The sequence below is a fragment of the Anomaloglossus baeobatrachus genome, chromosome 5 (assembly GCF_048569485.1).
Source record: "Anomaloglossus baeobatrachus isolate aAnoBae1 chromosome 5, aAnoBae1.hap1, whole genome shotgun sequence".
Taxonomy (NCBI): domain Eukaryota; kingdom Metazoa; phylum Chordata; class Amphibia; order Anura; family Aromobatidae; genus Anomaloglossus; species Anomaloglossus baeobatrachus.
Genome location: NC_134357.1, coordinates 380,765,481 through 381,053,838, shown reverse-complemented (window position 1 = coordinate 381,053,838; position 288,358 = coordinate 380,765,481). Strand labels below are relative to the sequence as shown.

At 47.4% G+C, this 288,358-nt stretch overlaps 2 protein-coding genes across 2 annotated transcripts; both read left to right on the top strand.

Annotated features, from left to right (window-relative positions):
- The first annotated feature begins 106,537 nt into the window (after positions 1 to 106,537).
- Positions 106,538 to 149,449, top strand: LOC142311525 (14-3-3 protein beta/alpha-A). The gene is made up of 6 exons (XM_075350033.1): positions 106,538 to 106,669; positions 135,182 to 135,483; positions 139,262 to 139,385; positions 144,004 to 144,167; positions 144,380 to 144,475; positions 146,981 to 149,449. Exons 2-6 carry the CDS (start codon positions 135,190 to 135,192, stop codon positions 147,035 to 147,037), a joined length of 735 nt encoding a protein of 244 aa, XP_075206148.1. The 5' UTR covers positions 106,538 to 106,669; positions 135,182 to 135,189; the 3' UTR covers positions 147,038 to 149,449.
- Positions 149,450 to 164,423: 14,974 nt separating this feature from the next.
- On the top strand, positions 164,424 to 277,423 carry LOC142310154 (embryonic polyadenylate-binding protein-like). Its single transcript, XM_075347640.1, has 15 exons — positions 164,424 to 164,473; positions 193,555 to 193,753; positions 201,869 to 202,062; positions 203,563 to 203,678; positions 225,706 to 225,845; positions 228,583 to 228,677; positions 228,911 to 229,048; positions 240,759 to 240,854; positions 243,726 to 243,992; positions 251,419 to 251,506; positions 252,465 to 252,593; positions 253,423 to 253,556; positions 263,795 to 263,888; positions 275,344 to 275,474; positions 277,192 to 277,423. The coding sequence occupies exons 2-15, from the start codon at positions 193,561 to 193,563 to the stop codon at positions 277,270 to 277,272; spliced, it is 1,896 nt and encodes a 631-aa protein (XP_075203755.1). The 5' UTR covers positions 164,424 to 164,473; positions 193,555 to 193,560; the 3' UTR covers positions 277,273 to 277,423.
- Positions 277,424 to 288,358: the final 10,935 nt, after the last annotated feature.

The following is a 288,358-nucleotide window of genomic DNA, read 5'->3' as shown; positions in this document are numbered from 1 at the left end:
GAGTGGCGAACTACAGGACCCAGGAGGCCGGCGATGGAACGGAAGGTACACCTGTTATGCTCACCTTACCTTCCGTTCCATCACCGGCCTCCTGGGTCTTGTAGTTCGCCGCAAGGATTCCTTCTTCGTCGCGATGCATCGGCGAACTACAACTATGTGCGCACGTTGCGGTTTTTCCCCGCATTAACGCTGCGTTTTGAACTGCAGCGTTTTCAGTGCCAAATTGCATGAGTTCAGCTTCCCCAGCAAAGTCTATGAGAAGTCCGAAAATTCAATGCATTTGTAAACGCAGCGTTTTAGATGCAAAAAAAAAATCGCTGCGGAAAATAAAGCAGTATGTCACTTCTTTTGTGCGTTGTAGCTGCGTTCTCCACCCATTGAAATCAATGTTGTGGGTCAAAACGCAACCAAAATGCACTTGGACTGCATTTTTGCTGCGTTCCACATGCTTTTTTGACAAACAAAACGCAGGTCTTTTCAGTCTCTCTCTGTCTGTCGGTCGGTTGGTCTCTTTCTCTGTCAGTTGGTCGCTCTGTCTGTCACTCTCTGTCCGTCAGTCGGTCTCTCTCTCTGTCTCTCTCTCTCTCTCTGTCCGTCGGTCAGTCTCTCCCCCTCTCTCATACTCACCGATCACGGGCGATGCACTGCACGGCTGTCACGCTGCTCTGGCGGCTTTTCCTCTTTTGAAAATGCCGGCCACTCATTATTCTATCTCATATTCACTGCTTTCCCTGCCCACCGGCGCCTAAGATTGGTTGCAGTTAGACACACACCCACACTAAGTGACAGCTGTCTCACTGCAACCAATCACAGACGTCGGTGGGCGGGTCTATATCATGCAGTAAAATAAATAAATAAATAAATAAATAATCTTAAAAAAACTGTCCCCCCCAATTTTGATACCAGCAAGGGTAAAGACACAGGGCTGAAGGCTGGTATTCTCAGGATGGGGAGCGCCACGTTATGGGGAGCCCCCCAGCCTAACAATATCAGCCAGCAGCTGCCCGGAATTGCCGCATCCATTAGATGCGACAGTCCTGGGACTCTACCCGGCTCATCCTGAATTGCCCTGGTGTGGTGGCAATCGGGGTAATAAGGAGTTAATGGCAGCCCAGTACCTGGTCAAGTGGGAAGGTTATGGTCAGGAGGATAATTCTTGGGTGTTTGCTTCTCACATACATGCAGATGGATTAGTCCGTGCTTTCAATCATGCCCATCCATCAAACCCGGGGGCTCTGGTGAGGATTCGGTGACTCCTCCTCAAGGGGGGGGGGGGGTACTGTTGTGAACACATTTGGACTGGGTTCCGGGTTGAGGCTCCCTCTTGTGGCCAGTGCTCTGGTAGTAGAGTTGGTCTGCTTAACAGAAGCCAGACAGCTGATGATGATTGGAAATCAGGCTGCTCAGACTGGGCCTATATAATTGAGTACTGTTCTTTTGGTCTGGGCCTGTGATCAATGTTGTCTCCTGTGGTGCTGTGGACATTCTGGAGCCTGCCCTATCTTCTGTTTCCAGAACTCCTTGCAGATAAGTTTGTACCTTTTGCTCGTTTGTTTCCATTTTTTTGTTCATTATTTTTGTGGCACTAAGGCTTGTCTCCTGGTTTTGCTTGTGTGGAGTTCTGGGTGGAGTTGGATCATTCCCTGCTGGGAATGTCTGTGTACCCAGCTCAATATTCTGCAATGTATTTTTGTTTTGTGATGCTTGGTATTAATTTCAGTCCTTCCTCTATATTTGTGTTTTGCTTGGTTCCCAGTAACACCAGAGTACTGATATAGTGGGGGGAGGCCGTGTGGTCTCAGCTTTTTTCCTATCAGGTGTGTTGGTTTTTTTATGGTATTGCGTGGCTGCAGACAGTGCTCTTTTCTGTCCTTTCCTATATAGATAGTTTTGGCCTCATCTTTGCTGAATCTGTTTTCTACCTGTGTACGGTGTTTCATCTTGTCTCCCCGGCTTTATATGTTTTGGGGCTATCTATATCTTTGGTGGACTGGTCCGAGGCGGATTAGTTTTTCTTTGTTTTTCTCTCTTTAGGAATAATTAGCTCCCTGGCTGTGTCGAGGCGACTAGGTCATCGTAGGTACGTCCCTCGGCTACTTCTAGTTGTGTTGTCAGTTACAGGTCTGCAGTCAGCTGAGTTTCCAACCATTCTGGTGATTCTCTGGGTTTTCCTTGTTTTTGCCCCTTTTGATCCTCCTTGGTCACTGAATCATAACACCGTACATAACCATCTCATTCCCACGCTGCTCTACCCGGACAGATGGAGGTTGGAGTGTTGCAGAAGAACGTGGGTTTCAGGCAGGGATGGCGAAAAGTCTTCCAGCCAGCCGGCTGTACAGACCTAGTCCCTCGCCAGGGAATGCTTCATCTTCAGGGCGGCCCCTCACCACCACCACAGCGAAGGGACCACAGGGTCCATCCTCCCGCACATATTGGACCGGCTCCCCTTCCTTCACACCTGGACCACCCTGCACTGACCCCCGCTTCACATAAATCTTGTCCCCAGTGCTATCTTCTTGAATGAAGCCGTAGCCCTGGTCATAGTTCAGATAGTGGACAGTCCATCTCACGATCCGGTCAGCCACGGCTCCAAATCCCGGATGGGTCAGCTGCTCCTGGACCCATCTCTTCTTCCTTCTCTTCCCCTGCACCACCTCCACCCTCCATAAAGCCTGCTGGGGGTAAGGAGGAGGTTGGGTAGTCTGCATAAACCACCGCGGGAGCTCCTTTTTAGGGCCCTCTTCTTTGGGGGACACCTCCTTCTCCGGGCCCTCTTCTTTAGGTGACAGGCCCCTGGGCACCGAGGTCACGGCATTGGTGGGAGGTCTATCACCAGGAGCAGCTGGCTGGGGTCTTTTCTTGGGCTGGGCCCCCTCTCCTCACGCTGTCAGCATTCTCCACCAGCCGGACGCCCCTCTCTCCCCTCCCCCCTTCTGTCGCAGCAACCTCTGTTCCGACCGAGGGCCCCACAGAGATGGCACTCACCGCTGCCTCGGGGCGGCCGGTTTGGGGGCGGCCAGTTCCAGGGCGGCCGATTCAGCGGCGGCTGGTTCCAAGGCAGCTAGTTTCAGGGCGGCCGTGATCATGTTACTCCCCCTCCTCTTCTCCATCTGAAGCTCTTCCTGCTCGAGCCTACACAGCCACTGCAGGCCTCCAGGCTGGGATGCTGCAGTCTAAATAGCTCTTATCCATCCATCCCGCGAGCCTCCTTGATTTTCACCCACACTGCGGGCGCTCTTCCTGTTTCCCTGCCATCTTCCTACACCTCCAGAAACAGAATGGCGCCAGCTTCCTGCTTCTTTTTCTCTGGATGTTCCTTAGATGCGCCTTCTTCTGCACAGCAGCGCGCGGGCAGTATTTCTCGACCCAGCCCCCGGAAGTAGTACTGACTGCTTCTTACCTCCCGGGGGCTAGCCAGCTGTTCGCGCCAGAGCATCGTGAGTACACCCACGATGGGCCTGGCCCTTGTAGTTGCACGCTGCCATGGCCATCTTTTCTTGTACAAAAACTGCAGCAGTGTCCTTTTTCTCTTCAGCCGCACTCGGGCGGCACACCGCCTCATCTCCCTGCAAGCAGGGCCAGCACACGGAGGCACTTCCTGCCAACTACGCCATTTTGTAGGGTGAGAACGGCAGGCAATGGTAGCCGTGTGTGCAGGGGTTAACTGGCCACAGCGCAGCCGGAGGTTAACCCCATACCTGCCGGACCTCACTCCACTTGCAGAGGATCTTCCATGCCGTTCGACCACCACTTCATTTATACGACAATCCTGGGACATAGTTTTAAGGATCACACTTTCACTCCATGGTTCCAACCAAACGATAACATTTATTATATACACAGGCATTTTTAGGGCACCGGCATTGGTCCCATAGGGGTTCTCCTCACTCTCCACATTCACGTATATTCGGTATACATTGGCGGCCGACCACTTCCCTGGCACCCGGGTACTTTCAGGCTCCACTAGGCCAGTCATCCAACTGGTGAGCGTCACACACGCAGAGTCCGGATCATGCCATCTCCTGAACCCCATCATCCCACCCACAGGGACTTGCAATATGCCTGACAGGGTCCACAGTGTCTTCTTTCCCAGGCTACTGCTTCTGTCCAGGACCAGACCTACCCTACTCCAGAAGACGCAACTGACCATCGGCTGCCAGGAGGGTTTTTCAGGTAATTGCGGCAGGAGAACGGTCGTCTTCCCGACCGGCTAGACGAAACCCACAGCAGGGACGTAGTTAGAAAAATCCTACAGTTTTCAGATCCCACATTCCACTGGTCCAGGATTGACCCCTAGGATCCAGCAATTCACTCTAAAACGGGGCTACACCTCACACCTCCCACAGGTGTGGTATCTCTCTTCTCTCTGGGGGACTCTCCACCCCTTGGCCCACAGCTCTGGCTTTTTGTCCCTGTTGCTCCACCCTCGCTAACCCTTTCCTAACCCACAGGACCGGGGAAGCGACCGAGCACACAGGGGCCATCTTGTGGCCGTTTACCAAAATACAGTTACACACTAAACAATTATCGTACGGGTTACAAACAGTCTGTAGGTCTGGAGTGGACCGAGCCCAGCACCCTCCTACACAGAGCTGCAGACAAAAAGGATATATTTTGTTTCTTTTGTATGACTCGGTTGTTTTCTTTATCTGTACAGACTGTAAGCTCCTTTTGTACTTCAAAAGGAGATAGCGCTGAAATAATTACATACAATGTAAATACATTTTAAATATAAATAATTTGATTAAAATGTTTGTATGTGTATATGCCTTTAAAGGGAACCTGTCAGTTGCAATATGCACCCAGAACCATGAGCAGTTGTGGGTGCATATTACTAATCCCTGACTAACCATCCCTGTATACACTAGCATAGATAAAGAGATCTTTAGAAAAAGTATTTCTAAAGATCTTTTATTATATGCTAATGAGGCCAGCGACTAGTGGCAAGAGCGTTAGTTTCCTTGGCTAGTCGGCCCCCTTAGCATGTAAGCACGTCCCTGTGGGCATACTAACATGCTAATGAATGCGCTGCATCAGAGGTATGGTTGATCTCACCGCTCTCTGTTGCCACCACCCCCGACGCTGGATTTTGGCTCAGTGTGCATGATCTGGAGTCCCAGACTTCCAGTCATGAGCAGTATGAAGCCGGGTGTATGCGTCCTGGCTTCAAACTGGTGTAGTGTGCATGACCGGAAGCAGCAGAGGTGAGCACGACCATACCTCTGACACTGCAGATTCATTAGAATGCCCCTGTTGGGCAGGGATTAGGAATATGCAGAATCCCTGCCCAATGTTTTTCTTCATTAGGAATATGCACCCAGAACTGCTTGTGGTTCTGGGTGCATATTGCATCTGACAGGTTCCTTTTAAGGCTGGAGTCACACTAGTTAGTGTATGACACCCAATGCGAGTGCATTGGATGTCATATGCTAATGACCCTCGGCTCCTGCTCTGCTGGGAGTGTGGCGCCCCTGACACTTCAGGCGCCACAGTGTACTGCACCTTCATTAGGATGTAGTACTTATTCTGGGTCCAGGGAAGGTCGATGCCGGTTTCCATCACACAAACATACAGTACACTAGGTTGCCCTCCCCAATGGGGACCGGGCCAGCGTCGGATCACAGTAGGGGATTACTACAGCGGTGGGTTTACAGGACGCCACCGCTCCAGGGGATTCCCAGATCCACTGGACTGAGGACTCAGGGTCAGGGAGAAGCAACCACCAGGGGGAGTCAGGAGCACACAGTGGGAAGAGTAGGTTGACCTAGTGAGAGTATTGAACCAGCCAGTGGCAGCGACTGGGGGCAACAGCTCAGAACACACAACACCAGGACAACAGGGAGTTCAGCTTCAGACACAGAGCAGAGTGGACGTGCAGCGCACAGCTCTGTGGGCCAAGGTGTTCAACACAGTCGCTGGGGTGAAGTAGGGCAGCTGCTTCCACAGGACTGGCGCTGTCAGGATACAGAATCCTAGGGCAGGCATACTATAAGTTGTCTACCAACTCTGCAAGGGTCGTGGGGAACGGCTAAGAACAGTTACCGGACCCGTCCCACGAGTCTGCAGCAAATAGCATATAGGATCCGGGGTTGAGGATCGGCCCCATAACGGAACCGCGCTATCAGTATACAGAATGGGACACTTTACTGACACCGGGACCCTCAAGTGCTTCACGCTACGGGGGTCCGATACTTAGCGCATCAGAGGAGGAAAGGGCTCACAGGCTGACAGACACACCAGACTTGACATTTCACGGATCCGGGATCGTCTGGAGCCCATCGTGGCAGAGAACGGTACCCTGGGCAGCGTCTGAAAGACTTGTGAGTAAAAAGCTGTGGAACCCCTGTCTCTGCCTCTCCTTTACTGGCACCGTCGCCCAGCGCTGCGGCGCCAACGGGGACTACCACTACCCCCGCCATCCTCCCGGGGTAATCCCGCTCCACCTGTGGGGAGTGACACCATCCCGGCTGCACCCGACATCTGCCCTGGTGAGAGACCCTGCAGCAGTGGCCCCATCCCTTGCCACATACCACAGGTGGCGTCTCAATCCTAATAAACTTTCCTAACCTCTGACTACTACCTCCATCCTCCCTACCACCCTCCAACCTTCCTTCCTGTACGCCCCGGGGCAAAGGAACCAGGCTAGGCCACCCCATGACAACGCAGAAGGATCTGCACCCCCGACCCGGCAACGAGTAGGTTAAAACACCTGCCCCGTGGGGCGCTACATGAGCATGACCCAAGTGTCATGCAACTGTGATCCGATCTTGCGATTGGATCACAGCTGCGGAGGAGAGGACGGGAGCTGTGGAGGAGAGTCAGGGGTTAATCTCGCCATCTACTCCATTGTCAGCTGATGCGATTATTGCACTGCAATCTGGCCGAGTGCAGTCCGATGTTTCACTCGCACCCATAGACTTGTATGGGTGCGAGTGAGTGATGACAGTCTCACAAACAATCGCAGCATGCTGTGATTTTTTTCCTCAGTCCAATTAGGTCTGAGGACAAACACAGATGTGAGCTGCAGCATTGTCTTACATGGGGCCGAGTGCAATGCGAGATTTTCTCGCTTTGCACTCGTGCAAGTCATACGTGTGAGCGTACCCCAAGACTGTGTTTCTGGGTAATGGCATATGGTGTATTTAACCCCTTCACCCCAGCCTGTTTTCACCTTCATGACCAGGCCATTATTTTCAATTCTCACCAGTGTCACTTTATGAGGTTATAACTCTGGAACGCTTCAATGGATCCCAGTGATTCTGAGATTGTGTTTTTGTGACATATTGTACTTCATGATAGTGGTAAATTTAGGATATTTTTTGCATTTAATTGTGAAATATCAGAAATTTGGTAAAAATATTGCAATTTTCAACATTTCAATTTTTATGTACTTAAACCAGTTATTTCACACAAAATAGTTACTAAGTAACATTTCCCACATGTCTACTTTACATCAGCATAATTTTTGAAGCATATTTTTTTTAGTTAGAAGGGTTCAAAGTTTATCAACAATTTTTCATTTTTTCAACAAAATTTACAAAAATTATTTTTTTTAATCAATCACATCACATTTGAGAGACTTTGAGAGGCCTTGATAACATAAAATACCCCAAAGTGACAACATGCTAAAAACTGCACACCTCAAACTGCTCAAAACCACATCCAACAAGTTTATTAACCCTTTAAGTGCTTCAAAGAAATTAAAACAATTTAGTCCCAAATTTAGCATTTTAAAAAGGGTAAAAAGAGAAAATGCACCATACAATTTGTTGTGCAAATTCTCCTGAATATAGCGATTCCCCTATATGAGGTCTCAATCTACTGTTTGATAGCGCGGCAGGGCTTAAAAGGGAAGGAGCGCCATTTGACTTTTTAAAAACACAAATGGCTGGAATTGTTAGTGGATGCCAGGTCGCATTTAAAGAGGCCCTGATGCACTTAAACAGTGGAAACCCCCACAAGTGACCCCATTTTGGAAACTAGACCCTGCAGGGAATTTATCTAGATGTGTGGTGAGCACCTTGAACCCACAGGTGCTTCACAGAATTCTATAATGTTGAGCTGTGAAAATGTTGCTGTAACCCCATTCATTTTCACAAGGGTAACAGGAGAAAATGGACCATAGAGTTTGTTACACAATTTCTCCTGAGTTCACCAATATTCCATATGTGGTCAAAAACTACTTTTGAGGCACAGTACAAAGTGAAGAAGAGAAGGAGCGCATATTGGAGATCAGGTTTTGCTGCATCAGTTTGCAGGTGCCATGTCACAGGTTACATTGGGAGAGCCCCTGAGGTGCCAGAACAGCAGAAACCCCCTACAAGTGACCCCATTTTACAAACTGCACTACTCAATGAATTCATCTCGGGGTGCAGTGAGCATATTGACACTATAGGTGTGTCACAAAACGTTATACTATTGGGTGGTGAACAAAAAAAAATGCATATTTACCACTAAAGTATTTTAAACACAGATTTCCAATTTTAACAAGGCGAATATGTAAAAAAAAAAAAAAAAAGGCACCATAATGTGTTACACAATTTCTTCTGAATGAGGCAATACCCCATATGTGACTGTAGAGTACTGTTTGGCCACATGCCAGGGCTTGGGAAGGAAGGAGCGCCATTTGACTTTTTAAGCACAGATTTTCCTACAATAGTTTGCATTTGGAGAACCCCTAGGTGCCAGACCAGCAGAAACCCCCTCAAGTGAACAAGTTTAGGAAATTACACCTCTCTGGGAATTAATCTATGAGTGTAGTGATGCTTTTGTCTCTGGAAAACACCCGTGGAGTCAAATGCAGTGAATGTTGCACAATTAAAAATTGCGAAAAAGCTCTTGTTGTATTCAGTGCATTGCAGTGCCTGTATGTGCCGCATCCGGATCCGCGGTGGGTCGAGGGGTCTCCAGACCCCGGGGTTGCGCGGCCACTCAGTAAAAGGGGGGATATTTACAGGGGGATTGAAAAGTTTGTGACGCCACCCACGGTGCGTGGTAATGTGAGGGACCGTTGGGGAGCCCGGTGACAATGGTGTGGTAGCCTGATGTTTAACCCCTCCGTGGGTAGTGGGTTTGTGTCCCAAGGCCCGTCGGATGGTTGGTGATTGGGTGCCGATGGGGTAGGAACAGGGGTATTTCAGTGTACTCACTCAGTCCAGAAATAACACCGACAGCTTGTAAACCAGAATTCTGAGCACCACTGCAGCTTGTAGGGAGCATGCTTGGGTCCGTGCCCTTGGTGTTGCTGTTTGCCGGTGGCCCTGTCCTTAGCACCTCTGTCTCTGTTGGACCCGAGGGTATAAAACTCTTTGGCTCCCGCTCACCCGTATGGCTAACGGAGGGAGCTTGCTCTCAGGGTTCACGCATAGGATTTCTTTGGACTGTATTGGGAAAGTCCTATACCATCGGTGCGCTAGGGTGGGGGATGACACTTGAAGTCTTCAACCCCGTCGGGTAAATTACTGGAACGCATGAAGCTACTTTCCGGCATAGGGTCCACGTACCCCGTCGTTCCCTGGCGCCTGCCCGGTGATAGCTCAAGGCCGCCGGCCGCCCTCCTCAGCAGTCCATGCCCCTTGACACTGTCCCCAGTCACCGGGGTTTCAGCTCCTACCAGGCCCAGATCAACGTCTGCCACCTAGTACACAGGAGCTCTGCTCCGTGACCTCTCCTCACGAGGGTCACCACTCCACCTCCTCTCCTTTCGCTCTCCACTGTTCAACTCAACTGTCACTTTCCTCACTTTACCCTTACCAACCCCCCCATGTGGGCGGCCCTATTTCCTTCAGGCCCCCCAATGGTGTGTCTGGTAGGTTAAAGTGTGAATTGCTCCTAGGATTTTGATTGGCTAAGCTGTTAGCAACACCAAAGGACCAGGACCCGTAACCAAGGAGGGTGGATACTGTACAGAAGGGCAGATTGCACAATACCCTGTGACGACCTGATAGGCCAGCGCATCACATTCCCCCTAGGTTAAACGTAGCTCGTACGCGAGCTACAGGACACCAAAGGTTTATTATTGTTTTGCTTTAATTGTGAAAAGGGAAAATATACAGGCTAACACATTCTTTTATTAACGGGTCCATCCCACACAGGGGAGGCAATTCACTTAAACGTTACTAAAATTTTGAAGAGTTCGTCGCCCAACAGTGGGATGCTATCGGTTTCCATGGTAACGGAGGCTCAACCTACTCCGTTGCAGCCCCTTCCTGCGACAGTCCAGTACCAACGTCCCGGATCCCAATAACCCGCCACCCAAACAACCTGTTCAACTGGAAATCTAAGGTGGGTCCTCGACCGGGTTAAGGTTCCGGGTGTTGTATTTTAGATGACTCTGGTTGGCACAGGAGGTGCAACTATTATACAAGACACAAGTTTGAGTTGGTCACGCTCGTCCTGTGACAGTAGTCCATTTTTACTCAAATATATATAAAAACTTTTAACTGAGTCCATGTACCAGTGTACACATCTTGACAATCTTCTAACAAATCTGGTAACTTTCACTCGTTTCATTAAAACCGTTTATTAGGCACTTATTCACTAACATTTTTTATATGAAAAATAATACACTATGGAAAACAACAAACGAAAACACCGATACCTAACAATTCTATGGCATCGCAACTGCTGGTACTGTATATTTTTAACACTCTAATAATAGATCGTCAGGTCCCATAGCCATGTTTCTTTGCGGCTACGTGCTACTGACGCCGACACATACCCTTCTTCAAACATCACATGTTTGGTTACCTCTAGGGCATACCAGCCCCACTTTCCGCAGTGCCAGGTGTAGGTAACCATCTCCTCAGGCTGGAGATCACGCTCTGGGTGGCCCCACGGAAGGTGCTGTGCCACATCTCATCGGGACACGTAGACCTTCGCTGGGAGGCCTGCTTCATGGATGAACCCCCATCCTTGCTCGGGGTCAAATCGCTCCCCAAGGCCACGGCACCGTGGCCCTTTTACTCGGGAAGCAGCGCTCCTTATCTGCTCCTTTTCTTCATGATCACAGGTGGCAAGCTCCCGTCACCGGCCGGCGCCAGCTGGTATTGCTGTCGTTCGCAGTAGGGGGCACCAGCGTCCGGCCTCCGCTCCCTATCTGGCTCTGGCTTTACTTGAACTCTGGCGGCTCCAACAGCCATCAGGATGCCGCGCGGTAACGGAACAGGCAGGCATATTGGTTCTGCTCCCGCTGATGTAGACTGATGGACCGACTGCTCCTCAGCCGGGGTTGCAGGGCCCGGGTGCTCCGCCTCTGAGAACGGGCCCGGTGATGCAGCCGGGTCTGGTCTAGCTGGTGTCTGGGCGACCACTGCCGTGGCTGGAATGAGGGTCTTGTTCTGAAGCTCTGCAGCCAGAGACTCTGATAGACATACTGAAGGTTCCGCTGCCGGGGTTGGTGGGGGCAGCTCGGCGTCCGCCAAGGACGGGGTAGTCGGTAGTGGAGCGCTCACCGTGAGCGAGGACGGTCCGAATCCTTCAGCCACTTTGGCCGGATTTGTGCAATCAGCAATAAATGGGCAACCGCTTACCCTCTTCTTCACATGGGATTTCAATCTCACGGGCTCGCACCGCCACTGCCAGGCTCCTCATCTCTTCCCTCCAGTGGTTCAGAATGAAGAGGAATTGTGTCCACATCCTCCGGCACAGCTTCTTTGTGTCCTCCTCTATCCATACCGTGGTCCAAGGGACAGCAGGCTCTGGGGACCAGTCTCGCTCCGCCATCTTGCCCCTGCATCTTCCAGGAATGTTGTGACAGAGTCCTGGTGTCCCTTCTCCACTTCCGCTAGTAACACATTCTGCCCCCCCCCCTCCTTTTCGCAGCACTCTCTCACTGACCGTGGCCCTCTGGGAACTTCCGGTTCCGGCCTCACTGGGAAGACGAAGGGCGGGGCCTAATATTTGCGCGCTTTCTCGGAGAAGACGGGGTTTTGGCTCTAAAAAATTGTGGAAAATGGCGGAATTGGCGGGAAAGAGAATCTTGACTCGCGGTCTTCGGCTTTCAAGGCGCATGTCACCCAGGTAAGTGGGTCCTGCTCATATCCTGTTCATGACGCCAGGAAATCTGAGGTGTGCCGTCCCCGTGCCAGCAGCCGGGCTGCTTGGATCCGGATCCGCGGTGGCTCGAGGAGTCTCCGGACCCAGGGGTCACGCGGCCACTCAGTAAAAGAGGGGATATTTACAAGGGGATTGAAACGTTTGTGACGCCACCCACGATGAGTGGTAATGTGAAGGACCACCGCTGCCGTTGGGGAGCCCGGTGATGATGTTGTGGCAGCCTGATGTTTAACCAATCCGTGGGTAGTGGGTTTGTGTCCCGGGGCCCGTCGGATGGTTGGTGATTGGGTGCCGTTGGGGTAGGAACAGGGGTATTTCAGTGTACTCAGTCTAGGAATAACAACACCAACAGCTTGTAAACCAGAATTCTGAGCACCACAGCAGCTTGTAGGGAGCACGCTTGCGTCCGTGCCCTTGGTGTTGCTGTTAGCCGGTGGCCCTGTCCTTGGCACCTCTGTCTCTGTTGGACCCGTGGGTATAAAACTCTTCGGGTCCCACTCACCCGTATGGCTAACGGAGTGAGCTTGCTCTCAGGGTTCACGCGTAGGATTTCTTTGGACTGTATTGGGAAAGTCCTATCCCATCGGTGCGCTAGTACCCCGATTTTGGAGCAGGTTGGTGATGACACTTGAAGTCTTCACCCCTGTTGAGTAAATTACCAGAACGCGTGAAGCTACTTTCCGGCCTAGGGTCCACGTACCCAGTCGTGCCCTGGCCCCTGCCCGGTGATAGCTCAAGGCCGCCGGCCACCCTCCTCGGCAGTCCGTGCCCGTTGACACTGTCCACAGCGACCGGGGTTCCAGCTCCTACCAGGCCCAGACCAATGTCTGCCACCTGGTACACAGGAGCTCTGCTCCGTGACCTCTCCTCATGAGGGTCACCACTCCACCTCCTCTCCTTTCGCTCTCCACTGCTCAACTCAACTGTCACTTTCCTGACTTTCCCCTTACCAACCCCCCATGTGGGCGGCCTTATTCCCTTCAGGCCCCCCAATGGTGTGTCTGGTAGGTTAAAGTGTGAAGTGTTCCTAGGATTTTGATTGGCTAAGCTGTTAGCAACACCAAAGGACTGTTAGCTGTGGTTTTAGGCACATTGTAGTGCTCAGAAGGAAGGGGGGCATTTAGATTTGGGATCGCTGGTTTTGATCTTTTTCTTTTTTTGGGGGAGTCATAGTGCTTCCCCAGAGCCTTTGTGCTACCAGTAATGTGGAAGCCCCCTATATTCCCATTAACAGATGACAGACCTGAGTGGGGACTTGTTTTTTTGTGAGTTGAGTTGAACCCTATTTGGTGGCACTTTGAGGTACAAATTTTTTTTGATCAGTTTACAACTCTCTACTTTAACTTCAGCTCTATGCTGAACACTTACATCAGGGTTTACATCTACATCTACAAAATGCATGATTCAGGTGAAATCCCCGACGGATCCATTCACTATAATGAGGCTGCAGAGTTACTCTGGTCTCCATTTGGCTTATGTTCACTGGTGTCCGTCTTTTCAAAGATGAAAAAAACTGTTGTTGACTGCACTTTTGTACACGTCTAAAAAGGATAAAAAGATGACTCCCGCTCTCTCATTACAGTGAATTTTCTGTTTGCAATTTTGTCTGGATCATATTTTTCAGAGATTTACATGTAATCCCCAATGTAAGCGCTCAGCATATATCGCAAGATAAATGTGAGCCACACTTTACTGTGACCTGTCGGAGGCAGAATGTATAAATCAACAGCAGTTTACTACTTTTTTATGCCGTTTACCTTGTGGTATAAGTGATAGGGCGGCTTTATTGGTTAGGTCAGTATGATTAGCGATATCAGATTAATATAGAGTTTTTTTTAGATTTGGCTATTATCACACTAAAAATGCTTTTTTAAAAAAAATGAACTTATTTTGCATCACCAAATTTTGAAGGCTTTTTGTTCACTTCTAGTTTAGAGGCCATTACTTCTTCACATATAAAACAGTACAGTACACCTGCTTCATCTGACTTTTAAAGGGATAATTTTTGGATGGCTTATACTCTCCATACAGAGATAATTGTTGCAACCAACTGTGTGAAACTTCTATAGCTTCTTTCGCTTGTACCACCTGTCTATAAAAAAACAGCAATACATTCATGCGCTCCCAAAAGGAATAATTTTTAGACCATTTCTACAATTAAGATAGCCTAAAAAGTCTTATACTGTCGTGTGTTATTAACTACATAGTTGATTATCTCAGGTCACCATCCATTTTCCCATAGCCAGATAGGTTGAAGTCACTTGGATATTAAAAAGGCTATGTTTACATTACAAACCTCAGAATGTGTTCAACGGACTCCAAGGGGAACTCACAGGGTTCTACACATATTTTTCAGGCAATTAGAGGCGTTTTAATTAGCGGAAATGTATACGCCAGAATTCAAGCTTTTGGGGGAATTTCAGTGAAGCCAACAAATTCCAAGTTATTAAGATAAGCTCATTTCTACTCTCTAGTATGCCACACCTGAAATATGGGTGTCACCTGTAAAAGTCTGAGTGTCTAATAAATACTGTGCTATATGTGCAGTATTAGCTCAAAACCAGCCTATATAATTACACTGTAAGAATTAAAGCTCCCTGCCCAAGCATAAAGTTTTCTACTTACAATGTAAGTATTTGTGGAGATCAAAGTGATTTTTATCTACCTATTTTCTAGCACAGCACACATATAAAAAGCTATTTATGAAGGTAAAGAGAGTGGAAAAAGAATTACAGGAAGTGCAGGTGTTTCACAAGAAATGTGTACTCAGCTAATGTAATCAGCTATAACGTAAGAAAAAAATGTATCAATGTGAGCGCCATAAAATCTTTTTCCCCTGTGATTTATGCCTGATTTGATTTCATAGAATTACAGCAACTTAAAACTTGTCTTCAAACAAAATGAGAACAAAAATCTGGTTTCACTGCAGTTAACAGTATACAAATACTAGGTATTTCATTATATTGCACATTAGAGACAATGAGTCAAGTAAGAAACATTTTTGGTGACCACCAATTTTTCAATAAAGGGAATCTGTCAGGTGATTTTCTAGTACAATACTTATGTTTTCATTAAATAGGGCTTAAGGAAACTGATCAGGAACAGTAAGGTTTATTGCTCTACGTTATCCTGCTATCTTGTTGTAAGTCCTGGAGCATTCAGTGTGACATATTAACTAGTCAAGCATATGTAAATACAAACTGCAAATGCCCTGCTCCTCCACCCACATCTCAGTGCTGGCATCAGTGAAAGTAATTCTGAACTGAATTTGCACTTCTGCTCCCACCCATACTCCCTTCTACCTCTCAGCAGTGATAGTGAATGCACTGGGTGGTAGGAGGGGGAACAGTGAATATGTAAATTGTATGGAGCTTACAGCAAGATAACAGAATAAGGTAGAACAATAAAACGTACTGATCCTGAAAGTACCCTTTAAGTCCTATTTAAAGATAACATTAGTAATGTACTACAAAATCACCTGAGAGATTCCCTTTAAGAAATGTACCTAACATTTCTTTTTGGGTATGTGCACATGATGCTAAATAAACATGAAGATGTGCATTGCAATATAAAAACATATGTTCAGTCTTTTGAACTTTTTTTTAATCGCTTTAGATGCAAAGTAGCTGAAAGAAGTGCCCTGACCTTTCTTCAGGTGGTTTCTGCTTTGAAGCCGCTCAATAGTTTATTCCATACGAGTTTAAAAAAAAAATGTTGGCCAAAGATCTGAAGCATCTTCTTCTTAAAAAAACTCTCTGGGTTTGCAAACGTCTGAAAGAAATCGTGTACACATACCCTTAGCTTCATGGACTTCTTGAACGTGACATGATCAAGAGGAGCAGAATACTGGAAAGGCTATGTGCGTGCAATGTCTTTTTCAGGCAGATTCTAGTTGTTAATGCCTGAAAAAGTGCTGCACAACCACCACAAAATAATTAAGTGCTACGTAAAGACGTTATTGCTGTGCACCTGTTTAGTTTTTTGTTACATGTTTTAACCACTTCAGAATTTGGAAACAGTGGTTTAATAAATTCTTTATGCTTCCAAATGAAGGTGCCCCCTCTTTATAGTTGAAACTATAGGAAGAAGCTGTTGTAAAAAAATCGACAAAATTGCCAGTGAAGACGGTTCAGGAAAAAGACTGCCGGCTTTATCTTGAAGCGGCTTTGCCTAGTAAAACTTCAGCGGTTCAGCTTCTTAAAGACATACATTACTCAATGTAGGCTCTTTGGCTGATAGTTTGGGAGACTGTTTGGTGATACTAAGGGCTGTGGAGAAAGAAAAGAGGATGGCCTAAACTCTGAGACACCCCCAACTGTAAGGGGAAGAGCAGAGAGAAGAGACTCAGAAAAATATCCTGAGAGAGCTTATCTGTCTTTTTAATCTGTATTTCATGTCAGTAGTACACATGAAAATTAGCAACTTTGTAATATATCTTATCAGACAAATTTGCTTCTTTCTCTGCCAGAATTGATCAGTCGTTAACAAAATTCTCAAATCTGAGGTAAAATCTGTATTCGGTGAAGACTTTCCCATTACTGAGAGCGGAGATGGCAGTTGGTGCTGATGACAGTGTATGACAACAGGAGAAGGGAGGAGCTGGAGGCAGAACTCCACCCCTTGTTCCTTCTAGCTACATAGAATCTCATCAGCACCAACTGCCATCCCCTATCTCAGTAATGGAAAAGTCTTCATTGTTTACAGATTTTATCTCACTGGAAAAGTTGATAATAGCTGATCAATTCTGTCAGAAAAAGAAGCAAATTAAGATATATTACAAAGTTGCTTATTTTCATGTGTAATATTGATTGTGTAAAACTAAAATGACGGTTACTCTTTAAGGCCGATAGTGTTGAGCATGGTGAGGAAAGCTTGATCCACGGTGTCAAATGCTGATTCAGAATAAGAATAGATTAGTTACCATTAGATTTAGCTGTTTGTAGCTCGTTAGAGGCTTTGGTCAAGAAGAGAGTTTTCTGAAAGATAAAGGATCAGACAAAGTAGACCAAGCGTTCAAAAACGTAAACATTAGCAGGCCAGTTCTTGATGGTTTTCCTTAGAGGTGGGGTTAGGAAAGCATGTTTGGAAAAGAAGGGAAAGATATCAGGAGAGAGGTTGAATATTTTAGTTAGATGGGTAGTAACCGCTGAGGAGTGGGACTTGAGGAAGTATGAGGGAATAAAGGTCATTGGTGTAGATAGTAGGCAAGAAGACGAGATGAAACTTCTCCTGAATGGTTCACAGGTGGACAGTGAAGTTGATGAAATGCCAGAGCAAAGGGGATCCATGTTATTAGAGGACAGTAAAAACATTTCCTATTGTATACTGCCAATTTTTTCTTTGAAATAAGTTGCCAAATCATCAGTGCTTGGAACTTTATGATGGAAGAGGGTGTGAATTCTGTCAGAGGCGTGTTCTAGCTTATTCAAAAGTGAGATAGTGAGGGTGGTAGAGTAGGTTGGTTTAGTAAGTTAGAAACAATAAATCCAACAGGTACATACTTAGCTTTTAAATTTGGTCTTTGAAAAATGACAAAGCACATGGTCCTTTCAGTAGCAACTTCAAAATATAAGAAAAAAACGGGAAAAAAAGTTTTGCTCTTAAAAAAAGTATATCTATTATTATAATTACATATATAAAGAATGATTTAAATAATAAAAAAGACTTAGAAGAGGACAACTTCCAGTACACTGGCAACTTAACAATGCATATAGTAACTTTGGTAAGGGAAGAGAGGTACAAATAGAAGTTAGGATGACTGTCACAAGATGGTGCTAGACACACTTGTGTACAGTAAATGGAGAGGAAGTCAGACAGGCCGTGATCATAAACCAGGAGGACACGACAGTACACGGGGGGCAGACAGAGACGAAGTCAAGATACAAGCTGAAGGTCAGGGGTCCAGAAGAGTACGTACAGAATACAGGGAGCAGGTGGGGACGTGATCAGGAGGAAGTCTGAGGTCAGTAGCCGGGAAGTCACAATAGAAATAGGGGAGGACAGGCAGAGATGGGTAAACAGTCCACCAGAGTTGAGAGACCAAGACCAGAATACTGAGCACCACGGGAGCAAACAGCACAACTGTGAACAGGAAGTACGACTGGCGGCATCTTGAGCTAACACGCTCCTTAATGAAGCAGACCAATCACTGGAAATGAGAAACATCTGCGAGAGCACCTCCCAGGATCAGCGTGAAACCCAGTGCTGTGAAACAACCAGCAGAGGATTCATCCTGCAAAATGCTCTGCACCATAAGCAAATATACAGTATACCTGCTCTGTATGAGAGCATAGCAGAACAAAACAGAATGTTCTGAACATAGGAATCATGACAGAAGTATCAAGTTTACAAGTAACAGACGCAGTGGTCAAAGAAACCTACATAGTAAATGTATCCATTGTTTGGAAAGTTGGACAGAGTTATTGTTTTAAGCATTATCAAATGTGATTTTCTCCACAGACATTCGGCACAGATGAAGGAAATGTGAGTGCGGTGTGTGCCAGGGTTACCGTCACCTGTATGGATTATTTTGGGTGTTACTTCATATTCACTTTTGAGTGTCTTATTATATTTTGCAGCTAAATTGGGTCAGAAAAGGGAGGAGATTGAGGTCAATGATAATTGTAAATTGTTCAAAAGTAGCTGGGTGTTAATGGCAGGAAGATTTTTTTATTCAGTATGTGGGGGTATCCAAGGAAGGGCACCAAATCTTAACCACTTCACGACCGCTGGCAGTAAAGTTATGTCCTATTTTTACGTGACTTAATGACCAGGGATGTAACTTTACTGCCTAAAATTCATTTGATTGCCATGGCCATAGCAACGGCTTTCAAATGATGTCCCCTGCTGTTTATTACAGCAGGAGGCCTTTGCTTGACCCCAGGGTCGGTGGCATTGCCACCCCCATCGATGATCGTTGTGATTGGCTGTTCAAATCTGAACCGCCAACCACATCGATCGCACTGGTTTCGGCTAAAACAATGCCTCAATCAGTGCGATCCTGTGAGATCCTGCTAAGAGGTGCTGCAGCAGCTGCAGCAGATCATAGCTGGGATCAAACATGGTGCCCCCCACCCCCTGCAGCACTAATTGGAGCGATCGTGCTATGACGCGCAATCGGTCCAATCAGCGTGCAGTGGGACGGTCTGATCTGGAAGTGACCACCCTCCCCAGGCTTATGTTGGCCTGGGGAGCCCTCTCCACAGTATTTCTGCGGCATGCACGGGCTGGTACTTGTAGTACGTTGCTGCCGCCGTCGCTACCGCTGCCCCTGACGCTTTCTGATTGCCACTACTGATCCCCGTGAGTATTGCGCGCTCCTGTGATGGCCCCTGCGCGCTCCCGTGATGGCCCCTATGCGCTCCCGTGGTGCTCTTGCCCCCTACCATGGTGCCCCCCTGCCAATGTGCCCCCCCAATCTGCCCCCAGTGATCTCTATTCTGCTCCCATTCTTCTGCCTCTGCTTCTCCGGTCTCCCCCTCCCCCTCTCCATCTGCTATCCCTCTCCGACGTCTCCTACCTGCTGTCACCGGGTCGTCCGAGATCTTCATTGGTCCAATCACATTTGCCTCCATCGCTGGCTCCTTCCTGGGTCCCCACACATAAGCTGTCCAACTTCCTGCCTGCTGCTCCTGTAATAAGCTGTCCATCTTGCTGCCTTCTATTCCTCCTGCAGTTCCTCTGGTCAGTGATCCTCCTGCTAATCCTCTGGGTACTGTGAGTATAACTTTTTTTTTCCTGTATCCTCTGTCCGTTGTTACACCTCACTCGTCCGTGCGTCCCGCTGAGCGCTGATCAGTGATGCACATAACGTATCTGCATTCGTGGTCAATTTTTGGGGGACTTTTTTTTTTGTCCATATCTTGCATCGTTTTTTTGCACCTCATACGCGTGTGCATCCTGCAGCGGACGAGCGCTGATCAGGGATGCACATAATGGATCAGCATTCGTGCTCGATTTTCGGCGTGACTTTTTTTTTTTTCCATATCCCCGGTCGCTTTTTGTATCTCATCTGTCTGTGTGTCCTGCAGAGGCCGATCAGTGATGCACATCACTGCATGGTGTCTGTGCATTTGAAAAGTCAAATGGAGCTCCTTCTCTTCCAAGCCCTGCAGTGTGCCCAAACAATTGATTCCCACCACATATGAGGTATCTGCGTACTCAGGAGAAATTGCACAATACGTTTTATGATATGTTTTTTCCTGATACCTTTGTAAAAAAAAAATACCTGGTTGAAGCAGTTTGTGGTAAAAAAAAAAAAAAATGTGTTCATGGCTCAACATTATCAACTTCTGTGGAGCCCCTAGGGGCTTAAGGGGCTCACCAGACATACAGATAAATTGTTTGAGGGGTCTAGTTTCCAAAATCGGGTCACTTGTGGGGGAGCTCCATTGTTTAGGCACTTCAGGGGACTCCAAATGCAACATGACATCCGCTAATGATTCCAACCAATTTTGCTGTCAAATGGCGCTACTTCCCTTCTGAGACCTGCCATGTGCCCAAACAATTACTTTCCATCACATATGAGGTATCTGCGTACTTAGGAGAAATTGCACAATACATTTTATGGTGCATTTTTTCCTGATACCCTTGTGAAAAAAAGTTACCTGGTTCAAGTAACAGTTTTGTGGTAAGAAAAAATATATATATTTTAAGGGCTCACTGTTATCAACTTCTGTGAAGCCCCCGGGGGTTCAGAAGGCTCACCAAACATCTAGATACATTTACTGAGGGGTCTAGTTTTCAATATGGGGTCACTTGTGGGGGAGCTCCATTGTTTAGGCACCTCAAGGGGTCTCCAAACCCGACATGGCGTCCGCTAATGAGTCCAGCTAATTTTGCGCTCAAAAATTCAAATGGCACTCCTTCCCTTCAGAGCCCTGCTGTGCGCCCAAGCAATTGATTTTTACCACATATGGGGTATCGTCGTACTCAGGAAAAAATGCACGATCAATTATTTTGGTGCATTTTTTCCTGATACCCTTGTGAAAAAAAAGCTACCTAGTTGAAGCAACAGTTTTGTGGTAAAAAAAAATAATTTTTCTTTTCACGGCTCAACGTTATAAACTTCTGTTAAGCCCCCAGGGATTCAAAGTGCTCACCAAACATCTAGAAAAATTATTTGAGGGCTCTAGTTTCCAAAATGGGGTCACTTGTGGGGGAGCTCCATTGTTTAGGCACCTCAGGCGGTCTTCAAACCTGACATGGCATCCGCTAATGAGTGCAGCTAATTTTGCTTTCAAAAATTTAAATGGCACGCCTTACCTTCTGAGCTCTGCCGTGCGCCAAAACAATTGATTTTTACCACATATGGGGTATCAGCGTAAGCAGGAGAAATTACACAATAAATTGTATGGTGGATTTTCTCTTTTCTCTCTTGTGAAAATGCAAAATGTTATGGCTAAAGTAACATTTTTGTGTTTAAAAGGTAAAATTTTCATTTTTTCCTTCCACATTGCTTTGGTTCCTGTGAAGCACCTGAAGGGTTCATAAACTTCTTGGATGTGGTTTTGAGCTGTATGAGGGGTACAGATTTTAGAATGGGGTCACTTTTGGGTATTTTCTGTCACCTCGGCCTCTCAAAGTCACCTCAAATGGGATGTGCTCCCTAAAAAATTATTTTGTAAATTTTGTTGGAAAAATTAGAAATTGCTGATGAACTTTGACCCCTTCTAACTTCCTAACGAAAAAAAATTTGCTTCAAAAATTGCAATAGTGTACAGTAGACATGTGGGAAATTTTATTTAGCAACTATTTTGTGTGACATAATTCTCGGATTTATGGGCATAAAATTTCAAAGTTTGAAAATTGCAAAATTTTCGCAAAATTTCCGAAATTTTCACAAATAAGCGCAAAAAAATATCGGCCTAAATTTACCACTATCATGAAATACAATTTGTCACAAAAAATAATGTCAGAATCGCCCGGATCCGGTGACGTGTTCAGAGTTATAATCTGTCAAAGTGAGACTGGTCAGAATTGCAAAAAATGTACTGGTCATTAGGGTGTTTTAGGGGCGGGGGGTGAAGGGGTTAATAGAACAGGAAAGAAGGTGTGGTGAGATCGCAGGAGATGAGAGTTAATAAAGTCAGAAACTGAGAGAAGTGTGGAACCTAGTCGCAAAGTGATCCAGGAATCGGTGAGGTCAGTCTTGAGATCAATATAACACTGCCGCTCTTTGAGGAAGCAAGTGAAACACATGTTGAATAGTGGTGTGGTTGGAGCACAGCAACATGAATTTGGGTCAGTATACCATCCTATCTTCAATGTATTCATTTACTTCTATTCCTATGGTTATGCCACTACATTGTCACATTATATTCTGTTTGGAATTTTTTCCTCGTACTTTTTTCTGATCTAGTTTTGTAATGGTTCGCCTTCCCACTCCCATCATTATTACTGTTCTGTTCCGGTCTATATATACTAACATCTTAAGTCATTACTGTAGCAGAAGAAAAAGGTCTTTGTACAATCAGATACATTTACTATGTCAAATTTCATGCTGTTGACAAAATGGTTGATAGGATTAGATTCACATACTACATTTAAATGTTATTTTTTTCTAATTCCTTATTGGAAGGAGTGGGTTCCCCTTCTATTATGGCATGAATTGAGCACGGGTATGTAATATGACATTAATAGAATTACTGGTAACTATTGATTTCTATTTCATACCCTCTAACTCCTTATTGGAAGGAACAGGTTCAATTGTATCGCCCGTGGAGTTTAAACAGCTTCTTTTCTTTAGCTAATACCTTATTGGAAGGAGAGAGTTATGTAAATATTCCTGTTGGACTGGAATAGGTCGTTTTCTAATTTGGATGGAATTGGCTCTATTAAAGGGAATCTGTCAGCAGGTTTTTGCTATGTAAGCTGAGGACAGCATGCTGTAGGGGTTAAAAAACAAAAATCATCTGTCCTTCTCTTATTAGGCTCTATGCTGTTGTTTACTTAAACTAAAGGATTAATCACTTGGAGATCATCATTGCTGTGACTAGGTGGTTCATGCCATGTTGTCCGGCACGTCACCTCCTCTGTGCATTGACAGTGAGGTGTCAATCAATCTCTATTGAGAGCCTGATGTGAGCAGGGGCAGCTCTGCTGCTTTGCTAAATCTAAAAGCTCAGATTATATCAAAAAGGCTGCAGCCAGTAATCCAAGTGATACATTGTTAGATTCCGAGAGTCTTTGCCTACATCATTGTGCTCTCAGTTGAGTTAGCAAAAACCTGCTGACAGATTCCCTTTAACTCCTTAATGACCGCAGGCGGTATAATTACGTCCTAGCAGTCATAGGGTTAATCTGTCGCTGCTGCTGCCGGCAACAGTGGGAGATCGGTGCACATCTCAGCTAATTTACACAGCTGAGATGTGTGCCTGCTAGGCACGAGCGGAATCGTTATCCATCTGTGCCGTTTAACCCCTTAAATGGCGCTGTCACTTATTGACAGCGCCATTATAATCGCGAGCGCAGTAAACGTTTACATACCGCCAATATCGGAAGTCCCATGGCGTGATCACGTGACTTCCAGTGGTTGTCATGGTAGCACAGGGTCATGTGATGACTCCTGTAGCTCACATGACTCACTTACTGTTTCACCCGGCCCAGAGCTGGGTGAGACAGAAAATGAACATATCTCCTGTTCACAGCTGTGTAGCTGTGATCAGCAGATATGGCAGAGCGATCAGACAGCTGATCCATATAGCTCCCTAGGGGATCTAGTAAAATAAAAAAAAAAAGTTAAAAAAAAGTTTTAAAAAATTAAAAAAAAAATAAAAAAAACCTAAAAGTTCAAATCACCCCCCTTTCTCCCCCATTGAAAATAAAAGGGTTAAAGAAATAAAAAATATACACATATTTGTTATCACTGAGTTCAGAAATAATAATAATAATAATTTTATTCACTTATATAGTGCTATTAATTTCACAGCGCTTTACATACATTGGCAATACTGTCCCCATTGGGGCTCACAATCTAGAGTCCCTAACTGTATGTCTTTTGAGTGTGAGAGGAAATCGGAGAACCCGGAAGAAACCCATGCAAACACGGGGAGAACATACAAACTCCTTGCAGATGTTGTCCTTGGTGGGATTTGAACCCAGGACCCCAGCGCTGCAAGACTGCAGTGCTAACCACTGAGTCACCGTGCCGCCCGTGAAATGCCCGATCTATCAAAATATAAAATCAATTAATCTGATCGGTAAACAGCGCAGTGACAAAAAAATTCCAAACGCCAAAATTACGTTTTTTGGTCGCCATAAATTTTGCACTAAATGTAATAACAGGCGATCAAAACGTAGCATCTGCGCAAAAATTGTACCGTTAAAAATGTCAGCTCGAGATGCAAAAAATAAGCCATCACTGAGCCATAGATACCGAAAATTGAGAACGTTATGGGTCAGGGAATATGGCGTAAAACGTGTGCCACTTTGTTTGGACAAATGTCTGATTTTTTTTTTAACCCCTTAGATAAAGGTCAACCTATACATGTTTGGTGTCTACGAACTCGCACAAAATGGAGGCATCACACCCACACATCAGGTTTACCATATAGTGAACATAGTGAATAAAATATCTCAAAAACAATAGTGCTATAATTTTTCCAGATTTTAATTTTTTTATCCGTTTTCCAGTGCACTATATGGTAAAACACATGGTTTCATATAAAAGTACAGCTCATGCCGCAAAAAACATGACCATTTTGACTGAAAAATAAAATAGTTACGTCTCTCGGAAGAAGAATGGCGGAAAAAAAAAAACCCGGAAAGCGCAAAATCGGCCGATCGTGAAGGGGTTAACATTGTTTGAGCAAGGATATGTACTATAACAATGATATAATTACTAGTAACAACGGGTTTCTATTTTACATTCTCTAACTCCTTGTAGGAAGGAACAGGCTCAATTTTAGCCCTCATTAGGTTTAAGCAGCTCCCTTTTTAAATTCCTTATTCGGAGTGGGATCTTTTTATACATTTTTCTTTATCCAATTTTTAGAACTACAATCACGAGGCACAAAATGGGCAGAAATAAAATACAAGCAATAGCACAAAGTGCTTAACAAAGAACAGGATATACATTTCAGTCACAACACAAAATAAATGAAATATCACATCCATGAGAAAAATAAAAACAAGGAAAAGATATAAGTCGAAGAACAAGGGAAATAAAGAGGGGGTGGAACAGGAGGAGGGGGAAGGAGTTTGGGCACATAACTGCACAACTTCAACCTCAGACTTCCCCAATATTGGCCAGATAATCAGCAGAGGATCTAAATTCTAATCAATAAAACCAAGTTCTGTAGAACCGTTCATATGAATTATTGACAGTAGAGGTAATGGAGGACAATTAGCATCACGTCATTCATTTTTGAAAATCAGAGGGAGTCTATCAGAATGGAGTCCTTTTCGAAAGCAAAGGGATGGCATGCTCGTGCAGTAGCAATTCAGTGCCTTAATGTAGAATGTCTATATTTTTAGCAGAAGTTCATAGTGCTGAAAAAAGACAAGAGGTTGAATATAAAATCTGTGATTTTACGTATCACTAGCTGTACTTTTTCCCAAAAAAGAGTGAGTAGCATACAGGACCAAAAAATATGTATCAGATCAAGTTCCTTCCCTTTCTGTAGACTGGCCCATCAACTCACATCACTAATCTAATTACCGTATTTTTCGGATTATAAGACGCACTTTTCCTCACAAAAATTTGTGAGGAAAATGAGATGTGCATCTTAAAATCCGAATATAGCGTACCGGGGGGACTGTCTGTGCGGCGACCGGGTGCGTTCAGCCAACCGGGTGCCTGTGGCTGCGTGCGGGCGGCCGGCTCCCTCTCTGTCCTGGAGGCTGGCTACCTCTGTGTGCGGGTGGTCTGCTGGCTGCACTCTGTGCGGGCGGGTGGCTGTGCGGTGAGTGTCCCAGTGTGTCCGGGGTCCCAGTTCAAATGATGGCGCCGAGAGTCAGCGCATGCGCAGATGGAAATCTTGGAGGAGAGCTCCATCTGCGCATGCGCTGCTCCAGGTGCCATCATTTGAATCGGGACCGCGGACAGACTGAGACACTCACTGCACCGGCCTGCTCCACTACTGACTCGCCGCTGCTGCCGCCACTGCCGCCACTGACCTCCACTGCTGCTTCTGCCACCACTGACTGCCGCCGCTGCTGCTGTTGCCACTGACCGCCGCCGTTGCTGCTGCCGCCACTGCTGCTGCTGCCACTGACCACAGCTGCCTCCACAACCTCTGCCTCTTGTGACCCGCTTCACCACCACTGCTGCCCCCCACCGGTAAGACAACACCGGGGTATAAGACGGATCCCATTTTTATTACCTTGTTTTATCTCTAAATTTGGGGTGCGTCTTATAATCCGGTGCATCTTATAAAACGAAAAATACGGTATTCCTTTTGTGGTTCCTAAATTTTCCTCAGCAGCTGGTCCCTTATATCATCTATTTCTAATTCCTCCATGCACTTAATAGACCTCTGTACCTGTACTTGTACACATAACGCTGCATGACCAGTTCATGCAGCGTTATGTGAATCCCCTAATTATATTGCTGGCCGGACCATACAGTAAAAGCACTTTGTTCCATTCACCTTTTGTGCCTCCCTTATTTCCTCATAGACTGTAAGCTTGTGAGCAGGGCCCTCACTCCTTTTGTAATTGTTGAATTATGTGTTACTTTGTAATATCGTTATTGTCTGCACATGCGCCCTATGAAGTGCAAATTGCTGTTGAATATGTTGGCATTGTAGAAATAAAAAATATTCATTTTTGTTTATTTCTATTTTTATTTATTATTTTGTGTATTTTTAATGTATTTGTATATTTTTGTTTTCAACATAGCTGTGCTGTCATTTGTATATTTTAAAAATAAACATATATTTTCATCTAATTTAAATGAGTTACTTATTGGAATATGGATTTATAGGTATTTTATAGAAGACGTGTAGAGTCTTACGATGTGTAGCTCAAAGGAAGGGAATGTGAGGGAGGGTACTGTGCGGATTACCTGAAAAGTACATTGTGAATAAAAAAGTAAGCCACCGCCCTTGTTTTGTCTGTTTTGGGAATATGTGAAAATTGTAGCCCAGCATGCAAGAGGGCAACAGCGGAGGTGGAGTTTGACTGCAATAAAAGAGGCTTTGATGAGAGCCAGTAGGTTAAAAGAATTTAAAAAGGTGTGAATATAGACGAATGTGTTATACACTTATCGGGAGTTCCAGAGAGCACAGTTAAAGGAAACCTGTCATTTGTCCTAACCTTCCCTAAACTGTCACTATGTCTCTACATTCTAACAAGTTATTATTATTATTATTATTATTATTATTATTGTTCCTTGGTGCTTTACATGTGAGAAGGGGTATACATAATAGGGCAAGTACAATAATCATGAACAATACAAGGCACAGACAGGAACAGGAGGAGAAGACCCCGCCCGCGAGGGCTCACAGTCTACAAAGTTACTCCTTACACCTTAGCAATTGCTCTGTAATTGAAAAATCAAGTTTTGATCTGTTCTTACAATATTCAAATTTGTTAAGACTAGTCCATTGGAGCGTTGATTCTCCTAAAGTAATCTTACGTCTCATTTTTTAACATGATTTGTAAGACTGACGTCACCAACAGCTCATTCCAACGTACGTGTGTTTTGCCTGCCTGAGGATGAGCAAGGAGCCAGGTGAAGACTCTGCAGCCTCTTTAACACACTGCACATGCCCAGGGGGGGTAGGACATTGCGAAAGATTTGCAAATCATGTTCATCATACCCTGGAGGGAGTTCTTACAAGATAGGAGTGAAAATTAGTTTGGAGGAATCAATGCCCTGCTGGACTAGTCCTCACAGAACAACAACAACAACAACAACAACAATCTATATGGCATTAGAAGAAGCTTGTTAGAATGTAGAAATAGGTGCTGTAGAGACATGGTGGCCGTTTAGGGGGCTACGGAACCTATCAGGTCCTTTAAAAAGAGACAAGAAAAGGCATGGAATGTATATTAAGATTTGTAGGGCTGAGGGTTCTTAAATGCGGTGGACAAGACGTTTACTTTAGCAGTTGAAGGTGGATGTGGGTCTGTAGAAATGTCCTCAGCAGCCAGAAGTAGGAGAATAGAGCATCAGCAGATGTTTTGGACATTTGTGAGAGCATCTCATGGTTTGGACAGTGGGAGAATATGGATTTGAATAGTTTAAGAATGGGAATAGGGTGTGTGACGTGTACATGGGAGAGGAGAGGAGAAAGGGACTGATGAGAAAGCACTGAAGGTGTGAATGGGTGGTAAACTTGAAATAAAATGGCAGCTAAGCCTAATATGGAGGCTGTAAACATAGAAGCACAGTCTTGAAGCATATGTAAATTGTAAGCAAGCTTGTGTGAATATCTTGCACACTATCTCCTGCCCCTGTCTAACTCCAGGACATTTTGAGAATCATGGCAATTAGACAAAGATGGCTTCTGCATGGAGATGGTTTCAGTATGGCATGTTGTTTTTTTTACTCAGGAACTGATTTCTATAGGTGAATCCATCCATAAAGTGGAACATTGGTCCATCCATGTGTTATCTATTATGCACATGGAACAAAAAATACACTTGCATGTAAAATTAGCCTAAACCTGTGAAAGAGTTGGGTAATAACGGCAACAAATATCCATAGGTTCCAATTTGATGGATTTCTTGCAAAAATCAGCAACACAGTGCCGAAAAAAATAGCGGTTATACAAACATTATTTACACAAAGGAAAAACTATTAGTGGAGTTTAGGGTATGCTGCAGCTTTTATATATGCAGAAAGACAGTGAACCATGCAGCAAAATCCATATTAGTTAAATGTGGATTATGTCTGCGGCGGGAATATAGTCTCTCGTTATTTCTTCTTTTTAATTAAACAGAAATCTGCATGGCATCGATACAAAAGGCATGGGAGCGTATCATACTATGTGAGATCAGCTTCCAGCAATGTTATGGAGATACCGTAGATAACAATACTTGGGAGGTACCGGAATTAGAACACTTCTGTGACACTTACTAACATCCTTTGTAGGTCCCATTGCACTATTATAGGACACTGTGGCTAGAACTGTGGTTGGGCTCCAGTGGCCGATGTTGCACCCCAGGGCTATGGGGTACTCGGTTCCGGGCCTGGTTTCACTGGGAAGTGTCACGGGTGTAATAGCCGATAGCCGGTGCCCGGTTCTGTGACCCAGGGGGGACGCTTTTAAAAAGGGAGTATTTACAGGGATTATTAATAAAGCTTTTGTTGTGACGCCACTTGCAGGTTGCGGCTATATGGATGGAGCCGCCGCTGCACAGTCTCGCACTGCTGAGGCTGATGTTAATGGCAGCTTGGATGTTGTGGGCCTCCGCAAGTAGGGCCAGGCCCCAGGGTGTAAAGATGGTGTGGATGTTTATGTCCGTTGATAATACTGGGGCGCGGAAAGAAGGTATGCCACACAAGGGACTACAGTGTAACTGGTTCTTTACTCACAGAGATGTTGCTTGCAACCCGATAGAGGCTGGTCCTCAACACTGGTCCTCGTAGTTCCAGTGCCGGTATGGTGACCTGGGGGCTTACTTCCCCTGCACCTCTCTGGTTGGTGGGTCCCCGTGGCTTGGAGCGTCTGGGAGTACCCTCCTGGTAGTCTTTCAGTCTTAGTCCATAGTCCACAGTTTGAACCCTGTGGGGTCGGTTCTCTGTTCCCAGTCCCAGGTTCTCCTGTCACTGCTGTGCCTCGAACTCTACGATCGGTGGGGTCCTGGATGGTCCCCTCACGGTGCAGATTTTATCAGGTCTGCCAGGAGTGTTTTCCTGACCTAGGGCTCTGTACCCCGTCGGTGCTATGGTTCCGAGAGTACTCCACCGTACTCCTTCGGCAACCACACGCCTGAGTCAGACAGGTCACTGCTACACTCTCCCGTCAGTACCGTTATGTCTGTCTCTTTTCACTTCCATTTACTGACTGTCTGACCCCTCCTCCCTGATTGTCATCTAGTGGACTGCATCGGTTCCACCCCTAGGTGGCCATCCATTGGGTCCAACCCTAGCCCATCACCAGTTTTGGGGGGGACAGGGATTGAATGAATGTTTTGGTGTTACCAGCACTGGTCTTCTGGGTCCCTTGGGGTAGGCCCTGTATCTTTGACAGGATGCAGTTCCCTGTAGCTCCTGGTGGCTCAGGGGTGCTACACCCATATTAATAAAAAACTGGAGTGGATACTATAGACGTCAATATGGAGCAGCACATTTTGACAAGTTTGCATAGGGTCAACCCTGGGGCAGTAGCAACATGGTTAGGGGGATTTGATCTATTTTTCTAAATAAAATGTGTAAGAAACCTATGTGCTGAAAACTTGTAAAACTAGTTATGGAGAAGTATCAAGCGAGTGGCGAAAGGTAAGGGAAGAGGGAGATGGTGACCCCTGATCAAACCTACAGCTAGTCCCTAGGGTCCCTCACCACCCCTAGATAGGTTAGGCACCTATTTGCTGAGTCGGATACTTGACTCTAGGTATCCCTAGTGGTGGATCCTAAATACAGAACAGGTGGGATGAGCTCTACATCAATCCCACTAAACTCTAAGGCTATGTGCGCACAGTGCGTTTATCGCGGCGTTTTTGCGCGTTTTTCGCGTGCGTTTTTGGCTTCAAAACTGCATGACTTTGCTTCCCCAGCAAAGTCTATGAGTTTTCAATTTTGCTGTCCGCACACAACTGTTTTTTTAAGCTGCGTTTTTGAGCTTAAAAAAAAAAATGGACATGTCAATTCTTTTCTACGTTTTTCTGCGTTTTCCCCCCATGCAATGCATTGGAAAACCGCAGAGATCAAAAACGCAGCAAAACGCAGCCAAAAACGCACCAAATCGCGGTAAAAACGCATGCGGTTTTTGCCGCGTTTTTTTGACGCACGTGCGTTTTTGTGCGTTTTTAGCGGCCAAAAACGCACAAAAACGCAGCGTCAAAAAAACGCAGTGTGTGAACTTAGCCTAAAGAAGACACAATGAGGACACACGGAGAAAAGTGCATGAACTTCTTATCCACAGGTGACTCAGGCAGTAGTTCAGCAAAGCTTCAGCAATGATACCACAGAGGTGGACCCGTAGAAGCCCATTCAGAGGCGAAACGGCCGTCGTCCGCAGCGAGGGGCTGCATCCAGGTCTCCTCCACCCACCTGCATCGCTCACCTTTAAAATGGAATAAAGATTCACCGGATGAAAAATCACAGTTGTTGCGGTCGTATTCTTCTTCTTTGGTATTATTGGGGCTGACTGTTCCTGTGCCGACCTGCACACTGAACCGGTTTCCAGACTTGACAGCTGGATCGTGTTATCCCAGTGAGGAATGAGCCTATGGTGCGGTATGAGTGCATGTGTAGTGCAGGACTTTGCTCTTTTCTGATGTTTATACCACAGAGGAGTACAAACCACCTGCTTGCAACCAGAGCTAGAATGAACTGAATAATATCACTAGCACCAGTCCAGGGAAGATGGGAGTATTTAAGCACCAAGAGAATACTGATAATCAGCAGATGGGAGGAAGGCGAGCTCCTACTGGGTCCAAAAGGGGAGAGATGAAAATTTTGCAGTAAAGATACCTATAACAATGAATACTAACAGCAGGAACAATAGAAAGGCAGGGAACATTTTGCACAGCCAAAAAGCCACAAACCACATGTGTCACCTGTGACACACCCGTGACTAAACCTATGTGAATGATACGCCTCACATCCCAATTAGATCGCATGTATGGTTCATTCCTACAAGTGTGTCTGCTTCCCTAAAATGTATTCCATGTGCAGTTGATTTTTTACTGAGACTGATGGACTGGAATAGCGGATCAGGATAAAGCATGCCTGATGTTGAATGGAACGGACACAAGGATCTATTGAAAAATGGGTGTGAATAATCTCATTAATTTCCAAAGGTCAGTGTGCTGTTCTTTAAAACAGGCAGCGCACAGACAAGAAATATTGGTGTGTGAATACGTGTTTTAACCTTAAAGATTTAGTATTCAGCAACAATATTATGATGTCATATTTATTGAATTTTATTTGCAAAATGGATAAATACCATTTTGGTTTCTAAATAATAATAATAATAATAATAAAACCTTCAATGACATTTGTACAAGAAATACAAATTGATGCACCTTTTATCTGGTTACATGCACTATCGCCCTCTAGTGGTTGATACTTATATACTAATAGAATTACTCCAAGATTCGCTTTGAAAGATTGCACGATTGGTAACACAAAATCCTGAGTCTTGCCCATACTTTCCTGCCAACAGTACTATTTTTTTTTTTCAGTACCTGATGGAACGCTTCCTATGTATATTCTGAATGTATGACCCTTTCACATGCAGTGGTATGCCGTACAGGTGTGTTATTGCCTCACATCTACTGTAAGAATATGTCCACACGTGCCTTTTTTTTGTGTATTTTCATGCATTTTTCCTTGCTTATTTTAATCATTAAAAGCAAGGAAAAAGCATCCCAGCAAAGTCTTTCAGAATCGTGACTTTGAGAATTCTTTTTTTTTCTTGCAGATTTTGTTGCTGAAAAAAGAAGCAGCATGTAAATTGTTTCTGCGTTTATCTTCTGCGTTTCTATAGTCCTCTGCAATGCTTTATCACTACAGGGGATTATATCGCAGCACTTCGCTTCATACATTTTGCATACAATATGGTGTGTATGCATGTAATATGGTGTGTGAGGCGCTCCGTAGCTCAGTAACCCGGGGTCATCATGGTGGTGACCCAGGGTTACTATGGCAGCGATCGGGTCCCTGTGATCACATTACAGGGACCCAATCGCTAGGGAGAGGTAAGCTATTCCTCTCCCTGACTCCTGAATGTTGCGATCGTACTGATCAGAGCATTCAGGGGGTTAAATTGCCGGGACCAGCACGGGCACTACTCCGGGCAGTGAGAGCCACGTCCCAACTGTAAGATCAGCCAGAGACCCAGCGGCGATCGCGGGGGTACAGCGCCTGAACCACAGCGATCGCTATGACTAAAAAAAAAAGCAGGAAAAACGCAAGTGAATAAACGTGCAAACGCAATATAAAATGAGCGTTTTTTCAGCTGCTTTTGTTCCTGCCAAAACATGCTTTTATTGTGTGTAGAAAAGAAGCACATAATAAAGCAACATGTGTGTTGAGACACGGGGGTCAGAGGGTGCTCTCGTCCGCTGACCCGGCCGCCTTTAGAAAGACAGCACAGCCCAGGGCTCATCCCAACTGAACGCCCGACCTCCTTAACCGTGGGGGGAACACTACTCAGACAACACAGGTTGAGGGAATCACAATATTAAGATTTTATTGGGTCCCTAAACAATTAACGGCATATGGCACATAACCAGCAAAACCACAGAGTGTAACCAGCAATAGTTTCTCACCCTTCCGCTGGCTCACCAGGGATTAGAATGTCCATGCCTCAGAGCTTCCAGGGCTACTTACTCCAAACCAGCAGCACCTCGCTTTCGGCGGGCACCCACCGAGAATGGAATAACACCAGATTTAGGAATCTGGCTGAGGGCCGCAAAGCCTGTAGTCAGGTGACGAGATTGTCCCAAGCTGGACTCCTTCCTTAGGTAGTCCTTGATATCTCAGCCGAATCCTTGCATTTGATGCTGAAGTCCATGTAGTATTATAATGCAGGTTCGGTTATGGCTTGCTAATCGGATGCGCAGATCCTAGATTGGTATCATGTAGCAAGTGTCTTGCCGGGCAATGGACCGTCCTCCTTCTTATACCCCTGAGCTCTCCATTCAAACCATTGGGGTCTTCACGATTGGTGGATAAGACTGGGCTCTTATTGGCTAGATTTCAAGCCGTATACAAAATATCAATAGTAGTAATGGTCTCTGGCAGAGACAAGGGAGAGACAGCTAAGTTACATCACATCTAGCAAAACACATAGTAATACAATGGGAGGTTCGCATAATTGATTTGTCTGGGTATCTGACCTTCACTGGCCAAGGCAATTACATGAGTCAACAAGCACTACTAACGGCTTATCCCCTGTTTATAAACAAACTATCATCATGTCTGGCTGAATTTTAAGAAACTTAACCCATGCCAGGCACTGACAGAGTCTATGTCGTCACAATGTGCACATAGCTTAATTGTTGAATTATGTGTTACTCTGTAATGTCTTTATTGTCTGTACATGTCACCGATTTATTGTAAAGTGGCAAGTGTTAATTATTGGTGCTATATAAATAACAAAACAACAATAATAATAATTATTATTATTATAATGACTAATATATATATAAAAAAAAACTAACCCGCACATTCTACACGTATCAACAGGTGCTTGCTGAAAACACAGTCTAACTACAAAACATATACAGCTGCACATTAAAATTAAATTATTTAAAATTATCAATGGCATCACCTTATTTAGAAATGCACACTTCACTATGCCTTTTCATATAGGTTAAATAAAGTTATGGCATTGCACACTACACAAATGTATGCCAAAAAGACAGACGGTGAAACACATGCGATTGACATGCACGAGTGCAATGTGAGAAAATCTCGCATTGCACTCGAACCAATGTTAATCAATGAGGCAGCTCCGAGCTGCTATTTTCTCCTCAGCTCAAATCGGACTGAGGAAAAAATCGCAGCATCCTGCGATTTGTAGAGTTTCTCGTGTGAGACTCGACAATGCAAGTCTATGGGTGTGAGAAAAAAAATGGATTGCACACTGACAGCACACCACACTGATGAAAAGTGAGAAGAAATCGTCCTACTTTCCGGCATGAGAATCAGACCGATTTTTCAATCGGAAATGTGATGCCGGCCTAAGGCTATGTGTCCACGGTAGAATGTTGCTGCGGATTTTTCTGCATGAAAATCCGCGGCTTTCCCGCAAAATCCGCACCTTTTCAAAGGTGCGGATTTGCCGCGGATTTTGATGCAGATTTTTTTTTTCCCCAATTCTGAAGCCAAAATCCGGATCAAAATCCGCAACAATAATTGACATGTTGCAGATTTTTCCGGATCAAAATCCGCACCAAATCCGCCGCGGAAATATCCGCAGCATGGGCACAGCATTTCCAAAAAGCCATAGAAATGGCTGGGAAGTGCCGCTGCTGCAGATTTTCGGGAAATCCGCGGCTTTTCCGCAAGAAATCCGCTGCAAAATTCGCGCATTTTCCGCAGCGTGGGCACATAGCCTTAGAGGTAGGAGAGGGTTGCCTTGTGTGCAATGACATTTTTTGAACTCCTCGTCTTACAATTTATACAAAGTAATTTTCTTAAGCTGGTTTCACATCCTAACTCCTAACCTCATAACCAGCAGAACAAGTAATCAGATCAGCTGACTCCAGTGTCGGCCGACTACTTGTTCTGTGTCCCACTGCATCCATCGCAGCGTGTGCGGGCTGTGAGGTCAGGAGTTCAGCTGAGTTCAGATCAGCGGACTCCAGTGCCGGCCGAACTCAGCTGACCTCACAGCCCGCACACGCTGCGATTGATGCAGGGGGACACAGAACAAGTAATCAGCCGGCACTGGAGTCAGCTGATCGGATTACTTGTTCTGCTGGCTGTGTGGTCAGGAGTAGGGATGAGAGTGTGGCACCCCAGGACCTGGTCGCCACAACAGCATTGCCCCTCCAAAGGGTTGATGCTGAGCCTGGAGGTAATTGGGGGGTCTATTGGCCAGTAAGTTTAACATCCAACGCAGTTCTCCCTCAGGCCAGCAGGGGGAGCTCTGAACCTGGAGTTCCAGGGAGCATTCCTTAAGTCTGACCTGAGGGAGGAGTTAGTGTTCAGGCTGTAGGAGAAAGCAGAGAGTGCAGACGCCGAGTGTGCTGTCCTGTGGAACTGGGGCCTAGAGCTGGAGCAGCTTGGCCCAGTGAAGCAGGGGGAGCAGAGAGGCACAGAAGAGACTCGGACATCGGAGTCTGTGGCCACCAGGGCCTAAAATACTCCCTGGTAGCCGAATCCGAAGGGCAGGAGAGCTGCAAGCACCTGGCCCATAAACAGCCCGAAGGTACAGCTGCATCATCAGGGCCCGGTGTGGACTCCAGCAGAGAAGCACCAGAGAGGGCCTGCGCGGCCTACCACAGAGGGAAAGGGACGTACCACCGGTCCCAGCAGCAAGAGGGCCATTGCTAAATTCAGAGAGCAGGATCCTATCACAGTAAGGAAAAGAACAGGAGTAGGCCTCATACTCATCTGGCCAAACGACATCTCAGTTACTTCCAGGCCGGCCGGAGCCCTCTACCACCTGTAACGGTCTCCCAGGACTAACCGTTTGTGAAGTAAAAGAGGAGACGGTAAAGAGACTGTTGTTTGTGCCTGGTTCTTTCATTGCCTGTCGGCCCTGCACCGTGTTATCCACACAACACCATAGACTCTCACGAGCACCAACAGTGTCCCCGGGGCACCGCTGCACCTGTGGGGAGAAGTACCACCATTGCTGCCATATCATCACCCCGGAGGCCTCACACAGCAGCGGCGGCTTAATAGCCGCATACCACAGGTGGCGTCACGAACACAAACCCCAAGTCACCAGCCATATTTAACTGACACCCACCAGGGCCACGGAGTCAGGCCCCGCCACCACTGACTACCCCCGGACTAGTCCGGCCCGGCACCGGGTGTCCAATAGCCCTGGGGTGGGCGAGTCAAGTGAGCGAAGTAGGGATGATGAGGGGTAAAAAAAAAATGATGTGGGCTTTGCCATATTTTTGTATGCTAGTCAAGTACAGCAGACAGGTACGGGCTGCACCCAACCCCCAGATGCCTATTTGTACTCGGCTGGGAACCAAAAATATAGGGAAGCCCTTTTTTTAATTATTTCATGAATTTCATAAAATAATTAAAAAAAAATGATGTGGGCTTCGCTCAATTTTTGTGTCCCGCCATGTACAAATAGGCAGCTGAGGATTGGAATCTTCAGCGCAGGGTGGCCCAAGCTTTATAGCCCCACCCGCCACGCATTGCAGTCCACAGCCGCCTGTTGTGAATGTCATTTATGCTTTTGCTGCTGTGAGGCTCCCTCTTGTGGCCAGGAATGGTTTGGACAGAGACCAAGTTTAAACCCTGGTCTGCTGGCAGGCTATGCCGGATGTCAGTTGTTTCTTTGTTCACCAGCCTGCTTCATCCTGCTCCAGACCACTTCTACCTCAGATAAGTGCTTGGCTCTTTATTTGTTGTTTGGTTCTTTTTGCTCTTATCTGGGTTTGTCATTTGCTGTGGTTATTGTCAGTTTATTTGCATGCAGGAATCTTCCCTCTCAGTTGCTTAGCTGGGAAGCTCCCTGCTGCTATGTTTGGAGTATTGCTCTTATAAGTCCATGTGTTTGTTGCTTCTTGAATTTGTAATGGTTCCTGCTTTCTGTTCATTGGTATGACAAGAACGCCTGGTAGAGGACGGAGTTCAGATCTAGCGATCTGAGGACTTTTTGTACTATCAGGTTTTTGGATTTGTGTAGGGTTTTTCTCTGGCCACCATCAGTCCCTTTCTTATCCTGTCCTATTTAGTCAGTAGGGCCTCACCTTTTGCTAATCCTATCATCTATCTGTGTATTGTGTTTTCCTATATCACCGCAGTCTTTGAATGTAGGGAGCTTGCTATTCTTTATCTATTTTCTGAGGCAGAGAGTTATTCATCTTTCCTTCCTTTAAGATAGCTAGTTCTCTGGCTGGGTTCGCGGTGCACAGGATATTAGTTCACCCTTCGGCTACTTCTAGTGTTGATGGTTAGTAAGGGGATGGCGGCCAGATTAGTTGCCAATGCTCTTGTCACCTTTTACCAATGATTTATGGTGGTCTTCCATGGTTCCAGATCATAACAGCCGCCCCAGAAAATGGCGCTTTCATAGAAGTGCCATCTTCTGGTGCTGTATCCAACTTTTCCAGCGGCCATGGTGCAGGGTGGTATGCTGAGTAATAAGGGGTTAATGCCAGCTTTGTTTTACCAGCTGGTATAAAGCCTGAGATTCTTAATATCAGGCCAAGTTTGACCCGGCCATTAAGAATCTCCAAAGGGTTAAAAAAAAAAAAAGACATCACACAGAGAAAAAATACTTTATTAGAAATAAATACACAGACACTTGGGGACTGCATCTATATTACTCCCTCTCACCCCTCCACGATCTTGGGAGAGGGAGAGGGAGAGGGAGAGGGAGAGGGAGGGAGGGGGAGAGGGAGAGGGGAGAGAGGGAGAGAGATTTTTTCACTGACCATGCCAGGCTGCTTTCTGGGCATGCTCAGTACAGAAAACAGGATGCTGTCTATCAGGATACGTCAACTTCCGTTACAGCAGGATCCGGCGCCCATTAAAATACATTGCAGCTGCCGCCGCAATCTAACGGGTTGCCTAAGGACAAAAACGCTGCAAGTAGCGTTTTTCAAAAAAGGTAAAATACGCAAAGCAACGGATCCAGTGTGTGCCTCATGCAACCGCTTGTGACCGCATATTGCCGCAATTCCATTGCAAATGCATTGAAATGACAACGCATCTGTAAAGGATCTGGCTTTGCGGCAAAAAATCCATTCGTGCCACAGTTAAAAAAAAAATGCTGATGTGAAACCAGCCTTACAGTGGTGGTAATAACAGATATTCCATAGAGTAATATCAAAAGCCTCAAATTGGGCTTTTGACAGAGAAGTCAATTTGATGGCCAATACCTAAAGGTTAGCGCTCTCCTCTAAAATATCATCACCCATGTGTAAGGGAACACAACACCTTAATATCTCCCAGTGAGAAGAAACCCTACCACAAGTTACCTTCCAACTGTATGAAATCTCACATGGTCAAGTTTTTTGTAAACTTTGCAAAGTCACTTTAATGGAATGTGTCTTTTTTTTTTCTATGAAACTGGCACTATGCTTTTGTAGGTAATTAACTCCTTCACCACCCAGCGATTTTCCGTATTAGTTTTTTTCTCCCCTTCTTCCAAGAGCCATAACTTTTTTATTTTTCCATCAATATAGCTATATTAGGTCTTGTTTTTTGTGGGACGAGTTGTACTTTTGAAAAAAAAAACTTTAGTCTATATAGTGTACTGGAAAATGGGAAAAAGATTCTAAGTGCAGTGAAATTGCAAAAAAAAGTGCAATTCCACAATTATTATATTTTTATTTTTATTTATTTATTTACTTTTTATGTTCATTATACAGTATATCACAAAACTGAATACACCGCTCACTTTTTTGAAAATTTGTTATATCTTTTTATGGGACAACACTGAAGATATGACACTGATACAATGTAAAGCAGTGTACAGCTTGTATAACAGTACAAATTTGGTGTGCACTGTAAATAACTCAATACACAGCTATTAATGTGTAAAGCAGTGGGAACAAAAGTGAGTACACCCCTAAGTGAAAATTGATAAATTGTGCCGAACTAGCCATTTTCCTTCCCCAGTGTCAAGTGATTCATTGGTGCTATATGGTCTCAGGTGTGAATGGGTAGCAGGTGGGGTAAATTTGGTGTTATCGCTCACACACTCTCTCATACTGGTTAATGGAAGCAGGGCCAGCCTTAGCCTGAATGGCGCCCTGTGCAAACTGCCCTTTGGTGCCCCCCCCCCCCCCTTTATGATTCTTGTACCCAGTTTCCAGGAAACAAATGAGGATCAGAGGCCATTTTTTTATATATCCTAAGAAAATTGATCTCTTCAAATGTACAATAAACTCCTCCATATTTGTGCTGGAGAATCTGCTTCTCAAATCCACATTAATTCCACCACATCACACAGAGACACAGAGACTGATATAGAGACAGAGAAAGAGACAGAGAGACTGATATAGAGACAGAGACACACAGAGACAGAGACACAGAGAGACTGATATAGAGACAGAGACACACAGACTGATACAGAGATACACAGACACACACAGGGACACAGTCTGATACAGAGACACACAGAAACACAGAGACAGAAACAGAGACACAAAGAGACACACACACAGAGGCTGATGCAGGGACACACAGGCACAGAGACACACAGACTGACAAAGAGACACACAGAGACAGAGGCACACAAACAGAGACACACAGAGACACACAGAGACAGAGATACAGAGACACAGTCACAAACAAACATAGAATCACAGAGACTGATATAGAGACAGAGACAAAGAGAGAGAGACACAGACACACACAGACACACAGAGATTGATACAGAGACTTAAGCTGGTGTCACACTAAACGACAGCGACAACGACGTCGCTGTTACGTCACCATTTTCGGTGACGTAACAGCGACCTTGTAAGTCGCTGTTATGATCGCTGCTTAGCTGTCAAACACAGCAGAAGCAGCGATCATAAGGTCGCTGTGCTACATGTTCAGAGAGCAGGGAGCCGCGCTTAGCGCTGGCTCCTTGCTCTCCTGCAGCACACATCGGGTTAATTAACCCGATGTGTGCTGCAGCTACATGTCACAGTTCAGAGAGCAGGGAGCCGCGCTTAGCGCTGGCTCCTTGCTCTCCTGCAGCACACATCGGGTTAATTAACCCGATGTGTGCTGCAGCTACATGTCACAGTTCAGAGAGCAGGGAGCCGCGCTTAGCGCTGGCTCCTTGCTCTCCTGCAGCACACATCGGGTTAATTAACCCGATGTGTGCTGCAGCTACATGTCACAGTTCAGAGAGCAGGGAGCCGCGCTTAGCGCTGGCTCCTTGCTCTCCTGCAGCACACATCGGGTTAATTAACCCGATGTGTGCTGCAGCTACATGTCACAGTTCAGAGAGCAGGGAGCCGCGCTTAGCGCTGGCTCCTTGCTCTCCTGCAGCACACATCGGGTTAATTAACCCGATGTGTGCTGCAGCCACATGTCACAGTGCAGGAGCCGGCACTGGCAGCAAGAGCGGAGGCTGGTAACCAGCGTAAACATCGGGTAACCAGGGAAAGGTCTTCCCTTGGTTACCCGATGTTTACGCTGGTTACAGCTTACCGCAGCTGCCAGTGCCGGCTCCTGATCGCTTCATTTCGTCGCTCTCTCGCTGTCACACACAGCGATGTGTGTGTCACAGCGGGAGAGTGACGACCAAAAAATGAAGCTGGACATTCAGCAACGACCGGCGACCTCACAGCAGGGGCCAGGTCGTTGCTGGATGTCACACACAGCGACAGCGACGGGACGTCGCTGCAACGTCACAGAAAATGGTGACGTAGCAGCGACGTCGTTGTCGTCGTCGTTATGTGTGACACCAGCTTAATACAGAGACTGATACAGAGACTGATACAGAGACTGATACAGAGACACACACACAGAGACTGATACAGAGACACACAAAGACAAACACAGATAGACTGATACAGAGACTGATACAGAGACACACAGACAGACACACAAAGACTGATACAGAGACACAGAGGCACAGAGAAAGACGGAGACACAGAGATAGAGACACAGACATAGACAGAGACACACACAGAGGCACACATACAGAAACACAGACACATACACAGAGACAAATTCACACACAGAGACAGACAGACACAGAGACAGACAGACACAGAGACAAAGACACACAGAGACAGACACACACAGAGACCCACAGAGACACACAAAGACACACGCAGAGACAGACTAATACAGAGACTGATACAGAGACACACAGACAGACACACAAAGACTGATACAGAGACATAGAGGCACAGAGAAAGAGACGGAGACACAGAGATAGAGACACAGACAGACAGACACACACACAGACACACAGAGGCACACATACAGAAACACAGACACATACACAGAGACAAATTCACACACAGAGACAGACAGACACAGAGGCAGAGACACACAGAGACAGACACACAGAGACCCACAAAGACCGAGACACACAGAGACACAAAGACAGACACAGAGACACAGACAGAGATACACAGAGACAGAGACACACAGAGACTGATATAGAGACAGAGACACACAGAGACAGAGATACACAGAGACAGAGACACAGAGAGACTGATATAGAGACAGACACAGATACAGAGATACAGAGACACACAGACTGATACAGAGACACACAGGGACACAGGGACACAGTCTGATACAGAGACACACAGAAACACAGAGACAGAAACAGAGACACAAAGAGACACACACACAGAGGCTGATGCAGAGACACACACAGGGACAGAGACACACAGACTGAGAAAGAGACACACAGAGACAGATGCACACAGAAACAGAGACACACAGAGACAGAGATACAGAGACACAGGCACACACAAACATAGAATCACAGAGACTGATATAGAGACAGAGACAAAGAGAGAGAGACACAGACACACAGAGACTGATACAGAGACTGACACAGAGACACACACAGAAACAGACACACAGAGACTGATATAGAGAGACACACAAAGACAGACTAATACAGAGACTGATACAGAGACACACAGACACACAAAGACTGATACAGACACACAGAGGCACAGAGAAAGACTGAGACACCGAGATAGAAACACAGACATAGACAGAGACACACACAGAGACACACAGAGGCACACATGCAGAAACACAGAGACAGAAACAGAGACACAAAGAGACACACAGAGACTGATGCAGAGACACACACAGGGACAGAGACACACAGACTGACAAAGAGACATACAGAGACACACAGACAGAGACAGAGCTACAGAGACACAGGCACACACAAACATAGAATCACAGAGACTGATATAGAGACAGAGACAAAGAGAGAGAGACACAGAGACACACACAGACACACAGAGACTAATTCAGAGACACAGAAACATAGACACACAAAGACTGATACAGCGACACAGAGGCACAGAGAAAGAGACGGAGACACAGAGATAGAGACACAGACATAGACAGAGACACACATAGAGACACACAGAGGCACATATACAGAAATACAGACACATATACAGATACAAATTCACACACAGAGACAGACACAGAGGCAGAGACACACAGAGACAGGCACACACAGAGACCCACAAAGACAGAGACACGCAGAGACACATAGAGACACAAAGACAGAGACACAGACAGAGATACACAGACACAGAGACACACAGACACAGAGATACACACAAACACAAGCATTGACACACAGAGACAGAAACACACACAGAGAGAGGGAGACAGACAGACAGAGAGGGACACAGAGAGTGGGAGAGAGGAAGAGGGAGAGAGACAGTTACACTACAACTATATGCAAATACCTGCAGGAGCCCCCCCACAGCCTCCTATGCACAGCAGGAGCCCCCACACAGCCTCCTATGCACAGCAGGAGCCCCCACACAGTCTCCTATGCACAGCATGAGCCCCCACAGAGCCACCTATGCACAGCATGAGCCCCCACAGAGCCACCTATGCACAGCAGGAGCCCCCACAGAGCCACCTATGCACAGCAGGAGCCCCCACAGAGCCACCTATGCACAGTAGGAGCCCCCACACAGCCACCTATGCACAGCAGGAGCCCCCACACATCTTATTACACAGAGAAGAGCCCTCACACATCCTCCTATACACAGCAGGAGCCCCCACACAGCCTCCTATGCACAACAGGAGCCCTCACACAGCCTCCTATGCACAACAGGAGCCCTCACACAGCCTCCTATGCACAACAGGAGCCCTCACACAGCCTCCTATGCACAACAGGAGCCCTCGCACAGCCTCCTATGCACAACAGGAGCCCTCACACAGCCTCCTATATACAGCAGGATACTTCACACAGGCTCCCATACACAGCAGGGGCCCCCACATAGCCTCTTATATACAACAGGAGCCCCCACAGATCCCAAATAGACATAAAAAAAATTATACTCACCTAATCCCGATTCCCAGCACCGCAGCCTCCGTCTTCTCTTCTATGGTGGCCTGCAGAGGCAGCGCGATGCAATGATGTCACTGCACTGCCCTTGTGGATATACGGTCTCCTAAGACACAGGCCTGCAGCGGTCTGTGGCTTAGGAGACGGGCAGTGATAGAGCATGGAGCTCTGTGCTCTATTACAGGATTGAACTGTATCGGGGTGACGCCGACATAGTTCATTGCAGTGGTTGCAGAAGATTCGGGGCTCCGGCCAATAAGTTCTGGGCCGGAGCTCCGGATCTTTGATGCCAGTGGTGTCTGTGTGCCAGACCGACGCTGTATAGATGATAAATAGACAAATAGATATCAGACAGACAGATCCATAGATAATAGAGAGATAGATAGAGAAATAGATAGATACAGTACTGACCAAAAGTTTGGACACACCTTCTCATTCAAAGCGTTTTCTTTTTTTTCATGACTCTAAAAATTGTAGATTTACATTGAAGACATCAAAACTATGAATTAAAACATGTGGAATGAAATACTTTAAAAAAGTGTGAAACAACTGAAAATATGTCTTATATTCTAGGTTCTTCAAAGTAGCCACCTTTTGCTTTGATTACTGCTTTGCACACTCTTGATGAGCTTCAAGAAGTAGTCACCGGAAATGGTCTTCCAAAAGTCTTGAAGGAGTTCCCAGAGATGCTTAGCACTTGTTCGCCCTTTTGCCTTCACTCTGTGGTCCAGCTCACCCCAAACCATCTCGATTGGGTTCAGGTCTGGTGACTGTGGAGGCCAGGTCAGCTGGCGTAGCACCCGATCACTCATCTTCTTAGTCAAATAGCACTTACACAGCCTGGAGGTGTGTTTGGGGTCATTGTCCTGTTGAAAAATAAATGATGGTCCAACTAAACGGAAACCGGATGGAATAGCATGCTGCTGCAAGATGCTGTGGTAGCCATGCTGGTTTAGTATGCCTTCAATTTTGAATAAATCCCCAACAGTGTCACTAGCAAAGCACCCCCACACCATCACATCTCCTTCTCCATGCTTCACGGTGGGAACCAGCCATGTAGAGTCCATCCATTCACCTTTTCTACAAAGACACGTTGGTTGGATCCAAAGATCTCAAATTTGGACTCATTAGACCAAAGCACAGATTTCCACTTGTCTAATGACCATTTCTTGTATTCTTTAGCCCAAACAAGTCTCTTCTGCTTGTTACCTGTCCTTAGCAGTGGTTTCCTAGCAGCTATTTTACCATGAAGGCCTGCTGCACAAAGTCTCCTCTTAATAGTTATTCTAGAGATGAGAAGGTGTGTCAAAACTTTTGGTCTGTACTGTAGATAGAGGGATAGATAGATAATAGAAAGATAGATAGATAGATAGATAGAGGGGATATATGATAGACAGAGAGATATATGATAGATAGATAGACAGATAATAGATAGACATACAGATAATAGATAAACAGACAGAAAGATATTGCACAGTATACAGGACACACACATGTTATACATAACACATTCAGACAGCACATAATACATTACAGATGACACACCATGTTATACTCACATACAGTCACTTCCTGGGCTCCAGGATTTCAATGTAGCTTTGGTAACAGCATCTCCGGCAGTGCTGCCACCCCTCCCCCTCTCTCTGGTAAATATGGGAGGAGAGAGGACACAGAGCCAAGAGCAGGTGAGGGCGCCGCTTGCTGGACGCTGTGCAGGGACCAGACAGTAGCAGAGCAGAGAGGAGGGGAGGGGGCGCTCCCTGCTGTACACTGTGCAGAGTGGGAGGAGACCGGACACAGAGGAGGGGGGAGGGGTGCTCCCTGCTGGAGCCTGTGCACCGGAGCAGCAAAATGACAGTAAACAGCGGCTCCCTGGGCACCCCCCTCTGCTGTCTGCCTGCCTGCGCCCTGTGCGACCGCACCACTCGCACATAGGTAAAGCCGGCTATTACTGGAAGCCCAACATGGCACCTTATAACAAAAAATTATCAGAGGATCTGAGAAAAAAAACTGTTATTCTACATAAAGATGGCCTAGGTTATAAAAAAAAGATTGTCAACACCCTGAAACTGAGCTGCAGCCAAGACCGTACAGCAGTTTAACAAGTCAGGTTTCACTCAGAACAATCCTCACCATCGTTGACCAAAGAAACTGAGTGCACATGCCCAGTCTTGTATCCAAAGGTTGTCTTTGCAAAATAGACATATGAGTGCTGCCAGTATTACTGCAGAGGTTAAAGGGGAGGGCGGTCTGCCTGTCAGTGCTCAGACCATACACTGCACACTATCAAATTGATCTGCATGGCTGTCGTCTCTGAATGAAGCCTCTTCTAAAGATGATGCACAAGAAAGCCCTCAAACAGTTCGCTGAAGACAAGCAGACTAAGGACATGGATTACTGGAACCATGTCCTGTGGTTTGATGAAACCAAAATAAATTTATTTGGTTCATATGGTGTCAATCATGTGTGGTGGCAAACAGGTGAGGAATACAAAGACAAGTGTGTCTTATGTACAGTCAAGTACAGTGGTGAGAGTGTCAGGGTCTGGAGCTGCATGAGTGCTACCGGCTGTGGGGAGCTACAGTTCATTGAGGGAACCATGAATGTAAGCATGTACTGTGACATATTGAAGCAAAGCATGATCCCCTCACTTTGAAAACTGGGCCACAGTTCTAATATTATAACAATCCCACACTGCCTTGCTAAAGTAAGAGTGCTGAACTAGCCAAGCATATCTCCGAACCTAAGCTCTATTGAGTATCTGTTGGGCATCCACAATCGGAAGGTGGAGAAGTGCAAGGTCTCTAATATCCACCAGCTCCGTGGGGTCATGGAAGAAACTGCTGTGAAGCTTTACTGAACTCCATGCCCAAGAAAGTTAAGGCTGTGCTTGAAAATAATGGTGGCCACACAAAATATTGACACTTTGGGCACAATTTGGCCATTTTCATTTAGGGTTGTACTCACTTTTTTTCTAGCGGTTTAGACATTAATGGCTGTGTCTTGAGTTATTTAGGAGGACATACCAGATTTACACTGTTATACAAGCTGTACACTGACTACTGTACATTGTATCAAAGTGTCATATCTTCAGTGTTGTCCCATAAAATGATATAATACAGAATTTACATTTATGAAATGTGAGGGGTGTACTCATTTTTGTTATATATTGTATGGTAAAACTGACCTGTATGAGTTTGTAGATGCCAAACATGTATAGTTTTTTTTATTTAATTGGTAAAAAAAACCCTGAAATTTGTAAAAAAAAAAAAATAATAGTGCTTTTGTCGCCATTTTTCCTAGACCCATATCATTCTCATTTTTTTGGATCTGGGGCTTATTTTTGCTCCCTGACTGATATTTTACAAATACAATTTGTGTGCAGATGCGATGCTTTGATCGCCTCTTATTGCATTTTATTGCATTGTTGCAGCGGCCAAAAAGTGTAATTCTGGAGTTTTGAATTTAATTTTTGTTACTCTGTTTTTTAAACAATTGTACCTGCTGATTCCAGGTCTTTCTGTAGCTCTCCACAGGTGATCCTCGACTCTTGGACAGCTCTTCTGATAATTCTTTTCACTCCTCTATTTGAAATCTTCTGAGGAGCACTGCCCCCAACAGTGTTCACTAAAACCTTGAGTAGTTTAGAATTTTTTTCTGTAACCAGTGCCATTAGTATGATTTATAACAATAAAGTTATGACACTTTTGAGACAGATCACTGGTTTTACCTATCATGAGATGTATCTTCTGTGGCACGTTAGTAATGAGACACCTTTTTATAGGCCATCAGTTGAGCCAGCTGATATTATTTTTCAGTAAGTGGCAGGATTGCTTTCTAATTACTGATTTCATCTGATATCATGACTTTCCATGGCTTTTTGCACTTCTTTGTCCATGTGTTCAATACTTTTTGTCTGTGTCAGTTCCATTATATATAACTTAATTTACGGACATCTACGGTATTATTTTTTTGCCTGTGTGGATTGGATGGGTTGTTACCGACATTTGGTGAGAAATTCATGTCAATAGCCCCTTTAGAAATATATTTACTTAGAAATAGCAGACGTGTTCAATATATATTTCACCTGCTGTATGAAATAAAAATTAAAACATCAGGTACTCTATAAGAGCAGCCATTTTTTTCCGAAACCAAGGCTTGTGTGTCACAGAAACTGTGCTTCCTGTGAGACAGGTAAGCCAACATTTTTAATGTAAAGCACTATTCGGCCCTGTGGACTAGAAAAAGGATTTTTCTCAAGAAATTTCGAGAGTCTGATGAAAGATTAGTGCACTTGCATTAAAAAAAAGCACCAATAATGCACCGGAAAACACATGCGTTTTTACCGCGTTTTTGATGCGTTTTTTCCGCGGGTTGTTCCCTGCATTTTTTTTACCATTATCCATGGCAAAAAACGCAGGTACCTGCAGAAAAGAAGTGACATGCACATTCTTTTTCTCAAGAAATTCGGCAGAATGAATGTTCTTCGGAAAAAAAAAGAAGTGCGCATAGCTATTTTTTTTTTCCATAGGTTTGGCTGGGGACTGTCTTCAGAAATGTTGCAACCATTGTCTCAAGAAATTTGTGCAGCAAAAACGCAAAAAAAATGAGGGTAAAAATGCAGTGTGCGCACAGGGACTGATTTTTTTTTATCAGTGCTGGATTGGAACTTTAAATTGAAGGTCCCTGCCCCTGGTTTTATACTTAACCTTTCTTTGGATTTTCATGCTTTTACTTATGATGCTCGGGTCCTGTGGCACCAGCTTGTGACTGTACCTTTTGATTGGCGGCCAAAAGTCAGAGATTATGTCACAAGCTCCCAATGCATCTCTATGAGTCTCAGAACGAGGCTCTCATAGAGATGCAATGATTTGTGACCTCTGGCACTCTCCATGAAACACTAGAGCTGCTGATAGGTCATAAATCGTCAGCGACCGACATGTACAGCGGCGATAGAAGATGAAGCCGCCGGAAGGTGATGATAAGACAAGGGGCAGGGGACTAAGATTTAAAGCACCATTCCAGCAATGTAATAACAAAAAAACAAACTAAAAAAATGTTGGCATGGTGCTTTAAATCCAAAAGAAAAATCTTCATAAGGCCCTTTTCACACGTCAGTGAAAAACACAGACGTTCTTCACTGACGTGTAAAACACGCACATGTCCCTCACGTGGGTTGTCTAAGTGCAATCCGGGCTCCGTTCTCCGTGGTCCGTGATTGCACTTAGAGATTAACTCACCTGTGCCCGCTCCCGCTCTCCATGGTGCTGAACGCTCCCGCGGTGCAGCATCCGGCCGGCGCTGACCTCCGCAGCAGCTGCTTCCGGGTCGGCTGTGATGTGCATTCATGAATATGCACGACATTAATGAGCCGGCTCAGAAGCAGCAGGCAGCACGGGCTGCACAGAGCGCCGCTGGAGCCGGGTGAGTAAATATGATTTTTATTTTATATGCACGTTTTTTTCTGGTATGTGTTTCACGGATCAGACCACTGCGTGGTTCGTGGGACATCAGTGATGCCAGAAAAAATGGACATGTCTCCGTGCGGCAATCACGGACACGCGGGTACGCCGCACGGAGACACGTTCAGTGAAAAATCACTGATGTGTGAGCAGACCCATTGATTATAATGGGTCTGTGTATGTCAGTGATCCTGGTACGTAGAAAAAAAAGCACAAACGTACCAGAATCACTGACGTGTGAAACAGGCCTAAGGCTATGTGCCCACGTTGCGTCAAGGTAGTTGCAGTTCAAAAAGCATCCTCTGGCAGAAAGGGCAATGCTTTTGGCTTTAAAAATGCATGTAAAACGCAAAGAAAGTAGCCTATACGCACCTTGCGGTTTTCATGAGTTTTTAGTGCTTTTCCGGTGCTTTTAGAAACGCAGCAGTTTTGTATTAAATTGAATGGATGGGGAAACGCAGCCAAAATGGCAAAAACAATGGACATGTTGCTTCTTTAAACGCTGAGGTTTTGCCCAAATTTATGCAAATTAAACGCAGCGTTTTGAACAACAAAGTGCGCACAAGAAAGCTCAATGTCCCATTGACTTTGCTTGAAAAGCATATGTCGCGGGCGGAGGAGGGGACGCTGCGCTCACCCACTGCTCGGGTCCGGCTGTTGCTGCTGCTGCTCGGTGGTGGCTCGAGCGGGGGGCTGGATCCCGGGGACTCGAGCAGCGTTCCTCGCCCGTAAGTGAAAGGGGGGTGGTTTGGTTTAGGGATATTGTCCGTGACGCCACCCACGGTTGTGGTGAGGTTGTGACACCACCGCTGCTCTGGACGGGATCCCGGGAGCGATGACAGGGAGCAGCTTGGATGTTGGTTCTCCCCTCCATGGGTAGGGGGGTTGGTGGTCCCGGGGCCCGGTGAGGGGTAGGGATGGATGGCAGGCGGGTTACGGGGCCTGGTGAGGTGCAGGGTCGCGGGGGCAGCGCTGTGCCGCACGGCACGGTGGTACTCACTCAGCCAATGATGAATGCAAAGTCTCCGGTAAAACAAACGGCTGGATGGACGGGTCCCACAGACGGCTGCAGTAGCTCTCCCGGTAGGTTGATGGTGACTGCCTTTCCCTGCACCTGTGTTGTGTTTACGGTTCCAATGGCTTCCCACCGGTAACCCGCTCCCCAGCTTGGATGGATACTGAAGGAGCCCCTTTTGCCCGCAGGTTCTGGCCCTGGGAACTGTAGCCTTGGCGGTGACTATGTTTCCCTGTACGGTTTGAGCTGTTGCCTTCAATCGGGTCTTGACTGCTGGGAAACCCCGGAGGTTCCCTTCGCTAACGGATTTGACCAGTTTTACGGCGACTCCTAGCCTGGTCAGGATCGGGGAGCAAAGAGAAGCCAGCACCATCCGGCAGGGCTTATGGACTGCCGGATGGTGCTGGCTTCTCTTTGCTCCCCGATCCGGTACCGTCGGGCCACCACCCATCCACGGTCCTTACGGTTTGCTCTAATCAGCCTCTCCTGCAGACGGTCACCACCGTCTGCCAACCTTGCTGTATTGTCCGGGCCACACACCCGGACGCCGTCATACTGCTCCTCTCCCACTTCACTCCTCTCTCCTCAACTCCAAACTCTCCTCAACTCCCTCCTTTTCCCGCCTCCAGGACTGTGAACTCCTCGGCGGGCGGGACCAACCGCCTGGCCCACCCCCTGGTGTGGACATCACCCCCTGGTGTGGACATCAGCCCCTGGAGGAAGGCAACAAGGATTTTTGTGTATGACTTCGGTGTGCCTAACCGGGGTGTGGGGTGTGTTGGTGTAGTTCTGTGACGACCTGGCTTGTCCAGGGCGCCACACATAACGCAAGCATTTTGGCATGAAAACGCTGCAGTTGAAAAAGCAGTGGAAAAGCAGGTAAAAAAGCAAAGTGCACACATAGCCTAAGCGTAAGTTCACATGCTGCATTTTAGCTGAGAAGCTAAGCATTAGTTTAAGCATAAGCGTAAGCAATATCACAAACTGTGCGTATTGTAACAAAAATATTTTTGCTTTTTTTTCATTTTTGATTACCAATTGTTACCATCCGTTTTCCCTTTACGAATCAAATTTATAGGGAACAATCGTCAAAGGTCGCAAATTCCAATTTCTGATGACACACCCGGCTCTAGTGAACAAAGCTTGTTTGTGAAAGAGAATTTGCCAATTTTATGTGATAGATGAGAGTAATGTAATTCTTTCTGGTGATCACACTTGTCACATGGTCGTTACTGTGTCTTTTTCCAGTGACATGCTTTATTGGAAGATGATGCTACTGTACCTGTCTTATTGTAATACAAATAGGCTAGCAGAGACCATGTGCAGCTGCGGCATTGCATTGTAGTTCTACATTGTTCTTTTTTTTCTATTCAGTGTTATTTTAGAATCCCATTTGCGCACCGTGCGTTGCCATGGCAACAAGTCTTGGTATAATTCAGCCATAGATACAGGCAGCACAACATCCGTGACGTCACGCCTCTCACCAGGAAGTGCAGATATAGGCTGTGGAAGTACTTGCAGGAAGCATTTGTGATCAATCCTGAATGAATAGTGTATAGTATAGTGAAAAAAGGTTCCATAATGTCTTGAAGACATCTAAATTGCTTTCATTAAATTTTTTCAAAAAACACTCATTGAGCGGTCCTCCGAAGCACCAATAATCTGCAGCTATTCCCGAAAGAAGGAGATGCACGTGAAGATGCTGTAGAGAGGATGACGTCAATTTGTATAATAAAAAACAAACAACATATTATATAGCGTGGCATCCATAAAAGAAGACTTGGCTGAAGAAACCTTGCATGCTATACACATCCATAGTACTCAAAATACCTGGCAGGGCAATATATTTTTTATTTTTATTATTGATGACAACACTGACTTGCCAGAAATGTATAGTGGACCTTTTGTAAGGGTGCGGTTTCACTTACGCATAGTTTCCGATGCAAGAGCATTGGAAGCAATATGCTAATGACCCTCTGCTGTGGGTGTCAGCCGAGGATCATGCGACTGTGATGTGATCTTGCGATCGGATGACAGCTGCAGAGTAGAGGGGTGGAACACTTTCTCCCCATCTCCACTGCTGCCTGTCTCTGCATACATTGCACTGTGGTCGGGTGACATGCGAGTGCAGTGCGATGTTTCACACGCTCCCATAGACTTGTATGGGGGTGCGTGAGCCGAGAATCGCTGTCAAACGCAGCATGCTGCGACTCATTTCTCGATATGGCATGAGAAATCAATCGCAGATGGACACTGCTCCACAGGTTTGCACTAGAGTGAGTGCAGTCCGATGTTTTAGCAGATTGCACTCGTTCGTGCAAAACGCAAGTAGAAATATACCCTAAGTATTATCCTGTAGATTGTTCTGTAGAAATATGTACTGTATGTGTGCATAAATAAAAATCCTATAATGAATTCCTAAAAATAATTTCATAGCATTTTTTACAAGCTGGAATAAAAAAGCTGGAAATTAAACTCTGTATGAAGAAAGCCCAAATGTAGAAAATCTAGCACATAGATAGAGATAAGGAGACAGGGCCGGTCTGAGACCGAATGGTGCCCTGCGAAAAGTTGGCCTATGGTGCCTCCAAGCCATTTTCTCCAAAGAATACATGCTTGGACAGGAGTCTAGCATTCACATCCAAAAAATATTGATTTAGGATTCCTTCTTTTTATGATTTTTTTTCCTTAAAATATCATTTCCTAAAGTAGTGCAGTGATTTTTTTTTCTTTTGCCCTTTATCAGTAAACAGTAATTTGTATGCAGAGAGTGTGTTGCAATACTTACCAGTGTCTCTCGGTCTTCTGCCACTTCCAGCACTGTTCTGTTCCGCTCTGGCATCACGTCTACATTTATGACCTGCTGGATCTTCTGTGTGGAGCGAGCAGAGGTCACTTTCTTAATTTAAGTCTACGAGAGTCAGAAAAATATAAGTCTATGAGGCTAGAGAATCTAAGGCTGGGTTCACACAACCGTACTTTCTCATCCGAGAAAACGGACCGATTATTCTGATCAGACTGATCAGGGTGGGATCCGTTTTTCTCGGAGGTGGAGAAAAAAGCACGGATCAAATAAGTGCTGGAAATGACAAAAGACAGAGACTGGTAAGTATTGCAATACACTTTACTGTTTGCTAATAGTGGGGAAAATAAAAGCAAATGAGTGCTCCTTCAAAGGGGCACCCAGGGGAGATAAAAAAATATTCTACTGGCCCTGCTCTCATAGACTTCCATACAGTTAATACAGTTAGAGAGTAGGGGTATGGTATGGCCACACACCCGCGCCATGCTCCTTGTTCTCGCACTGGAGGGAAGCAGCTATTATCAGGAAGCTGGCTGTTACAAACAACAGGCAGTAGGTCATGCACTCGCCATGCACCCTGCTCTCAGACTGCAGGGAAGCAAGGATTATAGGGGGCTTTACATGCTGCGACATCGCTAACGATATATTATCGGGGTCACGTCATTAGTGACGCACATCCGGCGCCGTTATCAACATCGCAGCATCTCCTCATAAAGCAAATTGATAAAGCAGCGAGTCTCGGAGAGGTAATTATTATGGGGGACTTTAACTATCCTGATATAAATTGGGGAACAGAAACTTGCAGTTCCAGCAAAGGAAATAGATTTTTGATAACAATGAAAGATAATTACCTTTCACAAATGGTACAGGACCCCACAAGAGGGGGAGCACTACTAGACCTTGTACTAACCAATAGGCCAGACCGCATATCAAATATACAAGTTGGGGGTTACTTGGGGAATAGTGATCACAAAATAATAAGTTTTCATGTATTCTTTAGTAAGATGTCTAGTAGAGGGGCTACAAGGACACTAAACTTCAGGAAAGCAAATTTTAAACGGTTGAGAGATGATCTTAGTGCAATAAACTGGGATGATGTACTAAGTAATAAAAGTACACAAAGCAAATGGGAGACTTTTATGAGCATCCTGAATAGGGCTTGTGCAGAAAATATACCCTATGGGAACAAACATGCTAGAAATAGGAGGAAACCCCTATGGCTAAATAGAGCTGTAAGGGAAGCAATAAAAGAAAAACAGAAAGCCTTAAAAGAATTAAAGAGGGTAGGTAGTGATGAGGCATTATATAATTATAGAAAATTAAATAAAATATGTAAAAAGCAAATTAAGTTAGCTAAGTTTGAGACAGAGAGACTCATTGCGAGAGAAAGTAAAAATAATCCTAAAATATTCTTTAACTACATAAACAGTAAAAAACTGAAAAGCGATAGTGTTGGCCCCCTTAAAAATAGTCTTGGTGAAATGGTGGAAGGGGATGAGGGTAAAGCCAACCTGCTGAATGACTTTTTTTCTACGGTTTTTATACAAGAAAATGCCATGGCAGATGACATGACCAGTGATACCATAAATTCACCCTTGAATATTACCTGCTTAACCCAGCAGGAAGTACGCCGCCGCCTCGAAATCACTAAGGTTGACAAATCTCCGGGCCCGGATGGCATACACCCCAGAGTACTACAGGAATTGAGTTCTGTGATAGATAGACCATTATTTTTAATCTTCTCAGATTCCTTAATAACAGGGTCGGTACCGCAGGACTGGCGCATAGCAAATGTGGTGCCAATATTCAAAAAGGGGACAAAAACTGAGCCGGGAAATTATAGGCCGGTAAGTTTAACCTCTACGGTTGGTAAAATCCTTGAGGGTTTCTTGAGAGATGCTATACTGGAGTATCTCAAGAAAAATAACCTTATGACAGAGTATCAACATGGGTTTATGAGGGATCGATCCTGTCAAACTAATTTGATCAGCTTCTATGAAGAGGTAAGTTCAAGTCTGGACCAGGGAAATGCAGTGGATGTTGTGTATATGGACTTTTCAAAAGCTTTTGATACGGTGCCACACAAAAGGTTGGTACATAAAATGAGAATAATGGGGATAGGGGAAAATATGTGTAACTGGGTTAAAAACTGGCTCAGTGATAGGAAACAAAGGGTGGTTATTAATGGTACGTACTCGGACTGGGTCTCAGTTCATAGTGGGGTACCACAGGGGTCAGTATTGGGCCCGCTTCTTTTCAACATATTTATAAATGACCTTGTTGGGGGCATGCGGAGTAGAATTTCAATATTTGCAGATGATACTAAACTCTGCAGGGTAATCAATACAGAGGAGGATAATTTTATATTACAGGGAGATTTATGTAAATTGGAGGATTGGGCTGAGAAGTGGCAATTGAAGTTTAATGTAGATAAATGTAAGGTCATGCACTTGGGTAGAGGAAATAACATTTATGATTATGTACTTAATTGTAGAACACTGGGTAAAACAGACACAGAAAAAGACTTGGGTGTATGGGTGGATGGTAAACTTCACTTTAGTGGACAGTGTCAGGCAGCTGCTGCCAGGGCTAATAAAATAATGGGATGTATTAAAAGAGGTATAAGTGTTCATGAAAAAAATATAGTTCTACCTCTGTACAAGTCACTAGTGCGACCGCACTTAGAATACTGTGTACAATTCTGGTCACCGATATATAAGAAGGACATAGCTGAACTGGAGAGGGTGCAGAGAAGAGCGACCAAGATTATTAGAGGAATGGGTGGGCTGCAATACCAAGATAGGTTATTAAACTTGGGGTTATTTAGTTTGGAAAAACGAAGGCTTAGGGGGGATCTAATCACAATGTATAAATATATGAGGGGACAGTACAGAGACCTTTCCAAAGATCTTTTTACACCTAGGCCTGCGACTGGAACACGGGGGCATCCGCTACGTCTTGAGGAAAGAAGGTTTAATCATAATCACAGACGAGGATTCTTTACTGTACGAGCAGTGAGACTATGGAACTCTCTGCCGCATGATGTTATAATGAGTGATTCACTACTAACATTTAAGCAGAGCCTGGACGCCTTTCTTGAAAAATTTAATATTACCAGTTATGTATATTAGATTTTATGACAGGGTATTGATCCAGGGAACTAGTCTGATTGCCGGATGTGGAGTCAGGAAGGAAATTTTTCCCCATTGGAACCTGTTTGCCACATTGGGTTTTTTTTTGCCTTCCTCTGGATCAACATGTTAGGCTACGGGTTGAACTAGATGGACTTAGAGTCTCCCTTCAACCTTAAAAACTATGATACTATGATACTATGATGACACCAATGAGCGATGATCAACGAGCGCAAAAACATGAAAAATCGTTGCTCGTTGACACGTCGCAGCGTGTAAAGCACCCTTATCAGTTAGCTGGCTTTTACTAACAGCAGAGAGCAGGCCACAACCCCACCACGCCCCCTGTTCTGTGATGTAACGTCCCAGAAGAGAGGGGGAACACAAAGAGTCACAATGATTTACAGTGCACTGTGAATATAGTTTATGAGGGTAGGACCAGTAAAAGAATTTTTTAGCATACCACAATGATATTATGTTGCAAAAAAGTGTAATTCCCCATTAATTATGTTTAGTTACAACTTTCTGCATTGTGATCTTGTGTAACTTAAAGGGGTCTCCTCATCTTCTTAACTGGGTAAGATTGCAAAGTACTTGAAAAACAAAATCCTGTTCAATATACCACTTACTAAAAATCCTCTCCTTTCTCAAGAATAGGAGTTTTAACCTCTTCACGACCTATGACATACTGTTCCGTCATATATCGTGTACTTCCCTTTGATGTGGGCTCGCACATTTCTCTGTACATTTCAGCTGATCTGATCAGCCAACATATGCCTCTATCAGTGGACAGATCAGACTTCCACCTGCTGCTGATAACTAGTTAAATCCCAATGTTTATATCTGACAGCAGGATTTAATACACATCAGTGGGGTTCATGTCATTCCCTGCTCCTATCGGCTGGGCGCCAATGGGTTGTCATGATAGCCGGGGGTCAGCTGATGACCCTTGTCACTGTCATGACAAACTTCCTGTGAATGCCAGCTGAGTGCTCAAGTTCATAGGAAATCAGCATTTCTGCTGTACAGAGTGGTGTTGATGCTGACATTATAAAGTGAACATGGAAAGGAGCCAAGACAAATGATATGTGCACACACAGAATGTGGTGAGCCTTCCTCATAAAGATGGCTGCAGCCGAGGTGCAAGATGCTGATGTCACAGCCACTCAACCTCCACACTAGAGGGGAGGGGCGGCTGCTTAGCATAAGACATGCACACTAATAAGGCTTGCACTGGGAGCCCATCATATAATGAGTGAAATGCACAGTGTCTGAACTGTGACCTATAAATGACGCCAGAAACCCAGGTCAGGCGGGCAAAACAGCACTATATAGGTGCATCTCGCACGGATACACGAGACGCACAGTGTCTGAATAATGGCCTATAAATGACGCACAACACCAGGTCCAGGCGGGTCAGTTAGCACTATGAGTACATAACACATGACAGGCTCACCATTTAACCACCTGAATTCAAAAGGTCCACACACATCCTGCAAAAATGGATAAAATGTGCCATACCTCAAATAGTGAGATATTAGTTTATATTTTGGCCCAAAATATGTAAGCTCGCAATCCGTTCGTCAAGGATTCTCACACTTGCGAGTCCCTACACTGAATTAGTTAGAAAAACCACAAAGAACTATATCAAAAAAACACCAAAAAGGAGCCAAGACAAATGATATGTGCACACACAGAATGTGGTGAGCCTTCCTCATAAAGATGGCTGCAGCCGAGGTGCAAGATGCTGATGTCACAGCCACTCAACCTCCACACTAGGAAGGAGGGGCGGCTGCTTAGCATAAGACATGCACACTAATAAGGCTTGCACTGGGAGCCCATCATATAATGAGTGAAATGCACAGTGTCTGAACTGTGACCTATAAATGACGCCAGAAACCCTGGTGTTGTGCGTCATTTATAGGCCATTATTCAGACACTGTGCGTCTCGTGTATCCGTGCGAGATGCACCTATATAGTGCTGTTTTGCCCGCCTGACCTGGGTGTCTGGCGTCATTTATAGGTCACAGTTCAGACACTGTGCATTTCACTCATTATATGATGGGCTCCCAGTGCAAGCCTTATTAGTGTGCATGTCTTATGCTAAGCAGCCGCCCCTCCTTCCTAGTGTGGAGGTTGAGTGGCTGTGACATCAGCATCTTGCACCTCGGCTGCAGCCATCTTTATGAGGAAGGCTCACCACATTCTGTGTGTGCACATATCATTTGTCTTGGCTCCTTTTTGGTGTTTTTTTGATATAGTTCTTTGTGGTTTTTCTAACTAATTCAGTGTAGGGACTCGCAAGTGTGAGAATCCTTGACGAACGGATTGCGAGCTTACATATTTTGGGCCAAAATATAAACTAATATCTCACTATTTGAGGTATGGCACATTTTATCCATTTTTGCAGGATGTGTGTGGACCTTTTGAATTCAGGTGGTTAAATGGTGAGCCTGTCATGTGTTATGTACTCATAGTGCTAACTGACCCGCCTGGACCTGGTGTTGTGCGTCATTTATAGGCCATTATTCAGACACTGTGCGTCTCGTGTATCCGTGCGAGATGCACCTATATAGTGCTGTTTTGCCCGCCTGACCTGGGTTTCTGGCGTCATTTATAGGTCACAGTTCAGACACTGTGCATTTCACTCATTATATGATGGGCTCCCAGTGCAAGCCTTATTAGTGTGCATGTCTTATGCTAAGCAGCCGCCCCTCCTTCCTAGTGTGGAGGTTGAGTGGCTGTGACATCAGCATCTTGCACCTCGGCTGCAGCCATCTTTATGAGGAAGGCTCACCACATTCTGTGTGTGCACATATCATTTGTCTTGGCTCCTTTTTGGTGTTTTTTTGATATAGTTCTTTGTGGTTTTTCTAACTAATTCAGTGTAGGGACTCGCAAGTGTGAGAATCCTTGACGAACGGATTGCGAGCTTACATATTTTGGGCCAAAATATAAACTAATATCTCACTATTTGAGGTATGGCACATTTTATCCATTTTTGCAGGATGTGTGTGGACCTTTTGAATTCAGGTGGTTAAATGGTGAGCCTGTCATGTGTTATGTACTCATAGTGCTAACTGACCCGCCTGGACCTGGTGTTGTGCGTCATTTATAGGCCATTATTCAGACACTGTGCGTCTCGTGTATCCGTGCGAGATGCACCTATATAGTGCTGTTTTGCCCGCCTGACCTGGGTTTCTGGCGTCATTTATAGGTCACAGTTCAGACACTGTGCATTTCACTCATTATATGATGGGCTCCCAGTGCAAGCCTTATTAGTGTGCATGTCTTATGCTAAGCAGCCGCCCCTCCTTCCTAGTGTGGAGGTTGAGTGGCTGTGACATCAGCATCTTGCACCTCGGCTGCAGCCATCTTTATGAGGAAGGCTCACCACATTCTGTGTGTGCACATATCATTTGTCTTGGCTCCTTTTTGGTGTTTTTTTGATATAGTTCTTTGTGGTTTTTCTAACTAATTCAGTGTAGGGACTCGCAAGTGTGAGAATCCTTGACGAACGGATTGCGAGCTTACATATTTTGGGCCAAAATATAAACTAATATCTCACTATTTGAGGTATGGCACATTTTATCCATTTTTGCAGGATGTGTGTGGACCTTTTGAATTCAGGTGGTTAAATGGTGAGCCTGTCATGTGTTATGTACTCATAGTGCTAACTGACCCGCCTGGACCTGGTGTTGTGCGTCATTTATAGGCCATTATTCAGACACTGTGCGTCTCGTGTATCCGTGCGAGATGCACCTATATAGTGCTGTTTTGCCCGCCTGACCTGGGTTTCTGGCGTCATTTATAGGTCACAGTTCAGACACTGTGCATTTCACTCATTATATGATGGGCTCCCAGTGCAAGCCTTATTAGTGTGCATGTCTTATGCTAAGCAGCCGCCCCTCCTTCCTAGTGTGGAGGTTGAGTGGCTGTGACATCAGCATCTTGCACCTCGGCTGCAGCCATCTTTATGAGGAAGGCTCACCACATTCTGTGTGTGCACATATCATTTGTCTTGGCTCCTTTTTGGTGTTTTTTTTATATAGTTCTTTGTGGTTTTTCTAACTAATTCAGTGTAGGGACTCGCAAGTGTGAGAATCCTTGACGAACGGATTGCGAGCTTACATATTTTGGGCCAAAATATAAACTAATATCTCACTATTTGAGGTATGGCACATTTTATCCATTTTTGCAGGATGTGTGTGGACCTTTTGAATTCAGGTGGTTAAATGGTGAGCCTGTCATGTGTTATGTACTCATAGTGCTAACTGACCCGCCTGGACCTGGTGTTGTGCGTCATTTATAGGCCATTATTCAGACACTGTGCGTCTCGTGTATCCGTGCGAGATGCACCTATATAGTGCTGTTTTGCCCGCCTGACCTGGGTTTCTGGCGTCATTTATAGGTCACAGTTCAGACACTGTGCATTTCACTCATTATATGATGGGCTCCCAGTGCAAGCCTTATTAGTGTGCATGTCTTATGCTAAGCAGCCGCCCCTCCTTCCTAGTGTGGAGGTTGAGTGGCTGTGACATCAGCATCTTGCACCTCGGCTGCAGCCATCTTTATGAGGAAGGCTCACCACATTCTGTGTGTGCACATATCATTTGTCTTGGCTCCTTTTTGGTGTTTTTTTGATATAGTTCTTTGTGGTTTTTCTAACTAATTCAGTGTAGGGACTCGCAAGTGTGAGAATCCTTGACGAACGGATTGCGAGCTTACATATTTTGGGCCAAAATATAAACTAATATCTCACTATTTGAGGTATGGCACATTTTATCCATTTTTGCAGGATGTGTGTGGACCTTTTGAATTCAGGTGGTTAAATGGTGAGCCTGTCATGTGTTATGTACTCATAGTGCTAACTGACCCGCCTGGACCTGGTGTTGTGCGTCATTTATAGGCCATTATTCAGACACTGTGCGTCTCGTGTATCCGTGCGAGATGCACCTATATAGTGCTGTTTTGCCCGCCTGACCTGGGTTTCTGGCGTCATTTATAGGTCACAGTTCAGACACTGTGCATTTCACTCATTATATGATGGGCTCCCAGTGCAAGCCTTATTAGTGTGCATGTCTTATGCTAAGCAGCCGCCCCTCCTTCCTAGTGTGGAGGTTGAGTGGCTGTGACATCAGCATCTTGCACCTCGGCTGCAGCCATCTTTATGAGGAAGGCTCACCACATTCTGTGTGTGCACATATCATTTGTCTTGGCTCCTTTTTGGTGTTTTTTTGATATAGTTCTTTGTGGTTTTTCTAACTAATTCAGTGTAGGGACTCGCAAGTGTGAGAATCCTTGACGAACGGATTGCGAGCTTACATATTTTGGGCCAAAATATAAACTAATATCTCACTATTTGAGGTATGGCACATTTTATCCATTTTTGCAGGATGTGTGTGGACCTTTTGAATTCAGGTGGTTAAATGGTGAGCCTGTCATGTGTTATGTACTCATAGTGCTAACTGACCCGCCTGGACCTGGTGTTGTGCGTCATTTACCTATAGAATGTAAGCCCGCAAGGGTAGGGCCCTCTTCCCTCTGTACTAGTCTGTCTACTGTAACTTGTATACGTATTTTGTATGTAACCCCCTTCTCATGTACAGCACCATGGAATTAATGGTGCTCTATAAATAAATAATAATAATAATAATAATAATTTATAGGCCATTATTCAGACACTGTGCGTCTCGTGTATCCGTGCGAGATGCACCTATATAGTGCTGTTTTGCCCGCCTGACCTGGGTTTCTGGCGTCATTTATAGGTCACAGTTCAGACACTGTGCATTTCACTCATTATATGATGGGCTCCCAGTGCAAGCCTTATTAGTGTGCATGTCTTATGCTAAGCAGCCGCCCCTCCTTCCTAGTGTGGAGGTTGAGTGGCTGTGACATCAGCATCTTGCACCTCGGCTGCAGCCATCTTTATGAGGAAGGCTCACCACATTCTGTGTGTGCACATATCATTTGTCTTGGCTCCTTTTTGGTGTTTTTTTGATATAGTTCTTTGTGGTTTTTCTAACTAATTCAGTGTAGGGACTCGCAAGTGTGAGAATCCTTGACGAACGGATTGCGAGCTTACATATTTTGGGCCAAAATATAAACTAATATCTCACTATTTGAGGTATGGCACATTTTATCCATTTTTGCAGGATGTGTGTGGACCTTTTGAATTCAGGTGGTTAAATGGTGAGCCTGTCATGTGTTATGTACTCATAGTGCTAACTGACCCGCCTGGACCTGGTGTTGTGCGTCATTTATAGGCCATTATTCAGACACTGTGCGTCTCGTGTATCCGTGCGAGATGCACCTATATAGTGCTGTTTTGCCCGCCTGACCTGGGTTTCTGGCGTCATTTATAGGTCACAGTTCAGACACTGTGCATTTCACTCATTATATGATGGGCTCCCAGTGCAAGCCTTATTAGTGTGCATGTCTTATGCTAAGCAGCCGCCCCTCCTTCCTAGTGTGGAGGTTGAGTGGCTGTGACATCAGCATCTTGCACCTCGGCTGCAGCCATCTTTATGAGGAAGGCTCACCACATTCTGTGTGTGCACATATCATTTGTCTTGGCTCCTTTTTGGTGTTTTTTTGATATAGTTCTTTGTGGTTTTTCTAACTAATTCAGTGTAGGGACTCGCAAGTGTGAGAATCCTTGACGAACGGATTGCGAGCTTACATATTTTGGGCCAAAATATAAACTAATATCTCACTATTTGAGGTATGGCACATTTTATCCATTTTTGCAGGATGTGTGTGGACCTTTTGAATTCAGGTGGTTAAATGGTGAGCCTGTCATGTGTTATGTACTCATAGTGCTAACTGACCCGCCTGGACCTGGTGTTGTGCGTCATTTATAGGCCATTATTCAGACACTGTGCGTCTCATGTATCCGTGCGAGATGCACCTATATAGTGCTGTTTTGCCCGCCTGACCTGGGTTTCTGGCGTCATTTATAGGTCACAGTTCAGACACTGTGCATTTCACTCATTATATGATGGGCTCCCAGTGCAAGCCTTATTAGTGTGCATGTCTTATGCTAAGCAGCCGCCCCTCCTTCCTAGTGTGGAGGTTGAGTGGCTGTGACATCAGCATCTTGCACCTCGGCTGCAGCCATCTTTATGAGGAAGGCTCACCACATTCTGTGTGTGCACATATCATTTGTCTTGGCTCCTTTTTGGTGTTTTTTTGATATAGTTCTTTGTGGTTTTTCTAAAGTGAACATGGTAAATAAAAAAAAAAAATTGCGGAAGTGCACTTTTTTTTCAATTTCACCGCACTTGGACTTTTTAAAATGTTTTTCAGTACACTAAATGATAAAATTAATACTTTCTTTCAAAAGTACAACTTGTCCAACAAAAAACAAACCCTCATATGACTATATTGATAAATAACAAAGGCATACCTCCCAACTTTTAAAGAAGGAAAGAAGGGAATTTTGTTACTTACCGTAAATTCCTTTTCTTCTAGCTCCTATTGGGAGACCCAGACGATTGGGTGTATAGCACTGCCCTCCGGAGGCCACACAAAGCAATTACACTAAAAAGTGTAAGGCCCCTCCCCTTCTGGCTATACACCCCCAGTGGGATCACTGGCTCACCAGTTTTAGTGCAAAAGCAAGAAGGAGGAAAGCCAATAACTGGTTTAAACAAATTCACTCCGAAGATACGTCGGAGAACTGAAAACCATTCAACATGAACAACATGTGTACCCGAAAAACAACCAAAAATCCCGAAGGACAACAGGGCGGGTGCTGGGTCTCCCAATAGGAGCTAGAAGAAAAGGAATTTACGGTAAGTAACAAAATTCCCTTCTTCTTCGGCGCTCCATTGGGAGACCCAGACGATTGGGACGTCCAAAAGCTGTCCCTGGGTGGGTAAAGAAATACCTCATGTTAGAGCTGCAAAGACAGCCCTCCCCTACGGGGAGGCAACTGCCGCCTGCAGGACTCTTCTACCTAGGCTGGCGTCCGCCGAAGCATAGGTATGCACCTGATAATGTTTGGTGAAAGTGTGCAGACTCGACCAGGTGGCTGCCTGGCACACCTGTTGAGCCGTAGCCTGGTGTCGTAATGCCCAGGACGCACCCACGGCTCTGGTAGAATGGGCCTTCAGCCCTGATGGAACCGGAAGCCCAGCAGAACGGTAGGCTTCAAGAATTGGTTCTTTGATCCATCGAGCCAGGGTGGCTTTGGAAGCCTGCGACCCTTTGCGCTTACCAGCGACAAGGACAAAGAGTGCATCCGAGCGGCGCAGGGGCGCCGTGCAGGAAATGTAGATTCTGAGTGCTCTCACCAGATCCAACAAATGTAAATCCTTTTCATACCGATGAACTGCATGCGGATAAAAGGAAGGCAAGGAGATATCCTGATTAAGATGAAAAGAGGATACCACCTTAGGGAGAAACTCCTGAATGGGGCGCAGCACTACCTTGTCCTGGTGGAACACCAGGAAAGGAGCCTTGGATGACAGCGCTGCTAGTTCGGACACTCTCCGAAGAGACGTGACCGCTACCAGAAAGGCCACTTTCTGTGAGAGTCGAGAAAGTGACACATCCCTCAGAGGCTCGAAGGGCGGCTTCTGGAGAGCAACAAGGACCTTGTTTAGATCCCACGGATCTAACGGCCGCCTGTACGGAGGTACGATATGACAAACCCCCTGCAGGAACGTGCGCACCTGAGAAAGTCGTGCTAGACGCTTCTGAAAAAAACACGGATAGTGCCGAGACTTGCCCTTTAAGGGAGCCGAGCGACAAGCCCTTTTCCAACCCAGATTGCAGGAAGGAAAGAAAAACAGGTAACGCGAATGGCCAGGGAGATACTCCTTGTGCAGAGCACCAGGATAAGAAAATCTTCCACGTTCTGTGGTAGATCTTAGCAGAAGTGGACTTCCTAGCCTGTCTCATGGTGGCCACGACCCCTTGGGATAATCCTGAAGACGCTAGGATCCAGGACTCAATGGCCACACAGTCAGGTTCAGGGCCGCAGAATTCCGATGGAAAAACGGCCCTTGGGACAGTAAGTCTGGACGGTCTGGTAGTGCCCACGGTTGGCCGACCGTGAGATGCCACAGATCCGGGTACCACGACCTCCTCGGCCAGTCTGGGGCGACGAGTATGACGCGGCCGCAATCGGATCTGATCTTGCGTAACGCTCTGGGCAAGAGTGCCAGAGGTGGAAACACATAAGGGAGCCGGAACTGCGACCAATCTTGCACTAAGGCGTCTGCCGCCAGAGCTCTTTGATCGCGAGACCGCGCTATGAAGGTCGGGACCTTGTTGTTGTGCCGAGACGCCATTAGGTCGACGTCCGGCACACCCCAGCGGCGGCAGATTTCCTGAAACACGTCCGGGTGAAGGGACCATTCCCCTGCGTCCATGCCCTGGCGACTGAGGAAGTCTGCTTCCCAGTTTTCTACGCCCGGGATGTGAACTGCTGATATGGTGGATGCTCTTTCCTCTACCCACATCAGAATCCGCCTGACTTCCTGGAAGGCTTGCCGACTGCGTGTCCCTCCTTGGTGGTTGATGTATGCCACCGCTGTGGAGTTGTCCGACTGAATTCGGATCTGTTTTCCTTCCAGCCACTGCTGGAAGGCTAATAGGGCAAGATACACTGCCCTGATCTCCAGAACATTGATCTGAAGGGTGGATTCCTGCTGAGTCCACGTCCCTTGAGCCCTGTGGTGGAGAAAAACTGCTCCCCACCCTGACAGACTCGCGTCTGTCGTGACCACTGCCCAGGATGGGGGCAGGAATGATCTTCCCTGCGATAATGAGGTGGGAAGAAGCCACCATAGCAGAGAATCCTTGGCCGTCTGAGAAAGGGAGACTTTCCTGTCTAGGGAAGTTGTCTTCCCGTCCCATTGGCGGAGAATGTCCCATTGAAGTGGACGCAGATGAAACTGCGCGAACGGGACTGCCTCCATTGCTGCCACCATCTTCCCTAGGAAGTGCATGAGGCGCCTTAAGGGGTGCGACTGACCCTGAAGGAGACACTGCACCCCTGTCTGTAGTGACCGCTGCTTGTCCAGCGGAAGCTTCACTATCGCTGAGAGAGTATGAAACTCCATGCCAAGATACGTTAGTGATTGAGTCGGTGCCAGGTTTGACTTTGAAAAGTTGATGATTCACCCGAAAGTCTGGAGAGTCTCCAGCGCAACATTCAGGCTGTGTTGGCATGCCTCTTGAGAGGGTGCTTTGACAAGTAGATCGTCCAAGTAAGGGATCACCGAGTGTCCCTGAGAATGCAAGACTGCTACCACTGCCGCCATGACCTTGGTGAAAACCCGTGGGGCTGTCGCCAGACCAAATGGCAGAGCTACGAACTGGAGATGGTCGTCTCCTATCACGAAACGTAGGAAACGTTGGTGCTCTGTAGCAATCGGCACGTGGAGATAAGCATCTTTGATGTCTATTGATGCAAGGAAATCTCCTTGAGACATTGAGGCAATGACAGAGCGGAGGGATTCCATCCGGAACCGCCTGGCGTTCACATGCTTGTTGAGCAGCTTTAGGTCCAGAACAGGACGGAACGAGCCGTCCTTTTTTGGAACCACGAAGAGATTGGAGTAAAAACCTTGCCCTTGTTCCTGCAGAGGAACAGGGATCACCACTCCTTCTGCTCTTAGTGAGCACACCGCCTGCAGAAGGGCATTTGCTCGGTCGGGATGTGGGGAGGTTCTGAAGAACCGAGGCGGAGGATGAGAACTGAATTCTATCCTGTACCCGTGAGACAAAATGTCTGCTACCCACCGGTCTTTGACCTGTGGCAGCCAAATGTCGCAAAAGCGGGAGAGCCTGCCACCGACCGAGGATGCGGAGGGATGAGGCCGAAAGTCATGAGGCAGCCGCCTTGGAAGCGGTTCCTCCGGTTGTTTTCTTGGGGCGTGAATGAGCCCGCCAGGAATCTGAGCTCCTTTGCTCCTTCTGAGTCCCTTTGGACGAGGAGAATTGGGTCTTGCTGGAGCCTCGAAAGGACCGAAACCTCGACTGCCACTTCCTCTGTTGAGGTTTGCTCGATCTGGGCTGGGGTAAGGAGGAGTCCTTACCCTTGGACTGTTTAATGATCTCAGCCAATTGCTCACCAAACAGTCTGTCTCCAGATAGTGGCAAGCTGGTTAAACATTTCTTGGAAGCAGAATCTGCTTTCCATTCCTTTAACCACAAGGCTCTGCGCAAAACCACAGAGTTGGCAGACGCCATTGAGGTACGGCTCGTAGAGTCCAGGACAGCGTTGATAGCGTAAGTCGCAAACGCAGACATTTGCGAAGTTAGGGACGCTACTCGCGGCACTGCTGGACGTATGATAGAGTCCACTTGTGCCAGGCCAGCTGAAATAGCTTGGAGTGCCCACACGGCCGCGAATGCTGGAGCAAACGACGCGCCGATAGCTTCATAGACAGACTTTAACCAAAGGTCCATCTGTCTGTCATTGGCATCTTTAAGTGAAGCCCCATCTTCCACTGCAACTAAGGACCTAGCCGCAAGCCTGGAGATTGGGGGGTCCACCTTTGGACACTGGGTCCAGCGTTTGACCACGTCAGGGGGAAAGGGATAACGTGTATCCTTAAGACGTTTGGAGAAACGCTTATCTGGATAAGCATGATGTTTCTGGACTGATTCTCTGAAGTCAGAGTGGTCCAGAAAAGTACTCAATTTACGCTTAGGATACCGGAACTGGAACTTCTCCTGCTGTGCAGCTGCCTCCTCAGCAGAAGGGGCTGGGGGAGAAATATCCAACAGTCTATTGATGGCCGCTATAAGGTCATTTACCATAGCGTCACCATCAGGGGTATCTAGATTGAGAGCGGTGTCAGGAGTAGATTCCTGATCACCCACCTCTGTCTCCTCATACAGAGCCTCGTCTCGCTGAGACCCTGACCAGTGTGATGACGGCGAGGGTCTTTCCCAGCGAGCCCGCTTAGGCTGCCTGGGACTGTCATCCGAGTCAGAGTCTTCAGCCTGTGATGCCTGGGACCCCCTTGAAGTACGGATTAGTTCCAACTGAGGGGGACCGGGGAGCATAGACACAGCAGTGTCCATGGTCTGAGAAACTGGCCTGGACTGCAAGGTTTCCAGGATTTTTGTCATAGTCACAGACATCTTATCAGCAAAAACTGCAAATTCTGTCCCCGTCACCGGGGCAGGGTTCACAGGCGTCTCTGCCTGGGCCACTACTACCATAGACTCTGGCTGACGAAGTGGCACAGGGATTGAACATTGCACACAATGGGGGTCATTGGAACCTGCCGGTAGATTAGCCCCACATGCGGCACAAGCAGTGCGTACCGCCTGTGCCTTGGCACCCTTGCGTTTTGCGGATGACATGTTGTTGTCTCCTCAGAGCAATGAGGGTATAAGCCAAGAAGCGACTGTACAGTGCAATATAAATATATATATGGTACAGAGAAAAAATGCACCAAATAACACTGTGGCACTAGTGGGGCCAGCACTTATGTGCAGCTTACCGCCCGCATAAACGCGGGTGTGTGGTCGCCAGAGTCCCTTGTCTGAGTCCCCCAGAGCCTGTGTCCGTTCTCCAGCCAGACTGCATGCAGGAATGGCTGCCGGCGTCCTGTGGAGAGGGGCGGGCCCTGGGCGTGTTGAGACCAAGAGCGGGAAACTTGCGTCCCCACTGTGCCCAGTGAGAGGGCTGGAGCATGTAAATAAGGCTCCAGCCCTCGGCGCTGCCTATTGCACAGCGTCTCTCCCTTTCCCTGATTGACAGGGTGGGGGCGGGAACGAACCGTAACTAGGCCGCAAAAGCCGGGGACTAGATTTATGAGCGCTGCCGCCGTAAAAGCGCGGGCAGCGCGAGTCCCCGGCGCACTACAAGTCCCAGCGGCGCCGCCGCTCCCGGAGCGGCCGGCGCGGTAGTTCCCAAGACAAAAATCACTCAGCTAAGCTGCAGTGACTCCAACCCGAGCGCGCAGCGCTAGTGCCCCCGGCGCACTAGCACACCCAGCAAGCCTGGAGTGTGCGTGGCCTGTCTGTGCGGGGACACAGAGTACCTGAACGTTGCAGGGCCTTGTCCCTGACTGTACTCAGCTCCTCCAGCAGGGTCTCTGGGTCTGTGGATGGAGCTCGGCCTCAGGGTTCGGGGGCCGGTAAGATCCCACTTCCACAGAGCCCCTCAGGGGGATGGGGAAGGAAAGCAGCATGTGGGCTCCAGCCTCCGTACCCGCAATGGGTACCTCAACCTTACAAACCGCAAGTGGGGTGAGAAGGGAGCATGCTGGGGGCCCTATATGGGCTCTCTTTTCTTCCATCCGATAGAGTCAGCAGCTACTGCTGACTAAACAGTGGAGCTATGCGTGGATGTCTGACCTCCTTCGCACAAAGCAGAAAACTGGTGAGCCAGTGATCCCACTGGGGGTGTATAGCCAGAAGGGGAGGGGCCTTACACTTTTTAGTGTAATTGCTTTGTGTGGCCTCTGGAGGGCAGTGCTATACACCCAATCGTCTGGGTCTCCCAATGGAGCGCCGAAGAAAGAGGGACACCGGCAAATTTTTAGGCCACGCCCCCTAACCACACCCATTTCACAGTCACGCCCATATCCACTCCCCATCCACACCCATTCAGCATGGACACGCAGGCAGCCGGCGGGCCTCCAGCATGGACACGCAGGCAGCCGGCGGGCCTCCAGCACGGAGACGCAGGCAGCTGGCGGGCCTCCAGCACGGAGACGCAGGCAGCCGGCGGGCCCCAAGCACGGAGACGCAGGCCGCCACAGACAGGCGGCGGGCCGCCGCACAGAGAGGCCTCCAGCACGGAGACGCAGGCAGCCACAGTGAGGCGGCCGGTTGCCTTCACAGACAGGCGGCCGGCCGCCCGCCTTCACAGACAGGCGGCCGGCCGCCCGCACAGACAGGCGGCGGGGGCGTTCGCACAGACAGGCACTTGGGGCGCTCGCACAGACAGGCGGCGGGGGGCGCCCGCACAGACAGGCACTGGGTGCGCTCGCACAGACAGGCGGCGGGGGGCGCTCGCACAGACAGGCGGCGGGGGGCACCCGCACAGACAGGCGGCGGGGGGCGCCCGCACAGATAGGCGGCGGGGGGCGCCCGCACAGACAGGCGGCGGGGGGCGCCCGCACAGACAGGCGGCGGGGGGCGCCCGCACAGACAGGCGGCGGGGGGCGCCCGCACAGACAGGCGGCGGGGGGCGCCCGCACAGAGAGGCGGCCGGCCGACCGCAGAGACAAGCGGCCGGCCGACCGCACAGAGAGGCGGCGGGCCGCCCGCACAGAGAGGCGGCCGTCCGCCCGCACAGACAGGCGGCCGTCCGCCCGCACAGACAGGCGGCCGTCCGCCCGCACAGACAGGCGGTCGGCCGACCGCACAGAGAGGCTCCGGCCGGGGGGGGGGAGGGAGGGAGGGGAATCAGCGCTGGGGAGATTATGTTTACATACCTTAGCAGCAGCACAGAGCAGTTTCGGGCAGCGCGCTCCTCTCTGTTATGCACGTCACGTGTTAGGATGGTAGGAGGGAAAAGCAGTGAGGCGGGGAGAGAGTGGGTGGGCGGAGCCCGGGAGACGGCCGTTCCGCCCGTGGCAACGGGACAAACAATGCAAAGCGTGATAGTCCCGCTGTATCCGGGACGGTTGGGAGGTATGAAAAGGTATGGCTTTTGGGAGGGGTGAAAATAACAAAAATGAAAAACAGAAAATCCCCAGTTCGTGAAGGGGTTAATTTAACTCTGCACTGCTTTTTCCTTAGGTTACCAGCCCCATACAATATGATGCACCCGCACTATATTACCTCACACATACAGCTCTGCTACATCCACATATAAGCAATTTTGCTACATGAACACAGTTCTGCATCAACACACACATATGAATCTGCTACATTAACACGCACACAACTCTACAGTCTCAAGACACTCAAACACACTTTTCTGCTATAGTAAATCACACATCTCTACAACATTGACACACACCGCTGAGCTAAATCAACAAAAAGAATAAACTCTGCTACATATACACATAGCTGTGCTGTGTTGGTGACTGGTGTACACACATGTAGCAGACAGCAGAGCTGGTTTGGTGAATGTGCACATATACATGTAGCGTAGCTGGTTTGGTGACTTGAAGACATATATATGCAGCAGAGCTGGATTGGTGGCTGGTGCATAAACAGATGTAGCAGAGCTGGGTTGGTGGCTAGTGCATAAACAGATGTAGCAGAGCTGGGTTGGTGGCTGGTGCATAAACAGATGTAGCAGAGCTGGGTTGGTGACTCATACATAGATATGTAGCAGAGCTGGGTTGGTGACTCATACATAGATATGTAGCAGAGCTGGGTTGGTGACTAGCATACATAGATATGTAGCAGAGCTGGGTTAGTAACTAGTATACATAGATATGTAGCAGAGCTGGTTTGTTCACTGGCGCACATACAGATGTAGCAGAGCTGGGTTGGTGACTGGTGCACATACAGCTGTAGCAGAGCTGGGTTGCTGACTAGCATACATAGCTATGTAGCAGAACTGGGTTGATAACTGGCGCACATACAGGTATAGCAGAGCTGGGTTGGTGATTAGCATACATAGATATGTAGCAGAGCTGGGTTAGTAACAAGTATACATAGATATGTTGCAGAGCTGGGTTTTTCACTGGCGCACATACAGATGTAGCAGAGCTGGGTTGGTGACTGGTGCACATACAGCTGTAGCAGAGCTGAGTTACTGACTAGCATACATAGATATAGCAGAACTGGGTTGGTGACTGGTGGACATACAGATATAGCAGTGCTGGTTTGGTGACTAGCATACATAGATATGTAGCAGAGCTGGGTTGGTGACTGGCGCACATACAGATCTAGCAGAGCTGGGCTTTGGACTGACGCACACACAATAAGCTCTGCTGCTGGATGTGTAATTGCTCATGCTGTAAGATACTCCAGTGTCAGATACTCTCTCCAGTGTCAGATACGGGAATGGTGGTCAGAAATATGCGATATGCAAACTCCTGTCCAGACTCTGATTAGATAGGTGCAGCCTCTTTCAATGCAATTTTTGACCAGACAACGCCTTTAAGAGAAAAGTCAGAAAAATAAAGTTATTCTTTATATCTTGCATATCGCTGTGGTCTGACCACTGGGATTCCCACTGATCCCAAGATTGGAACAGGGGACATTTTTTAAAAAACATATCCAATTGTAGAATTTATTATTATTCCAAGATCTATTGATTAAAATTAATGTTAAAATTAACTTTTTTTCGTGGGGAAACCCCTTGAAATAGATAAGCCTTTAGGATGAAAATGAGTTTGTGTTTTGGAACACCCCTTTAGCAGTCCCGACAATCAGCTGTCAATGGCTTGATGCACATTAGGCCGGTTTCCCACTTCCGGCATTTCACCACTTTGCCGGATCCGTCACACTCCAGTACAGTGTTAATACTGTACAATGTCATCGCGGCAAGCTCCGGTCACCTGCTCCAGTCACAAGACTGCATGTGACCGGAGCTTGCCGCGATGCGATTGTACAATATTAACACTGTACTGGAGTGTGACGGATCTGGCAAAGCGGTGAAATGCCGGATGTATGAAACCGGCCTTAGACTCTAGTCTATATAGGGGCCCTTACATTGAGCAAAGCCTTGATATAAGAATAAATAAACAGAAGTAATAATGTAATGCTTATCCAATAGATGATTAAATGCACATCTACATGGTATACATTTTACATAAATGATATCAATGATATACTATTTGTGGATACATATACTGCGTACAGGAAGTATGACTTTCCTGTGTCATCTGAAGTCAATAAGAACAAGGCGCTAAGGTGCCGATTAATCAAGAATGGCATTTTGTACGCCAGTCTTGAGGAAGGATGCATCGTGTGCTACTGCAAGAATTGTGCACCAGTCACGGACTGCATTACATTTCTGATGTAATTTTGAACACTATTGTGGTGAAAATATGATGAATTTCCCAGACGTGCTCGGCCATGCCTCCTCAAGTTTTTCAAAAAATGTTTCATCTGACTGGGACGGATGTGAAACAAAAAACCCACTGGTTCTTGCCCAGTGATAGGCTGCAATTCTGATCACTTAACATTAGCATGAGCTCGGTGATTGACTGCAATGCTGTCGACATGACATCACCGCTGCAGCCAAACAACAGAGACTGATGTAGCATAAGAGACAGATTGTTGGACCAAGGGTGGTACGTAAAGCATAGGGGTTTTTGCACCTAGCTGTGCCTTCAAGATGAAGTTCCCTGTTAGAGGATTAATAAAGATTCAAATTTTCCATTCTGGGCAATTTTCCAACATAAAGTTCTTTCCACTGCATTATTCATCTTGGTGGCCTGCTATCAAACAGAGTATTACTTCTCTAAAATGTAACCAAATCCACCACTTGAATCCTTCACTTCCTCCACGAATATACATTCCACTTAATGATATCAGGTGAACCATTACATTTCAAATTTTTCAGATCTTCTCTTCGATCACTCCTCAGTCCAACCACTTTGTTTGGATGATGGATGCCGAGTGGCCCTGCAGAACCCCTCTTACTCCACCATGCACTAATTGGGCACATAAGACGGTACTGTCTAAACGGTATGGTATCACAAAAGTAACTGAAATATGAACTTAGTGACCCAAACCTCAAATAACCATAATTCTTCTGCAAGTACAACAAATTATTCGCTCTAACAAAGCTCCATCTATTTTGTTTGGTGATCAAAATGTTTAGCCAATCTGCATACACATGATATATTGAGTTGTTAAAGTAAAAACGAACCAGCAATAAGTTGTGTTTTGGGCAAACAGCAAGTCTAGTGCGATACCTGAGCAGTGATGTCATTTTTGAAACTGAAGAACTGAGTGGATAGATCAGACAAATCGCCCTTTGTGCAAAGATTCTTATCTTTCTACCATATTTGCATAGTATTACCAGTGTGTGCGCAGTTGTAAATACAAGCTTTACAGGTAACAGAGTTAAGTACTTCCACCACTAGCACCATTGTTGAAAATCAAAAAGTGATATTCTGTTCTATATTGCATTACAATTTAGGTGTTGTTTCCAGTAGAATAATGTAACCTCGATCCAAAGGAGAACTCGATCAAACACTGATTTAACCAAGCTCACCTCATAATCATGGTTTAATGCCTAGTGCATAATACCAGAGACAGGGGGAGGAAGGCCAGGCAGGCAGACAGGGGCGGGAATAACTAGCAAAACCCGATCCACCTATTAGATATTCTGCAGCACCTGTCAATCAAATAACACTGCATTGCACAAACTTTACTTGCGTGTATTTCAGAAACTATACATCCAATCTCACAAGTAAAGGTATGTATAGAATCAGCATGATAGTGCCAGTATAGCACTGGCTTTAGTTTATATGGGAAAATCCTGGTGGTTGGTCCTCTTTAAAGAGAACCAACCATCAGGATTTTCATATATACAGTGCCTTGCGAAAGTATTCGGCCCCCTTGAATTTTTCAACCCTTTCCCACATTTCAGGCTTCAAACATAAAGATAAAAATTTTATTATTATAGTGAAGGATCAACAAGTGGGACACAATTGTGAAGTTGAACAAAATGTATTGCTTATTTTAAATTTAAATTTTTTAAAAAAATAAAAAACTGAAAATTGTATTATTTAAATTTATTATTTATTGCAATATTATTCGGCCCCTTTAAGTTAATACTTTGTAGCGCCACCTTTTGCTGCGATTACAGCTGCAAGTCACTTGGGGTATGTCTCTATCAGTTTTGCACATTCAGAGGCAAAAATTCTTGCCCATTCTTCCTTTGCAAACAGTTCGAGATGAGTGAGGTTGGATGGAGAGCGTTTGTGAACAGCAGGTTTCAGCTCTTTCCACAGATTCTCGATTGGATTCAGGTCTAGACATGGACTTGGCCATTCTAACACCTGAATATGTTTATTTGTGAACCATTCCATTGTAGATTTTGCTTTATGTTTGGGATCATTGTCTTGTTAAAAGACAAATCTCCATCCCAGTCTCAGGTCATTTGCAGACTCCAACAGGTTTTCTTCAAGAATGGTCCTGTATTTGGCTCTATCCATCTTCCCATAAATTTTAACCATCTTCCCTGTCCCTGCTGAAGAAAAGCAGGCCCAAACCATGATGCTTCCGCCACCATGTTTGACAGTGGGGATGGTGTGTTCAGGGTGATGAGCTGTATTGCTTTTACGCCAAACATATCGTTTGGCATTGTGCCCAAATAGTTTGATTTTGGTTTCATCTGACCAGCGCACCTTCTTCCACGTTTGGTGTGTCTCCCAGGTGGCTTGTGGCAAACTTTAAACAACACTTTTTATTGATATCTTTGAGAAATGGCTTTCTCCTTGCCACTCTTCCATAAAGGCCTGATTTGTGCAGTGTACAACTGATTGTTGTCCTATGGACAGACTCTCCCACCTCAGCTGTAGATCTCTGGAGTTCATCCAGAGTGATCATGGGCCTATTGGCTGCATCTCTGATAAGTCTTCTCCTTGTTTGACATGAAATTTTTGAGGAACGGCCGGGTTTTAGTAGATTTGCAGTGGTATGATACTCCATCCATTTCAATATGATCACTTGCACAGTGCTTCTTGGGATGTTTAAAGTGTTGGAAATCTTTTTGGAACCAAATCCGGCTTTAAACTTCTCCACAACAGTATCACGGATCTGCCTGTTGTGTTCCTTGGTCTTCATGATGCTATCTGCGCTTTAAACAGAACACTGAGACTATCACAGAGCAGGTGCATTTATACAGAGACTTGATTACACACAGGTGGCTTATATTTATCATCATCAGTCATTTAGGACAACATTGGATCATTCAGAGATCCTCATTGAACTTCTGGAGTGAGTTTGCTGCACTGAAAGTAAAAGGGCCGAATAATATTGCACGCCCCAATTTTCAGTTTTTTATTTTTTTAAAAAATTCAAAATAAGCAATACAACTTCACAGTTGTGTTCAACTTGTTGTTGATTCCTCACCATAACATTAAAATGTTTATCTTTATGTTTAAAGCCTGAAATGTGGGAAAAGGTTGAAAAATTCAAGAGGGCCAAATACTTTCGCAAAGCACTGTAAAGTAAAGCCAGTGCTATACTGGCACTAGTATGCTGAATGTAAGTATACCTTTCGTTCTGAGATTGGATGTTTTATTTCGGAAATATGTGCAAGTAAAGTTCCAGCAATGCACTGCTATTTGATTGACAGGTGCAACAAGAAGGGAATATGTGGGTTAGGTCTTGCTATCTAATCCCGCCCTAAAATATAACTTTTAATAAATTCATTAAAAAATGACCTAGGTCCATTTTCTAAAAAAACACTAAATTAACATAAAGCATTACAAATGGACCACCAAGCTCAAATGGGCCCAAGTGTATGCTGTGGCACAATAAAGGGGACTGACCCCAAAACTATGTACCAGACCCAATAAACAGTTGTCCTTTTATAGGACCAACAGTTGTCCCATTCTAGGACCAAAAGTCAATTTGTATCAGATTAACAATAAAGACACATGAAGTTTCATAAACCTATGGGAACCGCCTATCAGGTGAATGTATAACTAGACACAGGGCCAGTACATATTAATAACACTCTGAGGAAAGCAGCCTTCACAGAAATGATACTTATCAATCACTCACTCCATTATATAGTAAAGGAACGCTCTCACCCATGTGTATAGCTGTGATGCCAGCAGGATTTCCCACATTCATAGAATCACACTCAAGGACGAAACAAAAGATGGTATTAGGCTATGTGTGCATTAGAAAAGTGATTTTTCTCAAGAAAATTTCTTGAGAAACTTCTGGGAGTTGAAGATTACCGCACCTGCGGTAAAAAAACGCACCAAAACCGCGGGAAAAACGCATGCGTTTTTGCCGCGATTTTGCCGCGTTTTTTCCGCAGGTTGGTCCCTGCGGTTTTTTATGCTGTAACTGCAATAAATAATATAGATAATAGATAGATAATAGATAATCGATAGATAGATAGATAGACAGATAATGGATAGATAGATAGATAGATAATAAATGAGAAAAATATATATAATGTCCCACCCCCCTGCATATTCTAAGCTGGCACCCTTTAGTGACTTTCATGTGGCACTAAAGGGTGCTTAGCCTTGTATTTAGCCAAAAAAATGAATAAATAATTTAAAAAAAAAACGACGTGAGGTCCCCCCTATCTTTTGTAGCTAGCTAGGGTAAAGCAGACGGCTGCAGCCTGCAGACCACAGATGGCAGCTTCACCTTGGCTGGTAATACAAAACAGAGGGCACCCCACGCTGTTATTTTACATTAAATAAATAATTTAAAACAAAAAGCGTGGGGTCCCCCCCAAATTGGATCACCAGTCAAGGTAAAGCGGACAGCTGTGGTCTGGTATTCTCAGACTAGGGAGGTCCACTGTTATTGGACACTTCCCAGCCTAAAAATAGCAGGCCACAGCCGCCCCAGAAGTGGCGCATCCATTAGATGCGCCAATCCTGGTGCTTCGCCCCAACTCATCCCATTGCCCTGGTGCGGTGGCAAACTGGGTAATATATGGGGTTGATGCCAGATATGTAATGTCACCTGGCATCAGGCCCTGGGGTTAGTGATGTCAAGCGTCTATCAGATACCTGACATTACCTACCCCAGTCAGTAAGAAATAAAAAATAGACAACAAAAAAAGTTTTATTTGAAAAAGCACTCCCCAAAACATTCCCTCTTTCACCAATTTATTGAAAAGAACAATCAATTCCAGGTCCGGCGTCATCCAATAAGGGGGTCAAACGATCCATAGTCACTGTCCCAGTCAATGAAGAACAGAATGTTCCCCATTGGCTGGGAGAGCAATGCAGTGACCTGAGCTAACATCAATAGGTCAGCCCATGTCACTGCAGGGGATGACGAGCGCTGACTTCAGGAGGTTAGATGAGATCATTACCTGCAGTGACGATCTCCTGCGCTGCTGACATCAGCGCTGCCACTGTCTTCTATGCCCGCCGCGTTCTCAGCAGTATCGCGAGAGCCCGTGACGTCACCACTAGTGACAGTCTTGGGCCGCCCGCGAGACGGGCATAGAAGTCAGTGACAGCGCTGATGTCAGCAGTGCAGGAGATTGTCACAGCAGGTAATGATCTCCTCTAACCTCCTGAAGTCAGCGCTCGTCATCCCTGCAGCTGCCCGCACTGCAGTGTGAGAAGCTGCTGATGCTGCAGGGTGGGCAGAGACTGACACTGCAGTGCAGGCAGCCGCGGGGTGGAGCGGGACACAGACTGCACGGGCACCCGACGGAGGTCACACCACACAGAAGTGCTTCCGTGCGGCGTCCAGGGAGTGTGATGTGTGTGTGTTTACTTTGCTCCGCTTCCTCTTCCTGTCATAATGACATCACTTCCCTGCAAAATGCAGGGCAGTGATGAACATTACCGCAGGTAAACCGTGGCTATACCGAGGGTATACCGCACATCATTTGCTACCTGCGGTATACCCGCGGTATTTCGCGATTACATTACGGTGAATGGAGTGAAATACCACAGGTACCTGCGGAAAAGAAGTGACATGCACATTTTCTCAAAAAATTTTCTCAAGAAATTCTGCAGAAAGAATTTTCTTGAGAAAAAAACACAGTGTGTGCACAGTTATTTTTTTTTCCCATAGGTTTTGCTGGGAAATGTCTGCAGAAAGATTACAAACATTTCTGAAGAAATTTCTGCAGCAAAAGCGCGGGTAAAAACGCGGGTAAAAACGCAGTGTGCGCACAGGGACTAAATGCTCCTAAATGCTTCATCAGGGAAGCAAACAACCCTTGCGTGCATAAATTGCACCAATTTCAACCATTAAACATAGTCACCACTTGCTGGGCACTTCCAACAGTCCTCAGTTCATCTGTGGCGTGATTCTATGAATGTGGTATACTAAGCTTCCATGTTTTGTGTGCCTTTAGATACAAGTGAAAAGGTTTTGGTACCGTGTTAGTCAGTTGAAAAATTATTGAATGTTCTCAGTGAGAGGAACAAAATTATAATCTTGTGATACCTTTTAATGGCTAACTAAAATAAAATAAAGTGATGTTACAAAGCAAGCTTTCGAGACATCTCAGGTCCCTTCATCAGGCATGGTACCATTTTTAATAGAATTGAATAAATTAGCATTTTTTTTTTAAAATATTTTCCTGTTCTCTATGAGACGCTGGATTTCTACTCTTTTGGATAATGAAGTAAAATGGGCTGCACGAAGTCTCAAAGTCCATACCCTTGTTGCCCACCTTGATAGACTCAAACAGAAGATGGATTCCGAGGAGCAGGAGAGCACTTTCATCAAGATAGCAAATTTCAAAATATAGGATGCCAGGGAAGCTACAAGGAAAACCTGATTGGGGACTACATTTGGGGATTAATGTGTAAAAGTGATATGACATACCCTCACAAAAGTAAACATTTCTAGGTTCCTTTTCATCAATTTGTAGCATTTTGCTTAAAATATGCTAATGATTTGAAATATATTGTATTTCGTTTTCATTATGAACTTAAACCCAAACATTTGTAATTTTCCTTAAGACGGTATTCCAATTTCAACTTTTCAGTGTCCTGACCGTAAAAACAAAGTTTTTGCAGGGTAATACATTTTTCCATGTTTTTATGATATAACCAATTAAGAAATGACATTTATTCCCTGGGAACAAAAATTATGTTACATAGTGTAATGGAGGAAATGTGGAGATTAATCTCCCCTCCTCCTCCACATCTGCTATCCAATCTTAGGATCGCATCACAGTATAATGACACTCGGCTCACGCTCGCAGCAGAGCGGGAGTCAGGGGTCATTAGCATAATGCATCCGATGCTCTTGCATCACATGCCAAATGCTTGTGTAGCCTTAGCCTTAGGGCTAGCACACACGGCAAGTAATACGAAGTGAGTGGAATGCGATAAAAAAATCGCATTCCACTCAAACAAATATTAATCTATGGGGCAGCTCCCATGAGTGATTTGTTTTCTCAGCCCTAATCGGACCGAGAAAACAATCACAGCATGCTGCGGGTGGAATGTGATCCTGTTTCACTCGCACCCATTCAAGTCTATGGGGGTGAGAGAAACATCGTATTGCATTCGCAGTACAGCGGAGTGCAATGCGATTCTCGCATCAGCCGGCAACGGAGATAGGAAGATAAATTCCTCCCTCTCCTCCGCAGCTGTGGTCTGATCGCAGGATCAGACCACAGTTGCATGACACTCGGCTCCCGCTGTGCTGTGAGCGTGAGCCGAGTGTCATGCAAGTACTTGCACTAATCCCCATGTGGCCCCAACCTACGTGTTAAAATTGCTCTGCAGAAATACTCGCCCATGAACACTGGATAGCTTCCCATACTTTCTTTAAATTAAAGATAGTGACATGCTCTTTACCAGTGTTTCCTAAATGCCCATCCTCAGATCATGCTTTCAGGATTTCCTTAGTATTGCACAGGTGAGAGAAAATGTGCCAAATTCTGATGTCTTGATAATGATTCCATCACTTGTGGAATACTAACGAAATCCTCAAAAAATGACCTCTTGAGGGTCATGACGACTGGACTTTGGGAAACACTGCTCTAAACAGTCCATTCAACCTCATCCAAGAGATGTATAGAATTAAAGGAGCTTTCTCGTCTTAGAAGAAAAGTCTGCACTCATTCTATGTGACTGCCAATTTGCGAAAGTGTACACTGAACACAATGCTAGTTATTATTATAATAACCATTTATTCCATGGTGCTTTGCATGTGAAAAAAGAGCATACATAAAGAAGCACAATAATTGTGAACACTTTAAGGCACAGACTGGTATAGGAGGAGAGAAGATCATGCCCGCGAGGGCTCACAGTTCCCCTTCATTCCCTGTGCAAATGGGCAATGATGTGACCACATGTAGGCAATTTGCATACTTGTTATCTTCTGCTGACCAGTCTCATCTGGCTTGTCTCAAATCTCTTTTGTGGACTTACTTATTGATTTATTAATTCACATTACCATTCGTTGGCACAGGGAATACAGGAGAATCCTGATGGTGTCTGCATTGCACATTTTCATGATGTGTGAAACTTTACTTCAGAGACTAAAAAAATCGTTAAAATCTGTAGAGCTAGGATAACTCGTTGTCATGTTCCTGGAACCAATCCATAACTACACGGACTTGTAACAAGGTGCATTGTCCTGCTGAAAGTGTCCTTCTGCCAAAAGGTAAATGACTATCCATCCACAGATGATAGGACCCAGAGTGTGCCAAAAAAACATTTCCAACATTACTCTACCATCACCTGCATGAACTGTTAACACCTGAAAGAATAGGGTTCATCGATTGAAGCTGCTTGTGCTGAATTTTGACACTTCCATTATCATGGTGCATGAAAAATTTTGATTCATCTGACAACTGGTAATATTTTTTCACTGATCAGTGATTGCCTTTCTGCTTCTGTTATACAGCTATGGAACTTGAACTGGTTATATGCTATTATAATACAGCCCTGCTATGCTTTAACAATTTGTTCAGATTCCTTACTTGGAGAACCAACGTTGTATTCATCTGCAATTTGATTGACTATGCACCACCTGTTCATCAGCATGATTCTTCTGCTATCCCCTTAGCGATGATAATTTATGTCGACTAGATCTCTTTCACTAAATTTTTTCTTCAATCATATTCTCAACTTACTACACACAGCTCAGTATACACTAAAGACCATCATATACATTAGACTGTCAGCTGCACTTGCCCATATGGACAGGTTCGGACATTTCCCTGTATTTTGGGGTGCAAGGCAACTGATTGTTGGGGGAATGTTTTTCAGACATGTCCAATTTAGGAATGTTTTCCATAGAAAGCACAGGAGTGTTTGACTGAAGGAGTATTCTTAACTATGGGAGAGACAGCTGAGATAATTGTTGGGCGAACAGTCAGATGAAACATTGTTTGCCCAAAAGTCATCTGATATCCATGGGGGCCTTTAGACGCAAAAGACTGAAAGGACACTAGCTGTGTAAAACAATGGCAAGTATGCTCGTTATGAAGTGGCTACTGCTACTAATCAGGCTCTAATGTGTAGGTGGGTGGTAAGTGTCAAAGTAACATTCACATGAATGCCAGTACCCAAGATTTTCCCAGCAAAATATTGCCCATGACATCATACTGTTTTCGCCACTCTTGCCTCATGTTTCCCTGTCCAGATACCTTATTGAAAGTGCTGCTACTGGGAAAATATGAACTTATTTCCTCCCGGGAGCCGCCGGTTTGCAGTCATAGGGAAATATCAATTAAACTATAAAATTGGTATAAAGCAAGACTGTATAGCCACCATTTAGCAATTCATTATAGTTATTAAAGTCATTAAAGCCAGCAAATTCAAATGGATGACCTACTAATAGTGTTAAGCGAGTATGCTTGTCACTACTCGGTACTCGCACGAGTATCACTGTACTCGGGCTACTCGGCGGGGACCGAGTAATCTCGCGATACTCGTGCTGTACTCGTGGTCTTCATCCCTGCATGTTGGCGCTCTTTTGAGAGCCAGCCCTCATGCAGGGATTGGCTGGCAGACCACTGCAATGCCACAGCCCTGTTAGTTGTGGAATTGCAGTGATTGGCCGGCCTGCACAGCGTGACCGAGCCTTTATACCGGCGGGCGCGCTGTGCTCTGCACACAGCCATCCAGACAGTCAGTGCAGGGAGAGTGTTGCTGCTTCAGGGAAAGGTTTGCGGCCCTTTATAGTTATTTCCGTAGCAGGGCTGCAAACAGTGTGACCAGAAGTCCTTCTCAGGACTATTGTAGTTGTATACAGGCAGGCAGGGTATAGCCAGGTCGGAGTACAGGAGCAGAGTCCTTCTCAGGACTATTGTTGCTGTATACAGGCAGGCAGGCAGGGTATATAGCCATTCCTAGTGGTGACCGTATACCAGCCTTCATCACCATATCTGGGGCTGGTGTACACAGTCTAAAACAGTCCTGATAGTGTCAGACTTCTCAGTAATTGTCGCTCCTAAAAACCTGTTCTTAGTGCGTCCGTGCTTGCATTTAAAAACCGCACGTGTGTGCCTGTCGGTGGCAGCGTACAGGTGCACTCATGTGCGTTTTGCACAAACTAGTATATAACGCACAAGTCTAGTGAATACACGTCAGCACAGCATTGCAAAATGCGCAAGGGCGTTGGCAACGAACAAGGAAGTGGACGTGATGGTGGTGCAGGCAGAGGCCGAGGTCGTGGGCAAGCTCTAATTTCACCACAACAAAGGGCCACATCTACTCGCTCGCACGTCCTGTCCCAAATTCTTGGGGACCGCAGCAGTACACCGCTCTTGAACCAAGACCAGTGTCAACAGGTTGTTAGTTGGATAGCGGATAATGCTTCCAGTCAGATTGGCACCACCACAAACACTCTGTCTTCCACACGGTCAAGTGTCAGTAGCCGTGATACTGCACCGCACATTTCAGAACCTGATCCTCCTTCCTACCACAAGGCTGAGTACACGTCCACGGACATTACTGATCCCACACTTGGACACTCGGAAGAGCTGTTCACGTTTCCATTCGCACATTCTGGCCTCTCGCCAGCTCCTGTTGAAGTGGGTCATGAGGAGATCGTATGTACAGATGCCCAAATATTTGAGCAGCCACGTTCTCACGAAGTTGACAATGTGTCTCAACAAGGGGTGGACGATGATGAGACACAATTGTCAGGAAGTCAGGAGGAGGAGCAGGGTGCGGAAGAGGAAGACGACATGGTGGATGATCCAGTAACTGACCCAACCTGGCAGGAGGATATGCAGAGCGAGGACAGCAGTGCACAGGTGGAGGGAGGCATAGCATCCCAACAGGCAGTAAGAAGCAGGGTGGTGGCCCCAGGCAGAAGTCAGGCAACCGTTCCCCGGAACAACAACACGACACAAGGTGCCTGTACAAATGTTAGGTCTTCCCGAGTCTGGCAGTTTTTTAAGTTGGCTCCAGATGATTCTAAAAAGGCCATTTGCAACACCTGCCGTGCCAGCATCAGCAGGGGTACCAAAACTAGCAGCCTGACCACCACCAGCATGATCAGGCACATGTCAGCCAAGCACCCGACTTTGTGGGAGGTACAACACAGTCGAGGAGCAGTGCTTGCTGATGTCACTGCTACGTCTTCGCTTGTTGTGCATGCGAGCCAATCCCCTGTCCATGCTGCCTGCGAACAAGCCTCCTCCGGCCCTGCACCTGCAGTTGCCTACGCAGAAATAACACCATCATCAAGCACGTCCTTGTCCCAGCGTAGCGTTCAGTTATCCATTCAGCAAACCTTTGAACGCAGGCGCAAATACACTGCCAAGGCCCCACATGCCACAGTTCTAAATGCTAACATTTCGCGACTGTTTGCGCTAGAAATGTTGCCTTTTAGGCTGGTAGAGACAGAAGCATTCCGCGACCTGATGGCGGCAGCTGTCCCACGTTACTCGGTCCCCAGCCGCCACTATTTCTCCCGGTGTGCCGTCCCCGCAATGCATAACCACGTGTCACAAAACATCACACGTGCCCTGAACAACGCTGTTTCAGCCAAAGTCCACCTAACCACAGACACGTGGACAAGTGCTTGTGGGCAAGGCCGCTACATCTCGTTGACGGCACACTGGGTTAATATTGTGGAAGCTGGGACCCAGTCTGAGCGAGGGACGGAACACGTCCTTCCCACACCAAGGTTTGCAGGCCCTACCTCAGTCAGGGTTTCACCCACACTCTACAGCTCCGGAATGTCATGCTCCTCAGCCTCATCCTCCTCCTGCGCATCCTCATCCACTTTACCCTCCACACCAGTCCCAAGCTGGAAGCACTACAGCACTGCCTCGGCGAAGCGGCAACAGGCTGTGCTGAAGCTAATCTGCATAGGTGACAAACCCCACAATGCAGAAGAGGTGTGGACAGCTCTAAAACAGCAGGCAGATCACTGGCTCACACCTCTGAACCTAAAGCCAGGAAAGGTCGTGTGTGACAATAGCCGGAACCTGGTGGCGGCTTTGAGGCAAGGCCAGCTGACACATGTTCCATGCGTGGCCCATGTGCTCAACCTCGTGGTTCAGCGGTTTCTAAAGTCATACCCAGAGCTGTCTGATCTGCTGGTAAAAGTTCGCCGCCTGTCTGCACATTTTCGAAAGTCACCTACTGCTTCAGCCGGCCTTGCCGGCTTTCAGCGCCGTTTGCATCTTCCGGCTCACAGACTGGTGTGTGATGTCCCCACGCGTTGGAATTCAACTCTGCACATGTTGGTCAGGATATGTGAGCAGAAGAGGGCAGTTGTTGAGTACCTGCATCACCTAAGCCGTCGGGAAATGGGTCAAACTCCACACATAACACCTGAGGAGTGGAGATGGATGTCTGACCTATGTACCATTCTCCAAAACGTTGAGGACTCCACCAAGATGGTGAGTGGGGATGACGCCATTATTAGCGTCACCATACCGCTTCTCTGCCTTCTAAAACGGTCTCTGCTCAAAAACAAACATGATGCATTGCAGGCGGAGCGCGATGAGTTGTAGCAAGAAACAGTAGTGGGTGTGGGTGATAACACACAGCCGAGCCTCGTCTCATCACAACGTGCAGTGGAGGACTATGACGAGGAGGAGGATGAAGACATGGAGCAACTCTCCGGCCAAATTGAGGATATGACATGCACACCAGTCATATCCTCGGTTCAGCGTGGCTGGCCAGAGGACAGGGTAGATGAGGAGGAGGAGGAGGAGGAGGACAGCATGTTCAGTCATCGTGTTGGTCAGGATACTGAAGTACTGGCTGTTAAGAGTCTGGCGCACATGGCTGACTTTATGGTAAGCTGCCTGTCTCGTGACCCTCGCGTTAAGAACATCTTGGCCGACAATCATTACTGGTTGGGAACACTGTTAGACCCACGCTACAAGGAGAACTTTACGTCTCTTATTCCCGAGGCGGAGAGGTCAGCCAAAATGCAGCAGTTCCGGAAGGCCATAGTCACGGAAGTAGGCAAAGCATTCCTCTCACAAAACGCTAGCGGCATAGGTCAGGAATCAGTGGACAACCAAGGCGTACAGCCGAGAGGGGCACAAGTCCAATCCGCCAGAGGTAGGGGAACAGTCTTTAAGATGTGGGACAGTTTTCTCAGCCCCTCACGTACCACAGCCCCTGAGGTGCGGGGTAGTGCCACAAGAAATCCTAAGTTTGCCCAGATGCTCAAGGAGTACCTTGCAGATCGAACAACTGTACTCCGACATTCCTCTGTGCCTTACAATTATTGGGTATCCAAGCTGGACACGTGGCATGAATTGGCTCTCTACGCCTTGGAAGTCCTGGCCTGCCCTGCCGCTAGCGTTTTGTCAGAGCGTTTTTTTAGTGCCGCAGGTGGAATCATTACAGATAAACGAACCCGCCTGTCAACTGAAAATGCTGACAGGCTGACTCTGATCAAGATGAACAAGGGTTGGATTGGGCCAGACTTCACCACACCACCAGCAAATGAGAGCAGAATTTAACGTTTGTAACGGGAATTTGCCATGTACCTACACTCACCCATGGGTACACACTTCTAGACTTTGGATAATCGCTGGACTGCTCCTCCTTCTCCTCATGCGCCACCATGATGACCGTTACAATAGTTAGGCCGTTGTTTCAGGTATACCCCCAGTGGTAAATTTTTTCGCCCATTCTTTCAGAATGGACATTACAATGACAGGAGACCCGCTCCTTTGCAATGGGAACAATGTTTTGAGGCCCTCATGCACGTCTCTATCCAGGGACAATGTGGAGTCTCCCAATTTTTGGCTGCCCTGCCTAAGGGCTATACTACAATAGACCCACTTTCTTACAATGGGCACTTCAGGTTTATAGGCCCTCATGCACGTCTCTATCCAGGGACAATGTGGAGCCTCCCAATTTTTGGCTGCCCTGCCAAAGGGCTATACTACAAAAGACCCACTTTCTTACAATGGGCACTTCAGGTTTACAGGCCCTCATGCACGTCTCTAGCCAGGGACAATGTGGAGCCTCCCAATTTTTGGCTGCCCTGCCTAAGGGCTATACTACAATAGACCCACTTTCTTACAATGGGCACTTCAGGTTTACAGGCCCTCATGCACATCTCTATCCAGGGACAATGTGGAGCCTCCCAATTTTTGGCTGCCCTGCCTAAGGGCTATACTACAATAGACCCACTTTCTTACAATGGGCACTTCAGGTTTACAGGCCCTCATGCACGTCTCTATCCAGGGACAATGTGGAGCCTCCCAATTTTTGGCTGCCCTGCCAAAGGGCTATACTACAATAGACCCACTTTCTTACAATGGGCACTTCAGGTTTACAGGCCCTCATGCACATCTGTATGCAGGGGCATTGGTGAACCTCACAATTTTGGACTGCCCTGGCAAAGGAAAATACTACAAAGACTCACTTCCTCAAAATGGGCACATTAGACTCAAGAGGCCTTCATGTACGTCTCTTCTCAGGGACATCGGAGTGCCACACAATGTTTTCACGTAAAATCTTTCATGTAATCTCCAAAAGTAACATACACCAGCTCTATCTCACTATTGGGTATGTGCCCTTAACATTTCCGTCATGAAAATTCATTTTGGTGTCATTTTTGAAGGTTTTCTGGTGAGTCCGTAAAAATGGCGTAAAACGCGGACAAAATAGTTCACAGCTGTGACATTTGAGTGATAAATGCTTCAAGGGGTCTTCCCCATGCTGTTGCCATGTCATTTGAGCACTCTTCTGAGATTTTTGTGACATTTTTAGGGTTTCTCGAGCACCCGAGCTTTTTAGTACTCGCTCATCACTACCTACTAACCTTATGGATTATCAATAAACATACGGTAAATGTAAATAGAAGGGAAATATATGGTTGTGGTCTCACCACAATCCTTCAATAATAGAGGGATCCATCATGGAGAGTCCCAGTAGAGTAAAAAATATAGTAATACATTAATACCTTAAAAAATATTAGTAATACTAATAATAATAATGATATAAAAATTTAATTTGCTAGGTTAAATGAAATATAATATAGCAATGAATTGATAATAGTAATAACAGATGTGATTTTGATGATAGACACAGCAGCAGCTGGTGTTGTGGATACAACCGAGATGTTGTTGTTCCTGCAGTGTCACACACAGCGATGTGTGGTGCTGCAGGAATGACAAACAACATCGTAACGGCAGCAGCGATATTATGAAAAGGAGCGACGTGTCACCGATCAACGATTTTTGACGTTTTTGCGATCGGTGATTGTCGCTCCTAGGGTTTATACGCTGCAATGTCGGTTACGGCGCCGTATATGCGTCACTAACGACGTGACCCCAACGATATATCGTTACCAATGTCGCAACGTGTAAAACCTGCCTTAGTCCAAACTGTAATTAACGCCATTACTGTCGCACCACAGGAGGTTGGAAAACAACAACCTCCTGTGGGGCGACAGTAATGGCCTTAATTACAGAACAAAAGACGGTGATTATAGGATGTTAGCTAAAATCCTTCAGGTCATTCAACCTGTCTCTGGGTTCCAAAGGTAGAAATGTTAAATGACCCCTCTCTGGGACTTCTAGTGTTAATCCGCTGGAGCACCTCGAAGGGACCGATAAAGCGAGGACCCAACTTGTAGGAAGGCACCTTGAGGTGGATGTATCTGGAAGAGAGCCATACCTTGTCTCTGGGCCTCTTCATGCAGATGGAGAACTGTTCCAGGGAAGACTTGGTCTCCGCCAAGATGGCGGAGAACATCGTAACATCGGAATCGATGGAATCGGTTGCAGGATTGCAGTGGGTGAGTACCACTGGGAACAGAATTTTAGGATGCTGTCCATACACTATGTGAAATGAAGACTTGGCGGAGGATTCACTCACATGATTGTTATACAAGATTTCACCCAAGGAAGGAACTTGACCCAGTTGATATTGTGCTCTGTCAGCATCTGATTCACCCGTTCCACTTGGCTGTTGGACTGCGGATGGTAGGCCAACAAGAAGTCCAAGGTGAGGTAAAATAGCTTGCAGGTAGCCCTCCAGAATCAAGACATAAACTGGACATCTCTGTTGGACATGATGTGGAGCTGTAGTCCGTACAGCCGGAATATGTGCTGGACGAAGTGCTCAGCGAGCACTGGTGCAGAGGGCAATCTGATCAGTGGCGTGAAATGGGCCAATTTTGAAAACCTGTCTGCTAGAACTCAGATGGTGGAGCAACTGGAGCACTTTGGCAGGTCCTAGATGAAGTCCATCGCAATATGCCACCAATGGGCAGATGACATCAGTAGAGGAAGCAGTCACCCAGCAGGAAGCTTCTTTGGAGTTTTGTTGCGGGCACATGAGGGACAGGCTGAAACATAATACTCCAGGACATCTTGGCCACCAATAATTCTGAGAGCTCAGCTGAAGGGACTTCTGTCCAGTGTGACAGGTCAGCTTGAAGGAATCACCCCACCAAAGAACTCGCTTCCTGTCTGCTTCAGCAACGAATATCTTACCAGGAGGGACTCGGAACCTGTCTGAGGGAGCCACCGAAAGAATCCTGGAAGGCTTGATAATATGCTGACGCTTCTCCTCTTGGTCGGTCAATAGAAACGACAGAGACAGCGCATCAGCCTTGATGTTCTTCTCAGCTGGGCAGAAGTGCAGAACGCAGTTGAAGTGATTGAAGAAAAATGACCACTGTGCATGGCACGGATTAAACCTCTGAGCCGACTGTAGGTAGGTTAAGTATTTGTGGTCAGTGTAGATGATGACAGGATGCACTGCTCCCTTCAGCAGATATTATTATTATTTATTATTATAGCGCCATTTATTCTATGGCGCTTTACAAGTGAAATAGGGCATATGTACAACAATCATTAACAGTACAAAACAGACTGGTATAGGAGGAGAGAGGACCCTGCCCGCGAGGGCTCACAGTCTACAGGGAATGGGTGATGGTACAATAGGTGAGGATAGAGAAGGTTGCACAGTGGTGTACTGGACTGAGGGCTATATTGCCATTCTTACAGAGCCATCTTGATTTCCAACAGTTCTCGGGCGCCAATCATGTAGTTGTGCTAAGCAGGAGAGGAGACCCTGGAAAAGAATCCACAAGTTACCCTCTTACCCGCAGCAAAGTTCTGCGTGAGGACTGCAATGGTACCGGAAGATGAAGCATCTACTTCCAGGATGAACTGCTTGCTAGTCTCTGGTCTATGCAGCACCAGAGCCAAAGAGAAGGCCTACTTGAGGGCGACAAATGCATCTTCCGCTTTTGCAGTTCACATCTTTGGACTCACCACTTGTGGGTCAAAGCCAAGATGGGAAGAATCCAAGATGAGAATTACGGGATGAACGAACAATAATAATTGGTGAAACAGAGGAACTGCTGGATCACTTTAAAACCATCAGGCCGTGGCCAAATCAGCATCGCCGATACCTTGTCTCGATTTATCGTGTGGTGTTATTAGTGTGGTGTCTAAGATTATGTAACCTAGGAAAGGCAGGGAAAACCACTTGAAGAGGCACTTCTTGTATTTAGCACAGAGACTATTCTCCTTTAGTCTCTGCAACATCTGGCAAACATCTTATGTGTGTGTGGTCAGACCGGGAGAAAACACCAAGATGTCGTCCAGGTACACTACCATGAATGAGTAGAGTTGATCTTGGAATATATTGTTGAAAAATTCCTGGAAAAGCGCTGGGGAAGTACTTAGCCTGAATGACATAACTTGATACTCATAGTAACTGTAACAGGTATTGAAAGTTGTTTTCCATTCGTTACCCGACCATATCCGGCCGAGGTTGTATGCACCACTGAGGTCTAGTTTGGAGAAAATCCTGGAACCCTGGAGGCAGTCGAACAATTCTGGTATAAGTAGCAGTGGGTATTTATTCTTTACCGTAATTTGGTTGAGACCTCTATAGTCTTACCATGGCCGAAGAGACCTGTCTTTTTTCTTTACAAAGAAAAATCAGTTTCTGACTGGTGAGGAGGACTTTTTGGTCTCAGCCTAAGATAAAAGGTAGATTCGACTGCGAGGAGGAGTGAAACCAGGAAGGAGGTCGATAGGACAGTCATATAGCCTATGTGACAGCAGAGTCTCAGCCTTCTTTTTGTTGAAGATGTCTGAGTAGGCCCAGTAGGCAGATGGCAGCTTCAGAAGGTTAGAGGGTTTCACAGGCGGCCGAGCAGGTTACATTGAAACATTACAACTTTCATGGCAGGAGTGATCCCAGAATGTCCAGTAGAGCTGTCTTGGACAACCGGGAGTTGCCACTGGTTACAGACACAGTCATATATAGAGGTGAAGAGGACTTGCTCTCTCCTTGAGCAGCCTCTCCTACCAACCCTACGCTTTTTAGTTTCCTGGTTTATTAGGACAGAAGAAGATCAGGTGCATAGAATTTCCGCAATAGAAGCACACCTCACTGGTGCGACGGATGTCATGGCGACAACTGGCCAGACGTACTTGATCTACCTCCATGAGCTCAGAGGAAGCAGCAGAGGTTACTGGTAGCAGTATGAAGGGCCTTTGAAAAGAAGGAGCCAGGTGATCTTCTCTCAGTTCATGTCTCTGGATCGTTCTTGGAACCAAAGGTTGAGAGCGATGCTAGGTTGTCCAGAGAAGATGGGAAATCTTGACCTGTTAGCTCATCCTTTATTCTTCCAGACAATCCTTCCCAAAATACAGCCACCTGAGCTTCATTATTACAGTCCAGTTTGGAGGACAGAGTGCAGAACCAGACGGGATTTTGGCCTACAGTGAGACTCCCTCGGCGGAGTCTGAGCAGCGAGGCTGCAGCTAAAGAAACTTGACCCAGCTTGTTAAACGTCTTGTGGAACGTTTCCAAGAAGGCCGGCGGGTTCTCGATGATAGGATCACTTTTCGCCCACTGTAGATTGAGTCACCACTCAGGTGCAACATCCTAAAGGCTACCTTGGTCCGATCAGAGGAGAATGTGACAGCAACTCAAAGTGCAGTGAGTCCTGGTTTATGAAGCTAGTGCATAATTTGGGATCAAGGTCAAACTGTGGAGGGGACATGAGACAAAGACTGGAACTTGATACAAGATTTGTTGCTGGAGTAGGAACTGCAGGCAGTACAGTGTTCAACAGAGACATGGCTTCAAAGTGGGTGTCCCGACGAAGCATCAGCGAAACGCGTCGAGGTGCAGGGTGGTGTGTCTGTGCAGGGTCCGAGGAGACACCCTGGTAGATTATTATGCCTGCACTTCCAGTTTGGGGTACCTCACTTTGATTCCCACTGCCATTGATCATTAGATCCATTGACTCATAGAGTCCCTCTTGTCAGCACAGGTTTATAGATTGGACCTTGATGTCTACAGCACCTTCCTCTTAAACCTGTACAAGTAAAATTATCTGACTGCTTAATGTATCATGTCAATCATGTTATTTAGCCATGCGTTATAAACTCAGGATATTTTTTGCTGCTATGCATTCAGATTAATTTGACTATATGAGCCTGTTGTATATTATTAGGGATTATTTACATTTTTGTGATCAATGTGTTTGATCTGTTATAAAAGTTTAAATGCCTGTTATGGGGTATCCCCTACATTTATGTAATCCTCGGGTCTGACCTTTCAGACACACTTCCCTGTTTTTTATTGTGATTTTACAAGCACTACTTCACTTTGTGGTTTTCCAAATGACATCCCCTTTATAAACTTGTATGAAAATTAATAAAATTGCACTTTATGATCATGGAATCGAATTTTCTGGTATTTTATATGATAGAAGAGTGATAATTATGAGATATGAAGGTCTTTTTCTTTCTTCTGTGGTTTCTGTTGGTGACTCTTCATACATACAGTCATATGAAAAAGTTTGGGCACCCATATTATTGTTAACCTTTTTTCTTTATAACAATTTGGGTTTTTGCAACAGCTATTTCAGTTTCATATATCTAATAACTGATGGACTGAGTAATATTTCTGGATTGGAATGAGGTTTGTTGTACTAACAGAAAATGTGCAATCCGCATTTAAACAAAATTTGACCGGTGCAAAAGTATGGGCACCTCAAAATAAAAGTGACATTAATATTTTGTAGATCCTCCTTTTGCAAAAATCACAGCCTCTAGTCGCTTCCTGTAGCTTTTAATAAGTTCCTGGATCCTGGATGAAGGTATATTTGACCATTCCTGTTAACTGAACTGGAATTGTTTTGTAAAGTTTGATGGTCGCCGAGCATGGACAGCACGCTTCAAATCATCCCACAGATTTTCAATGATATTCAGGTCTGGGGACTGGGATGGCCATTCCAGAACATTGTAATTGTTCCTCTGCATGAATGCCTGAGTAGATTTGGAGTGGTGTTTTGGATCATTGTCTTGCTGAAATATCCATCCCCTGCTTAACTTCAACTTCGTCACTGATTCTTGCACATTATTGTCAAGAATCTGCTGATACTGAGCTGAATCCATGCAACCCTCAACTTTAGCAAGATTCCCGGTGCCGGCATTGGCCACACAGCCCCAAAGCATGATGGAACCTCCACCAAATTTTACTGTGGGTAGCAAGTGCTTTTCTTGGAATGCCGTGTTTTTTGCCTCCATGCATAACGCCTTTTTGTATGACCAAACAACTCAATCTTTGTTTCATCAGTCCACAGGACCTTCTTCCAAAATGTAACTGGCTTGTCCAAATGTGCTTTTGAATACCTCAGGTGACTGTTTGTGGCGTGCTTGCAGAAACGGCTTCTTTCGCATCACTCTCCCATACAGCTTCTCCTTGTGCAACGTGCGCTGTATTGTTGACCAATGCACATTGACACCATCTGCAGCAAGATTATGCTGCAGGTCTTTGAAGGTGGTCTGTAGATTGTCCTTGACTGTTCTCACCATTCTTCTTTTCTGCCTTTCTGATATTATTCTTGGCCTGTCACTTCTGAGCTTAACAAGAACTGTACATGTGTTCTTCCATTTCCTTACTATGTTCCTCACAGTGGAAACTGACAGTTTAAATCTTTGAGACAACTTTTTGTATCCTTCCCCTAAACAACTATGTTGAATAATCTTTGTTTTCAGATCATTTGAGAGTTGTTTTGAGAAGCCCATGATGCCACTCTTCATAGGAGATTCAAATAGGAGAACAACTTGCAAGTGGCCACCTTAAATACCTTTTCTCATGATTGAATACACCTGCCTATGAAGTTCAAAGCTCAATGAGGTTACAAAACCAATTTAGTGCTTTAGTAAGTCAGTAAAAAGTAGTTAGGAGTGTTCAAATCAAGAAATTGATAAGGGTGCCCATACTTTTGCACCGGTCAAATTTTGTTTAAATGTGGATTGCACATTTTCTGTTAGTACAATAAACCTCATTTCAATCCAGAAATATTACTCAGTCCATCAGTTATTAGATATATGAAACTGAAAAAGCTGTTGCAAAAACCCAAATTGTTATAAAGAAAAAAGGTTAACATTAATAGGGGTGCCCCAACTTTTTCATATGACTGTATAGCTCCTAAAAATATGGACCTGGTTATTCATATTTTTCTGTTACATACCATCAAAGCACCTGACTAGGTGGACTGAATGCCTTGGTCCACAATCTACCACATGCTTGGCAGTCCCGTCTAGGATGGAGGCACGGATGCCTGCTACACTGCACCTGTCGTCGTATTTTTGCAAATGCCATTAGCAACCAGGTCCGATTATTTATCCCAACACAGCGTTCAGCTGTCCCTACCCCAGGCCTTGGAATGCAAAAAGAAATACCCAGTTGCCGATGGTCTGACAGTGCTGCATCAGCATTTGCAAGTACCACCTCACCGACTGGTGTGTGGCATGCTCATTTGCTGGAACTCCACATTACAAATGTTGGCAAGGCTTTGTGAGGAGCAGAGTACAGGAGTTCAAAACAAGCAACAACATTCCCATCAGTATTCCAGTCAGCCTCCACACATACAGTGGGGAAAATAAGTATTTGATACAATGTCGATTTTGCAAGTTTTCCCACCTACAAAGAATGGAGAAGTTTGTAATTTTTATCATAGGTACACTTCAACTGTGACAAACAGAATAAAAAAAAACAAAAAAAAAAACAGAAATACACATTGTATAAATTGTAAATAATTAATTTTTCTTTTATTGCATGAAATAAGTATTTGACCACCTACCAAACAGCAAACTTTCTGGCTCTGACAGACCTGTTTTTTTTTCTTTAAGAAGCCCTCCTACTCTGCACTCAGTACCTGTATGTCACGGTGAATGGGGAGAGCGCAGAGGAAAGGGGCTCCTAGACTGGATCTCAGACTAGGGAGTCCCTAGCTATCCCTTATCTAAAGCCTGCTTTACACGAGTCGATCTATCGTGCGATAGCACGAGCGATCGTACCCGCCCCCGTCGTTTTTGCGTCACGGGCAAATCGCTGCCCGTGGCACACAAACTCGTTTAACCCCCATCACACGCACTTACCTTCTGGACGACCTTGCTGTGGGCGACGAACGTCCACTTCCTGAAGTGGGAGGGACGTTCGGCATCACAGCGACGTCACACGGCAGCCAGCTAATAGAAGCGTAGGGGCGGAGAGGGGCGGAGATGAGCGGGATGTAAACATCCCGCCCACCTCCTTTCTTCCACATAGCTGGCGGGACGCAGGTAAGCTGTGTTCATCGTTCCCGTGGTGTCACACGAAGCAATGTGCGATGCCACAGAAACGATGAACAACCGGCGCCATTTTAATTAAACAATTTTATGAAACCTAGCGACGAGTAAACGACTCACGATTTGTGAGCGATACTGCGTCGCTGGGAGGTGTCACACGAGACGACATCGTGTACGATGCCGGATGTGCGTCACGAAAACTGTGACCCCGACGATGCATCGCACGATCGGTCGTCTCGTGTAAAGCCCGCATTAGAGTTACCTCTGAAGGTGAAGATGTCTGAGCTGCCACCCTGGCCCTGCTGCTGACCAGCACTACTGTTATACCCCCTTCCCATAACCACAGTTGAGGTCAGGAACAAGAGTGTGATAAAACCAACAGAGATAGGCAAACGGGAACCCAAAACTGTATCTCACAGCATGCTCACACAGAGGTATAAGACAATAAGGACGTAAGAGGAAAATAAGAGCAGGGAGGAAAAAAACGTGTTTTTCCACAACAATACCAAGCACAAAGCAACACAATCACCAGCAGGACTGGGACAAAACAGCACACAAACCAACACAGCATAAGATGATAGTTGGCATACGAAGATAGATTCCACGATCTTAAAAACGCGGGGAGTAACTGTGATAGGTTTCCAACAACATGTGATCCCAGAGGTAACCAGCAGGCTAGCAGAGTTTAACTTATGCTAGCCTGGCCATTAATGAGCACACTGCTGGTTGATGCCCCAGCCTGCCTGTGTAACTCAGAAACACCAGAGAAACCATTGTGTAGAGTGTCAGAATCTGTAGTGTGAACATCGTCTGATGTTGCCATGACATTCAGCAAATTTTGAGCAAAACTCCGTATTCACTGCACCTGTTTGAACTTGTTACCTCTATAAAAGACACCTGTCCACACACTCAATCAACCACACTCCAACCTGGTCAAGACAAAAGAGCTGCCTAAGGAAAGCAGGGACAAAATTAAAGACCTCCACAAAACTGGGATGGGCTACAAGACAGTAGGCAACTAGCTTGGTGAAAAGACAACTGTTGGCGCAATTAGAATATGGAAGAAACACAAGATGACTGTCATTTTTACTCGGTATGGGGCTCAATGCAAGATCTTGCATCGTGGGGTAAGGATGATTTTGAGAAAGGTCAGTAATCAGCCTAGAACTACACGGGAGGACCTGGTCAATGATCTGATGAGAGCTGGGACCATAGTCTCAAAGATTACCGTTAGTAATACACTAGGCTGTCATGGATTAACATGAAGATGGAGGAAGAAAGTACACAGAGTGATACGGATTGGGTGATAATGAGGAGGAGGAATAGGTGGTTCTCTTCGCTACAGAGGGTCCTGTTCAGCGTGGATGGGCTGAAGAGGAGGAGACGAAGGAAGAGATGGAAAGTCGTCCTCCTGGTGGGGACAGGGAAGTCTTGCCTGTTGGGAGTCTGGCACACATGGCTGATTTATGTCCCTGTTATGTGCACTGATGTGGAAAATAACGTAAAATAAGGTCTAATTTAAAACAACCACACCTGATCAGCTCCGTTATTGTACAGACTAGAGGGCCCAGCTGCGCAATCTCTAAAGGTCCCTGCGCAGACTGAAACAACCCTAACTGGATGACTCAGATGACCTCTTGGACCTTTTCTTCCTAACTGGTCATCGAGGTCATGTACCTCCTAAAGAATCTGGGGGAAGGTGGAAAGTAAAAATGAACCAATAGCAATAATCTGCCAGGTGAAACTCTAGACAGACAGGCTGTAATTTCAATCAGGGCCCACTTCAGAAATATCACCAGTGGGAAATGGAAGCCTGGGGAAGCTTTGAATAGTTACACCCGCCGGGTGATAGGACAGACTGAATTACAGCATAGGAAAAACTTGTTGGCAATAAACTTACAGTGTTCAGAACCAGTACAGTAACAGGACCTTACTGTGTCTCAGTGAAGAGGGAAACAGACCACAGCACAGAAGGCTGCCGGATCAAGTATCCCCCTTCCACGAGGGACAAATGGACCCTCAGAAATACCTATCCTCTGACGTCACTGATCATTTTTTTTCCCAAACGATCAGCATGTAGATCTTATGCAGTAACCCAGGAGTTCTCCTTCAGACCACAACCCTTTCATTTGACAAGATATTGTAATCGGTGTCTGGCACCCAGTACTCGCTCCACCTCATACTCCCGATCCTCTTCCAAATCCATGTCAATTATGTCCTGAGGACCAGGCGACCATGTAATGTTCCACGTACCTGCTAAAGAATTCGGGGGAACGTGCAAAGTTAAATAAGGTAAACCAAAAATAATAATCTGCCTGGAGAAACACTAGGCAGACAGGCTGTAATTACAAGCAGGGTCCACTTCAGAAATATCACCAGTGGGAAATGGAAGTGTGGCGCCCTGGACTAGCCAGGTCGTCACAAGTACTGCAACAACACACCCCACACCCCGAGATAGGCACACCAGTCACACACAAATCCTTGTTGCCTCCCTCCAGGGGCTGATGTCCACACCAGGTGGGGTGGAGCCAGGCGGCTGGTCCCACCCACTGAGGAGTTCACAGTCCTGGAGGCGGGAAAGGAAGTCAGAACAGAACCGTTAGAGAGAGTGAAGGAGAGAGAGTGAAGGAGTAGAGGAGCAGACTGACCGTCTCCGGGTACGTGGCCCGGGCACCGAGAGCAAGGTTGGCAGACGGTGGTGGCCGTCTGCAGGAGAGGCCGATCGACGCGGATCCGTAGGACCGGGGACTGGCGGTGGCCCGCCGGTACCGAACTGGGGAGCGAAGAGAAGCCAGCACAAACCGGCAGGGCCTACGGACCCCGACCAGGCTTGGAGTCGCCGTTAAACCGGTCAAATCCGTTAGCAACCAGAACCTCCGGGGTTTCCTAGCAACAAAGACCCGACTGAAGGCAACCGTCCAAACCAAGAAAGGGAAATACAACTACCGCCACAGTTAGAATTCCCAGGGCCAGAGCCTGCGGGAAAAAGGGGCTCCTCCGGCCCATATCCAAGCTGGGGAGCGGGTTACCGGTGGGAAGCCATCGGGACCGAAGATACACAACAGGTGCAGGGAAAGGCAGCCACCACCAACCTACCGAGAGTAACCACAGCAGCCGGCTGCGGGACCCGTCCATCCAGCCGTTTGTTTTACCGGAGACTCTGTATCCATTCTTGGCTGAGTGAGTACCACTGTGCCATCTGCCACCGCGCTGCCCCCACGACCCTGCACCTCGCCAACCCTAAAAAGGAGGGGAGCCAGCACTGCTTATAAGTGGCATGCAACAATGAGAAGTTAAAAAGTGTAATATTCACAAATTCATTCCTACTGTGACAATTCAATGAGATTTGAACTTTATGGTACGTATATAAATTATAAATATAGTGTAGGGACCCCCCTTATAGAGATTTGCCGTGACGGGGCAGGGGGGCTCAAATCATTGATCAATTATTTGCCAAAAATCTCATTAAATTGTCACAGTAGGAATGAATTGTCAATATTACACTTTTTACCTTCTCATTGTTGCATGCCACTCATAAGCAGTGCTGGCTCCCCTCCTTTTTACCTCGCCAACCCTGCCTCCCCGTCCCACCTCACCGGGCCCAGGGACCACCAACCCCCCTACCCACGGAGGGGAGAGAAACATCTCGGCTGCTCCCTGTCATCGCTCCCGGGATCCCCGTCCAGAGCAGCGGTGGTGTCCCAACCTCACCACAAACCGTGGGTGGCGTCACGGACCAACTCCCCAAACCCAAACCACCCCTTTTCACTCACGGGTGAGGAGCGCCGCTCGAGCCACCGAGCAGCAGCAGCAGCAGCGCCGGACCCGAGCGCCAGCGAGAGCGCAGCAGCGACGGCTTCCTCCTCGCCCGCGACATAACTTGGCATCACGAACAGGATCTTACCGGTCTGCCGGCTGGCAGAAGTGCGCCTTGTGTCCTGCCGGTGGTGTCCGGCCGAAAAATTTCAGATTTTCCCGCTCGAGCGTCTTCTCGAGCAGTGGAGGCGCGAAAGTCAAAGCTCCGCCACTGAAGAGGAGGTGCAGAGAAAAGACCAAGGGGGGCAGATGGCGTCTGGCCGCATGTAAACCGCGGCTATAAAAGCAGGGATGCCAGGACTCTGCGGCCATAGATTTGGTTCCTGGAAGGCACCGTTACCAACATGTCCGCCCCGTCCGGCCACGCAGAGATCACGGAGCCGGTGCCCAGAACAACGGCATGGCTTAGGGTCCGCACGGCGAGGATCTGCCGGCGCTACCGGAATCAGATATGTCTTCTGATGGAGCAGTGGACCGCGGAGGTGGAGGAGGTAGCTGCGGTCGCCTGGGTGTACGGGATGGAGGCCATGATGGAGGAGCTGGTGAGTGACCCACGCCCCTGTGTCCCTGAGGGACCGGCCGCTGCGGCTGAGGGACCCGGTCTGCCCCTGGCCCCCATACTGCCTCCGTATTCCCTGCCCGCGTGCCCCGCCGCTGCTGGTCCGTCTGGCTTGCGGCCCCCTGCAGCGGCAGCAGAAAGAGTGGCGGGCCCGGAGACTGTGGCAGCTGGCGGCGACCCGCCTGGCGCAGGAACGGACGATAGTGACTCCGGGCCTGACACCGAACCTGTCTCGGAGGAGGAAGGAGTCATCGCCTTGTATGACATGGAGGCCACTTACATCCCACGGAGCGGGAATAATGGATATCGTGCGGCCCTTCCCCGTCGCGCCTGCCATGCGCTGGAGGGGTTGGTACCCGTGTTTTTCCACCCGGGGCCGGGTGAAGAGGATGAAAGTGAGCAATGACGGCAGCGGTCCCTCCGTTGCACCGTTGTCCCCGTTGGGACCACCAGTACCGTTGTTAAATGAATGAAAGTAATCAACCGAGAAGTTAACCAGATTGTCAACCGTGATTGAACCGGCCGTTGCCGGCAAGTTTGTCCCCGTAGGGACCCTTTGCACCGTGCGTAAGGAACTGCTTACGGACACGCCCGAGAACTTGCAGGGCAACCACAAACTTGTGGAATGCAAATAATTGGCTTAATTCCGTTGTCGCCTCCGGAGAGGCAGATTGGAGGAAGGGCCCGCAGCAGAGTAGGCTGGGGCCCGGCCACCACCTGGACCGGTGGCCATCCTCCGGGGGTCAGGGGTTCTTTATGGATGTGGGTCCCCTGAAAAGACCGTAGGCTGCGAAATAAGGCACCCGCACCCGCTCGGGCAGCCTGGATATGGACTGGGGTCAAGGGGTGCTGCCCAGTTCTTAGGGGCAGCATCAGGGCCAGGTTGTTTGGGTGGGAGAGAGCGGAAGCCGACCGTTACTGCTAATAAATATGTCTACCGTTTGTAACGTTGAAAGTACCGTGCCTCCCGTTATGGGAGGATTTAAAAAAAATTACTTGTGTTTGTTGTTACTTGTTTTTCTACCTCTTTTTACAGTTTACAAAAATAAAAACGGTGATGGACGGGCAGCCCGCGGACGGTCTGCATTTAACTAAGGGGGAATGTGGCGCCCTGGACTAGCCAGGTCGTCACAAGTACTGCAACAACACACCCCACACCCCGAGATAGGCACACCAGTCACACACAAATCCTTGTTGCCTCCCTCCAGGGGCTGATGTCCACACCAGGTGGGGTGGAGCCAGGCGGTTGGCCCCACCCACTGAGGAGTTCACAGTCCTGGAGGCGGGAAAGGAAGTCAGAGCAGAACCGTTAGGGAGAGTGAAGGAGAGACAGTGAAGGAGTAGAGGAGCAGTAGAGGAGCAGACTGACCGTGTCCGGGTACGTGGCCCGGGCACCGAGAGCAAGGTTGGCAGACGGTGGTGGCCGTCTGCAGGAGAGGCCGATCGACGCGGAACCGTAGGATCGGGAACGGGTGGTGGCCTGCCCGTACCGAACCGGGGAGCGAAGAGATGCCAGCACAAACCGGCAGGGCCTACGGACCCCGACCAGGCTTGCAGTCGCCGTTAAACCGGTCAAATCCGTTAGCAACCGGAACCTCCGTGGTTTCCTAGCAACAAAGATCCGACTGAAGGCAACCGTCCAAACCGAGAAAGGGAAATACAACTACCGCCACAGTTAGAATTCCCAGGGCCAGAGCCTGCGGGCAAAAGGGGCTCCTCCGGCCCATATCCAAGCTGGGGAGCGGGTTACCGGTGGGAAGCCATCTGGACCGAAGATACACAACAGGTGCAGGGAAAGGCAGCCACCACCAACCTACCGGGAGTAACCACAGCAGCCGGCTGCGGGACCCGTCCATCCAGCCGTTTGTTTTACCGGAGACTCTGTATCCATTCTTGGCTGAGTGAGTACCACTGTGCCATCTGGCACCGCACTGCCCCCGCGACCCTGCACCTCGCCAACCCTGCCTCCCCGTCCCACCTCACCGGGCTCCGGGACCACCAACCCCCTACCCACGGAGGGGAGAGAAACATCTCGGCTGCTCCCTGTCATCGCTCCCGGGATCCCCGTCCAGAGCAGCGGTGATGTCCCAACCTCACCACAAACCGTGGGTGGCGTCACGGACCAACTCCCCAAACCCAAACCACCCCTTTTCACTCACGGGCGAGGAGCGCCGCTCGTGTTCCCGGATCCGGCCCACCGCTCGAGCCACCGAGCAGCAGCGCCGGACCCGAGCGACAGCGAGAGCGCAGCAGCGACGGCTCCCTCCCCGCCCGCGACAGAAGCCCGAGGAAACATTAGTTACACACACCGGGTGATAGGACAGACTAAATTACAGCATTGGAAATCCTTGTTAGAAGAAAGGCATTGAACACACAAACAAACCTGACTGTGGCTCAGTGGTGAGAAAGACACAGCATAGGTGGCTGCCAGATCAAATCTGAGGCATGACAGTCTCGCTGCCTTTTCCGTGACCCTCCCATTATACGCATTATGGCCAACACTGATTACTGGTTGGTCACCCTTCTCGACCCAAGCTACATGAGGCATTTTCCATATAATCTTCCTGCGGTGGACGGAGCTAATAAAATGGTGAAATACCAGAAGGCCCTAGTCGAACAATTGGTACAAGAATTACCATCTGACAATGCTGGTGACAGAGGTCATAGTTCCTTGGGCAATTACAGACTAGAGACTTGGGAGCCACACAACAAGTCCAACAAATGCAGGGTAACTCTATCAATGCTCTAGGACAGTTTCATTAGACTCTACCAGCATCTCATGCGCAGGGTAATCTGAGAAGGAAGGAAAAGTTTTGAAAGATGGTGAAAAAGTACCTAGCCGACAGTACCTATGTCCCCTGTGATTCCTCAGTGCAGTACAACTATTGGGTATCCACACTGGACATGTGGCATGAACTGTACCTCCACACCTTCGAGGTGCTGGCCTGCCCTGCAGCTAGCGTTATGTCAGTGTGGGTTTTTAGTGTCGCCAGGGGCATAATTGATAGGTGCTAGTGATGTGTCGCTCGCGAATGTTCCGACACAAAGATCTGGCTCCCTGCAGTGACTGACAGGAGCCGGATCCCCAGTGAGAGCCACTAAATTCTGGAAACGGCTTTTTTCATTGCTGAAACCCCACTGCTAAACACCGCCCACTCAACAATCTAATTGGTCCCTTGTAAATGGGTGTGGTTTAGTCACGGGTGAGCGGAGTTTCATCAGAGTTACTATAATCTTACATATGTGTTCACCAGGGGTGAACTCATATTTAATAGGGAGCCAAGAATGATTCAAATGAGCCAGCCCTTTTTGGTGGGCGGAGCCATGGGAACCGGATCACTAAAAAGATCCGGACTGCCCATCACTAATAGGTGCATCCGCCTATCAATTGAAAATGCTGACAGGCTGACTTATAAAAATGAAGAAAGCCTGGATTGGCCCAGACTTCTCAACCTCACCAGATTACAGCAGCAGAACCTAAAGCCAATTCAAATGTTTTTTTTTTTTCTATTGTATTCCCATGCACCCCTTCCCACCCCAAAAAAGGTAAGAGGTTTATGTTTTTTCACTTTTTCTTTTCCTCCTTCTCCTCCACCACATCAAGAGGGTCATTGAGTGGCCCTCGCACTTAATCTTTACAGGATATGTATGATGCCCTCTTTCATAATGTTTTCAAGATGTCTATGAGGCCGACCTCTACAATTCTCTTACATATATAACAGGTGTAAATGTTTTTCAGCCCTTGCACTTAGTGCGAAGGCTTTTTCAGTCTAGGAGTCCCACTCCCTCAAAATGGGAAAAAAAAATGTTTTTTGAGGCCTTCCTGTATGTGTCTTCCAGAGTGTATTGTAGTCCGTCTTTCTAATTTTTGGCAGTCCTTGCACTGAGTGCATAGGTTTTCCAAGATTAGGTGTTCCACTCTTTCAAAAGGCCCTCTTCTACGTGTCTTGCAGGGTGTATTGCATGCCCTCCTCATTTTTGGTAAAGCTTGCACTTAGTACATACACTTTCCCAGTCTTGGAGTCCCACTCCAAAAAGGGAAGAAAAGTTTTTTGAGGCCCTCCTCTACATGTCTTCCAGGGTTTATCGCAGTACCTCCTAATTTTTGGCAGCCCTTGCACTTAGTACATAGGCTTTATGAGTCTAGGAGTCCCACTACCTAACAATTTTAACAGAATTTGTATAAGGCCCTCGTTTATGTCTAATTCTGAGTACCTCTTCCATCTAATTTTTGCCATTTCTTGCATTGTCTGCTTAGGCTTTGTGAGTTTCAGAGTACTTTCTATGTAAATTAAACAGGATGAGTCTGACCATGTCACACACCACATGCCCAGATAAGATGGTAAAATGTTAAAATTACAGTTACCGGTGAGTATCAGCGCGTGTAGTTTTTTTTTTTACCCCTATGTCATCTACTGTAGTCATAGGGGACTGGGAAAGACGGTGAAAGATAGCCTGGTTATTAAGGGGTGGAGGAAGCGTTTTTTTCCTCGTTTATTTTGCCTTATCTAAAAGTCATTATATAGGATATAGTTCCTAACATTTTTTCCAGTAAAATCTATTTTATCTTCGGTTTTGTATATATTGTCACTCCGTAAACGTGGTGTAATTCTCTGACAACATTGTTCCCAGCGCAGCGACCTAGGAGTCATTGAACTATCTGTCCGGGTGTCGTCTCCTTGCTGTTCCTACTCCATGTGAGGGCTGTTTCCATCCAATATAATAGCCATCGAGGTCATTTTCTGACGCCTCGGACACTATAGGGGGCTTTACACGGTAGCGATATCGCTAGCAATTTGTAGCGATAGCGAGCGTGTAAGTATCCGCCCCCGTTGCGCATGCGATTGTTTGTGATCGCTGCCGTAGCGAACATTATCGCTACGGCAGCGTCACACATACTTACCTGGTCTGCGGCATCGCTGTGACTGCCGAACAATCCCTCCCTCAAGGGGGAGGGACGTTTGGCATCACAGCGACGTCACCGCAACGTCACTAAGCGGCCGGCCAATCAAAGCGGAGGGGCGGAGATGAGCAGGACGTAACATCCCGCCCACCTCCTTCCTTCCGCATTGTGGCCGGCGGCAGGTAAGGAGAGTTTGAGTTTTTGAGTTTGGGACGACCTCTCCATGGTGAACGATTTTCACCATTTTTGAGGTCTCTTAAGGTCGCTGGTCAGTGTCACACTCTGTGATATCGTAAATGACGCCGGATGTGCGTCACTAACTTAACCATACCTCCCAACTTTTAAAGAAGGAAAAGAGGGAAAAGTTTGCGGCGCGCAGCGGCAAATTTTTAGGCCACGCCCCCTAACCACACCCATTTCACAGTCACGCCCATATCCACTCCCCATCCACACCCATTCAGCATGGACACGCAGGCAGCCGGCGGGCCTCTAGCATGGACACGCAGGCAGCCGGCGGGCCTCCAGCATGGACACGCAGGCAGCCGGCGGGCCTCCAGCATGGACACGCAGGCAGCCGGCGGGCCTCCAGCATGGACACGCAGGCAGCCGGCGGGCCCCAAGCACGGAGACGCAGGCAGCCGGCGGGCCTCCAGCATGGACACGCAGGCAGCCGGCGGGCCCTAAGCACGGAGACGCAGGCAGCCACAGTGAGGCGGCCGGTCGCCCGCACAGTGAGGCGGCCGGTCGCCTTCACAGACAGGCGGCCGGCCGCCCGCCTTCACAGACAGGCGGCCGGCCGACTGCACAGAGAGGCGGGGAGAGAGTGGGTGGGCGGAGCCCGGGAGACGGCCGTCCCGCCCGTGGCAACGGGATAAATAATGCAAAGCGTGATAGTCCCGCTGTATCTGGGACGGTTGGGAGGTATGACTTAACCCCGACGACAGAACATTAACGATATCGTAGCGTGTAAAGCCCCCTTAAGGATGGTGCACGGGCTCGTCCCAACCTTGTCAAGAATAAGGTCGTCCGAGGTACCTCACACGACCACATGTACATAGCGCCAGGATCTAAAGGGAAGGATAATATCTATATATATATATATGTCACCCAGGCTATTTTTTTTATAGAAAGGGTCACAATGGCCCAGGATTAATGAATGGAACCTGCTGTTCAGCAGTGACACAACGGCCACGAGTGGTAGAGATATGTTGTAGAAATTAGTGACACAGGGCGCCATTACCAGCGCACACTGACAGCCTTCACCACAGACACTGAGGCTTCTCCTCTTCCCGCCCAGACGTACTTCCTCCCCTCTCCCGCGCCGCTGCACCCGATGACGTCACTGCGGTTACTATGGTGACGGTGAGATCACCCCCCCTCCCTCCTTCTCCCGGCAGCCGCTAGTCCCGCGTTGAGAGGCGGGTGGTGGAGCGGGGAGGGGCTTGTAGGAAGCGGAAGTGGCGGCCAGAACGGAAGTAGAACGGCATTGAGTCTGCAGAGGGGACAGTGAGGAAGCTGAGCTCGCTCGAATTAATATCGGCACGTTATCACCGGACAGCGGTTCTCAGGTGCGGACGGGGACGGGGAAGGGGCTGAAGGGAGGGAGAGGGGGGTGGATGGGCGAGGCACGGCTTCCGGCTAGCTAAGGCAGGGCTCTCGGGGAGTCGCTTCATACATGGGCGGGGAGAGCGGCGGCCTGTTCCCCGTGGCCTCCGTCCGCCGCCCCCAGGAGCCTCCGTCGGCGGCGTCCTCCACCTGTCCCGGCCCCTCCCGTCCTCTGCTGAGCGGCGTTGCCTGCCGGCGGGGTGCGGGCGGCCATTACCACATGTAGCGCTGTATAGAGATGCGGGTGAGGATTAACCCTTGGTTGGCGGCTCTGCCGTGATCATTGCTGGAGGCCCCTGGTGATTGGAATGAATCGGCCGAGGACAGGTGTGTGGTAATCGCATTGCCACTCTTCCTAATTAGCCGGGTACAGGTCACGATTGTGAATGGTGTCTTGAATACGGATCCACCTACGATCCTGAAAGATTTCTGGTCTTTACACTGTAAAACATATTCTTTGTTTCTTTATAAATCTCCTATAGGGAGGTTGCCCCTTTCCCTCTTATTAGCCGCATCATAGGCTCCTGCATAGCATTTCTGGAGGCCTTGGGCCGTCTGCATTACACAGCTCATTCAGGGCAATGCTCTCAGCTTTCCGGGCCTGACATAGTGTATGAGGCTGGGTTATGCAGATCATTTCCGGGTTATGCCTTACATTGCTGGCATGTGGGGCCCATCTCCCAGCGGGGGGTGGGGGGGGAGATCTTATTAGCTGGCTCACTCCATTCATTTCTATGGTTTATGCTGTATGTGGAGCTCCTATCTATTAATGATATAGCGCATACAGATCATGCAGCTCTCTACCGACTGCATTAGTGTTCAATGGTTAGACATGGCAGAAACTGGAACGCAATATTGGCCACTGGTTCTGGAGATTCATGCGGATCCTACACCTATCACACTTGTTAGATTTTAGATAACAGAGAGCAATAGAGAAAGGTGTTCAATTGCTGCGCCAAACGATCACTTCAGTGGATGTTCAGATTAATGCCACTTTATTTGTCATAAAGGTCGACGCGTTTCTGGAGCATCTGCCCCCTTCATCAGGACCATCAAGAACAAGAAAAACATCAAACAGGTTTGATGTTTTTCTTGTTCTTGATGGTCCTGATGAAGGGGGCAGATGCTCCAGAAACGCGTCGACCTTTATGACAAATAAAGTGGCATTAATCTGAACATCCACTGAAGTGATCTTTTGGCGCAGCAATTGAACACCTTTCTCTATTGCTCTCTGTTATCTGCTGTCTACTGGTGGCTGCAGCCTTGGATCTACATCACATGCGTTCATAGTAGTTGTGACTCTCACAACTACATTTGGTGAGTATTCATACTCCCCCCTCCTCACCCCGTACATATTGGGGTAAAACCCTATTTGCGCTTGTTGTTTCCACAGTCTTTTTCTTCGTGGTACTTGTTAGATTTTGGTATATTAATACAATCTATCACAACTGTCCTTTCCACATTATAATGCTGCATACATGGATTTTCACTCAATCCCTATCCAAAATAAGGCTTACTTATATCACTTCCTATGAAAAAACACACTAGGACCATTTTCATAGGAAGCCAATAAAGTACCGCCTCATATTGGGAGGTCCAAAGGGCATGACTCAATTTAATCAATTTAAAATAGAAGACTTTTCATCAAATGCGGTGCTCTAATTAGATCTTGCATGTTTAGAATATACATTTTTTACAACTACTAAAATGTCAGGATTTTTGGATGTTAGCAGCATTCCGTGTCTTTCAGGTTTTGTTAGACACTGGAGCGTTTGCAGGTGACCGTTGCTGTTTTGTGAGTGGGACTGGCTGCACATGTAAATAGCTAAGCCAGCCCCTTTCTCTCTGGCTTAACTGAAAAAGCTGAGCAGTCTGCCAGCCCTCTTCATACCCAGCACTGATCTTTTATAACCCTTCAGTGGGAGGTCCAGGATCATTCTCAGGCCGAATTCAGATGTCTGAAGGCAAGGTCTCGGAAAAGACTGATGGCCGGTCTGACCACAGGATCTCCTTGTATGAACCCAATAGACTTGTACACCTGAACTTGGTTTTACCCCATATCAGTGAGAAGTTGCTGACCATGCATCTAGCTCTGAAAAACTAAGGGGTACTTTGCACGCTGCGACATCGCAAGCCGATGCTGCGATGTCGAGCGCGATAGTCCCCGTCGCAGCAGCGATATCTTGTGATAGCTGACGTAGCGAACATTATCGCTACGCCAGCTTCACATGCACTCACCTGCCCTGCGACCGTCGCTCTGGCCGGCGATCCGCCTCCTTCCTAAGGGGGTGGGTCGTGCGGCGTCACAACGACGTCACACGGCAGGCGGCCAATAGCAGCGGAGGCGCGGAGATGAGCAGGATGTAAACATCCCGCCCACCTCCTTCCTTCCTCATTGCAGGCGGGACGCAGGTAAGGTGATGTTCCTCGCTCCTGCGGCTTCATACACAGCGATGTGTGCTGCCGCAGGAACGAGGAACAACATCGTATCTGTCGCTGCATCGGCATTATGGAAATGTCGGACCCTACACCGATGATACGATAACGATGCTTTTGCGCTCGTTAATCGTATCAAAAAGGATTTGCACACTATATCGACTGCGACGCCGGATGTGCGTCACTTTCGATTTGACCCCACCGACATCGCACCTGCAAAGTGCCCCTAAGGCCCTGAGTCAAGATTTCCAGTCTTCACATCGGTCTTGAGGGTATGGGGTGGCGTGTGAGGCTCCTGATTCGTTAAGAGGAGCGTGCCTTAATGAATCAGGAGCCTCTGACAAGCAGCATGCGTGTCCATGTGCAGCTCGCCACAAATCTGACACCAGACCTTGCCAGAATAAGATTTGTGGTGTAGTGAGCGCCACTGCCACGCCCCAACTCTCATGGGCGAAAATGGCTTGTGACCTCAAAACCCCAATGTTTTAGTGGAAGTTCGAGTTGGGTCAGAACTTTGCTCCTTTTCAGTGCTTTTTATGCCAGACTACGGGCCAGAATTGGGCCCTACATAATGAACAATCAAATGCTACATTTCTACTACATCTTCACTGGCAGCTTTTCTCAAGTGGTATCAGCGCTATTTTAGAGTAGCTGTTACATGGAAGCACAACCTTTTAAAGGGGGCTCTGTCAACACGGGTGACTGTTCAAAGCCAGTACAGGTGCTTGGTGCATCATAGAGGGGCTAATCATTTATATATTGCTTCCCACCTGCTTCTGTTATATCTACCTTCATCTTTATTTGGCTCAAACAAACCATAGGTATCAATTAAAGAAGCTGGTGGGGTAGAAATTGAGGGAAAACAAGCAGGTGAGAATTTGTATATAAGAAAGTCCTGCCATGATGCGTTAGCACCTGTACCTGGTTTAAAAAGTCAGCCTGTATATACATATGGACAATATGACCTTTAGGTACGACATATGGGGTGACGAGCCTGGCTGAAGGCCCTCTCCGCTGGCATCCTGGTATTCCGGTGACGTTTGGCTACTGGCAGAGTTTCATAGACCTGGATTTTTGCGATTTGCTCCAATACTTTTGTATTTCAGTTTATAGAATAGGCAATTGGGCAGTTGTGTGTGAACTCCCATAATTAGACTACAAAGTAAAGTGAAAAAAAAATTAATTTGGATCTCCTTTTCCCCATTAGAAAAAAAAGAAATTTAAAGTAGCCAACACCATGTCTGTAAGAGTTTGGGCGATCAAAATTTACAAGAATTTACTACTCTCTGAAATACAATAAAAAGCGATCAGAACTTCATGTCACACAAATTTCTATCAAACAGTCATGCTAAAACCCCAAGCCCTCCAAAAAGCTCCAGTGATAGAACACCCCCCTTCCCCCCAAAAAAAGAAAAATCATCTGATTTTTAAAGGTTTTATGAATTAGAACATATTAATCGGTTTACTTTAGAAATCGTGCCACTAAAATGAATAGGCTTGAGCTGTACTACCAGTCACAGTCCAGTAATGGTGCAGATTGAGACAATAGTACACCCTTTCCTTTTTATATACCAGCCTCAAAGGCTTATTCTCATATTTTTCAGTGAGAGGAATTGCAAAATACTTGTAAAAACGAGCGACTAAACAATTTACTTATTAAAAATACACTCCGTTCTCTTGAACAGGGATTTTTATGGTGTCTGGCTCAGTGCCTTGGTTAACGCCCGCCACTCCTGTCTAGTAGCTATGACTGAATAGATCTAGTGCTTACAAGCAGGGCTGTGGAGTCGGTAAGCCAAACCTTCGACTCCGACTCCGACTCCTCAAATTCTCTTGCACCGACTCCGGCTCCGACTCCGGCTCCGACTCCGACTCCGGCTCCGACTCCTACATATATTGCTTATAGTTAGGTGAAAAATTTATTGTAGTACATGAATATGTGTATGTGAACATCAGACATTTAATAATTTTTATGATACAATAATCAAGATATTTGGATAGAACATAAAATATATTTATTGGAATACAACTTTAGAACACAAACTGTAATAAATTGTAAATATGTAATACACTATGTAATATACAGTAGATTACATATATATCTTGTGTGTATATACACTGTATACATATATATATATATATATATATATATATATATATTACATATTTACAATTTATTAGTTTTTTGTGTTCTAAAGTTGTATTCCAATAAATATTTTATGTTCTATCCAAATATCTTGATTATTGTATCATAAAAACAATTAAATGTCTGATGTTCACATTGTACAATAAATTTTTCACTTAAATATAAGCATTATACTAAATGTTATTATTTAGTAAAATATTCAGCACATTCTGCATTGCACTCCTGTCCCCAATTTATTATATATTTTAGGAGTCGGAGTCAGTGCATTTTATACCGACTCCGACTCCACCAAAATGAGCTCCGACTCCACGACTCCGACTCCGACTCCACAGCCCTGCTTACAAGCTCTTTGCAGTAAAGCTTGGCAGCTCTGCTGCCGGCCTGGAGCCCACTTTTAGCTTCTAGGGCAGCAGTGTACTGATGCTGCTGGACCATAGTGTATTTGGAACCGGGCACCCATAAAAAGCAGGGAGCACTGCGCTCCTAAGAAATCATAAGACATCCCCTTTAATTGTGGATTTTAATGTTAGTTCTAAATTCTATCTTCTGCACATGTAATGTGCAAATCAATACAATTTTATTCTTCTCATCGGTCAAAATAGAGTATAAGCTGCATTTTATAAGGCCTGTATGTTGCTTTAAAGGGGTGGTGCACCCATATTTTTTATCAATATTCTATTGAGAAACAATGTTTCTCTCAAATACCTTATGTTGGCAATGGTGCCTGTGAGAGGCGCTATTGCAGACCGCTGTTCCTCGCTCCATGACCCCTGGGTTCTGTGACCTCGGGGATCTGGTGACGTCACGTCAAGTTCCCGACACTGCGGCCGGCCACATTGTCCGTGAGTGATGGACTATGGGCGGTGTTTCACCGCTCGTCACAGCCCATCTGCTCCCTCCTCCCTCAAAGCAGAGCGCTGCAAGCAGGAGACACACAGGGTTGTTATGAGTGGTGAAACACCGCCCACAGTCCAGTGAGTCAGACTGGGGCCGGCCGCAGGGATGTGACGTGTCTGGAACTTGACGTCACTGGATCCCCTAGGTCACGGAGCGGGGAACAGCAGTCTCCAATAGTGCCTCACAGGCACTATTACCAACATAAGGTATTTGAGAGAAACATTGTTTCTCAATATAATATTGATCTAGAAAATAAAAAATGTTTAAATCACCCTTTTAAATACCCATGGGGGTTGGTTCATGGTACGTGATTTTAGTCCTGAGCTCACCATCAGTTATTGCTTCAACAGCTATGAGGCCTATGGTTGCTTCTTGTAAGTTCATATTGTCTTTTATCTCAGCATAAATACTAAGGGGTACGTTACACACTACGACATCGCAAGCCAATGCTGCGATGTCGTGCGTGATTGTCCCCGCCCCCGTCGCAGCTGCGATATCTTGATAGCTGCCGTAGCGAATATTATCGCTACGGCAGCTTCACATGCACTCACCTGCCCTGCGACGTCGCTCTGGCCGGCGAACCACCTCCTTCCTAAGGGGGCGGGTCGTGCGGCGTCATAGCGACGTCACACGGCAGGCGGCCAATAGAAGCGGAGGGGCGGAGATGAGCGGGACATAAACATCCCGCCCACCTCCTTCCTTCCGCTTTGCCGGTGGAGGCAGGTAAGGAGATATTCCTGGCTCCTGCGGCTTCACACACAGCGATGTGTGCTGCCTGCTGGAACGAGGAACAACATCGTACCTTCGCTGCCGCGAATTATGGAAATGTCGGACCCTACACCGATCATACGATAACGACGCTTTTGCGCTTGTTAATCACAGTATGTGAATCCTTTTACACACTATGTCGACAGCGATGCCGGATGTGCGTCACTTTCGATTTGACCCCACAAACATCGCACCTGCGATGTCGTAGTGTGCAAAATGCCCCTTAGTCTTCTCTTCATGTAATGTGTGATTGTAATCCATTATGATTTCTCTTGGTTTACAGAATGTGGGATTAATCAGAAGATCTATAATTACAGAGAATGTTACCATGATCAGCCCAGGACTTCCTAAATGTATAGCTAGAGATAAAGATTACATCCATGTCATTCATCTCTGAACTCGCCCTCTCCCCCTTGCAGTGATCGGCAGCTAGTCCGTCCTCTGACTTGTATCCCCTGGACTCTTAAACGCTGACACAGATCAGCCGGACTCCTAGAGGCCTCATGGGCGTACATAGTACATTACTGTTGGGGAGTGAAAGTGAGTTCAGGGGGTAAGAATTACACCCGTATAATGCAGAAGCATAGGACTTTGTATGAAGGTGACTTTTTTTTCACTTAAAATGCTTGCTGTCTTAGAAATGCTCAAATATGACAGAAAAGATAACCCCCTAAATCTTGTGTGGATTGGCCATTTATTGTTGTAGTGAGAGTATAATCTGCTCCTAGGGTACAGAGGAGTTCCACAATTTCCAGGCCAATTATTGGGGAATGTCTTACTGCCGCTAACACATTAAAGCAACCCCTACCCTACACTAACATTAAATGTGACTATAGATTTCTACTGTGTAGTTTCCTCACTGAATATCCTCCTGCTTCTGACACCTCTGTCAGATCAGTACCCGGTTTGCTTTATCAAAATATCTGCTGCAGACGTATGGGGTATGCTATGGAAAGTGATGCACTTCTCTTCTGGGACACCGCAATACAACCCAAACCGATAGAAAGATAAGGGAGCAGCCATTTAGGAAAACAAAGGGGCGCCAATTTGCCAGATAGAGGCGATGACAAGCACATGGTGGTTATACATTAGAAATATATAGTCACGTTTAGGCCCCATACAAAGTGCTAGCCCATTCAGAAGGGTCTGCTGGAGTAAGATGTGCCAAATTCACGAAGAGGGCATGCACTTGTGTAAGAAATGTACTCAAGTCAGGGAATGGAGTACTTTTCTATTGTTTTCTATTCAACTTGTTAGTTGTAATTTTTTGCTAAGTTTCAGCCAGTGTTGTGCCAGAGTTCTAGCTCAAATTAAAATATTTTGGTCTTATAGGGGTTGTCAACTACTTGGACAACCCCTTCTTAAAGGTAGGGTGTCGCATTTTTTTAATAGTGATTATGAAATAAAGTATTTTTAATACAAAATTAAACTTACTGTTTAGTTTTCATGTAATTCTAGTGTTAGGGGGCTTGGGGGGCTGCTATCTTGGATTTGGTGTTTGTAACGACAGTTACTCACCTCCTTTATGGCAACCCCCTGGGCATAGAAGACAGTTGTCGGACTCTGAGCCTATACTTCAACATAGAGAAGGCATCTGCTGTGATCTGGACACGCCCCCCTGGGCTGTTCAGATCACAGCAGAGGCAGGAGATCAGCGCCATCCTTGTGGAGCACACTGCGTATGCTGTGTGCTGCACTTTCCCTCTGTCACCCGCCTGGATGGATGGGGTGAGTACTGATGCCGGCATCAGTGATTGCACCGTTACTGATCCTGGCGTGCTGCTTCCCACTCTGCTGCTCACACACCCTCCCACTCCACTCACACCCCCTCTGCTGACTTTCCCCCTTCCCCACATGTACTCACCTCGGGCTTCCGCTGCTCGCTGCTATGTACTGTGATCGCTGAAAGAACAGGCTGCCGGGGGCACAGGTCTGAGGTGTGTGCATGTGGCTGGGAGTGGTAATCGCGACTGACATCTGCAGCCTGAGTGGCACCCGCACTACTGATCACCCCTCCTCGCCGCATGTCACCTCGAACCTCTGATCCCAGCCGGCAGCACAGTATATGGGGGCGTGGGATTCAGAGAGGCATTGGGACACGGTCAGCGTGCGGTGGGGCATTGGGACACTTTAGACATTAGGATCACTTTGCGGCCAACAACAAAATGGCTCCGCACTGTGTCTTTAAACTTCATGCTCTGTTATCCTTTTGGAAACCCCCAGATTGGGAGGGGGAGGTGACATCACACACAGGAGAGCAGATTCCACCCACTCTTATTGCAGTTGTAATGTGAGCTAGTTCTACAGTAGGATTTCAGCAGCTGCTCCCCCTAGTGTTTAAGAGTGGAAAATATTAAACTTTTTTAATTTTTATTTGTCAATTAAAAACAAATATTATTTAAACATAACATTAATACTTTATTTTTTCAGTAATTAAAAAAAAAATTGACACCTTCCCTTTAAGCACCATATTTTCCCCATGTAAAGAAAAAACCCCTCTTATTCTCGCCTCTGGTGCAGTTTCAGTGGCATCGGCACTCTCTCCAGTGTGACACTGGCAAACCTGGTGATTGAAAAGCGGTTGTCAGAGTAGTGGACAAGCACTTTAATTTTTGGATTTGTGAGTCCAAAGTTAAGGTCACCATCTTGCTACACTTGTATGAATAACACACCTAAATGTAATCTTTTTCTCTGGATTAGGCTGATTCTAGCAGGATCTGCAGTAAATGTAGTTTCTAAGCAATTAAATTGGCCATAAACTTTAGATGGCTGCTTGCCAGACGTTGGTTTGGCTGGCTATTCCAATAGTTCATGTGCCTCTGCAGGATATTGGTGGGCCTTATGCCCCCTAAATACATAAGGATTAGGCATTGAAATGCAACATGCCTATTTCTTTACTCCCACATACGTTGGGAAGCCTCCTATGCACAGAAGCTACTCACCATTTGTCACAATGACATGAAGATTGCAGTGTTGCATAGCAACATTTATTGTGATTGAGCAACAAATGCCAAAAAAAAAAAAATTGATTTTTGTCACAAGTCACACACAACTTTAAATGGAGTGTCACCTTAACCACTATTTAACCTAACCACATAGTCAAATAGAGGACTTGGCCCCTATAAGATTCTATTGCCTCACGTGCATAAAAAGCAGTTTGTCTGATATGGAAACTATGGTGTCCAGTGCACTCTACAAATACCGATGCCTGGCAAATACCGCTATTTAGATTGACAGCACTCGGCCATACATACTCTATGCATCAGCACATTGCGATTAGTGACTACATGACCGCCACTATTGCTGTACATGTAAAAAGGTGAGGGGCACTCGATTAACACTTTTTGAGCAAAAAGCGTAAAAGCTGTCCAACCTTTCCAAGGCTGCCTCATGGATGGTCCCTAACTGACTCGCCTCTACATGTGCCCAGACAGGCCTTAAATGAATGGGAAGAACAAGAACAAGGCCTAGCTCGTAATGAAACCTTTTGAGGAAAGATGAGTGGATATTTGAAATGTCTGCGAGTTACTTGTTTGAGTATAGCATAGTGTAGTATAGCATAGTCTTGCGATAGCAATTGACGCAGATGTCTTAGATGCATGTTGTCTAGTCGTAGCTGAAACTGTTAAAGAGCTGCTCCAGAGTTATTTTTTTCAGCTCTAGAGTGACACTTTAAATGTAAGTAACATGCCTCCGGTCTTTTACTCGCCCTTCGCTGTCTTCATCCTTTTTTAGCATTGCTTCATTCCTGTTGAGCCTTCTTATGATCAGAACTTCTGACTAGCCAGAAATCAAGTTGTCAAAAGCTCCCAATACAAGTTTATGGGAGCCAGAACGAGGCTCCCATAGAGTGGTATTGACTTGTGACCTCCATCACGCTCCGTGAAACACTGGAGAGGTCCGTCGGGTCACAAATTGCCTGAGAGCAAAGATGGAAACGGATGAAGATGGTGGGGGACTTACAATCAAAGCACCACTCCAACAGTGAAATGAAGGAGAAAAAAAAATGCTGGAGTGGTGCTTTACTTATCAAATATCCATATTTGCTCCCAACTCTCAGACCGCCGCTCCTGGGCAGCAGAACTGGGTAAAATGCAGTGGACACTTTGAACCTGATTCACTATATGCAGGGGTTTGCAAATTCTCTAACCCGGCCACCCCCCCCCCCAATGGATTTTTTTTTGTGCCATATTGTTTTAAAATGGAGCATGCGGGTTGATGAAGCTTTCGCAAAATCAGAATGATCATTTATTTCTTGTCATTTGCCTTGTTAGAGTAAAAACTTGCCTGATCCTTTAATGCCTGTTCGTTGCAAATGATGAATTAGGCTAACCACGCCCATAACGACCAGAACAAATAAAAGATTTTAAGAACCTTTTATTAAATTAATTTTAAGGTGAAAAGGGTAAGTCACTATTACGACCTTTTCTTACTCCAGTAAAAAAGGTGCAACGACCATGATGAGTCCGGTCATTGGCTTTTATACCAAAGCAGTGCTATTTTTGACCTGCTACTGTAGGGATGGTAACACTGCCTCCACAATCTAAGGCAGGGGTGGGCAATTAATTTTCCCATGGGGCCGCATGAGAAATTGGGATTGGTTTAGAGGGCTGGACTAATATAATTACCTTAGTTCTACCCAATATACTACATCACTACACCCCCTCCATATACTACACCTGTAATAAACTACACCACTACACCCCTATATACTACACCTGTATTATACTACACTCCTTCCATATACCTGTAATATACTACACCCCCATATACACCTGTATTATACTACACTATATAATACACCTCCGATATACTACATCATTACACCCCTATATACTACACCTGTATTATACTACACTCCCTCCATATACCTGTAATATACTACACCCCCATATACACCTGTATTATACTACACCACTATATAATACACCTCCGATATACTACATCATTACACCCCTATATACTACACCTGTAATATACTACATCACTACACCCTATATACTACACCTGTAATATAGTACACCTCCATATAGTACACCTGTAATATACTACAACTCCATATAGTACACCTGTAATATACTACATCACTACACCCCTATATACACCTGTAATATACTACATCGCTACACCCCATATACCACACCTGTAATATACTACACCTCCATATAGCACACCTGTAATATACTACACCTCCATATAGCACACCTGTAATATACTACACCTCCATATAGCACACCTGTAATATACTACACCTCCATATAGCACACCTGTAATATGCTACATCACTACACCTCCATATAGCACACCTGTAATATACTACACCTCCATATAGCACACCTGTAATATACTACACCTCCATATAGTACACCTGTAATATACTACATCACTACACCCCATATACTACACCTGTAATATAGTACACCCCCATATAGCACACCTGTAATATACTACAACTCCATATAGTACACCTGTAATATACTACATCACTACACCCCTATATACACCTGTAATATACTACATCACTACACCCCATATACTACACCTGTAATATACTACACCTCCATATAGTACACCTGTAATATACTACACCTCCATATAGCACACCTGTAATATACTACATCACTACACCCCTATATAGCACACCTGTAATATACTACACCTCCATAGAGCACACCTGTAATATACTACACCTCCATAGAGCACACCTGTAATATACTACACCTCCATAGAGCACACTTGTAATATACTACACCTCCATAGAGCACACCTGTAATATACTACACCTCCATAGAGCACACCTGTAATATACTACACCTCCATAGAGCACACCTGTAATATACTACACCTCCATAGAGCACACCTGTAATATACTACACCTCCATAGAGCACACCTGTAATATACTACACCTCCATAGAGCACACCTGTAATATACTACACCTCCATAGAGCACACCTGTAATATACTACACCTCCATAGAGCACACCTGTAATATACTACACCTCCATAGAGCACACCTGTAATATACTACACCCCCATATGTCACACACCCTGCTCCCCATACAGCCTGCACCCCCATATCACACCCCATACAGCCTGCACCCCCATATCACACACACTACACCCCCATATGTCACACACCCTGCCCACATATCTCACCCTGCCTGTACCCCAACTTACCCCCCTCAAACACTCTGCACCCCTTCACATCCTTCTGTCAGTCTGCAGCCCTCATATGCCACTCACCCTGCAACTCCATCTTCCCTCGTATGCCACTCACCCTGCAACTCCTTCTTCCCACATATGCCACTCACCCTGCAACTTCATCTTCCCACATATGCCCCTCACCCTGCAACTTCATCTTCCCTCATATGACACTCACCCTGCAACTCCATCTTCCCTCATATGACACTCACCCTGCAACGCCATCTTCCCTCATATGCCACTCACCCTGCAGCTCCATCTTCCCACATATGCCACTCACCCTGCAGCTCCATCTTCCCTCATATGCCACTCACCCTGCAGCTCCATCTTCCCTCATATGCCACTCACCCTGCAACTCCATCTTCCCTCATATGCCACTCACCCTGCAGCTCCATCTTCCCTCATATGCCACTCACCCTGCAGCTCCATCTTCCCTCATATGCCACTCACCCTGCAGCTCCATCTTCCCTCATATGCCACTCACCCTGCAGCTCCATCTTCCCTCATATGCCACTCACCCTGCAGCTCCATCTTCCCTCATATGCCACTCACCCTGCAGCTCCATCTTCCCTCATATGCCACTCACCCTGCAGCTCCATCTTCCCACATATGCCACTCACCCTGCAGCTCCATCTTCCCTCATATGCCACTCACCCTGCAGCTCCATCTTCCCTCATATGCCACTCACCCTGCAGCTCCATCTTCCCTCATATGCCACTCACCCTGCAGCTCCATCTTCCCTCATATGCCACTCACCCTGCAGCTCCATCTTCCCTCATATGCACTCACCCTGCAACTCCATCTTCCCACATATGCCACTCACCCTGCAACTCCATCTTCCCACATATGCCACTCACCCTGCAGCTCCATGTTCCCACATATGCACTCACCCTGCAGCTCCATGTTCCCACATATGCACTCACCCTGCAGCTCCATCTTCCCACATATGCACTCACCCTGCAACTCCATCTTCCCACATATGCCACTCACCCTGCAGCTCCATGTTCCCACATATGCACTCACCCTGCAACTCCATCTTCCCTCATATGCACTCACCCTGCAACTCCATCTTCCCTCATATGCCACTCACCCTGCAACTCCTTCTTCCCACATATGCCACTCACCCTGCAACTTCATCTTCCCACATATGCCCCTCACCCTGCAACTTCATCTTCCCACATATGCCCCTCACCCTGCAACTTCATCTTCCCTCATATGACACTCACCCTGCAACTCCATCTTCCCTCATATGACACTCACCCTGCAACGCCATCTTCCCTCATATGCCACTCACCCTGCAGCTCCATCTTCCCACATATGCCACTCACCCTGCAGCTCCATCTTCCCTCATATGCCACTCACCCTGCAGCTCCATCTTCCCTCATATGCCACTCACCCTGCAGCTCCATCTTCCCTCATATGCCACTCACCCTGCAGCTCCATCTTCCCTCATATGCCACTCACCCTGCAGCTCCATCTTCCCACATATGCCACTCACCCTGCAGCTCCATCTTCCCACATATGCCACTCACCCTGCAGCTCCATCTTCCCTCATATGCACTCACCCTGCAGCTCCATCTTCCCTCATATGCACTCACCCTGCAGCTCCATCTTCCCACATATGCCACTCACCCTGCAGCTCCATCTTCCCACATATGCCACTCACCCTGCAGCCCCCCTCCCCCTCATATGCCACTCACCCTGCAGCTCCATCTTCCCACATATGCCACTCACCCTGCAGCCCCCCTCCCCCTCATGTCCCCTCTTTTCTCATTACCAGTCATCATGTGTCCACATCTCCTTCAGGATTCAGTATCTTTGCTTTCTGCCCGGCATCCTGTATCTCCTCCCACACAGTCACATGGGCGTGACATCATCGCAGGTCCTGCAAGATGAATTATTCCGTCTGCTGTGCTGCTTCTTCTCCTGCCGGGCGGGAACTTTTGAAATGACACACGCAGCGCAGTACTGACAACGTCAGAGCGCGTGCGTGTGTCACTGACAATTAGTGCCGGCAGGGAACAGAGGAAAGACTCCTGCGTTCCGCTGCCTGCACTGACTGTGCGGACCTGCACAGAATCTCTCCCTGCTCGGCATGCTGCAGCCCGGCTCCACTGCACCGGCTGAAGACGGGCGGGCCGGTCACAGAGAGCAGGCGGGCCGGATGTGGCCCGCGGGCCGCCCCTTGCCCAGGTCTGATCTAAGGGCTCATGCAGGCCACCATATTTTCAGTGCAAGTTTAGTTTGCTCTGTAGGAACATTGGATCGCACTTGGATGAATGTTATTCTATGGGGTTTTCCACATGTCTGATTCCCCTCCTCCTCGGATCACGGAAACACTTGTGTCCATGTTTCATCCGATATTCGGATGGCACTCTACCATCCAAATCAATGAGTCCGTGGAAATCATCAGACTGCACTCAGATAACTGACACAATGGAGAAGATGGAGACTTTTTTTTTTTTTTTTAATAATCTCATATGAGAGAATTGGATCACGCTATGATCAGGGTGTGATTTGCATTCGATTCTCTTGGATGAGAGAATTCGTGGTCGTCTGCACTTGGGCTACTTTCACACATCAGGTTTTTTCCATTAGGCACAATCCGGAAAAAAACGGGTAAAACGGATCCGGTACCGCATCAGTTTTATCCCCATAGATTTGCATTGTTACAGGATTGTGCCTGATGGCTTTGCGTTGCATCCGTGTTTTTCCGGATGCGGCAAAATTAAAGCGGCGGCCGGAGGCAACATATCTTGTAACTTTTTTTGGTCCGGCAAAAAAAACGCATTGCGCCGGATCCGGCGCGATACGGCGTGTTTTACAATGGAAGCCTATGGACGCCGGATCCGGCACAATGCGGCAAAAAATGGATGCGGCTGACGGATCCGTTTTTGTAAACTGCGCATGCTCCAATGTTTTTTGAAAAAACGAATCCAGCAAAAAAAAAAAAAAACGGGCAAACCGGATGCAAAACTGATCCACTGGATCCGTTTTTTTAACGGATCCGGCATAACTGATCCATTAAACGGATCCGGTGGATACAGTTTTTACATTTTTTTGCCGGATCTGTTGGATCAGGAATAAAAAGGATTGTGCCTGAATGCAGAAAACTGATGTGTGAAAGTAGCCTTAGGCTAAGTTCACACTAACGTTGTTTTGCATCAGTCACAATCCGTTGCCTTGAGGAATTACGGTATCCTGCAAAATATTTTGCAGGAATCCTGTTTTCCCCATAGGCTTCTATTAGTGACTGATTGTGACTGATGATGCTGCGTTGCATCCGCTGCGTCGTGGTCAGTCGTTTTTTAACTGACCGCCGGGCGGGAGCAACGCAGCATGTAATGTTTTTTTAAGCAGCGCGATCCGTAGGATTTCGCTACGCATGCGCTCTCCTCCCCCCGCCCCCGTAACCAGGATAAACATCGGGTAACCAAGCAATGCGCTTTGGTTAGTTACCCGATATTTACAGTGGTTACGGGTGCAGGGAGCCCGCTCTAAGCGGTGTACGCTGGTAACCAAGATAAATATTGGGTAACCAAGCAAAAAGTGCTTTGCTTTTAGTTACCCGATATTTACCCTGGATACAGTGTGCAAGGAGGCCGACACTTCACCACTCGGCTGCGCCCCCTCCCGCACTCCGCATGTGTACACACTCACTCACTCACCTGTCCTCAGCTCCGCCCCCCGCACACAACGGAGTCCGACAAAGAAATTATTTTCTTTGTCACTGTTGTCATCCGTTGTACAACGCATCAGTCACATGCGTCAAACAAAGCATGTGACTGATGCAAAACAACGGAAGTGTGAACTTAGCCTTAGCCTAATGGAAATGGACTCGCCAAAAAGTCTTTAATTGGGGGGGGGAGGAAATGATTACCAGGCATGTTTAGTTGTAGCTTCTTGTAGCCTTTGTATTTGGCAGCCCCAACTGAAACATTTCTCTGTTAGCACAGCAGCATGATCGTGTCTCGGAGTTGCTGTCAAGTAGTTATGTTGGCTTATAACAACTACGGTGACCTGAATGCTATACATGGAGAATTATCATATAAACTCATTCCACTTGCTAATTATAGTAGCCTAATTCTGAAGGTGTTTGGCCATCCTACATATCACCTCCTACTAAGCAGGCCTGTGGTGACTGCCCCTGGTGCACTCCTCCACCTCCTGTTACTAGATCATAGTGAAACCATGTCTGGCCAGTGCCAAGTAAATCCCCATGAAAGCTTGAAGGGGCGACCTAATGAATGGCTCCATACGGAAGTGCAGAATCCTGGAGCTACATCTATGGAAATGATCTCTACAGAATAATTTTTATTTTTTTTTCTCTTAAATCTCATGCACTATGCTAGTGCAGTAAAACGAAGCAAATCTTTTGCAACTGAACACGCAGCTAAAATCCTGATGCTCATTTTGTACAGTGGTAACTTAGTCGTATATACCGTATTTTTCGCTTTATAAGACGCACTTTTGTGCCCCCAAATTTTGGCGGAAAGTAGGGGGGGTGCGTCTTATAAGCCGAATATACGGGGGGGGGGGTGTAATGTATGTATATGTGTATATGTGTATATATATATATGTGTGTATATATATATATATATATATATATATATATATATATATATATATATATATAATATACACACACACACATATATATATATATATATATATATATATGTGTGTGTGTGTATATTATATATATATATATATATATATATATATATATATATATATATATATATATATATATATAATTAATATTATATATTTTCTCCCACTGTCTCGGGGAGGTGGGGGCAGGTGAACACTGCGGGCTGCAGCCTTTGATCTCCTGCTCATATAATATGCACAGCCGCTGTCCATCTCCGATGGTGCTGAAACCGCACCGCAGTGACTGGCTGGGGGAACCGTGCATATTATATGTCCCTGCGCCCCCCTGTGATGGCACATGCCACCCCTGTGTTAGATATGGCCCCCATGCTGCTACTCATTCTAAAATAAAAAAGCTTTACTTACCCCTGCAGCGTTTCTCCCCGTGTCCCTGCTTCCACTGTGATCAGGCACGCAGAGATCTCAGGCTGCTGTGGCGATCACATCACCGCACTGAGAACCAGGAAGTAAGGAAGAGAAGCACGGAGAGAGACAGGAGGGAGTTCAGCGCTGGAGGAGGTAAGGAAAGAGTGTTTTATTTTACTATGGGCAGCAGCCTGGGGGCGATATCTAACACAGGGTGACTTGTGCGATCTTTAGGGGCCATGGGCAGCACAGGGGAACGTGTGCCATCACAAGGGGGCTATATTCAATATAAGGGGGCCATATCGAGATTAAGGGGGGCTAATTTTAGGATGGGGGGCTGAGGGACATATACCCTATATGATTTGTTAGAGGGACACTGGCATTATAAGATGGACCCCATTTAACATTTAAAAAAAAATTCCTTTTCCTTCACCAAATTTGGGGGTGCGTTTTATAATCAGGTGCGTCTTATAAAGCGAAAAATACGGTACTTTTATAGAAGAAAAAAAAATCACCACCTGCATATTGGTAATGGCTGCACTGAACCTTATGTGCCCATCAATCCTATGACATAAGCCATGTCACATGACTGCTGCAGTGATCAGTGCTCAGTGTAAGGCTATGTTCACACGCAGCATCTTTTTTTTTTTTTTTTTCCTGTGCATCTTAAAATAACCATAAACGCACCGCGGCAAAAAAACGCAATGCATGTTTTACCGCGTTATTGACATGTTTTTAAAGCGTTTTGCCCAATGCGTTGAAGTCAAATCTATTCATTGGAAGGGCTCAAAAACGCTGGAAAAACAGAGAATTTACATGCTGCGTCTTGAAAAACGCAGCCAACAAAAGGTGCCCAGTGTGGACAGCAAAATCAAAATCTCATAGACTTTGGGGGAAGGAAATGCATGCATTTTGGTGCATCTTTGTGACCTCAAAAATGCTGCAAAAGATGCCCTGTGGGATCTTAGCCTTAACTTAGGCTGCTTTCACACTTGCGTTGTTTTGCATCAGTTGTGTGACTGATGCAACAGATGCGTTGCAGATAGTGACAGCTGATTGCCCGGCCGCCGGCTACTGTGAACGATCAGCTGATCGTTTGGCCGCCGAGAGAATTTGCTTTTGATAATTAAACACGAGCTGAGCATGTGCAGTGAAAAAAAAAGGATTCCGCTGCTCAAAAAAACGCTACATGCTGCGTTCCTGCCGCCTGACGGTCAGTCGTTTAACGGCCCTTAGGTTTGTCAAGTAGTGGACAACTTCTTCAAGGATGGGTGTACACATTATGATTGCATTAGTCCGCTTCTAATAAAGATATTTGGGCTTCATGCTCGTGTGAAACAAGTCTTCTATTCACTCCACATCTGCATAAGGACCAGATAGTTCTTCACTAAACAAGTGCTTTTGGAAGCCTCAGGCCCCATGCACATGCTGCTTTTTTTTTTTGCCCCTCTTTTTGGTGCAGTTTGTGGCCAAAAACTGCATATCTTTCCTTCTCTAGCAAAGTCTGACAGAACAGATTTGCTTTTTTTTTTGTCTGCAGTTTGTGTGACAAAATGCAGCATGTAAATTCTTTGTGCGTTTTTGACCTGCATTTTTCAGTTTTTACAACTGTTGATTTCACAATGCGTTTTGCCACTTTTTTTTTTTTTTTTTTTTGGAACAATACTGCACTTTCTAGCAGAAAACGCAACAAAAAAAATTGCACTGTGCGGACATAGCCTAAGGCTTCCTGTTCCTAATGGGCCAGGTGAAAAGATATTTGGGACATTCAGTGTGTTTTTAAACAGTAAGCTATAAATTCCCATTGCCATGAACACAGGGGGTCTTTCTTTAGATCTTTGGTGGCGGGGATATCAGGCAGCATGGGCTGAGTCCTCTTGGTGTGCTGCAAGGCGTGTCAGGAAGTAGTGGTCAGGCTTGCACAGTGAGAGCATCTCAGTAAGATCACACATTCGACTTTTCTCCCGTTTGTCGGATCCGGTGCGCTCCCGTACACTGTGTACAGTACAGTGGCTGTGCGACAAGCCCCGGTCACGTGCTGTCATGTGACCAGGAAGTTGCAGCGCAGCCACTGTACTGTATATTCTGTACGGGAGCGCGCCGGATCCCTCAAACGCGAGAAAAGCCGGATGTGTGCCCTTAGCTTTATGACGCACAGCGTGCGACACAGTGTGCATCTGACCTGGTCTCTCTCTACACTAGTTGTTCCCCAAACACCAGTCCTCATGGCCCCCAACAAGTCATGTTATCAGAATTTCCTTACTATTGAGCAGGTGATGGAATCATTATCAAGGCATCACCTGTGCTATATTAAGGAAATCCTGAAAACATGACCTGTTGGGGTCGTGAGGACTAGAGTTTGGGAACCACTGCTCTTAGCTGCTAGAGACACAGGTCAAGTGTACACTATGCCATAACCCCCCCCCCCATTGGCAGCCCCACCGCAGCATTTGATCGCCAACTCTTTGGTTGTCTGTCCTCCCAGAGCCGTACAAACAGCCAAAGGGCCGGAAGTGGCCCACAGGCTGCAGTTTGCCCACATTTACTGTAGCATGTCATGTTCAACACAATATACTGTGGTGATTTCATTAGGAAAGAATGTATGCCAAAACAATCATATGTATCCTATGATCATAGCAAAAGAAGAATGAAATTTACGTTTTGTTTTTTTTGTTTTAAATCCCCCCTCAATGTAACCTAAGCATATAAGCCTCAATTTTTTAATTGCTGTGACTTCAAAAAATTGAAATGATGAATTGGGGTTTTAGTTTTGGGAATGTCCCTATAACAATCTAACCTTAAATGGGTTGTCTGGCCTAAATCCACAAGTTTGCCATCGCTGTATGTGAGTGCAGACTTGTGAAGCTTCACATCTTATGGACTGTGCATTGTGAGGAGTCTCCTGTTTCAGAACTAGGAACAGTGATCACCTGGCCACGAGGATGTGATATGCAGACTACAGGCCACGGTCTGACTAGAGGGGCATACCCTCGCTCAGTGTATTGAGCGAGGCCGGGCACATCTATTCGGATTCTAGCTGGGAGTCTGCATATCTCATACTGGTAGCCACTTGCCCACCATTCCTGGCTAGGACCCTGGAGAATCCGCACAGTGCACCATGTCACATAGAGCAACTGCAAACTTGGGGATTTAAACCAAACAACCCCTTTTACAACCCCTTTTTAAGTTTCTGCAGAATTGATGCAGCTGTTTGAGCACTAAAGTTTAACCCCTTACCAACATAGGACCTATTGGTAAGTCCTATGTCGGCTCCTTGATTTTGATGTGGGCTCACACGCTGAGCCTCCATCTTTTGCCGGAATCACCCAGCACGGCCTGCCGCCCTCCGGACAGGCGTGTCTCAGCTGCATAGGAATACATGCAGCCAACCCGCTCCTGTCGGGAGAGTGCGGCCGAGCTGGGTGATGCGAGACTCTTGTGAGTTTCGCAATTGTGACTCCGGCCTTTCCCTACACATGTCGGCTGATCTTCACAGCCAACATGTGCCTCTACCCTGTTAACTGGTTAAATACCACTGACAATCTCTGACAGCGGGCTTTAATGCATGTCTGCAGGGAGCGCGCCATTCCTGGCTCCCATCGGTGGCCCCGTGACTATTGAAAATAAAAGAAATGCACGTATTTGGTATTGCACGTATTTGGTATCACCCCATCTATCAAAATATAAAATGAATTAATCAGATCCAGAAAGGGCGTAATGAGAAAAAAAAAATTCAGAACTCCAGAATTATGTTTTTTGGGGTTTTTTTTGGGACTCCTCAACATTGCAATCAAGTGCAGTAAGAGGCGATCAAAACATCACATCTACACCAAAATGGTAGAGTTAAAGTTACCTCAGGAAGCAAAAAATAAGCCATGACACAGCCCCAGATCCCAAAAAATGACAACGCGGGGGGGGGGGGTCTCAGAAAATGGCACCAAAAATGCAATTATTTTTTCTTTATCGTTCCTTTGGGAGACCCAGACCATGGTGTTTAGCTTCTGCCTCCGGAGGACACACAAAGTACTACACTTAAAAGTGTAGCTCCTCCCTCTGAGCTTATACACCCCCTGGTAGCCAGTCCTAGCCAGTTTATTGCTTTGTGTCAGGAGGCATACATCCACACATGCATTCTCACCTGATTTGTTTGACTTTTGTAAAGAGTTTTAAGAAAAGCGGGTCCATGTCTGGACTCCCGGCATGTCCCTTCTCACCCCACTGTGTCGGCGGTGTTGTTAAGATTGATTTACAAGGCTGCAGCCTTACATGCCGCGCTCCTTCACCATCCCTTCTGGGCTCTGGCTTGAAGTGGGAGCCAGCACGGTCTCCATGCCTGGCAGGAGTCCGGTCTCCATCCACAGCCCCTTGAGGATTCTGCTGGACCGGAGCACTCATCCCCAGGGACATGGCCCTGCGTCTCAGCAGCTAAGTACCTGAGACGTTTATGTTGGGGGTCCCGGTTCTTTATTGTAAGGGGAGAGTATGCTGTATGTGATTGTTTTAACTTTTCCGGCGGGTTCTCTAGCTTTTGCCTGAGAACCGCGCCGATGGTGCCTGCTTGTCGGCCTCGCCGCTTAAATTTAGGCCCCGGCTTCGCTGGAGGCCTAGTTTCATTTTCCTGCCCTCGCATGTCACTCATGCAGAAGGACAGGTTCGGCTCCTCCCGGCGGCCGTTCTACACAGGGGAGGGACACTCCCCACTGCTGGGGCGTCCCTCCTTCCCTGCAGGTCTCTATAGCCCTCCAGTTCCCGCTCTTTTATAGGAACGCCCTCTTCTCATGCAGAGTTCACTCTGCTCTGGGACATCCTGCATTCTGCATCTCTGCTGAGGTGCTGCGACTGGGGGACCGGGCTTCGGGATCTGGAGGGCACACAACACCGCGCTCAGCGGTCTGGTAAGCCACAGCCGGTCTCCGGTTGTGGACCTCTGTATATTCTCCCTGGGGTTCATTCTCTGCAAAGCCCCCACTCCAGCAGCATGTCTCACACAAGGAGCAAGGCTCCAAAGCTTTATTCTACATGCACTGCATGTAAGCTCCTGCTGCCTGAGCCGAGCACCTATCCACATTGTGATGTCTGCTCTAACTTGGCGGGGCCACAGCCTGGAGTCTCACCCCCAGTGGTCTCTCAGGCTGCTGCTGCACCTGTGATTGAACCCCCGGCCTGGGTAGAGTCCTTTTCTAGGTCCATATCCCAGTCATTTGCTGAGGGGACTTTTGTCCAGGACTTTGATGAATATGCATCAGCCCCCCTCACAGGGTGCCTCTAATACTCTTGACAGAGGACTCCTATCCTCTGACCTCCGTCCATCAGAGCTCACGGAAGATTCATCATCTGATCCCAGACCCCGTCCTTCTAAGAGAAGGCGCAGGGTTTCCTCCCCCTCCCCATCCCACGGCTCTGTCTCAAGAGCTGACTCTCAAGATGAGGAGGATGCCCTCACCGGGGGCTCGGAGGCTATGTATCCCATCGAGTTCTCTGAGGGTGACTCAGATCTTAGTGATTTGATTGCTTCTATTAATTCTGTGCTGGATCTCAATCCGCCAGTGTCAGAGGAGCAACTCTCTTTGGCAGAAAAACATCAGTTTTCCTCGCCTAAGAGAGTGAAGAGTGTGTTCTTTAACCACTCCAGTTTTCAGACCGCTGTGACCAAGCCCAGGGCCTGCCCTGACAAACGCTTTCCAAAGCGTGGTTCTGATGACCGGTTTCCATTTCCACCTGAGGTGGTCAAGGAGTGGTCTCACTCCCCAAAGGTAGACCCTCCGGTGTCTAGGCTATCAGCCCGGACCGTTGTATCGGTGGCTGACGGCACCTCACTTAAGGATTCCACTGACCGTCAGATTGACCTTCTGGCCAAATCTGTGTATGAAGCTGCGAGGGCCGCGTTTTCCCCGACTTTTGCAGCAGTGTGGGCTCTCAAAGCCATCTCTGCTTCTCTAGAGGAGATGCATTCCCTCACCAAGGAATCTATGCCTGAGATGGTTACCTTAACTGCTGAGGCTTCAGCTTTTTCATCTTATGCCATGTCTGCCATGCTAGAGGCTGCTCACCGCACTGCGGTGGCTTCAGCTAATTCTCTTGTTATCCGCAGGATTTTGTGGCTTCGAGGGTGGAAGGCAGATGCTTCCAAGAAGTTTCTTGCTGGGCTCCCTTTTGCTGGTTCCCGGCTGTTTGGTGAACAGCTGGATGAAATCATTAAAGAAGCTACTGGCGGGAAGAGTACTTCCATGACACAAACCAAGACCAGGAAACCCGCCCAGGGTAGGAATCAGTCGAGGTTTCGTTCCTTTCGTTCCTCCAACTGGTCATCCTCTAAGTTGCCCAAAAGCGCGTCCGCAGAAGACCGCAGGAGGTTCTGCCACTAAGGCAGCTTCCTCATGACTCTCGGTCCGCTCCAGCCACGTCCTTAGTCGGTGGCAGGCTCTCCCACTTTGGCGACGCTTGGTTAAAGCAAGTCTCCGATCAGTGGGTGAGAGACATCATATCTTTCGGCTACAGGATAGAATTCTCTTCCAGCCCTCCAAACAGATTTTTTTCTCTCAACTCCCCCCTGCTCCAAGGCCGCCGCCTTCTCGCAGGCCGTGGCGTCCTTGCAGGCAAACGGAGTGATTGTCCCAGTTCCCGCTCAGGAACGGTTCAGAGGTTTTTACTCAAATCTCTTCCTAGTTCCAAAAAAGGACGGTACCTTCCGGCCCATCCTGGATCTCAAGCTTCTCAACAAGCATGTCCGGGTGCGGCATTTTCGCATGGAGTCTCTGCGATCAGTCATTGCCTCTATGACCTAAGGGGAGTTCCTGGCGTCAATCGACATCAGAGATGCCTATCTACATGTGCCAATCGTAGTGTCACATCAGTGTTGGTTACGTTTTGCGATAGGAGAGGATCATTTCCAATTTGTGGCTCTCCCCTTCGGGTTAGCCACGGCCCCTCGAGTATTCACCAAGGTCATGGCGGCAGTGATTGCGGTCCTGCACCTCCAGGGGTTAGCAGTGCTTCCTTATCTGGACGACCTTCTGGTCAAGGGTACATCCAGCGCAGACTGTCAGCGGAGTGTTTCGCTCACTCTCGCCACCCTAGCCCAATTCGGGTGGATTGTCAATCTTCCCAAATCCACTCTGACTCCGACCCAGAGTCTCACGTACCTAGGGATGCAGTTCGAGACTTTGCCAGCACTTGTGAAGTTGCCCTTAATCAAACAGCAGTCTCTCCGGCTAGCGGTGCGCTCTCTCCTGAGGCCCCGCCGTTATTCCCTCAGGCGCCTGATGCAGGTGCTGGGTCAAATGGTGGCCTCCATGGAGGCGGTTCCCTTTGTCCAGTTCCATCTGCGTCCTCTGCAGCTGGACATTCTCCGCTGTTGGGACAAGCGGCCTTCCTCCTTACAGAGGTTAGTGGCTCTGTCGCCACGGACCAGGAGCTCTCTTCAGTGGTGGCTTCGACCCCCTCTCCCTGTCCCTAGGGCGCTCCTTCCTGACTCAGTCCTGGGTGATTCTCACCACGGATGCCAGCCTATCCGTCTGGGGAGCGGTACGTCTCCACCACAGAGCACAGGGCACTTGGACTCCGTCCGAGTCAGCCCTTTCAATCAATGTGCTGGAAACCAGAGCTGTGCTTCTAGCTCTCCTAGCCTTTCACCACCTGTTGGCGGGCAGGCACATTCGAGTCCAGTCAGACAACGTGACGGCGGTTGCCGACATCAATCACCAAGGCGGGACACGCAGCCGCCTGGCAATGTTGGAGGTCCAACGCATCCTTCAATGGGCGGAGGACTCCAAGTCCACCATATCCGCAGTCCACATCCCTGGCGTAGAAAACTGGGAGGCAGATTATCTCAGCCGTCAATCCGTGGACGGTGGCGAGTGGTCTCTGCACCCGGCAGTGTTTCAGTCAATCTGCCGCAAGTGGGGCACTCCGGATGTGGACCTAATGGCATCCCGTCACAACAACAAGGTTCCGGTTTACGTGGCTCGCTCCCATGATCCTCAGGCCTTCGCCGCGGACGCTCTGGTTCAAGACTGGTCCCAGTTTCGTCTGTCCTACGGGTTTCCCCCTCTAGCTCTCTTGCCCAGAGTCTTGCGCAAGATCAGAATGGAGGGCCGTGGAGTCATCCTCATTGCACCGGACTGGCCCAGGCGAGCTTGGTATCCGGACCTGCTCCAACTGTCCGTGGAGATGCCGTGGCATCTTCCGGACCGTCCAGACCTGCTCTCGCAAGGTCCGTTTTTCCGCCCGAATTCTGCGGCACTCAAATTGACGGCGTGGCTCTTGAGTCCTGGAGTTTGACAGCTTCTGGTATTCCTCCTGAAGTCATCTCCACTATGACTCGGGCCCGTAAGTCTTCCTCCGTCAAGATCTATCACAGGACTTGAAAAATTTTCCTGTCCTGGTGTCGCTCTTCCGGCCATTCTCCTTGGCCATTCTCGTTGCCGACCCTTGTCTTTTTTACAGTCCGGTCTGCAGCTAGGACTGTCCCTCAACTCTCTCAAGGGACAAGTCTCAGCTCTATCAGTGCTGTTCCAGCGGTGTTTCGCCCGGCTGGCTCAGATCCGCACTTTCATGCAAGGAGCGTTTCACATCATTCCGCCTTATGGGCGGCCCTTGGATCCCTGGGACCTTAACTTGGTCCTCACGGTATTGCAGAAACCCCCCCTTTTGAGCCTCTTAGGGAGGTTTCTTTGTATAGTCTTTCTCAAAAGGTGGCCTTTCTAGTTGCCATAACTTCTCTCAGGAGAGTCTCTGATTTGGCTGCGCTCTCCTCGGAGTCACCTTTTTTGGTTTTCACCAAGACAAGGTAGTTCTCCGTCCGACCTCGGACTTTCTTCCTAAGGTGGTCTCTCCCTTCCACCTTAACCAGGATATTTCCTTGCCTTCCTTCTGTCCGGCCGCTGTTCATCGCTTTGAGAAAGCGCTGCATATTCTAGATCTGGTGCGTGCTCTCCGGATCTGTGTCTCGCACCGCTGCACTTAGGCGGTGCACCTCTCTTTTTGTGCTAACCACAGGGCGGCGCAAGGGTCTCTCTGCTTCTAAGCCGACCTTGGCCCGTTGGATTAGATCGACCGTTTCGGACGCCTACCAGAGTACTCAGGTGCCTCCCCCGCCGGGGATCAAAGCACACTCGACCAGAGCTGTCGGTGCCTCTTGGGCTTTTAGGCACCAGGCTACGGCTCAACAAGTCTGTCAGGCTGCCACTTGGACTAGCCTGCATACCTTTTCGAAGCAATACCAAGTGCATGCTAATGCTTCGGCAGATGCGAGCTTGGGCAGACGCATCCTTCAGGCGGCTGTCGCCCACTTGTGAAGTTAGGTTCTGCCTACTTCTTAGTTTTTTCTGTCTATTCCCACCCAGGGACTGCTTTGGAACGCCCCATGGTCTGGGTCTCCCAAAGGAACGATAAAGAAAAAGAGAATTTTGTTACTTACCGTAAATTCTTTTTCTTATAGTTCCGTATTGGGAGACCCAGCTCCCTCCCTGTTGCCTGTTGGCAATTTTCTTGTTCCGTGTGTTATCACCGGCTGTTGTCGTGGACAGAGTCTCCGGTTGTTCCGTTTCTTACTCTGTTCTACTTGTGGGTGGCTATTCTCCTTCAGCTTTTGCACTAAACTGGCTAGGACTGGCTACCAGGGGGTGTATAAGCTCAGAGGGAGGAGCTACACTTTTAAGTGTAGTACTTTGTGTGTCCTCCGGAGGCAGAAGCTAAACACCATGGTCTGGGTTTCCCAATACGGAACTATAAGAAAAAGAATTTACGGTAAGTAACCATTTTTTTTTTTTTTTTTTTTTTTTTTTTTTTACTGGTTTCTGAATATTTTTTTTCACCACTTGAATTAAAAAAAACTACATGTTTGACATCTAGAAACCCGAACCGACCTGGGGAATCGCAATGCCAGGTCAGCTTTACTATGTAGTGAACATGGTACATTTAGTTTAACCGCAATTGGAATTTTTTCCCCTCGTTTTCCAGTACAATATGGGGCAGAATGAATGGTGTCATTCAAAAGTACAACTCATCCCGCAAAACATCAAGCCTTCATATGGCTATATTGCTGGAAAAATAATTTATGACTCTTGGCAGAAGGGGAGGAAAAAATAAAAGCACAAAATGGAAAATGGCCATGGCGGGAAGGGGTTAATCATAATGCTAATTGAGGAGCTGGATGCTCCCTTGCTGTGAATAAGGAGCTCGGTACACCATTCCGCCCACAGGATTTGCATGCCCCTCCTTCTTCACTGGTGATTGACAGTGCTGGAGCGCGCACGGAGGGCAGAGAAAGATGAAGCCATCATCAGTGAAGAAGGCAAGGCATGACAAATCTGCAGGCAGAACAGTGCTCTGAGATATTTGGCTCTACCAAGCTTCAGTTTCTGCTGTGTAGAAAGGCGATTAGATCACTATCGGGGTGTTTCCTGTACAGGGCTATGTGCTTAGCTTATACTGTCAGTTTGGGTGACAAGACTCCTTTAAGGCCGGGGCCACACAGGGGACTATGCGCTGGCGCTGAGGAGGGGGCGGGGTCTAGTGCTGAGGAGGGGCGGGAGGAATTTATCTCCCTCTCTCCTCCGTAGCCGGCTATTGCCATTCTCACTGCACTCGCAGTACACTGGTGTTGTGCGAATGCAGTGTGGCTTTTTTCTCTCCCCATAGACTTGAATGGGTGCGAGAGAGTCTTGCATTACACTCATAGCATGCTGCGATTGTTTTCTCGGTCTGATTAGGGCTGAGAAAATAATTGCTCATGGGTGCTGGCACATAGGCTAATATTGGTCCCAGTGGAATGCCATGTTTTATCACACTCCACTCGCTCCGATTTTCATGCCGTGTGGCTTAGGCCTAACCTTCAGACTGTAACATGTAAGGTATAGTGGAAACAATTGGTTTTATTATTTGTCAGCATGTCTCATAACTAGTGTTAACACTCAATTAACTTCTGTTCAATTTTTTTTTTATTTTTTTTGTCCCACTATTTGTCACAGAACACACATTAAGTGTCCCACATTTGTCTCCAAATAGATTTCATCATGGACAAGAGTGAACTGGTACAGAAGGCCAAGCTGGCTGAGCAGGCCGAGCGCTACGACGACATGGCTGCTGCCATGAAAGCTGTGACTGAGCAGGGAGGCGAGCTCTCTAACGAGGAGAGGAACCTGCTCTCTGTTGCCTACAAAAACGTTGTAGGTGCCCGCCGGTCCTCTTGGCGCGTGGTCTCCAGCATCGAGACAAAGACCGAAGGAAATGAGAAAAAGCAGCAGATGGCACATGAATACCGTGAGAAGATTGAGGATGAGCTGAAAGAAATCTGCACAGATGTTTTGGTAATATGCACGGCTGATAATAAAGGGAATGTGTGATGTATTTAATTTACTGATAGATATTAGTACATAGATAATTAGAAATGGGGTTTATTTTATTGTGGCTATCTAGTTTTCACTTCTAAACCTGTTCCTTGTGGACTGCCATATTGGAGACAGGCTTATCTCTGTATAGGCCGTTCAGCAGGGTGTGTGTACTCTGGTAGCTGAAATCTATGGGGAAAATGTCAGATTTTTTTTTAGGATCTCCAAGATGTGATGAAATACCCCCAGAGTCTAGGGGAAAAAGCATGTAGAACCTTATCTGGTGGTATAGCATCACTATGTAGCCCAGGTATTCGGACACTGACACATGGTCCATAGACTACGAATATTGTGACCTTTGTTCCTCATATTGATCGGGCCCCAGTACACGCATCACCATTAATCTTGTGTCGGGAGGGTTTCTTCCTCTTTATATAATAACTTTCTGGCCTTCAGTTCCTATTGGAGTACTGCACATACACATGTCACATCTCACTATACATTATATGTGATGTTGAGGACAAATGAGATGTAGGTCAGCAGAACCCTTTGACCATCTAATTGGAATTTGACGTTCAGTCAACATTTGTTCAGCCTATGTTGGGGGGAAAGGAAAAAAGGATTGGGCATATTGAATTTCAACATGCCTGAACCTTTGTTGTCAAGTGAAATAAGCCACTATTGGTTTTATCTGGCACAGAGCTTTTTCAAACACGATTGCATGGCTGACCCACGTATTCCGTAATGTTTATGGGGGGGTTGGGAAGTGGAGCTGTCCGCAGAGCGAGTGTGCAGCCTACAGGTTTTGTGGCAGGTGATTGTGGAGAACAGCACAGTGCAAATGGGGGGAGGGGTGGCTCTTAGACAATTAGCTGATTCTCACGTATTGATGCTAACGTTCCTGAATCCTTACATTGTTGGATATCTCACTGTCAAGAGCTGGGCATTCATAGGGCAGATGGCTGTCAGCTGAGCCGGGATTTCTGTAGGATATTTATTATTTCAGAGAGAAATGTGTCAGACAAGATACAGATATCAGCAGCACAATCTAGGGGTCCCTTACTACTATTGCCTGCCAAAAGCATGACCTTTGGGCAGCTATAAGGCTTGGCCTACACAGCTAAGGATTGCGCTACGTCATGCTGCTCGAATAAAAAAATGCAGGATTCATCAGACACCTTCCTATTACGCCCTGCAAGGAGCCCACGCGTCCAGTGCTGTCAGCGGCAAGCTGTCTTCTGTTACTCAGTAGTGGTCCATGGCGTCCGGCCACATCACCACTTCTGAATGGGCTGACAAATGATTCACTAGAGTTTTCCTGACTTATTAATTACAAGAGTGTGGCATTTTACCCGATTCCACCATCCTGGCATACAAGTGGTTAATCTGTGCATATTTTTGTTGCTATAGAAATACTTGTTCTCTGCATCTTTTAATAGCATTTTGCTCGCTATTGGTTGCACTTGGCATGAAGGTAGTAGTATGAATCCACAGCAGGGGCATTTTTCTCATTCTCACTGATGTCGTCTCTAAATATAGTCCATTGTGTGTCCACCTTCTAATTCATTTATTCACCAGCTCTATCTGATCCTGCAGGGGATCCCTCCCATATACCGTGTTTCCCCGAAAGTAAGGCCCTGTCTTACATTAATTTTACCCCCAAAAGTCCCACCCTGCCTTACTTTCGGGGGAGGCCTTACATTGGAAAAAAAAATATTTTTTTTTAACAATAAAATTAACATTTATTAACAGGCCTGCAGCCTCCCCATTGTTTCACAGTCTGGCATCCACCCCATCCTCCCCCCTGCAGCCTCCCCATTGTTTGAGAGTCCGGCATCCACCCCATCCTCCCCCCTGCAGCCTCCCCATTGTTTGAGAGTCCGGCATCCACCCCATCCTCCCCCCTGCAGCCTCCCCATTGTTTGAGAGTCCGGCATCCACCCCATCCTCCCCCCTGCAGCCTCCCCATACAGTGGTTCTGCCCCCCACTCTGCCACCACACACACTGACACATACGGTACCGGTACAGCCCCACACGGCACCCACACACATATCGTACCGGTACCGTACACACACACACACACTGACACATACAGCCCCATACAGCCCCATACGGCACCCATACACATACCGTACACACACACACACACAGAGAGAGAGAGTTTCGGAACTTACCGTTACTTTCCTTCTGTTCCGATCTCATCTGCGGTGCCGGGCTGACGATTCGTATGCCGGGGACGCTGGACCAATCGGAGCGAGCCTGCAGGCAGTGACGTCGCGGCTGATTCGGCCAATCAGCTGCGAGCCGGCTGACTGGCCAATCACAGCTCGAGCTGATGGCCAGCAGGGAGCCTGTGACGAACAGGCTGATCGAGCAGGAAGGTATCGAGCAGCATCGAGCGGTAAGTTCCTGTACTTTCCCCAGGGACCCCACCCATATGCGGCCATACTGTCCCCAGTGACCCCACCCATAGGCGGTCTTACATTCCCCGGGCCCCCCGCTACCCTGCCTTACAATCGGGGGGTGCCCTACATTGGCGGACCCCCCCCGAAACCCCCACCCTGCCTTACTTTCGGGGGGGTCCTACTTTCGGGGAAACACGGTACTTGGGAGACAACTGCCTCTTATTTTCAATTTACAAATGGTACAACATCCTGCCTGATTTTATTTTCCCCCCTTGTAATTCAATAATTTAAAAGCATTCTTGGCAATTGCAACAACAATTACACTATTTTTATTGGGTTTTCACTGTGTAAAATCTGTTCCCCAGCAAAAAATACCAATAAAAAGGGAAAACTACTTCTGGTGCACCTAGGGCAGTGCTGCTTTGCCCTTTGTACCTATGTGATGAGACGTATCAGGCCGACTATATGGAGAGGCCGCATTGCCACGGGAGGATTCTTCTCCCACTCCCCACCCCGCCCTGGTTTGTAGCTGTTGTCTGGGTGGCAGTGTACAGTTTTAGATTTCCTTTACGTTGCTACAGGTCTGCTTGTAAAATTCAGCAAAATCTACAACTTTTAGATATTGTGGTGGATTTTTACATTAATAATAATAATAATAATAAATACGAATTTATTCATATAGTCTTCTTCTGTGTCTTCTTCTGTGTCTTCTTCTGTGTCTTCTTCTGTGTCTTCTTCTGTGTCTTCTTCTGTGTCTTCTTCTGTGTCTTCTTCTGTGTCTTCTTCTGTGTCTTCTTCTGTGTCTTCTTCTGGTTTTTTTTTTTTTTTTGTAGAGCACCATTGATTCTATGGTACTGTACATACAGAATACATATTAAAATTACAATAGACAGACTAGTACAGAGGGAAGAGGACCCTGCCCTTGCGGGCTTACATTCTATAGGATTTTGGGGATCTGCAGATATTGCAATTGGATGGAACATGATTCCAAGAATAATAAAAAAAAATTACACCCATTGCTTTAATGTAGCATTTCTACAATAGCATAGCAAAATCTCACACTGCTTTATCCATTCTTTTTGTTACACTCTTACTTTATATTCTTTTAGGTATTATCTGCATTGTGTGCATTCGGCCTAATTACGGAATGCTTTTATGCTTTTCTGCCTGATAACTACTGCAGCGCCACTTACTGGTTTTGCAATGCTACTGCAACTCATAAAATGTTAACTCAACAAATCCATTTATTGTATTGTTTCCTCCTTTTTAGTTTAGGTAATTCTTACTTTAATTTGAAAGAGCCCATGCTGCATAAAATGAGGATATTATTGACTGTTCTTTCGATCTGCAGTGCCTGCTGGACAAGCATCTGATTGCAAATGCCACTCCACCCGAGAGCAAGGTTTTCTATCTGAAAATGAAAGGGGATTATTACCGGTACCTTTCAGAAGTAGCCAGCGGGGATCAGAAACAAGGTGAGGTTCTGCAGTCGCAGGAGTCGTTCTAAATACGTTCAGTAGCATTTGACAACACTTGTAAGTTTCATGGCTGACTAGTGTCGTCCTATTATCCAGCCCTATTCCTCCACTTACCACTCCATTCCAGGGCTCGGCTGCTTCACATTTAATTCTGCGCTTGGCCCGATTGGAGCAGTATGAAGGAGGGCTGGTTGGCTGCTTATTTCAATAACCAAATTAGCCCAGTGTCTGCCTAAACATCGATGACATTGTTCATCCCATTGATTAAATAGCTTTTAAACAATGAAGTTTCCATTCACGATTTCATATTGAGTCAAACCTGCATCACAATCTTAGTTTCAGAGTTGTTGCACTGCTATGGCATAGATTTTGCCTTGTGCATCCATCCATCCATGGTGAAATAACACTGTATAAATTGAGATGCTTTAGATTTACCATCTACACTAAAGGTCATTTTCTTTACAAATCTTATTCACGTTGCTGTTATTATAATATGCTTTGGCCTTTCTGCACATAAATCCAGCTGGAATAGCCGAAACCTATCCGCCATATGCCAATACAGTACAGATGTAGAAGGGTTCAATCTCCTGGTGTTTAAATTCTTGGTTTATATATAAATAGGGTCTCCTTCAGAATGCAAAAGATGAGGATGTCCAGCTCTTCAGGCAAAAAAATCACGTCTTTATTTTATCATGTTCATGATTAAGGGTGAGTGCTTTCACCTGAAACGCGTTGTGCTGGTCATGTCATTCTTTGTGTCTGCATGATAAAATAAAGACGTGATTTTTTTGCCTGAAGAGCTGGACATCCTCATCTTTTGCATTATTTTGGGCTGTGGCAGTGCCTGTCCGTGCTCCAGGACGAAATCAAGACTGAGCTTTTTCCACGGTGAGCTGATTCATACTATTGAAATCTCCTTCAGAAGTCTGAGATTTGTCGCACACAATTACAAACCAAAAACGGACTGACTTTTCATCAGTGTTTTGTACAAAATCAGTTCTTAATGTCGGTGTTAAATCTGATTTTTTTTTTTTGTATTTTATAAAAAGCCAAACAAAAAATCAGCTATTCCTACTCATTGCAAGTTTAAAGATGGAAAGCACATGGATGACAATGAGTACTTTTAAAGGGAACCTGTCATCAGAAATTTAGCTATAAAGCTAATAGTTCCCCCCTCTGCAGCTCCTGGGCTGCATTCTAGGAAGCTTCCTATAGTTTTTTTGGCCCCTTTTATTCCAAAATAAATACTTTGTAAACTGGTACCTTTTCGTATGGAAATTTCTAAAATCGTCCATGGGCGTCCCCTCCTTCCCATCCTGCTCAGCAGCAGGAAATAGATGGGAGGAGCGGACGTCCGGGCATCAGGCCAGCGAGCGCTTGCGCAAAACGCTGGAGTCATAGGGGAAAGTGCGGTCACGAGGTTATGGGCGGCACTTACTGATGACACTCACAGCGCCGCCCATAACCTCGTGCCCGCGCAAAGCGTCACTAGCGGTCACCGTGCACGCAGTGCACGGCACCGCTACAGTGTAACAGCGCATGCGCGGGACCACGGGCACCCAGGGGCGGCGTCATGAGCTTTCGAAATTCAGCGTTCGGGGGCGGCATAAATCTGCAGGAGGACAACAACGGACCCCAGGCAGCCCGCCCCCATGGACGATTTTAGAAATTTCCATACGAAAAGGTACCAGTTTACAAAGTATTTATTTTGGAATAAAAGGGGCCAAAAAAACTATAGGAAGCTTCCTAGAATGCAGCCCAGGAGCTGCAGAGGGGGGAACTTTTAGCTTTATAGCTAAATTTCTGATGACAGGTTCCCTTTAAGGCTATGTGCACACGCTGCAGATTTGGGGTTTTGGGCCATCAAGACAGTCAATGGGTGAAAAATGAAAAAACAAAACGCTAAACCTGACCAATAATTGATATGTTGCATGTATTTTCTCTGCATCAAATTCTGCACGGGAATAAACACGCACCATGGGCACAGCAAATCTAAAATCCCAAAAGCTTTGCTGGCTTCAGAAGAGGCATGCAGATTTGGATTTTGGATGCAGATTTAAAAAACAAAACAAAAACCAAACAAACAAAAAACAAAGCTGCGTCAAACCACAGCGTGTGCACAGGGCCTAAGTGATTTTTCATGGATTACTTGATTCAGTGCTTACTTTGTGGTCCACGGCAGGGGCGATGACCAGGTCAGGTGGCGGTGAGCTGGATTGCAATGTACAAGACTAGAGTTTTATTTAATAGATACTGGGTCTGATAAAAAGGTGAGATTGAGTTCTGCGTTAGTCTCTACAGTCAGTTATTTTTACTTACTGTAAGTCGAGTGTACACTACCCCAACTTGTGACATTAAACGACTGCCTTTGTTAACAGGCAGACCTGCTCATCAATTCGCACTGAGTGATCTATAATAGATAATGTACGTAGGCTGCCATTGTTTTGGTTCAATGAGAGTCCTGTTTAGGGCTCATTCAGACATCCGTGAAAATCTGTCCATGTTTTCCCCACAGTGTACAGACTAGCCACGGGTCTCCTGACCTGAGTTGAGCTGCCCCATATATGCCAATAAGGCTGCTGAGATCAGGTCAGGAGATCTGTGGCCAGTCTGAGCATGGACCCATTTTCATGAATGTCTAAATGAGCCTTTACATGTGCTGCCGAGAACAATTCTCTTGTGCAGCACAAAAGATCATTTCCTCCACTGAACTTGTTCAACGGGTAACTGTCAGCCTGTTTATGGTGTAAGATTATTGTGAAATGTGCTCCTAGGAGCGTTTGTTCATAATCTTCCAGTTTAAATGGACCCTTTTAAAATATTTTTCCCCGAAAAAAAAAAAATATATATATAGATATAGATATATAGATATAGATAGATAGATATATATATATAGATATATATAGATATCTATAGATATATTTAGATATCTATAGATATATTTATTTAATTATACACACCCGCGCAGCACTCATCATTCTGAAGTGTATTGTTCCCAATGAAGCCCTCTTCAGTGTGGGATGTGGCCAAAGGACGTCCACTTCTGTGACTCTTCCAGTCTCTCTGTATTTCTGTTGAAACTTGCTGATGACACTCTAAGCTCAGTGGCCACTTCCGTCTGAGCACATCCTGCTTGAAGCCTCACAATGACAGGGTACTGCTGATCGATTGCTGTTGTCGTCTTGGTTTCCATGTCAAAATGTGAGCAGCATGATGAGTGACTGTTTTAAATACCATTTCTAGCTAAGCCTGAAATGTGTTGGGCAATTCATGGATTAAACACGTGACTTTTGCCACGAAGCTCCTCGTTTGCAACAGCAAGTTGTGAAAAAAGCACTGAAATTTTGAATAGTCAAATATGTGCAGTAAAAAAGCTATGAAGGTCACCTGAATAGGTTAGAGTGCACTTTAGGATCAACCTGAAATTTCACCCCAAAGCTAAATATCCCTAACTTTTTGTGAGTAGTGTCTGTATGCGTTTGTATATGGATATAAAATGTATTGAATTTTTCTGTTACAATGCAAATTGTCATTGTTCTAACATTTAACACAAAATATAGTAGTGTGATGCACTTTATTGGGGGGTCGTGTCAGGATATTGAATTGGTTTAATGGTAGCAATGAATATACTAAATTGTCAAATGGAATTTTTGGTTTGACAAATATTTAGCAACAAAGGAGATTACATATAAGCCCTTTATTTTTTTTTCAATGGTCATTTTAAAGTGTACCATCAGAAAAGACAGTGGTCTCTGTTGTGTTCCCCTTACTGTGGTGGCATTTAAAAACTAAATCCTGGATTGGAGTCTTCTAGGAACGCTAATGAAATGTAATGTAATTGCTCCCCCTAGTGGGCATTAGACACTAGAATGATCTGCCAAGGTGACCTGGATTACATATGCTTATTTTACTGTCTTTAAAATGCAGCCAATCACATTATAGGTATATGGTGAGGTCGAAATTGATTGACTTCTACAAATGACACTCGGGAGGGGCACAAGGGTCACTGGGGTATGGCTGAGCAATCAATGCTTCAGTCCACAAAGCGCAATGCACAAATCATCATGGTATGAATTTACCAGAAGCAAGCCTTAACCCTGGCAGCTATTGGATTGGTTAAACTGAGATTTCCCATCTCCTAGTAACCCCTTCCTGACTGGGCGATTTTTCAGGTTTTTTTTACAACTTTATTTTTGCCATATCTTTTCTTTTTCGATAGACATAGCCAGCCTTGTTTTTAGGGACGATTTGTAATGACAACGTTTGTAAAGAGAAAATCCTTGTTTTATTAAGCCACATCTTCACTGAAGCAGTACCATGGCAGGTCCTGGGCAGCCTCGGCAACCCATTGGCATATGGTGGCAATAGGTGTGTGGAGCATCTTGCCCCGTGAATCCTTAAATTAGGTGTCAGAGGGTGACCGCAGCAAGTGATGATCCTGAGCCTGCATCATTCTCAAGCATCTAACATTGGTCATACAAGTACATCCAATGTAGGGAGGGGTTAAGTCATGGCTTTGAGTTTTCTTCTTTTTTGACCACTTGTGAAAGAACAGAAAATGTATTATCAGGTATGTACATCTGTCATTTTGGGCTAACCCTTTTTTCTCTTGTAGGTACTGTAGCCAACTCCCAGCAAGCGTACCAAGAAGCTTTTGAAATTAGTAAGAGCGAGATGCAGCCGACACATCCTATTCGACTTGGACTGGCCCTAAACTTCTCCGTCTTCTACTATGAAATCCTCAACTCCCCAGAAAAAGCCTGCAGTCTAGCAAAATCCGTAAGTGTCTCGTGTACCTTGTTATTTTCATAGTAATTTACAGCTGATAGTATAGCGGTGCTATTTATTACGCCTGCCAGTCTTTGCCGAAAATGTGTTTTCCAAAATCTTTGACCTTTTTTTGGTTGGCCATAATATAGATACCTCTGGCACTTGGCTGAGGTTTATCTTGCAGGCGGCCCATGTTTAATAGTGAACAATTGTCTTTCCAGGCATTTGATGAGGCGATAGCTGAACTGGACACATTGAATGAGGAGTCCTATAAAGACAGCACTCTTATCATGCAGCTACTAAGGGACAATCTTACAGTAAGTATGAGCTCCTCTGAAGCCATTTAGGCAGGGGTCAGATCTGCGGACAGCTCAGTGACCGCCCATATGGGAGTGGTAAGTGCACGTGTTTTCTGTTAGGCTAAGTTCACACATCCTGTGTTTTGCATCAGTCACAATCCGTAGCCTTGAGGAATTACGGAAAACTGCAAAATATTTTGCAGGAATCCTGTATTTCCCCATAGACTTCTATTAGTGACGGATTGCGACTGATGACCCTGCGTTGCATCCGCTGCGTCGCGGTCCGTCGTTTTTGACTGACCGCCGAGCGGAGAGCAACGCAGAATGTAACGTTTTTCGGGCCGTCAAAATTAACGCGCCGCGCAGGAATCCGTCGCCATCCGTCAAGCTTGTAATGCATGTCTATGGTGCTGGATTCCGTCGTAATCCGTCTTACAACGGAATCCAGCGCAGGATTCCGTCATGCTCTACTGAGCATGCCCAGCATGCTTGGCACGCCCACTGGGCTGTCCCAAACACAGACGGATCATGACTGATCCGTCAAAAAACGGACGCACAGCGGATGTAACGGACGCAACTGATCCGTTTTTTCACAGGATTCCTGTGAAAAACACATCAGTTGCATCAGTTGACATCTTGAAAATGACTGATCCGTTGCTGACGGACCTGACGGATTGAAAACACAGGATGTGTGAACTTAGCCTTAGAGAATGACTTGCGGCGATGTCTCACTAGGCCATTTCTGATGCACGTCTACATATTTGCACAGCTTATGTGTAATCTCTAGCCCTGACAGGGTTATGTTCAGAGATGAAATGCAATAAAATGTAGACAAGTTCAAAGGTTGCCTTCCTGCCGCTGTAAATGCCTTCCTGCCTGTGATTCTGCTATATTTGTGCAGGTGGCTTTTACTAACTTCACTCTGTAGTAGAGGCAAAATCTAGCTTCCAGTGCAATCCAGAACTCCTGTTATGCCATAATGCCAGATTTTTGCCACATTGAACTTTTTTGGCAGCCTCCATAGTATAGTCCAAATACAAGCTGACACTTCATTTCAGTGATGTGTGTTTTGGCACCTGGTTTGTTAAAATGGGTTTTTTAGGCAGAAAGGGCACCTAAAGAAAAGCCAGAAATGGTTGAAATATTCTGATATGCTACTCTTGACCTAGATGTCCTGATCCAGTGATTGCAACCCCTTTTTTTTTTTTTTTTTTTTTTTTTTTTTTTTTTTTGCTCCCAACCATATACGTGAGACTGGACCGCGTTTCCTGTGTTGGCTGGTGACCAAAGTAGTGTGTAAAGGGGACTGGTTGATGCTGTTTACAATAGCTAGCTATGGCAGTCCCTTCTTGTTTTGCTATTACAGTCAAAGGGGCTGGCGTAGCCATTGAAATAAAGGCACCTGACCGCCTTCACACTATGCTATGGTCATGTACAGAGCACAGGATTAGAGGTAAAGCTGTCGGCACGCAGAATAGGGCAGCTACTGGAAGATCGGGGCACCCAAGCTAATATAATTTACTTTGAAAAACGTTCTTTGAGTAAAGGTCACTTAGATGTAAAGGGATGCTGTCACCAGATTTGGCGACTGAGGTGTGGCCACAGCTGTCATATACAGCATTCCAGAATATTTTACATAAGAGCCCAGGCTGCTGTGTAGAATGTAAAAAACACTTTTATAATGCTCCCCTAAGGGGCGGTCCGGTCCGATGGGTGTCACTGCTCTGGCGCCTCCTCTCCATGCAATCGCTGTCCTCCTTCTGAGGCCCGTGTGCATAACGCAGCCTAATTCTTACAAACTAGCCGTCATTGAGGTCCTACACAGGCGCACTTTCATCTGCCCTGCTCAGAGCAGAGCAAAGTATTGTAGTGCGCGTGCGTGGGTGGTCTTCAACCTTTCCTTGCACCTGTGCATTACAGTACTTTGATAGGCCCTCAGCTGGGCAGATCAAACTTTGCCTGCGCAGGACCACAATGTCTGCTTGTGCGAATGACGTAGATGTGTTATCCACACTGGGCTAGGTAGGAGGAGGACTGAGATCGCAGGAGAAAGGAGGCGCCGGACAAGAGAGCAGCGACTCCCATTGGACCGGACCGTCCCCTAGGGCTCTTATATACAGAATTCCAGAATGCCGATGTAAGGGCTCAGTAGTAGTGGCCAGTTTATAGAAATCTGGTGACAGGTTCCCTTTTTTAAAGATGTATTCAAGCTCCATTCACTTGGGTGTGGCCGGTGACCTCTCGCCTGATGCCTGCTGGGCTGTAGTTATTTGTCCTATTCATTAAAATACCGCTATCCGTGCACATGACGCAGCAAGTATTAGTAGATATGTTGGTGCCATACCTGAAGTGAAAGGAGCTGGTTCGCCTGGATTTTGTTTGCTGTTAATTGGAGTAGATCCAAACCATAAATGGGACATGGCCAGCCTGATGATGCATGTATCCAGCTGGCAGATATTGGTTGGGGAGGGTTAGATGTGATCTCAGTGGTGACACACACTAATGCGACTCTTTGTTTTCCAGCTATGGACTTCAGAACACCAGAGCGAGGAGGCTGACAACGTAGAGGGAGACAACTAACAACTGCCACGCATCGACTTTTCTCGTTTTGTTTTTTTTTTCTGTTTTTTTTTTTTTCTTGTTTTTTTTTTCCACTGTCACTCTGTATTGTATACCCCCTCGTGCGACCAGTAACTAGAATAGTACATCGACTTTCACAACCTCCGTGTAGCAGAATAATTTGTGGATTTGAGGAAAATTTTCAGGTGTTTTACGGGACAAATACATTCTAATACTCCTGTATATATGATATATTTCTACTTGTATATCATATATATGATTTAAATATGTAATTATGTCTTTTTTTAACTGAACACTGTGATTACGGGGTTTTGCTAGTAACATTCTAAGTTTAGGATCCCATCTCCCCACGCCCCTCTGAACATTACAACCTATTTTAGGACAAAAAGTCGAAGTACAATTCTTTTGTACCTGTATTACAGGATGTTGGTGACCATACTGTAACCCCCGGGGTGGATTGGGTTCATACCATGGTGTTTTGTTCCTGTATCGATGATCTGTTTTTGATTGAGTTAAATATTACATATAATTTGTAAGCCTGAATATAATAATCAAGTCTTTTTTGGATATTTAATCATATTGAGTTTTTCTATTAGTGTGATGCGCACTTTGTTTTGCCACTATGTGTTAAAGGAAAAACAAAAATTCGGAAATTCTTACATCAGGGGCTCAAACAGGGTATACTGTAAAGTACACCGATATTGGTAACTATAAATGACTGTCAGATTTGGAAAGGAGAAAATAGAGCGTATGTGTAAGGTCTTCCCATAGTCTCTGCTGTGGAGTATCATAGAAATCTGGTCATTTTCTTCCTTGCCATAGTATTTTAACTGTTTACATTTTGCTTCTTTTAATCCATTCAGCCCCTTGTTCATTCACACCTCCTGGGGGTATTTTGTTTTCTCTTCATCCCCCTCACTGTATAAATTTTTTTTTTTTTTTTTTTAAAGGGATCTTCCTGAATGTATCACAATCTGATTAATAAGCAGGCCTGAGGCTACTTCCATGCATGCCCTCCCGCAGTTCAGCTTAGTAGTTTTCCCAGGACTTAGAAAAATGGAATCAAGAGCTGGTTAAAAAAGATATTTGCCTATCAAATCCCAGCACCGTTGCGCTGCTCTACTGGTTCTTCCAGTTACTGCTTATTCCCTGCAGCAATCATGTGTTCAGCCATGAAATGCCTGCAGCAGCCCGTCACTACTCTCAGCAATTGCATACCATACATGCCGGCATCACTCATGAGGCTACGGTTTGGCTGCAGGGACCACGTGAACGAAGAACAAATGTGATCTCTGCAGGAAGCCGGCAGATACACCCAGGGGCCTCCTGAATGCTGCACTTTGGGTTGGTGGAGAAATTTAGTGTAGTGTTTTTGAGGGTTTTTTTTCTACCCGTGCTTTTTGATTCCATTTTTCAAAATTTTCTTTAAGTGAACATATATTGCCATATATCACTATTAAACTTACCAAATAATGCTGATGTAATACTGCCGCTAAACTGCAGCCGCGTTGTCTGAAACTGGTTTTTGATTCAGAATGACGTCTCAGCTTCTAAAAAGCCGCCAATCCAGTGCTGAATTATGAGACCACCCAGTTGATAGGGACACTAATTTGTATTGTCAGGCAGCGCATCCCTCTCAAGCAGTGTCTTTCTGAAGACCAAAATGCTACGTGGCTTATACCGGGCAGGAGTATGGCCGCCTGGCAGTAGTAAAGCCATCCTCGTACTGCCTTATTTATCAGATTTTTGTTACAATCTCCTCAATGCATGGCCCAGTTTGATACTTTTTCACACGTTTCGTTTATTTTCCATTCCTCTGATTTGGGAGTCCTTATTCATCACCAATATTCTAGGCATTTTTGCAGTTAGACGTAGATTTACGACATCAGTTGTTCAGTCCTATTACGGCGCAGAGTACTGTATTTAGTTAGTCACTGTTCAGGCTGTCACAGCATCATTCCGACTTTTTACATTCCACCTGGCTGTATCTTTTTCTCAGCGTCCGTCTACTTCAAGGCAAAAATCCATGCACTGATCTTTCAGTCTCCGAACAAGACATACAGTTAATACTTGCGCTTTATAAATGCAGTAGTGAATGTGGAACTGAGCCTGTCTGTATATCTGGTAGCTCTTTATTTTTTTTTTTTAATTTTTTTTTTTTTATTATTGTTTTGGCTTTGTTTTTACTGACCAGTATTCTGCCTAAAGGTTTGCTTCTGTGTTGGTTTGATTACCTAGCACACACGTGGTTGTGAAAAATTTAGTCTAGCGCAAAAAAAAATAAAAAGTAAAAAAAAAAATGGTTATTGATGTACTCAAATTTGTGTATGTATTTTCAACAGTTCTAGTTTCACCCTACACAGAATAATCAGGAACATGTAACAATTCAAGCAAAATAAATAATCCATGTTACCTCCGTGTCCTGCGTGTTCACTGCTCTGTTTTTCACAAAAGGGAAAAGTTGTTAAAAATGTCAGGTTTGCGGTACATAATCTGAGGATGGCATGAGGTTGCAGCTGAGACACTGATTTCAGGGATGTCATTTATTCGGCTGCTGCTATTTCAATACAATGAGTATTTTATTAGCAGGAGATTCACTGCCCAGACTAGGTGTCCATGTGACTTAGCTTACTGTCATGACGTACATTAGCTGTGATGCGGGGCAGGCTAACTTTCTGAGCTCTGCTACATCTAAAGCGAATTGTAAGCAAAAAGAAAACTGATTAGAGGGCACCATTTCCATAAGCCCACCAAAAGACAAATATTCTAATAATCTAAAAACGAATTGTGTCGCAATACAACAGCTTTAAGGACACCAAAAAACGAAAATGGAGGTGTCTTGGCTCATTCAGGCTAGTTTCTACCAAACAAGTTCTATACTTGTTATATATTGTGTATGTGTGTGTGTATATACGGGTTATATATAGTGTGTGTGTGTGTATATACGGGTTATACAGTGTGTGTGTGTGTGTGTGTGTGTATAGATAGATACATATATTTTTTTTTTCTCTGACACTTCACTGGGGGACACAGGACCATGGGTGTTATGCTGTCTATCCATAGGAGGACGCTAAGTAGATGCAAAAGCATAGCTCCTCCTCTGCAGTATACACCCCCAGTCTCAGTTTTAGCTTAGTGTCTGTAGGAGGTACATCTTTCAAGGTTTTGTTATTTTTTGAGGGTGACTGTTTCCTTTTGGGACCGATCTCCCACTACCATCAACGGGGGCGGGAACGTGAAGTGTTGCCTACACGTACCCCCTCCCGCGACGCTGGATCCTGGGCTGGACGACTGGTTCCATAGACACCGATTTTCCAAAGCCCAGGGCAGAGGCACAATTCCTCAGCCCCTCTTTGCAGGCTCTGAGTTGAATATGGCACCGTTGTTACCGGATACAGCAAACTGTTCTATTGTCACTGCCTGGATTGAAGCAGTGTTTAAGGTGAGATCCCCCCCCTGACTGGTTTCCCAGACAAAGGGAGAAAAGGCTGTGCAGGAAAGGCTCCCAGGGCTGAATATACAGTATTCATTATGAGAAAGTCCCTGGCTAATGCAAGGAAGAGAGCCCCAGGAATCCTGAAGTGTTAACTTTTCCCTAGCTTGCTGGCTGGAGGGGGGGAGGGGAGGAGGAGAGGAGAGTCCCTCCTGTTTGCAAACTCCTGCATAGATAATTTCCCGGTGGCAGGGGGGAGGGGGTGGCTAGAGAATCACAGAGCTCAGGGACTCGCGCTGTTTATTATTTGCTCTGTTTATTTGATCTAGCAGAAAAGCCAGCTGATAACCACCAGTTACACCAGTGTCTGTGTGCTGACTAGAGGGAGGAAAACTATCAGAAGCTCCTTTCCCGCCGTTTTTTTTTACTACCCACAGCGGGGGTGGGGGGGGGCACACTGACTACTTCTTCGCGCTCTTTTAGCGCAAAGCCCCACCCCCCCGCTGGCGCGATGCGCAAAGCCCCCCCCTTAGAGCGTGGGAAGATCTCCAGCCATCGGCTGATTCTGGTAAGGTGCTGCTCACTGTAGCTCTGCTGAGCATTGCTCCCCCTCCAAGCATACTCCTATCAGGAACATGCAGAATTCAAAAGGCACTAAGAGGGCTAAGGCTCACATAGTCTATTATTCAGCCTGCACTGCCTGCCACGTTGAGCTACCACATTAACACACCTCTTCTCTCTGTGAGTCCTGTGCCCCTATAGCCCTCCATGACCCCCCCCCCCCCTGCCACCACCGCCGCAACAGTCAGCCCAGAGCCTAGGGCTCCCAGCCCACCGGAATGGGCACAGTTTCTGTCCCAATCCATGGAAAAACTGTCACAGAACCTGGTGCTGGCTATGCAGTGTCGTCCTCCACACCCTTCTGGGTCCCTGGACGGAACGCAGTCTGAGGATACCCCTATGGAGGATCCTTCTGAGGTAATCCGGGCACATGCTTCACCGGTTGCAGGGATCAGGAAAAGAGCTCACGGCTGGGTGTCTCCAGCGGGCTCTCCCTCGGGAGCACACAGGGCAGGCTCTCCCACACGCTCCACGGCTTCTGAAGAGCTGGAGGAGGGAGAATGCTGTTTGTACCAGGAGGATTCCTTGGTTTCAGCCTCCCCAGATGATCAAACTGCAATAGACTCCCTTATAGCAGCAATCAACCAAACTCTGCATGTGGAGGATCCCCCATCCACTAACACTGACCATGCGGTCTCCTTTAAGAGGGCCAGGAAACCCCAAAAGGTTTTCGCTGATCACCCTGAGTTTCAGGATATACTCACAAAGCAAAGGAAGAAGCCTGACAGGCGCTTTGGTAACCGAAAACTCATGGAGTCCCGGTACCCTTTTGCCTCACCTGCCCCTAAGGGCTGGGCCGATCCGCCCTCGGTCTCCCGCCTTACACAAAGACGCTCCTGTCTTTACTCGATGGTTCCTCCATCAAGGACCCGACAGACAGACAGGTGGAGCACCTCGCCCGCTCTGCTTTTGAGGCTGCGAGTTCCTCCCTCTCGCCCTCCTTTTGCCTCTGTGTGGGTCGCAAAGGCGATCTCGGTCTGGGCAGAATCCCTTAACGCTTCGCTTGAGGAATCCCAGTTCACTCATACCTTCACAGAGGTAACAGCTCAAATTGCCGCTGCGGCGAAGTACCTCATGCAGGCCTCCATGGATGCTGCTACCTGCGCAGCGTTTGCCGCCTCAAATACCATAGCCATCCGTAGAGCTCTCTGGCTCCGACAATGGCGAGCGGACTCTGCCTCCAAGAAATCTCTCACGGGCCCCCCCTTTTTTCCAGACCGATTGTTTGGCGAACGTCTGGACAAGCTCATTTCTGACGCCACGGGAGGAAAGAGTACGTCCCTCCCCCAGCTGAAGTCCAGGACGTCCTTCTCCAGACGTCCACAGTCCACTCCTTTTGGAACTCATTTGGTTGGTTGACACCCCATGCTGTCCACGCCACTAGCTGCGGACTACGCAGGGACCGACCACCTCAGCTCTCCCTGAAACCTACTTCGTCATGGCAGCCTAGACCGAAACAGTCCAGGACTAGGGAGACTCGACCACGACGTTTCCCCCCCCCCCATGACTCCTTCGGCGCCCCGGAAGACACTCATTGTAGGAGGTCGACTGCGGTTCTTTCAACACATCTGGGCTGCCGCCTCAGACGACAAATGGGTGCGAGACCTTGTGTCTTCCGGTTACCACATAGAATTTCGGACCCGACCCCCGAGTCGGTTCTAACAGCAGGAGTGATAATACATGTCCCAGACGACGAGAAGTTCGGGGGGTTTTATTCCAACCTCTTTGTAGTCCTCAAAAAGGATGGGTCAGTTCGACCTATCCTGGACCTCAAACACCTAAACAAGCATGTGCACGTACGGAAATTCAGAATGGAGTCTCTAAGGTCGATTATTGCATCCATGGTCGAAGGGGAATTCCTCGCATCCATAGACATCAAGGACGCGTACCTGCACATACCGATCGCCCCAGATCACCAAAAGTTCCTCCGCTTTGCAATTCAGGACTCCCACTTTCAATTCGTAGCTCTACCCTTCGGCCTTGCCACCGCACCAAGGGTCTTCACAAAAGTCATGGCGGCAGCCATGAGCGTCCTTCATGCCAGGGGAGTGGTCGCTCTCCCTTACTTGGACGACCTCCTCATCAAGGCGCCCTCCTTCCGCGACTGCTCAACCAGCGTACAGATCACTGTGGACACCCTATCCCGCTTAGGGTGGCTAGTGAATCTGGACAAATCATCCCCGGTCCCATCACGATCCATCACCTTCCTGGGCATGTCCCTGGACACCCGTCGGGGCTTGATCCTTCTCCCTCAGGACAAGGCGATCGCTCTTCAGCGAGCGGTACGCTGCCTTCTACGTCCTCCGTCTCGCTCCATTCGATTCAGCATGAAAGTGCTCGGCAGGATGGTGGCGACTATGGAAGCAGTACCCTTTGCTCAACTGCACCTCTGCCCACTGCAGCTAGCCCTTCTAGCGGCCTGGGACAAGAGCCCCTTCTCCCTGGACAGACATCTTCACCTGACGCCTTCAGTCAGGTACGCACTCTGCTGGTGACTTCGGTCCTCATCCCTATCGAAGGGGAGATCCTTTCTCCCAGTGAACTGGCTGGTCCTGACCACGAACGCCAGCCTCCTAGGCTGGGGAGCAGTGTACCGGCACCACACTGCTCAAGGACGTTGGACGCCCCAGGAGTCTTCCCTACCCATAAATGTCCTGGAACTCCGCGCGATCTTCCTCGCGCTCAAAGCATTCTGCCCTCTGCTAGCGGGTCGTCAGATTCGAGTCCAATCGGACAATGCGACAGCTGTAGCCTATATCAATCGTCAAGGGGGGCACCCGCAGCAAAGCGGATTATCTCAAGGCCCACAAGATCCTCAGCTGGGCCGAATCGACTGGATCAGTGATATCAGCGGTACACATACCGGGGGTAGAGAACTGGGTAGCAGACTTTGAGTCGCCAAGGCCTGGCTGCCGGAGAATGGTCTCTCCACCCAGATGTGTTTCTACACATCTGCACTCGCTGGGGCACACCAGATGTGGACCTAATGGCCTCAAGGTTGAATGCAAAGGTACCCGCGTTCATAGCCAGGTCACGCGACCCGCAGTCCATTGGCGCGGATGCTCTAGTCTGCTCCTGGCACCACTTCCACCTGCCTTACATATTTCCACCTCTACCCCTGCTGCCGCGGTTGATCAGGAAGATCAAGGCAGAGGGAGTCCCGGTGATGTTGATAGCACCGGACTGGCCCAGGCGCGCCTGGTACGCCGAATTAGTACAAATGCTCACAGAGGCACCGTGGCGCCTTCCAGACATCCCAGACTTGCTGACCCAAGGGCCCATTTCTTATCAGAACTCCAGAGCCCTGAAGCTGACGGCATGGCCATTGAGACCTGGGTATTAACAAGAGCGGGATTCTCCCCCGCGGTTATTTCCACCATGATCAGCGCCCGAAAGCCTGCTTCATCCCGCATTTACCACCGTACATGGAAAATCTTCCTTTCATGGTGCAGAGAAACTAACGTCCAGCCTATGCCTCTGGCCATCCCCAGAATTCTCGACTTTCTACAGTCTGGCTTGCAAGCGGGGTTGGCTCTCAGTTCCCTTAAAGGGCAGGTCTCAGCGCTCTCAATCTTCTACTAATGCCGCCTGGCTCAAAAACCGCAAGTCAAGACCTTCCTCCAGGGCGTTTCCCATCTAGTTCCCCCGTACAAACGGCCGCTAGACCCATGGGACCTCAACCTCGTTCTGGACGGTCTCCAGAGGTCTCCCTTTGAACCCCTCAAGGAATCCTCCCTTGCTCTTCTGTCCTGGAAGGTAACATTCCTGGTGGCAATTACGTCCATCAGACTGGTTTCGGAGCTAGCAGCACTCTCTTGCCGCGAGCCTTTCCTGATCTTTCACCAGGACAAGGTGGTTCTGCGCCCCTTTCCGGATTTCCTTCCAAAGGTTCTTACCCCGTTTCATTTGAACGAGGACATTGTTCTGCCTTGATTTTGTCCACACCCAGTTCATAGGGTGGAAAGGTCTCTGCATTCGTTAGACCTCGTCAGAGCTCTCAGATATTACATATCCAGGACAGCCCCCTTTAGGAAAACGTACTCTTTGTTCGTCATTCCTGAGGGGCCTAAGAAGGGACAGGCAGCTTCAAAGGCGACTCTGGCTCGCTGGATTCGCTCTGCGATCCAGGAAGTCTACCGCCTGCAATTCAAGCCCATTCCTAGTGGGCTGCGGGCTCATTCCACGCAAGCAGTTGGCGCTTCGTGGGCCATTCGGTATCAGGCTTCAGTGGAACAGGTGTGTAAGGCTGCGACCTGGTCTAGCCTACATACTTTTTCAAAGCATTACAGAGTCCATACCCAGGTTTCAACGGAGGCAAATCTGGGTAGGAAAATTCTGCAAACGGCAGTAGAGCACCTTTCTCAGTAGGCTCTCCAGGCTGTCTGGGACTGGTTCCTAGTCCTTGGGTTGTCTTGTCTTCTTTTATTTTTCGCACTCATGGACTGCTTTAGGACGTCCCATGGTCCTGTGTCCCCCAATGAGGCGTCAGAGAAAAACGGATTTTTGTGTACTCACCTAAAATCGTTTTTTCTTAGCCATCATTGAGGGACACAGCACCCACCCTGTAGCCCTGCGGGGCCTTGGTTCTCTCAGTACCTTATTTGGTTTTGACTCTTCTTTTCTCATGTTCCTCTGTTGAGAAGTTTTTTACTGCTTTTTTCTCCTACTGCTTGTGTACTAAAACTGAGACTGCCTGGCCCGGCCAGGGGGTGTCTACTGCAGAGGAGGAGCTATGCTTTTGCAGCTACTTAGTGTCCTCCTATGGATAGGCAGCATAACACCCATGGTCCTGTGTCCCCCAATGATGGCTAAGAGAAAACGATTTTACGGTGAGTACACAAAAATCTGTTTTTTTTACACGTACATGGGCGCCACAGGAAGATTAATTGCCCTGCCATATACTGTGTATGTGTGTGTGTATATATATATATATATATATATATATATATGCACAGTATATGGCAGGGCAATTAATTTTCCTGTGGCGCCCATGTATGTGTAAAAATATATATATATATATTATATACACATATATACATGTAAATAAATAGTGCAGAAGGAAGCTGATCCAAGGTGGTGCACAGACAAGGTTTGGCAGAAAAGACAAATATGCAGTAACGTCCTTGGAAATGTAGGTGTATTAAAAATTCATTTTATTCAAACAATTTCTTTAAAAGCATAGTACAGTACAAAAGGGATAAAAAAAACAACAACTCGGCTGTCAACCATTACGTGTTTCATGCTCATTGTAGTAGTACTTTTTTCATATATGAGCTTGTGTACCAAATGCAATTGACTATATATCGGGTGCACCACCAGGTCTCTCTGCAGACAAATCAGAACAAATGTATGATGCGCAAAATAAAACATGGAGCCGGACTGGTGTCATGTTTTTTTTATTTGTACATGAAGGTGATGTGACAGGTCTACAAGTAAAGATGGCAATTGAAAAAATATATCGCTAAAAAGAGGTGGCAATAAATTACAAATGTTACATCAGAGGCATATAGAATGTTAAAGCTGGATACTCTTAAACCAAATGGCCTCAGTTTTTAAACACTGATCTGATATGTTACAATTTAGTCATTTTATATGTAATTATATTTTCTAATTAATGAGTTATTTATACCTTTCAAGGATACTATAATCTGGTCTATTAATTCCCACAGATTTTCCTTGTATACTTTGTCAGTCTTGTCATTATTTTCGTCATATTTTTCTCCTAGGAATCATAATCTTGTGGTCTCAATCATCGCCATTTTTCCTTTTTCTTTCCTTCTATATAATAGGGACACCTGTTAGTGTGACTCACAATATGACTAAGAACCAGTATGTTGTTCAAAATGCGGACTGGTTGACACTAGGTTTTTTTGTTTGTTTTTTTATCCCTTTTTGTCCTGTATTATGCTTTTAAGGAATTTTTTGAATAAGGCTAGAGTGACACTGGCGTATGATTTGCACGAGTGCAATGTGAGAAAATCTCACATTGCATGTGACTCCATTAAAGACAATGCTGCAGCTCAGATCTGAGTTTTTCCTGAGCCCGAATTGTACTGATGGAAAAAAAATCACAGCATGCTGCTATTGTCTACAAGTCTCGGATCATTTGCACCCATACAAGTCTAAGGGTGTGAGCGAAACATTGAACTGCACTCAGGTGACATCCAAGTGCAGTGCGATATACGCACAGGATGACAATGGGCAAGATGGAGAGATGAATCTCCCTCTACTCCGCAACTGATCCGATTGCAAGATCGGATCACAGTTGCATTATACTTGGCTCACGCTCGCAGCAAAGTAGGAGCCGAGTTGTCAGCATATCACATCCGATGGTATATGCTAATGTGACTCCAGCCTTAAATGAATTTTCAATATGCCTCCATTTCCAAAGATATTGTTACTGGATATTTGTCTTTTCCTCTATATACAGCATGAGCCCTCACATAGTCCCTCTATATACAGCAGCAGCCCCTGCAAATCCCTTCTATATACAGTGTGAGCCCTTACATAGCCTCTGTTTAAAATATGAACTCTGCCATAGCCCCATATATACAGTATGTCCTCATATAGGTTTCTTACATACATTGAGGCCACACATAGCCCCCTATATACAGTACATGCTAATATCCCATACACATATATATATATATATATATATATATATTAAAAAAAAACCCATACCTCACTCCCAGTGCTCTGTCCGGTGTACTACCTCTCTACAGCATACATGTGACTTTATTGCGTCAGCTATCTGAGATGCTGATTGGAGGAAGAAGGTTGCGGCCCCCTCATCCACGACTATATTCACTACTGTCTGCATTGTGGGGATGCGAATAGCAAAGACCGTGGCAAGGGCATGGTGCAGCCCCTGGGCCACTATTTCACAGCCCTTCAGGGTTCTATCTGAATCCCATTTTACTGAGCTCAGGTGGAAGCCACCAAAAGACTGCAAGAGGCTAAAATGTGGTGTGAAGCTACTGAGCAACTCATTTCTGAAACAAAATCTGCTACTTGTGACTCCAGACGATGTTTTGTGAGATTGAGGGCTCCTCACACAAGGATTCTTCCTCGCATGTAAACATTGGTGAGTTTCATCAGTTTTTACCATCAATGGTCTTCTCCAGCTTTATTTTTTTTCATACCATCCTCCCATCTAACAAATCCAATAAAAACCAAACACCACACGGATGGGATACAAGCACTGTCAGATTCACACCACAGATCCCCAGACTTATATTTAAGAGTTTGATCCAACACTCAGATCAATATTCAGCGAGTATACGTGCTTTTGTGCAGACTAAAGTCGGACACGTGAACCATCCCATTGACCATAGCTGGGCAAAGTGCGGCCCATGGGCTGCATCCAGACCTCAAAGCTGGTCCAGTCTGGCCTGTGGACACAGCTGACAACCATTGGGGCATCAAAGCTTTTACTCCACAAAAGTTGTGTTAAAACTATCAAAAGACTCAGGCATGTAGACATTTTGCCACCTTTGGCGGTTTCACACCAGTTTGAATATACTCCTCCAAAATGGGCAGAGACATGATGGGGTATGGCCATGTCTGTTCATCAAAAGTGCTGGATTTTGTATGCTCGAAATGCTTCTCCAGTCTGACTGGTCCAGGCCACTTAGGAGAAGTGCTGAATTCATTAAATGGCATGTGCATCAAAAGTCTCACTGCGCAACTGGCGTAGTGCTGGTGTGCGTTATTCCAGTCATGATTAATCGGTCCGTTTTAAGTATGAGGTATAGGCTGGACTCAGACGAGCGTATGGCATTCGATGTGAAAGCATCGGATGCGATATGCTAATGACCTCCAGCTCAGGCTCTGGTGCGAGTGTGAGCCGAGCGTCATGCGACTGTGTCTCAATCCTGGTCACAGCTGTGAAGCTGAGGGTGGGCGCTGCAGAGGAGAGGGAGGGGTTAATCCCCCTCTCCCCCATCTTCTCCATTGTCAGCCTGTTCATATATCGCACTGCACTGGGATAACATCCGAGTGCAGTCCAATGTTTCTCTCGCACCCATTCACTTGAATGGGTGCGAGTGATACGGCTCTCGCAGCATGTTTCAACTTTTCTCGCATCCAGAATCTGGATAAGAAAAGCTGATCAACTGCTCGCCCTCATTGACTAACATTGGTCAGAGTGCAATGTGAGATTTTTTCGTATTGCACTCGTCCGTTTTTCACGCTCGTGTGAGCGTGCCCATGTGGAGTGAATTCAAGATCTACAACTCTGGACTTCCACCAGTGTCTACTTTTTAGACTTGATACAATTGAGTAGTTTAGAGCAGGCTTTGGGCCTGGTTTGCTTCATGAAAATAGGTTACAGCCACTGGTCACTATATATTGAGCATGTGGTGGCTGGGCAGCTTTGGAATGCTATTGACCTGCAGATTAACCTGACATCTGCAGGTTAAAGTTGTGTGCGCACGTACATGGCTGAAATTTCGGCAGCGATTTGGCAGTGCATGTGCGCTTCAAATCGCTGCAGAAACACTGCGTAATGGATGCAGTGGTTCAGCTTATTCCATGCAGATTTCATGCGCTCTGGATGCAGCCTCTCCCATAGACAGAGTGGGAGCTGCATCCAAAGCGCACGAAAGAAGTGACATGTTGCTTTTTTGTACGTACGGATTTGGATCAAAATTTCCGCATGCAAATCGCTGCATTCAAAAAAGCAACGTGTGCACGTATCATACACAATCTACATAGATAGATAGCATATTTATGCTGTGGTGCTAGACGCAGCGTAAATGAATGCAATACGCACACGTGCGCGCAGTCTAATAGTGTTTGTGTTTTGTTTTGTTTTTTAAACTTGACCAGGTCCCTTTTAAGAGCATGAGAACTCATTTTAATAAGTCTTAATTATCTGAATAGAACTTGTATGAGCCAAGTGTTTGCCCCGTAAAACGTCTTCATTTGGATGGATGTAACCGATGTTTAGGCCAGGTTCAGATAGGTGCATGAAAAGTCAGCCAATCATGTGATGTCACGGATGTGACTGGCACCGTGCCCTTCTCCAAATAATGGTTGAGCGCAGGATCAGGCTGTTACTGATGTGATACTCTGTTCCATAAATTGGACCAGAACAGTATATTTAAACAAAATTCCAGCCACAACAGCCATCTTTACGAATGACAAATCCTTGGTGTGCACAGGCACACTGGTGGTTATTGGATCTGTGTGCTGTCCCTTGAGCTCACGGACAGCACACGGTCGTCCGGTCTGAGTTCACAAGTCTAATCACTCTGTTATTCACACCCCGCATCGTCTGCTGTGAGGATTCACAGGTGTGAGAGCCGGAACGGCAGTTATGTGACTGCGAGGCTGCACTCCTGTAGTCTGATTCTGGCCAAGAGTATGCATATCACATCCTCGCAGGCACTGGAACAGGGTGGATCCTCACATCGCATAGTGTGTGTTATGCGAGAATTCACAAGACTGCATTCACATAGCGTAATATATAGTAACTGCAGATTTGTGGAGTTAGACTGGTCACCCCCTTTAAGGAAACATGACCATCTTAATCTGGTCTTAGGCTGAATTCAGACATCCACATGCCATGGTCTGAGTACAGACCACAACCATTGCCTCATAGACATTTACTGTATAAGGCCCCATTTCACACGTCCGTGTCTCCAGTACGTGTTTGGTCCTTTTTCTCACGTGCTGGAGACATGAGTACACGTAGACTCATTAAAATCAATGGGTCTGCGCTCATGTGCGTGTTTTGCCATGGACCGTGTGTCCGTGTGGAGCATACGTGTACTCCACACGTAGACATGTCCGCTTTTCTCCGGCATCACGGGTGTCACACGGACCGCACGGATGTGCTCTGTGGGACACGCACCGGAGAAAACACACTCGTGTGAGTTTCTATACTCACCTTCTCCAGCCCTCCTGTCTCTGCCGCTGCTGTCACTTGCTTTCGACCCTTGCTCATTATGCTCATCGCATATTCACTTCATTGCGGCCAAAAGCAGCAGCAGCAGGGAGTCGGCAGGACCGAAGATCAGCACCACGGACAGCGAAGCCAGGGACAGGTGAGCAGAAAGTTCCTGTTCTCTGTGTGTTATCACTGATTACACACGGAGAACACACACATGTGCCATAAACACAGCTCACGGAGGGCAATATGCACCTTTGACACATCCGTGAAAAACATGCATGATTTTCACGGATGTGTGAAAGAGGCCTACGAGTGTTCAGGTCAGCAGACCCACAGCTGGTCTGTGCATCATGGTCTGTACGCGCACTGCGATTACAGGTACATCTGAAATCAGCCTTAGGGCTCATTCAGGTGTCCGTTTTTCCCATACGAGAAAAACTGTCCTAGTTTACTCTGACTTTTGCTTAATGTTTTATTAGATTTTTGTCAGTGTCATCTGAGTTTTGTCATTTTTCAGAGGGTTTTTTTCGATTGAGAGAAAAAAAAAAATTCTCTTCTCGATCTAGCAGTCAATGAAAAATGGCCATAATTCTGATGGCATCCTAGTGCTGTCTAGATTTATTTATTTTAACAGAGCCATAGACTAGTATTGATGATTTTAATCCAACATGTGTCTGTGCTTTTTTGCTCAATCTTCAAAAAACAAGTAAACATGTAATTATGGCATCCCAGACTCTACTACATACAAGTGCTATCCGTGTAATATGGACATCTGAAAGACACAGGAATTTCTGCATCAAAAATATCAGGTCTAAACCTATACCAAAAAAATGGATTTTTTTTTTTTGAGGGGGGCGGGGGGGGTTTGACGGGTAAAAAAAACCCCCATGTTTTTCATATGCAGCACAGGAACAGCTCCAGGCTGCAACCCTCAGCTGTCTGCTGTACCTTGGCTGGATATGAAAAATAGAGGGGATTCCACGCTTTTTTTTTAATCATTTGATGTACTGTAAAAACCATCTGGCCCCTCCCATTTTGCTAAAACCAGGCAAGGTACAGCAGACAACTGGGGGCTAATATTATTGGGGCAGGAAGGGCCATCTTATTTGGCCCTTTCCAGCCTAACAATAGCAGCCCACAGCTGCCCCAGAAGTGGCGCATCCATAATATGTGCCAATTGTGGCACTGGGCCCGGCTCTTTCCGTTGCCCCGCTGTGGTGACAATCGGGGTAATAAGGAGTTAATAACAGCCCACAGCTGTTACTAAGCACTAGCTTAGTGATGGTAGGCGTCTATGGGACTTACCCCCCCAATCGCTAATCTGTAAGTGAAAGTAAATAAACACAAACTCCCAAAAAAAAACTTTACTTGAAATAAAAGACAAAAAAAAAAGCACCCTCTATCACCACTTTATTAACCCCCCAAATACTCCTCCAGGCCACACGAGGTCCCACAACACTTCCAGCAGTGCTACATCTGATGCTCACAGCGAGCGCCATAGAACGACTGCCCGCTGTGAGTTCCACACAGCAACTAAAGTGAGCCGCGCGAACAGCGGTGACGTCACTCAGGTGAGTCTTCCACCTGCAACTCACTTCAGTTGCCGCCTGATTTGTGGTCAAAGGTGGAGAACTCCAGCTGTGACCGGAAATCTCCTGATTGATGGCACTGCTGATTGCGCGGCTCACTTCAGTCACTCGGGTGATTTGCTGTCATAGGTGAAGGACTCCAGCTGTGACTGCGGCTAACCTGAGTGACATCACAACTGATAGCGCAACTCACTTCAGTTGCTGCGTGGAGCTCACAGCGGGCAGTCGTTCTATGGCGCTTGCTCATCAGATGTAGCATTGCTAGAAGCATCGTGGGACCTCGTGTGCATTACGTCAGACCTGGAGGGGTGTTTGGGGGGGTTAAAGTGGTGAAAGAGGATGCTTTTTTTGTCTTTTATTTCACAAAGGATTTTTTGGGTGTTTGTGTTTACTTACTTTAACTTACAGATTAGTGATATGGGGGCGTTTCACAGACGACTGCCATCAGTAATCTAGGGCTTAGTAGCAGCTGTGGGCTATTATTAACTCCTTATTACCCCGATTGCCACTGCACATTGGCAACGGGAAGAGCTGGGACCAGCGCCAGAATTGGCACATCTTATGGATGCGCCACTTCTGGGGCGGCTGTGGGCTGCTATTAGGATAGAAAGAACCAAATAATATGGCCCTTCCCACCCTAATAATATCAGCCCCCAGTTGTCTGCTGTACCGGACCTTCCGTCATTTAAAAAAAAAAAAAAGTGAAATGTGGGATCCCCTTTATTTTTCATAAGCAGCCAAGATATAGCAGACAGCTGAGGGGTGTTCTAGTGCTGGATATGAAATATGGGGGGAACCCCATGTCATTTTTTTTTTTTAAACCCCCCCCCCAAAAAAAAAACTAAATAAAAATCAGCTGTCCAAGCTAGCTATCCCTCTATTGAGCGGACATACCCTAAGATAGGGGGAGGAATCTTGCATTTATGCGCCACACCAGCAGTGAAATAAAAAAAAAAACAAAAAACTGCTGGACTGCTGCTTTAAAACCATGTCAGGGGGAAAAAAAAAAGCCTGAAAACATTGATATGAACAGAAAGCGTATGTGCATGTGGCTATTTGTGTCTTTTTTAGGTAATTAAAAACGATGAGTCTTCTGGTGGAAATTTCTTCTGGAAATGCTGCTCCTTGGGGAGGTTTTTTCTTAGTTTTTTGTTTCCTGAAGTGTTTTTTTCCAGCCTTTTGATTACACAGTGCAGTTTGGAGGGTTTCCTTCTGGAATAGATGCATGCGCTTTCTTCCCCACAGACCCCTTCCCTACCAAATGGATCCACTGTAAAATCCTCCCCCAAACACTGTGTGAACCAGGCCTTACCCGAACCAATTTGCTACCGAATTTTTTTTTTTATCGCTGGCAGATAATTTTTGGACCCTGCCTAACATTAAGCTATTAACAGTATATGGCGGGTTTATCCGGCATAATCACCGGTAAATGAATGCTCCATGGTGTTCTCGTCATGCTGATTGAGCGGGTACTATGTCCATACATTGGCTCCATTGCTGTGGGCTACTATTGTGTTTTTCACTGTTCAGGGTGGAAGCCTGTGCTGCTAAGGCCCAACATGGAGGGATTTGTTTATAGGGACTTAGAACGTCTCACAAATAGTTAATGGAATGTTGTAATGTATAAAATGGGAAGGTGATAAAACATGACAGACTGTCTATATGAGACCGAGGGCAGACAGTGAGCGCAGACGTCTATAGCAACCAGTCGGGTGAGTGGTTGCTATGGGTGTTTTCAGTGACAGAGCAGGGCCGCCTTCCCGGCATGCTCTCTGCCCGGGAGCCGGAGCGCTGGCTGTAGGAGGCTATATGAGCGCCAGGCCCCGCCCCCGGCCTGTGTCCCGCTCCTGCGCTGCTGGCTGTGCAGTCTGTACTGCCGGGCTGTGACTGACTCCACGGTAATGGCAGAGCCGGGTTTCCCGCCATAATGCGCCACATGGCGTGAGTGGGAGTGCTGAGGGCTGGGCCCGGGACAGGAGGCCATTCTGGGTTAAGTGCTACATAGTACAGGCTGTGCATTAGTGTTTGGTAAGGGGCACGGTAGTCTGCATATATTGGCCGCAGGTGAGGCTGTGTACAGTTATAAAGTGCAGGATGGAGGTGCACGGCAGATTCGTTACATTTTACTTTAGAAGGTGTAATAACTGATGTCTGACTCAAAGTTTTATTGGGTAAACAAAAAAAAAAAAAAAAAGCTTTGTTTTTTTTTTCTGCTCCCTCCCGTCAGACTGCGGCTGGTTGTTGCTGCGCCCCCTCCCGTCAGACTGCGGCTGGTTGTTGCTGCGCCCCCTCCCGTCAGACTGCGGCTGGTTGTTGCTGCTGTGCCCCCTCCCGTCAGACCGCGGCTGGTTGTTGCTCCTGCGCCCCCTCCCATCAGACTGCGGCTGGTTGTTGCTGCGCCCCCTCCCGCCAGACTGCGGCTGGTTGTTGCTGCGCCCCCTCCCGTCAGACTGCGGCTGGTTGTTGCTGCGCCCCCTCCCGTCAGACTGCGGCTGGTTGTTGCTGCGCCCCGTCCCGTCAGACTGCGGCTGGTTGTTGCTGCTGCGCCCCCTCCCATCAGACTGCGGCTGGTTGTTGTTGCTGCGCCCCCTCCCATCAGACTGCGGCTGGTTGTTGCTGCGCCCCGTCCCGTCAGACTGCGGCTGGTTGTTGCTGCGCCCCCTCCCATCAGACTGCGGCTGGTTGGTGCTGCGCCCCCTCCCGTCAGACTGCGGCTGGTTGTTGCTGCTGCGCCCCCTCCCGTCAGACTGCGGCTGGTTGTTGCTGCTGCGCCCCCTCCCGTCAGACTGCGGCTGGTTGTTGCTGCGCCCCCTCCCGTCAGACTGCGGCTGGTTGTTGCTGCGCCCCCTCCTGTCAGACTGCGGCTGGTTGTTGCTGCTGCGCCCCCTCCCATCAGACTGCGGCTGGTTGTTGCTGCGACCCGTCCCGTCAGACTGCGGCTGGTTGTTGCTGCGACCCGTCCCGTCAGACTGCGGCTGGTTGTTGCTGCGACCCGTCCCGTCAGACTGCGGCTGGTTGTTGCTGCGACCCGTCCCGTCAGACTGCGGCTGGTTGTTGCTGCGCCCCCTCCCGTCAGACTGCGGCTGGTTGTTGCTGCGCCCCCTCCCGTCAGACTGCGGCTGGTTGTTGCTGCGCCCCCTCCCGTCAGACTGCGGCTGGTTGTTGCTGCGCCCCGTCCCGTCAGACTGCGGCTGGTTGTTGCTGCTGCGCCCCCTCCCATCAGACTGCGGCTGGTTGTTGTTGCTGCGCCCCCTCCCATCAGACTGCGGCTGGTTGTTGCTGCGCCCCCTCCCGTCAGACTGCGGCTGGTTGTTGCTGCGCCCCCTCCCGTCAGACTGCGGCTGGTTGTTGCTGCGCCCCCTCCCGTCAGACTGCGGCTGGTTGTTGCTGCGCCCCCTCCCGTCAGACTGCGGCTGGTTGTTGCTGCGCCCCCTCCCGTCAGACTGCGGCTGGTTGTTGCTGCGCCCCCTCCCGTCAGACTGCGGCTGGTTGTTGCTGCGCCCCCTCCCGTCAGACTGCGGCTGGTTGTTGCTGCGCCCCGTCCCGTCAGACTGCGGCTGGTTGTTGCTGCTGCGCCCCCTCCCATCAGACTGCGGCTGGTTGTTGTTGCTGCGCCCCCTCCCATCAGACTGCGGCTGGTTGTTGCTGCGCCCCGTCCCGTCAGACTGCGGCTGGTTGTTGCTGCGCCCCCTCCCATCAGACTGCGGCTGGTTGGTGCTGCGCCCCCTCCCGTCAGACTGCGGCTGGTTGTTGCTGCTGCGCCCCCTCCCGTCAGACTGCGGCTGGTTGTTGCTGCGCCCCCTCCCGTCAGACTGCGGCTGGTTGTTGCTGTGCCCCCTCCCGTCAGACTGCGGCTGGTTGTTGCTGCGCCCCCTCCTGTCAGACTGCGGCTGGTTGTTGCTGCTGCGCCCCCTCCCATCAGACTGCGGCTGGTTGTTGCTGCGACCCGTCCCGTCAGACTGCGGCTGGTTGTTGCTGCGACCCGTCCCGTCAGACTGCGGCTGGTTGTTGCTGCGCCCCCTCCCGTCAGACTGCGGCTGGTTGTTGCTGCGACCCGTCCCGTCAGACTGCGGCTGGTTGTTGCTGCGCCCCCTCCCGTCAGACTGCGGCTGGTTGTTGCTGCGCCCCCTCCCGTCAGACTGCGGCTGGTTGTTGCTGCGCCCCCTCCCGTCAGACTGCGGCTGGTTGTTTCTGCGCCCCGTCCCGTCAGACTGCGGCTGGTTGTTGCTGCTGCGCCCCCTCCCATCAGACTGCGGCTGGTTGTTGTTGCTGCGCCCCCTCCCATCAGACTGCGGCTGGTTGTTGCTGCGCCCCCTCCCGTCAGACTGCGGCTGGTTGTTGCTGCGCCCCCTCCCGTCAGACTGCGGCTGGTTGTTGCTGCGCCCCCTCCCGTCAGACTGCGGCTGGTTGTTGCTGCGCCCCCTCCCGTCAGACTGCGGCTGGTTGTTGCTGCGCCCCCTCCCGTCAGACTGCGGCTGGTTGTTGCTGCGCCCCCTCCCGTCAGACTGCGGCTGGTTGTTGCTGCGCCCCGTCCCGTCAGACTGCGGCTGGTTGTTGCTGCTGCGCCCCCTCCCATCAGACTGCGGCTGGTTGTTGTTGCTGCGCCCCCTCCCATCAGACTGCGGCTGGTTGTTGCTGCGCCCCGTCCCGTCAGACTGCGGCTGGTTGTTGCTGCGCCCCCTCCCATCAGACTGCGGCTGGTTGGTGCTGCGCCCCCTCCCGTCAGACTGCGGCTGGTTGTTGCTGCTGCGCCCCCTCCCGTCAGACTGCGGCTGGTTGTTGCTGCGCCCCCTCCCGTCAGACTGCGGCTGGTTGTTGCTGTGCCCCCTCCCGTCAGACTGCGGCTGGTTGTTGCTGCGCCCCCTCCTGTCAGACTGCGGCTGGTTGTTGCTGCTGCGCCCCCTCCCATCAGACTGCGGCTGGTTGTTGCTGCGACCCGTCCCGTCAGACTGCGGCTGGTTGTTGCTGCGACCCGTCCCGTCAGACTGCGGCTGGTTGTTGCTGCGCCCCCTCCCGTCAGACTGCGGCTGGTTGTTGCTGCGACCCGTCCCGTCAGACTGCGGCTGGTTGTTGCTGCGCCCCCTCCCGTCAGACTGCGGCTGGTTGTTGCTGCGCCCCCTCCCGTCAGACTGCGGCTGGTTGTTGCTGCGCCCCCTCCCGTCAGACTGCGGCTGGTTGTTGCTGCGCCCCCTCCCGTCAGACTGCGGCTGGTTGTTGCTGCGCCCCGTCCCGTCAGACTGCGGCTGGTTGTTGCTGCTGCGCCCCCTCCCATCAGACTGCGGCTGGTTGTTGTTGCTGCGCCCCCTCCCATCAGACTGCGGCTGGTTGTTGCTGCGCCCCCTCCCGTCAGACTGCGGCTGGTTGTTGCTGCGCCCCCTCCCGTCAGACTGCGGCTGGTTGTTGCTGCGCCCCCTCCCGTCAGACTGCGGCTGGTTGTTGCTGCGCCCCCTCCCGTCAGACTGCGGCTGGTTGTTGCTGCGCCCCCTCCCGTCAGACTGCGGCTGGTTGTTGCTGCGCCCCCTCCCGTCAGACTGCGGCTGGTTGTTGCTGCGCCCCCTCCCGTCAGACTGCGGCTGGTTGTTGCTGCGCCCCGTCCCGTCAGACTGCGGCTGGTTGTTGCTGCTGCGCCCCCTCCCATCAGACTGCGGCTGGTTGTTGTTGCTGCGCCCCCTCCCATCAGACTGCGGCTGGTTGTTGCTGCGCCCCGTCCCGTCAGACTGCGGCTGGTTGTTGCTGCGCCCCCTCCCATCAGACTGCGGCTGGTTGGTGCTGCGCCCCCTCCCGTCAGACTGCGGCTGGTTGTTGCTGCTGCGCCCCCTCCCGTCAGACTGCGGCTGGTTGTTGCTGCGCCCCCTCCCGTCAGACTGCGGCTGGTTGTTGCTGTGCCCCCTCCCGTCAGACTGCGGCTGGTTGTTGCTGCGCCCCCTCCTGTCAGACTGCGGCTGGTTGTTGCTGCTGCGCCCCCTCCCATCAGACTGCGGCTGGTTGTTGCTGCGACCCGTCCCGTCAGACTGCGGCTGGTTGTTGCTGCGCCCCCTCCCGTCAGACTGCGGCTGGTTGTTGCTGCGCCCCCTCCCGTCAGACTGCGGCTGGTTGTTGCTGCGACCCGTCCCGTCAGACTGCGGCTGGTTGTTGCTGCGCCCCCTCCCGTCAGACTGCGGCTGGTTGTTGCTGCGCCCCCTCCCGTCAGACTGCGGCTGGTTGTTGCTGCGCCCCCTCCCGTCAGACTGCGGCTGGTTGTTGCTGCTGTGCCCCCTCCCGTCAGACCGCGGCTGGTTGTTGCTCCTGCGCCCCCTCCCATCAGACTGCGGCTGGTTGTTGCTGCGCCCCCTCCCGTCAGACTGCGGCTGGTTGTTGCTGCGCCCCCTCCCGTCAGACTGCGGCTGGTTGTTGCTGCGCCCCCTCCCGTCAGACTGCGGCTGGTTGTTGCTGCGCCCCGTCCCGTCAGACTGCGGCTGGTTGTTGCTGCTGCGCCCCCTCCCATCAGACTGCGGCTGGTTGTTGTTGCTGCGCCCCCTCCCATCAGACTGCGGCTGGTTGTTGCTGCGCCCCGTCCCGTCAGACTGCGGCTGGTTGTTGCTGCGCCCCCTCCCATCAGACTGCGGCTGGTTGTTGCTGCGCCCCCTCCCGTCAGACTGCGGCTGGTTGTTGCTGCTGCGCCCCCTCCCGTCAGACTGCGGCTGGTTGTTGCTGCGCCCCCTCCCGTCAGACTGCGGCTGGTTGTTGCTGTGCCCCCTCCCGTCAGACTGCGGCTGGTTGTTGCTGCGCCCCCTCCTGTCAGACTGCGGCTGGTTGTTGCTGCTGCGCCCCCTCCCATCAGACTGCGGCTGGTTGTTGCTGCGACCCGTCCCGTCAGACTGCGGCTGGTTGTTGCTGCGACCCGTCCCGTCAGACTGCGGCTGGTTGTTGCTGCGCCCCCTCCCGTCAGACTGCGGCTGGTTGTTGCTGCGACCCGTCCCGTCAGACTGCGGCTGGTTGTTGCTGCGACCCGTCCCGTCAGACTGCGGCTGGTTGTTGCTGCGCCCCCTCCCGTCAGACTGCGGCTGGTTGTTGCTGCGCCCCCTCCCGTCAGACTGCGGCTCGTTGTTGCTGCGCCCCGTCCCGTCAGACTGCGGCTGGTTGTTGCTGCTGCGCCCCCTCCCATCAGACTGCGGCTGGTTGTTGTTGCTGCGCCCCCTCCCATCAGACTGCGGCTGGTTGTTGCTGCGCCCCCTCCCGTCAGACTGCGGCTGGTTGTTGCTGCGCCCCCTCCCGTCAGACTGCGGCTGGTTGTTGCTGCGCCCCCTCCCGTCAGACTGCGGCTGGTTGTTGCTGCGCCCCCTCCCGTCAGACTGCGGCTGGTTGTTGCTGCGCCCCCTCCCGTCAGACTGCGGCTGGTTGTTGCTGCGCCCCCTCCCGTCAGACTGCGGCTGGTTGTTGCTGCGCCCCCTCCCGTCAGACTGCGGCTGGTTGTTGCTGCGCCCCGTCCCGTCAGACTGCGGCTGGTTGTTGCTGCTGCGCCCCCTCCCATCAGACTGCGGCTGGTTGTTGTTGCTGCGCCCCCTCCCATCAGACTGCGGCTGGTTGTTGCTGCGCCCCGTCCCGTCAGACTGCGGCTGGTTGTTGCTGCGCCCCCTCCCATCAGACTGCGGCTGGTTGGTGCTGCGCCCCCTCCCGTCAGACTGCGGCTGGTTGTTGCTGCTGCGCCCCCTCCCGTCAGACTGCGGCTGGTTGTTGCTGCGCCCCCTCCCGTCAGACTGCGGCTGGTTGTTGCTGTGCCCCCTCCCGTCAGACTGCGGCTGGTTGTTGCTGCGCCCCCTCCTGTCAGACTGCGGCTGGTTGTTGCTGCTGCGCCCCCTCCCATCAGACTGCGGCTGGTTGTTGCTGCGACCCGTCCCGTCAGACTGCGGCTGGTTGTTGCTGCGACCCGTCCCGTCAGACTGCGGCTGGTTGTTGCTGCGCCCCCTCCCGTCAGACTGCGGCTGGTTGTTGCTGCGACCCGTCCCGTCAGACTGCGGCTGGTTGTTGCTGCGCCCCCTCCCGTCAGACTGCGGCTGGTTGTTGCTGCGCCCCCTCCCGTCAGACTGCGGCTGGTTGTTGCTGCGCCCCCTCCCGTCAGACTGCGGCTGGTTGTTGCTGCGCCCCGTCCCGTCAGACTGCGGCTGGTTGTTGCTGCTGCGCCCCCTCCCATCAGACTGCGGCTGGTTGTTGTTGCTGCGCCCCCTCCCATCAGACTGCGGCTGGTTGTTGCTGCGCCCCGTCCCGTCAGACTGCGGCTGGTTGTTGCTGCGCCCCCTCCCATCAGACTGCGGCTGGTTGTTGCTGCGCCCCCTCCCGTCAGACTGCGGCTGGTTGTTGCTGCGCCCCCTCCCGTCAGACTGCGGCTGGTTGTTGCTGCTGCGCCCCCTCCCGTCAGACTGCGGCTGGTTGTTGCTGCTGCGCCCCCTCCCGTCAGACTGCGGCTGGTTGTTGCTGCGCCCCCTCCCGTCAGACTGCGGCTGGTTGTTGCTGCGCCCCCTCCCGTCAGACTGCGGCTGGTTGTTGCTGCGCCCCCTCCCGTCAGACTGCGGCTGGTTGTTGCTGCGCCCCCTCCCGTCAGACTGCGGCTGGTTGTTGCTGTGCCCCCTCCCGTCAGACTGCGGCTGGTTGTTGCTGCGCCCCCTCCCGTCAGACTGCGGCTGGTTGTTTCTGCGCCCCCTCCCGTCAGACTGCGGCTGGTTGTTGCTGCGCCCCCTCCCGTCAGACTGCGGCTGGTTGTTGCTGCTGCGCCCCCTCCCGTCAGACTGCGGCTTGTTGTTGCTGCGCCCCCTCCCGTCAGACTGCGGCTGGTTGTTGCTGCTGCGCCCCCTCCCGTCAGACTGGGCTGGTTGTTGCTGCTGCGCCCCCTCCCGTCAGACTGCGGCTGGTTGTTGCTGCTGCGCCCCCTCCCGTCAGACTGCGGCTGGTTGTTGCTGCTGCGCCCCCTCCCGTCAGACCGGCTTGTTGTTGCTGCGCCCCCTCCCGTCAGACTGCGGCTGGTTGTTGCTGCTGCGCCCCCTCCCGTCAGACTGGGCTGGTTGTTGCTGCTGCGCCCCCTCCCGTCAGACTGGGCTGGTTGTTGCTGCTGCGCCCCCTCCTGTCAGACTGCGGCTGGTTGTTGCTGCTGCGCCCCCTCCCGTCAGACCGGCTGGTTGTTGCTGCTGCGCCCCCTCCCGTCAGACCGGCTGGTTGTTGCTGCTGCGCCCCCTCCCATCAGACTGCGGCTGGTTGTTGCTGCGCCCCCTCCCTTCAGACTGCGGCTGGTTGTTGCTACGCCCCCTCCCGTCAGACCGGCTTGTTGCTGCTGCGCCCCCTCCCGTCAGACTGCGGCTGGTTGTTGCTGCTGCGCCCCCTCCCGTCAGACTGGGCTGGTTGTTGCTGCTGCGCCCCCTCCCGTCAGACTGGGCTGGTTGTTGCTGCTGCGCCCCCTCCCGTCAGACTGGGCTGGTTGTTGCTGCTGCGCCCCCTCCCGTCAGACTGCGGCTGGTTGTTGCTGCTGCGCCCCCTCCCGTCAGACCGGCTGGTTGTTGCTGCGCCCCCTCCCGTCAGACCGCGGCTGGTTGTTGCTGCTGCGCCCCCTCCCATCAGACTGCGGCTGGTTGTTGCTGCGCCCCCTCCCTTCAGACTGCGGCTGGTTGTTGCTACGCCCCCTCCCGTCAGACTGCGGCTGGTTGTTGCTGCTGCACCCCCTCCCATCAGACTGCGGCTGGTTGTTGCTGCGCCCCGTCCCGTCAGACTGCGGCTGGTTGTTGCTGCGCCCCCTCCCGTCAGACTGCGGCTGGTTGTTGCTGCGCCCCCTCCCGTCAGACTGCGGCTGGTTGTTGCTGCGCCCCCTCCCGTCAGACTGCGGCTGGTTGTTGCTGCGCCCCCTCCCGTCAGACTGCGGCTGGTTGTTGCTGCGCCCCCTCCCGTCAGACTGCGGCTGGTTGTTGCTGCGCCCCCTCCCGTCAGACTGCGGCTGGTTGTTGCTGCGCCCCCTCCCGTCAGACTGCGGCTGGTTGTTGCTGCGCCCCCTCCCGTCAGACTGCGGCTGGTTGTTGCTGCGCCCCCTCCCGTCAGACTGCGGCTGGTTGTTGCTGCGCCCCCTCCCGTCAGACTGCGGCTGGTTGTTGCTGCGCCCCCTCCCGTCAGACTGCGGCTGGTTGTTGCTGCGCCCCCTCCCGTCAGACTGCGGCTGGTTGTTGCTGCGCCCCCTCCCGTCAGACTGCGGCTGGTTGTTGCTGCGCCCCCTCCCGTCAGACTGCGGCTGGTTGTTGCTGCGCCCCCTCCCGTCAGACTGCGGCTGGTTGTTGCTGCGCCCCCTCCCGTCAGACTGCGGCTGGTTGTTGCTGCGCCCCCTCCCGTCAGACTGCGGCTGGTTGTTGCTGCGCCCCCTCCCGTCAGACTGCGGCTGGTTGTTGCTGCGCCCCCCTCCCGTCAGACTGCGGCTGGTTGTTGCTGCGCCCCCTCCCGTCAGACTGCGGCTGGCTGTTGCTGCTGCGCCCCCTCCCGTCAGACTGCGGCTGGCTGTTGCTGCTGCGCCCCCTCCCGTCAGACTGCGGCTGGCTGTTGCTGCTGCGCCCCCTCCCGACAGACTGCGGCTGGCTGTTGCTGCTGCGCCCCCTCCCGACAGACCGCGGCTGGCTGTTGCTGCTGCGCCCCCTCCCGACAGACCGCGGCTGGCTGTTGCTGCTGCGCCCCCTCCCGACAGACCGCGGCTGGCTGTTGCTGCTGCGCCCCCTCCCGACAGACCGCGGCTGGCTGTTGCTGCTGCGCCCCCTCCCGACAGACCGCGGCTGGCTGTTGCTGCTGCGCCCCCTCCCGACAGACCGCGGCTGGCTGTTGCTGCTGCGCCCCCTCCCGACAGACCGCGGCTGGCTGTTGCTGCTGCGCCCCCTCCCGTCAGACCGCGGCTGCCTGTTGCTACGCCCCCTCCCGTCAGACCGCGGCTTTGTATTTGTCTACACACTCCCATCAGTTATGGTCCCATGAGCTGGCAGGGTCGGCAGATGGCGATGTGGCAGGGCGATGGTCACTAGGACCTCATTCAGACAAACACATTCCCATTACTTTTTCGGCGATTCGCCGACTGATCAAGAATGAAAAGACTTGTTTATTTGTGAGCCGAGTCCCCGTTCACTCCATGGGTCGGGGGGGGGGGGTATCGCACTCCATGCGGGTCACAGTTGAATGCAGATTAAGGCTAGTTTCACACTTGTAAAGCTTTTTTTTTTTTTTCTTATTCTTTACAGTTTTACAGGCAGCAGACTATTATGAATGATCAGCTGATCGCTCTTAATAGCCGGCGGCCGGGCGCTCAGCTGGGCACTGTCACTTGCCGGCGGCCGGGCATGCCGGCGGCCGGGCGCTCAGCTGAGCGCTGTCACTTGGCGGCCGGGCGCTCAGCTGAGCGCTGTCACTTGGCGGCCGGGCGCTCAGCTGAGCGCTGTCACTTGGCGGCGGCCGGGCGCTCAGCTGAGCGCTGTCGCTTGGCGGCGGCCGGGCGCTCAGCTGAGCGCTGTCACTTGGCGGCGGCCGGGCGCTCAGCTGAGCGCTGTCACTTGGCGGCGGCCGGGCGCTCAGCTGAGCGCTGTCACTTGGCGGCGGCCGGGCGCTCAGCTGAGCGCTGTCACTTGGCGGCGACCGGGCGCTCAGCTGAGCGCTGTCACTTGGCGGCGGCCGGGCGCTCAGCTGAGCGCTGTCACTTGGCGGCGGCCGGGCGCTCAGCTGAGCGCTGTCACTTGCCGGCGGCCGGCCATGCCGGCGGGCACTCGCTCAGTTGAGCGCTGTCACTTGCCGGCGGCCGGGCATGCCGGCGGGCACTCGCTCAGTTGAGCGCTGTCACTTGCCGGCGGCCGGGCATGCCGGCGGCCGGGCGCTCAGCTGAGCGCTGTCACTTGCCGGCGGTCGGGCATGCCGGCGGCCGGGCGCTCAGCTGAGCGCTGTCACTTGCCGGCGGCCGGGCGCTCAGCTGAGCGCTGTCACTTGCCGGCGGCCGGGCGCTCAGCTGAGCGCTGTCACTTGCCGGCGGCCAGCCATGCCGGCGGGCACTCGCTCAGTTGAGCGCTGTCACTTGCCGGCGGCCAGGCATGCCGGCGGGCGCTCAGTTGAGCGCTGTCACTTGCCGGCGGCCAGGCATGCCGGCGGGCACTCGCTCAGTTGAGCGCTGTCACTTGCCGGCGGCCAGGCATGCCGGCGGCCGGGCGCTCAGCTGAGCGCTGTCACTTGCCGGCGGTCGGGCATGCCGGCGGCCGGGCGCTCAGCTGAGCGCTGTCACTTGCCGGCGGCCGGGCGCTCAGCTGAGCGCTGTCACTTGCCGGCGGCCGGGCGCTCAGCTGAGCGCTGTCACTTGCCGGCGGCCAGCCATGCCGGCGGGCACTCGCTCAGTTGAGCGCTGTCACTTGCCGGCGGCCAGGCATGCCGGCGGGCGCTCAGTTGAGCGCTGTCACTTGCCGGCGGCCAGGCATGCCGGCGGGCAGGCGCTCAGTTGAGCGCTGTCACTTGCCGGCTGCCAGGCATGCCGGCGGGCGCTCGCTCAGTTGAGCGCTGTCACTTGCCGGGCATGGCGGCGGGCGGGCGCTCGGCTGAACGTTCAGCCACCGCAAGACAAAATAAAGTTTGTCATTTAAAAAAAAAAAAGAGCATGCGCAGTGAAATCCTGAGGATTCCGCTGCTCAACAAAATGTTCCATGCTGCGTTCCTCCCGCTCGGCGGAAGCAACGGAGCGTCGCCCAGCGGAAGCAACACACGTCCTTTTGGCACAATCCGTCATCCATACAAGTCTATGGGAAACAGCGGAATCCGTTAACGGATTCCGCTGTTTTCCAAAAGGGCGGATTGTAACGGAAGGAAAACAACGCAAGTGTGAAAGTACCCTAAGGCTATGTGCCCACGTTGCGTTCTGTCCCTGCAGAAATTTCTGCAGCGATTTGAATAGCACATGTGCGCTTCAAATCGCTGCAGAAACACTGCATACTGAAAAGCCGATTTCATGCGCTCTGGATGCAGTCCCTCCCATAGACAGAGTGGGGGCTGCATCCAAAGCGCATGAAAGACGTGACATGTTTCTTTTTAGAACGCAGCGATTTGGCAGCATGCAAATCGCTGCTTTCTAAAACACAATGTGCGCACGGATAATGCACGATCTTCATAGATTGTGCTGGTGAAGCAGGACGCATGCAGTTACGCTGCGGTGCAGAACGCAGCGTAACTGCATACAATACGCATACGTGGGCACAGCCTAAGGCTGCGTGCCCACGATCAGTGTTTGCAGCGTTTTGCATGTAGTGTGTTTTCGCTGCGTCCAAAACGCTGTGTTGTACAGTACAAGCATAGTGGATGGTATTTCTAGAAATACTGTCAAATACTGTCAAACTAATTTGATCAGCTTCTATGAAGAGGTAAGTTCAAGCCTGGACCAGGGAAATGCAGTGGATGTTGTGTATATGGACTTTTCAAAAGCTTTTGATACGGTGCCACACAAAAGGTTGGTACATAAAATGAGAATAATGGGGATAGGGGAAAATATGTGTAACTGGGTTAAAAACTGGCTCAGTGATAGGAAACAAAAGGTGGTTTTCTTCGTCGCTCCATTGGGAGACCCAGACGATTGGGTGTATAGCTACTGCCTCCGGAGGCCACACAAAGCATTACACTAAAAAGTGTAAGGCCCCTCCCCTTCTGGCTATACACCCCCAGTGGGATCACTGGCTCACCAGTTTTCGGCTTTGTGCGAAGGAGGTCAGACATCCACGCATAGCTCCACTGTTTAGTCAGCAGTAGCTGCTGACTATATCGGATGGAAGAAAAGAGGGCCCATATGGGGCCCCCAGCATGCTCCCTTCTCACCCCACTGGTGGTTTGTAAGGTTGAGGTACCTATTGCTGGTACGGCGGCTGGAGCCCACATGCTGTTTTCCTTCCCCATCCCCCTGAGGGGCTCTGAGGAAGTGGGATCTTACCGGCCCCAAAGCCCTGAGGCCGGGCTCCATCCACAGACCCATTGAACCTGCTGGATGTGGAGCGGGAGTGCCGTTCAGGGACATGGCCCTGCACCATTCAGGTACTCTGTGTCCCCGTACACACAGGCACAGCACACTCCAGACTTGCTGGGTGTGCTAGTGCGCCGGGGACAGTAAAGGGTTACAGTCACTGCAGCCTAGCTGAGTGACTTTATTTATTGGGAACTACCGCGCCGGACGCTCCGGGAGCGGCGGCGCGGCTGGGACTTGTAGTGCGCCGGGGACTTAGCGCCGACCGCGCTTTTACGGCGGCGGCGCTTATAAATCCAGTCCCCGGCTTTTGCGGCCTAGCTCAGCTTCGTTCCCGCCCCCACCCTGTCAATCAGGGTAGGGGAGAGACGCTGTACAATCAGCAGCGCCGAGGGCTGGAGCCTTATTTACATGCTCCAGCCCTCTCACTAGATTTCCCGCTCTGACTTGGGGCACGCCCACGGCCCGCCCCTACTCACACGAGCTGGAGAAGGACGCCGGCAGCCATTCCTGCAGCCCGAGCTGAGAGAACGGACTCTGGGCAGCCAACAGGAATAGGGCGACCACACACCCGCTTATAGGCGGGCGGTAAGCGGCACCTGGGGTGCTGACACTAAATACCGCAGTTTGTCTATTTGTATTTTAAGTACACTGCATAGGTCGCTATTTTGGGCTATATGCCCTCTTAGATGGCGACACATCAGCAGCAGGAAAGCATGGGTGCTAAGGCACAGGCTTTCTATGCTGCTTGTATTGCACGTACTGAAGTGTTCATGTGTATTTATGCTTGTATGCTATACACTGCACTGTACGGTCGCTAGTCTTGGCTATATTCGCCATAGAATGGCTAGACTACAGCAGCAGAAAAGCAAGGGTGCTGAGGCACAGGTTTTTTTCTATGCTGCTTGCATTGCAGGTGTTGCAGTGTTCATTTGTACTTATGCTTGTATGCTATACATTGCACTGTATGGTCGCTATTCTGGGCTATATTCCCCTAGATGGCTAGTCTACAGCAGCAGAAAAGCAGGCTTTCTATGCTGCTTGTATTGCATGTGCTGCAGTGTTCATTTGTACTTTATGCTTGTATGATATACATTGCACTGTACGGTCGCCACTCTTGGCTCTATAAGTCGGCAGCAGCATATAAGCAACACAGGCTTTCGACGCTGTTTTTGCTGCATGTGATACTGTTCCACGGCACTGCTCCCCATTGGGTGCAATGCTCCCCTGTAGCACTTGGTCAGCCGGGGTCTCTACTTGACGTGGCCAAAAGAACCACCTCTCAACCCTGTCCAAGGACAGGGACGGAGTTGCAATGGGATAGAGACTTGCAGTCCGGACAGGCCATGGGCAATCTGGATCATTGCTCCCTGGCCACCCTCACTTGGATTAAAATCGGTGCTCCGGGGGGGTCCCAGGAGGCTCTCTGTATGATGAGGCAGACGTAGCTCATCAGGACTTTGATCCTGACACCGCTCTCACTCCGGATACTCCGGATGGTGACGCCATAAGGAATGATCCTATAGCGTCCATCAATGGAATGTTGGATCTTTTCTCCCTCAGCTCCCCCAGCGGAGGAGTCAGCTTCACAGCAGGAGAAGTCCCATTTCAGTAGCTCAAACGTATATTGAGTATTGTTCTGGCCACGCTGACTTCAGAGAAGCAGTCCAGGAACACCACGCTTCCCAGATAAGCGTTTTCTCCAAACGTATTAAGGATACACGTTATCACTTTCCCCCTGACGTGGTCAGGCGTTGGACCCAGGGTCCAAAGGTGGATTCTCCAATCTCCAGGCTTGCGGCTAGAGCCATAGTTGCAGTGGAGATGGGACTTCACTTACAGATGCCATTGACAGACAGATGGACTCTGGTTGAAATCTGTCTGAGGCTATCGGCGTGTCGGTTGCTCCGGCATTCACAGCCGTATGGGCACCCTAAGCTTTTCAGCTGTTCTTGCGCAGCTGGTCTTGAGCACAGGTACATCTGTGCCGCAGGGGCGTCCGTAACCTCGCAATGTCTGCATTGCGACTTACCCTATTAATGCTGTCCTGGAAGGACAGCCGAGGTTTCGGTCCTTCCCAGGCTCGGGCAGGTCCCAATTGTCCTCGTCCAAAAGGGCTGAAAAGCCTCAGAGGGACTCAGCTGCCGGCCGGGCTCAATCACGCCCAAGGAAGGCAGCCGGAGGAACCGCTACCAAGGCGGTCTCCTCATGACTCTCAGCTCTCTCATCTTTCCGCATCCGCGGTTGATGGCAGACTCGCTCGCCTTTGGCGACATTTAGCTGCCACAGGTCACAGACCGGTGGGTGAGGGACAGTGTGCCCACGTGCACAGGACAGAGTTCTGTTCTCGTCCTCCGACTCGATTCTTCAGAACGTCCCCACCTCCCCACCGAGCAGATGCTCTTCTGCAGGCAGAAGGAGTGGTAATCCCGGTTCCTCTTCAGGAACAAGACACGGTTTTCCTCCAATCTGGTTGTGGTGCCAAACAAGGATGGCTCTTTCCGTTCCGTTCTGGACCTAAAACTGCTCAACAAGCACGTGGAGGCCAGGCGGTTCCGGATGATACCCTCCGCTCCGTCATTGCCTCAATGTCTCAAGGAAATTTCCTAGCATCAATAGACATCTAAGATGCTTATCTCCACGTGCCGATTGCTACAGAGCACCAATGTTTTTCTACATTTCGTGATAGGAAACGACCATCTTCAGTTCGTAGCTCTGCCATTCGGGCTGGCGACAGCCCCATGGGTGTTCGCCAAGGTCATGACGGCAGTGGTAGCAGTCTTGCACTCACAGGGACACTCTGTGATCCCTTACTTGGACGATCTACTTGTCAAGGCACCCTCTCAAGAGGCATGCCAACTCAGTCTGAATGTTGCGCTGGAAACTCTCCAGACGTTCGGGTGGATCATCAACTTCTCAAAGTCAAACCTGTCACGACCCAATCACTAACGTATCTTGGCATGGAGTTTCATACCCTCTCAGCGGTAGTGAAGCTTCCGCTGGACAAGCAGCGGTCACTACAGACTGGGGTGCAGACTCTCCTTCAAGGTCAGTCGCACTTCTTAAGACGCCTCATGCACTTCCTCGGGAAGATAGTGGCGGCAATGGAGGCGGTTCCGTTTGCGCAGTTTCATCTGCGTCCACTTCAATGGGACATTCTCCGCCAATGAGACGGGAAGTCAACATCCCTGTACAGGAAAGTATCCCTTTCACAGACGGCAAGGACTCTCTGCAATGGTGGCTTCTTCCCACCTCATTATCACAGGGAAGATCCTTCCTACCACCGTCTTGGGCGGTGGTCACGTCAGACGCGAGTCTGTCAGGGTGGGGAGCGGTTTTTCTCCACCACAGGGCTCAGGGTCCGTGGACTCAGCAGGAGTCCACCCTTCAGATCAATGTTCTGGTAATCAGAGCAGTGTATCTTGCCCTACTAGCCTTCCAGCAGTGGCTGGAAAGAAAGCAGATCCGAATTCAATCGGACAACTCCACAGCGGTGGCATACATCAATCACCAAGGGGGGACACGCAGTCGGCAAGCCTTCCAGGAAGTCCGGCGGATTCTGATGTGGGTGGATGCCACGGCCTCCACCATATCCGCAGTTCACATCCCCGGCGTAGAAAACTGGGAGGCAGACTTCCTCAGTCGCCAGGGCATGGACGCAGGGGAATGGTCCCTTCACCCGGACGTGTTTCAGGAAATCTGTCGCCGCTGGGGAAGGCCGGACGTCGACCTAATGGCGTCCCGGCTCAACAACAAGGTCCCAACCTTCATGGCACGGTCTCGCGATCAAAGAGCGCTGGCGGCAGACGCCCTAGCGCAAGATTGGTCGCAGTTCCGGCTCCCTTATGTGTTTCCACCTCTGGCACCCTTGCCCAGAGTGCTACGCAAGATCAGATCCGATTGCAGCCGCGTCATGCTCGTCGCCCCAGACTGGCCGAGGTGGGCGTGGTATCCGGATCTGTGGCAGCTCACGGTCGGCCAACCGTGGGCACTACCAGACCGACCAGACTTACTGTCCCAAGGGCCGTTTTTCCATCGGAATTCTGCGGCCCTGAACCTGACTGTGTGGCCATTGAGTCCTGGATCCTAGCGTCTTCAGGATTATTCCACGGGGTCGTTGCCACCATGAGACAGGCTAGGAAGCCCACGTCCGCTAAGAACCACAGAACGTGGAGGATATTCTTATCCTGGTGCTCTGCTCAGGGAGTGTCTCCCTGGCCATTTGCATTGCCTACCTTTCTTTCTTTCCTGCTATCTGGGTTAGAAAAAGGTTTGGCGCTCGGCTCCCTTAAAGGTCAGGTATCGGCGCTATCCGTCTTTTTTCAGAGGCGTTTGGCACGCCTTCCTATGGTGCGCATGTTCCTACAGGGGGTTTGCCATATCGTTCCCCCGTGCAAGCGGCCGTTAGATCCATGGGATCTGAACAGGGTACTAGTTGCCCTCCAGAAGCCGCCCTTCGAGCCTCTGAGGGAGGTTTCACTTTCTAGACTATCCCAGAACGTGGCTTTTCTGGTAGCGATCACATCTCTTCGGAGAGTGTCTGAGCTGGCAGCGCTGTCATCCAAGACTCCCTTCCTGGTCTTCCACCAGGACAAGGTAGTGCTGCGCCCCATTCAGGAGTTTCTCCCGAAGGTGGTATCCTCTTTTCATCTTAATCAGGATATCTCCTTGCCTTCGTTTTGTCCTCATGCAGTTCATCGGTATGAGAAGGATTTACATTTGTTAGATCTGGTGAGAGCACTCAGAATCTACATTTCCCGCACGGCGCCCTTGCGCCGTTCGGATGCACTTTTTGTCCTTGTCGCTGGTCAGCGCAAAGGGTCGCAGGCTTCTAAGGCCGCCCTGGCTCGATGGATCAAGGAACCAATTCTTGAAGCCTACCGTTCTGCTGGGCTTCCGGTTCCATCAGGGCTGAAGGCCCATTCAACCAGAGCCGTGGGTGCTTCCTGGGCATTACGTCACCAGGCTACGGCTCAACAGGTGTGCCAGGCAGCTACCTGGTCGAGTCTGCACACTTTCACCAAACATTATCAGGTGCATACCTATGCTTCGGCGGACGCCAGCCTAGGTAGAAGAGTCCTGCAAGCGGCAGTTGCCTCCCCATAGGGGAGGGCTGTCTTCGCAGCTCTAACATGAGGTATTTCTTTACCCACCCAGGGACAGCTTTTGGACGTCCCAATCGTCTGGGTCTCCCAATGGAGCGACGAAGAAGAAGGGAATTTTGTTACTTACCGTAAATTCCTTTTCTTCTAGCTCCTATTGGGAGACCCAGCACCCGCCCTGTTGTCCTTCGGGATTTTTGGGTTGTTTCGGGTACACATGTTGTTCATGTTGAATGGTTTTTCAGTTCTCCGATGTTACTCCGAGTGAATTTGTTTAAACCAGTTATTGGCTTTCCTCCTTCTTGCTTTTGCACTAAAACTGGTGAGCCAGTGATCCCACTGGGGGTGTATAGCCAGAAGGGGAGGGGCCTTACACTTTTTAGTGTAATGCTTTGTGTGGCCTCCGGAGGCAGTAGCTATACACCCAATCGTCTGGGTCTCCCAATAGGAGCTAGAAGAAAAGGAATTTACGGTAAGTAACAAAATTCCCTTCATTAATGGTACGTACTCGGAGTGGGTCTCAGTTCATAGTGGGGTACCACAGGGGTCAGTATTGGGCCCGCTTCTTTTCAACATATTTATAAATGACCTTGTTGGGGGCATGCGGAGTAGAATTTCAATATTTGCAGATGATACTAAACTCTGCAGGGTAATCAATACAGAGGAGGATAATTTTATATTACAGGGAGATTTATGTAAATTGGAGGATTGGGCTGAGAAGTGGCAATTGAAGTTTAATGTAGATAAATGTAAGGTCATGCACTTGGGTAGAGGAAATAACATTTATGATTATGTACTTAATTGTAGAACACTGGGTAAAACAGACACAGAAAAAGACTTGGGTGTATGGGTGGATGGTAAACTTCACTTTAGTGGACAGTGTCAGGCAGCTGCTGCCAGGGCTAATAAAATAATGGGATGTATTAAAAGAGGTATAAGTGTTCATGAAAAAAATATAGTTCTACCTCTGTACAAGTCACTAGTGCGACCGCACTTAGAATACTGTGTACAATTCTGGTCACCGATATATAAGAAGGACATAGCTGAACTGGAGAGGGTGCAGAGAAGAGCCACCAAGATTATTAGAGGAATGGGTGGGCGGCAATACCAAGACAGGTTATTAAACTTGGGGTTATTTAGTCTGGAAAAACGAAGGCTTAGGGGGGATCTAATCACAATGTATAAATATATGAGGGGACAGTACAGAGACCTTTCCAAAGATCTTTTTACACCTAGGCCTGCGACTGGAACACGGGGGCATCCGCTACGTCTTAAGGAAAGAAGGTTTAATCATAATCACAGACGAGGATTCTTTACTGTACGAGCAGTGAGACTATGGAACTCTCTGCCGCATGATGTTGTAATGAGTGATTCACTACTAACATTTAAATTTCTTGAAAAATGTAATATTACCAGTTATGTATATTAGATTTTATGACAGGGTATTGAGCCAGGGAACTAGTCTGATTGCCGGATGTGGAGTCAGGAAGGAAATTTTTTCCACATTGGAACTTGGTTTTTTTTTGCCTTCCTCTGGATCAACATGTTAGGCTACGGGTTGAACTAGATGGACTTAGAGTCTCCCTTCAACCTTAAAAACTATGATACTATGATGAAATCCCGTACCCACTGTGCTTGTTTTTTCCGCAGCAAACACAGACCTGCGGTGCGTCTCTCTAAACCGCAGCATGTCAATTGTTTGCTGCGGATTCGCAGAGAACACATAAGCGAGAGATCGCAGCGCACTGAACCCTGATCATGGGTGCAAGCAGCTGCGTTCTCTTGCGGAGGAGACTCACGGCCCTGCAGGTCAGGACCCGCCGCGTCCAGGACGCAGTGAGTCTTGATCATGGGCACATACCCTTATTATGGTTTACTGTGCAAAAAAAAAACTTTTAATTTTTTTGCTTCAAAGAAAATCAGAGACTGACCCTTAGGGCCAGCACACACAGCAAGTAAAACGGGCCGAGTGGAATGCGATTAATCACATTCTATTCGGACCAATGTTACCCCCATGGGGCCATTCCCATCTGCGTTTTTTTGCCCTAATTGGACCAAGAAAATAATCTCCGCATGCTGCGGGTGTAATCCGATCCGTATTTACTCACACCCATACATGTCTGGATGATACCGGAGTGCAGTGCACCCTGTGGGCGTGCTAGCATGCTTTACAATTCTCACTGTCATTGCAACGCAATACAAAGCAGCTCATTTGCACGGCTTTGTAACAATTAGCATTGAGCTCCTTTGATGCCAGGTGTTTGCGTCACAGTTTCAAAGACATTCGCTGCCCATTATTGGAAATTGTTCTCTGCACTACTCCTCTCTGAAGCTGGGACACATACACCCAACTTCTGAGTAGTGCGCATATCCGGACGTGCGGGCGACTTCCGATCATGGGCAATGAACATTTTTGAATCCAGGATGCATACATCCGACATCAAAGGAGCTCAATGCCAAGGATACAAAGTTGCTCATATGCTTTGTCACCACGTTTGGCATTGTAAAGCATGTTGGCACGCCCCCAGGGTCGTGCTAACATGTTAAGTGGGCCCACTAGTTGCTGCCCTCATTAGCATATCATAAAGGATTTTTTTAAACACTTTTCCTAAAGATCTGTCTTTGTATGTTAGTAAATACTGGTACAGTAGGGCCGAGATTAAATATGCACCTAGAATTGCTTGTGGTTCTGGATGCACTTGGGGCCTGACAAATCTTTAAGCCCCATTGTAAGGCTGGTTTCAGATGTCCGTGTTTCAGGTACGTGTGACATCATGAGCTTCTGACCCCCGCTCATTATACTCACTGAATATTCACTGGCCAGAGGAGCTGGAAGCTGGAGCAGCACTGGGGACTTCAGTGCCAAGGACTGCATTGCTGGGGACAGGTGAGTATACAGCTGTGTGTGTGTGTGTGTGTGTGTGTGTGTGTGTGTATAGACATGCATGTGTGTGTGTGTGTGTGTATAGACATGCATGTGCGTGTGTATAGACATGCATGTGCGTGTGTGTAGACATGCATGTGCGTGTGTGTGTAGACATGCATGTGTGTGTGTGCGTAGACATGCATGTGTGTGTGTGCGCGCTGTGTGTGTATACATATGTGTGTATATGTGCTCAGTCTGTGTGTGTTGAGAACCTGGAAGCCGGAGCATCGCGGCGACAGCATCGGGGACTTATCACAGTTCCCAATGAACTCTAATGAACCCGTGAAGTCTCCTTGGTGACACCCGCTGTAGTGCGGGGGTCATCAGGATGTCATCAGAGTTCATTGGGAACTCCAATGACCTCCTGGATGTCACTTACACAGGTACTGCTTTGTGAATACTCACCTGTCCCCGTGATGCTCCTATGCTCTGGCTTCCAGGTCCTCACGGCGGTGAATAATCGATGAATGTAATGAGCAGCTGTCAGGAGCGGGAGGCAGCAGAGCCGGAGAAAACAGTGCTGGATACAATTAAATATAGAATATCTTTTTATTTCACAGACACATGTTTACTCCGGTACCTGTCACACGTATACAAACACAGATGTCACACGTGTGACACACGTATGACCATAACCATGTGTGTGACTTGTACCTGATTAAACACACACGACTGAAACCGGCCTCACATGTATAAACAGTAGCAGTGTGTCAGCATACTTAAAGGGGTTATCCGGCTTATTTTGACTTTTTTTTTATTATTACCCTATTGGGCTACATTGGGGCAGGTAAGTAGATAGTGACCACTTACCTGCCCTGCTGTCAGCCCCTCTCCCCCGGCTCAGTCGTCATATGACCGCTCCTGCCGCGATTTTGCTGCTTCCGGTCATTTCATGTCAATATGGGCAGGACCATGTTGACATGCAAATCTGGAACAGCATGTTGCCGCCCAGCTGGGCGGCTACAGTGCGTGGAGTCACCTCCCCCCTTCCCTGCACCCTCCCACAGATTCCTCCGCACCCTGTACTCTCCCCGCCCATGGTGTCACCGCCAGCACTGGGCCCCCTGCTCAGGAGAGCAGTAGTGCCCGTGCAGTCTGTGTCCCGCTCCAGCCCTGCGGCTGCTCGCACTGCAGGCTCAGCAGTTTCTCACCCTGCAGTGCGTGCAGCCGCGGGGGTGACGATTGCTGCCATCAGGATGTTAGATGAAATCATTACCTGCTGTGACGATCTTCGCTTCACTCCTGTCAGCGCTGTCACTGCCTTCTATGCCCGGTGCGTTCTCACATAACTAGCGGTGACGTCATGGGCGATACTGCTGAGAACGCGGCGGGCATAGAAGTCAGTGACAGCACTAACTGGAGTGAAGCGAAGATCGTCACAGCAGGTAATGATGTCTTCTAACCTCCTGACAGCAGCGCTCGTCATTCCCTGCAGTGACCTGGGCTCACCTATTGAGGTTAGCTCAGGTCACTGCATTACTCTCCCAGCCAATGGGGAACATTCTGTTCTTCATTGACTGGGATATTGACTATGGAATGGATAGTCGTGGGACCCCCTTATTGGATTACGCCGGACCCGGATTTGTTTTTCTTTTCAATAAATTGGTGAAAGAGGGAATATTTTGGGGAGAGTTTCTTCAAATAAAACTTTTCTTTTTTTTGTTGTCTATTTTTTTTTATTACTGACTGGGTTGGTGATGACGGGTATCTGATAGGCGCGTGACATCACTAACCCCAGGGTTTGATGCCAGGTGACATTACACATCTGGCATCAACCCCATATATTACCCCGTTTGCCCACCGCACCAGGGCACGGGATTAGTTGGGGCGAAGCACCAGGATTGGCACGTCTAATGGATGCGCCACTTCTGGGGCGGCTGTGGCCTGCTATTTTTAGCCTGGGGAGTGTCCAATAACAGTGGACCTCCCTAGTCTTAGAATACCAGACCACAGCTGTCCACTTTACCTTGGCTGGTGATCCAATTTGGGGGGACCCCATGTTTTTTGTTTTAAATTATTTATTTAATTTAAAATAACAGCGTGGGGTGCCCTCTGTTTTAGATTACCAGCCAAGGTGAAGCTGCCAGCTGTGGTTTGCAGGCTGCAGCCGTCTGCTTTACCCTAGCTGGCTACAAAAGTATGGGGGACCCCATGTCGGTTTTTTTTTTTTTAATTTATTTTTTGGATAAATACAAGGCTAAGCACCTTAGTGCCACATGAAAGTCACTAAAGGGTGCCAGCTTAGAATATGCAGGGGGGTGGGACATTATATATGTCTTTCTCATCTATATCTATCTATCTATGATTCTATCTATCTGTCCCTCTATTCATTCATTCATTCATTCATTCATTCATTCATTCATCCCTCTCTCTCTCTGTCTGTCTATCTATTCATCTCTATATCTACTCATCTATTTATCTTTCTTGCTGCTTCCGTTTTTTGCGGTCCGCAAAAAAACTGAAGGCACACGGATGACACACGGATGCATCCGTGAAGAAATGGACCGTTTTTTTGCGGACCGCAAAAACGGAATGGTAATGTGAATGTAGCCTACATGTGTTCTCTATGGGGGTAGGGGTCGGTACAGAACGATGGTAAGCGGGGGGGGTCGGTACAGAGCGCCGTGTGTGTGTGTGTGTGTGTGTGTGTGTGTGTGTGTGTGTTGCAGAGCTTGATGTGGTGTGTGGCGCACAGCCCGATGTGTGTGTGTGGCGCACAGCTCGATGTGTGTGTGTGGCGCACAGCCCGATGTGTGTGTGTGTGGCGCACAGCCCGATGCGCGTGTGTGTGTGGCGCACAGCCCGATGTGGGTGTGTGTGTATGTGTGGCGCACAGCCCGATGTGTGTGTGTGGCGCACAGCCCGATGTGTGTGTGTGGCGCACAGCCCGATGTGTGTGTGTGGCGCACAGCCCGATGTGTGTGTGTGGCGCACAGCCCGATGTGTGTGTGTGGCGCACAGCCCGATGTGTGTGTGTGGCGCACAGCCCGATGTGTGTGTGTGGCGCACAGCCCGATGTGTGTGTGTGGCGCACAGCCCGATGTGTGTGTGTGTGGCGCACAGCCCGATGTGTGTGTGTGGCGCACAGCCCGATGTGTGTGTGTGGCGCACAGCCCGATGTGTGTGTGTGGCGCACAGCCCGATGTGTGTGTGTGGCGCACAGCCCGATGTGTGTGTGTGGCGCACAGCCCGATGTGTGTGTGTGGCGCACAGCCCGATGTGTGTGTGTGGCGCACAGCCCGATGTGTGTGTGTGGCGCACAGCCCGATGTGTGTGTGTGGCGCACAGCCCGATGTGTGTGTGTGGCGCACAGCCCGATGTGTGTGTGTGGCGCACAGCCCGATGTGTGTGTGTGGCGCACAGCCCGATGTGTGTGTGTGGCGCACAGCCCGATGTGTGTGTGTGGCGCACAGCCCGATGTGTGTGTGTGGCGCACAGCCCGATGTGTGTGTGTGGCGCACAGCCCGATGTGTGTGTGTGGCGCACAGCCCGATGTGTGTGTGTGGCGCACAGCCCGATGTGTGTGTGTGGCGCACAGCCCGATGTGTGTGTGTGGCGCACAGCCCGATGTGTGTGTGTGGCGCACAGCCCGATGTGTGTGTGTGGCGCACAGCCCGATGTGTGTGTGTGGCGCACAGCCCGATGTGTGTGTGTGGCGCACAGCCCGATGTGTGTGTGTGGCGCACAGCCCGATGTGTGTGTGTGGCGCACAGCCCGATGTGTGTGTGTGGCGCACAGCCCGATGTGTGTGTGTGGCGCACAGCCCGATGTGTGTGTGTGGCGCACAGCCCGATGTGTGTGTGTGTGGCGCACAGCCCGATGTGTGTGTGTGGCGCACAGCCCGATGTGTGTGTGTGTGGCGCACAGCCCGATGTGTGTGTGTGTGTGGCGCACAGCCCGATGTGTGTGTGTGTGGCGCACAGCCCGATGCGTGTGTGTGTGGCGCACAGCCCGATGCGTGTGTGTGTGGCGCACAGCCCGATGCGTGTGTGTGTGGCGCACAGCCCGATGCGTGTGTGTGGCGCACAGCCCGATGCGCGTGTGTGTGGCGCACAGCCCGATGCGCGTGTGTGTGGCGCACAGCCCGATGCGCGTGTGTGTGTGGCGCACAGCCCGATGCGCGTGTGTGTGTGGCGCACAGCCCGATGCGCGTGTGTGTGTGGCGCACAGCCCGATGCGCGTGTGTGTGTGGCGCACAGCCCGATGCGCGTGTGTGTGTGGCGCACAGCCCGATGCGCGTGTGTGTGTGGCGCACAGCCCGATGCGCGTGTGTGTGTGGCGCACAGCCCGATGCGCGTGTGTGTGTGGCGCACAGCCCGATGCGCGTGTGTGTGTGGCGCACAGCCCGATGCGCGTGTGTGTGTGGCGCACAGCCCGATGCGCGTGTGTGTGTGGCGCACAGCCCGATGCGCGTGTGTGTGTGGCGCACAGCCCGATGCGCGTGTGTGGCGCACAGCCCGATGCGGGTGTGTGTGTGGCGCACAGCCCGATGTGGGTGTGTGTGTGTGTGTGTGGCGCAGAGCCCGATGTGGGGCTATTATTTCCAATGCTATAGTGAGAACAGGTCAGTGCTGGGGCAGAATACTGACGGGGAATGTGTGTGCAGAGGGCAGGGCTGACAGGGGGCGGGGCTGGACACTGAGGCCGGGCAGGGGGCGGGGCTGGACACTGAGGCTGGGCGGTGCCAGCTGTGACTGGGAGGTTTAGCACAGGAAGTTGTCATGTTTGCTGGAGCTGAATGTAAACAAGAGCTGCAGAGAATAAAGGGTGAATTCAAGAGGGACAAAAGTTAAAAAACAAAAAATATCAATGTAGGGGTGTTTTATATAACAATACAGCACAGATCAACTCAACATTTTTTGGTAAGCTAATGTCGGACAACTCCTTTTAATTCTGCTCAATATTAAATGATAAAAATGATCTAAAACAATGATAATGAGCAGAATTCAGTTTGGACAATTTGCTTGGCCTTCCACAACAGTCTGCCATGTTGCCCCTTGGGAAAATTAATTTCCCACCTCTGGTCTAACAAGTAATAGGGACAGTTTAAAAAAGTTGGGAAACCTCACCGGTACCCTGTGTGTTTGGTATGTATGTTGTGAGAATCTCACAATATTAATTTTCGGTGTACATATATAAGCGAAAAGTCATCCTAAAGAATTGGTGAGCACATTTTATTGTGATAATGGGAGTTTATACGCACCGATTTAAAAGGGTCTGTCCTATTTGCACACTGACGTTTAAACCCTCATTCACAGTAGATGGCTAGTGGCTAAATGTTCGTCTAAGTCCCTGTGCGCACACTGCGTTTTTACCAGCCTTTTTTGGCGTTTTTGCTGCAGAATTTTCTTGAGAAAATGGTTGTAACCTTTCTGCAGACATTCCCCAGCAAAACCAATGGATAAAAAAATTGCTGTACACACACTGCGTTTTTTTTCTCAAGAACATTCTTTTTGCAGAGTTTCTTGAGAAAAAAAATGTGCATGTCACTTCTCTTCTGCAGGTACCTGCGTTTTTTGCCATAGATAATGGTAAAAAAACGCAGGGACAACCTGCAGAAAAAACGCATAAAAAACGCATGCGTGTTTTGGTGCGTTATTGGTGCATTTTTTGAACGCATTATTGGTGCATTTTTTGAACGCAAGTGTGCTAATCTTTCAGACTCAATTTCTTGAGAAAATCCTTTTTGCTAGTGCGCACAGGGCCTTAGGCCCGGATTTCTTGTGGTAGACTTTTTCTGTTATGGCTTTCCCTTGCTGGTTGCACAGCAGAATCAACATTTTCTGCATATTTTACTTCAGGTGTTTTCTCCACAATGAACATCTGTGGGTAACATACCTGCCATATGCTATAAAATCCACAGCAGACATGTTTTATCAGGTGGATTTTTCTGGATCATTTGAATGAGGTTTTCAGAACATAGCCCTCATATATTGTACTGTAATCTGCTGCAGGTTTGGGCGTGGAATCCGCATACTTAATCCTGAATTCAGCCTTTTACATAATCATGAAGGGTAGATAAATATTGTAATGAGACTGCTGAGAACTATAAATTGCCAGGCTGTTCTCATGTGAGCTTTGCAGGAGCTGCTTCTGACGTCTGTCAACAGCGGTCACATTTTCACTCGATATTTTGCCTAGATTTTTGGGGTTGAAATCCTGTGTATTATAGATGCCAACATTGTGGATGAGCTTTTACGAAACCTCACTTACAGGAGGCAGTGACAATCCGCTGAGGATTTCTCATGTGCGTCATGTCAAATTATACTGTGGATTTTTGCAACAGATTTCACCGATAGAAATGCAAAAATTGAACTCTATAAAATCCAACATTTAGGGTGTGTGCGCGAAACGGGATGTCTAGATCAGACATGATATTAACCCAACAGTTTCATAGACATGAGGCTCTTAAAGGTTTATTCTCAACTTTCCAGGAGAAGGGGATACATTTCTGATTGTTGAAGGTCCAACTGCTGGGACCCCACACTTTTCTATAAAATTGGGTTTCGTGTAATTGGAGCGATGGTTGATAATGTGAAGTGCTGCTTTGTTCATTCAAAATTGTGCAGCTGGAGATAGCTGAGCTCTGAACTCGGCTGGTTTTCAGCACTCTCTGAAGAGTGATGGGAGCAGCAAAGTACATGATCATCCCCTTCATTCACATTAGTCCCAGTCCTCCGGATCTTCAGGAGTCCCAGCGGTCACCTCCTCCCTGAAGTTCTCTACCTCTGTATAGAAAATAACCTCCAAACATGAACATGCCTATTTGAGTTCAGGTTAGATCTGTGGCCGGGGCCGCACACAGACCTTAGACCTTGAATGTCGACCTTATGTAGTGAAATCCACGCAATATGGTTAAGATTTTCAGCTTTCCCATGTGGATTTGTTTGAGGTTTCTGCACCTCGCTTGTTCATCGTAGGCTATGTGCGCACGTTGCGTAATTACATGCAGTTACACTGCGCTTTGTAGCGCAGCGTAACTGCATGCGTCCTGCGTCCCCTGCATAATCTATGGAGATTGTGCAGGAGCCGTGCGCACGTGGCGTCTTAGAGCGCAGCGCTTCGGCTGCTGCCCGAAGCGCGTGTTCTAAGAAGTGACATGTCGCTTCTTCCGTGCGCTTTGCCTGCAGCCCCTGCTCTGTCTATGGGAGGATCTGCAGTCAGAGGGCATGGAATCGGCTTTTTTTTTTTCACTACGGACATTTTCTGCAGCGATTTGAAGCGCACGTGTGCTCTTCAGATCGCTGCAGAAATTTCTGCAGTGACTGTACACAACGTGCGCACATAGCCTTATAGTGAAATCCTTACAGTGCCTACAAGCAGTATTCAACCCCCTGCAGATTTAGCAGGTTTGATAAGATGCAAATAAGTTAGAGCCTGCAAACTTCAAACAAGAGCAGGATTTATTAACAGATGCATACATCTTACAAACCAACAAGTTATGTTGCTCAGTTAAATTTTAATAAATTTTCAACATAAAAGTGTGGGTCAATTATTATTCAACCCCTAGGTTTAATATTTTGTGGAATAACCCTTGTTTGCAATTACAGCTAATAATCGTCTTTTATAAGACCTGATCAGGCCGGCACAGGTCTCTGGAGTTATCTTGGCCCACTCCTCCATGCAGATCTTCTCCAAGTTATCTAGGTTCTTTGGGTGTCTCATGTGGACTTTAATCTTGAGCTCCTTCCACAAGTTTTCAATTGGGTTAAGGCCAGGAGACTGACTAGGCCACAGCAACACCTTGATTTTTTTCCCTCTTGAACCAGGCCTTGGTTTTCTTGGCTGTGTGCTTTGGGTCGTTGTCTTGTTGGAAGATGAAATGACGACCCATCTTAAGATCCTTGATGGAGGAGCGGAGATTCTTGGCCAAAATCTCCAGGTAGGCCGTGCTATCCATCTTCCCATGGATGCGGACCAGATGGCCAGGCCCCTTGGCTGAGAAACAGCCCCACAGCATGATGCTGCCACCACCATGCTTGACTGTAGGGATGGTATTGTTGGGGTCGTATGCAGTGCCATCCAGTCTCCAAACGTCACGTGTGTGGTTGGCACCAAAGATCTCGATCTTGGTCTCATCAGACCAAAGAACCTTGAACCAGTCTGTCTCAGAGTCCTCCAAGTGATCATGAGCAAACTGTAGACGAGCCTTGACATGACGCTTTGAAAGTAAAGGTACCTTACGGGCTCGTCTGGAACGGAGACCATTGCGGTGGAGTACGTTACTTATGGTATTGACTGAAACCAATGTCCCCACTGCCATGAGATCTTCCCGGAGCTCCTTCCTTGTTGTCCTTGGGTTAGCCTTGACTCTTCGGACAAGCCTGGCCTCAGCACGGGTGGAAACTTTCAAAGGCTGTCCAGGCCGTGGAAGGCTAACAGTAGTTCCATAAGCCTTCCACTTCCGGATGATGCTCCCAACAGTGGAGACAGGTAGGCCCAACTCCTTGGAAAGGGTTTTGTACCCCTTGCCAGCCTTGTGACCCTCCACGATCTTGTCTCTGATGGCCTTGGAATGCTCCTTTGTCTTTCCCATGTTGACCAAGTATGAGTGCTGTTCACAACTCATTGTTCTTTGTGCCTGAAATACTTCTTAATACTTTGGGGAACCAAACAGAATTCTGGTGGTTTGAGGGGTTGAATAATAAATGACCCTCTGAATAAACTTTTCACAATTTAAAAAAAAAAAAATAAAAAAAGAAATAACATTCTTTTTTGCTGCAGTGCATTTCACACTTCCAGGCTGATCTACAGTCCAAATGTCACAATGCCAAGTTAATTCCGAATGTGTAAACCTGCTAAATCTGCAGGGGGTTGAATACTACTTGTAGGCACTGTATATTTGTTGCTGCAACAACCAAAATCCGTTAAATAGAACCATTTTCAAAGTTCTGCATGTATAAATCTCATCCCATCCACATGACATCTTCTAAATTCAAATTAATCAGATTTTTGAATATTTTTAATCTTTAAATCCTTTCTTAGCAAACCATGAATGCATCAGGGGCGGGATACCCATTGGCTTCACTGTATGTAGGTGACCTGCATATAGATGTTACAGAAGCGATGCTGTATGAAAAGTTTTCCCCAGCTGGTCCGATATTGTCTATCAGAGTGTGCCGTGATGTTACTACGCGCCGATCCCTTGGGTATGCCTATATCAATTTCCAGCAGCCAGCGGATGGTAAGTGTACACGTGTTTTATTTTTAAGACCTGTTTATCTATCTACTATGACACTTTTCATTCCCTCCTCAGCCCAAGAGTGTAGGCCCAACCACCAACCTCAGCGTGGATGATCTGGCCAATTCTCTTAGAGAAACAATTGAGCATATACAACAGGAAATTATCTCCCAGTCTTCCCATACCATGCTCTCTTAGGCTGCTTTCACACATCCGGTTTTTCCTGTGCGGCACAATCCGGCACTTTGCAGGAAAATCGCAACCGTTTTTTTTTGCTGCCGGTTGCGTTTTTCCTGCATAGACTTTAATTAGTGCCGCATTGTGCCACATGGGCTTGCGTTCCGTCCGGTTTTTGCCGCATGCGGCAGATTTAGCCGATGCGGCGGCCGGATGGAACGTTGCCTGGCACGGTTTTTTTGTGCGGCAAAAAAAACCGCATCGTGCCGCTTCCGGCCGATGCGGCACATTTTTCAATGCATGCCTATGGACGCCGGATGCAGCGCGATGCGGCAAAAACCGCATCCGGCCGCCGCATGCGGTTTTGTCCACTACGCATGCTCAGTAGCATGCCGCAAGCGGCAAAAACCGGACGGGCCGCATGGAAAAAACTTATGCAAAGGATGCGGTGTTTTCACCGCATCCGTTGCATAGGTTTCACAGCCGGATTGAGTCGCACGGCTCAAACCGGATGTGTTTAAAGCAGCCTTACCTCCTCTACTTCATCTAGGTCATTTTCTGTTTTTGAACCAGTCACAGAAGAAGTTTCCAGGCTCGCCCTACTACCTGCAGCTGTGACCCTATTCCCTGACCTCTCCTTCAGTCCCTTTCCCAGGCTGTCACCACTCACCTAACTAAATTATTTACTCTCTCTCATCTGGTATCTTTCCCTCCTCCCTCAAACACACCAGCATACACCCATTACTAGAAAATGGCCAACACTGCGCTTCTAACTACATACCTGTCTTTAATCTCCCCTTCATTTCTAAACTTTTTGGTCCAGTCGTCTAATCTGCTATCGCCCTGATAATTCTCTTTTGTGATCCTTTACAAATTGGTTTTCACTCCTAAAGGCCACATCTCACTAAGCGACATCGCTGCTGAGTCACGGTTTTCGTGTCGCAACAGCAATCTCACCAGCGATCTCGGTATGTGTGACATCCAGCAATGACCTGGACCCTGCTGTGAGGTCGTCGGTCGTTGCTGAATGTCCTGGACCATTTTCTTCAAAGGCGATGTCTTGCTGGGCAAGACGCATCGCTATGTTTGACGCTGTGTGACAGGGTCCCAATGACAGACGAAATTGTTATATAGGTCGCTACTGCGACCTGTATTGTTACTGAGCCGTTGGTAAGGTCTGACTGTGTGACATCTTACCAGCGACCTCCCAGCGACTTACCAGCGATCCTTTCCAGGTCGCATCGGTTTCGGGATCGCTGGTAAGTTGCTAAATGTGACGGGGGTTTAACACTCTAGGGAAACTGCTCATACTAAAGTCTCTGATCTGCTAACCGCTCAATCTAATGGTCACTATGCTCTGCTGATTGTCCTGGATCTCTCTGCTACATTCAACATTGTGGATCACCAGCTCCTCCTCACTATGCACCGCTCTATCAGGCTCAAGGAAACCACACACGTCTGGTTCTCCTCGTACCTCTCTGACCACTCCTTCACGGTTTCTTTTCTCATCCCCTCTGTCAGGGTTCCTCAGGGTTCAATCCTAGGCCCCCTCTTCTTCTCTGTATACACTGCCCCTATTGGACAAACAATCGGTATATTCAGTTTTAAGTACCATTTCTATGCTGACGACACATAATTATACACTTCTGCCTCTGCCATCACCCCCTGCATTACTACAAAATACCAGTGATTGTTTGCAGTCTATAACATCATGTCCTCCCTGTGTCTAAAACTGAATCTGTCAAAAACTGAACTCATGTTTCCTCCTTCTACTAACCTTAACAAACCCAATATTACCATTTCCGTGTGTGGTTCTGCCATTACTCCCCAGCAGCACGATTGCTGTCTTGGGGTTATATTTGACTCTTATCTCTCCTTCAGTCTCTACATCCGATCACTCACTCGCTCAGGTCACCTACACCTCAAAAACATCTAGATAATTTAACCTTTTCTTATTGTTGAGGCTGCAAAAACTCTTACTGTCGCTCTTATTCGTTCTCGTCTAAATTATTGAAACTTTCTACTAATCCATTTTCCTGTTACTAAACTCTCCCCTCTCCAATTCATCCTGGATGCAGCAGCCAGCCTCCACGCACTACACAGATGCTTCTACCCTGTGCCAGTCTTTGCACTGGTTGTCCATCCACTACAGAGTGCATTATAAACTTATTGTTATGCACAGCCCCTTCACGTTCTGCACTGTCCTACATCTCTTCCCTCATCTATCACCCTACCCATGCCCTCCGTTCTGCTTATGACTAGAGTTGAGCAGACTGGCAATAATCTGGGTCTGGCGGATCCGCGGCGGGTTGATCCGGCACGATATATGTCAATGGGGAGTGGAATCCGGGGAGTGGGTTGGAGGGAGGGAGGGAGGGAACTTCTTTAGACTGGCCTATCACCTCACTTATCGAACTATTCCTGTTTTTTCCCTTACAAAATCTTCTTCCAAATTTAGTCCTATATTATCATTTGTTTACACCCTCCATGTAATTAAGAGCCCTCTGTACCTATACTTTAACATATACTGGCTGGTGACCGGTTCATGCAGCGTTATGTGAATCCCATAATTATATTGCTGTCCGGACCATACAGTAAAAGCACTTTCTTCCATTCACCTTTTGTGTCTCCCCTATTTCCTCATAGACTGTAAGCTTGTGAGCAGGGCCCTCTCTCCTCCTGGTATCTGAAGTTTATTCTGTAATTCCTTATATTGTCTGTTTATGTCCCCTCTGAATTGTAAAGTGCTGTGGAATATGTTGGTCAATATAAATAAAAAAATTATTATTTTTATTATCTAGGCACTTGGTCTTTTGAAAATCCCCAAATTCTTGATGACAAAACCTTTTGGTGTGTTTCCTTAAAATATTTTTATACAATGCCAATCTGTCATTTTTTTTTTAATCTTTTTTATTGAAAAATTAAGGTTGGTTACAATAAGCAGGGCTGCAGACCAAGGAAAACCCCCAAATAGAGACAAAACAAAAAAAAACAAGAATGCAATGAAACATGAAAGGCTTTGCATGGTTGCAGCCATATACAGTTTGTTACAATAAAGAACATTTAAGAACATTTATATCATTCTGTCTTGAACATTTATATCATTCTGTCATAAAAGTATAAAATCCATAAACTATACCATAAACAGCAAAGATTTACCATTCATACCATAGAGGCACATAATGGTCAGTCGAAAAGAAAAGAAATAAAGAGAGAAAGAAAGAGGGAAGTAGACAAAGTGAATGATGGGGAAAAGGATCATGGGGAAGGGCAAGAAAGGGCCGGGAATAACTAGCAGGGAAAATCTAGGTAGAGTCTCAACTCGCCCCAAAGAGGGACCTGAAGTCCGGAGAAACCAAAAACATGACCCAGGGACTCCAGATCTTAATAACTTTTTCAGTAGCGTCCTGAATTTCAGCAGTGAGACTCTCCATTCTGTAAAGGGAGGCCATCGCCTCAAGCCACTCATCCAAGGCGGGGGCACGGGTTGACCTCCAGTGTCTGGGGATCACGGCTCGGGCAGCCGCTAGGCAAAACCGCAACAGTCCCATTTTCTGAGATTTCACAGACCCCGGTAGGATAGATAAGAGAGCGATTTGTGGAGAACCAGAGAGGGCCTCCCCACTAATGCTATTGTATGCCGAGAAGACCCCACTCCAAAAAGGCTTAATGAGGCTACAGCTCCACCATATATGCAACATATCCCCCCTCTCGTGATTACACCGCCAACATCTGTCTGACACTGAAGGGAAGATTGCGTGTAGGGCATGAGGGCAGCGGTACCAGTGGGTGAGAATTTTATAACCCTTTTCCTGGACCGAACAAGCTCTAGAAAATTTGTGAGTGAAAAGAAAAGCAGTCTGGAGATTCCTCAACCCGGATAGTCACGCCCAAGTCTCTACTCCATCCCCTCACAAATTTGAGCTCATCCACATCTCCCTTCTGGATCAAAAGGTTATAGATAAGGGACAGAGTATGTCCCGGAGCCTCTTCTAAAAGAAATAGCTTTTCAAACGAGGAGGGGGGGGGCAGCATAAAGTGCCTCCCGGCCTGATCCAGTCAAGAAAGACCTGATCTGGAAGTATTCAAACCAGGGTATGGCCCCTCCCAAGGCAGAGGCAGAGAGCAAGTCGTATGTGGGCAATGGGGATCCCTGGAGTATGTGAAAGAAGCGCTCGTCCCCGCTCCTCCTCCGGCACAGGAAAACATCGGCCCCAACTGCCGGGGCAAAATCTGGGTTTGAAAAGATAGGGGAGAGGGGACCGCGCCCCCTGGACAGACGACCCCTTTTGGTTTCTAAATCCCACGTCCTCAATGTCACCCTCAAGAGATCAGCCTCAGAGAGAGGCTGGCCCCTGGAGCCCGAGCTAATCCAAGGGAGGTAACGCAAGGGGATCTCGTGGTCCATTTCTTCTAGGCTTACCCACTGCTTTGTGGCCCCATGATATTGCCAATCTAGTAATCGCATCAGTAGAGCCGCTTTATGATAGAGTTTAAGGTTGGGCAATCCAGCCCCCCCCCTGGCTTTTAAGTCTGCAAAGGGTAGTGAAGCCTATCCTCGGGCGCTTACCTCCCCACACGAAGCGCGTGATAACTGACTGCAGGCTGGAGAAAAAGGCCGCAGGAGGAACCAAGGGGACCGTCTGGAACAAGTACAAAAAGCGAGGCAAAATGTCCATTTTGATAACATTTATTAGTCCAAACCAGGATAGTCTTTTACTATTGTATGAGGTAAGATCCTTTCTTGTTCTGTTGAGAAGGGGAAGGTAGTTAAGCTGATATAGTTTTGAGAGATCCATGGGGACTTTTATCCCCAAGTAAGTAATGGCGGAGTCCTGCCACTTGAAGGGGAAATTTTTCTTGATATGATCCACCTCAGCATCAGGGAGAGATATGTTTAATGCCTTGGATTTGGAGTAATTGACCTTAAAGTTGCTGAGGTGACTGAATTTTTCAAACTCTTGAATAAGTGAGGGGAAGGAAAGGCGAGGCTGTGAAATGAACAGAAGTAGATCATCTGCGTAAAGAGCTGCCTTGCATTCCCCACCCCCCACCCCTATCCCGTGGATACTGGAATTGTTTCTGATGGCCACGGCAAGGTGTTCCATAACCAGGACATAAAGTAGGGGGGAAAGGGGGCACCCCTGACGTGTACCATTATGTATTGCAATTGGTGATGAGAGAAACCCATTGACTTTGACCCTGGCAGAGGGATTCCTATAAAGGGAAGAGACCCTTTCAATGAATTTGTCTCCCAGTCCTACCTGCCGCAGAGAGGACATCACAAACTCCCAGCTGACTCTATCAAAGGCCTTCTCTGCATCAATGGAGAGAAGGCACGTAGGGAGACCTCTGGCCTTAGCCCGCGCCATAAGAATAAGGGTTTTGTTGGTATTGTCCCTGGCCTCACGACCCAATACAAAGCCAACCTGATCAGTGTGAATAATACCGGGAAGAAGTGGAGCCAGTCTATTGGCGAGAGCCTTGGCAAAAAATTTGACGTCAGCATTGATGAGGGAGATAGGTCTGTAGTTAGAGACAGATGAATGATCCTTCCCCACTAATTCCCCACTAAGCACACTAATATGTGCTTCTAGGGACTGGGCGACAAAGGGGGAGTCTCCAGATACAGAGCCAAAAACCCTCGTGAGGAAAGGGACAATTTGGTCACCAAATATCTTATAAAATTTGGAGGTAAATCCGTCTGGACCCGGACTCTTACCATTCGGGAAGGCTTTAATTATGGCGAGGATCTCTCCTGTGGAAAAGTCCTCTTCCAAGGCTACCGCATCCCTTTCAGAGATCCGAGGAAGTGCAGTTTGCTGCACATATTCGTTAACTTTACGCTGGAAAGATTGTGGCGGCATATCTCTAAACTGCCCCTTCAAATTATAGAGGTCATCATAGAACGAACGGAACAGGTTTGCAATTTGGATGGGATCTTGGGTCGGGGCCCCCCCCGTCTGGATTTTTGGAACATGGCCAATAGCATTTCTGGGGTGCAGAAAACGAGCCAAGGCTCTCCCACACTTGTCTGAATGCTCATATAAATATCGACTTAACTTGGCCCTTTATCTCCTGTACCTTTGATCGAGAAGGTCCCTCAGCCCCTCCCTAGCCTTTGTGAGGTCCGCATAAACCGTGGCGGAAAGGGATTGCTTGTGTGCGGCTTCCAAAGAGGCAATTTGCTGTAGGAGCTTTGTGATAAGGGAAGACCTCTCCTTCTTCAATCTAGAGCCATGTTTAATTAATAAACCTCGAACTACAGACTTTAGCGCCTCCCATTGTGTCGGAAGAGGAGTCTGGTCGCTGGCATGATTTTCCAAGAATTCAGATATGTGGCTCCGTATTTCACTACAGCACAATTGATCATTAAGCAAATTTTCATTGAGGCGCCAAGTCCATGGGCGCTGTGAGCTATTTGGAGGAGTGAAGTGAGCAAAGACCGGGGCGTAATCGGAGAGAGAAAGGTTCCCAATAGACGCTCCAACCTGCCACGTCAGGACATGTTGGCTCAGGAGGATCATGTCGAGGCGGCTATATGATGAATGGGCTGGGGAGTAGTAGAAGTAATCTTTTGTGGTGGGGTATAGGGCACGCCATACATCCACCAACTGCATATTTTGAATGTCACGTTTAAGGGCCTTAAGTTTTCTGCGTGGTATAAAATGACGCCCTGACGAGGTGTCTATGTCTGGGTCCAGTGTGAGGTTAAAGTCTCCACCAGCTACTAACACGCCCTCAGAAAATTCAGCCAGACGGGACAGAATAGAGGCGCAGGCCCGAGGGGGATCCCTGTTGGGGAGATACCAGTTGGCAATTGTATATACGGTGGAGCCAATGCATAATTTCAGAAAAAGAAACCTACCTCCGGGGTCGGCCAAGGAATCCACAATCGTGTGGGTCAAAGACCTGTGAAGGGTAATAGAGACCCCCCCAGACCTGGAAGCCGGGTTGGGGCTGTGGAACCAGGAGGTGTAGTTCCTGTCCTTCAGTGCAGGGAGATGGCCTTCCTTGAAGTGAGTCTCCTGCAACATAAGTATGTGGATCCGTTTTTTGTGCATTTCAAATAAAATTTGCGATCTCTTCCGAGGCGAGTTGAGACCCCTGGTGTTGTAAGAGGCAACATTAATCTGCGCCATTGCTCCACGATATGAGGTATTTAGTCTAGGGACGGGGGAGGCAAGGAAGGGTGGGAGAGAGAAAAGAGGGATGAGAGAGGAAAGGGAGGGAGATTGGATTCAAAGGAGGAGGAGAGAGCAGGGAACAAACAAAGGGAAAGAAGGAAGGATTAGAGGTTAAATGAGAGGATGATCGAGGAGGTAGAGAGAGAGTAGAACACTAAAAAGATGTGGACTAATGGGCTCAGTCCACTAGCTGGGATAAAGAAGTTAAACGTCCTAAAGACGTTGGACCCCTGTGGGGGGCTAGGCTTTCTACCAGGGGGAGAGGGGCCCCCCTTGCTGCCCCGGATTAAGGTGTTCAGTACAGAACTGAAAGCCCACTAGCCATGGCCCAGAAGCAGAATTGAGCGAGAAAGCATAGAGAAAGGGAGAATCAGGAGAAAGACATCTTGTCAAGATTCGAATCTTGGTTCCCAAGTTTATGGGCCAGGGGGACCTCAAGGTGGACTCCCCGGGCTCATACTGCATAAGAGTCTCCACACACCAGCAGAGCATACAGCCTAAAAGAAAAAGTTAATCGACATCAGTGAAAATCAGGCAAATGTAGAACGCCACAACCTCAATTGGCAAAACTGTAAAATGAAAAGTCCCTGAGATAGAACCCCCCCTATAACTCAGGAAAACAACCAGATTTATACGGAACCGAGAAGCAGGGATTCTTTTCACGAAAGTTCATCTATCTCATTGACGGTGGTCTCTGGAACGATGTCGCGGCGCAATCTTTGTCATTTGAACTTTTTTTTTTTTTTCTTTCTAGCTGAGCGAGCTTTGGACACAATGAATTTTGAGGTGATCAAAGGCAGGCCTATTCGTATTATGTGGTCTCAGAGAGACCCAGGGCTTCGGAAATCTGGTATTGGCAATGTATTTATCAAGAATCTCGATGACTCTATTGACAATAAATGTATGTACGACACCTTCTCCACATTTGGTAACATTTTATCTTGTAAGGTAAGCCTGTATGTTTCATTTGCTAACTTTTATTTTGTCCGTCTTCTCTAAACTGCGATGTGCAGGAATCTGTACAGCAGCATAGTCTTGGCTTTGACATATTAAAGAGGTATTCTCACGTTTGGAAGTTACTATATTTTTCAAATTATAAGATGCACTTTTCCTCCAAAAAATTTGGAAGGAAAATGAGGGTTGTCTTATAATACGAATGTAGCTTACTGGGAGGTGGAGAATGGTCGCTGTGGTGGCTATGCTGCAGCTGCGGGCGCTGTGCCGGCTTTGTGGAGCATGGTGGTACGGCGGGTGTCCCAGATGCTCTTGGTGCGTGCTTCAAATAATGGCGCCTGGAGTCTGCGCATGCGCAGATGGAGCTCTTGGCTCAAGATCTCATCTGTGCACGTGACGCCTCCGGCCCATTGATCTTCGAGCAGCGGACTTAAGGAAACTGGTGCCCGGAGGTGGCACATGCGCAAGTGAGATCTCTGCTTGTCATTGAGCAGAGAGCTCAACCTGAGCACGCGCCGACTCCGAAGGCCATTTCTTTGAAGCCCGCACTGCCGGCAGAGCATCCTGGACACCCGCCGCACCACCTTGCTCCACACAGCCCCCTATCACAGCTCCTGCAACATTGCCCTACTGCAGCACCTCCCTTGCCTCCGTGACCCCGCTCCACCACTGCTGCTTCCTCCCCCCCCCCCCAGTAAGACACTATCTGAGTATGACAGACCCTATTTTTTTTCTTCTTTTTTCCTTTAAATTTGGGGTGCGTCTCATAATCCAGTACATTTTATAAAACGAAAAATATGGTAATTCCTAGCTTTACGATTGCTGGGGGCTGACTGTTAAAGCCCCCACTGATCCTGAGAATTTGGGTCTCTGAAGAGTCCAGTGTAGATGGAGCGGTGGTTGGTCATGCACTCATGAACCATTCATTCATAATGGGACTTCTGGAGGTAACCAAGTGCGGCCCTTAGTTATACTTCAAAACGCCCCTTGGAGGGATTAATCCTCTTTTAAGACCAACACATTTGGAGATGAATAGCTGTGTGTACGGTGTCATGAGATGGAGGGAGATACCTTTTGTTTTTTTTCTGGCATATTCATATGACACACAACAGATAAAAGAAGCTTTATACATGGAGTCCCACAGTCCAGTGCCGTACATCCCATACAGTTCTATGAGCAGTTATATGGTGCCATACAACTTGATGTTTATGCTAAGTAGTAACAAGGCCTGGCGAGGAGATTCTTTAGACCCAGTAAAATCGAAAGTGGCAATCAGATGAAAAAATGAAAGCCGTAACCCAATGTGCTTTTCATCTGTGTCAGTTCCGATCAATTTTACACCGTGTAGCAGCCATCACCAGATGTTGCAAGTACATGTATAAAAGATTGTACAGTGGAGAATCCACTAAGGAAATGAATGGTATTCTTCATAACAAGATACTTGCCATAAGCCTGAATTAATTACTTTGTTGAAAATACAATCCCATCTTCTAGGTGGTTTGTGATGAAAACGGATCAAGAGGATATGGTTTTGTTCACTTTGAAACCCAGGAAGGTGCCAATCTGGCAATAAAGACCATGAATGGCATGCTGCTGAATGACAGGAAAGTGTGAGTGCTTTCAATAGATACTGATATATCTTTACTCAAACTATATACATGCGTCCTCCTCTGATTCTGAAGAGTTTACATCACATATCTGTGAAGGACGGAGGCTCCTAATGCTTTTCGAGGTGCTAGTAAACACATTGTATCCATGAGGAATGTTTTGTTGAAAGGCTATCCAATATTTTTTTTTTTCCTTTCATTTTCAGTCACCGAACAAGTTACATACAACCCCTGGTAAAAATTACAGACTCGCCTGGCTCTGAGGATGTTCATTCATTTGTTTACTTTCGTTTAAAAGAAAGCAGATCACAGACGTGGCACAAAACTAAAGTAATTTCAAATGGCAACTTTCTGGCTTTAAGAAACACTAAAAAAAAAATGAAAACATAATCTGCTAGCCAGTAACGGTTACTTTTAAAGACAAAACAGGGGGAAAAATTATGGAATCACTCAATTATGAGGAAAAAATTATGGACTCATGAAAAACAAATGAACACTCCAATACATCACTAGTATTTCTTCGGCGCTCCATTGGGAGACCCAGACGATTGGGTGTATAGCACTGCCTCCGGAGGCCACACAAAGCAATTACACTAAAAAGTGTAAGGCCCCTCCCCTTCTGGCTATACACCCCCAGTGGGATCACTGGCTCACCAGTTTTCTGCTTTGTGCGAAGGAGGTCAGACATCCACGCATAGCTCCACTGTTTAGTCAGCAGTAGCTGCTGACTATGTCGGATGGAAGAAAAGAGGGCCCATATACGGCCCCCAGCATGCTCCCTTCTTACCCCACTTGTGGTTCGTAAGGTTGAGGTACCCATTGCGGGTACGGAGGCTGGAGCCCACATGTTGCTTTCCTTCCCCATCCCCCTGAGGGGCTCTGTGGAAGTGGGATCTTACCGGCCCCCAAGCCCTGAGGCCGGGCTCCATCCACAGACCCAGTTGAACCTGATGGATAAGGAGCTGTGTACCATTCAGGGACAAGGCCCTGCAACTTTCAGGTACTCTGTGTCCCCGTTCAGGCGGGCACGCACACACCAGACTTGCTGGGTGTGTTAGTGCGCCGGGGACAGTAACGCTGGGGTTTGAGTCACAGCAGCTTAGCTGTGTGACTTCATGTAATGGGAACTACCGCGCCGGCCACTCTCGGAGCGGCGGCGCGGCTGGGACTTGTAGTGCGCCGGGGACTTAGCGCCGACCGCGCTTTTACGGCGGCGGCGCTTATAAATTTAGTCCCCGGCTTTTGCGGCCTAGCTCCGCTTCGTTCCCGCCCCCTCCCTGTCAATCAGGGAAGGGGAGAGACGCTGTACGTTTACTCAGCGCCGAGGGCTGGAGCCTTATTTACATGCTCCAGCCCTCTCACTTGGCACAGTGGGACACAGGTTTCCCGCTTTTAGTCTGGCACGCCCAAGGCCCGCCCCCCCCTCCACAGGACGCCGGCAGCCATTCCTGCATGCAGTTCTGGCTGGAGGACGGACACAGGCTCTGGGAGACCCAAGACTAGGGATTTCTGGACCACACACCCGCGTTTAGCGGGCGGTAAGCAGCACTTTAGTGCTGGCCCCTCTTGTGCCACAGTGTGTATTGGTGTACTTTTTCCTGTACCAGATATCTTTAGATATATACTGCACTGTACGGTCGCTTCTTGGCTGTATACCCTATATTGCTCTGGGAAGACAACAACATGTCATCCACAAAACGCAAGGGTGCCAAGGCACGGGCTGTATACACTGCTTGTGCAGCATGTGGGGCTAATCTACCAGCAGGCTCCAACGACTCTCATTGTGTGCAATGTTCAGTTCCAGTGGCACTTCGTCAGCCAGAGCCTAGGGTGGTGGTAGCCCAGGCAGAGTCGCCTGTGAACCCTGCCCCGGTGACGGGGACAGAATTTGCAGTCTTTGCTGATAAAATGTCTGTGACTATGACAAAAATCCTGGAGACCTTGCAGTCCAGGCCAGTTGCTCAGACCATGGACACTGCTGTGGCTATGTTCCCAGGTCCCCCTCAGTTGGAACTAATCCGTACTTCAAGGGGGTCCCAGGCATCACAGGCTGAGGGCTCTGACTCTGATGACAGTCCCAGGCCCCCTAAGCGAGCTCGCTGGGAGAGACCCTCCACGTCATCACGCGGGTCAGGGTCTCAGCGAGAAGGGTCTCTATATGATGAGACAGAGGTGGGTGATCAGGAGTCTAGCCCTGACACCGCACTCAATTTGGATACGCCAGATGGTGACGCCATGGTAAATGACCTTATAGCGGCCATCAATAGGCTGTTGGATATTTCTCCCCCAGCCCCTTCAGCAGAGGAGGCAGCTGCCCAGCAGGAGAAATTCCATTTCCTGTATCCCAAGCGTAAATTGAGCACCTTTCTGGACCACTCTGACTTCAGAGCATCAATCCAGAAACACCATGCTTATCCGGACAAGCGTTTTTCCAAACGTCTTAAGGATACACGTTATCCCTTTCCCCCTGACGTGGTCAAACGCTGGACCCAGTGTCCAAAAGTGGACCCTCCAATATCCAGGCTTGCAGCTAGATCCATAGTTGCAGTGGAGGACGGGGCTTCACTTAAAGATGCCAATGACAGACAGATGGACCTTTGGTTGAAATCTGTCTATGAAGCTATTGGCGCGTCGTTTGCTCCAGCATTCGCGGCCGTGTGGGCGCTCCAAGCTATTTCAGCCGGTTTGGCACAGGTGGACTCTTTCATACGTCCAGCAGTGCCGCAAGTGGCGTCCTTAACTACGCAAATGTCTGCGTTTGCGACCTACGCTATTAATGCGGTACTGGACTCTACGAGCCGTACCGCAATGGTTTCCGCCAACTCTGTAGTTTTGCGCAGAGCCTTGTGGTTAAAGGAATGGAAAGCAGATTCTGCTTCTAAAAAATGTTTAACCAGCTTGCCACTATCTGGAGACAGACTGTTTGGTGAGCAATTGGCGGAAATCATTAAACAGCCCAAAGGTAAGGACTCTTCCTTACCCCAGCCCAGATCAAGCAAACCTCAACAGAGGAAGTGGCAGTCAAAGTTTCGGTCCTTTCGAGGCTCGGGCAAGCCCCAGTTTGCCTCGTCCAAAGGGACTCAGAAAGAGCAAAGGAGCTCTGATTCCTGGCGGGCTCACTCACGCCCCAAGAAAGCAGCCGGAGGTACCGCTTCCAAAGCGGCTGCCTCATGACTTTCGGCCGCCTCCCTCCGCATCCTCGGTCGGTGGCAGGCTCTCCCGCTTTTGCGACATTTGGCTGCCACAGGTCAAAGACCGGTGGGTAACAGACATTTTGTCTCACGGGTACAGGATAGAGTTCAGTTCTCGTCCTCCGCCTCGGTTCTTCAGAACTTCCCCACATCCCGACCGAGCAGATGCCCTTCTGCAGGCGGTGCATTCTCTAAGAGCAGAAGGAGTGGTGGTCCCTGTTCCTCTTCGGGAACAAGGACAAGGTTTTTACTCCAATCTCTTTGTGGTGCCAAAAAAGGACGGCTCATTCCGTCCTGTTCCGGACCTAAAACTGCTCAACAAGCATGTGAACGCCAGGCGGTTCCGGATGGAATCCCTCCGCTCAGTCATTGCCTCAATGTCTCAAGGAGATTTCCTAGCATCAATAGACATCAAAGATGCTTATCTCCACGTGCCGATTGCTACAGAGCACCAACGCTTTCTACGCTTCGTGATAGGAGACGACCATCTTCAGTTCGTAGCTCTGCCATTTGGTCTGGCGACAGCCCCACGGGTGTTCACCAAGGTCATGGCGTCAAAATCAGTCGCACTCCTTAAGACGCCTCATGCACTTCCTGGGGAAGATGGTGGCGGCAATGGAGGCGGTTCCGTTTGCGCAGTTTCATCTGCGCCCACTTCAATGGGACATTCTCCGCCAATGGGACGGGAAGTCAACATCCCTGGACAGGAAAGTCTCCCTTTCCCAGACGGCCAAGGACTCTCTGCAGTGGTGGCTTCTTCCCACCTCATTATCACAGGGAAGATCCTTCCTACCACCATCCTGGGCGGTGGTCACGACAGACGCGAGTCTGTCAGGGTGGGGAGCAGTTTTTCTCCACCACAGGGCTCAGGGTACGTGGACTCAGCAGGAGTCCACCCTTCAGATCAATGTTCTGGAAATCAGAGCAGTGTATCTTGCCCTACTAGCCTTCCAGCAGTGGCTGGAAGGAAGGCAGATCCGAATTCAGTCGGACAACTCCACAGCGGTGGCATACATCAACCACCAAGGGGGGACACGCAGTCGGCAAGCCTTCCAGGAAGTCCGGCGGATTCTGATGTGGGTGGAAGCCACGGCCTCCACCATATCCGCAGTTCACATCCCCGGCGTAGAAAACTGGGAAGCAGACTTCCTCAGTCGCCAGGGCATGGACGCAGGGGAATGGTCCCTTCACCCGGACGTGTTTCAGGAAATCTGTCGCCGCTGGGGAAGGCCGGACGTCGACTTAATGGTGTCCCGGCACAACAACAAGGTCCCAACCTTCATGGCACGGTCTCGCGATCTCAGAGCTCTGGCGGCAGACGCCTTAGTGCAAGATTGGTCGCAGTTCCGGCTCCCTTATGTGTTTCCACCTCTGGCACTCTTGCCCAGGGTGCTACGCAAGATCAGATCCGACTGCAGCCGCGTCATACTCGTCGCCCCAGACTGGCCAAGGAGGGCGTGGTATCCGGATCTGTGGCATCTCACGGTCGGCCAACCGTGGGCACTACCAGACCGACCAGACTTGCTGTCCCAAGGGCCGTTTTTCCATCGGAATTCTGCGGCCCTGAACCTGACTGTGTGGCCATTGAGTCCTGGATCCTAGCGTCTTCAGGATTATCCCAAGGGGTCGTTGCCACCATGAGACAGGCTAGGAAGCCCACGTCCGCTAAGATCTACCACAGAACGTGGAGGATATTCTTATCCTGGTGCTCTGCTCAGGGAGTGTCTCCCTGGCCATTTGCATTGACTACTTTTCTTTCTTTCCTGCAATCTGGGTTAGAAAAAGGTTTGTCGCTCGGCTCCCTTAAAGGGCAAGTCTCGGCGCTATCCGTCTTTTTTCAGAAGCGTCTAGCACGACTTTCTAAGGTACGCACGTTCCTGCAGGGGGTTTGTCATATCGTACCCCCGTACAAGCGGCCGTTAGATCCATGGGATCTGAACAGGGTACTGGTTGCCCTCCAGAAGCCGCCCTTCGAGCCTCTGAGGGAGGTTTCACTTTCTAGACTATCACAGAAAGTGGCTTTTCTGGTAGCGATCACATCTCTTCGGAGAGTGTCTGAACTAGCAGCGCTGTCATCCAAGGCTCCCTTCCTGGTCTTCCACCAGGACAAGGTAGTGCTGCGACCCATTCAGGAGTTTCTCCCGAAGGTGGTATCCTCTTTTCATCTTAATCAGGATATCTCTTTGCCTTCTTTTTGTCCTCATGCAGTTCATCGCTATGAGAAGGATTTACATTTGTTAGATCTGGTGAGAGCACTCAGAATCTACATTTCTCGCACGGCGCCCCTGCGCCGTTCGGATGCACTCTTTGTCCTTGTCGCTGGTAAGCGCAAAGGGTCGCAGGCTTCCAAGGCCACCCTGGCTCGATGGATCAAAGAACCAATTCTTGAAGCCTACCGTTCTGCTGGGCTTCCGGTTCCTTCAGGGCTGAAGGCCCATTCTACCAGAGCCGTGGGTGCGTCCTGGGCATTACGACACCAGGCTACGGCTCAACAGGTGTGCCAGGCAGCTACCTGGTCGAGTCTGCACACTTTCACCAAACATTATCAGGTGCATACCTATGCTTCGGCGGACGCCAGCCTAGGTAGAAGAGTCCTGCAGGCGGCAGTTGCCTCCCCGTAGGGGAGGGCTGTCTTTGCAGCTCTAACATGAGGTATTTCTTTACCCACCCAGGGACAGCTTTTGGACGTCCCAATCGTCTGGGTCTCCCAATGGAGCGCCGAAGAAGAAGGGAATTTTGTTACTTACCGTAAATTCCTTTTCTTCTAGCTCCTATTGGGAGACCCAGCACCCGCCCTGTTGTCCTTCGGGATTGTTGGTTGTTTTTCGGGTACACATGTTGTTCATGTTGAATGGTTTTCAGTTCTCCGACGTTACTTCGGAGTGAATTTGTTTAAACCAGTTATTGGCTTTCCTCCTTCTTGCTTTTGCACTAAAACTGGTGAGCCAGTGATCCCACTGGGGGTGTATAGCCAGAAGGGGAGGGGCCTTACACTTTTTAGTGTAATTGCTTTGTGTGGCCTCCGGAGGCAGTGCTATACACCCAATCGTCTGGGTCTCCCAATAGGAGCTAGAAGAAAAGGAATTTACGGTAAGTAACAAAATTCCCTTCTTTGTTGCACCACCTCTGGCTTTTATAACAGCTTGCAGTCTGAGGCATGGACTTAAGGCCCTGTCACACACAAAGATAAATCTGCGGCAGATCTGTGGTTGCAGTGAAATTGTGAACAATCGGTGCCAGGTTTGTGGCTGTGTACAAATGGAACAATATGTCCATGATTTCACTGCAACCACAGATCTTCCAAAGATTTATCTCTGTGTGTGATGGGGCCTTTAATGAGTGACAAACAGTACTCTTCATCAATCTGGCTCCAATTTTCTCTGATCACTGTTACCAGATCAGCTTTGCAGGTTGGAGCCTTGTCATGGACCATTTTCTTCAACTTCCACCAAAGATTTTCAATTGGATTGAGATCCGGACTATTTGCAATCCATGACATTGACCTTAAGGCCCCTTTACACACTGCAACATCGGAAACGACTCGCTGTAACGTCACCGGTTTTGTGACGTAATAGCGACCTCCCCAGCGACATTGCAGTGTGTGAAACAAATCAGTGACCTGGCCCCTGCTGTGAGGTTGCTGATCACTACACATCTCTCAGGACCATTCTTTGGTCCTTTGTTTCTGCTGTGCAGCATGATCGCTAGAAAGTCTGTGTGTAACGGGGCCTTTACAGCGACTTCGTTAGCGACTTCCTTTTCAAAAAGCTGCTTTACAACGTCCCCAATGACTAGCTAGGTCGTTCTGCAGGTCTGTATCGCTGTTGCGTCGTTTTCCAGGTTTGCCTGTGTGACAGCTCACCAGCGACTCACCAGAGACTTTGTAGTGATCCCGGCCAGGTTGGGATCGCTGGTGGGATCGCTAGAAAGTCTGTGTGTAAAGGAGTATTTGTGTCTTCTTTCAAGGAATGTTTTCACAGTTTTTTTTGCTCTATGGCAGGATGCATTATCATCTTGATAAATGATTTCATCATCCCCAAACATCCTTTCAATTGATGAGATAAGAAAAGTGTCCAAAATTTCAATGTAAACTTGGGCATTTATTGAAAATGTAATGACATTCATCTCCCCAGTGCCTTTATCTGACATGCAGCCCCATATCATCAATGACTGTGGAAATGTACATGTTCTCTTCAGGCAGTCATCTTTATAAATCTCATTGGAACGACACCAAACAAAAGTTCCAGCATCATCACCTTGCCCAATGCAGATTCGCAATTCATCACTGAATATGACTTTCATCCAGTCATCCACAGTCCACGATTGCTTTTCATCAGCCCATTGTAACCTTGTTTTTTGTCTGCTTAACTGTTAATGATGGCTTTTATTTAGCTTTTCTGTATGCAAATCCCATTTCCTTTAGGTGGTTTCTTAAAGTTTGGTCACAGACATTGACTCCAGTTTCCTCCCATTTGCTTCTCATTTGTTTTGTTGTGCATTTCCTGTTTTGGAAACATATTGCTTTGTTTCCTGTCATGACGCTTTGATGTCTTCCTTGGTCTACCGATATGTTTGCCTTCCCATGTTTGTATTTGGTCCAGATTTCATAAACTCTGAACAACCAACATCTTTTGTAACATTACAGGATGATTTACCCTCTTTTAAGAGTTTGATAATTCTCTCCTTTGTTTCAATTGACATCGCTCGTGTTGGAGCCATGATTCATGTCAGTCCACTTGGTGCAACAGCTTTCCAAGGTGTGATCACTCTTTTTTTTAGATGCAGACTAACGAGCAGATCTTATTTGATGCAGGTGTTAGTTTTGGGAATGAAAATTTACAGGGTGATTCCATAATTTTTTCCCTGTTTGGTCTTGAAAAGTAACAGTTACTGGCTAGCACATTATGTTTTCATGAATTTTTTAGTGTTTCTTAAAGCCAGAAAGTTGCCATTTGGAATGACTTTAGTTTTGTGCCATGTCTGTGATCTGCTTTTTTTAGACCAAAGTAAACAACTGAATGAGCATCCGCAGAGTCAGGTGAGTGCATAATTTTTGGCAGGGGTTGTACATTTCAAGATATAATAACACAAAGTATACAATTCCAGATGCATGTGAAGGGTTTCTTACAGAATATATCAAGTATAAAATCCAGCTTGGGGTCACACAATCTTGCATGGAATCATAATCTGTATCTATCTAAAGTCTCTTAATCATAATGAATAGTTAGAATCAAGAATATCCTGTTTATGTAATAAGGTTTATACTATCAAAGTAACGGAAAAAGCAAACCATAAGAACAACAAGCTGCAAGGAAATTTGCCATGTGATATATGTGCCTTAAAGCGGTATTCATCTTACAACCATTTCAAGACATACTATCCGTAAAAACCATATTGGGTCCTCCAATCTAATTTGTATTAGCCTGAGCCCACCATAGCAATATGAGGTGATTGTCAAGTACAAAAAAATTACAAAAGTCCATTTTTTTTTTTTAAATTTTCTTGGACAACCTGTTTTGATGCTGTTCTCCTATATGGCATTGGTATAAGCGCTAACTTGATCCAATACTGTACTGACCATCCACTGCAATATTATCAGATTCCTAGAAAGAACTAAGGTTTACCTTAGGAAAATTGTCATGGGATGATTCTAGGACCCTTCCTCCAGAACACCAAATTAACGGATTACAGGGTCAAGCTAAATGGGAGGAGATTCATGACCTTGCCATTTTTACTTTTTTTTGTTAATTTTTCCTTCCCTTCTTCCAAGAGCCATAACTTTTTTTTTTTGTCCTTTTCCGTCAACATAGCTGTATGAGGGCTTGCTTTTTTGAGGGACGAGTTGTACTTTTGAATTATTTCATTAATTTTACATAATAGTGTACTGGAAAATAGGAAAAAAAATCCAGGTGCGATGAAATTACAAAAAAGTGCGATTCCACTACTGAGTTAATTTTTTAAATTTTTTTTTTTATTTACCATGTTCAATATATGGTAAAACTAACCACCTGTCAGCATGATTCTCCAGGTCAGTATGAGTATGTAGATACCAAATAAGGATAGTTTTCTTTTAATTTAAATGGTAAAAAAAAAAATTGGAAGTATGTAAAAATAAAAAAAATTGCTTTAGGGATCTGTGGCTACGTTATGGCTTATTTTGCTTTCTTTTCATTGGGGGACACAGGACCGGTCCTGTGTCCCCCAATGAAGACTCAGAGAAAGATTTTACGGTGAGTACACAAAAATCCTTCTATTTTGCACCATGAGCTGATGTTTTTACGGATGCCATTTTTAAATAGATGCGATGTTTTAATTGCCTTTTATTGTATTTTATTGCAGTGTTGCAGCAGTCAAAAAAGCTTAATTCTGACCTTTTGAATGAAATTTTTTTTCCTTATGCTGTTTACCATTCCAATTTTATTTTAAGAATCAGTAATTTGACGGAAATTAAAACAAACATAATTACTTTTTATTTTAGGAAGTTAAGTGTTCAAAGTTTATCAGCAATTTCTAATTTTTCCAATAAAATTTATAAAACCATTTTTTTTTTTTTTAGGGATCACATCTATATAGATGAGCAAGTACCATAATATTCAGAATCATTATACTCTTAATGAGTACTTTGTAATACTCGTGTATTCGCTCTGAATAGAGTACAATGCAAGTCCATGGGAAATGCGAGTCATTTTCTTCTCGACACAACAAAGACTGGTGGCCTGAGGAAAAGGCTGAAATGGATGGGAAAGTGATGAAACTGAATGGGGAGAGCCTGGAGAATGTGTGCATGCATTTCTGACTCGAATATGGTTTCTCGGAATAAGGATGTCACAGTATTACGCCACTTTTACAGATGCACAAGAACACCTACCAAACCTAACCTAAATTGCATGTTACAAGCTAAGAAGGTTAACCGTTTTTCCTGCATAATCACTGGTATATAAGGCTAAATAAACTGGAGAAAAAAAAAATGCCTTAAGCGTTTGTTCATATGTAGTGTTATAGCTTTTTTTTTACTTTTACAATTGGGAGGACCCTGACTTATACATATTGTAGGTCCCTCTGTCATGCATAATTTCTAGTTAGCTATTCCCCAGCACTTTACAGGGCCAGCTAGAACATGCCAGTTGGTATGTTGATCTTTGTCCTGAGGGGCCTCAAGTGGTCCTGTAACATATATTTTGGAGGGACTGCTGATACTTATACATTTGGATGGTCGGTCCCTCCCTCATTGAGACTCAGATAGTGGAATACATATTCCATAGCAGTTTACAATGTGCCCATTGTGGCGGTGGGCTTTACTCTCCTCCTCCTTTCAACATGTCATTCTGCAGCCCTCAATTCAAGTTTTCAGAGGGCCTGCAGATGTCAGGAAACCTGAGTTTGGTGAGCACCCAGAGGTGGTGGCCCAGTAACATGTTTGGGAGGGACTGCTCTTATACATTTGGGCAGTCCCTCCCTCATTGAGACTCAGATTGTGGAATATATCTCCTCCTCCTCCATGTTATTGGGGTGCTTGGCTGCCATGTGGTTCCACATACTGGTGGTGCTCAGGTTGCCTTTGCCCTGGCCTCTGCTCAACTTGATATGGCAGATGCTACAGATTAAAATGTTTTTCTCTGAAGGACTTTCAGAAAAAAAACTTCCAGACAGCAGCTGAACTCCCCTTTGCCCTGACTTGGGCCACAGTTGACCCAGTTCCACTTTAAGCAAACCCCTCCCCCTTGGTGCCAGTGTTGGTGCTACATATACATCTTCCCCTGTGTTGCTGTGATGGCTATGCATTTGAACAGTCCAGGTCGGATCAGTGGACTCCTCATCGACCACCTAGTCTTCTTTCTCATCCTCCTTCCCAGTTGAGATTGTAGGCTGACCTTGATGGCACCTGTGTCTCATCATCATCAGCCTCCACCTCTGGAGACAGTAAATCAGATTCCTCAAACTGGCTTTCTTCTGGCTGTAAGTCCTCAAATACTTGTGCATCAATACATGCCACCTCCTCACGTTCCTCTTCAATGCTGCACGGTGAGAGGCCAGAGCCAATAAAAGGATATGTACAAAACTGATCCTAGGAGTGGCCAAGTTTGGGGTCATATGTCGCCTGTGACTGATGATGGAGGAAGGAAAGAGGACCAGGTTGAGGATTGGATGGGCCAGCCTTCTGTGTATCCACAGTAGACTGTGTGGTTTTGGAAGGTTTGTTGCAGCTTGAGAAATGCGAAGAGGCCTTGTCAGCCATCCAATATAGAATCTGCTCCCGCTCTTCTGGCTTCCACACACGTTTACATTCCAGACGAGGAAATTTGGCAAGGAACATAGTGGATGCATCAAGCCTCTTCTGACCTGACAGACTCAATGCCTTGTCGCCCATCACTGACAACACCATGCCCACGTCCCTGTCCCTGAACTGGCTTTTTTTGTCATTTTGGGTATTGGTGACATATTTGCAGATGTTGATAGCCAAGCCAACTTTGACCCCAAAAATTTTGTGGAGAAAGTACCAGCGAGTCCTTTGTGCCAGGCAGCACAAAATGCTAGCGTACTGCTTTGTATTTGCAAAGGCCACTAGGAACGTATTAATGTGGCTGATGTGGATACCACAAGCCAGGCTGCAAACCCCTAAATATTGTGGAAACAGGTCTCTACTCCCTACCTAATCCACAATCTCTCCCTCCGTGCTGTGACCTTGTTCAGTAGTTTCAGCACTTAAAATTCTGGACAGTTCTTAAACTCTGTTCCTGCTCGAAAATCTGTCCTTCCTTACACTACACTGACCAATAATAATAATAATAATTTAATTTGTATAGCGCTATTCCACAGCGCTTTACATACATTAACACTGTCCCCATTGGGGCTCACAATCTAAATTCCCTAGCAGTATGTCTTTAGAGTGTGGGAGGAAACTGAGCACCCGGAGGAAGTCCACGCAAACACAGGTAGAACATACAAACTCCTAGCAGATGTTGTCCTTGGTGGGATTTGAACCCAGGACCCCAGCAATGCAAGATTGCAGTGATAACCACTGAGCCACCTTGCCGCCCATACACTGCAGGTAGCCCTGTAAACTGCTTTTGTGTTGAGGCCTAGCACTCTCCCTAGCAGCTGCTCACTCTGTCCCTATACTGATACAATGCTGGCTCTGGATGCAATGTGCACAAAATGGCGGTGGAACGGCTTTTATAGACCCTATGATCCTGCATGGCCAGCCAATCGCAGTAATGCCACAACCAAGAAGGCTGTGGCATTACTGCAGTTGGTTAAGAAGCCCACAAACCCGGGATGTGTCGTGGCTACAAATCAGGCGCCAAACCTGCTGGGCAGGACATACGAATATAGCGAGGTGAGTACACAAAAACTTGCAATATAATGAGTACCCCGAATGCCGTACTATCTGTGCAAGTTTCAAATAGTAATGATTACACTCGCTCTTCACTAACCACATCACATTTGAAGTGACTTTTAGAGGCTTAAGTGACAGAAAATGCACAAATGTGACACCATTCTAAAAACTGCACCCCTCAAAGTACTCAATCACATTCAAAATGTATATTAACCCTTTAAGGGAACCAATCACCAGGATTTTTGTATATAAGCTAAAGCCAGTGCTATATTGGCACTATCGGGCTGATTCTATACATACATGTAGTGGTCAGCTCGGATGTTTAGCACAGATAAAGCATACAGCTACAGGCTGCAGCCCCCAGCCATGTGCTTAACTTGGCTGTGTATGAAAATAAAAAGAACTGCATGCAGCTTTTTTTTTTTTTTTTTTTTTTTTTTTTTAACATAATTTGAAAAACCAGCGTGCGGTTCCCCCAATTTTGATATGATACCCTGCTATGATAAAGCCAGACAGCTGGGGGCTGGTATTCTCAGGCTGGGGAGGCTGATGCTTATTGGGACCCCCCAGTCTAAAAATAGCAGCCTCCCAGGATTGTTGGATCTATTAGATGGGAAAATCCCGACACTGTACCTGACTCATCCTGATTGCCTAGCTGCGGTGGCTAATGGGGTAATAAGGGGTTAATAACAGCTTACAGCTGCCGCTAAACCTTAGATCAGTAATGGGATGCATATAAGCCCCCCCCTTATTACTAAGCTTTAAGGGAAAAGAAATAAACAAACACCCCAAAAATTCTTTATTTGAAATAAAATACAAAAAACTTTCACCAATTTATTAACCCCAAAAACACCTAGGTCTGACGTAATCCACACAAGGTCCCATGATGATCCCAGTTCTGCTACATCTGAAGTGATGGGGCAGCCATAGAACATGACTGCCCTCTGTGAGCTTCAAGCAGAGAATGAGCTGCAGCAGTGAGTGGCGACAGCACTAAGGTTATTTGCGATCACAGCTGGACGTTCCCATGGTCCTCCATCTGTGATCATGGGTAACCTGAACTCAGTAAATTTAGTGACCTCTACGGTGACACAAATCTGATTGGCCGCTGGGCTCGCCATGGCCCCGCCCCCCGCACGGATTGGCCGCTCGCCTCGGCTCCGCCCCCCCCACGGATTGGTCGCTCGCCTTGGCCTGGCCCCGCCCTCCGCATGGATTGCCCGCTCGCCTCGGCCCTCCGCACGCATCGCCAGACATAACCTTGCGCTGCTGGGATCGTGACGGAGCCGGTGTACGCTGGTAACCATTATACACATCGGGTAACTAAGGTCCCTTGGTTACCCGATGTGTATCATAGTTACCAGTGTACACCGGCTCCGTCACGATCCCAGCAGCGCCAGACATAACCTTGCGATGCTCTGATCGTGACGGAGCTGGTGAACGCTGGTAACCATTATACACATCGGGTAACTAAGGTCCCTTAGTTACCCGATGTGTATCATAGTTACCAGCGTACACCGGATCCCGGTACACATGTGCAGGGAGCCGGCATTATTCTCCTCTCCCCCCAGGACTACTCCTATTATAGTCCTCCTATTATACTCCTCTCTGAGTATAATAGGAGAACTATTATAGCATGGGGGATGGAGCACGATGGGGTGCACAGCATGGGGGATGTAGCACGATGGGGGGTGCGCAGCATGGGGGATGTAGCACGATGGGGAGTGCGCAGCATGGGGGATGGAGCACGATGGGGGATGGAGCACGATGGGGGGTGCGCAGCATGGGGGATGGAGCACGATGGGGGGTGCGCAACATGGGGAATGGAGCACGATGGGGGTGCGCAGCATGGGGGATGGAGCACGATGGGGGGTGCGCAGCATGGGGGATGGAGCACGATGGGAGGAGCACACCTCTCCCCAACACACACAACACACCACACACACACTGGGAACCTCAAACACCGCCCTACACATACACCCACACACACAGACACCCACACACACAGACAATGCCGCACACACACAACACCCAACACACAAACACCGCGGCATACATAAATATATGCACATACCGCACAACACAGACATTGCACAAAACATACCTCCCCCCAAAACACACCACACCCACACAAACCGTGCAACACACACACACACACAGCTCCATATATATATGTGTGTATATATATATATATATATATATATATATATATATATATATATATATATATATATATATATATATATATATATATATATATATATATATATATACAAAAATCATACATGAACTACACAATACGTAAATTCTAGAATACCCGATGCGGTAGAATCGGGCCACCTTCTAGTGTGTGTGTGTATGTGTATATATATATATATATATATATATATATATATATATATATATATATATATATATATCTATATATATATATATATATATATCTATCTATCCGGTTAGGACCACTGATCACGGATATCTGCGAATTCGACCATCCCTAGTTACAGGAGAAAATGCACAGTACAATTTGTCTAATTTATCCATATTATGCTGATACATATGTGGTGTATATCTACTGTTTGAGTGCACGGCAGGGCTCTGAAGGGAAGCAGTGTCATTTGAATTTTACAGTGCAAAATTTTCTGGAATATATAGCAGACACAATGTCTCATTTGGAGAGCCCTGATGTACCTATACAGTGGCGCTCCCACACAAGTAACCCCATTTTGAAAACTAGACCCCTCAAGAAATGTTTCAAGATGTTTGTGGAGCAGCTTGAACCCCTGTGTGCTTCACTGAAGTTTATAACATTGAGCCGTGAAAATAAAAAAAATACATTTTTTTTTTCCACTAGCCTATTGCTTTAATGTCAAATATTTTATTTTCACATGGGCAACAGGAGAAATGCACCATACAACCTCTCCGGAGTACGACGATACCTCATAAATGGTGGAAACAACTGTTTGGGTGCGTGGCAGAGCTCAGAAGGGAAGGAGTGGCATTTGACTTTTTAAATGCAAATTGTTTGGAATAGATGTCGAACATAATGTCACGTTTGGAGAGCCCCTGATGTACCTAAACAGTGGAGCTCCCCAACAAGTGACCCCATCTTGAAAACTAGACCTCTCAAGTAATTTCTTTAGATGTTTGTTGAGCACCTTGAATCCCCAGGTGTTTCACGGAATTTTTATAACTTTGAGCCGTGAAGATGAAAAAATAAATTTTTAACCACAAAACTGTTTTAACCTCAATTTTTTAATTTTCACAAGGTTAACAGGAGAAAATGGACCATAAAATTTGTTGTGTAATTTTTCCAGAGTACGCTAATACCCCTTATGTGGTCGAAAAGTAATTTTGAGGCACATTGCAAAGGAAGGAGGGCCGCATTTGAATTCAGATATATCACTGGAATAGTTTGCGGGTGCAATATCACATTAGCAGAGCCTCTGAGGTGCCAAAACAGCAGAATTTCCCCTCCACAAGTGACCACAAACTGCATCCCTTAATTAATTCATCCAGGGATGCAGTGAGAATTTTGACACCACATTGTGTCTCAAAATTTTATACTATTGGATGTTCAAGAAAAACAATTGCATTTTTAACCACTAAAATGTTGGAAATCTGGGGTTAAAACAATTCTCACATGGAGAATAGGTGAAAAAGGACCCATATTGTTACACATTTTTTCCTGAACGTGGCAATACTCCACATGTGACTGTACAGTACTGTTTGGCCACACCACAGGGCTCGGGAGGGAATGAGCGCCATTTGATTTTTGGAGCACAGATTTTCCAAAAATAGTTTGCAGACTTCATTTGCAGAGGTCCTAAGTGCCAAAACAGAAATCCCCTCAAGTGACCAAGTTTGGTATACAAACCCCTCTGGGAAATTCATCTATGAGTGTAAGGATGATTTAGTCTCTGCTTATGCTTCTTTAAACAAACCTGCCCCCCGTAAATTAAGCGGGCTCTGCTCACTACAATAATGCCAAACATGTGGACACTGTGGTTTTGTCACATTCTGGGGCTCAAAAAGGAGGGGGGGGGGCATTTGGATTTAGGAGCGCAGATTTTGTGGAATTTCTTTATTTAGAGGGGGTGAACCATAGCGTTTTTCCAGAGCCTTTGTGCTACCAGTAAAATGGAAGCCTCCTTTAGTTAACAGATGACGGACCTGAGTGCAGACTTGTGTTTTAATGGGTTGAGTTGAATGCTATTTGGTGGCAATTTGGGTACAAAACATTTTTTGATTAGTTCACATTTATCCTGTGGTCTATGCTTAGCACTTACATCTGGGTTTTCATCTACAGTACATCTCCGAAATACGTGATTCAGGTGAAACCCCGAATGTATCCATTTACTAAAGAGGCAGCAGAGTTACTCCGGAGTCCGTTCGGCTTCTATTCATCTGTGTCTGTCTTTTGTCAAAGGTGAACCGCACTGCACTGTTGATGACTGCACTTTTGTGCACGCCTAAAAGATAGACACCGCTGCTCCACAGGCCAGATGGGAGTTCAAAGTGATTCCCTCTGCCTCATTACAGTGAAAAAAGTGATTTAGACAAAATTTTCAACAGACAATTCTGAGATTTTCACATAATCCCCGATGTAAGCGCTCAGCATAGAGCACAGGCTAAATATGAGCCTCGCCGTACTGTGATCTTTGGGAGGCAAAATGAACTAAACATCAATTGAAGAATTGGCTCTATTTATTTTTTGGGCCGCATGCCATGCGGTATACATGATTAGGCTCCTTTTAATTCATCCTTTTAGATTTGTTGTTCTTTTTAGGTATGGCTACTATCACATTAAAAGAGCTTTTTTACAAAATAAAGGATTTTTGCATCACTGATTTTTGAAGACTATATAGTTTGTTTTTCTTCTGATAGTCATGTGAGGGCCTGTTTTTGAGGGATCATTTGTAGGTTATTGATACCACTTTGAGCCACAGTGTTTTTTGATCGCTTTCTATCCCACTTTTTGTGAGCAACAGAATTAAGAAAAAACAGCAATTCATAATTTTTTTTTGTTTTACGTTGTTCACTGTGCTGTAAAAGTGAGAAGGCCGTTTTCGTCTTCGGGTCAGTAGGATTACAGCAATACCACATTAATATAATTTTTTTTCATGTTTTTCCGCTTTTAAACCATAAAAATAATTGTATAGAAAAAATAGTTTTTGCTTTGCTGTATTCTGAGAGCTATAACTATATATTTATATTTTCTCCAGTCACCCTCCACGACATCACCATAGGAGGTTTACTCATCACCCTGATTGGGACAGGAAACAAAGGTTAAAAGGCCCCCTCCCCGCTTCCCTTGTTAGTGTTTTTCCTGTCCCTATCAGGATGAAGAGGTTATCTGTGGTGCTCTGTAGCCGGCGAGCGTAATACCACCTACGGTTACCTGTTAGCCGGGCAACTGAGGGTGGGGGCTCTGCCTTCCTCCGCCACTGCTGCTCCCATCTCCCTGGACCTCTCCCCATCCTCCTGCACCACACTGCGGGGTAAAGCTGGATGGGGCGCCACGCCGGAGGCCTCCCTGAGCTCTCCTGCACCTCCTCCCTCCCCGTACTGGTTGACGCTGTCTACGCATTGCCGGAAGTGTCCGCGTCTCTACCGCAAACGTCACTTCCGGTCTCCATGCGTTCCACAGGGAGCGCTCGCGACGCTCTGCCGGCAGGGACATAGCGGAAGTTTGATTCACTCACCTCTGGGTTCGCTCCGATTTCCTGACTCCTACCCTCATGCGACCCAGGGAGGAGGGGCTCAATTAGGTTTGGCGCTGGGGGACTGGTACTTCGCAGGTAGGATCATGACCGACCCACATCCTGGTATGGAAGGTGAACAATTGTCCCACTCTGCTTCTTCAGAGCTCAGCGCCATCCCTGCTTCGGTGAGTCTGACACAGGGTGAGTCACTTCTGGGGGGGGTGAGGACTAGCATTAGTAACTCTTTTTCTCCCTCTCTTAGGGAGACAAGGTGCCTGCCCCCAAGAGGGACAAACGCCCTACCGGAAGTGTGCTGTTTGTTATGGGAAAACTCACATCTTCTCACACTAAGAAACTGTGCCAAGCATGCACAGACAACCTTATCAGGGAGGAACAGCGGTCCCTGAAAGATGAGATCAGAGGTTTAGTCCGCCAGGAGGTAGAGACTTCCATAGCCTCCCTCTCCCAGTCACTTCTGCCCCCTACTGCTAAGGATTGGAAAATCTGTACAGCAGAAGGGTCGGATGCTGATTCTATTGACCACCCAGCCTCCGCCTCCGATGCAGTTGAAGACGAGGACATAGCCTCAGTATCTGAGAAAACAGTGGGGAAGAAATCTCTTCAGAAGACATGGAGGAATTATTAGAGGCCATAGGATGCACCAGGGGGAGGGAAGAAGAAAAAATTTCACACTCCATCCAGGATAAGCTATTTGGAGGATTAAACCCAAAAAGAGATCAGGGTTCCCAGTTCATGAGAACATCCAAAATCTCATCCTATAGGAATGGGAAGCTCCGGAGAAACGTCTGACCGTTCCAAGTGAGCTAAACAATAGATTACCTCTTCGAGGGAAATTCTTCTCTATGGGAGATTCCAAAAGTTGACGTACAAATTGCCAAGGTAGCAAAGAAAACATTGCTATCTTTTGATGATTCATCCCAACTCGAGGATCCCATGGACCGCAAAACAGAAGCTTTGCTAAAAATGTCCTGGGAAACTTCAGCAACCCTGCTTAAAACCAACATTTTGTCTACCTGTGTATCCATAGCATTAACTCACTGGGTAAGACTGAGGAACATCTCTCTCAGGGTACATCCCGAGATGATCTCCTGGCCTCCCTTCCTATTCTGAAAAAGGCCACAGGATTCCTAGCTGATGCTTCCGCCGAATCCGTTCGGGTCGCAGCAATATCAGTGGTCCTGTCAAACTCTGCAAGGCCTGGCATAGTGTGCCAAGCTTTCTGTAGTTTGGTAACCCTGGGTTGGGCTTTCTCCAAGGACACGCCTTTGGAGAAAGCCACGATGAAATGCGTCAGTGTTTCATTGGTAAGGAGTCTTGGTATGTGTACCGGTTTTCCATTAATTACAATGTTTGTAGTTTTTGTTACATTATTTTGAAAAAAAATGTTTGGGTACTATTTATATTGATTGTGACATTGTACTGTGCACCCTTATATTTTTTTCTTAGGAGGAGACCTTTTAATATACCTGGATATTTCATAATCTATATTATTATATTATTATTACCACATCTTTCTTATTACATTATCATTGTACGGGTCCTGCTGTTCCTTTCATGTCATCCCCCATCACTGTGCATTGTTTTGTGGACTATTATCATCACTGTGCATTGTTTTGTGGACTATTATCATGTAATTCTTATTTTTTGGTATGTTCTGTTCTAATAAAGATTATATGCTTTTATGAATTTGAGTAGTTCTTGTAGGTCTATTTGTCACTGTGGATTACTGTTTTGTTTTTTTTTGTTTTTTTTGATTAGTCAGGTGGCTCATTGTTTTGAGTAGTGACCAAAATTGTAGGTTTTTTTAATCTAGATGTGGTGATCACTCCTGTGCTCTAACTATTGAAGCCAGAAGTCGCCCCGTGTTTTCCCCTTCCATAAAATACTTCTGTTTGACAAACATGGATTTTTGTGAGGGCATGACTAGCAAGTGTTCTTTATAATGTTTTCTAAGCTTTGTGTCACTTACACCGACCGTACCTTATTCCACAAAATCTGCTTCCCTCTGTGACATTCCAAAAAGACAGTCTTATAGTTTTTTTTGCGATGTGTGCGATCTGATTGTGTGTGCGATCTGATTGTGTGTGCGATCTGATTGTGTGTGCGATCTGATTGTGTGTGCGATCTGATTGTGTGTGCGATCTGATTGTGTGTGCGACGGGATGTGTGTGTGCGCGACGGGATGTGTGTGTGCGCGACGGGATGTGTGTGTGCGCGACGGGATGTGTGTGTGTGCGCGCGCGCAACTGGATGTGTGTGTGTGTGTGTGTGTGCGACGGGATGTTTGTGCGCGCGACTGGATGTGTGTAGGGGTGCGATTAGTGCAGGTCCACAGATCGGCATCAGGTGAGTATGATTGTGGGGTGTCTGCTTTCTATAATGCAGTGTCCTGCAGCATCTAACTTTTTTAGCTGCATGGACACTTCATTATTGATCCGCGGCTAGGGCTTATTTTTGGGGGAGGGTTTATATTTAAGCCTTGCTCCAAAAATGCTGAAAATCCCTGCTAGGGCTTATTTTTGGGGGAGGTCTTATTTTTGGAAAAACATGGTAGTATTCATCAATTCCACAGTCTGCTTAGTCCCGAGAGAACTCAATGTCCACAACCACTTTCCCCTCCTGTATGTTTAGGAATGCTTTTTTCCCCAGTACAAATGTAAGGGTTGATATTGTTGATATCACAGTTGTCCTACTGACAAATTTAGTAAACTTTTCGAAGCGCATCAGTAGGTGACACATGTCCATCAGCTTCCAATGGTGGGTTTGAGTAAGCCAAGCTCCAGTTTGCCTTCTGTAGGATATAATCAGTCACCGCTTTATGCTGCTCATAAAGACACTACAACATATGAAGTGTTAAATTCCATCATGTTGCGCATCATGTGGCGCTCAGGCAGTGTGTTCTGTTTTTGCAAAGCCGGGAGATTGTGTTTTGTCATGTAAAAATGGTAAAAATGCCCGGACACACTCCTCCTGGCTGTGGGCAACACCTTCTAATTGGTATACTTTAAAAAAAAAAAAAAAAAAAGCTTGATTAAATTTAGGATTTGCACCATGCAGGGAGCAGGAGTTACTTGCCTAATCGTAGTGCAGCCACATTGTTTTGGAGAATGCCCGGTTGTAGTTGATGGGGATCTATCAGGTGTGTGATTTGCTGCTTTATGCCTATGTGCAAATCATCCACTGTGTGGCTTCTGTCACACATTCTCATAAGCTTGAAAAAATATTTGGCAGCGCTTAGGTCCTGTGTGCACACTGCGTTTTTTTTACTGCGGATTTGCTGCGGTTTTTGCTGCAGAAAAGTGCGTTTTTTGTTCATAAAGTTCCTGCGGTCCTTCCCCAGCAAAAACTGAGAAATCCAAAATGCTGTGCGCACACTGCGTTTTTTTTTCCCTACAGAATTTCTGCAGCAAAAAGCAGAATGCCGTATCTTTTCCACAGGTACCTACGATTTTGCCATTGATAAATGGTTAAAAACCGCAGGGACAAAATTGCGGAAAATCCACACCAAAACCGCAACAAACCGCGGTAAAACTGCATGCGGATTTTGGGTGCGTTTGTTTTACTGCAGGTGCGGAATTCTGCCAAAGGGTGCATATTTTGCTTAATAAACGCCCCTACCCAGAGTGCACAGGGCCTTAAATGGGTTTTTAGTAAACGGAGATATTAGGGTTCAGATCTGGTATATGAGGGGGTCCTTGCAAATGACTTTTTATTCCAAATTCTCAAAGTTCAACCCGCATATGATCCTAATGCTTATATTTCTTTTTGCTTTTCAGATTTGTTGGCAATTTTAAATCACGAAGGGAGAGAGAGCTGGAATATGGGACAAAAGTTCTGGAATTTACTAATGTATACATCAAGAATTTTGGTGATGATATGGATGATGTACGACTAAAGGAAATCTTTTCTGCCTTTGGTATGTAGCACAATAAATATCGCACTGCAGTACAGATGAAAGGGAAAGATTGCTGCCTGCAGCCATTTACTTAGCGGTAGTGTTATCTACTAATACTATGGCCTCTTGGTAGTATGCGCCATAACCTTGGTCGGTCGGGGTCCACGCTGCACAATTGCTGTGCAGGGAATTATAGCCCCGCTTCATTCCAGTGACTATAAAGGAGCTCTGCTCAAATAGGAAATATCTATAGTCCAGGCAGTCAGCACCTACTGATCTGGAACGTATGGCATATCCCAGATATAGTATGTCAGCCCTTTCTGCTCTGAAAACCCCCTTTAAAGTAGCACAATTTATTGCTTTTTGGGCCAGAGAGGGTTTCCGGATATACTTTTTGGAATTTGGTTTAGTCTTTAAAAAAGCCTTTTGTAATGAAACCTGATTATAGCAGAAGAGGGCTTGTTTTGCTTTTTGACAGGAAATGTCACACCGTGATATCACTAGGAATTTGTTTTATTGAGAAAACTGAATCGAACGGTACAGTTTTCCATACATGCTATATCTCACCCTCATTCACATTAGTCCTTGGCTTTTTCAAGCATTTGTGTGTTAAATGGGTAAAGAAAAAAAGCTGCTGCGCAACGCCGTGGAGAACAAATAGATAATCATGTAACAATCCAATAGCCTGATTACTACTACCCCCCCCCAAATCTGATATTGGTGCAAAGTTGGGACATTACTATACACACAAGATGGTGGTTGTTGTTGCTACCCCCTAAAACTAGTAGCTGCAGCTGTCAATCTAATCTGTATGGGTTGGGTCATTTACTGGGCAGTTTAAATAAATTCAGTGTTTAACAGCAGATTACCATTTTCTGACTACCATTTTTTGTATTTGCTGTCTGAGTATGTCCTCAGCACTGATTAGCAGCTGCCAATATACATTGTACAGAAAGCGGACAGTGGTGTGGCTGGGGCTCAACATTTTTTCTTTTTGGCTGTCACAACTACTGCACACAGTAAGCTGAAAAGCTTACTAGTGCCTGATAAAATTAGCAATATATTGCTGTCAAACGGAAGAGAAATGTGATTTACCTAGTTTGACTTTATGTAAATCATCCACTTCATTCACACCAAAGCTTGTTACCACCCTGATACTGTTTAAAGGGAACCTGTCAGGTGCAATATGCACCCAGGACCATGAGCATTTCTGGGTGCATATTGCTAATCCCTGCCTAACCGCCCCTGTATATACTAGCATAGATAGAGATCTTTAAGGTACCTTCACACATAGCAAGATCGCTGCTGAGTCACAGATTCTGTGACACAACAACGACCTCACCAGCGATCTTGCTATGTTTGACACACAGTGGCAACCAGGCCCCTGCTGTGAGATCACTGGTCTTGTCAGAATGGCCTGGACCATTTTTTGATAGTCGAGGTCCTGCTGGGCAGGATGCATAGATGTGTTTGACACCTTACCAAGACCTCATTGATGACTCAAAGCTCAGAAACGTACAACCACGTAGCCGTGCAACGACCACCGAGATCATTATACAGGTCGCTGTATCGTTGCTGCATCGTTGGGAAGATCTGACTGTTTGACATCTCACCAGTGACCACGTAGCAACTTACCAGCGATCCTTATCAGGTCGTATCGTTTTTGGGATCGCTGGAAAGTCGTCAAAAGTGACGGGGGCTTTAGAGAAAGTATTTCTAAAGATCGTATACTGTATGCTAATGACCGAAGGGACTAGCCCCCTGGGCGTTCGTTCCCCTGGCTAGTTGCCTCCATTAGCATGTTAGTACACCCCCGTGGGCATGCTAATATGCTAATGAATGTGCAGCGTCAGAGGATGATCTCACTCACCTCTCTGCTGCCATCGCTGCATGACCCCTGAGTTTCGGACATGCGCACTACTTCAGTTTGAAGCTAGGACACGTACACCCGGCTTCATAGTGCGCATGACTGGAACTCCAGGGTCATGCGCATTGAGCCGAAATCCAGTGTCGGGCGGTGATGGCAGCTGAGAGGTGAGTGAGATCATCCTCTGACGCTGCGTATTCATTAGCATGTTAGCACGCCCACAGGGGTATATTAACATGCTAATGGAGCTGACTGGCCAGGAAAACGAACGCCCAGGGGACTAGTCCCTGCGCTCATTAGCATACGATAAAAGATCTTTAAAAATACTTATCTAAAGATCCCTTTATTTATGCTAGTGTATACAGGGACGGTCAGGCAGGGATTAGCAATATGCACCCAGAACTGCTTGTGGTCCTGGGTGCATATTGGACCTGACAGGTCCCTTTAATGCCATCCACCTTGTATCAAGCATTCCTCTCGCTTACTATGATCCGCCTGTAATGTACATGACTACACTTACAATATACACCTGGGTGCAGCTGGATGGGCTGCACCTTTATCAAATGAAAAATTAGTTTTTCCACTCAAAAGAACCGGGGCAATATATACCTATATACCTACACTTTTCTCAGAGCGGTGAATGCGGATACTGTGAGATTCATCACTAAAGGTTTGTTCCATGCCATTCATAGTATACACACCCAAGGCGTTTGTCATCTGTGCGTCTCCCCTCCTCAGGAGCTGCTGCCTCCACTGTAGGCGCAGGCTCTCCTCTTACTAACATGCTTTGATAACTTTTTTTTGTTTTCATCCCTCTTTTGAACTTTTTGTTCATTGCCATAGTAGGTGGTGGCTGAATATAAGTAAAAAATATGTAGTTTTCTTCCTTAGGACACACTTTAAGTGTAAAAGTAATGATGGATGACTGCGGACGCTCACGTGGATTTGGATTTGTGAATTATGGAAATCATGAAGAAGCTCAGAGAGTAAGTGTTCATGAACAGTGCTCCGAGTGGACAAAGTATTGTCAGCTGAACTTTTTACTTTTCTAGTTTTGCAGAAAGTTGCGTGTGGCTATAAAGAAGGCAAAGCAAATTTTCTTGCGGACAGTGATATACAGTTAATCACCAAATATAATTGTATAGCTTTGACTTCAATATCCACACTATTTGTTCATGTATTCACTGATTGTTAATGAGAAGAATGTCTTCCACTTCAGGCAGTTGCAGAAATGAATGGCAAGGAATTAAATGGTCGCATGCTTTATGTTGGACGAGCTCAGAAGAGGGTGGAACGTCAGAGTGAACTGAAACGCAGGTTTGAGCAGATCAAACAGGAGCGAATCAGTAGATATCAGGTAATGAGTCTGTGATTCTAGAGGTTCATATGCTGATACCAAAGCACAGGCTGTTCTCTCACTCTATCTCCAAGATACTATCCTAATATTTAGTAGGTATAATAATATTAGCAAATACCTTCAATTAGAAATGTAGTATAGTTCTCTTTATGTAGCCATGTCTTACTTCATATTCAGAACATTGCAATTTAGGTATCCATGGTTGTGACTACTCATATAGTGAGTTAGTTGCTCATGGTCATAACCATGGATACCTAATCCACTGCAATGCCCTGCACATGAGGTAAGAGACATGGCTAATCATAACTATGCTAAATTTCTAATGGGAGGTATTTGCTAATGTTATTATTACACCTGTTACATATATGGATAGAATCTTGGAGATGGGAATAACAGTTTAAAGGGACTGTCAGCATAGAATGATTGTATAAACCTAGTACAGGCGCTTGGTGCTTCATGGTATGGCCAAACATTTAAGTGCCCCCTCCTACCTGTTAATCTGGTTGGGAAGGTGGATTTAAAGGGACTCTGTCAGCACAGAATGACTATTCAAACCAAGTACACGCGCTCTGTGCATCATGGCGGGGCTGATCATTTAAATACTCCTTTCCCCTTGGTTGTTTTCCCACAGTCTCCACCTTCCTCTCTTCTTTGAATGATAGCTCTGGCTTCATAGAGCCAGACGAAGGGAAGAGATAAATGGAAACAAGCAGGTGGACGGTGCATGTAATGATTAGCCCCGTCATGATGCATGAGTGCCTGTACTTGGTTTGAACAGACACTCTGTGCTGACAGTCCCTTAAAGTGTACTTGTTTTCCATCTATCTCCACCCTTCTTTGGATCTATAAAGCCAGAGCGGTCAATCAAACAAGATGGGGTGTTGGAGATGGGAGTGAAAAACTAGTAGGTGGGAAGATGCACTTAAATGTTAAATGTTTGGCCACAGCAAGAATGCATTGTGTGCCTGTGCTTGGTTTTGGATAGTCATTCTGTGCTGACACTCCCTTTAAGAACAGCGGTATCTTTTTTTATGTATCGCTATCAGGATTTTTTTTTTTCATTTGCTTCTTAAATGCAAAGATAAGCAACTTTGTAAATGATTATCAAACATTTTCTACAACTGTATTTTGCTTCTCCATATTCCTGTAAGTCCTTTATCTAATTGGTTGCTTTCAAAAATGTTAAACATGTCAGAGCTGCTGCTTCTGACAGCTCTTTGCTTCCCCTCCCTTCTTTGTGATGGAGATAACAGAAGGGAAGGGGTTCAACACAGATTTTCACAATATGGAGAGAGGAGAAAGCATGTACAGTCTCAATGAGGGCAGTAAAAACAAGCTACATTAAGGAGGAAAGCACATGAAGAAGGAATAAATGCTGGATGGAAGCTTGCTACATGAGAACTAGTGAAGGCAGCAGCAGCTTGGATGCAGATGGAATGCATATAAATGATCTCTTCCAGACTATATTAAAGGGAAGAATTGAAATCTAATTTTGGCAATGCAGCCATTTTCTAAATGTTATAACTGTGTGGATTGTAAATAGAATCGATATAAAAGCAAATTAACAAATGCAGAGGATGGCTGCTATACTTTCAGTTCTCAATCCCAGTAAAGGATGTTGGTTATTTTTCCTTCACCCTATGACTGCACCACGAGAGAGAATCCGCCCTTCAAGGACAGGAAACGTACAGGATAAAAAGAGAGCGGCACCTCTCCCCGCAGCAGTTGGTTTCCTCTGCTTGAATGGGGAACCGTAGAATATGACGGCCCTGGAGGGCCTTGGAAGATTTTTTTGCTTACCCAGCCCAGACGGTTGGTTATGGCAGTTGCACGGGTCTTGCTTCAGCCAGCATGGGTCCCCTGGATTTGCCACAGCAGGCCCACGGGAGCTTTTGACTGTGAGGGGACGCAGGCTGTGACCCCCTCTCTGAGGTGGTAGCCACTGCCTTTCCTCTCCGGCAACATGTGTGCGGCAGCGTCTGGCAGCGCCATCTTGGATGACATTGTGTTTTCCCGCGCATGTGCTGGAGCTTTTGGTTGCACCGTCCGGTATGTGGCGCCCTGCGCTCCAGTTTGCCCATGCATGGACGTGCCGTGTTGACACGCTGGTGACCATCAGACCCAGAAGTGGGTCTGGAGGCACTGGAGGGGGCTGTCGAGCGCCCCGTCCATTTAAAAATGGCGGGGGGGGTCAATGGGTTGGTGCCATATACTCCAGCCTGACCCCTCCAGCAAGATGGACCAGGATCGAGATCAGCAGCAGCGACAAGGGCTGCAGCTGTCATCCCCCGCTGCTACTAAGAAGCCAGAGAAGCACCAGAAGCAGCCTCAGCGTCGTTGAAGCTGCACTGGATTTTGTGGAAGACTCTCTAGAAGAGTGGTACCCGGTCCAGTCAGTAGAGTTGTGACAAGCCCGACAGCAGAGGAGCCTCCAGGGGAGAGTTGTCGGATGGCAGCGCTCCTCCCCCCCCCTCCCCAACCCGGTACCGCCTCTTTACATCGGAGTGGTGAGTGATCTTCGGGAAAGTTCACTTTGTAAAGAGGTTTTTTTGTTTGTGTCCCCCCTCCTTCCCTGTTGTGTTAGGTGCAGAGGCCAAGGAAGCGTTCTTCAAAAACCAGGAACTGAGAATGTGCCCCTTTGTAAACAAGGGCTAGGCCATATTTGGACCAAAAGGCTGTACAAGGATTGTATCCTACAGACCCTTTCAGGTGAAATCCCGGGGTTTGCTTCAGATCTCAGATCCATCATTAGGTCTGGAGTAAGAAGCTCCCTTCAGTGCCTTAAGGTGGCTTTACACACTGCAACATCGCAAACGACATCACTGTAACGTCACCGGTTTTGTGACGTAATAGCGACCTCCCCAGCGACATTGCAGTGTGTGAAACATATCAGCGACCTGGCCCCTGCTGTGAAGTTGCTGATCGCTACAAATCGTTCAGGACCATTCTTTGGTCCTTTGTTTCCCGCTGTGCAGCATGATCGCTAGAAAGTCTCTGTGTAAAGGGGACTTAAATGTGCAGGCAGCAGGAGCCGGCTTCTGCGGACACTGGTAACCACGGTAAACATCGGGTAACCAAGAAGCCCTGTCCTTGGTTACCCGATATTTACCTTCGTTACCAGCCTCCGCCGCTCTCACTGTCAGTGCCGGCTCCTGCTCCTTGCACGTGTAGCAGAGTACACATCGGGTAATTAACCCAATGTGTGCTGTAACTAGGAGAGCAGGTAGCCAGCGCTAAGCGGTGTGCGCGGCTCCCTGCTCTCTGCACGTGTAGCTACAGCACACATCGGGTAATTAACCCGATGTGTTCTGTAACTAGGAGAGCAGGGAGCCAGTGCTAAGCAGTGTGCGCTGTTCCCTGCTCCCTTCACGTGTAGCTGCGTGCGCTGGTAACCAAGGTAAATATCGGGTTGGTTACCCGATATTTACCTTAGTTACCAAGCGCAGCATCGCCTCAGTGCGTCGCTGCTGGCTGGGGGCTGGTCACTGGTTGCTGGTGACAGCTCACCAGCAACCCGTGTAGCGATGCTCCAGCGATCCCTGCCAGGTCAGGTTGCTGGTGGGATCGCTGGAGCGTCTGACTGTGTGACCTCTCACCAGCAACCTCCCAGCAACTTACCAGCGATCCCTATCCGGTTGGGATCGCTGGTGGGATCGCTGAAAGTCTGTGTGTAAAGGGGCCTTTAGAAAGCCACCGTGTAAGAAGCGCAAGCATTTACCTCCTACCTTGGCAAGTTCCCGGAGGGGGGAATGTGGTTTCTTTGTTTCTGCATCTTTTTCCTTTTCTGACAGTGATGTTGGAGAGCGCCAGTGTTTTCTTGTAGAAAACACAGACAAGCTGATTAAGGCGGTCAGACGTATGATGAGCATGTCTGATGAGAAACCGCAACATTCTTTACAGGATGCGATGTTTAATGGACTAGAGCAGAAGAAACGTCAGGCCTTCCCATTGGTCGACAGAGTGCAGTCCCTAATATCCAGAGAGTGGAAGAAACCTGACGAGAGGGTGTGTACACGAAAACTTTAAACGTAAATACCTCTTTGAAGAAGCCGCATGTTCCTCCTGGGATAGGGCTCCTAAATTGCATGTGGCGGTAGCCAAAGCATCCAAAAAGTATTTTATCCCGCTCGAGGACATGGGGTCACTAAAAGACCCCATGGACAGAAAAGCAGATCTCTTCTTCTTTAAAAATGCCTGGGAGTCCTCAGCAAGTGCTCTACATCCAGCTAGTGCTTCTACATATACAGCGAGATCCTTGGCGGTATGAGTGACTCAGTTGGAGGATAAGCTTAAGAGGAAAGTTCCTCGATAAGATATTCTGTCTTCCTTGCCTCTGATCCAGGGAGCAGCTGCATTCCTCTCTGATGCATCAGCCGATTCGATGAGATTGGCTGACAAATCAGAGGCGCTTTTTAATGCAGCTAGACGGTTGAAATGTTTCCCAGGAGATCTGCAAGTGAAAGCCAAACTCTGTTCCTTTTGTCAAGGAGAGTTTCTCTTCTGACCGATATTGGATTGTGTACTTGAGAAGGCGAGGGATAAAAAGAACATCCTTCTGATTCTGTCCTTTTCCTCCTTCAAACTGTCCTTTCACAAGAGACTGTACAACCGTAAGAATCCATCCAGGGACCGGAGTTCTTGGTCGCACTGGAAAAAAGAAGGAAAGGGCTCCATGTTCATGTTCAAGGGCCCTTCCCAGGATAAGAAGTCCTCTCAATGACTCAATGACTTTTTTCCAGGCTGGGAAAAGATTTCATTAAATCCTTGGGTTTTCAGCATAATAAGATCAGGTCTATAGTTGCCATTTCAACCCCCCCCCCCAAAGATTTCTCCTGACATCCCCAGGTTTTCCCCTGGTGAACAGGAGGCTCTAGAGGTAGAGATAAGAAATCCATTAGGACTGATTTTCTTGCCCGTTTCATTCCCCACTCTTTTTGGTAAGGCCATACAATATCTTTCGCACCATCATAAATTTAAAGGGGCTAAGCAAAAATCTACAGATTTTGTCCCTCAAGATGGAGTCCATGAAGTCCACCAGAATATCTGTTTCCAGATTGCCACATGACTGTTCTGGACTTAAGACATGTATTATCACGTCCCCATAGACCTTTGGTTTCAGAAATATCTCAGGGTGGCAGTTCACATGGATGGAACAATCAGGGACTTGCAGTAGAGGGCCCTGCCCTTCGGCCTGGCAATTGCTCCACGGGCGTTCACGAAACTCATGATAGAGATCAGAGCTCATCTACGGGAAAAAAAATGTCCTTGTAATTCCATATCCAGACGACTTTGTTGTAGGTATCTCGCTCAGCCATTGTAACCTCATCCTTCAGGAAGTCTGTTCCAAGTTGGAACATCTGTGCTGGATACTGAGCTGGGAGAAGTCAAGATTGGAGCCAAACACAGTACAGATCTTCTTGGGACTTAAACTGGACTCTATTGTTCAGGAATGTAGTCGTCTTCCAACCAAGGTAGAAAAAATCCACAGTCTGGTGCTGCATGCAGTAACAGCTCCAAAAATGTCTCTCGGGGATGCTATGTCTCTCCATGGCTCCCTGACATCCACTATTCTGGCAGTCCTTTGGGCCCAAGGGCATACCAGAGCCCTCCAGTGGGACATCTTGAGGAATCAGGCGGTTCTTGGAGACAAGTTCGAAAAGAGAATAACTCTGCAACCAGAATCAATCAGCTACCTTCAGTGGTGGCTGGACCGGAGGAAATTGGCGAGAGGGGTTCCATGGTCTGTCCCTGTGTCCAAAGTGGTTACAACAGATGCAAGTGTCACGGGCTGGGGGTCTCGCCTACAAGACCATCTGATTCAGGGACTTTGGTCAACACGAGGCAGCATCGTCCTCAAATGTCAGGGAACTCTTAGCCGTGGAGCGTGAAGTACTGAATCTCCTTCCCTCTTACTGACAGTCATCATACATGAATATTGTCAATCAGGTGTCTGTAGGTTATCTGAATCATTGGTCCAGGTCCCTCATGAATATAGCAGACAGAATCCTGCAGTTAGCAGGACACATCTAATGTCACTATCTGCAATACATATAAGACGGAAAGACTATATTACATGGCAATTTCCTGAACCGCACTCAGCTGAGACAGGGGGAGCGAGTTCAAACAGTCAATTTTCGAACACATAGCAGAAAAATAGGGTACTCCGGTCATAGATCTATTCGCCACCAAACAGAACAGAAAGGTTCATCAGTTTTGCTCTCTGACCCCCAGGGAGCAACCTATGCTGTAGATGCCCTATTGATGAAGTGAGACTTCAACTTAGCCTACGCCTTTCCCCTGTTAGTGTTACTTCTGACAGTCCTGAAGATCATCAGAGATGGCCAAGCGAGGGTGATTCTCATAGCTCCCTTCTGGCCAAAGAGACAATTTTTTTTTTTTTTCTTTTTTTAATTTTTGGCTGACTCAAATGTCGATCTCCAGTCCGATCCCGGATCTCCTCTCTCAGAAAACCCATATCTCCTCTCCCAGGGGCCGGCCTTCCATCCTCTGACAGTCAGATTACTCCTGATGGCCTGGAATTTGAGAGGGTACTGCTGAGTAGCAGGGGTTTTTCCCCAATTTAGTTTCCACCTTATTAGTAAGTAGAAAACCTGTGACCACAAAAATATATTGTAGAATCTAGAAAAGATTTCTGTAGTCTACGGGTGCTAGTTTCACAGGGGAGGTACCAATAAGCTCAGTTTTGGAATTTCTGCAGAGAGGTTTAGAACAGGGTCTATCGGTCAGTACGCTTAAAGTTCATGTTTCAGTGTTAGCGGCCCTGTATAATTATAATCTAGCGGGGAACCGATGGGTGTTAAGGTTTATTAAAGCCAATTCCCGTCTCAAACCTAAGCGTTGGTTAGCCCTTCCTCCTTGGGACCTTAATGTAGTATTAGCAGCCCTGACAGGTCCCCTGTTTGAACCTTTTTAGATTCTATTTCGGTAAAATGCCTGTCTCTTAAGACTGTCCTCCTGATAGCCCTAACTTCGGCGCAGGGTCAGTGACATTCAGGCCCTGTCAATCAACCCTCCCTTCACGCAATTCTTTGAAGGCAGGGTAGTGTTAAGACCTGACCCGGTATACCTTCCGAAAGTAGTGTCCAAATTTCATAGATCCCAGGAGATTGTGCTTCCATCATTCTGTGATAAACCAAAGGATGATGAGGAGAGATGGCATTGTCTGGATGTTTGGCAGTGTTTAAGTCAATACCTTGGTCACTAGTTCTTGGAGGAAGGAGAAGCCATTGTCTCCTTTCAAGGTAGTAAGAAGGGGGCTAGAGCCTCAAAGTCCACTCTGCCAAGGTGGATCAGGGAGGCCATTACCTTCGCTTACTCAGTTAGTGGTGAGGCGCACGCCTGAATTCTCATTCCACGAGGGCGGTGGCATCTTCATGAGCAGAAAGAGCTGACGTCTTCATTGAGAAAATCTGCAAAGCGACTCGCCCTCGACCTTCTACACACATAAGTTAGAGCTATCCTTTTCTGACCTCACCTTTGGGAGACTGGTTCTCCAGGCTTTAGACCCTCTCTAGATTCTTTTTTTCTTCGCTGTAATTCTCTTGTGGTGCCATCTTAGGGTGAAGGAAAAATACGTAATTACTTACCGGTAATGTGTGTTTTCTGAACCCATGACTGCACCCTTATATTCTCTCCCTGCACTGGGTGTTTTCTTTTCAGTTTTCATCTTTACTTTTTCACACAGAAGTGTTCTGGTGATGGCCATATGTTGTATTAACCTTGTACAGTTTGACAGTCACATTAATCTGCAAATAGACGGCCCAAGAGCAATAGGAGACTACCATGACTCCTCGCTCCGAAACCCTCTCACCGACGGAGGATAATCAGACTCAGGGGGAAGAAACTGAAATCAGCAGTCGTGTCCTCGCCCAAGCAGAACGGAGTCTAGGTGTTGTCCCGTTAATTACGAGGACCAGCACGCCGGAATCTCCCCTCCCCCTGCCGGTCCAGTCTCCTCAGCAGGCCTGTCAAGCCCCCACCAAGAGACGGTCCCTTTGAGGAACCCACATTCCCTCCCGGACGGAGAGGTCGCAGCAGGGTGTCAGGCCAGGTGGAAATAGACACGGCCGGCAAATCCAATCCGGCCAAGTATGTTGATATGTCCTCTGTGGAGGGCAGGACGTGGGTTGTGAACCCTTTACGGACCGACAGAGAGCAGGGGAAACCCCACCGGAACTGGATCCCCCTTTCCCTCAGAACCTCCAGCAAGGGGCTAAGGGCTGCTCTCTGGGCCAGGATATGTCTAGACAAGTCCGGTAGGATCCGGATTGGTCTCCCATTGTGAGAGAGAGGCTTGCCTTCCTTCTCGCCGCCTGCAGGATGGCCTCCTTAACTGCGTAGAAGTGGACACGTCACACAATGTCCCTTGGTCGAGGATTGTCTGGGTCCACGGGACGAAGCGCTCTGTGGCCCTGTCCAGCTCATTTTGGGCTCCCGGAGGGCGATGCAGGAAGTTGTTGAAAATGGAAATTAGAACTGAGGGAATGTCTGCTGGAATAATAGACTCGGGTAGGCCCCTTATACCGAGATTATTTGTCCTATTTCGATTTTCCAAGTCATCAATATTTTGCTGTAGGGAGAATAATTGCTTGGCTTGGTCTTGCAGCTTACTTTGGAGAGAATGAATAAAGGCAGTAATGGAAGCTTGGGAAGAGGTGAGGTCATCCACCCTGGAGGTGAAGGAGGAGATATCAGATCGAAATTGAGCGAACTCCTGCTTACACTCCGCCACCACCTGGTTTGCCAGGGCCACAATATCACTCTTGGTGGGTCTAGCCTGCAGAAGAACAAGAAGATCTGCCAAAGAGGCCGGCCTGTCGTGGGGGCCAGAGGGGGGCCCCCTGCTGTGTGCCATGTGGGGTTGTAGGGTATGACCACTGAGGGCCGCTGGGTAGGTATGGTCTCTCCCTCAGGGGGTCAGGAGCTGCTTGCTGGGGATTATGCCATTTGGAATCTGGGACCCTCCTGAATGTAACAATGCTGCATTTCCAGTAATGCTGGAGGGTTTGGTGGAGGGCTACCCCCCAGGAGGAGCCTGTCGATCACTGTGGGGACTGTCCAGGAGTGGGGGTCCTCCCCCTGCAGTGTCCATGCGGCTGTCTCCAAGGCCTCCGAGGGAGGGAGGGGGGCCCGCACCACTAGGCCCCGAGGCAGTATCCTCCGTGAAGGCCAAAGAGCCTCCTTCACCTCGGAATCCAGCAGAGGCAGGTAAGGAGGGAGGTTGCTGAGCAGGTAGTTTTCCAGGGGCGACTCCCCCCTCCCCTGCACCGTGCTCCCCCGTAGCCTGGCAATGATCCGGGCGAGGCATTAATCACCCCTCCCGGCCGGGATCCTGCATGTTGCACAGTATCCTGCTGGTGCCCGCTGCCATCTTGCAATGACGCCTCCCGGTCATCACTGCCCTCTGGATCCCGGGTCGGGGCTTCCTCCAGGGCATCCTGGCACTCACCAATTGCGCCTCGGTGCATGGTGTCCTCAGTCGTTCTGGTTGTGTGTCAGCCTTTCACTCCTCCTCCTGCTTGACCCGCAGCTGCTTCCTCCATCTCCCATGCAGGCCACGCGGGAGCTTAAGCTGACAGGCTCCTCGGCTCAGAAAGGTAAGACTTGATATCGGGTCCCTGGGGTGCCGGGCGGGTGGAGGAGCGGGTTCTTGACCGTCTGGGGTTAGTTTTGCCCATGTTAGCAGATGGATGCTGGTGGATTTGAAATTGGTGCTAAGGAGCTGATACAGAGCACGTCCTCACTCAGCCATGTCCTGCCACGCCCCCCGCCGCCCTTAGGCTACATGCGCACGCTGCCTTTTTCTGCTGCTTTTTTGCTGCTTTTTTGGCTGCAGTTTTGTCAGCTGAACTTTCTGACATCTGACTTCCCAGCAAAGTCTATGAGAAGTCAGATTTGTCATGCGCACATTGCAGTTTGTCAGCGTTTTTTTTGTCAAAAGTTTGTGACAAAAAAAAATGCAGCATGTTCATTCTTCCTGCGTTTTTGTCAACATTTGTCACCCATTGAAATCAATGAGGGCATCAAAAACGCAGGAAAAATGCATGCTAATCAAAAGTGGTGCATTTTACCTGCCTTTTACCTGCGTTTTTGGTACCAAAAACGCAGGTGATTTGTCAGGAAGTGAGGTAACAGGCAAGTGGTCCCGTCCCGTCCCGTCCTCCACGTGTTCCCCGAAGTACCGCTGTCCCCAGGGGAGATGATGTGGAGGACGGGGACTATCAGCAGCGGCGGCAGCGAGAGGGAAAAATCAATGTTTTCAGCTGCCAATGTCCATCCCCCTCTTGCTGCCGCCGCCGCTCATAGTCCCGTCCTCCACATCATCTCCCCTGTGCGTGCATGCTGGGGACAGCGGTACTTCGGGGAACACGTGGAGGACGGGACTATCAGCGGCGGCGGCAGTGTGAGGGGGATGGACATTGGCAGCTGAAAACATTGATTTTTCCCTCTCGCTGCCGCCGCTGCTGATAGTCCCGTCCTTCACGTGTTCCCCGAAGTACCGCTGTCCCCAGCGTGCACGCACAGGGGAGATGATGGACCCCTCTCACTGCCACCGCCACCGCTGAAAGTCCCGTCCTCCACGCTCCTGTCAGCTCCACGCAGTAGCGCGATCAGCTGAGCTGTCACTGAGGTTACTCGCGGCCACCGCTGGATTCAGCTATGGGCTATGGGCTTATTACCCCGATTTGCCAACGCACCAGGGCAAATCGGGAAGAGCCGGGTACAGTCCCAGAACAGCCGCATCTAATGGATGCGGCCATTCTGGGCGGCTGCTGACTGATATTGTTAGACTGGGGGGCTCCCCATAACGTGGAGCTCCCCATCCTGAGAATACCAGCCTTCAGCCGTATGGCTTTATCTGGCTGGCATTAAAATTGGGGGGGACCGCACGCCAGTTTTTTTTAATTATTTATTTCTTTCTAATTTTTTTTTTCCCAATTCAACAAGCATTATGGGCTTGTTTGAACTGAAAAATACATGAAACAATTGTTGACAAAACTGCAGCCAAAAACGCACCAAAAAAGCAGGAAAAATGCACCAAAGAAGCACCTACATTTTTTGTGACATTTCCAGGCTCTCTGACAAGGTGACGTTTTGGCTGCAGTTTTGGCTGCAGTTTGTGAACACGAAAAAGAAGCAGCGTGCGCATGTAGCCTTATTTATCCTGTAGGTTTCCTGTCCTTTGAAGGGCGGATCCTCTCTCTCGTGGTGCCATCATGGGTTCAAAAAAAACACATTACCGGTAAGTGATTACATATTTTTTATTAATGTAGGTCATATTTATGATTATTATTTATTATTATTATTATTATTATTATTATTATATTGTGTTTTTATTGCTTGGGTATTTTCATTTAACATTTGTCCAGGAGTAGAACATTTTATAGAATTAAGCAATAACCATTGCGTACCCATTAAATCCATTACTACGCCCAACTATCCCTGCAGTGATAATCTCCCCTCCACCATTTATGCGACCTCTGCAGCTATTCCGTAAGTTACATTGTGATATTTGCTTGTACGGCACATGAGACTAGTGATTGGCTGCAGTGGTTATATGACTTATGGATGGGATGACATTTGGTTAATTTAGAACAGTAGCTAGTCTAGGACACATTTTGTAAAATGCCAGAAAAATTTTTAATGTCTGTCTTTTAAGTGATTTAATCTTAAGAATTTCCATTTACAGGGAGTGAATTTATATGTAAAAAATCTGGATGATGGAATTGATGACGAAAGGTTAAGAAGGGAGTTTGCCCCATTTGGTTCCATTACCAGTGCAAAGGTGATCTTGCATTAGATTCTGAGTGTTCATCAGATTGACTGACAGGTAGCACAAGATGCATTAATTTTAGGTACTTCTGAGTGCAGCTCCCCAATATATGCTTCTTATAGGCGGACACAAGGCGTGATTCTCATTAATGACAAACGTTTGCATTTTAATGACGAAGATGGTTTACTTCACACAGATTATAAGTTTCGAATTTATTTTTCCTATATGCCTGTTTATCAATGAAGACATGAAAAACTCATGTAATAAAGCATATCATGTGATGACAGCCACCCATAATATGTAATACATATATGCTATATAATTATTAAAGGCTTAGCAGCTTTGCCTGGACAGTTTCCAAACCTATTCATACACACTATTGACTTACCATCATGGTTGATATTTTTGCCAGTGATACTAGTGCTGTGGAGTCGGTAAGCCAAACCTTCGACTCCTCAGTTTCTCCAATTTCGACTTCCTCATACAGTTTAAACCAGAAGTTTCCATCCACTCTCAATAAAGACACATATGCAGGTTTTTCTCACTATCTGACGTGAAATCCGAATAAACCTCTCTAGTTTTAGGTCAATTAGGAACCAAAATTATTTATAATCGTCAAATGCCAGAATGAGCCAGAATGTTTTAAGGCATTTTTATTACTTTCTGCAAAGTCAAACGTTAACATACATTTCATTAGTATTTGGTGCCATTGCCCTTAAACGGTATGACTTGGGTGAAATGTTTAGGATCTCCTTCCATAAGCTTCTCACAATAGTTGGTAGAAATTTGGACCCATTCCTCTTGACAGAACTGGTGTAGCTGAACCATGTATGTAGGTTGCCTTGCTCGCACCTGCCTTTTCACTGTTACCCATAAATAATTGTCAATAGGATTGAGATCAGGGCTTTATCATGGCCACTCCAAAACATTGACTTTGTTATCCTTAAGCCACTTTGTAACCAGTTTAACAGTATGCTTCTGGTCATTCTCAGTTTGGAAGACCTATTTCCGCCCAAGCTTCCTGGCTGATGTGTTGAGATGTTGCTTCAGTATTGCCACATAATCTTCCTTTTCATGATGCCATCTATTTTGTGAGGTGCACCAATCCCTCCTGCAGCAAAACAACCCCACAACATGATGCTGTAACCCTCATGTTTCACAACTGGAATGGTGTTCTTAGGCTTCAAAGCTTCTCCCTTTTTCTTTCAACTGTATTGATGGTCATTATGGCCAAACAGTTCAAGTTTAGTTTCGTCAGACCATAAGACGTCTCCAAAAATTAAGGTCTTTGCTCCTGTGTGTATTTGCACATGTTAATCTGGCTTTTTATATGTTTCTTTTGGAGTAATGGCTTCTTTCTGGCAGAGTTACCTTTCAGTTTATGTTTCACTGTGGATAATGACACAATCCTACCAGCATCTTCAAAAAAAGTCTTTTGCTTTTGTTCTTGGATTGATATGCACATGTCTTACCAAAACACCTTCATGGCTGTTACACAGAACCTGTCTTCTTTCTGAACAGTGATGGCTGGACATTCCCATCTTGTTTGTATTTGCGTGTAATTGTTTGTACAAATGAACGAGGCATCTTCAGGTATCTGGAAATTGCACCCAAGGATGAGCCAGACTTGTGCAAATCCAAAATTCTCTTCCTGAGATCTTGGCTGATTTCTTACGACTTTCCCATGATGCTACACACAGAAGCAGTGTGTTTCAGGTGTGCATTAAAATACATCCCCAGGTGTGTTTCTAACTCAGATGTTGCAAAAAAAAAACCAATCAAAATCTTCCAAAGACATGACATCATCATATGGGATGTTCCATATTGTTTAAAGGGATAGTATTCTTAGTGTATGTAAACTATTGACTTTACAAAAAGTAATAAAATGCCTTAAAACCTGCTCTGTTCATTATTCTGGCATTTGGCAAATATAAAAATAATTAGTTCATAATTGTCTTAAAACAGGAACTGTTTATTCTACTTTCATGTAAGATAGTGAGAAAAACCTGCAGATGTGTCTTTATTGATAATGGATGGAAACTTCTGGTTCTGGCGATATGATTCTGACGCCAAAGCCCTGCTGCGGGCTGCATTACTGTTACCATCATGAATACTACAGCCCCTGACGAGGCACATTTTTGACTAGGTGGTGATAATTATCACTACATACGTACATGATCTTTGAATATGAGTGTTTTCACGTTGTAGCACAGAAGTAGTCTTAAAATTTGACATTTTAAATTTGAAATCTTATCTGCAGCGACTCAAGCAAAAAATACGCTTGGGGAGGTCAATGTGTTCTGCAGAGAAATAGATGTCAAGTTCATATGAATTCTGCCTTCCATCGACTTCAGTGGGAATCTGTTAGAATAATATTGACTTGTCGATTCTTGGAGGAATCGACACAGGGAGCCTGGGAGTCACCATGCTTGGAATAGCCCCATTGTATAGCTTAAGCATCACAACTAGTGTTGAGCGAGTAGTTAACTATTTGTACTTTCTATGCTGTTAGCGGGTACTGTCCATATTCGTTACAAGTAGCCGGCACAATGTAAAGCAATGGGAAATACTCGCTAAGTAGTGAGTAACCCGAAAGCCGTACTATTCACTACTTGCACGAAAAGTACGGCTTTCAGGTTACTCGCTACTTAACGAGTACTTCCCATTAACTTGCATTGTGCCGGCTACTCGTAACGAATATGCGAGTAGTGGACAGTACCCGCTAACAGCATAGTGAGTACGAATAGTCAACTTACTCGCTCAACACTAGTCACAACATTGAAATCTGCTTCTAATTTTCTTTTTTAGCGCATGAGATATCAGCCATGTGAATATGCCCTAAAATAAAAAATTCATGATCTCTAAAACGCCTTTCCATCTTAGGTCATGACAGATGGAGGACACAGCAAAGGGTTTGGATTTGTGTGCTTCTCCTCACCAGAAGAGGCTACCAAAGCAGTAACAGAGATGAACGGACGTATAGTTAGTACAAAGCCTCTGTATGTAGCACTGGCGCAACGAAAGGAGGAAAGAAAGGCAATTCTTACCAACCAATATATGCAGAGACTTGCATCAATTCGAAGTTTGCCGGTCCCATTCCAGCAGCCACCACCACCACCACCAAGCTTCTACTTACCCCCTGTGGTCCCAGTAAGCTCTTAATTTCTCTTTAATTCTAGCATAGTTATAACTTATGTTGGGGTTTTCCACATTATGTAACAGCAACCTAACAAAGTCCATTGTTTCTTTTATATAGTGCAGACATAGACGTATAGCTCTCAAATAACAAAGTCCACATTTTGGGTCTGTTCTCACATCCAGGATTTTCCAAAATTTGCTGTATGAAATTGGACATTGACATTTGTATCTTGATAGCAGATCTACAGCCGTGTTGTAATTTTGTGGAGCTTATCTTTGCCTTTTCCATGTAGAAACATGCTAATAGTCGCTAATAGTCGCCATACAGTAGATCCTAAAACACACTGCAGTCATCCCTCAGTGCTTTTTCTTTCGGCATTTTGTTAGGATATTTAAAGGGAACCAAACATCAGGATTTTGATATATAAGGTAAAGCCAGCGCAGTACTGGCACTATCAGGCAGAGGCTGTACATACCATTGGTGGGCAGCTCGGATGTTTAGGCTGTGAAATCCAAGTTTATAAAGTTTGAAACTTCATCCACTTTTTGATTGACGTGTGCACCTCTGCTGATAATATCCGGGTGGGTTCTGCACATGATAAACGCCCCCCCCGCCGCCTGTTCCTCCCTCCCTCTGGCCGTATGTAAATTTCTCTATTCAGAAACACGGCATCGGAGTTTGCGCCTGCGCATAGCGCTGATCTGCGGTGCCATAATTCTGAAGCCTGGGGCCGCGCGCGGTCACAACAGGACTGGAGAACAGTTGATCTTACCCCTGATTAGCTGCAGCAGACGTCTGCTACGATTATCGTCTGCTGCAGCTAATCGGTAAGATCAGCTGTTCTCCAGTCCTGTTGTGAGCGCACGCGCTCCCCAGTCACAACGAGATCTGAAGAAGCGAGGGCGCATGCGCCGCTCTCTCATGCACAATACTAGGTACTGCGGGCTTTTCTAACATGGCAGCGCAGATGAGCGCTATGCGCAGGCGCCAACTTAGACGCAGTGTTTCTGAACAGAGAAATTTACATACAGCCAGAGAGAGGGAGGAACAGGGGGAGGGAGGCGGGGGGGGCGGGAATCATGTGCATAACCCGCCTGGATATTATCAGCAGAGGTGCACACGTCAATCAAAAAGTGGATGAAGTTTCAAACTTTATAAACTTGGATTTCACAGCCTAAACATCCGAGCTGCCCACTAATGGTATGTACAGCCTGTGCCTGATAGTGCCAGTACTGCGCTGGCTGCACCTTATATACCAAAATCCTGATGTTTGGTTCCCTTTAATACATAGTTCACTTGCATTAAATGTACAATGTCTGAAGATTTCTTAATGGTGGAATCTATCTTTATAGGTCAACTGTAAACATGAGGTCTAAGGCTGCTAATAAAGGGAATCTGTCACCGGGTTTTTGCTCCCCCATCTGAGAGCAGCAGAACATAGACCTAAAGACCCTGATTCCAGCGATCTGTCACTTACTGAGCTGTTTCCTGTGATTTTGATAAAATCAATGTTTTCTCTGCTGCGGTTATAGAGAGCTCATAAATATGCTGGACTTACCTGCCATCGGACGAAGTAGTCCTCTAATGATCTACTGCTGATTAACCCCTTAGCGACCGCGGGCAGTAATATTACGTCCTAGCGGTCAGTGTTACTGCCCGCAGTCTGCTGCCGGCTGCTTGCTGCGATCGGCGCACATCTCAGCTGATTTTCACAGCTGAGATGTGTGCCTGCTAGGCACGAGCAGAATCGTTATCTGCCCGTGCCGTTTAACCCCTTAAATGGCACTGTCCATATATGACAGCGCCATTATAATGGCATCGGCGGTAAGTATCTACTCACAGGCTGATACAGGAAGTCACGTGACGTGATCTCGTGACTTCCGATGGTTGTCATGGTAGCACAGGGTCATATGATGACTCCTGTAGCTTACATGACTGACTTTCGGTTTCACCCGGCCCAGAGATGGTTGAGGCAGAAAATGAGCATATCTACTGTTTACAGCTGTATAGCTGTGATCAGCAGATATGGCAGAGCGATCAGATTGCTGATCCATATAGCCCCCTAGGGGGACTAGTAAAATAAAAAAAAAGTGAAAAAAAAATACCTAAAAGTTCAAATCACTCCTTTTTGCCCCATTGAAAATTAAAGTGTTAAAAAATATACATATTTGGAATCGCTGCTTTCAGAAATACCCAAGCTATCAAAATATAAAATCAATTAATCTGATTAATAAATGGTGTGGCAGCAAAAAAAATTCAAACGCCAAAATTACGTTTTTTGGTCGGCACAAATTTTGCACTAAATGCAATAACAGGCGATCAAAACGTAGCATCTGTGCAAAAATACCATTAAAAACAGCAGCCTGAGATGCAAAAAATAAGCCATTGCTGAGCCGTAGATCACTAAAAATGAGACCGCTACGGGTCGTGGAAAATGGTGCAAAACGTGCTTCACTTTTTTCGGACAAACTTCTGTTTTGGTTTTTTTTTAACCCCTTAGATAAAAGTAAACCTATACATGTTTGGTGTCTACGAACTCGCACCGACCTGAGGCATCAGACCCACACATCAGTTTTACCATATAGTGAACAAGGTGAATAAAATATCTCAAAAACAATAGTGCTATTGCACTTTTTTTTGCAATTTTTCCACATTTGGATTTTTTTTGCCGTTTTCCAGTACACTATATGGTAAAACCTATGGTTTCATGTAAAAGTACAGCTCGTTCCGCAAAAAATGAGCCCTCACATGACCGTATTGACTGCAAAATAAAAGTTACGTCTCTCGGAAGAAGAATGGCGAAAAAAACGGAAAGCGAAAAATCGGCCGGTCGTGAAGGAGTTAAACAGTTTTTATCAAAACTACACTAAGCAGCACAGTAAGTGACACATTGCTGGAATGAGGATCTCTGCCTCTGTTATATTACTCTCAGATTAGGTGGCAAAATCCTGGTGACCGATTCCCTTTAAACCCACAGTCCAGCTAAGTATTATGTATTAACGAGAGCAATTTTCAAATAAAAACTGTATGAAATGCTGATTTCTGGGTTAGTTCTCTTGGTGGTCTGTGATTGCATGGCTGTAGAGTCCAGATAACCAATGATAACTTAACACTAGAAGTCCCAGAAATTTCGAGCTCCCCCCTGAAGTAAAGGTAGAAATGTTAAATGACCCCTATGTGGGACTTCTAGTGTTAATTGTAACTCTAAACTGTGTACCTTGGTATATACGATAGCGTGTCTCCATTTGTCTTTAGAACTTTCTTGCAGATTACTTTTTTGGCCTCTGAAAAGACCACTTATTTTCTGGTTCAATTTAAAAAGCTGAAACTGTTTAGCGGTTGTGCCAAAAAATATAAAAATGCAACAGCGTTACAAAATAGCTACTTCTCAAACTGGTGGATTTAGGGGACGTTCCCACGATCAGTGCTTGTTGAGTTTTAGATGCTGCAGAATTTCTGCACCAATTCCACACATTAGTTTACTTGATTTTTTTTTCCTTGTATTTTTGTATGCTTTTTTTTTTTACATGTGTTTTTCATGCATTCATTTTTCTATCAATAATATTTATTGAAACACAAGCAGCAAAGCAGGGAGTTGCCCAAAGAAACAAGTTTATTACAGATTATTGTAGTATAAAATCATGCATCATAACCACCTTCACCATCTCATAAGAAACACTATAAAGGCCCACGTGTCAATACACACAAACTCATATATACAGGCACAAAAAAATAATCGTATAGCTAGATAGATGATAGAAATAGGTGCAAATTATCTTTCCAATATATGTCACAGCCCCACTTCATATTATATATTTTCACACTTAAGTGCTTTTCATGAGGCAATAAAGGGGTATTTAACTGGATAAATAATTTATAAAAAAAAAGTGGGGTCCCCTTATCTTTGATAACCAGGAAAGACAAAGCAGACAGCTGCAGGCTCATATTGTCTGGCTAGGAAGGAACATGGGCCCTTTCCAGCCTAAAAATACCAGCCTGCAGCTGCCTATCACATTAGATGTGCAAAGTGTGTCATTTTGCCCAGGTCTTCCCAATTGCCCTGGTGTGGTTGCAGTAAGGGTAATGGTAGTTGTGGTTGATGTCATCTGTCATCAAGCCCTGGTGTTACTGATGTAGAGGTGTCCATCGGACACCCCCATTACTAACCCAATAAAAAGACACAAAAACTTTATTTGAAAAATACTTCATTATTTTTAGTGATGGGCGGACCCGCAGATAACAGGAATCGGTGGGTCTGTTTGCTTTTTAAAAAAAAAACAAAACAAAAACTGTTTCGCCCTAGAATTGATCCCCGATATCTAGGCAGACACCAGTCCTAATATAAGGCTATGGGGGCCAGAATCTGGTGCCTAAAAATGGTTGTAGAAGGGATACAGGGATTGGAGCAAGCGCATTATACTTACCATTTATTTGCGCGGCTGGAACTGTTTCCGGCACCGCTCATTCTACTTCCGGGGCTGCTCATTATCGTTATCATCATTACCTTTATCATCCATATGCACTGCTTTCTCTGCCCCCGGAAGTCCTGGCATCTGTCATTGGTTGCAGCAAGATGTGCCCGCAACCTGTATGACAGCGTATCTGACTGCAAGCAATCACAGACAGTGTCTGCGAGTTACTGTAGATTGGTGTAAAAATGTTATAAAATTGGCGTGTGGTCCCCCATATGATATCGAGCACAGATAAACAGGCTGCAGCTCCCCAGCCTAATAACGGTGGGTCCTCCCCAGCCTGAGAATACCAGCCTCCATCTGTTGGTTTATCATTGCTGGGTATCAACATTTTTTTTTGGGGGGGGGGGGGCTGCATGCTGTTTTTTTTTTAAAATGTATTAAAATTGAAAAAAGTCACATGTGGTCCCTGATACACAGCCAAGATAAGTGCACGGCTGGGGGCTGCAGCCTGTAGCCATATGCTTTATCTGTATTGGGTATCATAATATGGGGGTCCCTACGCCAATTTTTTTTCAATATTTACATCAATCTAGAGCCACAGACGGGGCCTGTGATCGCAAGCAGTCTGCACGCTTTCACTCAGGGTGGGGGCGCTGTCTGACTGCAACCAATCACAGACGCCAGGACTGCCAGTGGGCGGGGAAAGCAGGGAATATGTATACAGCTGATGAGTGGCCCCGAAAGCAGTTACATCTGCGCCGGAGACTCTAAGTATAGCGCGGAGTTCCCTGAAACCTCTGGGCTCGGCACTCTGGTACTTTTGATGCCGCACAGATCCGGACTTTTACAGTCCTGGTCAACACATCACTAACCATATAATATTATTATTAATAAATCATGCAGGTCCAATGTAGTCCAGGAAATCAGACACAGTCCACACATATAAACCTGAAAGACCTACATACAAGATTGTCCCTCATTCACCAATTTACTAGAAAGCAAACATCCCAAGTCTGACATAGTCCAGCGGTTCTCATGATATTCCGTGATTACGTAGATCAAAGGTGGTGGAGCTTCAGAATGAGGCTTCATAGACTTTGAGCAGCAGGCATTTCTGGCTCACGTTGTACTCCACGAGAGCCAGCTACTGTAACGAGCGGTGACATCAGGAACGTCCTCACTCGGAGTCTGATTAGTGGTGATGTCAAAAATAGGGAGAATTATATGAAAGGTTAAACCAGCCTAACACCCTGTAGTGCCACATGAAAGGCGCTAGAGGGTACAAATGCAGAATATGTAGGGGGTTGTGACATATAGCGGCAGGATATCTATCTCTCTCTATTTTGTCGAATATATTTCTAGCATCTATCTAGCTGCTGTATATCTTTTGTCTTCCTGTGTGTATTGGGTCGTTGAACTCTTTGCTTTAGGCAGCTTCCTGTTTGTTCTGCTGCCTGTGTTTCAATCAACTTTATTGATACCTGTTATGTTTTATTTAGATGCGGTTTTTGGTGCTTTTTTCGCTATGCATTTTGTTGGGGTTTTTTTTTTTTTACCTGCAAATTTTCCACATTTAATACAAGTCTATGGGGAAAGTTTGCACTAAAAACTCACCATACCAGCACAGTAAATTGACACGCTGCGTTTTGGAAAAGAGTTTAAGCAGCATAAAAAAAAAGTCCAGTGGGCATGAGATTTGTCTTAATCAATCCACTTTGCTAGTACTGTAAAACATTGCGTTTTTGACGTAGCGACCAAACACAAGTCTCAACGTCAAAAACACAAGTAACACACCATGACAAAACTGCACTAAAAACGTATAAAAAAAAAAAGCTAACGCACTGTGTGCACGTACATTTCAAGTTATTTATACCTTCTGGAAATTTAGTGCGCAAATTTGCTAATGCACCTATCAGTGAACTTGAAGGCCTTTGCCTATGAGGAATGGGATAAGAGTCCTCAAATGCTGCTAGAAGCTGCTGTCTGGCAATGCATCCTGTTTGCAGCAGGTCATAACAGCCATAAGGTTCTCTACTAAGTATTAAAGATGCTTGTTTTGAAATGGCTGCATAGTTCTAAGACTGCATTAGTCATTAAAGGGAATCTTTCATCCACTATTTGCGATTTAATCTGCGAGCAGAATGATGTTGGAGCGCTGCGGAATATGTAGGCACAATAGAAATAAATATTATGTTGGGGTAGAGACCCTGACTCCAGGGATGTCACTGACTGGGCTGTGTTGTAGTTTTAATAAGATCACTGTTTTATCAGCAGGAGATTATCATTGAGGACTAGCAACCTTGCTACCAGGTAGTCCTCCATACGCATAAGCTCTCTTTAACCGTAACATCACCACTGGTCAGCAATTTTCTGCCTTTGCACAATGTACAGAAAAAGCTGTCAATCAGTGGCGTTAGTGCTGTGACACAAAGCTTAGCGTTCAGAGAACTAGTAGAATTGCAGGCCATAAAACTTTTATCAAAACTGCAGCAAGTGGCCCAATAAGTGATACTTTGCTGGAATCGATCTCTCTGACCCTATATCATACTGAGCTCAGATGAGGTAACAAAAATGGTGACAGATTCTCTTTAAAGGGGTTGGACACTTTTTTTTTTTTTTTTTTTGATGACCTGTTCCTTGGATAGGCCATCAGACTGTTACCGGATTCTGCCTGTACTGCAGATCCATCTGTATCTGGTGACAGCTGATCTGCGGGAGTGTCAGGTGTCGCACCCTCACCGAGCAGATAATAGAGGCCTATTCTAAGGGTTGGCCATCAATAAAAAAAAAAAAGAGTAGTGGCCCAACTCTGTGAAGTGTAATTTTGTGTTGATTTTGGTTTGTTGAAGTTGATAAAACCACTTGTTTCATTGCTTTATTGCAATGTGCGGTGAATAATTGTAACTGCATAGTGTAAATGCAGTCCAGTGGTACGGTAGTATTCTAATTTACTTGTGCATTGTCCTATAGTGTGAGAGATGCTGCCATGGGAATGTATCTAACTGCTTTGTTTCCCTTAAAGCCAAACAGAGCCTTTTATAATCCAAGTCCTGTAGCTCCTGTTCGTCCGACACCTCACTGGACGTCTCAGCCGCCCAGGCCTCCTCCACGTAAGTGAGAACGTAGAAAGGAGATTTAGTATTTTATTATTCTATTACAATTCACTCAATGTTTAGCCTCATGCAGTTACTTCATTACTTCAGTGATTGTTTTCTTCTATACATTCTGGATTAAGTTTTTCTTTTTCCAAGCCTGAAAGTTATTGAACTTTATTGATCACTGGGTCTGACTGCAGGAACTCACCATGACCTAGAGAACACATGTGCACCTCGCTCCATTCATTGTCTATCGGATTAGTGCTCTACCCACCAGTGATCTTTTAGCACATATGTATCTAAGCAACTTTTGCGATTCAGTAGTTTGGTTACGTATATTGCACTTGATGTTCGAAGATCCTAAAGAGTTTTGTGAGCTTTTCCCGATAAGGCAGCTTTTCTTAATCCTTTATCGATCTGACACGTGATGTTGCATTATGTGAGCGTAAAAGGACAATTAAAATGCAGTGTGTGAACTTGGCCAAACTGAGCTTTCAAGTAATGTACTTAAAAATACTTAATAGGATGTTAAGTGGTGTCTAAAAAGAAAGCAAGAAGGAAGCTTTTTACTCTACTCTAATACTCTACAAGCATTTTATTTTGCCCTCAGTGCCCAGTACAGAATACCTACATCCTTCAATATGACACATGCACAGATCACAGCCTGAGATGATGTGATGACCTTTTAAAGTGTATAAAGATCTTTACCTGCAAATAGTCGACTACTATATATACTATACTATATATAGTGCTATATATACTATACTATATAGGAAAGTGTGTTAGACTTGGCCACACATTACCAAAGCGGGGGATATTAAGGGCTGCTGGCTCAATTTTAATGTATCCTGACTCTCCCCTGACAACTGATATCTGAAAGAGAGGTGAGGCAGGTAAAGTATATGGAGTACATCAGAGTCTCTGACAACAGGTTAACTATTACATTTAATGTCTATCCTTTCTGTAATTGTAGAATACCATCCACATTCACCTATACTGAGGGCAGTTCCTCCAAGACGCCTCTCTTCTAACATAAGTACAATGAAGCAAGCTTCAACACAGATGCCCAGGGTCGGTTCTCATATTCCGAGTCAGAGAGTTGGTAAGTTTCATTTTCCCGATCTTCAAGTGCTAAATTCATAGTGTGATTGAGACGTCTACGCAGTAGAGATTTCATCTTTCTTCTAGTTTATATGGGAAACCGAAGGTAACACCCTTCTTAGGCTATATGCACACGCTGCGTTTTTGGCCGCTAAAAACGCACAAAAATGCACCCGCGGCAAAAAAACGCGGCAAAAAACGCATTTACCGCGATTTGGTGCGTTTTTGATCTCTGCGTTTTTCTGCGTTTTTCCAATGCATTGCATTGTGGGAAAACGCAGAAAAACGAAGGAAAGAATTGACGTCCATTTTTTTTTTTTTAAGCTCAAAAACGCAGCTTAAAAAAAGTTGTGTGTGGACAGCAAAAATGAAAACTCACTTTGCTGGGGAAGCAAAGTCATGCAGTTTTGAGGCCAAAAACGCACCCGAAAAACGCCGCAGAAAACGCACTGTGTGAACTTACCCTTAAACAAGCATCTTAAAAAGTGCAGCTGCATTTACACATGCACATGGTGAAGCACTAAAGGGAATCTGTCACCAGGTTTTTGCTGATTCCAGCAATAAGTCACAAACTGGGCAGCTTTTTTGCAGTTTTGATAAAACTGGGATTTTATTTTGGTAAAAACCTGGTAAGAAGTTAACCTTTGACTGCATTATTAACTCATTAGTTCATTATCTGCTGTATGTATATTATTATTAATAAATATCACTTAGCATTTAAGAATCCGTTTTGCCATGTCTCTTATAAGTTACACATTTTGCCATCTGCTTTTCCACAGTATATTTCTTCTACAAATAAACATTTTGGCTTTATTTTTCTTTCTGCTCAGCAAACATAGGCACTCAGACGGCTGGTGCTCGGGCCCAAGTTAATTCATCGGTCCTGCGCACAATGACACAATACAAATATTCTTGTTCAGTACGAAATGCACAGCCAGTTGTGAACCATACGCACCTACAGCAGGTACTGCATTATATCTGACAGTTTCTGCTTTAAGCAATCTCCTCATATTGTTTACTCATCGTTTTCTGTAAGGTATAATATTCATTAGAAAAATTGCAAGAGAAGTTATTTATGTAGATACCAAGCCATACAAGGTGGAGGCTACTTTTTAACTAGAAGAATAGAGCAATTAAAAAATTATATATTGCAATTCATGCTGATTTTATGTTTTGTTTTTAATTTGCACTCTCCAATTACAGCTTTGACTGCCCATTATGCAGTCTTCATAATGGTAAAAAAAGCTCATTCTTGTTGCTTTACATATGGACTATAGGAATATATGTTGACATGTCTTAAAAGGTGATTTCGTAATGCATATAGGTGCCTAGGATTGAGACTTTCATTTTAGTAATTAGTGTGGACTTTTGTCTGCCAGCACTGACCCAAACATTGTAAGAAAGTCGATAAAATAAGGTAACCTATATTACGTTCCAGACCTACTACAACATTTTACATACATTACTTTAAGGTTTGGGTTGTGTACACTTACAGCATTACAAAGCCTATATTCATGTGAAAAAACAATGTTGGGTCGCTGAACCATGTAGATCCAGACAGGTCGGTTGGATGTGAAGGTAGCAACTGTCGCAAGTGGGTCTCCTGGATGACTCCCTAAGACGCAAAGGTATGACCTCTCCAGACGACAATCAGCATCTCATTACTCTTATAGTGGTCCCCAGCACTCAGATGTCCGTTTAAGGAGAGGACTTTTCTGAGGAAGAAATACCACAGTCCGATTATAACTTCCTTTATGGTAGATAGCCTTATAAGTGTGAAGGAGACTCTCAGGTTCACAAAGCAAGACTCCTTCCTTTCTTGTTTTCTTTCAGTTTCAGAATTTGAGGACAAATTTGTGAACGAATTAACCCCTTCACCCCCGGCCACTAAAACACCCTAATGACCGGGCCATTTTTTGCAATTCTGACCAGTGTCACTTTGACAGGTTATAACTCTGGAACGCTTCAACGGATCCTGGCGATTCTGAGATTGTTTTTTCGTGACATATTGTACTTCATGTCAGTGGTAAATTTAGGCCGATATTTTTTGCGTTTATTTGTGAAAATTTAGGAAATTTGGCGAAAATTTTGAAAATTTCGCAATTTTCAAACTTTGAAAATTTATGCCCATAAATCTGAGAGATATGTCACACAAAATAGTTACTAAATAACATTTCCCACTTGTCTACTTTACATCAGCGCAATTTTCGAAACAAATTTTTTTTCCGTTAGGAAGTTAGAAGGGGTCAAAGGTCATCAGCAAATTCTCATTTTTCCAACAAAATTTACAAAATAATTTTTTTTAGGGACCACATTACATTTGAGGTGACTTTGAGAGGCCGAGGTGACAGAAAATACCCAAAAGTGACCCCATTCTAAAAACTACACCCCTCACACTGCTCAAAACCACATCCAATAAGTTTATTAACCCTTTAGGTGCTTCACAGGAACCAAAGCAATGTGGAAGGAAAAAATGAAAATTTTACTTTTTAACACAAAAATGTTACTTTAGCCATAAAATTTTCATTTTTACAAGGGAGAAAAGAGAAAGTACACAATACAATTTATTGTGCATGTTCTCCTGAGTACGCTAATACCCCATATGTGGTAAAAATCAATTGTTTGGGCGCACGGCAGAGCTCGGAAGGGAAGGAGCGCCATTTGAATTTTTGAACGCAAAATTAGCTGCACTCATTAGCGGACGCCATGTCGGGTTTGAAGACCCCCTGAGGTGCCTAAACAATGGAGCTCCCCCACAAGTGACCCCATTTTGGAAACTAGAGCCCTCAAATAATTGTTCTAGATGTTTGGTGAGCACTTTGAACACCTGGGGGCTTCACAGAAGTTTATAGCGTTGAGCCGTGAAAAGAAAACATTTTTTTTTTACCACAAAACGGTTGCTTCAACTAGGTAGCTTTTTTTTTCACAAGGGTAACAGGAAAAAATGCACCATAAAATGTATTGTGCATTTTCTCCTGAGTACGCAGATACCTCATATGTGGTGGAAATCAAATGTTTGGACACACAGCAGTGCTCGGAAGGCAAGGAGTGCCATTTGAATTTTTGAGTGCAAAATTAGCTGCATTCATTAGCGGACGCCATGTCGGGTTTGAAGACCCCCTGAGGTGCCTAAACAATGGAGCTCCCCCACAAGTGACCCCATTTTGGAAACTAGAGCCCTCAAATAATTGTTCTAGATGTTTGGTGAGCACTTTGAACACCTGGGGGCTTCACAGAAGTTTATAGCGTTGAGCCGTGAAAAGAAAACATTTTTTTTTTACCACAAAACGGTTGCTTCAACTAGGTAGCTTTTTTTTTCACAAGGCTATCAGGAAAAAATGCACCATAAAATGTATTGTGCATTTTCTCCTGAGTACGCAGATACCTCATATGTGGTGGAAAGTAATTGTTTGGGCGCATGGCGGGGTTCAGAAGAGAAGGAGTGCCATTTGACAGCAAAATTGGTTGGAATCATTAGCGGACGCCATGTCACGTTTGGAGACCCCCTATGGTGCCTAAACAGTGGAGCTCCCCCACAAGTGACAACATTTTGGAAACTAGAGCCCTCAAATAATTTTTCTAGATGTTTGGTGAGCACTTTGAACACCTGGGGGCTTCACAGAAGTTTATAGCGTTGAGCCGTGAAAAGAAAAATTTTTTTTTTTACCACAAAACGGTTGCTTCAACTAGGTAGCTTTTTTTTCACAAGGCTATCAGGAAAAAATGCACCATAAAATGTATTGTGCATTTTCTCCTGAGTACGCAGATACCTCATATGTGGTGGAAAGTAATTGTTTGAGCGCATGGCGGGGCTCAGAAGAGAAGGAGCGCCATTTGACTTTTCAAACGCACAGACGCTGTGCACTGATCGGCCGCTGCAGGACGCACGGTCGGATGCGATAAAAAAAAGCGTCGGGGATACGTAAAAAAAAAAGTCACGACAAAAATTGACCATGGATGCAGATACGTTATGTGCATCCCTGATCAGCGCTTGGTGGGATGCACGGACGGATGCGATACAAAAAGCGTCGCAAATACGGAAAAAAGTCACGCCAAAAATTGAGCAGGGATGCCGATCAGTTATCGGCATCCCTAATCAGCGCTCGGCGGGACGCACGGACGGATGTGATACAAAAAGCGTCGTGAATACGGAAAAAAGTCACGCCAAAAACTGACCATGGATGCCGATCCGTTATGTGCATCCCTGATCAGCGCTTGGCGGGACGCACGGACGGATGCGATACAAAAAGCGTCGGGGATACGGAAAAAAGTCACACCAAAAATTGACCATGGATGCCGATCCGTTATGTGCATCCCTGATCAGCGCTTGGCGGGACGCACGGACGGATGCGATACAAAAAGCGTCGGGGATACGGAAAAAAAAGTCACGCCAAAAATTGAGCAGGGATGCCGATCCGTTATGTGCATCCCTGATCAGCGCTTGGCGGGACGCACGGACGGATGCGATACAAAAAGCGTCGGGGATACGGAAAAAAGTCACACCAAAAATTGACCATGGATGCCGATCCGTTATCTGCATCCCTGATCAGCGCTTGGCGGGACGCACGGACGGATGCGATACAAAAAGCGTCAGGGATACGGAAAAAAAAGTCACGCCAAAAATTGAGCAGGGATGCCGATCCGTTATCTGCATCCCTGATCAGCGCTTGGCGGGACGCACGGACGGATGAGGTGTAAAAATGGACAGGGGATACGGAAAAAAAAAAAAAGTTATACTCACAGTACCCAGAGGACTAGCAGGAGGATCACTGACCAGAAGAGCTGCAGAGGAACAGATGGCAGAGAGATGGACAGCTTTACAGGAGCAGCAGGCAGATCAGCAGAATGCCCAGGAAGGACCCAGCGATGGACGCAGATGTGATCAGGCCGGTGAAGACAGGTAAGAGGACGTCGGGGGAGAGCAGAGGGGGAGAGGGGGGGGTGAGAGCAGAGGGGGGGGAGCAGAGGGGGAGACCGGAGAGAGCTGCAGAAGCAGAACAGAAATAATGGGGGAGGCAGTCAGATCGCGGGGGAGCAGATCGGGATGTCGGGGGGGGGGGGGGAGCAGATCGCGGGGGGGCACGGCAGGGGCTATCACGGCAGCGCGCAGGGGCACCACGGGAGCGCGCACGGGCTGGCTGCAAGGTGAGCACAGTACTCACGTGCAGCAGCAGCGGTGACCTCAGCTACGGCGGCGGCAGCAGCAGCGGTGGCGTGGTACCACAAGTACCAGCCACTGCACGCTGCAGACATGTTGGGGGAGGGCTCGCAGGCCAGCACAGGCCTGGGGAGGGCGGCCACCGGCTGATCAGACCGCCCCACTGCACACTGATTGGAGCGATTGCGCGTCATAGCACGATCGCTCCAATCAGTGCTGCAGGGGCTGGGGGCGACATGTTTGAGGTCCACCTATGATATGCTGCAGCAGCTGCGGCATCTCATAGCTGGATCTCACAGTATCGCACTATTTCCGGCATTATTTTTGCCGAAATTAGTTCGAACGATGTGGTTGGCGGTTCAGATTTGAACAGCCAATCACATCGATCGTCGATAGGGGGTGGCGATGCCGCCCCCCCTGGGGTCAAGCAAAGGTCCCCTGCTGTAAGAAACAGCAGGGGACATCATTTGAATGCCGTTGCTATGGCCACGGCAATCAAATGAAGTTTAGGCAGTAAAATTACGTCCCTGGTCGTTAAGTCACGTTAAAATAGGACGTAATTTTACTGCCCGCGGTCGTGAAGGGGTTAAACCTCCCTGGCAAACATTTAGCAAACTTTAAAAAATGTTTATGCTCAAGATATCCTTTTTGGGAGGACACATTACAAAAGTGGTTTTCCTTACCTGTGGTAGACCCTTACCTAGGTCAGATGCAGGACAAGACCCTGTTTTATACCACACCTTGTGTGCTCATGACCAGACCTTCAAATCTTTGGCCAAACCCAGTCCAGCATGAGGCAGGGTCCTTACATCACCAGGTATTGTCGTCTGCTCTGATATGTCTGGCTCTCTTGTGCTCCAGATTCCTCTTCCCGCCCTCAAACCAAACCATTTCTTCCACACTACCTCCTGATCTACCTATCTCGAGCAGCCACCTCTTTCTGCGATATCCAAACTTTATCAACCTATGATCTCAAACAGCTCAGCTACTAGATTAGGGTTCAACATTTCCAAATGCAGTCATTGCATTGATGAAACAGGGAGAGTTCTCCATACATCAGAAATGTGTATCTCCTCATTCCTATGTACCAGACTTGTTAGCATACTACTGAGCTCAGCCACTGCAAATGTGACTCTTTCGGCCTGGCTACAGGCCCATGGCATGGTTTTTCATGAAGGCTCTTGCACTCATTCAAGACATCCAGAGCTTATCCATAAAGCACCATCCAGAGCTGATGACTGTAAAACCATTCACATCACTCTAGGCACACTAACTCACTTAGATTAGCTAAAAGCTGATGAGGGGCAATCACCCGAAACACCTTGTCTGCAAATTGAGGTTCTGATCCGGCATAAATCTTAAGTCATATCACAAGGTTCGTTGAAGAGTCACTTTTGACTTTTAAGATTGTTACTTCCAATAGGTGGCACTAGTTAGTCTCCTTCCTCCCTGAAGAGACAGTTTGCATATTTCCCAGAGGAGCATTGCAGCTATAAGTCTCCTCACTGGCAGTCAGACTGGTTTGTCAGTCTCCGCAAGGAGAAAAGTTTTCCTCTTAGATTGGATAATGCACCCCAAAATCTTGCTTTCATCCTTGCAGAGTCCATCCTTCCTGGGCATGTGCTTCATCTTTTCCTTCTGACAGTTCTGTGTTTCATAGTGTAATCTGTGGAATTGATTCCATATGCCCAGATTCACTTTTGCTCCTTCAGCGATCTACTGTTGTGAATCAAAGGATTCTCTGGACCAGGGCATTCTACATCACATTACACTCTTCAGTGGTGGCTCCACTCCTCTCTCGGAGTCGTTGCCTCCTTCTACTTCAGTGCTGAATGGAGACCAGTCCCTTTAAAGTTGGTGTGGAGTCTTAAGGTACCATCACACTATGCGACGCTCCAGCGATCCCACCAGCGATCTGACCTGGCAGGGATCGCTGGAGCGTCGCTACATAGTCGCTGGTGAGCTGTCAAACAGGCAGATCTCACCAGTGACCCAGCCACCAGCGACGCGTGGAAGCGATGCTGCGCTTGGTAACTAAGGTAAATATCTGGTAACCAAGCGCTTGGTTACCAGATATTTACCTTGGTTACCAGCACACACCGCTTAGCGCTGGCTCCCTGCACTCGTAGCCAGAGTACACATCGGGTTAATAAGCAAACCAATTTGCTTATTTACCCGATGTGTACTCTGGCTACGAGTGCAGGGAGCCGGCACTGGCAGCCTAAGAGCGGCGGACGCTAGTACCCAAGGTAAATATCGGGTAACCAAGCAAAGCGCTTTGCTTGGTTACCCGATATTTACCTTGGTTACAGCTTACCGCAGGCTGCCTGACGCCTGCTCCCTGCACATTCAGATTGTTGCTCTCTCGCTGTCACACACAGCGATGTCTGCTTCACAGCGGGAGAGCAACAACTAAAAAATGGTCCAGGACATTCAGCAATGACCGGCGACCTCACAGCAGGGGCCAGGTCGTTGCTGAGGCCACACACAGCGACATCGCTAGCAAGATCGCTGTTGCGTCACAAAAACCGTGACTCAGCAGCGATGTTGCTAGCGATGTCGCTTAGTGAGACGTGGCCTTAAGAAGATCAGACCGTCCACACAATCTGGACGCCAGCTACCATTGTTTTTTTTCCTTTTGAGACATAGGACTCATCTTTTGACAGGTCATCAAATCAGTGTTTTGATGGACTGCAAACAGCTGATGCATACCTGAATCACCAGGGCATGTCTCAAATTACAGCAGCTATGCAGGAATTGGTATACCTGAGGCAGTGACCTGAACTACAGCATCTATGGGGGAATCTGCCAAAATTCTGCGGTCAGACAACGCACACATCACAGTAATGTAACATGGCACTCCTGGTAATAGGTGCCCAAGTAGGATCCTATCCCATAGCACAATAAATAGAAAAACTAGCGCTATGCCATAAGGTAGTATGTACCCCAATAGGAAAGGTGCCGTTCCTTTTTTGGTACACATCGCCTTACTGAGTAATACAAATTCTCTGTATCCTTTCATGATTTCTAGGCAATCTCTGTATTAGAGTTTGTGCACACATTGCAGAAAATGTCTGCACTAAACACACCTTGTGGTCTAAAAGCCAAAAACCGCATGCAATTCAGGTGCGCTTTTTGGTGCATTTTTTAGTGAATTTAATGGCTGTAAGGGCTAAAAAAACGCAGGAAAAAATGGACCAACAATTGACATGCTGCTTCTTTTTTCTGTACCAAATCTACAAGGAAAAAAGAAGCAACATGTGCACAGCATTTTTAATAGCTATTGTCGGGATAAGGATGGTCATGCACATGTGGGCAACAAACTGCACCAACGCATCGAAAACTGCACAGGGCCTTACTCATGAAGGTCTGATGACAAGGCCAAAACATTTAGAATTACTTTGGATTTCATGTAGAAATAAAACAAGAATCTAATAATTCTATTGCATTTTTGTGGCAAGTCTTTTTTATTAATGCACACATGACAATCCCACCCCCCAGCACGAGTCCACGTTCCAGGAGTGGACAGTTACATGGCTGACCTCCTCAGAAGAATAGTCACTAAATACCCAAGGTATTCATCAAAGACTGCTCCAGATTTTGCCCTCTGGACATTAACGTTAGGGCCTCCATACTCTCCACAGGTTACCAAAGTTTGTGTTCAGATCTCAGGAACTCAAAGCCTATCGTTGGACACTGATTATCCCACAGAACCAGTTCAAGCTCGTGTACATACTCCAGCCTTTTCCTCTCCTTACCCAGTCCTCAAGGATGTCAGAGCAGAGAGCCTACCATTGAGTCTCAGTTCACCAGACTAACTCATGTAGGCCTGGTATTTCCTAGGTGATGTCCCCTCTGGTGACTTCTTTTTCGGCAAGATCTTATCTCTCCCTCTTGCAAATTTAGCTAAACTTCATTTAACAGTGTGACTGTTGAAGCTGCAAAGTTTTTATAATTTTTCAATAAACTTATAAAAAAAATAAATTAAAAATGTAAGCGTAGTTACTCTTTAAGGCTAGGTCTTTCCCTTGCAGCTGCTACAGAACTAGGGATTTGATTGAATGCTCTCATATGAAATATTTCTGCACACTATTGTTCTGTGTCCAATGGCCTATAACTTAGCAATGACACACATTCTTATAAGGAGAGGCTTATGCACACCCTAAGTACAAGAAAACCAAAGCCCCTCCATTGTGCTTCCTTACATCTGTTCTCTTATGGCCATTACATCTATCTAGCAGGTATCAAAATTAGCATCTTTTTCCTCGAAGTTCCCATTCACCGTTTTTCACTAGAACAAGGCAATTCTCCTTTTGATATCCTCATGTTTGGTTCTTGAGAATGTTATTACCCCTTCCTCTTTTTGTTCATTTTCTTCCCATACCACGGAAATCTTCCTTCAGTATTTAGATGTAGTCTAAACATTGCACATCTACCTTTCTCAAACTGCCTCTTTCGGGCACTCGGACTCCCTTGTTCTTTTTTTGATCCGATTTGTTTTTACTAAACAAACCACACTTCACATTCAATTTTTATCTTCACACAAAATAGACAAAAGGGCAATTAAACATGGGAAAAAAAACATTTTTCTTTCAGGGTCTGTTATAGAAAGTCATGAAAGCCCATTAGATCTAGTGAACCATAAATGAGGCCTACCTTTTGTAGTGCAAGGTGCCACCTTTCTCTGTCCATTTTACCTGGGCAGTGGAGTGTTATAAAGCATGTTCTGTACTGGTAAGTGCATAGTGGCCATGTGGTTGTCAATTCACACTTTTGCGAAATTTTGGAGGGTACATATACCGTACCTTGCTTCCGACAGCAGGGTCAGCAGATGCAAGAGTCTATAAAATGTCTGTTCACTAGACGTGGCTGCCTACTCCAGTGTTGTGCATTCTACGGACTACTTCAGAAGGTTGCAGGATCCTATGTTCCCAAATGACAGGGACAGCAAAAGTGTTTACTTACCAGTGGAAAGCCTTTTCTTGTACATTGGGGAGGATGGCATCTACCTATGGCACTTTTTTTCTGTAGTTGTAATTGTTCTCAGCAGGTTCCTCATTTCTTATGTTTGTATGTGTTTTCTGCATCTTCTACTGCTATAAAACAAATTGGTCAGAAGAAACTTAAAGGGGTTGTCCCACAAATCATTTCCATTTTAATCAATAGATCTTTTAATAATAAGTAACACAATTGTGTTAAAAACAAAAATGTTCCTGTGCTGAGATCTTTTACAAATGTGTCCCTGCAATGTACTGAGTAATAGTGGTTTCTGACCATGCAAGGACAAGTTCTTGGGCCGGGTAGGAAGTAGAAGCATATACAGACAGGAGAGCATGGGATTACAGCTTGTTCCTTCTGTGAGGTAAAACATTTCCTTGCACAATACCTCACAGAAACAGCTGTGATCTCCTACTGTTCTGTCTGTTTACTCTTGTTTCCTCCCCTGCCCAGGCGCTCTAGTATGTTCAGGCCATGTTTCTGAAAGATTATCTCCTCACAGGAACACTTTTTTTTTTTTTTTTTAACACATCCAATTGTGGAACTTAATATTCTCTCAAGATCTATTGATTAAAATGTACTTTGTTCATGGGACAACCCCTGAACGTCTGAGAGGGGCAAACTCTCTTAATTTAGTTATTACAACCATGTGGCAGAAACTATATCCCAAGGTCCTGTATTCCCCAATGGATGTTTTGAGACAAGGCTTTATTTTACCAGTTCATTAACAAAAGTCAATTTTTTAGCTAATTCCAAATCCAGAGAAATGAACCCCCCCCCCACCAATGACACCAATATTTGAAATCCCACAGGATAAATAGGCTCTTAAATTACTCCTACAAATGGGGAACAAACAAAAAATTATGGGACTTTGATGGCATCAACACAATACTTTGTGTTTTTTTTTTTGTGCCAACTTTAAAAAAAAAAAAATAAACTATGTAAGTTTGGTATGACTGTAATCATAGCAGCCCAAAATTATCATGTCCTTAATATGACTTGGTGATTGCCGTAAAAACTATGGTGGAATTTGTTTCTTTTTACAGGTCATGGAACCATCTGTACGGATGCAAGGACAGGAGCCTCTCACTGCATCCATGTTAGCAGCGGCCCCACTGCAAGAGCAAAAACAGATGCTTGGTACTTGTCATTGAATCTTTACTATCTCAATCCTATTTAATAGATAAATGAATCCTTAGTATGAAATTCCTATTCTGGCTATAAATGAATTTAAAGTATTTAATTCCTATTCTTCCTAGACATCTCTTACTGACCAAGAAATGTACTGTTTGACACTGTAGACACAATATGATCGGTGTCCTGTCTCATAAGAAGCTGCCGTCAGACTATAAAATGATTTTTCTTTGTCGCTCCATCGGGAGACCCAGACAATTGGGTGTATAGGCTATGCCTCCGGAGGCCGCACAAAGTATTACACTAAAAGTGTAAAGCCCCTCCCCTTCTGCCTATACACCCCTCGTGCTCCCACGGGCTCCTCAGTTTTTTGCTTTGTGCGAAGGAGGCAGACATGCACGCATAGCTCCACAGCTTGTCAGCAGCAACTGCTGACTATGTCGGATGGAAGAAAAGAGGGCCCTTAACAGGGCCCCCAGCATGCTCCCTTCTCACCCCACTCTTGTCGGCGGTGTTGTTAAGGTTGAGGTATCCATTGCGGGTACGGAGGCTGGAGCCCACATGCTGTTTTCCTTCCCCATCCCCCCTAGGGCTCTGGGTGAAGTGGGATCCTAATCGGTCTCCAGGCACTGAGACCGTGCTCCATCCACAGCTCCTGAGGACTCTGCTGGATAGGAGCCGAGTATCGTTCAGGGACATGGCCCTGCTACTTTGAGGTACTCTGTGTCCCCGTGGGGACCGCGCACAGCAACACTCCAGCATTGCTGGGCGTGCTAGTGCTCCGGGGACCGCGGCGCTGACCGCGTTTGTGCTATTACACACTGCAGCGTCGCTGAGTGTGTTAGTGTATGGGGACTACCGCGCTGACCGCCGCTGCCATTGTTATCACTGCGGCGCGGCTGGGACTGTTAGTGCGCCGGGGACTTCCGTGCCGACCGCGCTTATACGGCGGCCGCGCTTATAACTCGAGTCCCCGGCTTTTGCGGCCTAGTCTCTTTTTCTTCCCGCCCCCAGGCCTGCCAGTCAGGGGAAGGGCGGGACGCTGTACAGGACGGCAGCACTGAGGGCTGGAGCATGCTTTGCATACTCCACCCCCCTCACTGTGCACAGTGGGGCACCAGTTCACGCACTTTCTGGGTCACGCCCACGGCTCCCTCCTCTCCTCAGGAAGCCGGCAGCCATTCCTGTCAGCTCCTCTGACGCTGCAGAGGGGAGACAAGCTCTGGGAGACCCAGGCAGGGATTCTGGTGGCCACATAACCGATTTAAGCGGGCAGTAAGCAGCACCTGAGGTGCTGGCCCCACTTGTGCAGAAGTGTAGTTATAGATTATATGTTTATAGGCTATACTTTACACTGTATGGTGCTCTGGCTATATACCCTATTGTGTTGCTCAGGGGAGACAACAGCATGGCGACCACAAGAAGCAGGGGTGCCAAAACACAGGCTTACTATGCTGCCTGCGCCGCATGTACGACCTCGCCACCGGCAGGTTCCACTGACCCTCATTGTGTGCACTGCTCGGCCCCTGTGGCACTTACTCAGCCGGAGCCTCTGCTAAGGGGGGCCCAGGGGGAACCACCTGCTAACACTGTCCAGGTGACAGGGACGGAGTTTACAGTTTTTACTGAAAGACTTTCTGAGACTATGGCTAAGATTCTAGAAGCCTTGCAGTCCAGACCGGTATCTCATACCATGGCCACTGTGGAATCATTGCCCCCTGGTTCCCCTCTGTTGGAACAACAATGTCCTCCCGGGGTGTCTCATAGATCCCAGGGTGAGGTCTCTGACACGGACCGCAGCCCCAGACCGCCTAAGCGGCTCGCTGGGAAATCCCCTCGACCTCATCACATTGTTCAGGGTCTCAGAGGGAGGACTCTCTGTATGATGAAGCGGGGGTAGCTGATCAGGATTCTGATCCTGAGGCCGCTCTCAACCTTGATACTCCTGATGGTGACGCCATAGTGAATGATCTTATCGCGTCCATAAATCAAATGTTGGATATTTCTCCCTCGGCTCCTCCAGTGGAGGAGTCAGCCTCTCAGCAGGAGAAATTCCGTTTCAGGTTCCCCAAGCGTACGAGTATGTTTCTGGATCACTCAGACTTCAGAGAGGCAGTCCAGAAACACAGAGTTTGTCCAGATAAGCGTTTTTCTAAGCGCTTTAAGGATACACGTTATCTCTTCCCCCCTGACGTGGTCAAGGGCTGGACTCAGTGTCCCAAGGTGGATCCTCCAATCTCCAGACTGGCGGCTAGATCCATAGTTGCAGTTGAAGATGGGGCTTCGCTCAAGGATGCCACTGACAGACAGATGGAGCTCTGGTTGAAATCCATCTATGAAGCTATCGGCGCGTCTTTTGCTCCAGCATTCGCAGCCGTATGGGCACTCCAAGCTATTTCAGCGGGTCAAGCGCAAATTGACGCACTCACACGTACGTCTGCGCCGCAAGTGGCGTCCATAACTTCTCAAACGTCGGCATTGCGTCCTACGCTATTAATGCTGTCCTGGACTCTGCGAGCCGTACGGCGGTTGCAGCCGACAATTCGGTGGCAATCCGCAGGGCCTTGTGGCTACGGGAATGGAAGGCAGATTCGGCTTCCAAAAAGTGCTTAACCGGTTTGCCATTTTCTGGCGACCGTTTGTTTGGTGTGAGGCTGGATGAAATCATCAAACAATCCAAGGGAAAGGAAACATCCTTACCCCAGGCCAAACCAAAATTACCCCAACAGAGGAGGGGACAGTCGAGGTTTCGGTCCTTTCGGGGTACGGGCAGGTCCCAATTCTCCTCGTCCAAAAGGCCTCAGAAGGATCAGAGGAACTCCGATCTATGGCGGTCTAAGTCACGCCACAGGATAGAGTTCAGCTCTCGTCCTCCGACTCGATTTTTCAGAACATCTCCGCCTCCCGAGCGAGCCGATGCTCTTCTGCAGGCGCTGGGAGGCAGAAGGAGTGGTGGTCCCTGTTCCTCTTCAGCAACAGGGTCACGGTTTTTACTCCAACCTGTTTGTGGTTCCAAAGAAGGACGGGTCTTTCCGTCCTGTCCTGGACCTAAAACTGCTCAACAAACACGTAAAGACCAGGCGGTTCCGGATGGAATCCCTCCGCTCCGTCATCGCCTCAATGTCCCAAGGAGATTTCCTTGCATCGATCGATATCAAAGATGCTTATCTCCACGTACCGATTGCTCCAGAGCATCAGCGCTTCCTGCGCTTCGCCATAGGAGACGAACACCTTCAGTTCGTGGCACTGCCGTTCGGCCTGGCGACAGCCCCACGGGTTTTCACCAAGGTCATGGCTGCAGTAGTTGCGGTCCTCCACTCTCAGGGTCACTCGGTGATCCCTTACTTAGACGATCTGCTGGTCAAGGCTCCCTCTCAAGAGACATGCCAGCACAGCCTCACCGCTACTCTGGAGACTCTCCAGAGTTTCGGGTGGATCATCAATTTTCCAAAGTCAAATCTGTCACCGGTCCAATCGCTGACATATCTTGGCATGGAGTTTCATACCCTCTCAGCGATAGTGAAGCTTCCGCTGAACAAGCAGCGTTCACTACAGACGGGGGTGCAATCTCTCCTTCAAGGTCAGTCACACCCCTTGAGGCGCCTCATGCACTTCCTGGGGAAGATGGTGGCAGCAATGGAGGCAGTCCCTTTCGCGCAGTTTCACCTGCGTCCTCTTCAATGGGACATCCTACGCAAATGGGACAGGAAGCCGACGTCCCTCGACAGGAATGTCTCCCTCTCTCAGGCAACCAAAGCTTCCCTTCGGTGGTGGCTTCTTCCCACTTCATTATCGAAGGGGAAATCCTTCCTACCCCCACCCTGGGCGGTGGTCACGACGGACGCGAGTCTGTCAGGGTGGGGAGCAGTCTTTCTCCACCACAGGGCTAAGGGTGCGTGGACCCAGCAAGAGTCCTCACTTCAGATCAATGTTCTGGAGATCAGGGCAGTGTATCTTGCCCTGAAAGCGTTCCAGCAGTGGCTGGAAGGCAAGCAGATCCGAATTCAGTCGGACAACTCCACCGCGGTGGCTTACATCAACCACCAAGGAGGGACACGCAGTCGGCAAGCCTTTCAGGAAGTCCGGCGGATTTTGATGTGGGTGGAAGCCACGGCCTCCACCATCTCCGCAGTTCACATCCCAGGCGTGGAAAACTGGGAAGCAGATTTTCTCAGTCGCCAGGGCATGGACGCAGGGGAATGGTCCCTTCACCCGGACGTGTTTCAGGAGATCTGTTGCCGCTGGGGGATGCCGGACGTCGACCTAATGGCGTCCCGGCACAACAACAAGGTCACGGCATTCATGGCACGTTCTCACGATCACAGAGCTCTGGCGGCAGACGCCTTAGTTCAAGATTGGTCGCAGTTTCAACTCCCTTATGTGTTTCCTCCGCTGGCACTATTGCCCAGAGTGTTACGCAAGATCAGGGCCGACTGCCGCCGCGCCATCCTCGTTGCTCCAGACTGGCCGAGGAGGTCGTGGTACCCGGATCTGTGGCATCTCACGGTCGGCCAACCGTGGGCACTGCCAGACCGACCAGACTTGCTGTCTCAAGGGCCGTTTTTCCATCTGAATTCTGCGGCCCTCAACCTGACTGTGTGGCCATTGAGTCCTGGATCTTAGCGTCTTCAGGATTATCTCAAGAGGTCATTGCCACTATGAGACAGGCCAGGAAACCAACGTCCGCCAAGATCTACCACAGGACGTGGAAAATATTCCTGTCGTGGTGCTCTGCTGGGGGTTTTTCTCCCTGGCCATTTGCATTGCCCACTTTTCTGTCCTTTCTTCACCGGATTGGAAAAGGGTTTGTCACTCGGCTCCCTTAAGGGACAAGTCTCTGCGCTCTCTGTGTTTTTTCAGAAGCGCCTGGCCAGACTTCCACAGGTACGCACGTTCCTGCAGGGGGTTTGTCACATTGTCCCTCCTTACAAACGTCCGTTGGAACCCTGGGATCTGAACAGGGTGCTGATGGTTCTTCAGTAACCACCGTTCGAGCCAATGAGGGATATTTCTCTCGCACGCCTTTCGCAGGAAGTGGTTTTCCTACTAGCAGTCACTTCACTTCGGAGAGTGTCTGAGCTGGCAGCTCTGTCATGCAAAGCCCCCTTCCTGGTGTTTCACCAGGACAAGGTGGTTCTGCGTCCGGTTCCGGAATTTCTCCCTAAGGCGGTATCCCCCTTTCATCTCAATCAGGATATCTCCTCTTTTTGTCCTCATCCAGTTCACCAATGTGAAAAGGATTTGCACTTGTTAGATCTGGTGAGAGCACTCAGACTCTACATTTCTTGTACGGCGCCCCTGCGCCGCTCGGATGCACTCTTTGTCCTTGTCGCTGGCCAGCGTAAAGGGTCACAGGCTTCCAAATCAACCCTGGCTCGGTGGATCAAGGAACCAATTCTCGAAGCTTACCGTTCTGCTGGGCTTCCGGTTCCCTCAGGGCTGAAAGCCCATTCTACCAGAGCCGTGGGTGCGTCCTGGGCTTTGAGGCACCAGGCTACGGCTCAGCAGGTGTGTCAGGCGGCTACCTGGTCGAGCCTGCACACTTTCACGAACCACTATCAGGTGCATACCTATGCTTCGGCAGATGCCAGCCTAGGTAGGCGAGTTCTTCAGGCGGCGGTTGCCCACCTGTAGGACGGAGCCGTTCCGGCTCTATTATGAGGTATTATTTACCCACCCAGGGACTGCTTTTGGACGTCCCAATTGTCTGGGTCTCCCAATGGAGCGACAAAGAAGAAGGGAATTTTGTTTACTTACCGTAAATTCCTTTTCTTCTAGCTCCAATTGGGAGACTCAGCACCCGCCCCTGTTTTTTTGTGTACACATGTTGTTCATGTTGAATGGTTTCAGTTCTCCGATATTCCTTCGGATTGAATTTACTTTAAACCAGTTTATAATTTTTTTCCTCCTTCTTGCTTTTGCACCAAAACTGAGGAGCCCGTGGGAGCACGGGGGGTGTATAGGCAGAAGGGGAGGGGCTTTACACTTTTAGTGTAATACTGTGCGGCCTCCGGAGGCATAGCCTATACACCCAATTGTCTGGGTCTCCCAATTGGAGCTAGAAGAAAAGGAATTTACGGTAAGTAAACAAAATTCCCTTCTTTTTTTTCTTGCCAAAAAGTGTATCTAATAGTCAAAAAAAAATGGCAATTGAATTGTTTGACTTTGTGTTGTAAACAATAGGGACATGCAAGGAACCAGGATTCCGACAACAGACTATATTAATGTTTAAAAAAAAAAAGTGAAAAAAAAGCCTCAGGTGTTTATAGTAAGACCAGGTTCTAAAATGTTGCTAAAAAGGTTCCTATTCATAAAGATTAGAAAAGTGAGCCTGTATGGGAACGTAGAGCGCACTGTGCTCTGTATCTATATGCAGTGACTAAAGGTACCATCACACTAAGCAACATCGCTAGCAACATCGCTGCTGAGGCACAACTTGCTAGCGATGTTGCTGTGTGTGACATCCAGCAACAACCTGGCCCCTGCTGTGAGGTCGTTGGTTGTTGCTGAATGTCCTGGGCCATTTTTAGTTGTTGCTCTCCCGCTGTGAAGCGCACATCGCTGTGTGTGACAGCGACAGAGCAACAACTAAATGTGCAGGCAGCAGGAGCCGGCATCTGCAGACACTGGTAACCAATGTAAACATCGGGTAACCAAGAAGCCCTTACCTTGGTTACCCGATATTTACCTTTGTTACCAGCCTCCGCCGCTCTCACTGTCAGTGCCGGCTCCTGCTCTGTGCACATGTGGCTGCAGTACACATCGGGTAATTAACCCCATGTGTACTGTAGCCAGGAGAGCAGGGAGCAAGCGCTAAGCAGTGTGCGCGGCTCCCTGCTCTCTGCACAAGTAGCTGCAGTACACATTGGGTAATTAACCCCATGTGTACTGTGGCTAGGTGTGCGCTGGTAACCAAGGTAAATATCGGGTTGGTTACCCGATATTTACCTTAGTTACCAAGCGCAGCATGCTTCCACATGTAGCGACGCTCCAGCGATCCCTACCAGGTCAGGTTGCTGGTGGGATCGCTGGAGCGTCGCTTAGTGTGACATCTCACCAGCTACCTCCTAGCAACTTATCAGCGATCCCTATCAGGTTGTATCGTTGTTGTGATCGCTGGTAAGTTGTTTAGTGTGACTGGGCCTTTAGGGTGTTCAGTTTTTGTTTCCTAATAAAATATCCCACCTCCTGTTCAGGGTGATGAGTTGGACAGTTTGTAAACGTAAGAAATAGCAATGTAATCTAGGTTTTGGAGCCAGAAACACCAGCATGAGCCCTATAGCTACTGGTCAGTCATGGCAAGTAGAAAGGACCAGCTCCTCGCAGTCTCCAAAACTTACAAACAACATAACCCAGCATCAAAGCTGACAGCAATTCAGGATATTGACTTTTTTTTTTAATCTAATAATTTTTATTAAATATACAACAGTTAGTACAGAGCAAAATGGATAGGTCTCACAAGGCATCAGTGTTGCCACCATAATCTTAGTAGTAACCAAAATAACAAATTCATTCTCTGTAAAATTTTTGTTTGATTTTCCATAAAAGAACAGGTAAACAATATAACCTTGTGTATTAACAAAATTCTAGATAAAGTTCACTACAGTAAATCTGTCCAGCTTGAGATCATTTAGTGGCCATGTCACTCCATAGCATGTTCTCACCCATGGCCACCTCCCCAACCGTTCATTCGATTAGTTCTCTCCACCCTCCTCCTGCGGCGATCTCCATGGGTCCATGATAACCCAGACCCCAATCACTGAAATAACTCCACTTATTGCAGGCAGAATAACAGACAGCTCAGCAAACCGTCCTGGACCAATGTACTAGAGGGAGGACCCGACACCTCCATCCATGACTGCCAAATCTTATAAAATTTACTAAGTGCTTTGCTCTTTAGATAGACTCCTCTTTTCAATCTAAGGATGCCATTCATCTTATTTTTAAGTTCCACTATAGTTGGATATGAGGGATCTAGCCAGTGGTATTCCAGTAGCTTCCTTTCTTGGTAGAGGATACGTGTTATACAATGTTATACACAGGGCCGTTGGAGAATCCGGGTCTACTCCCTCCTCCCATAAGTTCATCAAGCAGATCCGGGGCGAGGGCTGCATTTTAATGTGGTACACCTGTTCTAGGAGTCCCAGAGTCTTCCAGAATTCGCCTATATGGCCACATTCCCACATAACATGCATTAAATGGGTGTCATCCTGTCCACATATGCCACATTGCGCATTTGGTTTAACCCCTTAACGACCCATGACGTACTAGATACGTCATGGATCGTTTTCCGGTAAGCCCCGCCCCCTGCCGCCGGCGGGCGGCGGCGATCGGCGCACATATCAGCTGTTATCAACAGCTGACATGTGTGCCTGCTAGCCGCGGGTGGAATCGCTTCCACCCGCGGCCATTAACCCCTTACATTTCGCTGCCAAAGTCTTGGCAGCGATATGTATATGGGCGCCGCCATTACAGTGACTTACCCCGCCCCCGCCGGAAGTCACGTGACATGATCACGTGACTTTCGGCGGTTGCCATGGTAGCACAGGGTCATGTGATGACGCCTGTGGCTAACATGAGTCACTTCCTCTCAATGCCGGAATACAGCCGGCATTGAAAGTGAAGCAGCAAATCTGCAGTTCTCAGCTCTGTAGCTGAGATCTGCAGATTGTGCAAAGCGATCAGATTGCTGATCGCAATAGCCCCCTAGGGGGACTAGTAAAATAAAAAAAAAAAGTAAAAAAAAAGTTTTAAAAAATTAAAAAAAAATAAAAAAACCTAAAAGTTCAAATCACCCCCCTTTCACCCCATTGAAAATTAAAGGGTTAAAAAAATAAAAAATACACACATATTTGGTATCGCCACGTTCAGAAATGCCCGATCTATCAAAATATAAAATCAATGAATCTGATCAGTAAACGGCGTAGCGGCAAAAAAATTCCAAACGCCAAAATTACGTTTTTTGGTTGCCGCAAATTTTGCGCAAAATGCAATAACAGGCGATCAAAATGTAGCATCTGCGCAAAAATGGTACCGTTAAGAACGTCAGGTCAAGACGCAAAAAATAAGCCATCACTGAGCCTCAGATCCTGAAAAATGAGAACGCTACGGGTTTTGGAAAATGGCGCAAAACGTGCGCCACGTTTTTCGGACAAGCTTGTGAATTTTTTTTAACCCCTTAGATACAAGTAAACCTATACATGTTTGGTGTCTACAAACTCGCACCGACCTGAGGCATCATACCCACACATCAGTTTTACCATATAGTGAACACGGTGAATAAAATATCCCAAAAACTATTGTACAATCCCAGTTTTTTTGCAATTTTTCCGCACTTGGAATTTTTTTGCCATTTTCCAGTACACTATATGGTAAAACTTATGGTTTCATTTAAAAGTACAACTCGTCCCGCAAAAAACAAGCCCTCATATGGCAAGATTGATGGAAAAATAAAAAACTTACGCCTCTCGGAAGAAGGGGAGCAAAAAACAAAAACGCAAAAACGGAAAGTGCCCGGGGGCTGAAGGGGTTAAGTCCTATCTTAAAGAGGAGACTAGGTGTCTTGTATGCCTGTGAATAAGAAACAACTGGGAGATCCTCTGACACTCCGAGACCGCTCACTTTCAAAAGGCATTTGCCCCTCTCCCATACCTTAAAGATAGGATATTGACTTTTTAATTCTATTTATTGATTTTTTTTTTTTGAAGGTCTCAATTGCACATGTTGCTTGTCTTTTCAACTTCCTGCAAATCCCGAGATCGATGATTGCAGAGATAAATGGCTTCCAAAGACGTGTCTTAAGTAAGACATGAATATGGTGCACAGCAGGACCAGCACCATCCTGCCACATTTCAGAGGCCACGACCACATTATATATAATTGACAATTTACAATTTTAATTATTTTCCTTTTGAGACAAGCGTTTTTAAAAACCTCATTTTACAGGAGTCTCCTATGGTAAACCCCCTTTTTATCCTAGTCACAATACATGTTTTTACTATTTGACAGCACAAACGGATCAAATTGTAGTTTTCCCCAAAAATAAAATTTTGCTACACTAGCTTCCCCAGATTTATAAGGACCGATTTATGCCATCTATTAAGAGATTTCATAAATCGCCCTGTTAAATGGTAAATTGCCTAATAATCGTACACTACATTTCAGTGTGTACAATATCAATTGAAATGTCCGTATGATATGTCTTTATGGAGGTCAATCTAGTAGACCAATTAAATTGAGATTAAATGAGCAATGATCAGCCATTAGATTATATAAAGAAGATCTGCATAAAGGTATAGTGTATTAAAAAGAAATGATTGAACTTAGTGAAGCGCGACTTTTTTGAGGGAAAACACAATGTGAAGCAATTTGCAATGGTAATACTGGAAAAGTGTATTTTGGGAGAGAAGGGCTTCTGCAAGGGGGGATTTTTTGTATAGAGGTTGGAGAATCTTGCCCCAAAAGGAATAGATGAAAATTGTGATCTCAATGTATTTTTATGAATGAAGTATAATGGTGACGCTGTTACAGGTTACCATATATTGTTTCTTTAAAGTGTAGGGAAATACAGGTTTTTTATGACACTATAAATATTTGGTGCATGGGAAAGTGGACAATGGCCTCCGAAACATTGCAGGATGGTGCTGCTTCTGCTGTACACCATATGCATGTCTTTGGAAGCTATTTAAAGGGGTATTCAAGCTCCAAGATCTTATCCTAATATGTTGTAGGCGTAATAATAACAATATTAGCAATTACCTCCAATTAGAAATGTAGTATAGTTCTTCTGATTTGCTATGTCACCTCATGTTCAGGGCATTACACGACCTTGGGTATCTATGATTACGACCATGCATATATTCAAATTGTCTCTCCAGGAAAGAAGACAAACTCTAGCTGCACCTATTGGAAGTAGCAATTCTAAAAGTAAAAATTGTCCTTTTAACAAGCCTTTTCATATGACCTAGGATATATGCCAGATAAAAATCCCAATTTGCAGACATTGTGTTTCGGGGTGATTGCCCCTCGTCAGTGCAAAGTATGGGTATCTGATCTGGCTGTATGAGAAGCTATGTGGGGACCACGGGGGAAGACTATTCTCCTTATGGAGACCTGACAAACCAGTCTGGCTGTCAGTGGTAAGACCATGCATATAGTGAGTTATTTGCTAGTCGTAACCATAGATAAGGAAGGTCCTGCAATGCCCTGATCATGAGGTAACGACATAGTGAAACAGAAGAACGATATTACATTTCTAATTGGAGGTAATTGCTAATATTATTACACCTACAACAGATTGTGAAAGGATCTTGGAGATGGGAATACCCCTTTAACTCTACACTGATCAAATGTCTGTATTTGACGGTTAAATACTGTGATATATTGTGCTCAAGTTTTGAGTAGAAACAGAGGAGCAGTTGTTCTCATGGCACTACATTTTTAACTCTGGTAATATTTCTAGGTGAACGGCTTTATCCTCTAATACACTGTATGCATGCATCACTGGCTGGAAAAATAACCGGCATGCTGTTGGAAATAGACAACTCCGAGTTGTTACATATGCTGGAGTCTCCGGAGTCTCTTCAAACAAAGGTATTTTAAAAGCAAAACATTTGCAGGCAAGTAACGTTGCTAATAATTCATTCAATGACATGAACTGAATTGGCATACTTAACTATCCTCTGGTGACTTACTGAAAGATAATGTGTTTAAAGGTAGGGTGTTGCGCTTTTTATTTTTGAATTAATAATAGTGATTATGAAATAAAGTATTTTTTTAATACAAAATTAAATTCACTGTTTAGTTTTTATGTAATTCTAGTGTTACTGAAGCACTGGGGGCTGCCATCTTGGATTTGCTGTGTGTAACGACAGTTACTTACCTCCTTTATGGCAGCCCCCTGTGCATTCACACAGATTGTCGGACTCCAACTCTATACTTAATACAGGACAGCTCCCTGATGTGACCTGGACGCACAGATCACAGCAGAGGGAGGAGATTGGCGCCATCTTTGTGCAGCTCACAGCGTATGCTGTGTACTGCACTTTCCCCCTGTCACCCGTTTGGCCTGTGTGAGTACCGGCGCCGCTTACCTTGCCGCAGCCGCTGTACCGTCTCTAATGATTCCCTTCCATCCCCCGCTCTCCTTGCCGCTGTACCGTCTCCATGTGACAGTTTCCCCCTATCACCCGTGCGGCCTGTGGGAGTACCGGCGCCTCTCCCCCCACTGCTGAATATGGCTCGCGACCCCCCCCCCCCTCCCAAGACTGAATGTGGCTAGCAATCCCTTTCCACCACTGAATCTGGTTCGTGACAACCCCCCCCATAGATGAATGTGGCCCACGACCACCCACCACAGCTAAATGTGACTCCTGACTCCCCACAGCTAAATGTGACTCCTGAGCCCCCCACAGCTGAGTGTGGCTCTAAGTCAGAAAGGTTGGGGACCACGGCTCTATATTGTGCTGCTCTCAGATTAGTTTGCAAAAACCTGACTTTTCACACTACTGACAAACCCGAAACCTGAATTATAAAATAATGCTATACCTCTCATACCCATTTATTTTCTGAAAGTAGAGCCCTTCTATACTGCAATAACCCCCCTCGGCACCTTGCCCCATTAGGTGTATTGCAGTTTGCATCAAACTGTAAGGAATATAAAACCAAAATCCCAACCTTGTATGTGGTGGTCATGGAGACTTTGTTTCGCTGGTTATGGGGCAAATACCGTGAAGAATGAGGAAAAGTTGGTTTTCCTCCCTGGGGTCACTAGTGGGATGGTAGATGAAAGTATCAGGTTGCTTTTCCTGATGTCTCTTGCAGCTTTCTCTCACCCCATACATTGTGATAACAGATTTGGAAGGTAAAACTTTTCTCACTGCTCCCAAAGTTGGCTGAGCTCCTAATGTCACTGGATTTAATAAGTTCAGGCACTACAATTCGAGTCATTGAAAATCGTGACATACTGCTTTCCTGGCAGAGGGATTCTGCATTTCTTGTTGTGGTCTTACCTACTGTGGCTTATGAGAGAGTGCACAAAAATGCAGTGGCTGCACTGGCAGCAGAACATGGGTAAAAAGCCGACTGTCCTAAACAGTACCTGTAAGAAATGTTTTATGTGATGTATATATAACATTTGCATGGCGTCTGCTTGTTAAATATTGCTGTGATGACAGTCTAGGCATGTTTTGAGTTGTACTATTCCGGCACCTGGAAGGCCACAAATTGGGCAAATAGTATTAGGAAATTGCTTCCAATGCCCTGAGAAAAGAAGTCTGGTTTTGTGTGTTAAATTATATTTTTCCCACAGGTCGAAGAAGCCGTTGCTGTCCTACAAGCTCACCACGCTAAGGAGACTTCACACAAAAGCGGCCATACTTCCCTCATGTGAGATTCTCCTATCAGGGCTATATGTGGACTTATAACTTCACTATACTTTGTGTCACCTGCACAGTGAAAGGATATTCTATTACTTTAGGAAAGCCAATCATATTTTGTTTGTGTGTATAAATATAGTATTATGTAAGATAAAGAAAATTACGTACCGGTGATGAAAGATAACTATATATAATATCATTTCTTTATCTTTTATTATTTTGTTTTCTTGTTTCATTTTTTTTCTGCATTAAATAAAAAGTTGCAAAAGCAAATTTTTTTATGTAATTTCTAACCCTTCGCTCGCTTGTCAAAGAGTATAGGTGACTGACAATCACTTCTACGGGAATCCAATGTCTCCCACTTCTCACTTGTGTGTCCATGGAAAATCAAAGAACTTGTTTTTTACAAGGGTTTCCCACAACCCTGAAACAACTGTCACATTTCACTAGTGGGTTGGGGATTTTGAGTCTTGTTCCTCTCACTTGCACAGTCATTGTGAGGAAAAGTTTTGGAAGCAGTCATGAGAGGTATTTCAAGCTGTACCTTTCTGTGTCCTGTATTTTACAGACTATAGGACACAACTTCTAATAACATGTAGTCAGCAGAAAATAGAACAAACATATTGCCTACTAATTAAAAGGGAAGGGGTAAGTATTAGTAATGAGTGAATCCGGACTGTAAAGTTAGGGATTTGTACCGAACACCTAGTGTCTGGTGCTCAAACTTGGACAAAGAGTCAACGACACTTCTATAGGTGGTGTGCAGTAGGTTCCTGACCCGTCATAGATGAGAATAAGACTTGGCACTCAGATATGGAGATAGTGGTTGATTTATTAAAAGAACTGAAGGACAATACACAGATATTTCGGTCATAACAGACCTTCATTAGTGTGCCTTTACTTAGTGCTCACCACAGCTCCAGGAGATCCTATCTGAAATCGCAGTATCCACTGGCTGGCCCCTAGGCAGTACGTTTGTGGCTACTGCCAATCGTGCTGACTAACTGAACACACCAAAGGAGCCAGTGTGCTGACAGCACAGCATGTAAACTACTACTGTCTTGTTATCAGAGCCAGAAGAGAGGCATAAATATTCTTAACCTGAGCACCACCTGCATAAGGAGACATCTGAGTGCAAAGCATGAGCTGCAGTGGAGTAGGTGACTGAAAAACCAGGCACTATTTGAGGCTTATCCTGCTCGCTCTTCTGCCGTGGTCTCAGACCTCTTCCTCCCCCTTTTAAGCAACAGAGCCACCTGGCTCTGTGCAAAGAGAGAATGTGACAGCACCACTAGCAGTGTAACGGAGCATCTCCACAACATCCCATGGAACCATTCGGCTGTCCATTCCCCAACCAATGGAGAGATGAAAGCACCCCCTATCCACCCAGGAGCCGTGGTCCTGAATGACAGCATTTCAAAATTCCTGGCCTTTGCAATGCTGCGTTTCTGGCTGGTGGAGACAGATGCTTTTTAAAAACATTATGGAAATAGCGGGCCCACAGTACATGGTTCCTAGCCACCACTACTTTTCAAGGTGGGCCATCCCTACCTTGCACAAACATGTTGTGGACAAAATCAGGTGTACACTGTGCAACGCCATAAGTGGTAAGGTCCACATAACCAACAATAAGTGGACCAGTAAGCATTGGCAGAAGCATTATATCTCCCTAATTGTCCACAGGGTATATGTAGTGGCAGCTGGCCCTGAGGTGGCAGTAGTTCTGTTGCATGTTCTACCACCACCAAGGATTGCTGGACGTTTCTCTGTCCGTGCTACCTCCCACTCCACTTCCTCCACTGCCTCCTCATCCAGGCAGCGCAACACCTGCACCACCAACACTAGCACATCCAGGGGGAAACAGCAGGCTGTTCTGAAACTCATCTGTTTGGGGAACAAATCCCACACCTCGCAGGACTTCTGGACGGGGATCAAAGAGACCGATGACTGGTTGGTGCTGCTGAACTTCAAGCCCAACCTGCTGGTATAAGATAATGGGCAAAATCTCATAGGAGCTCCTAGGCAACACTTGAGCGTGGCTGGGGGGGATACAGAGGACACTGATGATACCCGTGCCACAGCTTGTCATTGCCTCTTGGCAGCCTGGCACACATGAGCTAATACATGCTGCTGTGCTTGCGCAGCAACTGCAGAGTTACCCGGATTGTTGCCAGTGCTGATTACTGGGTGGCCACCCTGCTGGATCCCCACCACAAGGAAAACTTGCCAGCTTTACTTCTGTCACTGGAGCCTGATAAAAAAATGCAGGAATTCAAGTTCACATTGGTAAACGCACTACTGACAGTGTGCCCGCCTGACAACAGGAATTCAATGGAAGTACAAGGCAAGGCAGAGGAGGGGGAGCTGGACCCACTGGCTCCATCTTGGGAAGGAGGGTTAGCCTGGTCAAAATTTGGAAAAAACGTCCTCAACACCCCACAAAATCCGGCACCACCATCTGACATGGTCCATATTAGCAGGAGGCAGTATTTCAGCATGCTGGAAGAGTACGTTTCCACACATCTATCCATACTGAGTGATGAGTCTGCCCCATTTAACTTCTAGGTCTCCAAATTGGACAAATGGCCTGAGCTTGTTCTTTACGCCTTTGGAGATGCTGACCTGCCCTGCGGCAAGTGTACTGTCGGAACGCATGTTTAGCATGGTAGGGGTTGTCCATAGTCCATATGGGCAAGCTCACATTAATTTAAAATAAATCAGGACTTGTCCATACCTTTTGGCTAACTAAAGAAGTACAGTATATCAGTCATACCCAACCATTGTTTTACTCCACTGCAGTTTGTTCATTCTATTTGTAATTCCCAATGTTTTGGGGCCTCCCCAAATAATACGTTTTGGCTTCCTCCTGCTCCACCACTTCCACCTATACCGCCATATCCACCACCTCCTCAACCACCTCCTTCATTTGGACCTCTGCCTCCTGGTTTATAAGATTATAAATTTCTTTTTATTCCATGTTAAGTTTTTCCCTATCTACATTTGTTTGCAGGGTAAGTGTCCTGCTCTTACCTCCATTTTGCTTCCTTTTGCAGCCACCTAGCCCTTACTGTGACCATTTTACAGATATTTTATAGCACCAAAGTTCTGGTCCCCATTGACTTCTATTGAGCTCAAAGTCCAGATACGGATTCAAAATTTTAACTAAAGTCCACTGAACCTGAACATCCACTAATCAGTATCCCAAATTTATAATTCATAGAATAGAAGAATAGAATGGGGAGATAATGGATCTGTTTCTCTGCAGCATGCTTATTTTACACACACAGCTTTACAGCATACACATTGTGTACACTCTGCAGCGAACACATACACAACACTGCTGCATGTACACGAAGTTAAATGGGCACCTTACATTCATAGAACATGACTAGTTATGTGCGAACCCGCAGATATTCAGGATTGGCGGGTCCAACCAGATTTAAACATAAAAATGGTTCATGATCGGAATTAATCCCAAATATCTGCCCGGATACCACTAAGTCTATGGGGACTCAAATATTATGATTTAAAATGGTGGTAGAAAGAGGGGGATTAGAGCAGCCGCATTACACTTAGTCTCCTGTGCGGCGGTAACACTACTTCTGGGGTCACTCATTACCCTCATACATTTTCACTCCTTCCCCTGCCCATCGGCAGTCCAGGCGTCTCTGGTTGCAGTTAGACTGGGCCCTCACCCTGTGTGACGAGTGTGCCTGCTTGGAATCATGCATGCTTTCTGCAAACCTATAGTCGTATAAAAATTAATAAAAATTGGCGTAGTGTCCCGCCAAATAGGGATGACCAGCACAGGAAAAGCATACAGCTACAGGCTGCAGCCCTCAGCCGTGTGCTCATCTTGGCTCTTTATCAAAATAAGGACGACGCCATGCAGCTTTTTTTTTTTTAAACAAAAATAATTTAAAACTGCATGCGGTTCCCTCCAATTTTGATAATCAGCCGCGACTAAGCCAAAGGTCTAGGGGTCTAGTATTCTCAGGCTGGGGAGACCCATGGTTATTGGGCCCCCCCAGCCTTAAAAGTAGCAGACTGAAGCCGCCCAGAATTGGCGCATCCATTAGATACAACAATCCTTGCACTTTACCCAGTTCATCCCAATTGCTCTGGTACGGTGGTAATACAAGGGGTTAATAGCTCACAGCTGCCACTAAGCCCTAGATTAGTAATGGTACATGTCTGAGACCATCCCCCATAATTAGTCTGTAAGTGAAAATAAACACATTCCCCGAAAAAATCCTTTATTTGAAATAAAATACAAAAAAACCCAACCCCTTTCATCCCTTTATTAAATTGAAACACCCAGTTCCAACATAATCCACATGAGGTCCCATGTTAATCCTGGCTCTGCTACATGTATACTGAAGTCACAGCGCATGGGCACATGCTGTGACTTCAGGTAGAGACTGACAGAGCAACAGCTGTGAGTGGTTACGTCACTCAATTTATGTGCAGTCACAGCTGGAGGTTCCCATGGTACCCCACCAGTGATCACAGGTAAACTGAAATCACTGAACTCAGTGACCTCATCTCAGGTGAACTGGGTTCAGACCTGCATCTCCTGGCAGAAAACAGTGGGGGGGGTTTTGCCAAGAGATGCAGATTTGCCGCTGAAATTTATATACCATATTCCTGCACCAAATGTGCATCTTCTGGCAAAAAAATGCATCAAAACACAATGCGGTATTGATGCGATATTGTTTGCCATATTTGGTGAAAGGAATAAGATGTTTAAATTTCACCACCAAATCTGCATCTATTGGCAAAAGAATGCACAAAAATGGTTTGACGCAGTTTCGGTGCGTTTTTCTGCCAGGAGATGCAGATTTGCTGTAGGTATTTGGTGCATAAATTTAAGCAACAAAACTGTGTCAAAATTGGTTTGTGCATTGTAGCACCATTCAGCCCCTTTTCTCCCACATGAGATTGGGGTGCCGATGGTTTACAGTGAATTTCTTTGTCGCTCCATTGGGAGACCCAGACAATTGGGTGTATAGCTTCTGCCTCCGGAGGCCACACAAAGTATTACACTTTAAAAAGTGTAACCCCTCCCCTCTGCCTATACACCCTCCCGTGCATCACGGGCTCCTCAGTTTTATACTTTGTGTAGAAGGAGGCACACATCCATTCATGCTCCCATTTTAGTCAGCAGCAGCTGCTGATTTTATCGGTTGGAAGAAAAGAGGGCCCCCACAGGGCCCCCGGCATGCTCCCTTCTCACCCCACTAAGTTGGCGGTGCTGTTAAGGTTGAGGTACCCATTGCGGGTACAGAGGCTGGAGCCACATGCCGTTTTCCTTCACCATCCCTTAGAGGCTCTGGGAGAAGTGGGATCCTAACCGGTCATCCATTCACTGGGACCGGGCTCCCTCCGCAGCCCCTGTGGGAATCTGCCGGACAGGAGACTTTGTATCATCAGGGACAGGGCCCTGCATCTAAAGGTACTCTGTGTCCCCATGGGGACGGTGCATGGAGCGCTTGTTTCACAGACGCTGCAGCTGCTGCTGGTTTTGCGACGACCAGGACTTCCGCGCCGACCGCGCCTGTTTGTCGGCCGCGGTATTAAATTTAGTCCCCGGCTTCATGCGGCCTAGTACCATAACTCCCGCCCCCGGGCCTGCCAGTCAGGGGTAAGGGCGGGACGGTCGACTGGACGTCGGCAGTGAGGGCTGGAGCATACTTTAGGTGTCCTCCCCCCCCCCTCACTGATCACTGTGGGGCACCAGATTCCCGCACTTTTCTAGTCGCCGCCCACGGCTCCCTCCTCCCCAGAGAGCTCCGGCAGCCATTTTTACAACACAGTCTGCCGGTAGAGGATTTCAGGAACGAGCTCTGCAGCTCTGGGAGGCCCAAGGCAGGGAAGCTGGTGGACATGTGTGTGTATATATGTATATATATATATATATATATATATATATATATATATATATATATATATAATATGTATATATTTCTCTGTCGGCCGAGTTGTTTTGCTTTTGGCTATATACCCTCAGTGATCACTCTCCTAGGAGACAACAGCATGTCGTCCACAAGGAGCAAGGGTGCCAAGACACAGGGTTATTTTGCAACCTGTACCTCTTGTGCGGCTATGTTACCTGCAGGTTCCTCCTACCCTCACTGTGAGCAATGCTCGGCCCCTGTTGCACTCGCTCAGCCGGAGCCTCGGGCACTTGTGCGACCCTCGGCTCAGGCAGAACCGCCTGCTTCCCCTGTCCAGGTGGCAGGGACAGAGTTTGCAGTTTTTGCTGAGAAACTGAGTCGCTTTCACAATCCATGGCTCAGTCTATGGACAAATGGTCTGCTAAGTTACTAGAAGCCTTGCAGTCCAGATCGGTCCTTACACAGGTCCCGGGCACTGTTGGATCATCGCCTCCAGGCCCCTCTCGGTCTGCGCCGCAGCGTGCTCCCGGGGTGGCCCCTAGGTCTCACGTGGAGGACTCCGGCACGGACCACAGTCCCAGACCGGCTAAGCGGGCTCGCTGGGAATCTTCCCCGACTTCCTCACGCTGCTCGGGGTCGCAGCTTGAGGACTCTCTGGAGGATGAGGCGGATGTCGCAGCTCAGGGCTCTGACCCGGACGTTGCTCTCAATCTTGATACACCTGAAGGGGACGCCATAGTAAATGACCTTATAGCGTCCATCAACCAGGTGCTAGATCTTTCTCCCCCAACTCCACCTATAGAGGAGTCTGCTTCGCAGCAGGAGAAACACCAGTTTAGGTTTCCCAAACGTACACGGAGTGCGTTTTTCGATCACTCTAACTTCAGAGATGCTGTCCAGAAGCACAGAGCATTTCCGGACAAGCGCTTTACTAAGCGCCTTAATGACACACGTTACCCCTTCCCCTCTGACGTAGTTAAGGGTTGGGCTCAATGTCCCAAGGTGGATCCTCCAGTCTCTAGACTGGCGGCTAGATCTGTAGTATCAGTTGCAGATAGCTCATCGCTCAAGGATGCCACTGACAGGCAGATAGAGCTCCTGATGAAATCCATCTATGAAGCCACAGGCGCGTCTTTTGCCCCGGCCTTTGCAGCCGTGTGGGCACTCCAAGCTATCTCAGCTTGTCTGTCTGAGATTAATGCGGTCACACGTACCTCTGCTCCGCAAGTTGCGTCTTTGACTTCTCAGGCGTTGGTTTTTTCATCCTACGCCATGAACGCATCAGTGATGGTAAAAATATTCAGTCATTTACCATCACTGACGTCGGTGCCGAGAGGTGGGCTTCAATATGAGTATAGGGAGCAGTGAATATGCATTTTAAATTAACATTTGTTTCACTACCCGGCTTGCAACACTCAAATTACCAGTTTTCCGCTTCTGCCTCCCTTGCTTCACACCACCAGGACACCCCCTCTTCCAAGCCCTGAGCCCTCAGCATTGCCCCACTCCTGCCACCGCCGGCTTCCTTCAGCGTTGACCCTGCTGCCACCCCCACAGCGAGCCAGGTAAGCTACAGTCAAACCGATGCACCCTCATTTTCCTACTAAATTCGGAGGAAAAAAAGTGCATCTTATAGTATATACCTCATAAATGTGGTGTAATCTTGAACATACCTGAATAATCAGATTGCGAGGTAATTTTTACAGAACAATGACTTTTAAAAACTAAAAAATACAGTATCTGAATTGCCTTTTTTTTTCATAATTTCCCCAAACTTAGACTTTTGTTAATTTTTTCAGTCTATTCTATGGTAAAATGAATGTCATTCAAAACTACAACTCTGCCGACAAAGTCCTTATATTCATAGAAAAAAAAATGTAGCATATGGAGGTAGAAATTAAAGCGCAAAAGCAAAAAAAAACAACAAAAAAACAGGTCTTAAATAAGCTAATACGAGGTGGTATAATACTGAGCAAGAGCTCAATCTAAAACTGGCTGCGACTCCACACTCCTCGAAGTATGTAATTAGCCTCGCTGTGTAACTGCCCAGGTAATCCGGTGAGGAATGCTGGAGCTTCACGATTCAAGTTCAGTCAGGAATAGCACACGCGCTGGCTGTGGCGACGGCCTAAAAATCTGTTACCTGAGGGCATTCTTAGATACTCTGTGTTCCCTCGTGTTTGGGCTAGATTGACAATTCTTTTATCACTGAAGGTTTTAGGCATCTGTAGCCAGCAAAGAGATGGAATCCAAAATCAGCATGTTTGGGGTTAATGAGCTAGTCTCATATGGACGTCATGGAGAGGAGTCCCCGGCTTGACTGCGTCCAACGCGCACTTTAATCTGCATAGGTTTCCATTCAATACGCTTTCCTCTAGAGCTATAGAGACATGCATTTCACTGTAGATGTCACTCCTATATTCACATTTAATGCACAAATGAAAAAAATCTACAGTGGGTATGGGAAAGTATTCAGACCCCTTTAAATTTTTCACTTTGTTTTATTTCAACCATTTGGTAAATTCGAAAAAGTTCATTTTTTTTTTCTCATTAATGTACACTCTGCTCCCAATCTTGAAAGAAAAAAAACAAATGAAGAATTTTTTGCAAATTTATTAAACAAGAAAAACAAATATCACATCGTCGTAAGTATTCAGACCCTACGCTCAGTATGGAGTAGAAGCACCCTTCAATTGGGTTTAGGTCAGGGCTCTGCTTGGGCCAGTCAAGAATGGTCAGAGTTGTTCTGAAGCCACTCCTTTGTTATTTTAGCTGTGTGCCTAGGGTCATTGTCTTGTTGGAAGGTGAACCTTTGGCAAAGTCTGAGGTCCAGAGCTCTCTGTTTTCTTCCAGGATATCTTTGTACTTGGCCGCATTCATCTTTCCTTCAATTGCAACCAGTCGTTCTGTCCCTGTAGCTGAAAAACACCCCCATAGCATGATGCTGCCACTACCATGTTTCACTGTTAGGATTGTATTGGGCAGGTGATGAGCAGTGCCTGGTTTTCTCCACATATACCGCTTAGAATTATCACCAAAAACTTCTATCTTCATCTCATCAGACCAGATAATCTTATTTCTCATAGTCTGGGAGTTCTTCATGTGTTTTTTTTTTTTCTCTCTAAACTCTGTGCAGGCTTTTATGTTGTGCACTGAGGAGAGGCTTCAGTCAGGCCGCTCTACCATAAAGGCCCGACTGGTGGAGGGCTGCAGTGATAATTGACTTTGTGGAACTTTCTCCCATCTCCCTACTGCATCTCTGGAACTCAGCCACAGTGATCTTGGGGTTCTTCTTTACCTCTCACCAAGGCTCTTCTCCCATGATTTGGCTGAACAGCCAGGTCTAGGAAGAGTTCTGGTGGTCCCAAACTTCTTCCATGTAAGGATTAGGGCTGAGCGGATCCGACTGTAAAAGTCCGGATCCGCGTGGTCTCAATGATATCAGGGTGCCGGACCCGAGCGCGGGATTCCGGGTGCACGATCCAGATTCGGCAATTAAAGTAAAAATAAAGAAAAGAAGAAATAAGTGAGTTTCATACTTACCGAGACTCTGTGTCATGGTGTGGTTTGGGGGTGCAGGGGATCAGAGTACTCACTGTGGGTAGTCGTGGTGCTGGATGAGGATTATAAAGGTGACACACACGCTGCAAGTAAACAAAGTTCTCTGTGTGCCACAGTCACTGTGGGGAGCCCGTCCAGGTATCCGCTCCCACTGGTGTCACTTGGTAATCCGGAGCCCATCTCCGTGCACAATTTAATTGTCTGTCACTTAGAAGTGGCTGGGGTAGAAGTGGCCGGGTGCTCTGTAACGAGGTACAAGCCCGGTGAGGAGTTGCGGCCTGGCCGGGGATGGCACTGGGGGCGTTGCGGCCTGGCCGGGGATGGCACTGGAGGCGTTGCGGCCTGGCTGGGGATGGCACTGGAGACGTTGCGGCCTGGTCTGGTCTGGCCGGTGTTAGGGCCGGAGGCGATGCGGCCTGCTCGGCTTCCGCGGGGGCTGGAGGCTCCACTACCGGTGGCAGTGGCTCGGCTATAGCTTCAGCCGAGGGTGGAGGAGGTGACATGACTGTCGCGGTGGCTGGGGGAATACGGTGTTCCGCGGCCGGGTAGGCTGTATCAACTGGAACTGGGCTTCTGCTTACCCATTCCACACTCAGGGTTTCCACTTCACGGGCCCACACCGCCGCGGCCACACTCCTCATCTCGATCCTCCTGTCGTCCAGCAGGTACAGGAACTGCGTCCGAATCCTCCTGCAGAGCCGCTCTGTCTACTCTTCGATCCAGGTAGCCGGAACGGACCGCTCAGGCGACCAGACTCTTGGCACTGACATCTTGCTGCTCTCTCTTCCAGGAACTTTTCTGCAGAGTCCTGGTGTCCCAGCGACAATCTCCACCTTCACATCCTGTTTCTCCCACGGGGCGGGGCTTCGGCTTCGCGCCCTTTTGTGTGGGGATGATGGCGCGGTTGTTGTTTTTAGATGCCAAAATGGCGGTAGTTTAAACGGACAGTCACAGCACACTTTAGAACAGTTCTGCAAGGTATACGTCACCCGGTTTAATGGGTCCAGTCCTTATCCTGTTCGTGATGCCAGGTAAGATTCAAGGTGTACCACCCCGGTGTTAGTTGGGCTCCTCGGATCCGGGATCGTGGTGGCTCGAGGGGCCCAGACCCGGGTTAGCGGACACTTTGATCCGTGAAAAGGGGGTATTTACAGGGAAGAAGTTTGTGACGCCACCTGGGGGTTACGGTAATGGGAGTACCGCCGCTGCTGTAAGGAGTACCGGGGCAGATGGAGTTAAGCAGCCTGATGTTAGTCCCTCCACAGGTAAGGATGGCCCTGGGCTCAGGGGTGTTGGTGGTGGTTTGGGAGAGCAGGGTGCTACTCGTGGGTAGTTGTGGTGCTGGATGAGGATTATAAAGGTGACACACGCTGCAAGTAAACAAAGTTCTCGGTGTGCCACTGTCACTGCGGGGAGCCCGTCCAGGTATCCGCATCCACCGGTGTCACTTGGCAATCCGGAGCCTACCTCTGTGCACAATTTAATTGTCTGTTTGTGGCCCTGTGGCTTGAAGCTTTTAGGACCCCTCTCACTTTGTGAAGTGTAGCTGTGCTCTTGAGGGCTAGCACTTGGGAATTCAGTGGGCTGCTTTTTGGCTGGAAAACCCTGTCCCCCGTGTTGTGCTGATGCTCCCAATCTCTGA

Excerpts from the sequence above, each read along its gene's own strand:
- LOC142311525 (XM_075350033.1), top strand. The coding sequence starts at position 135,190 with ATGGACAAGAGTGAACTGGTACAGAAGGCCAAGCTGGCTGAGCAGGCC. Across the intron at positions 144,168-144,379 it reads CCTGCAGTCTAGCAAAATCC|GCATTTGATGAGGCGATAGC; the intron begins GTAAGTGTCTCG and ends TTGTCTTTCCAG. Across the intron at positions 144,476-146,980 it reads TACTAAGGGACAATCTTACA|CTATGGACTTCAGAACACCA; the intron begins GTAAGTATGAGC and ends TTTGTTTTCCAG.
- LOC142310154 (XM_075347640.1), top strand. The coding sequence starts at position 193,561 with ATGAATGCATCAGGGGCGGGATACCCATTGGCTTCACTGTATGTAGGT. Across the intron at positions 193,754-201,868 it reads TTTCCAGCAGCCAGCGGATG|CTGAGCGAGCTTTGGACACA; the intron begins GTAAGTGTACAC and ends TTTTCTTTCTAG. Across the intron at positions 243,993-251,418 it reads ACTTACCCCCTGTGGTCCCA|CCAAACAGAGCCTTTTATAA; the intron begins GTAAGCTCTTAA and ends TTTCCCTTAAAG.